At 39.0% G+C, this 245,076-nt stretch overlaps 9 protein-coding genes and 1 non-coding gene across 15 annotated transcripts; 5 read left to right on the forward strand and 5 right to left on the reverse strand.

Moving 5' to 3' along the window:
• Positions 1-21,736: 21,736 nt before the first annotated feature.
• mplkip (M-phase specific PLK1 interacting protein) lies at positions 21,737-23,285 on the forward strand. 2 transcript variants are annotated; one of them, XM_056743501.1, is made up of 3 exons: positions 21,737-22,214; positions 22,453-22,640; positions 22,905-23,285. In XM_056743501.1, exons 1-3 carry the CDS (start codon positions 21,885-21,887, stop codon positions 23,068-23,070), a joined length of 684 nt encoding a protein of 227 aa, XP_056599479.1. In that variant the 5' UTR covers positions 21,737-21,884; the 3' UTR covers positions 23,071-23,285. The 2 variants fall into 2 exon arrangements, with proteins under 2 accessions (XP_056599479.1, XP_056599480.1); XM_056743502.1 differs by having other exon boundaries at positions 21,740-22,214; positions 22,453-23,047.
• Positions 23,286-23,471: 186 nt separating this feature from the next.
• ralab (v-ral simian leukemia viral oncogene homolog Ab (ras related)) lies at positions 23,472-28,890 on the reverse strand. The gene is made up of 5 exons (XM_056743503.1): positions 28,626-28,890; positions 25,981-26,162; positions 25,694-25,902; positions 25,439-25,613; positions 23,472-25,294 (listed from the first exon to the last, which is right to left on the reverse strand). Exons 2-5 carry the CDS (start codon positions 26,080-26,082, stop codon positions 25,175-25,177), a joined length of 606 nt encoding a protein of 201 aa, XP_056599481.1. The 5' UTR covers positions 26,083-26,162; positions 28,626-28,890; the 3' UTR covers positions 23,472-25,174.
• Positions 28,891-29,220: 330 nt separating this feature from the next.
• c3h7orf25 (chromosome 3 C7orf25 homolog) lies at positions 29,221-31,723 on the reverse strand. 2 transcript variants are annotated; one of them, XM_056744164.1, is made up of 2 exons: positions 31,646-31,723; positions 29,221-31,020 (listed from the first exon to the last, which is right to left on the reverse strand). In XM_056744164.1, the coding sequence occupies exon 2, from the start codon at positions 30,960-30,962 to the stop codon at positions 29,631-29,633; it is 1,332 nt and encodes a 443-aa protein (XP_056600142.1). In that variant the 5' UTR covers positions 30,963-31,020; positions 31,646-31,723; the 3' UTR covers positions 29,221-29,630. The 2 variants fall into 2 exon arrangements, with proteins under 2 accessions (XP_056600142.1, XP_056600144.1); XM_056744166.1 differs by having other exon boundaries at positions 31,623-31,694.
• Positions 31,724-31,825: 102 nt separating this feature from the next.
• fbxl7 (F-box and leucine-rich repeat protein 7) lies at positions 31,826-62,649 on the forward strand. The gene is made up of 4 exons (XM_056744163.1): positions 31,826-32,519; positions 35,433-35,522; positions 57,204-57,809; positions 60,987-62,649. The coding sequence occupies exons 1-4, from the start codon at positions 32,483-32,485 to the stop codon at positions 61,721-61,723; spliced, it is 1,470 nt and encodes a 489-aa protein (XP_056600141.1). The 5' UTR covers positions 31,826-32,482; the 3' UTR covers positions 61,724-62,649.
• A 1,670-nt stretch (positions 62,650-64,319) lies between these two features.
• On the forward strand, positions 64,320-64,392 carry trnak-cuu (transfer RNA lysine (anticodon CUU)). The gene has a single exon. It is a non-coding gene; the product is annotated as a tRNA-Lys (tRNA).
• A 7,977-nt stretch (positions 64,393-72,369) lies between these two features.
• On the reverse strand, positions 72,370-117,139 carry chd7 (chromodomain helicase DNA binding protein 7). The gene is made up of 38 exons (XM_056742516.1): positions 116,906-117,139; positions 102,740-104,745; positions 98,037-98,446; positions 93,110-93,245; positions 92,834-92,959; positions 92,635-92,700; positions 91,795-91,850; positions 91,290-91,404; positions 90,660-90,743; positions 90,339-90,476; positions 90,094-90,215; positions 89,693-89,936; positions 89,342-89,518; positions 88,965-89,108; positions 88,579-88,861; positions 88,178-88,388; positions 87,791-87,986; positions 87,477-87,644; positions 87,051-87,230; positions 86,716-86,826; positions 85,950-86,155; positions 84,634-84,833; positions 83,683-83,842; positions 82,251-82,340; positions 81,723-81,826; positions 79,956-80,085; positions 79,748-79,805; positions 79,617-79,668; positions 79,196-79,532; positions 78,507-78,715; positions 76,642-77,427; positions 76,164-76,321; positions 75,637-75,864; positions 75,094-75,495; positions 74,801-75,013; positions 74,550-74,690; positions 74,353-74,457; positions 72,370-74,257 (listed from the first exon to the last, which is right to left on the reverse strand). The coding sequence occupies exons 2-38, from the start codon at positions 104,567-104,569 to the stop codon at positions 73,145-73,147; spliced, it is 9,489 nt and encodes a 3,162-aa protein (XP_056598494.1). The 5' UTR covers positions 104,570-104,745; positions 116,906-117,139; the 3' UTR covers positions 72,370-73,144.
• An 817-nt stretch (positions 117,140-117,956) lies between these two features.
• rab2a (RAB2A, member RAS oncogene family) lies at positions 117,957-130,496 on the reverse strand. Its single transcript, XM_056743341.1, has 8 exons — positions 130,287-130,496; positions 127,040-127,111; positions 126,836-126,903; positions 121,814-121,896; positions 121,598-121,690; positions 121,326-121,437; positions 120,361-120,429; positions 117,957-119,386 (listed from the first exon to the last, which is right to left on the reverse strand). Exons 1-8 carry the CDS (start codon positions 130,330-130,332, stop codon positions 119,291-119,293), a joined length of 639 nt encoding a protein of 212 aa, XP_056599319.1. The 5' UTR covers positions 130,333-130,496; the 3' UTR covers positions 117,957-119,290.
• Positions 130,497-133,748: 3,252 nt separating this feature from the next.
• Positions 133,749-138,405, forward strand: ca8 (carbonic anhydrase VIII). Its single transcript, XM_056744395.1, has 8 exons — positions 133,749-134,325; positions 135,840-136,031; positions 136,149-136,273; positions 136,858-136,953; positions 137,362-137,424; positions 137,498-137,546; positions 137,726-137,838; positions 138,235-138,405. Exons 1-8 carry the CDS (start codon positions 134,253-134,255, stop codon positions 138,367-138,369), a joined length of 846 nt encoding a protein of 281 aa, XP_056600373.1. The 5' UTR covers positions 133,749-134,252; the 3' UTR covers positions 138,370-138,405.
• Positions 138,406-169,668: 31,263 nt separating this feature from the next.
• On the forward strand, positions 169,669-227,031 carry tox (thymocyte selection-associated high mobility group box). Of its 4 annotated transcripts, XM_056744524.1 has the most exons (11): positions 169,669-169,884; positions 191,827-191,880; positions 202,756-202,821; positions 205,036-205,140; positions 212,034-212,264; positions 217,759-218,010; positions 219,529-219,759; positions 221,148-221,228; positions 221,342-221,683; positions 225,170-225,315; positions 225,510-227,031. In XM_056744524.1, the coding sequence occupies exons 3-11, from the start codon at positions 202,771-202,773 to the stop codon at positions 225,544-225,546; spliced, it is 1,476 nt and encodes a 491-aa protein (XP_056600502.1). In that variant the 5' UTR covers positions 169,669-169,884; positions 191,827-191,880; positions 202,756-202,770; the 3' UTR covers positions 225,547-227,031. The 4 variants fall into 4 exon arrangements, with proteins under 4 accessions (XP_056600502.1, XP_056600500.1, XP_056600498.1 ...); XM_056744522.1 differs by lacking the exon at positions 191,827-191,880; XM_056744520.1 differs by lacking the exons at positions 169,669-169,884; positions 191,827-191,880 and adding an exon at positions 177,914-178,367.
• Positions 227,032-231,295: 4,264 nt separating this feature from the next.
• On the reverse strand, positions 231,296-234,580 carry LOC130418385 (cytochrome P450 7A1). The gene is made up of 6 exons (XM_056744495.1): positions 234,137-234,580; positions 233,525-233,765; positions 232,844-233,448; positions 232,433-232,563; positions 232,164-232,342; positions 231,296-232,058 (listed from the first exon to the last, which is right to left on the reverse strand). Exons 1-6 carry the CDS (start codon positions 234,217-234,219, stop codon positions 231,759-231,761), a joined length of 1,539 nt encoding a protein of 512 aa, XP_056600473.1. The 5' UTR covers positions 234,220-234,580; the 3' UTR covers positions 231,296-231,758.
• Between the last annotated feature and the right edge of the window lie 10,496 nt (positions 234,581-245,076).

A 245,076-nucleotide genomic window follows, 5' to 3' on the forward strand; every position in this document is an offset into this window, starting at 1 on the left:
ACAAGTTCAAATTAGTTTTTTTTATCCTCTAAAAGTCATACGGTTACCATAACTCATGCATGAAAGGCTTAGGTTTTAGGTGTTCACTCTTCCCACCTATGACACCATTGTTTCTTTTTGATCTGTTTTCTAAGAAATTTGAGGAAAAAACATCTGAAATACAGTCGATATTTAAAGCTCCATTTAAAAAAAACATATTTAAAACCACCGCTCAACCTTCCCTTTTGAAGCACTACGGCGACTGACACAGCACTTACATTTCGTCACCTTTTCACTTCTTTGCCCGTCATGAAACACGGTCTGTAGATCAGTGTGTCCATTTAGGGCTACTGTAGAAACAACATGGTGAATTCCATGTAAGGGGACCCGCAGTATATGTAGATAGAAATAGCTCATTCTAAGTTCATAATAGCATAACGCTTCATTATGTAAGGTCTTTGTAAACCTCTAAAGACATAGTAATCTATATTAAATTGCATTTCTGTCAATAGATCCTCAAAAAAATGACACACAGCACCACAGAAACCCATTAAGATCGACAGGACAATACAATACGCATTAAACCTTGCATAAATGAAGCACTTTGAATTATGAAGTACTGGAATAAGCACTTTACATCTCTAATAAATGACCAGTTTGTGGAGCATTTACTTCATCGTGAACAGAGGGTTTATGAAATTTGCCTGAGCCGTTCTGTTTCTCACATTAGATCATACAAATCAACACAACAAATGCAATTGAAAGTTGATAGTATTGTGTTGTGTGCGCAGGGCTGCTGGTATGAGTCAGACTTGTAAGAGCATTACTATGGTTGGATTTGGCTGCCAATTAAAATGCCCATGTGTGTGAGCAGTGTGTGGGTTGGTGGGGCTGCGCTCTTTCACACAAGAGAAGCCTCTGGGGATCATTAATCTAAAGCTAATAAGAGACCTGGTAATTGGACATGTGGGACCGGATATAATCATTACAGCGGCTTTATGGCAGAAACGGACTTTGTCTGTTTTCCGTAAGCACGTGGATAAATTTCAAGCGCACCGAGCGAAGCGTCACATGTGATCTATTCCTGTGTACGTGTACCGGTGACACGGGTCATTTTATTTTCACCACATGACCAATCTGCTCGGTGTGACGTGTGAAAACGCTGGTGTTCTCCATCAACACCTTCATTACTTAGTCTGCGTGATACGGCCGCCCACCCTGCATGCCTCTGTGAGTGACTCTGATTGGTGAGGAACAGGCCATGTGTGGGCAGAGAGGTGTCATTCTCATATTAGTGGCCCTCACACTGTGTGTACCTACACCCTGCCGTCCATTCCATATCTCAGGGATGGATGATGATGATAATGATGATGGTGCCCACATAGTGTGGTCAAGGAATGTTTCATCCCTTACATATGAAAGTGAGATTTGCGCGCACTCACAGACGCGCTTGAACGGGGGGACGTTGTGGACGCAGAACGATATAAACACATGTACGCAAGCAACCAAATAAGCAGACATCCTCGAACTGAACTGCCCACACATCTCTCAATAAGTATTCATCTGAGGGTAAGAACAAGAGAGGAACAGAGGAAGTGATGTAAGAGGGGATTCCGTCTACGTAGTCTATTTCACATGCAGCTGTATGTCAGCATGCGGTGGGAGGTGTTACTCTTCTCTGCGCTGTGATGTCACAGAATGACGCAGAGATCAACGAACAATCCAGTTTTCATGAATCAACAAACTTTCTATTCCAAAAGTAATTTGTTCTTTGAATGTTACAGTATAATTTCTATGCCACTGCCATGACCAAACAGGTCAGTTGTGGTCTAGTAGTTAGAGAGTTGGACTCATAGCCAGAAGGTTGCTGGTTCATATCTCTGTACCTGGAAATGACATGAGAAAGGCACCTTACCCCTGTTTGCTCTGCAGTGATAGTTGCCCACTGCACCCTACTTGTAAGTCGCTTTGGATAAAAGCTTCTGCCAAATGAATACAATAAAAAATAGAATATCACATAAAAATAATAATGTATTAATTCAAATAGATTTTCCTTTTGCTTTTTATTAGTCTGAAAACAGACCCTCACCCCAAGTGTACGCCTTTGGCTACAGGGTCACATTTTTTCTGAGAAATTGGCCCACACATCTCTTTAGACGCTCTAACTGTTAGTAAACATTGGGATGCGTTTTTGTGGGCGGAGCTTAGGTGGAGGCGAAAAGATCCACCTGACCGCATTACTAATGCTAGGTAGCACGTTTTGTTTGCTTGCTTTTTGATAATGACTAGAAAAAAATTTGGATTCAATTATAACATGTAAGGTCTCTCGCTGTCTAGAGCGAGATTGTTCAATGGATCCAGGGACGAACTGACAGGATTACCTCCAGTTAAGTGGTTTAAGTGGCCTGACATCTACACCTTCCAGACAGAGAAAGCAAGCGTGCAAGCGTGTTTGGTACACATAAACTGAGAGAAACTGTCGTCAGTGTTTTTGTTTTGTAATAGCAGAAGGAATGTGTTAAAATATCAAATTCGAGAATGTATTCTGTCGATTGTGTCACTAAACTACACAACAAGATGATATATTAAACTCCTTATGTAGCCAAATCTGTGCTGACTTTTATTGGCTGCCTCCAGTTTTCCCTTTGTTTTGCCTCCAGCTAATGCCGCGGCGTAAGTGTGACGTCGGCGCTAAAGAGTCTCTATTTAGAGAGTCTCAACTTAAACTAAATATAAATCAGGCAACCAAAAACCTTTTATGTGCAGAGTTGCACATTAAAGGTTTTTGGTTGCCCTATTTATATTTAGACAGATAATATATATTTATATTTACATTTATTCATTTGGCAGATGCCTTTATACAAAGAGACTTCAAGTAGGAGAGCATATAAACATTTTGTCAACACACTAAACAGTACCATTAGTTTACAAGGCAATGCTACTAGGCGGATCAAAGCTGTAGCAAACAAGGGAGAGAATAAACAAGTTTTTTTATGACACAAGACATACAGTTATTGGTTAGTCAAATAAATGCAGAATGTTTTGAGCTGTTTTTTGAACGTTGTGAAGGATGCTGCAGTTCGGGTTGAGGCTGGCAGTTCATTCCACCACAGGGAAAAAGACTGAGTAAAGGTTTTTGCAAGGGATTTGGTGCCTCGCTGTGATGGAACAACCAGGCGTCGCTCATTTTCAGACCGAAGAATGGGAGGGGATATAGACCTGGAGCAGTGAGTTAAGGTAAAGGGATATGAAATTGTTATACCAAATGTCCGGTCAACCACATCTCTCACAACATTCAAAAAACTACTTAAAACCCAACTCTTCTGTGAATACCTGACAGACAAATAGAGAAAAAAAACTCTCTCAACAGGTAGTGGTCTAGCTTTTGTTGATTGGCATCTAATGTATTATGGCTCCTGTCTGACATATCGCTTGTTGCTCCCTAACTCTTTGTAAGTCGCTTTGGATAAAATATATATGAAATATGGTACGAAATAAGGAATGAAATATGACAAGTATAGCCTAAAACTAGACTTCAGTCAATTATTGTATCCCACATAATTCATTCACAACATTTACTGTATCTTTATTGTGCACCCCAAATCCATTTTTACCTCTTATGGGGGACCCTGAATGCCTTATGGGGGCTCCTGGAAACCCAAGCCCTCCAGCTCCCCTTCAGTTCCAAGGTTTAGATTAGATTTAAATTGAAACTTTGAAAAAAGTCTGTTTTTTTAATTCAAATCGAATATTTGCCTAAAATTACTGGAACTTAAACTAAAAAAATAATGAAATTGTTGCCCCAGAAATAAACTGAAATAAATTTAAGGCACTAAAATTGTAATAAGAAGTCTAAAATAAAAGGAAATTAATTTTATATAGCAACATAAAAATAAATAAATCATAAAAGGACAAAAGCATTTAACAAAATTGCTAAAAATATAACTTAAATTAACAAAAACTAAAATTAAAAGCTTATTTAAAATTTAAATAAAACAAAACAAAATAAAAGTAAAGTAAAGTAAAAACAAAACATAACCAAACTATAATAACTCTACTTGGTTCAAGCTCTGATAAAATTATTTTTTTACACAAATACTTGAAGTAAAAATTATTAATAGTAGTTGTAATAGATAATTCTTGAAATAGATATAAATTCATTCAATTATTAAAAAGCCAACTGTGCAAAACCCTAATGAAATTCAATTGTATAAAAAGCGTTAAGCCACATTAAACATGTTCATTTTAGTCATTCATGTTTTCAACAGTAACAATCTATTCAGCCCACTCTTCTTGTGACGTGTACACAAATAAACAACAAGGCTGTGTTAAATTAGAAATAAGGGACACCGAAACGATGATTGAGGGAAAGCATTGAAGAAATCTTTACTAGGAACTCCTGTTGTTAGATTTCTTGGATGTTTCAGCTCACACAATGGAACACAGCTGAGATGCGGCACAAACTCGGCGGAACAAATTTAATGTCCACCTGTTTTCCATAAACTTTTCATTACCTCTGTATAAAACGTGCCTAAGCAAAGCGGCTATGTCCGCAGCTGACAGACAAAGAGGTTAGGAGATATTCACCTTAAAAGCGTGTATTAATCTGTGCTGCTCTCTCTGGAGACTAGAATGCTGTTTCCAGAGAAGTGTGAGGTTACACGCTAACAATGCTGCGGGCTGCATGTCAACGCATCCATTGCAGCAACCGCCTGACCTCGGAAGAATCGTGCATACTATGTCCGGAAATGGCGAACGCAGCCATTTGGAGAAAATGTGCAGACCACATGCACTAAACAATATACATGTAAGTCATAAACAAACTCATTTCCTTAGTGGTTGCAGAGCAATATGGCTGTACCAGCGGAACGATGTGAATCCCATGTGATGATCTTTTAGATCGTGCTTTGAAGTGATAATGTTCTGTTTGATGAGAATCACAGAAATGCTCTCGGCTACACACAATGGAACAGAATTAACAGGAGGAAAAACTCTTGAGTTTACCTCTGTGTGTGTATTTGCCTTTATCTCTCGTGGCTCCTATATGGTATATGAGTCATAGAGGCATCAGAGGTGGCTTCTTCAATCAATAAGCTTTTTCATGTGGTGGGATGTTGACGTCCACCGGCCTCCTACTGACCTCTAGATCAAGGTGACCTCTGGGGCACAAACACCTGCTCCCTGGTGTTGAGTTCGTCATGATGGGGGTAGAGCAGTTCTGGTTCCACTGGGACCCTCTGTGATGGCAAATGTTTTTTTTGGTGCAAATGCTGTTATCACGAAATTGATTCCATTTTGGTAATTTATGCCCATGATAATGCAATGTTTAACTTATTTCATGCAACACGTTTTCATTTAAAATGCCACATTTTGGCCATATGCTTGGAAGACGAAGCAACGTATTTAATCATTGAAAACACACTTCAATGTAAAGAATGAATACATTTACTGAAAATCAGCTAGATACTAATTCATTTTCACAGGCGTTGTCCAAGCAGCAGATGTGAAAACATTTTAGTTTGATCAAGACTCAGACATGTGGTTTCAGTCAAGTCTAAAGTATGCACACCGTCCACTCTTTAAAAGTCCTTACTACCCTGTGGAGAGAAAAATCATTCCCAGCCTAAACTTTCCACCATTCCTCATGCAGTCAAACAATCAATTCCTCTTATGATTGCTCCTGCGACAGCCAAATTGTTACAATTTACAAATGTAGCATGTTTCATTTTTATGTATTGTAATATTTTTATCATATTTTTCTAGGATTACTGATGTTTGAGGAATCTCTAGAATAGTTCTGACGTCCACATACTTAATATTTAATAATGATAAGCATTGTGGAATGTCAAGACAGAGACGGATCCTTTGTGCTGCTGGGGGATACAGTACATCAGAAAAGTCATGTGAAGACTTTGCGAATGCTATCTTGTGGTTAAAAGAAATAACCAAGTGCCGTAAACTTACAGGAGATAACTTGTAATGGAAAGGGTAGATAATAGAGGCTAAACATGAAGTCAATGTTGACTCGGTTACAGACATTCCAGAATGAAATCCTGATTTAGTTTGTAAGAGTTTTTTTAGGATTAAATATAAAAAACAGAAAACACAATTAAAACAATAAAACTATGGCCGCAACTGACGCATCTGGTGAAGACACAGTGTTATAAGGGAATTGCTTCTTTGACCTAAAACATTTATCAGCAGTTATTTGCAAACTTATATTTCAAATAAATTAATGAACAATATAAATGTGCTAATTATTCTGAAAATCAGGTTGGTAACAGTGCAGCCAACAGTACAACTGCCAAAAGAAATAATACTGACATAATGACAGTTTCTTTATGGAACAATTTCAAGAAATAGTAAATGGCTAGCACAATTCTCAGTAAAATAATTCTCAGTAAAAAAGTACAAAACATTTACAATTTATGTGATGTGTTGTGGTAGAGCCATGGGTTATTATCAAAAAAGTTGTTTATCTACGCCTCTATTTATAATGCCTCTCTCTCTCTCTCTCTCTCTCTCTGCTAAATAGAGTAAAACATGCAGCATCACTGCTTTTCAAATGGAGGTGAGAAGCTCCTAATCTGAGAGTAAGAACATCTGCTGAAAACAGAATGCACATGACACAGAATCTTATTTACTTAATTAGTTACTGCTCACACACTCACACATCTGCATCTCAATCATTTACAGACTCAAATTTGAATAGATGATACAGTTTATGTAACAAATGATATTTTAGCTAGGTGCAAGCAATGTGAATTGGTGTCATGGGGTTCTAAAACAAATCAAGTTCAAATTGATTTTGTTTATGTAATTTCCACAAAATAAAAAACTCAGTATACTTTGTTTTACACAGACGTATTTTACATTCTTTATGAAGCTCAATGTGTTGTATGTTGTGGCAAACTCTAACGAGTCACAATATAGCTCACATATTGCAATTACCCTTCAAAATGACCAGAAGAACGGCATAATGTTTAGCACTATCAATTCCTAACGAAAGTTTCATAATGCTTTCTCCCACAAATGTATTCTCTAAGCGTTTAGTGTGTGACACGCTGGTTTCTGTAAAGAAGAGAAAAGTCAAGGAACATGAGGATATTAGTGTATGTGAGATGGGATTTCTCCAGCATTAGCGAAGCCAATCTCAAAGCCCTGGAAACCCTTTCAAATCCACAGGGAACGTGAACAAAATAGGAAGTTTCAACAGCTGATAGAAAAAGCTCTTTTCCTGTGCTGCAGATCTCTGCATAAACACTTCACATCATAAGATCTTTTCATTTTTAGACAAATGTGAGAAAAAAAGCCAGAATGGTAGGTGCGAAAACATCTTTGAAACACAGAACACAGCTGGTAATAATTCATTGCTGGATATCCTCTCTCACTATCCCTCTTTGTTTTGATTAGACCAGAAGAGGTAAATAACAAGACATGCAAATAAATGCCAGAATGAATTGTGTTGCTTTCGTGGATGAACTGTGATACACACCTTTACACAGATACAGCACCTTTCACAAGGATACGTACAAAGCAGCTTCCACATACTCGGGCCAAACCGTAAATCTCTTCTCTTTGGCTCTCTTCCAGTTTTCCAGGTATTGCAGTTTAGATAATTTGAATGTGCTTTTCTGTTTCCTTGTGTGTCCTCCAAACTGTGTATCTCATCAGCAGCATCAAATAGAACGTTTTTGACCTGCCCTGGGATAACACTATAACACAGAACACTGTTTTCCCTGTTGCTGTGAAAGATTCGCTTCCTTCTGCTGATGGGTATGAATCCTTCCAGACGATGCTGGATCATATGATTTAGGCTTGCAATGACACACTGGTGAATAAGGTACTTTAGATCAATGCTTATTAGAAAGACATTTGACCTGAAAGGTAGTCATTGTATAAAAGATCAACTCTGTGCTCTTAAAAATAAAGGCTCTAATGGGTTCATTTACATGCGGTATAGTTCTTTAAAGGTCCAGTGACAGAAATGCAATATAAAACACATAACTATGTCTATACATATTGAAGCATTATGTTTATATTACATTAGAATGAGCTATTTCTATCTACATACACAGAGGGTCCATTTACATTGAATTCACAATATCGTTTCAACATTAGCCATAAACAAACTTTTCTTCGGAGCGCGTAAATATGTCATCTCATTCGGCAAAGACGCAAAAACATCTTAGTGCTGCTGTGTCAGCTGCCGTAGTGCTTCGAGAGGGAGAAGTAGTGGAGCGAACCATTGGTTGCAATTCGCAACCTCATCTCTAGATGACGCTTAATTTCATTCACTGACCTTTAAGAAACAGTGCTGTATGCTTTAATAGAAAATATGTCAAGACAAAAAAGACTTCACTCGCCACAGGGTCTTTAGGGCTTTGTTTATATTGTACCAGCTGTTAATTATACCTTCCCTGTACGTATAACCACATTAAGCCCTTGGACCTGCTGCTGACAATTTCTACAGTTACACAGTCAAGCTTGACATATATAAGAACTGAGTTAGTAAATTGAGCAATACTTTGCACAGGCCCATTAATGCTGTTGGCTTGTTTCCCATGTGAGGAAAATGAGCAGGATGAATGTGTGCAGAAATAGGGGGTTCAGACAGCACCGAACAGATGCGAGCGCTGTGCGTTTTTAGCAAGGGAGAAAAAAATTCTAAGAAAAACCTAACATCCCCAATAGGACGCTGTGTGCGTCATCGGTAAGTTTTGCGAGCTAACTCTTTTATAATGAGAAAATGTTGGTGTTAAAAGTTTTCCATTGATAGCAAAGACAAAGGACCTGCTGGTGGAGAAAATACGGGCCCACACGTGCTGACCCAAGTTCAAGGGTTGACAGGTCTATGGTCACATAGTTCAGCCACAGCAGAATTGGGACATTTCAGTTTGGTTAATTAGTAGTCCTGGAAATTCCCCAAAGGCGCTAAGATGCCAATGCAAGGATTTAAATCCTCCCTTTATTCTCTTGTTTAGTGCATGTCTATAGGTTTGTCTGTATATTAATGGATTTCTTTGCTCAAAAGCTCAAGAATTGGTACTCAGTTCCAGTTCTGCACTGCACATTTTTTATGTCTGCCTTATCTGACACTCAGTTCAATTAATGGAGCTTGATGTTGATAAGATGATTGAATATTTGATGTTCAAAATCAAGTTTGTTCTACAATATACAATAAATTATGCTGTTTACAGGTATATGTCACATACTGCTAAGCTAAATAGAAATTATTAGATTTTCCCTATTTTAAGTCATACACTAATGTTTTATATAAAAAAACTTAAGTGAGGTACATGGGCATAATTCTGTACATAATCTGCAGGGACATTTTATATTAAGTACCTGTATAGTCATTTCAATAATAACTGCTGTTTGACCTGTCGACCCATCAATTTTCCTGTAGTCTCATTAAGCTCTGGAATATTACGCTCTTTAAGTTGGAGTCATGGACTAAGAAAGTTAATGGAAGGGATTGTCGCTGTCTGCAGAGCGTAATTACTCACTCATTCCAAATGCGCCTCTGCGGGACAAAAACGATTTTTAGATCTGTGCTGTGTGACAGATCTTGATTAAGGATACATTCATCAACAACTGTTGTCTCTGTGGTGTCATTCTTCAGCTCTATTCATACTTGCAGCGCAGGTCCTTTTAGGTCAGTCGGAAAACATTACAAAACTCATTATCCACTTAGTTCTCATAAGGATTCACATTTAGAACAACACTTTACCTAAATTAAGTATAGACAAATGCACTACAGTAAATTATTCAACATTATTAAATAGCGGCTTTTCAAACTATTGCAAAATATAAGGGGTGGCATGCATTTTTGGTAGCACTTTCCTTACCGCTCTGCATGTGGATTTACTAATGTGAATAAGAAGTGTGTTAGAATCAATAAATAGATACATTTACCAATAACAAACAAATTAATCAGTAAATGAATGCAAAGAGGTAGAAATAATTAAACGTATAACTTATATTCTCAGTCCCCATGAGTGCTCTGGTGAAAATACTAAGATGTTATAGTGTATAGGACACTTGTTAGGGCATTAGATTCTCATGCCACTGTGCGCTGATCGCTGGTTTGAATCCTGCTCAATGCAGATTTGGTTAGGAGTGGCTGAATGTTTAAATGTATAATTTAGTACTTTTATCTGTTCATTTCTGCAGGTAATTTCTCATCCTTCATAAAAAACTGCCATTCGTGAGAAAATGTAAGGAATCTCTTCTGATGTTTACAGATTTTTTTGATGTTAGGATGTATGAATTATGTTTTGATATGATTCACTGTAAAGAAAAATGAAAGGGGAAATGACAAAATTCCACTTGGGTCCTAAATTCCTCTCCTAAAATCAAAGTAGCTTACATCCTTATGAATGAATTTAGCCGCTTCATCGATTTCAGGGTTAGTATACTCAGAGTATACCCAGTGAGCGAATGTGGCCAACCACGCCTGCATTTCCAAAAGTCTCAGTTTTCGGGGGTCAAAAACTCTGGGGTATTGTAAATGCCAGGAGTAACCGTAGCAAGAGTTATGCGCTTTTAAAGGAAAACGCAGTCGTAAAAACTCCGCCTTTGTACGGCGGGTAGAGTTGGGGGCATGATCAGTAGTCCTGGTTCTGTGGCTAACTAGGAGTAATTGTTTCTATTACGAATGGCTATGCAAAAAATAAATACACTGAGGAAGGACACTTGTATCATAGCAAGTAAGGATCAAACAGATTTTGCTCTGTGTAGGGGTTCGTTGCACAACAGAATTTTGGGAAGGTGCCTCAAAAATCTCTGGGCAGCCCTCATTTAATCAAACTCACTCTGTTGACTCAAAAACAGCCAAATTGCTGTTTGTAAATAGATTACCGTTGGAAGCTAAGCTGCCAAGATTTTAATTGCTATCACCTAAAAGTTTTAAAATTGGCAAAAGTAAAAACAAATCAATGCAAGATCTGGAAAAGATGACTAATAGTTTCAACTGTTTAAAATATAAAAAGTGTGTCTCATTTTACATTGTACTGCTGACCCTTTCCAATCATTTCGGTTCATTACAACACCCTTCTTTTTTGCATGCAGAGACTAGATCTCATGTACTGTATCTCTATGATCCTGAACACACACACATCAATCTGCGGAGCGTAAAACCAGGAGCCCATACAGGATAAAGGTGGGGTCCATTTCTACTTTATCAGATAATAGCAACGGTTCTTGTCCAAGGTAAATTGGGTGTGCTTGAACATAAACTTCCACAGGGGGTGTGTTTGTGTTGTTTTATGCATGCATGCTAGTTTGGAGTGGCCAAATTTTCACATTATCACCAAAAATAAACAGAGGAACAGACTAAACGTACATGCTGGAGTACAGGATAACTTCATGTTCCTTGACTACATCATCAAAAGAGAGATAATCACCATACTACAATCACCAAGCAACAAGACACAATATTTGATAAATACACTGTTGCTCAATTTCAGCCAGGAGACACTATAGATAACTCTCTTAGTTAGTTCATTCATTCATTCACACATTTACAGTTGAAAGAAAAAGTATGTGAACCCTTTTGGGTTACTTGGATTTCTTCATAAATTGGTCATAAAATGTGTTCTGATCTTCATCTAAGTCACAACAATAGAGAAACACAGTCTGCTTAAACTAATACCGCACAAACATTATACGTTTTCATGTTTTTATTGAACACAACATGTAAACATTCATAGTGCAGGGTGGAAAAAGTATGTGAAACCCTAGGCTAATGACTTCTCCAAGAGCTAATTGGAGCCAGGAGTCAGCCAACCTGGGGTCCAATCAATGTGATGAGATTGGATGTGTTGATTAAAGCTGGCCTGTCCAATAAAAAACACACACCAGTTTTGAGTTTGCTGTTCTGAAGAAGCGTTGTCTGATGTGAACCATGCCTCGCACAAAAGAGCTCTCAGAAGACCTACGATCAAGAATTATTGACTTACATAAAGCTGGAAAGGGCTACAAAAGTATATCTAAAAGCCTTGATGTCCATGTGTCCACGGTAAGACAGATTGTCTACAAATGGAGAAAGTTCAGCACTGTTGCTACACTCCCTAGGCGTGGTCGTCCTGTAAAGATGACTGCAAGAGCACAGCGCAGAATGCTCAATGAGGTGAAGAAGAATCCTAGAGTGTCAGCTAAACACTTACAGAAATCTCTGGCACATGCTAACATTTTTGTTAACAAATCTACAACAGGGAAAACATTAAACAAGAATGGACTTCATGGGAGGACACCACGGAGGAAGCCACTGCTGTCCAAAAAAAACATTGCAGCACGTTTGAAGTTTGAAAAAAAGAGCACCTGGATGTTCCACAGCACTACTGGCAAAACATTCTGTGGACAGATGAAACCAAAATTGAGTTGTTTGGAAAGAACACACAAAGCTATGTGTGGAGAACAAAAGGCACATCACACAAACATCAAAACCTCATCCCAACTGTGAAATATGGTGGAGGGGGCATCATGGTTTGGGGCTGCTTTGCTGCCTCAGGCCCTGGACGGATAACTGTCATCGATGGAAAAATGAATTCCAAAGTTTATCAAGACATTTTGCAGGAAAACTTAAGACTATCTGTCCGCCAACTGAAGCTTAACAGAGGATGGACGATGCAACAGGACAACGAACAAAAGCATAGAAGTAAATCAACAACACAATGGCTTCAACAGAAGAAAATACGCCTTCTGGAGTGGCCCAGTCAGAGTCCTGACCTCAACCCGATTGAGATGCTGTGGCATGACCTCAAGAGAGCGATTCACACCAGACATCCCAAGAATATTGCTGAACTGAAACACTTTTGTAAAGAGGAATGGTCCAAAATTTCTCCTGACCGTTGTGCAGGTGTGATCTGCAACTATAGGAAACGTTTGGTTGAGGTTATTGCTGCCAAAGGAGGGTCAACCAGTTATTAAACCCAAAGGTTCACATACTTTTTCCACCCTGCACTATGAATGTTTACATGTTGTGTTCAATAAAAACATGAAAACGTATAATGTTTGTGCGATATTAGTTTAAGCAGACTGTGTTTCTCTACTGTTGTGACTTAGATGAAGATCAGAACACATTTTATGACCAATTTATGAAGAAATCCAAGTAAGCCCAAAGGGTTCACATACTTTTTCTTTCAACTGTATATATAACTTGTGCATTTAACTTTTAGATATACATTTTATTTGCATGTTATGGTATTGTTGTAAATTGTTTACAGTGCCTTACGGAAAGAAAATATATTTCCTAATAAATTAATTTAAATATATTAAATTACATAATGGGATATTAGAAAATATACAGAATAATATATTGTGTAAATATATGTAAATATATATTGTGAGCATATATTGAATAATACATAAGCAGTAGCCGCTTTTCATTCTTTGAAAAATGTATGACAATATATTTACATAACTTTATAATCAGTAATATATTTCATAATATATTGATGTACATATGATAAGATATTGTACTGGATGTGTAAAAATATATAGATCATAATATATTTACTCATGCCATATATACACACACATATATGGAAATATATATTTCTTATGTTTAACAACCTTACGTTACGTTCTTTTTGAACAAATCTTTTAAGTAAACAAATCGTTTGTCGTTCACGAAATGCATTGTCTCATTTTTCTCATTCACTAAAAATTACCTGATCATGCTTTAACGATAGCTGCATTTAAAAAAACTAAATGTACTACTTTACAAACATGATGATTTAACTGTGGTTAGCATTCTTTGTTATAAGCATGTAGATATACAATCATATTTACAAAAATGTGAGATTATGACACATTCATGACACTTAAACAAATAATTTGTTGTTGCTTATATTGCTTTACGTTGTTTACATGTTGCTTTTATTAAATATGTAACCCTGGATTACAAAACCAGGGTATAAGAAGCCCAGGAACATTTTTAGTAAAAGACAAAAATACATGTGTGGGTCAAAATTATTGATTTTTTATTTATGCCAAAAATCATTAGGAAATTAAGTAAAGATCATGTTCCACAAAGATATTTAGTAAACATCCAACCTTAAATATATAAAAACTGTTGATTCCTCAGATGGCCTGCCACAGTGCCCCTGATTAACAACTTCTAAGGCAATTTTCTCAATATTTAGATTTTTTGCACTCTCAGATTCCAGAGTTTTAAACGGTTGTAACTCAGCCAGATATTGTCCCATTTTAAGCTACATGTTTCATATTTTAAAACAAAGCCAGTCTACAATAGCATAACCACACCCGCTCATACTAAAGCACTTAATGAACAGACAATCACTGTCCTGAAAATTGCAGACCCATAAGTTTTTCATTAAAATAATATATAAACTTAAAGGCCCTGTTTTTCCCTGTTTTTGAAGCTTTAATTGTGTTTTTGGGTGTTTAACAATGGATGTTCATGTTTCTAGTTTCCAAAATCCCTTTATATTTCAAGTCTATCATCCACCACTGTCTCTCTTCTCACGAAACGACTGGATTTCTTCCGGTTTCTTCAAAGTCCTGCCTTCCGACACGCTCTGATTGGTAAAGCTGACCAGTTCTGTCTTGACTTGTTCTCCACTTAAAGTGTGTGTGTGAAGATGTCCCACCCAAACCATATCAGCGGGTTCCTCTTCTCAAGCTGTTGTGATTGGTCGGTCCCCCTCTCAGTGCACGTGAACTCATAAGCTTTGGCTTTTCAACTGTGAGTTGTAGAGGGGTCCAGTGTGGGTTTCATATATCGTTAATGCATATATTGCTGTATAATGAAAAATATTGGCATCAGCTTCTAATATAGGAAATGTATTATGTAATATATTGCATTATATTTTGCAGTGGGTTCCCATATATTTTTGTGCCGTAAGGGGTACTGATAATATTTAACATAATATAGTTAATTTGAACACTACAGAACAATCCTACATTGTAGGTACTTCATTTAAGTTTCAATAATGTACACATTGCATAGAGAAAGACTTGCAATGTTTTTCAATAAACTTTAATTGTGTTGCATGTAAAGCAGCTTTCAACAATGAAACAATGAGACATACGTCTTGCCATCTCTCTCAACTTCTAGCAATGTCTGCTAAAGACGAGTTATCACCAGTCTTATATAACATCATAAAAGCCATTTTACGCAAGATTGGTAATTTCTCTGGCAGCCATATTAAGAACCCAAACTATACTGTTCTGTTATATTTACTGAAGTACTATTTGATGCATCTCATGCTATCCAACTATTTTCTTTTGTTTGGAAAATGTATTGTATCAGCCAGTCTTCCATTCGCTAAACAGAGGACAACGGACGCATTTCCAAGCCGAGCACGTTTTCGGTGGCTATTCACATAACCTATTGTTAACTCCGGTCCAGACTTGGCAGATGAATATACCAGCATCTATTCTGGCAGTAGGCCTAATTGCTCTAAAAATACTTGTATTCTCATCCATCAATTAATCTGTTAACACATACATTCTTTCTTTTCGCAACTGTGTTTATGAAACAGCATTAGACATCAAAGAGGTAGAATGTCAAGGGTACATTTTGTTGTTATATTTTTGGGATCATGTTAAGCGGTGGAATAAAGTTGCACATCTGAGTCATAATTTTGGTACTTCATTCCAAATATCATTTAGGGCAGCACAAAGTTATAAACTTTTTCCTCACATACACACCTGCAAATTCATGACTAAATCAGCTCAGAAAACAAATTAGCGAAAATATCCTTTTAATACCCTAAAGCTCAGACAGGTGTGTTTGGATCTATCCTACTATGATTGGCATAAAAACAACCATCTGTTTTTTATGTTGTGAGGGATCAGACAAAGGAAGCCGGTGATCCCACTCGGAGGAATATTCAAATCATTATCTTAATCAGAGCAGCACTGTCGTCTTTCCAGAACTCAAGGACCCACTCAAGAGCTCAGCATTTATCTGACACCAGAAGGATGTTATGCAACTTCAAATACATCTCCATAGGAAAAGAATGTCGGTATTCATAAAAAAATAAGAATTCAGGTGCTAAGGTTTAGGAATGGGCGACAAGATAATTGACGTCAACATTTATGAGGCCGTTTTGATAAAAACAAGATTTATCTCAACTATTCGTGACATCTGTAAAAGCAAGAGTTCTCCTGGGTGAAATGAAAAAACAAAGGCTCAATGCAGCTGCCAAAATGAAAAAGAAGAGTGACGACAATGCCTGGATTAGCTCAAAAAAAGTTCCAACCTGCTTGATTCTAAGAGGATGCAGGTGCAACCTGTGACTACACAACAGCTCACCTGAGATCTGTGACTGTGCTGAACTCTGTAGACCTAATTCCTGTAACAGAATCCCTGAGCTCCTAAATCCCATTAAGAGACCACAAACAACAGCACAATTCATCACGATTAACCAGTTTCCTCTGAAACCAAGATAAATTACATGTTACATATGTGGTAACTTAAGCACACTACATAATTTTCCCATTCATGCAATTTTGTGAATGATGAAATATTATATCAAGGACTATGTTTTCACTGAGAAATTGTCAAGAGGTGGCTCTTCATTTTTGTGCCAATTAGCCCTCCATTGTTTAGTGTCCCAAACAGTTCAAAAGACAAAGTACCAAGTGCCATAAAAAATCAAAATGAATCAGCCAGAGAGCAGCGGGTGCGAATAGCATGTGACCAACTAAGCATGAAGCCAGATGACAGGATTTGATAATTAGAGCATGAGTATATCCATGTGTTGAGATATTCTGGAATCTACATAAATGATCTTCCTATGAGGTAAAGATCAGCCCTCAAATACTGCAAAATCAATGGCACATCCCAACAAGGAAGTCCATGGCTATTCCTCTATAGCATGCACCCATGGTTCCCAAATCAGTTGACCGTAAACTAGATCAATGAGGTAAAATACAGTCCAAAAGGGCCATTGCTAAACAAAAGCATGATCATCCTGCTAGAGCCAGCAACACAGGAACATTAAGGGGCTGCTCTGTGACAGGACTTGTATTTAATAGGAGACAAACTTGCAAAAATGCCTGGATGATGAATCATTTACTCAAAATAATGATGTTCTAAAGGTCAACAGCAGAAATGATTTAGGTAAATCTCAGAATCTTGAATTGAATTTCTTGGAGCTGAAAGTTCCGCTCACATGTAGTTTATCTGAAGGTAGGCCTACTAGTGGTAAGTCATCACAGACACTGGTCCAGTAACACAGATACAAGCACAACTAAAGCAAAGATGACCTCTAGAGACTTACCAACAAACTGCACATCATCTCTGTGCAGAATTGTTAAAAGTAAAAATATAAAGCTAAAACCAAAATACTGTGTTTAACATGTGTGTCTTAAGTAAAAGTGATGTTTTTACAATAGCAAAGAATGCAGAAAGTATAATGTAGTTATGACAAGCCCTCAGCAAGCAGATGTTGGAGGGGCATTTGAGGTAACAGAAAGTTGGTCAGGGAACTCTAGAAACATGGGAAACAAGTGAAATCTAGGGTGTCAGGAAATAGGTCACTTGCCTAAGAGACTGCAGAAGTAAAAACAATTAATCTGAGTGGTACATTGTTAGTCAGGGAGTGAATATGACTTTAGTGACAGTTTTGTCCCATAAAAGATTGTAAACTTTGTATAGACAAAAAAGGTGCACTCGTGTGCCGCAGTTTTTGTGTGCATTGTCTTGTTTCACCACCAAACTAGTAATGTGCACTAACAAGTACAAAAAAAAACAGGGCGATTTTTTATTTCATGGGAACTTTAAATTCATAATTTATTTTATTTTAAATTGATATGATACATGATACCCATGCAACTTTTGTATTGGGCCAAGGTCATTATAGTTTACTAAAACAAATGATAAAAACATTCCTGTTAATTGAAATAAAATAAAATATCTGCAGATTATTTGAAAAATTTACAGAAAATTAAACATATGTACTACAATCAGTTTAAATTGAGCACCAAAATTATTAATTGAAAATGAATAAGCTAGACTACCGGTCAAAAGTTTTTGGACAGTCAATGAAGTAATCAAAATTATTGAATAAATCAAAGGGATATGGGAATTTTTTTGTAACTAATTATCTTTAGTGGAGCCACCTTTTGACTAGAATTTGCAGAAAGGTTTTCTTGTCATTTTATCAAGCAGCTTCTTGAGGTCTCACCCTAAGATGTTTTTTAACAATATTGGAGGAGTTCCCATCTATGCTCTATCCGCTGCAATTTCTTCATTATTCAGTCAAAGTCATCCATTTCAAAAACTTTTTTTACTATCTAAAATATTAGTTTTGTCATGGAAAAAACATGTTTGTTTGCAAAATTATATTTTTGTCTACTAAACTACAAACTAGACATTTGAGAATACACTTTCAGAACAAACGTTTTTTTTTTAAATAACAAGAAACATTTCACTGAAGTGTCCCAAAACTTTTGGCTGGTAGTGTAAACTGAGACTGAAATCAAAAATTAATTCAATTTATAAAAAATGTATCATAAATGACAACAGCACATAACAAAATTGCTAAAAAACGAATCAAAATAAAACAAAAACTCTAAATATAAAAAAACGAATTAAAATATTAATATAACTACAATAAAACTGAAATCTGCTTTGGTCCTATAAGAATTACAGGAGAGGCCTTGTTCGAAGGTACTGTTCCTAAGAGGCAGGGCACAGATAAAATGATGTGGTCTCCTGTGGTTTTAAAAGTCTATTCTGGTTACCCTATATGCCCTTAAACTAAATCTTAATTAAAACTTGAGAACTCAGACCAACCCAAAAAACAATAAAAGAAAAAAAATCTTACATTTTAATGTCTCTTTGCTTTAGACAGTTTAAAGTCCCTTTTGCTCAATTAAGGACTGCACAGACTTGCATTATTCCAAATTACCCAGCAGTGACGATTAGAAAATTATAGGGCCATTGTATTCTCACTGCAGCCGTTAGTCCGTCGTCTAAATTCCCAAACTTAATTTCTCAAGCTTTTGATTTCCTTTTAAGGCCATCGTCTCCTCAGTATGGCAAAATCCAAATAAAATAATCACAAAACCAAACATTATTCCACTGATGAAACTGTGACACAAGAGCTTTGAATTAAACAAAAGAAAGTATTAAAAGAAAACATGCTTGAGGACTAAATCCATCAGCAGTCCTCAATCAGACCCCTGGCGCTGTGGGAAACTTTATTTCTCCTCACTGTAAACCTCTCATCCTCTGTGCAAAAAAAAACTTTTGTCTATGAATTATGATATGATCTGTTTATAAGAGCACAGCTAACAACACATGGAGGTGACCTCAACAGAAGACTATTCACAACAACAGGAGGCCACAGCCCATTCACCCCACGCTGTAATTCATCTAAAGAGTGTGGAGAGTTTGTTATTGTAATATATATTTATGCTAAAACTACTCCTTTGCACAGATTTGTTTATCCTCCTCAGTCTTTAATAATGGCTGCTCAAACGGTAATGGTTATACTGACCTCTATTGACAGAAGAGATTAAGAGCAATTTATTTTCGCATGTGTCGTAAGGATGTAGAATTTAGTCTCCTTCACAAATAACTTTGTAAAATATGGGGAAAAATTTTAAAACATATTAATAGTTTGTAAAAAGAAATTAACATATCTGAACTTGCAATAACACTTAACACAAAATGGTCTCTGACATATTATTTGTGTAAAACTCCAAAGAATATCATTCATAAAGTTTGGTGCATGGGACAATGGTGTATTGATGTTCAAAGCACCAATGTGATGTAACGTGATGAGCCAAAGTTTGCAAATTTGCCACCCACCTTTGTCAGCATTGCATTTTTTATTTATTTATTTTGAACTTGTAACTTTTCTTGTATAAGGAATAATATAGTAAGACATGCATTCTGCTTTATAGGCTACCAATTTCAGGACTAACCACCAAAACGTAAAGATTAGTTCAGATTACCTGAAAATCCTCCTTTTGTACACGCAGTTGGCCGTATGGATCAGGACAGTTTCACATAAAAGTTGTTTTTGTTTTTTATTACTATCAAGTATTTAAAAATCCTTGGCCCATGGATCTTTTGGGTGATGAAAAAACTACGTAAAATACAACGTAAATGAGAGAAGGCAGTAAGTGTTAGAAGTTAGTTAATGATGGCGAGTTTTATAAATGTCCTATTTTACATTTGGAGTGTTAACAGGTACATCTAAAAAAATTGAATATCGTGAAAAGGTCAATATTTTGGTCACTCATTTCAGGAAGTGAAACCCATATATTAGGCCTACATAGATTCATTACACTGCAAAAAATGACGTTCTTAACTTTTTTTATTCTTGTTTTCCAGTAAAAATGTCTACAAATACTTGAAACAAGATGCATTTTCTTGGTGAGCAAACTGAACTAAGAAAATAAGTATTGTTTTTAGTCAAAAAATATGAAATTTCAGTGAATTTTCCCCTAAAACAAGCAAAGAAATGGCCAATCTGCCAATGGGGTAAGAAAAATAATCTTGAATTAAGTGACTAAGAAAAAGGTAAACCTTAATTCAAGATTATTTTTCTTACCCCATTGGCAGATTTTTTTGCTTGTTATAAGCACAAATTCACTGAAATTTCATATTTTTTACAAAAAACAAGACTTATTTTCTTAGGTCACTTTGCTCACAAAGAAAATGCATCTTGTTTCAAGATTTTGTAGACATTTTTACTGGAAAACAAGAATAAAAAACTAAATTAGAACGTCGTTTTTTGCAGTGTACACATAGAGAGAAATGTTTCAAGCCTTTGTTTCTTGAAATTTTGATGTTACACTGCAAAACATGACTTTCTTGCTTAGACTTTTTTCTTGTTTTCAAGTAAAAATGTGTAAACATTCTTGAATCAAGAAGCGTTTTCTTGATGAGAAAACGGACCTAAGAAAATAAGTCTTCTTTTTAGTAAAAAAAATATGGAATTTCAGTGAATTTGTGCTTAAAACAAGCAAAACAAATCTGCCAATGTGGTAAGAAAAATAATCTTGAATTGAGTGACTTCGGCAGATTTTTGCTTGTTTTAAGCACTAGTTCACTGAAATGTCATATTTTTTTGCCAAACCAAGATTTCTTTTCTTAGGTCATTTTGTTCACCAAGAAAATACATCTTGTTTCAAGATTTTGTAGACATTTTTACTGGAAAACAAGAAATAAAGACTAAGTAAGATAGTCATTTTTGCAGTGTATGGCTTACAGATATTGAAAACCTAAAATTCAGTGTCTGAGACAATTTAGACAACTTATTTTACTGTATAAGATCAATTAAAAAAATGATATTTTAAAAAGAAGTGTCAGGCTTCTGAAAGTATGTATATTTGGTTGGGCCTTCATTTGCATGAATTAATGCATCAATGTGATGTGGTATGAGCAGTTTCACAGGCTGATTGCCTCCATGCCACATTACGCCACATTGATGCAGTAATATTGAGTACATAGAAATGAACACACATTTTCTGAGACACTGAATTTGGGGTTTTCATTATCTTTAAGCCATATCATCAAAATTTCAAGAAATAAAGGCTTGAAATATTTCACTCTGTTTAATTAATCTATATTATATATGGGTTTGCTTTCTGAAAGAGTGACGAAAAATATTGACCTTTTTCATGATAATAAGATGTACCTGTAGACTACACCCAAGCCTTTCAGATTTGCAGTGATTAAACCCATTTACGGGTGCTTAACACGCCATGTGAATAGGCGGCAGTATCGAGTCCATCTCTCACAATGTTTTCACATGCAAATCGGCCCGGTACTCTGTGAATTTCTTGTTCCGGGTCAACCCCCTTTGATGCGCTTAGTGAAGAACATACGTCAATAGCTATTAAACGCGTACCTTGCAAAGTTAATTTTCAGTCAAGGTTTGAAGAGCAAAGCGGGAAAATACCTCAACGCAATGCAAAGGCCACATTTTCGGCATCCGCGCCCGGGTCCAAGGACTGCAGGTTTCCGCAGTCCGCCTCCAGCTTTCGACAGGACAGGGAGTATGGTTCCGTCGCCTCCGTGGGCATTTTCAACACCGCCACCGCCGTTTGGACCGAGATTTGGACAGTATTCCCCAAATACACCGCCGAGGGAGTTCTTTGGTAATAGGGGTGGCAGCGGTGGGAAACATTTTAGCGGCCAGCCGCCTGGTCACACACCGCGCAGGTTGAACCCGAGTCCCCGGGGCACACCGTACAGACGCTCGCCGTATGACAATTCGGGACGACACGCCGAGCACCAGGTAGTTAAATCGCGAATTAAACAAAATTGTGATTAATGCGTGCGTTAAACTATTATAGTTGCTCCTCTAACTTAGTGCCTATTTCCCGTTTCATTGATCAAATGCAGTATTCGGCTGTTTTGATCGGTGTTTGATTTGTGTGATAAACTGCGCATTGTGCGCGTTTTAATTGTCTAAATATTCTATCAGGGCTTGAATTTAGTCGTTTTAATGTCTTTAATGATAATTTCTCCTCAAGGGTTCACCACGGACATCCACACCATTTGGGTCAACGCATGGCAGGGAGAGAGGGACAAATGATATGGAAAAGTATTACAAACCTACAATGCTACAAGATCCCTGGGCTGACCTAAAGCCTATCTCAGTCACAGAAACTGAGTCTAAAAGCAACTCCCAGCAAACCACAAACACAGGCAGACCAGGAAGGTATTATAATTGAAGCAAAGTACATTTCAAGGAAATGTAGTCAAGCTTACCTTAAAAAAAGAAAGCAGTCCCATTTCATTAATGCGACACTGCTATTGAAGATTTTTTAAATGGGAGTCTACCAACACAAAGATAAACTTTTATTTGGGACTTGATTCAGGATTCACCAGCAATAGTTCTTGAGAATTTGCTCCAAACTATTTTTTTTAAATTGTGTACTTTCTTGTACAAAGAGACTTTTTGTCTTTTATATCTTTTTCACAGGATCAGAAAACTTTGTTGCGGTAGCACACGGCAAGCTATTCAACCTAGTTTGTCATTTTGGCCAACTCCCATGGAGTTTGCTGATGCGCTTAATTCAGAGGCACACCTATTAAAAATACTGTCTTACAAAAGAGGTCATAACAACACGTCTACCTCTGTATCCTGACTTTATGTTGGAAAAAACAGGTCAGGACAAGTATTTGTAGAGTTGTCGCCTTTCCTGATGTTCTATGGACTGTTATTGTTTTAACTTTTTTTTTTTTGGTGACCTATGGTTTTATAAAATTTCACAATTTCTTTTCTGTTTTGTAAAAAACATGGACTGATTTCAGACAATTGGTTGGATCATAAGCCTAACTGCAATAAAAAATTATAATTCAATACGGCATTTGACCAAAAACATAAGTGGATAATCTGTTACACTTTTATGACTTAAAAAAGTGTCTTCATAAAGTCATCTTACAATCAACAAGTTTTTAATAATTGGGAGAAAACATCATTATATCGCAACCCATCTCTGTATGTGTAAAGCAACATTTTTTAACCATTCGATACATTTGACTCATATTAGAGGGCTACAAAAATAGATTTTATTAATGTAATGGTACACATAACATTTTAAATTCAATCTGCATGAATGTTAACTTTTTATTTACATTCACATCATAAATTGTAGTTGATTAGCTGTTGTAATAATACATAACATCTGTGTATTCTTCTTGGTCATCTTCTGGTTCTGTTCTAATTTGGCCTTCGTAAACTACCTCATGTTTCAAATTTGCATGTGCAGGATTTGAGACACTCTGCATATATTACAATTTCAGCTAAATCGATAAATAAGCAATACAAGCTTATATCAAAAGGTACTGTAAACTCCAAGACAGAGTTGGGGTCTCTTGAGGCATCAGCTGTTAATATTGTTAGCATCATTACCCCATGGCATGCATCTAGCGCAAACAGACCAATGATGAGCTTTGTTCAATGGTATTAACCCGCTATAACTAAGCTGATCAAGAAAAGAGACCACAGTGCAAAAAAACAGATTACTAAATTACACAGTTGGCATTGAAAAAGCAGTGTAGTTGCGGTACCTGCAGATGGTAATATAAAAGTAACATGTTTGGTAGGTACTAGAATAGTGTAAAAAGAAATTGTACAATCTACATATATTTTCACATGAAACATTAGGGTGGAATCTAGTTATTCAAAGCAATGTTATTATCTGGGATAATCTGCACAGTAGCCATTAGGGCCAAGTGTTTAAAACCCACTTTCTGTCCAGAACATTTAGAGTTTCGTAGTATGAGCAAGTTAAACGTCACAAAATTAAATTCTAAACCCCAAAGAACTAAAATTCAGAAATGTTTTAATTTACAATAGAAAATATAATTACACAGGATAAAAGTTCCAAGAAAATTGCATATAAGTTATAATATAGTACACAATTCAGTCTGTGTAATAAAGCAACATTCCAGCCTGTTTTTCACAGTAAACTAGACCCACATCAATGATGTTCTTTTCTAAATAGCAAAATGTCATTATGAACACATCAACAGCATTAAAGAAACCGTCATTCTGCTGCCACATAAACACAGGAATGTCAAATAGCCCTTTTGACTGCAAATATTTGAAATGTGCATATGTGGAGTTCTGTTTAGCTCACACAGTATATGCACTGTTAGGCTTGGGATATTTATGATGAAATGAAGGAGGGTGACAACACAGACTTAAGTCATCATCGCTGAAATCTTTTGCCTTAACACTTTTAAAGTGTTTTGGTAAAAACAGACCATCAAGAATAAACTCCAGATCAATTACTGGGTTTAACCCAGTTAGCTATCATTAAGCAAGTGTTCTTTTTCTAGAGTAATAATTAGATATGATTGTTAGTCTAGGCATAGCTGTAATTTTGTAACTTTTTTTAAGTGGGCAGAATAGTATTTTTTACATACCTAGTGCTAGTATTTAGCATTTTATCTGTTCCTGAATCTGTCACATTCAAAGTTGAAAGCAACCAAAGTAAATGGCATTGCAATGGCTGAAGATTAATGCACAATATTGGAGTTAACTGCTTTTTAGTTCTTCAGTATGGTGTGCTTGAGCTATGAAATGTTCTTATTTGATATGTCAGACCTTTGACACCATTTGAGTATCAGATATTCTATCCTTTCATACCCATTAAAAAAACACAAAGAAACAGACATAGATAGAGATCGTAGCTTGGTGAAACCTGATGGGTTTCATTTTTGTAGTGCAGATGGACTCTGTCATTATAAAATGCAACATCTTTCCCGAATCCTCTTTACCAAACTTTTTCTCTTATTTTCATCTTTCTTTTGGCCATCTTCCATTTTTCTGGCTCTGATCTCACGCATGAGATCAAAAAACACCTGGAAAGATTATGAAGTTTATATGATTATGAAGTTTATATGAACGTATCAATGAAATCTATAGAAAAACCTCTTCAGTTGTGCTCAGTTCCATAAGTTTTATGAAATAAAATGGCTGTCAAACCAGTCTTTTATAAGGCCTACCTTATCGACGTTGGCACGGGTTTTGGCAGAAGTCTCGACGTAGCTGACTCCCCACTGATCTGCTCTGGCTTTGGCCTCCTCCACCCCAACCTGTCGTCGGTCCTCCAAGTCTGACTTATTTCCCACCAGTAGGAAAGGTACATTTTCCTTCTCTTTCACACGAATGATCTGATCTCTTAAGATTAGAAAATATAAACTTTAATAATGAAGTTTCACACTTGTACCAAGGTTTCAACTTCATGAAAGTGTCTCTACCTGAGATCAGCAGTAGCAGCAAAAGATTCTGATTCTGTGATGGAGAACACACAGAGAAATCCCTCTCCACTGCGGAAATAATTATCTCGAATGGCAGCGTAGTCCTCCTGACCAGCTGTGTCAAGGATGTCGATTTGGACTTCCTCTCCATCTAGAACCACTTTTTTTCTGTAGCTGTCGGCTTTAGTGGGCTCATAGTCTTCCACAAACTTAACAAGGATAAGTTACAGCAGAATTACTCTTGTTTAATGTCATTGATGTGAATGGTCTAAAGGGTAAAGTCTTACCTCATCATACATAAACTGCAGTGTTAATGCTGACTTGCCAACGCCACCACTGCCCACCATTATCACTTTATGAAGGGCCAGAGCATTCTTGTTAGCAGCCATGGCGTCCAGCTTTGAGACACAGGTGGCAGTGCAGTGATGGGAGACCACAAAGTCAGAGGTAGGTGGGTATTAAGAGAACCCTGGAAGGGAGTCATAGAGAAGAACAGAGCCAATCACTGAAAAGTTTTGTGTGGTAATTGTTTCAACAATGTCGTCTTAATGTTTTTAACCTTACACCGTGTACACACTGGATGCGACAGCCGCAACATGACAAAAGACATTAGCAATGCATTAGCACCAAATATAATTTCAAATTTTGTCCACATTGGATGTGGCGCGGTGCAACGTAACAGACCCATTAAGAACAAGCAGGTTGTCATGTTGTGTTGTGTACGGTGTAGACATGATGTTAGATTTAAAAGAGTAAATATTTTAAATCCTTCTTTGGTCCTACTTTCCAACAACAAGTTTACGTACATACATACACGTTGTGAAAACACTTTCATTTTCTTATAATAGGCGTTATTACCTTACTGACTCTCAAATTCTTTGTATTATACCATCCTTTCTATTAGCCTACTCTGATCTGATTGGTCAGATGGACAATTCTGCTATGACTGGTCTACCACGTGTGCCACGGAGTGACGCAAAACTGTCCCGGAACTGAAATTAGAATGACAGACAATTTGTTCGCGTAATTTAGAGTCAAATCCTTTTTTCCCACGCCAATAAGTTTGTCATTAGTTCACTTTCGGCTTTACAATTGGCACTGGCAGACTGCTTACATTCACATTCATCAACATTACACACCGCATGAAATTTAATTTTAAAGACATTTTAATGTTTACTCTTGAAGAATAGTTGAGCCCAAACCCATAGGTTTTTCAGAAATGTCATAAATGATGACACTGAGTAGTTATTACGCGTTACTCTGTTGTGACAGTAGTATAGACAACTTCTTTATAAACTGAAACGAGAAGTTTTTTCTGGAAAAGTGATTGTTTACATTTTCCAAAGTGGTCTATAGACAGGTAGTTTGTTATATATGCATAGCAGCTACTGTTTTATTCATTTAAGAACAAAGAACATTCATTAAACCGAATTTGTACTTGTATTTATGAATAATTAGCTTTCTCCTATTCTCATCAATTACTCTGACTTCTCCTGAGACTAAAAAGAATAAAACAATAGGGCTTTTCATAAGGGACAGTGTAGAACTCGTCTGCTCCCTTCCTAACTGACACTGACATCATCACTCATTGAACTGAAGCAACTGAACTGAACTTGCCCAAAAGGAGTGTAAAATCAACATAGTTTTAAAGGAAGCTTTTAAAAAAAACTGAATGAGTAGATCTGATCTGACAAACAGCCCAGTACACGATGAGGATGAGAATAGAGTGCCTATGCTTGACTGATTTCTGCAATTTGAATACATATAATTAACTATTCACCAAAAAATTTAAAGAAATTGGAGGAATTATCATGAGTGGCTCCACCATTTTGATAGAATATAGTGTGTTGACTCAAATGCAATCTAATGGACTACTAACTGAAACAGTTTTTTATTAGGTTTACTCACTGTGTTCTGTATCATTTGTGGTGTGTACAGACAGGGTGTGGCTAATATTACATTTCCATGATTTCTTTCACATAAATTGACACCACATTAATACAATTGTTGTCAGAACGAGCAACAATAGTAATGGAAAATTCAAATGATCAGTTGACTAATGGGGCATCACATTTCTCAATGGGCGCTTCAATAGTCTTTTGTTTGTAGTCTGGCCTATTTCAATAACAGATGAGGGAGTGGCATGACAGCCAGTGGTAAACATTTCTCCACCTTTTAAGTATTAAAACAGGTAGATTTAAAATAGTATTGATTCTTGATTGTGTGATGTAGGCCATCATGCTTATCCTGAACATTGCATGTGACAGCATGAATATGCTGTGATGACATTAAAATATACAATTGTGATTACAATCATTTAATGATAGAAAACTACTAATAGTAAAACAAATAAATGCTACCATTTGAAAATCTTTTTGTTGGCTGAAGTAAATTAAAAGCCATTACGTTCATAAAGAAACAAGTTCTCACTTCTGGGTTTTAATACATTCTTCAACAATCAAACCACAGCATGGGCTTGATATTTGACACCTGTTACACATTTCTACTATTATTTACACAAAACAAGACACGTATAAATTCATTTAAACGCGAGTATGGAGCAACGCCAGAGGAATCATCCCAACAGTGTTATCATTGACTCAATGATAGTATGCTAAGAACTGCCGTTAAGCTAACATGCTAAGTCAATTATTGCGAAACGACACGCTCGAGCTTCTCCTGGAGTTGGAAAGTAAAACCCCGAGTGTTTTTCCTGTTATATAAAAATACAGATAGGCGCCAAATAACTCTTCCGTGTTCAGAGACAAGGGATGATACAGTTTAGCACATCCAAGCTAACAGGGAAATCATGACTCTGTATCTTAAAAATAGAGTGCGTTGAATATCAAATGGGTTACAGATTCAATGGGCGAATAACCATGTGTTGTTAACCATCAAAATAATGGATAAAGTGAGTGCAAATCAAGCTTACCCAACAGGCACTCGCGTGTTCGACGTCTTGTTAGCTTTGCTGCTATGGGCAGATTTGTTTTGCTTCAGTGCATGACTCAGAAGGGAGTACCGACAGCCTGGGCTTCACAAACAGGCTTCCGAGTGACTTCAGTAAACTGTGAGGAACATTTTTACACGGGCACGGATTGTCTAATGTTACTTAACATTACATACTCGATAATCGTTTCGTACTGTACAGGTTTATTTTATGTAACCTTGATAGATTCCTCTTGTCGATATGAGTGCTGGATGTAACAGATGAAGTTGAGGATGAACACTTATTTTCATTTAAATCACCACATTGGTTTACTTTAAATTACTGAAGTACACTAAAAAAATGTATAAATGTTAACTACAAAGGTATTTCTACTGTAGCAACTTTTACGTTGACTGTGAAAAAGAACAATGAACTGTTTGAAATGATCAAGATAAATATCTTGACTTGTATTATGAAATACATTCTCATGTTTAATTTTACCAGAAAGCAGCTTTTATACTTAAGTATTTTCAGATATTAAACACTACCAAATTTACAAATCACACAACTGAGACAATAGTAACATGATACGAACACATTTGCATTTTCATATGCTTTTATTTTGTACTCTTTTTCAAAATAGATTTGTAAATCAAGATTAAATGAAAACAAAATTCAGCCAGGCTGGTGGTTTGGTAAAACAAACTACATTGAAAAGAAATAAATCTGTAGCATATAGTCAGGGTCTCTGCTTTTTTGCAGTGTTTTTCTTTGAACATTATTTTTGCTACTATGATACATTTGGTTACTTTGACATCTGCGCTGCTTTGCATTGAAGTGCTGCAATTGAGGCTCTGAGATCACAGAGTTTACATAAAGTCAGTGTCTATCTGCAACCAGCTTTGCAATTTATTTCCAAGTATTTATTCATACCTTTCACAAATAATGTAAGCATGAAGTCCATTGCTGACACATTATTATTTATAGAGTATTTTAGTCATATTTCTTTCATATTGGAGTTGCTCTCCATTCTTTACCCTCAGTAAGTGCACGGGGTTGGTGGATGAAAACGCTGTATCGCACACCCTGGTTAGCAGCTGCACGTACAAATCCGCTGTTTGCAGTCATAGTGACAGCCAGCAATGTGTCTCCTGTCCCAAAGATCATCAGTGATCTGTGGTTCACCTTTGAGCTTGTAGCTAGTCGTTTGGTGCGCTCAGATGGCTGGTCTGGAACCACCTTGAGTCTGGCTAGCAGCTCCTCAGCTCTGGCTTTTTCTCCCGGGCCTCCTAATGTATCGAGGATGACACGGAAGTCTTTAACAGCCGAATGACAAGCAAACAATTCTTTTCCCTCCATGAATTCTTCCAGCTTGTGCAGGACCTTCTCTTGCCGTTCCTGTGCAGCTTGCTCAGTCAACACCACCTCCTTAAAAGTGAAGTGACAGTTACCGTGGCTGAGCGAAGACACGTAGGTGATCAGAGTAGTGATATCAAGGTTGACCCTGTTGCACACATCCACCTTTACCTCAGTAGGAAAGGCAAGGCTGGCCACGATAGTGTCTCTATCGACACAAGTGTGCATATATCCTATGTCATCTTCATCATCATACTTTTCTTCCTCGTCCACAACATCATTGTCTTGCTCATGGTATTCTTCAACACAATCATGTTTATCTTCATTTTTTTTATCCTCTTCTTCCTCCTCCTCCTCCTCCTCTTCGTCGTCTTCCTCTTCTCCTCCAATTATCATATTAACAGCAACAATGTCACCTCTCACAGAAATACCCATCTCCTTCAGTTTGTCAGCCATGGGGCTGGATACACCATTGTAGAAGGCAAATATTATGTGTGGGTTGCTGTACTGCACAGGCTGTTGTTTACTGGCCTCAAGAAAATCTTCTGCTTGCCGGATCACACTTTTATCTCCATACTGGCCTCTGCCTTGCCAGATATTGTGTAGAGCCTCTGCTTTGCGCCCAATGGCTTTTACCCAGGTGTGTCCGCCATTGGCCACCACATCAACCACCAATGTCTGCTTCTGGCCGTCAGTTCCCTCATAGGCAAACACGTGAAGCACACTCAACACATTCTCTAGAGATTCAGCGGACTCGACAATGGCCTTTAGGTGAGTAAGGTTGGTACTCTGCAGGTGGGACTCTTTTATCACAACCTTGCCTGCTTCCACTTTTTGCAAGAACTTTAACTCCGCCCGAAGTTTACTGCACAATTTAGCACGTCCTTCGACATCATGGCCCTGTCGACTACAAATCTGGTCCACTTGCTCAAGCAGCTCCTTGGCTACTCTGATCCGGTCCTGCAGCGTGGAGAAAGTGGCCATTGCTGTTGAACATTATTTCTTCAGAATGAGGAATGAAACAGCTGTCAGGACCAAAAACCTGTGACATTAAATAATATGCATTACTGGATTATAGTTTGATATAAAATTTGTTTAAAAATATGATGGTTTAGTGCTGTAATTATAAATAAGAAAATAAGTAGGCAATTAAGTTTGTTTCCAATGACCTTTGTTTTTCAAATACAAAGGAAGCCTTTTTCATTCGGCTTCTTTTTAGAAAATGTAATGTCAACATGCAAAGACGTTTAAAGTAGTTGTCAAATCCCGTTACAGAAGAAGCGTTGACAGAAAAAATATTAAGTTAATAAATTAACCTAGGCCTAGCTTTAGCAAAGCATCATAACACAACACATGAATGAGAACGAGTACATAAACATAGGGTGGGTAACGTTAAGTAGCTTGAGCCATTTTTGATAGTCACCTCAATGTCAAAAAATGTCCTATCGACCACAATTTCACCATATTTCATTTTACACGATAAAGTTAAACTAACGGTTAGGTCACGTTTTAACGACATCAGCCTATAAATACGTGGACATATCAGCTTGCTCGGTTATAGCTATTATTTCCCATATACTAAACACGTTTAGCAGTTTGCTGATATGCGGCTAAAGTTACTTCAGTAAAAGAAAAGCGACTTACTAAGGAAACTATAAGATACTCACAATCTTCACAGGTTCAAACCGGAGAGCTTCTGCTTTTAGCCGACGCTACTACAACCACCACCGAGTGAAAATGTGTAGCGCTGTCACTACTGTGCATGTATGTCGCCACCTATCTGGGAGGTTAGGAAGTACATGCGTTACATTATTGTAGTAGGCTGTAAGTTGTTGTTCACTTTGACAGCGAGTGACACATTTTCATATAAACACATTTTATACAGCTATATTTCGGAATTAAATGTGAAGTAGGCTATACGATATAAGGGTTTATTTACAAAACACAATTTTAATAGTCCGTATTTCGCACATTCTGAAGTTCGTCTACGTTACACACATTGCATTTATAACTTTCTAATAGTATGTTAAAGCTCTGTTCTCTTAGTCGCTATAGATGTAACATTACGGCACAGAAAAGAGGGAGGGTACCGCAGACGCGTGAAAGTGTGCGCATGGTAACACTCGGATTCTGCACGAGCGAATGCGTGGTCCTGACGCAACAAGTATCTGGTTTCCAGTCTCTCCTTTTGGATGACTACTCGCTGTCTGGAGAAGAAGAGGTTTTAACATTAAGAAAAGACGTACCCAGCATTTCTTTTCCGAATTTGAGCACTTTTATATTACTTTTAGTACAACTACGTTGATTTTTATCCGATTTCATAATAGTTGAAATACTTTTTTTACCGTTATTTCTTTTCTTGATGCATTAAAGGTGGACGAGGATCGAAGTGTATTTGAATAGTCTTTGAAGAATTTTTCACCACATCTTCGTTGAAATTGTACGTGTTTTACGCATATGGATACTTTTAGGGAGCGCAGACGGTAGATTATGAATTCCGCAGGATGGGTGCGAACAATGGGAAACAGAGCGGGAGTGAAGGTGAGTGCCAAAATCAAACTTTCAGAGCCAGCCACAACTCTCCTTTTCCACTGTTAAATCTCGCTGTAGCCTACAGCAGCCATAGTTGTGTCAACGTCACTTTTCCAGTTTATTCTTTGTGGACAACGGTAGCCAAGCAGTAAACTATTGGAAGAACTCTTTATAAACCATAAATTGGGGAATACTTGTCACAGCACGATGTGTGATCATACATTTGAAAGGTATCTATTAAAAATGAACAGTAAAATTTATTCTGGCATTTGGCCATAATAAATATTGTGCAATTAAAGTAAATACAATTAAATGTATTAATCTACTAGGTTTGTGAATGAATGTATACAATCATATTGTCTTAACGGTTGGAACTGAAATACACTGGAGGCTAAAGAGTTAATCTATAGCCTATAGGAATATATTATTATATATGTTATAGGATGTAGTTTATGCTTAAAAGGTAAAAAATTGGTCATTTTATATTTTAATATATCCAGCGAAAGGCTTAAATATTTCTTGTCTTTTTACATTAATGTTTGTTTTAAGAGACTGTTTTACTGTCTGCTTTTAACATAAATAGATATGGACTGATATTCATCTGCTTACCATTCGTCACAGACAAAAAGATTTTACTGCACTTAGAAAATAGGAAAGAAAAACAAAAAGCTCAAAACAGCTTTATGAGAACTTTAGAGGGTTGGAACTAATAAAAAAACAACTGTGTGCCAACGCTGCAAACTAGCTGGTAACAGTCAATGATGGGTGGGTTATTTTAATAAAATCTGGGCATAACACATACTGTAATCTTAGTTTGAGGGTGATATTTTTTTTTCAACATATATGTCACACACAGGTCACTTAAGGTTAGAAACTACCCATTGAAATGATTGAGACTGTTCATAATCAAAAGCTCATGAGTGCCCATGCTATGGACTGAACTCTCTAACAGTGTGTATCTGGCTGTGTGAAAGACTTGTGGTCTCTTAAAGAGCACCAGATTTCTGGAAGGTCAGGGTTTGGCCTACCCTCAGACTGAACATTATGCATTCTGCTTAGACAGCTTTCCAGTTTGCATATTTAACATATGACCATCTATAACAATGTTTACCTTTTGCCATTGAGGGCCTTACAACGTGTATTCTGTTGACTGATGGCATATTAAATCAATTATGTCTACTGCTGAAGTTGCATTTAGGTCTTTACTTAATTTAGTTCTAGGACAGACATATTTCGGATGAACATTTAAATGCATGCTGTATTTTAAACTGAGCAATGTTGTCTTCGCATTTAAATGCACCATATTATAAACATAAATTGCAGGCCAACAAATGGTAAAAATACAGTTTTCCATATAAAGTGCTGTTTGAGTCCCTTAAAAACATGAGTCAACTTAAAAGGGAACTCCGCAGAAAAATAAAAATTCTGCCATGAATTACTAACCCTCAAGGCATTGGACTAGCACATCCGTTCGTCTGTTCTACGCAATGCAAATTTAGATAGTTTTGATTAGGTCCGGGAGCTTTCTGACTCCTGCCCTTATACAGCATAGTAACTAACATTCTGCACTTTGAAAGTCAGTTGCGTTGCTGTCTATGGGCTGGAGTCAGAAAGTTCCATTTAAAGAGTATTGGTCTTTCTTCTCAACATTTATTTCACAAACGACAAACCATGAGCCTTTATGAGATATCTAACCTTTTAAAAAACAATGTTTTTTCATATGAAATGTTTTAAAATGCAGTTTATTACATGTAGGACTTGTTGCTTCAAGGATTTTTAGTACACTGAATTAGGAGTTTGTCACCTCCTCATTATTGCTGTTGTCAGTCGCTTGGGCCTGCATACAGTTGTCTCTCTTGGTAATGATGAATGACTTGTCATCGAACAAATTGTTTAGTGGAATTTAAGGAAAATGTCCTGTAGAATTTCATCAATGTAATATTTGTTTAACCAATTATTCTCATCAGCATTGAAGCACATTCTTCAGTGACAATAAACAATTGAGCTTGTGATGTAATCAGGCGTCCCTTTCAAGGTCGGTGTCTGTGTAAATTCCACTCACTGTTTTCACCGATCATTTCAGAAAACCTGGCCTGAAATATAGTGATATCACTCTGAGACTATTTAGTGAAAAACAGGTTTGTTTACAGAGCAAAACACATTTTGTGCTCTGCATGTCGAAACTCCCCATGTCAGACCATAAATGGTCAAATAAAAGCTGATGTGAACTCTTGTGTTTGCGCTTTCGTAGAGCCTGTAAACATGTTTCACATGTTAAACGTGCTCTAAAAAGTCATTAAAAGGGAAGTGTTTAAAAAACATTCGCACCAATGCAGTTTCGTAAAAGGTTACCAACTAATATGCCTCTTCTAATGTGAAACCAGTTTCTAACAATGAGATTTAACATCAAATAACTTTACTATTGCAAAAAGGTATTGTTTTTTTTATGCAGCATTCTGACCTTTGCCGGCTTTAAATTGGGTGTTGCCTTTCTGTGTGATGTTCTACCTTTCTTCACATGTCAAGTTGGCTTTCATAGATGATTCATTGTAAATTCAGCAGGGTTGATTTAGAGTTTCTCTGTGTATCTGTGGTGTGATTTGTACAGATTCTCAGCTTTCAGTTCTTCCTGGTCCTGGTCATTGGGGAGTATCTGTAGGAGGCCCTTGGTTTGTTATTCCAAGTTTGTCATGGGCAGAAAAAGAATGTGTGGCATTTAACCTAAGATATTCATTGATTTCTGTCAGTGAATAGTAATGTATATGCAAAAATGATCTATAATAATCCTTGCGCAAACTCAATCTCTCAAAATACTTTGTTCTCTGACAAGAAGCCGTTTTGCATGCATCTCTTTTTAATGCTAATATTTGTGTTGTTACACTGCCCTGATGTGTCCTCCTGGACTGTTCTTTTTGATTTTAGGGAAAGGCAGTTCCAGTATTTCCTCCGACCTGAGTTCAAGTACGGATCAGACATCGACCAGAGCTCCGAAGAATGCAGCTACCAGTGAAGGTAGGGCATATGGTGCACATTAAGCATCACTTAGTTAGCCTTTTCATTCTTGGTTGCTCCTTTTGACTATTTTGGTGGATGTTTTTTCATGAAATAGTAAAAACCTACCAATAAACGAATCACTGAAAACCCTGCTGCGTTTCTCTTTCACCTCTCTTCTCATTTTCCCAATCTGTTCCCCTCTCAGAAGAGAGAATTTGCTCCAGACCCACAGTGGTGTTGAGGGTGTGCCTTGAGGGAAGAAACCGTGTGTGCATGCTCATGTTTGGGTGAAGTGTGTTAATGTGGGGAAAACGAAAATGACAAATGCTGGGGAATTTGTGAGGAAGCCAGTTTTTTCAGGCTTATAAACAATTGGCTGCCGTTTTCTCTACGGACTTCCTCGAAGTGACTAAAAAAGATGGGCTTTACTGGGCATCATTTGTCAGAGAATAGCCACTAACCCCGAAGATTCCAACCCAACTCAAACTCTAGAATCAAAATGTAAACAAACGAATGTGAGAAGGAAACACATCTGCTTCTCTCAGCTGTAATTCGAGTACAAAGAGTTCTTTAGACGTAACATGGACTGTATGCAGACTTGGGTGGGAACATAGGGAACATACGAAAGGTAGCGTGTGCAGTGTGAAGGATTGCTCTGCAATGAGGGTGTCTCAGAGCCAACCTGTGGTGTGTGTGTATGTGGTTGCGGCCTGCAGTATATCCAGCCCTCAGAGAAACAGATCTTGTCTCTCCTCTGCCTAGCCGCAGTAATGTCAGTGGTGCTCTGAATGACTGCCTCTGTGGCTTTGATTTACACCAGCTCCTCCTTAACACTGCAGAGGAGAAGAAGTACACTTAAACTCATGTAGCTGCTGCACGCCATAGATTACGCCACTGTTTTGACCTTGCAAGAATGCATTTCAGTTTACACTAGCAGTGCTGTATTTTGGTTGGATAGAAGTCTTTGTATATCTGTTAAACTTTGTTTCTGTTTGTTTATGTGCCGTCCTATTTACCTGGCTACCATTGTTTGGACAAACATGTAGTTTCATCCCGGACTCACAGCAGTGGTTGCGCCAAATATTAACATGTGGGACCATTCAAACAAACAGTTGATGGGCACATGGGCACTGTTTCAAGAATGTTATGTGTATTCGACCTACAAATGGCATAAAGATGCCTTTGCATGTCAAATGGGGTAAGAAAACATTAACTGATTAGCAAACTGGAATTCATTCAAAGCAACAAACTACACCAAATATTGACGTTTCCAAGCGCAGTCTATGAAATGTCTAAATTTGGAAATCCTTTTTGAGATTATCACCAGACACATTATTCTGTTCATTTGGCTCTTCGTGGTTTGGGATGGGAAAGTGCAGACACTCATTTGCTCCATGGTGACTCATCTCACCCTAACCAGTATCAGAGTGCCGAACTTGCCACTGTTACTTGTTTGAGAAGCAGTGGGCAGTACAACATCAGAGCTGTCAGATAGCATTGTTCTGAGAAAGGGGCCTTTCCTACCAGCACTTCCTCAGTGATAACCCCAGAGGAATCTTAGCCATGTTGCTTTAGCCCGTGATGTGTTTTTATTCCAGAGTAGAAGCACATGTCTGATTGAAATTGTCAATGTTCTGAAGGTGTTTTGTAGTTTAGGGAATTTTATAACAGCTTTCTGACTAGTCCTCTAAAGCTTTTCATATGGGACCCCCTTCAGTGCGTCTTGAGCTGTTGTTTGGCTAAAGCATCTTGCTTTGAGCCCCTGAACATTCCAAGCGTTATTAAATATTTTGCAGTGAGCAGTACACTTTTACACCTTTACAGCAGATCAGTTTCTATTACTGAAATATAGTACTCAACCTAACCTGATTTGAACCCAAGGAACTACAAAAGGTTTATATTGTGGCCTGCATTGTGTTACACAGGTGTTAATATGTCACATAAGTCTCATTTTGGATGGCTGTGTCGTCCGGAGGTCACGTTAGTAGGCTGCATACGTCATCGAGGCAGTCTCTTTACAGAAAAATGCAAGTAGGACACTCCAAATGTGACCTTCAAATCCAAACTTCTTTCAATGGAATTCGGAGGATGCATTATGTGTATCATTTCCTGTAGCTCAGTGGTAAAAGGATTGCGTCGTGGGTTCGATCCCTGCGAATTGCATATACCTATGTATAAATGTATAGGATAATCCAATGTAAATCGTTTTGGATAAAAGCGTCTGCCAAATGCGTAAATGTAAATATATCCTTTTGCTGCTAGAGATATTGGCAATGTTTAGTCTAGAAACCGACCGACTTTTTATTTTTTCAAATCATTTATTTATTTTTTGTTAATTTGACAGGTGTAAGAGTGCCGTGTGTTGGCATAGCAACGTCATACTTCCTGTTAACTATTTTCCAGTATGTCCTTTGAAGGATGTCTTGTAATCAACACGAGACACAGATATAGTGTAATGGTAGATTTAGTTATCTAGAAAGTTCACATTCAAAAAAGTAATTTGCTCCTATACTCTACGTGTACCTAAATATTTCTGAAAATGGCAATAGTTTAATGTAGTATCACTACAGTACTGCCAGAGCAGCACCTTTGTAATTGATAAATTAAAGCGATAGTTTACTCACCCTCTTTTCAGTTAAAACCTGCATGTCTTTCTTTCTTCTGCAGAAGATATTTTAAAAGAACGTTGGTAACTGAACAACGGTGGTTCCCATTCACTTCTATTATGTAGACCCATATAAAGTAAATTATTATTCAAAGAGCTGACATTTTTTGTTGAAGGTGTGCACTCTTATTTTAAAGTTTATAGTCAGTCCGTATGGACAAAGCAAAGCTGGAATGATTTTATCAGATGTAATTAGCCTAGCTGGCTTGCGAGTCCTGCTGGAAGTAATCATTAGCCCCATGCTAGCTACATCTTTAACAAACATATGTTCTCTGTTTTAATCCTTAAACTGTGTACTACATGTCTTTAAAATGAAACCAAGGAGCTTTTCACAGGACTGATTCTTAGAACACTTGGATGATACTCATGATTTGGCTGAGGCCATGCTTATTTATCAGAATAAGATTGTTTTAACTTATATGTCAAGGTTATTCCAGAACAGGGCATATTCAGCTGTTTTTAATTAAATGAGTTGAAGGGAACATAGACCTCTTACATTCAAAATTTTCACTCTTGTTTTCTTAGTTTGTTAACTTATTAACAATGACAGATGTTATACATCACATCAGATATCGTTCATTCTTCAGTTCGAGCCTTGAAATTATGGTTTGAAACAGTCATCCAGGTCTTTGATCCCCTCTTGCTTTTACGCCGCTCCCCAGACAACACACTTAGGCTCTTACTAAGCTTGAAATAGTATAATTCCTGTATGAAAGCATAAGGGTACGTCAGGGCAGTGGAATCCACTCTGCTTCACTGTGGATTTGAGGAGAGTTCAGGCTGACTCCCCGAAGGAGGAGCGGCCTTTATTAGATTAGAAAATTGTTCTCTATATTGTATGAAATGGACAGAGGTAGACATTTTATTAGCCTCCTAATCATATATCAGTCAGTTTGTATAAACAAATGATGGAACGCTTTTTGCTTTGGTTTAACAGTACACTCTACCAGCATTCATAGCTCCAAAAGGGAGGGGGGCAGGTTAGAGTGGTCCGTCCGGTCATAGCTTGTGGCAGCCCCCCAACACCAAATCCATGGTTTTTAGTTTAACTCTGGCACTACTATGGTATGTAGTTATTAGTGCTAAAAGCCCACTCTGAGAAAGCTTTAGGCCACATTCGTCCATCTAATTATGCTCAAAGGGGAAGGCAATGGTATATATAAACTGGCTTGTTGTGTGGCAGAGAAGGCCATTGTATTGCAGCACGTGGAGTTTAACAGCTATTGAGGCTCACCCTACAGGGCAGTGATCTGATATAGAAGTGTTTATGTTGCTGAACAAAGTGTGGTTTCTCTTAGTCTTCTTTTCATGCGGAAATCTGATCTCAGGGTCTGGAGCGTGCTTGAGAGAGAGGAGTCATGGTTGACTTGAAGTTCATTGCTAGAGATACGTTTTCATGCTGTAAAGGTTGCTCGGGGTCACACACACACACCCATACTCGCATGCATATTTTACCATCTCCTTAATGCGGTTGTTTATGTTGCTGATGGCTATAGTCAACATACTCAATGACTGATAATCCAGATAAAATCTTTCTCTTCCATAAAGTACTGCGGATGTACAACAAACAGCAGACGTGGAGTTTGTTTTTACATAAAATGTTTCAATCAAACTTTTGTGATTTATCTATATCAAATATGCATGAAATACATATTATCTTATGGAGTGTTAGGGGGTAAGACCCTGAAATAGAAGGGGCAAAGCAGTTATGTGCTAAACTAATACATAGTAAAAATGAACTAATGGTGAATAAAGTCATTGATGGGAATAAATGGGTGAATAAATGCTAAAGCTGCGTTCAGACCGCCAGCGACTTTCATAAACATTTATAAACAAACCATACAGTAATAGACGAGATACTGCTGACCTGAGCTCTTCTGCTGTACTCCTATTGGTAGTCGCTCCCGAAAGTCGCTCATCATTTGCTTAAAGTTGAGCAAATCTAAATTTTGTCAAGGGGCTAGACACGGCCACTTCCTGTCGCCAACGGTCACTGTCAGTCGTGTCGCTGGATATCACTAGGCTACCATTGAAAATAATGACATCGCCTCGCTTTGGCGTCGCTGTAGTCTGAAGGGTCAATATTATAGTCAATATGTTTTATGTACAGCTGCTTTATAACAATGAAAATTGTGAAAAGCGCTATATAAATAAAGTTGGCTTGACTTGAGTTGAATGGGGTTAAACTTAACTCGTAGTGTATCATTCCTTGACCAATAATAAAGCATTACACTTTTATTTTCAAACATGTGGTGCATTGTACTGCTATTTAAGCGAGGCATAAAACAGATTTGACGTGTTTTCTTTCTACATTCCTTGCAAGGCAGCTTTATTACCCTGCTAGGTTGGGTTTATTTAAAAAAAATCTGCACCCTGCAGGGAATGGTTTTGTGAAGAGTGCCCATGCATTATCTATGAAGGATGCCTGTGGTACTTTTAGCAATACATGGGCAGACTTTCTACTTTCTTTGAATGTGCTGATAGCAGGTAACAGACGGTGAGGTACTTCCTGGAGTGAAACAAATGTGTAGTTAAATGTTTTTTATTTCTTTTGAAAACGAGTTAGGTTTTTATTTGTTAAGATCAGGTAATGCATTAGCCAATATGACAGATACATTTACAGCATTTATTGACTTTTGTTGTTTATTTTCTAAAGTTAAAGTAGTCAACTTTTGATTTTAAATATCTTTTAGTAAATGTTGAAAAACTCTAATTAATACATACTTTAAAAAGTTGTTACACTGTTTATTGTTCAATATTTCTATAGTTCTGATAGTTTTTCAATGCTTTAGTGTGTATTTAGCTCAAGTAAATTTTTGAGCTTACATCATTAAATATGATATATTGGTATATTGCAAATAAACAAAAACTGTAAAAAACGTCATATATTTAAAAAAATATTTTTCAATTGTCACTATCAGAAATTTGTGTAGCACAGGTCAGGTGGGATGAAGCGATGATGGGTGACTACGACTGGAACTTGTTTTAGGACAGTATTAGTCATAAAAGACAAAAACAATCAAATGTACACTTTTGAAGTTTTGGACGACTAATTTATAATAACTGTTATGTAAACTGTTGTTTTGAGCTCAGTGTTATGCCAGTGCCCTGTAATTTCTGCGTACGAGTAATATTACAGAAAATGTATAAATGTGTGAAAATATTTGTTTGTTTTTGTGAGTACCGTCGATTGTATTGTATTCAGCATGTTAAACTTCATAAAGAAACCGTAAAATGAAAGTGAAAAACAACTTTTTTCTTAATGTTATTAGTTGAAATAGACTAATGTAGTTAATTAATGTTAATAAATTCAACCTTCCGAAGTGTTTTTTTCCAAATAATTCTGCCTGTCTTTTTTTATTCTGAGAACAATAGATGGGTGTGACTGTGAGATCAAGCAGATCTTTCATTACAGACATGAAAAATCATAATCAGATGTTTCAGGTAGCCTGTGGCCAACAGTTACACAGCTGTTGTTTGGTTGAGTGCCATGTGATCCACACTGTTCAGGTCATGATTTGGTTTAGATTTTTCGAGCACCTGATGTGGATTGAGCATAGCAGTTCGGTTTGGTCTTCTTTGCGAATACCGCCGTTAAAGTCCAAGTTTTATTATCTCCGCTCTGGAAGGAACGGTCTGGACAAATGTTGTTTGGCATGACATGCAGTTCGTGTTGGAGAGCAGTCATAGGAAGGAAGTATGCAGTGCAACACGATAGGATTTGTGAGGTTCTTCCCGGAAGATGGCCTCCACAAGTGTGTGTTGAATAATAGTGTTCTCATCTATGCTTTGAGCTGCGGTGGGAAAGAGTCTTTTGAACTCCTCTGCGGCTCTTCCGAGAGAAGGCCAGTCAGATTTATGAGTCCAGGACTGGATTAATGGTGTGGATAAAACAAGATCTGTGAAGGATATGTTGCTTAGTTGCTTTTATACTTCTTTAAGATTTTGTGACTTCATTATCCTGCTAAATCCATTGTGAGTTATGACCATGGGAAAAGTGTTTGGACTACTTAAAACAAAGAGAGTAGGCAAAAAAATAGATTTCAAAGCTATCACGCAAATGTTAACAGATTGCTCTGCATTAAAAATCACTTTGACAATGAGTTTTATGTCCGAAAATGTATACCAAGCATTTGACATAAAGTAATGCTAAATTGTTATTTTCACTTCTAGAGCTGCAGTTCACATGTTTCATTAAGAGGATGTTTGATCAGATTATAGTTGAGAATAATATATACTGTACGGTGGAAGGAGTATAAAATCAATCTGGTAGATTTCCCCACTAGTTAGTTTTGTCTAAGCACCAGCGGTGTTGAAAGCTGCACAGCAGAGAAGGGAAATTATTCTGTTATTGAAGGGAAATGTCCTGCAGGTGCCTGTGCTATAAGCCCTTTCAACACAGAGTTTGCCTGTTTGATTTGTACCTTTTTTGATGTTTCACATGTTGTGACCGTTGGGGACTTGAAGTGGTCTGAATTATCCTGTTCCTGACCTTTTTAAATAGATACATTTGGAAAAAGTTAAAAATTGCTCTTGTTAACACTTGTAAAGCATTTTCATTTGTTTTCCAAAAGCTAGGGCAGTCTTGGCGTAATGGTTAGAGACTCGGACTTGTAACCTAAATATTGCCGGTTCGAGCCTCAGTACCAGCAGGGATTGTACTTGGGGGGAGTGAGTGATCAGTGTTCTCCTCCACCTTAAATACCCCGGCTGAGGTGAGACCCTTGAGCAAGGCACCGTTTCCCCCAACTGCTCCCCAAGTGCCACAGCAGTAGATGCTCACTGCTCTGGCTGTGTGTTCATGGTGTGTGTGTGTGTGTGTGTTCGTTACTCACTGCTGTGTGTGTGCACTTGGATGGGTCAAATGCAGAGCACAAATTCTAAGTATGGAACACCATAACTGGCTTCACATCGCTTTCACTTTTTTACACATTAAAATGTCTGAAAATGCTTCCATACTGCACATGAGTAACATGTAGAAAGCTTGTATGAGTATGATTTTTTTTCAGGCTTTTACTTACTTTCTGCCTCTTTGAAATGATGTGGCAATGTAGAGAAAAAAGGCACAGAGTTTATTAACTGGGCAATAAGCTAGAGTTTTTGGTTACTGGAGACTATAAAGTTGCAAAAGCGAGTGAAATGTCAGTTTTCATTTTCATTGTCCACAAAATAATGCAAAAACGACTTTGGAGAGCATTTTAAAAAAGATTTGCTTTTGTTGACAAAATGTGGTTTCAGTGTGGAAGGAAAGCCAAAATGGAGAGAAACATATGCCTTTTTAAACAAAAGTGTATTAGTTGTGGACAGGACACGGCACTAAAGGTTCTAGGTATGGTTCCTTTTTGTGTCTGTTCTCACAACTAAAGAAGACACTCAGCAATTGAACTTTCAGAGGGAAATATCATGTGAACTATTCAGACATTTGGCAGGACATTGAATTTAAAGAGTCCCATACTCGACCACACTGTTTTTCTTTCCACAACGAGAGGTTTGGTAATGGTACGGCAGCAGGTTCAGAATATCTGAGCAATTCTCCTCGTGCTATTTAAAGTCCCAATTTGGAATGCATTAATATGAAGACAGATACAACCGTGGTATTTCCTGTAGCTCAGCCGGTAAAGTCATAGTTTCGATTCCTAGACTAAATGTACTGTTTATTAATTAAGGATAAAGCGTCTGCCAATTGCATACATGTAAATGTGCATCCGTCCTAAATAATCTTGGACTTTATAATGTAATAAATTTACATTACTACACAGATGTATTCTTTTTAAGAGCGAAGAGCCCTGTTTACTCACGGGGAGAATAAAATCACTTATGAACATGTCGGAAGATTCCAGGCCAACTTTTCCAAACTCTTGAAGTGCTTCAAAAGCCTCAAGCTTTCATGCCAAATGACAGGATGATTACAGCAACCGCAATGCACTTTTGATTAGAGAGATACTTATATACTAGTGCAGTCTAGAGAGGAGAGGGATGCCTCTGTAATGTGCAGAACACGTAAACAGGACCCCTGTTGATGGTGTGGTTATATAGTGTTGCATATATACATAAATTACATAGTTCACTTTAAAACGAACATGTGATTTCAGGTGTCCCAGCATGACTCCCCTGATAACAACCAGTCCCAGAGTGTTTGGACTCTTTTATTTCCAGAATGGAATGCTGTTGTTCCTTGCATACTTCTTAACTTGCTTGCTTAACCTGTTGCATTGGCTGTATGATTGTAAACGTGGCTATTTCCAGTCCACCATAAAGACAATTAGCCTACCGATCCAAGCTGGTCTTTTTAACAGCGTACTACACTCTCAAATTACTCGACTGTGGGGGTGAAGTCGCCTGTGTAATCGTCAGCTTCTAGATACAGCAGCAGCGAGGGGAATCAGACATTTGTCATCCTGCATGATGGGAGAAGCCTGTGTTTGTGGAATGCATGGGGTAAAGAATACATTCAGACATATACAGTGACTCCTCATGGAGCACAGAGAACTATTCCTCTCGCAGTTGTTTCCTGTAATGGGGAACAGTAGGAAGAACAGGAAGTCAGTAGGCAGTTATTTCCATTGTGCCCCAACTGCCCTGATGAGGTCCTTGCTTCCTTTTGAGAGGCCATGACTTAGAACGCTATTCCACCATTGCGCCGAACCGTTCTAATCATGGATCTGAAAGGGTTACAGTTATGTTTCCACGTGAGCCTGGTTCGACACAGCATATTAATGTAAAATAATGATGAAATAACAAAATTCTATGTTGTGTTGAATCCGGTTTTTGGTTGGCTGGTTTGCTATAATCAAATTCTTTATGATGAATCTTTATGATAAATTCACTATGATGACTCACTTAAAAAGATATTCACCCCCAAAAAATGTTAATTCTGTCATGATTTATTCACCCTCATCCATTTAAAACTTATAAACATTTCATCTGTGGAGCACAAAAGAGGATATTTTGAGAATTATCTTTGCCCATACAAGGGAAGTCAATAGTGGTCAATGTTGTTTGGTTACCAGCATTCTTCAAAATATCCTCTTTGTGTTCTGCAGAAGAAAGCAAGACATGGTTGTAATGGCATGAGTACAGTATGCACAAATGATTAAATCATTTTCATTTTGGGTGAACTATCCCTTTAAAGGTCCCATGTAGGGCTGGGTATCGATTCTGATGTTCCGATTCACAAGCTGCGATTCGAGTCAGTGATTTAATACAAATGATAGATATTTCTAAAAAAAGATCATTAAATATCACATTACAATGGTGAGTTAAAAAATGAAACGAAGAGCCACAAACCTGTATTTTAAACTTCAAACTCACTTGGGTATATTGAAATAGAACAGGTTATTTTACATTTAAGAAACAAAATAAAAAAATAGCTGTAAAGAGGAGCTGCAATGATATATACTGCTGACTTTTATGTGAAAGTGATGTTGAAAGTGGGGTGGGTGATATGGAAAGGCGCTAACTTTAGCCTGCTAGCACAGAATTTGATAATCACACCCTCTATGCAATAATCCATCCAAAGCCACGCCTCCTCCAAACAAATCAATATATTACGTAAATCCACGTAACAAATTACAACCTTGATCCATTCAATTCTTCTTGAAGCATGTACATACCTGTCCATGGTATTGTCTTTCAGACCCTTTGCCTGCCAGAGCTGTCTCCGTCATGTAAAAGCTGAACTGATGTTAATTCAAGTTTTTCCTGATCCAGAAGTTTTTTCATCACTGCTTTTGTTTTGTAGATTTACTTGTTATCGGTTCCGCAGGAAAGTTTGATTGTTGCTTATTGTCCGCCATTCTCCCTACATTGACATAGCAGACGTGAGCACACTGCAGCGCTGATGACGTATGATGTCTGAACAGGGAGCGCAGTGGTAAGAAAAATACGTTGGCTGAAAATGTACACATGACCAGTCACAGAGTTCGGCCAGATAGTTTTGATTGGGCAAATGTTTTTTGGTTCTACTACTTTCACAGACTAAATAAAATTCAATTATTTGACCCCTGTACTTCTTGATTGTTATCAGTATGTAAAGAGATTTTCAACCAACATGACAAAAAAAAATTCTGGACAGGATCACCCACCATGCCTTTTAATTCGAGGACATCCGCCATGTTAAATAACCAATGAATGAAAGATAGATATGCTCCCTGTTGTAACATCTGTCGTTGTAAAAAGAAATGTGACATCTAGTGGATAGTAGTAGCAATAACATTCACGTTAAAGAATGTTCAGTGTTTGCGGAAATATGAAAGAAGAAAATCATTCCACAGCTTTTGAGATTCGATATTGAATTAACCGCATTTAAAAAAAAATCTGATTTTTTAATTTTTTAATTTAAATTTTTTGCCCAGCCCTAGTCCCATGTGTTTGTACAGTAGCCCTAAACAGACAAACTGCTCTACAGAGCAATTTTCGTAAATATGTTATCTCCTTCGACAAAGAAGCGAAAACATGACAACATCTTAGTGCTTCGAATGGGAGGGGGGAGGGTTGAAGTGAGCGATTGGCTGCAAGTCGCACCCTCACCGCAAGATGCCGCTAAATTTCATACACTGAAAGTAGTTATTGTTTAAGAAACTGCACCATTTTTGATGAGTGGAACGAGTTTCCATACATCCGCATGTACAGATGGTAGAAGACAGATTTATAATATTTCATTCAGACAATCAAAGAGCACAGGAACTCTGTAGAAGTACTCCAGTCTTTTTTGGATTAAAAAACACGCTTCCATTTAGCCATGCTGTGATCACCCCAGTCGGCAGATTACCAGTTGTGGTTTTGGAGATTAGATCAGCACAGCTCTAATAAAAATCTGTGCATAATGAGCTTTGAGGCCAAATGGTTTGGCTGTTTTTGTATGTATAAGGAGGATAATTCACTTCAGCCCTGGCACCTGACAAGCACATACAATTTATGCTGTGAGATTTGGTTGTTTAGTGGACTACAATCTGTTTGGTTTCTATCATTTTCAGCCAGGAGCCCCATTTAAACATAGCTTGACTGTTAAAGACATCCCTATGATCTTATAGAAGAGCTCACAAAAAAGAAATTTGGTTATTTGTCCATTGCTGAGACAGTATTGTGTATTTAATTTTCTCTGGACCTCAGCTGCTATTGCAGAAATGTGCGTGCAGTGAGAGTGTACATGTGGTTAATTTGTGTAAGGGGGCCCAGGCCAGGACAGAGGGTGATCGGGCTTCAGACTGTTTCTCCAGATCCTCTCTGCTTTATGCATCACCAGCCAGGCTTTCCAAACCGGGGAGGGGACGGTATGAGAACAGGGCAGACTGGTTAGAAACATGAAATGCTTTTCCTTCGCTTCCTTTACTGTGGCAAACCGTGGTTTAAACACCAGATGTCTGCATATTTCCTTTATGATGTTTTTGATTAAACAAGATGAATCCTAGATGGATGAATATTTCAAGAACAATATTTATGGTGACACGGTTACTTCACTTCTTTTTAATATGATAATTAGAGAGCGGAAACATCAAAGAAATGTGGCGGTTTGACTTCCCCGTGTGCTGTTATGAATAAAGGAAAGGGAAAAAATAAACAAACAAATGCCAGAACCGAACAGCAGCACCTAGTGCTTTGATACCTGATACTGCTTATAATGGTGAACCTTTGAACAGGGTAGAATCCTTGCAACCTAAACGAAAGGTTTGTTGGATCTGCAGGGCAAATTCTTAGCAACATTTTCCACTTTGAATTTAGTGCCCAAATTTGCTCTAATATTTCCCAACCCTTTTTTCTAGCAGTTCACTCAGTTCGGTATTTGAGACAACATGCAGGTCACGCATTAATTCTAGTCAGTTGTAACCAGTTCTTGACCACCGTAGACTGCCATAGTTGAAAAAAATACAAGGCAAAAGTGTCCCAGACCTGTTTGCTTTCCTACATTCTTCAAAATATCTTCTTTTGCTTTCAACAGAAAAAAGGAATTTATAAAGAAAGTTTCCTACTATGGTAGTCAATGGTGGCCAAGAACTGTTTGGTTACAAGCATTCTTCCAAATATCTCTCTCCGTGTTCATTAGAACAAATACATTTATACGGATTTAGACAACTTGAGGGTGCGTAAATGAATACAGAATTTATTTTTGGCAAAACTGTTCCCTTAATAACCCTGCCATTAAAGGCACATAAAAACAAACACTTTACACTTTACATGTCAGTCAAATGGCTCTTGCTGTCTAAGTGGGCACTGCATTTGGCCTCCAAAAAGCAGAACATATTTAGTCAGAGTCAAAGGTTTGACTATATGAGAACCCAGTTTTTATATCAGGGTAACTATGAGTGATTAGTCCATGTGCTCGATGGTAGCGTATGACCACAGCTGCTCTTAAACACGTATGCACAGACGTCGCGGCACAGCTCAACAATCTTGCATGAGAAGCTCCAAAGGCATTTTAATCAAAACAAGATGCCCCTGTAGATGCTGGAAGGGGCACAGCTGAGCATATGAAGGACCAGCGTCTGTCAGGAACTAAGGTTAGAGTGATAGATGAGTCAAACGTGGGTCTGTCAGAGACCTCTGATAGAGCAGAATAAATTCATGGAAAGAAAAAATCTGATCTGATTTCTGATCATTTCACATGTGCTTATTAGGTTGGACACATATGAAAGAAAGTTATCTAAATCAAAGTGTAGCAGCCACAGGTCCTGAAGCCCCGACACCAAAATGTTACAAGTGTTGTGTTTTGAGCTCAGATTACTGTCTGCTTCTAGAGGTCAGGCTCTGTGTCAGAGTGGAGTAGACATGTCTCAAGACCTCACATTTTGCTTCTCATAACTAAAGGAATGAATAGATGTTGTTTCTGGAAACCTGAGGGTTTGGAACGGAGTAGTTAAGTAGGTAAGGGGAGAATTTTTTTTAAACTATGTGATAAAACTGTTCAGATGCAATGAAATTAAAATTTCAATATATCTGTATTACAAAAAGACAGCTAATGAACTTGTATGTGTCCTTATATGGTTATTTCTTTCATGTTCATTGAATTCCTCTGAACAACTATGATGCTTTTCCATGAATAATGTATTAGATTTTTTTTAAGATTTGGCATGACACGGTACTGCACTTCCAGTGTCCAGTGTGCCCCTTTTTACCCGGCAGGTTAGAATCATTTGAAGTTGAATATTGTTTGATATTTTATTTATTAATACATGATGAAAAGGTGAAAGAACGTTAGCTTGTTTTGTCCTCATTTATTGTCACCCATTTTATTGTCCTTTATTGTCACCCTTCTGACCACACGCCACTGCTAAAGGAATCATAAAGTTATTATATCATGACCCAGACACTTCTAATAATTTTGTTTCAAAAGTGTTTTTGGGGATGAGGAGGGACATATACAAAGAGCTTAAGTTTTAATACAATGTCAATATATAACAACATATTTGTAATTTTGATTGATGTAGCGTTTGTTGTTTTGAAACGACAGCTGAAGCAGAAGTTTAGTTTTGGCTAGTAGCGGTCCCCCTGATAGCGGCCTGTATGCAGTCATCTGTGCCGTGTACAAACAACGTGAGTGAGTAAGTCTGACCGCCCGTTCACCCTAACGCCAGACCCTCTGGAGTCTGCTCAAAACATGGAAGCAGGCCCTAACTCTAAACATCTCATTTTCATCCTTCAAGAGGCAGAAGATTAGCGACCGAGATTATGGTTAAAAGGGTCCTGTCTTAAGATAAGCACCAATCTTCATTAGACATATTTGAGAGCAATTACCCTCTGAACACGCCTGAGATGAAACGAGACTTTTGTTATCAAATTTGTTGCTCTGATTCCCCACCGCTCCCCTTTCTGTGATATTTTTCCACTTCATGTTTTCAGAAAGAGTTACTGCTATGAGAATTTTCAAATGGAGATCAAATGTGATTATGCAGGAGTATGCGTGAATGAAGGTCTTAAAGTTCAACAGCAGGAAGCTTTTTTAACAGGAACATCTAATCCATCCCAGAGCTGACAGATGTGTGATTAATAATGGTTTACATGCCTCGAGAGCAGCATTGTTTGTGATTACAGAGGTGTGCGAGAAAACACCCGGTTAAAAACATTCCTACTTGTCGTGGTTCAGAAGCCAATGATTGACTTGAGGAAAAAGAGCTAGAGTGATGGATCTACAGTCTGAGACTTTTCTTAAGTGACCTATATAGTGAAATGGCATTCCTCACATTCCTGTCTGTTATTATTGGGAATCTGTACAACGTTTAGCTGGACGTTATCTTGGTGCCAGTCTTTAGGCAAAGAGAGAGACACTTGATCTGATATTGAGCATTTCTCACTCATTGCAAGTTTTGTGAACCAAATAAAGCTGCAAAAGGCCATCAAAAAGAGCCTAGTGTATATCCTTACTCCTTTAATGTGGTTTAAAAGGTATCCCTGTGTGATGCATTAAGAAGCTGGATAATATACAAGAGTACATTTATACAAGTGGCTACTTTGAAGAGGGTAAAATGGAACCTATCATTTTTTATTATACATGATCCACGGAAAAAAATAAATTAAAGATTCAGTTTTTCTGAATATACTATTTATAGGTATGTGTTTAGGTAAAATGATCATTTTTGTTTTAATCTGTGAACTACTAACAATACTTCTCCCAAACTTCAAATTTCAAATGAAAATATTGTTTCTATTTGCATTTATTTGCAGAAAAACTGGAGAAACGGGGCAAAATAACAGAATAGATGCCCTGTGTTTTTTCAGACCTCAAATACTGCAAAGAAAACAATGTTCATTAAGTAATACAACATTAATATTCGTCAATTTTTATCACAGTTCCCTTTCTGTCGGTCTCTCGACATTGTGTCGAGAACGACAGATGGGTTTCGCCCTTGATAACCAATCAACTCTGACTACTATAGAAAAGGCCAATGAAATTTGGCGAATGAAATTTGCATGCTGTTCTCCGCCCCTGGATGTCCGGTATAAAAGGAAGCCGGCGTGCAGCAGTCATTTACCTTTTGTTCTTCAGAGCCTTCGCTCATGACTACGAACAAAACGAATTCAACAAATTCTTCTTCTACATTGCCAGATCTACGACGTAGAGCAGCGGATCGTCCCTACCTGCAGCGACCTTCCCCTGGGTGTTAGAGATTTTTTCGAAAAAAGGTCCTTTTCAGGACTGAGCATTCTTCAGCGCGGCATTTCCCGCTGTTCTCTTGGGTGCGGTATTCTCATCGAGGACAGGGTCATGCTAACCCGGGGATACGTGGTTCCTGGGGCTCGGAGCGCGGTGCAAACCTCGCCCACCCCGGGTGCCATTTTTTTCCCGGAGGTGCATGAGGAGCTGTGTAAAACTTGGAGCGCTCCACTCACGGCCCGTTCCAGTCAAACCAGCTCCGGCTCCCTCACTTCCCTCTATGTTGGGGCAGCCAAAGGCTACGTCGAGATTAGAGGTCGACCGAAATGCGTTTTTTTAGGCCGATACCGATTATTTCCGTGTGAATTAGACCGATAGCCGATATTTTGAACCGATATATATATATGGTGTAAAAACTTAAATTTATATAGAAATTAAGAACACGGGCTCTGAAACATTTTAAAGATTTTTAATTCTGACTGAGAAATCTTAATCATAACACTTATTTTAATAATAACAAAAGAAAGAAGGGAGCACCCAGCAGAATTCTGTGAAGCCACAAGCAAGACAGTAAAAAACAACAAGGAACAAATGAAAAAATGAATTGAATGGATTAAATTATATTTATTTATGGAAAAAAATATGTTCTGATGACTTAAAAATTGCATACAATACTAGAACTATTCAATTAATCATTTTGCTCATCATTGGATTAACTAGCACAATTTGAATTTATATAATAAGTGTAAATACTTTAATTGCCTTCATAGCTTTGAAAAGACCGCAAATGTTTTCATGAAGCTATAACATTAAAAGCATATTTTAGACACACTTAGTTAGTAGATTAGCCTATTCCTTGAGTGTATTGTCGGCAAGACAACATTTATGTGTATAAATAAATTGCAAAAAATAACTCGATCTAACATTTGTCGCGAGCAGCTTGAGATTGCGGAGTCTGTGAGTGTGTGTGTGCGCACGTGCATGAGAGCGCTCTGACTGTAGACCAGCGATTCAAGTTCTTTATGCTTTAAAATGGATTGTATTTTTGAAATGGCGTAACTTAAAATGACGTGCAAAACGCCAGCTCGATCAATTACAAGAAACGGGTGCAGTGTGCTGCTCGCTTGCAGAGCTAAATCATTGTTATACTGTGGATGTGAATTATATCTACATGATAATAATGCGTAAATCCTGCAGAACCTGCAGGAAACCAGTAAAGCTGCTCCGAAATTCAGGCACTAATTAAATTGTGTTTTGCATCTTCAGTGTAGTGGATTGAGATTTATTTCAACGTCTGATGCTGCCTTACCTCAGAGAGCATGAACCCGAAGCAGCCCTTTCGGTGTGAGAGTGAAAAAAACTTTCTGTTCCGCAGCCTCCCGCGTTGATTGGCCGGACTCGTGACTTAGTCCCAACAAATCAGAGGGGCAGTGGGTGGGCATTACTCGAGGCAACAAACTAGAGTGACGTGTTCCCACTGCTCTCACTAAATCCTTGGCTGCGTCAGAGCCACATAGCGCATTTCAAAATTAAATGACTTTATCAGCAAATCGGCTTTGAAAATGATCGATATCGATTATCGGCTAAATCTTTGATATCGACGCCGATAATCGGCCAGTTCGATAATCGGTCGACCACTAGTCGAGATCCCCCGGGCGGAACGTGCGGCTGCGGTGCCCCTGTGCCCGCAGACGGCTGCCACCTGGGGGAATCGGCTACGCCTACCGTCCAAGGCGTGTAGGACTTCTTCATCACTGGTGTCGAATTGCGTTGCCGCGGGCCAGGCTACCTCCTCTCTCTACGCCATGGCCATCCTGCAGGTCCGCCAGGCCAAGGCGTTGAGAGAGCTCCACGAGGGTAAGGCCGAGCCGGGTATAATGCAGGATCTCCGTGCCCTGGGTCGGACGATGTCCACGGTAGTGGTCCAGGAGAGACACCCCCGGCTGTACCTTGCGCAGATAGGTGACACCGAGAAAGTCAACTTTCTTGATGCACACTTCTCGCAGGGTGGGTTGTTGGTAACATCGTCGAGGATTGCGCTCAGCAGTTTTTGATGGTGAAGAAGCAGACAGTGGCAATTAGCCACATTTTACCACCCAGCCTTCCTTTTATACCAGACATCCGGGGGCGGAGACCGGTATGCAAATTTCATTTTCCAAATTTCATTGGCCTTTTCTATAGTAGTCAGAGTTGATTGGTTCTGAAGGGCGAACCCCATCTGTCGTTCTCGACACAACGTCTCGTTCCCTCCATCAGGGAACTGAGGTTACAGACGTAACCAAGACGTTTTCATGTGTCTAAGTTTTCATGCTGTCAGTCTTTCACATTGCTGTTGGGTGACTTTATTTTGTTGAGACATACAACAGACACTGGGATGCAATGACCACAATATATCTAGAAATGCTGATAATTTTTTTCCGTGGCTGTATCATTGATTGGAGTTGGTGATTTTGCTTGAGGGCTGTGAAGCCACATTGGGGCCCACTGTAGTTAATCCATTCTAGATGGTGCTTTATAGGCTTAAATAGACATAATAAGGATAATAATCATTAAAGAAGATTTGATAATGTAATTGCGGATTTACTGTTTCTTCAAGTTGTTTTACAACAGCTTCGTGCTTCACTCATTTATACAAAAGAATATGCTAAATGATCTTGTTTTCCCCCGCAAAACGAATCAATGTGTTTTGTGTTACTGAAAGTGAAGGCCGAGAGATGCTGAATTTCTCACTTCAGCTACAGACATGAGTTTATTGTTAAACTTTTACAAAAGCTGGTTTTCTTCTTTGAAATGTTGATGGTTTTATTTATGTTTTCATTCTTTTACTTTCACTACACTCTTGTCCCAGTGGCTATTTTTCTGTGAATTAAATAGCCATTTGGCATGTGGTCCCTAAAGAAGTTTTATGTCTGAGGTCCCCAGTATACCTGCCTGGAATACCAATCCAGTTTGTTATGCCCCATAGACGGACTTTCCCTCTCTGCTGAGAGAGAGGCCACCCCTGATTCATTCAAACAAACAGTACTTAGATATTTCACATTTGTCAAGGTTGGAATACCGATGATTTGTGGGGGAAAACTGTTGAAATTTACATTTAATTTAGCTTCAAGTTTCATGTTATCAACTCATTTACATGAGATTGCAATGAGAACAGGCATGGAACGGCCTTAAAATAAATGCAGTAATGAGGTACAATTCATGGCTTGAGGTAATTATGGCTCCTGTGGCATTCTGTGTGGTTTTTGGTTAAATTTGGCCGAAGTTACCCCTTTAACCAGAAGTTATGGGGGATTTAGGAGAATATAACTGGAGCTAATAAAATGTGGAGACCAAATGGAAGTAAAATAAAACAAACTTTTTTTTTCTTAGCTTGCCGATACTGCCAGTCTAAAACCTTGCAGCTTCTCCGTAGACATTTAAAAGCTAAACAATATAATGGCTTCAAGAAAGTATTTGGACAAGCAAACCACAACTGTATAATTTGCATTGTATAGATGACAAAACGTACCCATTTTAACAATTACCCACTGGTTCCAAGATTATTCTTCATAGTTGTGTGAAGTCAGTTTCTGGGAGATCATACAGGTGTTTCAGCAGAGTAACCACAGGTAGCTAATCACATTTATCTATAAATCAAATATAAGTCCTACTGTAATTTACACACTAATATTTTGCACCCTTTTTGAAAACATATTTTTGTTTATTTGTTTATTAAAAAAAGAAAATAAATGATGCTTGATATGACGTTTTATTTTTTACCGTACCGAAATTCATAAAACTATCTTAATACTTTTTTGGGGATGGTGTATTTCAAGAAGGGACCGGCGCCAGCAGCATGTTTGTGATTTTTGGATTATTGTGGATGCAGCACATGCTTGAGGTTTTACATGCTTACATTGATGAACATTTATGCAGGATTAATGGACTGTTAATCCTCTTCTTAGCAGCCCGACACACAAGGATCAGTACTCACAAACTTGAGTATCAGTGACTGCTACCTGTGTCTCAGAGACGCTTTAAACTGCTCAGATCACATTGTGTCCTTCAGCTTTTTAACGTATCAATCTTACAAATCTGTGTATGTCAGTTCACAATGTGTTCATGTATAACCCATTCTGAAAATTGACAAAACCAATATTGCCTTGCACTGCCCGTTCACTGAAAATAAACCCGTCTCACACCTGCTTCCCTGCTTCCAACACATCTCACTTCAGCTGCCCATGATTTTCCTCAACTGTTACAACCAGAATATAATGCGGAACGGATGTTATATTAATAGCACATTGGATTATCCATTTTGGGCGGTGACTGTCTGGTATAGATCTCCTTGGACCAGCTATAGAAACATGCACTGTAACTAGCTGGATTTTTCAGCAGGGATGTTATTTATTTAATCAAACGTTACAACCACAGACTCCTCCCTCTGTTTGTTGACTTGTATTGTGTTTGGTAATGGCTGTATATGTACAAAAGGTCTCTGCTTGGCAACGTTATCCAGCTGGTGGTGAGGGCATTAATCCAGTGTGCGAGTGAGTTTGCACGGCCACTTCCAATTCTTTGTTTCTAGTGGTGACATTAAAACATAATTGGATTCTTCTTATTCTGCCAACCGTAGTAGCTTCTCATAACATTATGGGCCTTTGGTTACTCGGAGAACTAAGTTTGTGAATGTGGTAGCTGTAGCTGTACAATCAAAGCTATGTTTCATTCCCTGCTGGCACTTTGAGTTGTTTGGTTTGTTTTGTTCTGGTTTCTATTTCTTTGAACACGCTGTATTTACTTCTTATGTTATTAAAAGCTAAGTTCTTGCTTATGTTCTTGTTTCTCCCTGTTCCTTCTCCAACCAGTGGACTTGTTTTGCACATCTCTTGATATTATAAGGATGTGATCTTAATAATGTTTGAAGATCGGTTATTCTCTGTGCCAGCCTGCTGGCCTTCAGATTTTCATTTATTGAAGTATATCCCACATACAGTACATGGGACATGATCACTCTCTGCTGTTTCCCATTTCTTGACTTGAAACCATAGGAGACAACAACATCCGTCAAAGATAACAATGGGGTCATTGTGCCCATAAATAAATGGAAGTAAAAGGGTTGGAATTCTGATGTATTGCGGTTAGACAGCTCAAATTTGTCATTAAAATAAAGGCATAGTTCATCTTACAATGAACATTGTGAAGATTTAGTTTCCCTCCTATTGATCCAATTCTCTATAATCTTCCATGAAACACAAAATGAGACGTTATAGAGAATGTTTAAGATGGAAGCATATATTGCCAAACTTGACTAAACCATTTTCAAAGTCATATTATATTCTTCTAAAAATATGTTAAACTGTATAAATATGTATAAATCTGCTTTCTTTGAGTGGAAAAGAGCAGGCCGGATATTCTGCTTTGCATCTTCTTTGTGTTTCACGGAAGAGAGAAAATAATACTGCGTTGAAACTACATACGGGTGAGGATATGAATTTTAATTTTGGGTATACTATTCCCTTAAGCTTTACCCAATGAAATCATCAAAGCTTGGCCTTGATACTCGTCCAATCAATACTGTCCTAATGGCAGAAGAGACCAAATAAGGCCTGAAACTTTATATCAGGCGTATCATTGATAGGCATGAACAGAGCCAGATTCTATAGCCGAGCCGAGAATACTCATGGGAGATTAGACTCTATGAATATTGCTTTTGCAGGCTGTGCACACAGGCAAGATTTTAACAACACTGGTCAGGGAATTACATTTCCTAAAGCTATATATGAAACACTTTCCGTCTCAGTCATTGTAGCCAAACATGCTTAATGTGTGGAAGGGAAATGACTGAGATTTAAAATTTAAATTTGTTTGCATGTCTATGTCTATAGTTATATAATAATGTTCTTACTATGCTGATGCGTGTTCTCCCCTTTCTATGGAGTGCTCAATAATTTTTCTGCTTTTTTAGACTCGGACCTTAGCATGCGCACAGTGAGTACGCCAAGTCCAGCTTTGATTCTGCCACCTGGTTCTTCTTCTGCCATTCTCAATGGATCCTCCACATCCTCTTCTGCGTTCAGCACAGAAACCATTGCCATGGTGCACACCCCCCCCACTTCCATCACCCACCCTCAAAGGGGCCTGCAGCAACCTAAAGACCAGCAGGAGGCGCCCATCGACATACTTCCCGATCACGCTTTTCTCCAGATCTTCACCCACCTGCCCACCAACCAACTTTGTCGGTGCGCTCGCGTGTGTCGCCGCTGGTACAACTTGGCATGGGACCCTCGCCTGTGGAGGACTGTCCGTCTGACGGGAGACGTGCTGCACGTGGACCGTGCACTTCGGGTTCTCACTCGCAGACTCTGTCAGGATACACCCAATGTATGTCTCACTTTGGAGACGGTTGTGGTGAGTGGCTGTCGGAGGTTGACTGACCGAGGACTGTACACGGTGGCTCAGTGCTGCCCAGAACTCCGTCGTTTGGAGGTTGCCGGGTGCTATAATGTGTCGAATGAGGCAGTGTTTGAAGTGGTCTCTCGCTGTCCCAATCTGGAACACCTGGATGTTTCAGGTAAATGTTTGTAGGTGTATGTTTGTGTCTATATATGGCTTTTTTCTGTCCGGTATTAACAGAAGTTTGGGTGAAACATATCAACAGCTCTTTATTAATATCAAAATGATTTACACCATAAATATGGCTTTGCTACGGGAACCAGATTTTATTCTGGAAAAAGTGGCAACCAAGCACAATACTAAAAAATTTTATCATGCTAAATTAAACATCAGTTAAATATTTCAATTTATGAATATTACTAAGAACTACCTATACCCAACAATATGCAAAATTAATATAGGCAGTTTTGCATTTTAAATGTCGGTGTTGAATTCTAATGTTTGCTTGCTCTTGGCAATCAAAACATTTCCGTTTTTAAAAATATTTTCTTGGTACAATTTACATTTAGTCATTTAGCAGACGCTTTTATCCAAAGCGACTTACAAAGAGTTAGGGAGCAACGAGCGATGTGTCATACAGGAATATTTCTATAAATATTGTTGTTTAACTTCTTAAAGAAACATTTAAAGAATGTGACATTGTTGATCTACAACCACACCTCTGAAAGCCCACAGAAGGATTGTTATTAAACTGCATGAATTACTTCCTGACTCAGAGCCAACAGCTTGAATACTACACCTGTTTTGTTGTTCAGCACACAAGACAGTTGACGTTTTTTTACTCCGAGATTATTCTGAAATGTCCAGAACTTCCTCTTGGAAAAGCTGGAAAAGGTATTAATAGCTCCGGCATTCTGTCTTTGTTCTCTATACTTCCCAAAAGAAACATAACCCCTAGCAAAACCAGGCCCTCTGACTTTACGGTGCTTTGGGAAAACCTGCTACCCTAATTTAGAGAATTCTATGACTTTCAATGATCAACTATATTTTTTAAAAACTAAAATAAACAGTGAAGGTTTATTTTGTTTCCATAATAGATACATTTAAATCATTGTAAAAGGTGCGTTAATATATATTTTTTGTCCCATGTCCCACTGATTTCATAATTTACTGTTAGTATATTTGCTAGAAATAGAGTTTTCTTGTGACTTTTAAAAGAATTGACAGTTCCCTGTTTGTCTTACGAATACATTTTAAATGTTATTTTCTGTATTTGTTTCACAAAGGTACAGTTTTTGGATTTAGCAGATGAGAATGTATGAAAATAATAGTGCTTTTTCCTGCATGTCTTTAAGTTCTCTGGTGTTTTATTTCCAACTTCCTGCGCTGCACTTCCTGTTTAAGCATATTGTTGTTTTCCCTGTGTGAGTGCAGGTCCCAAGTACATTCTCGGTTTTCTTATGGGAAACCAAACACTGCAAAAGAAAGACGAATGCGTGGTCTGTGTTCCCTCACTGCTTTCTTACAGTTGTCTTTTGGGATTTGTGTTAAAAAGAGATCTGAAACTAGACATTTGGTGGTTCTTAACACAGGCATCTGCAAACTTTTGAGAACCATTTAGAATAAATTGTTGCATCACATACACATGCTTCTGAAGAAAAAAACATTTTTCCAGAATATATTCATAAACAACAGTCTCGAAGGAATTCGTGACATTGTTACGAAATGTAATCCTTTCCCCCTTTCACGTGTCAGTCAGCACTACTTTCAATCTAATGTATTTTAATAAGCGAAATCTTTCATATGAATATATAATATATTTCAAAGCAATCTGATGGGAATTCATACCTATTTTACAGGGTTTTTCCCCTGTGACGTTAGGTTTAGGGGCGGGGCTAGAGTAGCCATTGATCATTGTTTTACTACCTCACGAAACTTGTGTTTTTAGCAAAATTAGCATTTGCAGCTGTGATTTTACAATAGGGGCTGGCTGCAGCCGATGGGGCGAGTGGTACTCCACTCAAAACCATAAATACGTCACCTGCTTTCGAAGCCCGAGCGGATATACTTCGCCTAATTCGGACCTCAACCCGGAAGTAATTTATGAAACTGCGCTGTTTTAATGTCAATAAATACTTGTAATGTTTTAATGCTACAAAATTATTATTTAAATGTTATTAAATAGCGTTAATGTTAAGAAATCCAGACATTGCTTCCAGGATTGTATTTAGAAAGTAAACATAATAATAGTTAGCAGTCAACAATAAATGAAACATCAAATAAATTAATTTTTATAAAAATTTAAAATGTGAACACAAATAATTTAGGAATTTTATATTTAAAGCAAAATAACATACAGTAAAATGTAGAATAATTTCCACAATGTTTGAATTCTTTTGAGTAAAAAACACAAACTATATTTACAAAACAAATCAACTGCAAGTAACAGTAAATAACGATCAAGGAAGGTTCTCCTCCTTCATCTTCACTTTTAATGGCGGATCGCAACCAACATGTTTGTGTATATCGCCACCTGCGGTACCGGGGTGTGTAACATAAGAGTTTTCAGTTCTTCTGATTTTATAAACCCTGTATTTTAAAGAAATTCATGCAACATCAGCTAACATTGGTGAGACAATAAAATATTGATTGTCAAAAATATATAAATCCATCGTGTTTATTCATTCTTTTTGTGTAATTTCACAGAAGCCATATGCGTTGTGCTTGCATTGCACGTTAAGACATTATCAGTCTGCAAGTAGTGTAGGGATGTCGAGATAAAGTTACCTGAGTTAAAATTTGAACTTCAGAGACCTCAGCGACGCCATTTTGCCCCTTCTTTATTATCGAGGGGAGGTGATGTATTTCCTGTTCGAGAGTGGAGCTCCATCGCCCCATCGGCTGCAGCTAGACCCCTCTCTGATTTTAGGGTTTGGGGTGAAGTCAGTTATTGGTTAGCCACACATCTTAAATCATTTACGACTTCTTCTGATATCAGGTTATAAATATATAAATGTAAATACACACGCAGTCTGTGACATTAATAAAGGTCGTGATCACCGACACAATTTTTTTCTGATGTTCGTGTCCATGAACACAAATGTGAAGATTCCAAATTTCGTGTCTATGCCTCGAACTGCCATAAGTAATTTATCTTTGCAGACCGAGGTGTGTTAAAATTCTTTCCTTTATCCGAGACCATTGTGAATATATTTGGCTTTCTCAGGTAAATAAAACGTATCACCAGATGGCAGGTAACTTCCTAGTTTATATCAAAGTAAGAACATTTTTGTGCGTCCCCTATAAACAGCGCAGATGAAGTTTGATGTTTCATCCTGTCTTTCTCTTTTTGTAGGGTGCTCCAAGGTAACCTGCATAAGTCTAACTCGGGACGTGTCCGTGAAACTCTCCCCTCTTCATGGCCAGCAAATCTCCATCCGCTATCTCGACATGACAGACTGTTTCGCTTTAGAAGACGAAGGGTTGCATACCATTGCAGCCCACTGTACTCAGCTTACTCACCTCTACCTGAGGCGCTGTGTGCGCCTGACTGACGAGGGTCTGCGTTTTCTGGTCATCTACTGCCCGTTTGTGCGCGAGCTCAGCGTCAGCGACTGCCGCTTCATCAGTGACTTTGGCCTGCGAGAGATCGCTAAGCTGGAGGGCCGACTTCGCTACCTTAGCATAGCACACTGCACTCGCATCACAGACGTGGGTGTGCGCTACGTGGCTAAATACTGCATCAGACTGCGTTACCTGAACGCTCGTGGCTGCGAGGGACTGACAGACCACGGCATCGAGCACCTTGCCAAGAACTGCCTTAAGCTCAAGTCATTGGACATCGGGAAGTGCCCGCTTGTGTCGGACGCAGGCCTAGAGCAGCTTGCACTGAACTCTTTCAACCTGAAAAGATTGAGTCTGAAGTCATGCGAAAGCATCACGGGCCGCGGGCTGCAAGTAGTAGCGGCGAATTGCTTTGACCTTCAGCTGCTGAACGTTCAGGACTGCGATGTACCACTGGAGGCGCTGCGCTTCGTCAAACGCTATTGCAAACGCTGCGTGATTGAACACACCAATCCAGCATTTTTTTGAGAATGGTTTTGTAAACAGATTTGAGAACATTCAACTTTTTGACTTGAGGCAATGATTTCTTTGCTAAACAAACTGAGCGGAGATTTCCACTGCTGCACCTTTGTATTTAATTTGCATGGTTGGGAGAAATCTTAACAAAGACTTTTTAACCGTTTATTTATAATTGTATTCACTCTTTTTATTACTTTTTTGCCTACGTCAGATTGTATTACACTTAACATGTAACGTTATAGAAATGTGTATTTTCAAAGAAAAGTGTACGCATTTAATTATTATGAATGCAGACAGAATAACATGATGTGACGTTAACCCAGATTTGAAACTATACACATCACTTGCAGAAAAATGATTTGTTGTTTTAACTTAAAAAAATTAAGCTCGCTGGCTCGCTTTTTTTTTAGTTAATTCAACTTTAAAATATTAGTTAACAAAACACTTTTGCATCAAATTCACATAATAGCTAATCATTTTTACGTTGAATTAACTAGACATTTTAAGGCGGCCGGGTAACTTGTTGAAACAACAAATACATTTTTACAGTGTGGCCATAGTTTCAAAAACAATTCAGCTTTTTGTAATGTTTACATTTGATGTCTGTCATGAATGTTTAGCTTTGTTTAATCCTTTGTAAGCCTGATAACTTGGTTTTATTTCAGAGGAATATTACCAAACCAATGCCATTGTCATTACGACGTTTACCTTGTTAATACTGGTCAATACTTTTTCCCTGCTGAAAAGACAGGCGTACGTTTTTTGGTCGTTGATGAATTTCTGTCCCACCATCACCACTTGTCAACCAGCTTCATCGCCAAGTTTTGGTGGTTCAACAGCATTAACCAGCCTAAACCAGATGGTCTTTTCAGCAGGGTTTAAGACCACAGTGGAATAAAGAGGTCTAAGCCATATTAAAAAAACTCATATGTTAACTACCATGTGATCTTTGCTGGGAATGCAACGGGGTCCGTGAATGAGAAAACAGGGCCGTGTCATTTACTCTAGACTGGGGATACGTCCAGAAGTAACATGAGGGTGACCACTGCTGAGAAGGCCTTGAAATCTTTTCTGCAAGCTGTCATCAGGCAGTTCATTTGCCACAACAGTGTTGAGACCGCTGACAGAGTTGGTTTACTTGCTCAGACATTGTTCAGAAGTACCAGGTGTTGCATCCTTACATGGCGACAGAAGGACGGCGACAAATTAAAGTGAAGAAGGTGATAGTATACTGTATGTGTGCAATAATTTATAAGGCAGCATTTTAAATCAGGCTGTTTTAGCTGTTATTTATACGGTTGCTGACACCTTGGTCTGTTGCCACAAAAGAGCCAGTTGGCTCCATGTGAGAAAATAAAGGAGCTGTCATCATAATCTTCATTGAGTCTGGCAGAACATGTCAATGCAGCTCGGTCCAAATTTACATTACAGCCCAGAGCAGCTGTAAGGTCCGAAGCAGCAGTGAATCCACACGAAACAGAAGCGATTAGGGAATTTCCCAGTATGGATATTTTATTATGTTTTCTGCATCTCCAAAAAAGTGTTAAGATGTTGTGTGTCCAAAAATACTATATCACTTTGATTTGTTTAAAGATAAGACTCATAAGTGCTCTATATGGCAACACCGCAAAATTGTTCCATGGAGTTACAAAAACCAAACCAAATAACATCATTATTGGACAAAATACATCAGCCGTAACATAAACCTTCTGAGTCATAAAATAGTGTTGGATTATAGAAAAAGATGAAGTGTGTAAAGGAAGGAGCTGTGAAAGGTGGGGAGGTGCAAAACATGGCGTAATGACCCTGTGATTTCAAAGAAAGTTGAAAAACTGATTCATCCAGAGCAATGAATTCAGTAAGTGTTATCATACTTGGTCCTTAAGGAAAGCACAAGCAAATACAAAGTTCATGTTATATTGAGATACAATGCAGACTAATGAAACATTTAAAGTTCAAGTAATCTCAGTATGGTTTAGTTTGGTAAATGTACTAGTCAGTTGGTTGATTTACCAGTCAGGAAATTTAAACCCTTGTCTCTTTAACAAATGTTACAAAATGCAAGAACATTTCACAAAGATGACAGATGTTAAACAGTAGCCTGCCAAGTCTGCACAAAGACTTAACAGTGCAACAATGCTATAGGATACAAACAATAGAAACACTTAAAAAGAAAGTGAAACTCTTAAATCGTTTTACATTAGACAGAATTTTGCAATAAACCAAAACATTATACTGGACAAGGATGATTCGCATTTACTATTGTAAGGTTTTAGCACCACCTGATGTTTCAACTGGGAAATTCATGTCTAATATGTAGAAAATGTTATTAGAGATGCATTGTAAAGATTAATACATAGATCAGGATCACTTTATGTTCCAATTACTTAAGTTTCTAATTTAAAAAAAAATTATAAATAAATAATCGGACGTATTTGAATTCAGATAGTGATTCATCTGATTTCGTAACGTTACAGAAGGTTTAAGAAACCCATTTACACTTTACGGTCGAGAACTAAATAAAAACACTTAAAATCGAAAACATGTCACCGACGACATCGGAAAATCAGCGCAATAAAGTTTTAGGATTTTCTTCAATTCTTAAGCCCGGCTAGCTCAGTCGGTAGAGCATGAGACTCTTAATCTCAGGGTCGTGGGTTCGAGCCCCACGTTGGGCGCTAACATTTTTAATATCTTACAGTTCTACCCCATTGCAGCATCCATTCTAAATCCGCAATAAATCCAACTGTCAAGTTTTTATTTCATTGATAGAATGTTAAATATTAAAAATAATTGCTAACGGTACATAGAGAAAACATCTCTCGTTGTACTTAGCTTGTTCGGCCAATAGAGGGCAGTTGATAAACATGCACATTTAGCATTTTTATAAAAGAGACTTTTTCCTGTAGCTCAGTGGTTAAAGGAAGATAGATTTTATTCATCGGCTGTCATTCTTAAGATAATTATTAATGAAAAATAACGTTTATGATTACAAGACAAATTGGTTTGCAACGCATAACAGTGACTGTAAAAATATGTATTATGGGAATGATATATTTGGGGTTTTGGTATTTGGGTTGACATCAATGGGCTGTTTTTGTAAAGCAGATTGGAAACCCTATTGCTATGTTCTGTTGGACAAACCAGAGACTTAAAAACTTCTTTAAAACGTCTTAATAAATTTTAAAGTTCTTTAAATCATTAAATAATTTAACCCACCTGACTGAACTCATCATGAAGTATGTCGGTGTCTAGGCATGCTCATGTTTACACTCAACATATGAAGGAAGGAATGTTTTCAGTAAAAATACAAATATAGTTTGTAGTGTGTAAATCCCTGAACAAAACAAAATACAAAGACATTTTGCACATTTATTTTGATTCAGTTGCAAATTGCTTTGTTTTCTCACACTAGGAAATGATAAAAATGACTTAAACTTATATTTTTTATAATTTACCACATGAATGGAAAGGGATACAAAATCACTCCAAAAACGTATGTGGGTCAATAATGTGACATGTATTTTTTGTGTCCAAATTCATTATTTTCCTAAAAAGAATTTGAATAAATACATGTCATATATCAAATGGATCTACAATATGTCCTTTATAAGAACCCTTTTCATTTTATTGAAATTCAATAGATTTTTTGAGTTTTGGTGTTTGAAAGACCAAAAATGTCAGGTGGTGCGACCGTCCGAAAATACAAACAGAGAACAAAACTGAGAAATAAATGTTAATTTTCTCAATAAAATTCTTAATAAAATATTTTGGCATGATTTTATGTTAAATTTCTTATATATTAGGGGAAAAATACTCAGTGCTAAATACATTAAATGTATATTATTTTTAATTAATATATGGTCGCACCACCTGACATTTTCTGGGTGGTAAAATCAGAAATCTTGTTTAATAATGAATTAATGCTCCCTAAAATGCTGTAAAACCAATATAAATCAACACAATACATTTTTTTGGACATAAAAATACATTTTCAAACTGTTTTGCTTAAAATATTTTTTTTTTCTTGAAAATCTTATTTGTCATTGACCCATGTATGTTTGAAATCTGAGGTAGGTTAAATTGATCTAATTTTCTAGGCTATATTGAGATATGATCTTTTTATTTTACCATTGTAGAGATTGCAAAAACAAGTTCAGAACATGAATCTTTTGTGTTTTAGTTTTTAAATGATGCATAGTTTTTGATAGTTGATTAAAGTTTATGTTAGTTGATTGAATATTAATGTAAAACAAAGGTAATAAAAAAGGCAGACTTACCATGGGAGTTCTGTGCATTTTTAAATGGACGATAGAAAAAAGAGCAAAGAGAAAAAGATGTCCTATTAGATTTTTAGAAACTATATATTTTTAATTTACAAAATAATATGAAAAATAAAGTCTGACAAATATCTCTGGAAAGGCATGAATGTTTCTTCAATATAATCATTAAAATAAATGTCCAGCAGAGGTCCCTCCAACCAAACTTCTGAAGACCAGCTGCTCATTAGTTTCCTGTTGCTTCTCTGAATACTTTTTTAAAACCTTAATACAGAAACATACGTGTACAGCACAAACCTGCGTTTGAACTTACTGATGATTTTGAGCTCATAAACTTGGATGGATCAGATATTATTATAGTTTTAAATAATTGTAAATTGTTTGTAATCGACACTTATTGTAAAGGATCGTGTAAATCTGTTGACACTTTCTGTAAAGGGGGGAATTATTTGCCCTGCCAACGCAAATAATAATGTTTATAGATAAATACATTAAGATGGGCTTCTTATATTACTTTTAAATAAACAATATAACAACACATCAGACATCCAGCTTTTACATTCCACCTCACAGCATACATTTCAACTACAGCCTTCCAATCTCCTATTATAATAAAAGTTCTCCTTTTCACATTCACTTTGATCTCGTCTTAGTTTCACAGGTTTAATTCCACAATTTCCTTCGAGTTTTGTATATCTGAAACTGAGAAGCTGTAATTGTGTGTGTGTTTGAGTGAGTGAGAGAGAGAGAGAGAGAGAGAGAGAGAGACGGTCCCTTCAGACCTACACTTGAGTCAGAGACAAGTGGATCAGCTCACTGTAAAGCTCTCTGCCATCAGTGGAGAACCAAGAGGTGCCTCTTTCCTGCCACTGTCCATGACGCATCCCCTCCTCCATCCCCCACCGGGTCGGGGGAGAGGGTGGGAGGGTGGCCGGTGTGGGGGAGGAGCCCTTTTGTCCTGAGTGGCGTTGTGGCTAATCTAAAGACCTGTGATGGACGCCTCTCTGGCGGACTCCACCCCTCCGAGCGGGGGATGGGGATAGCGTGAGAGGGCACGGGGGAGGGGCAGAAAGGGCGGGGGCAGGAGGAGGCAGCGAGTGCTGGGGGAGGGGGGAAGGTCATTAGTCAGCATGGAGAAAAGGGGAACAGCAGGACACAGTGCCACACATTACAGCCCCCTCCCGCATTGTCCTCCCTCTCAGGCCAAATGACTGCTGAAGGGATTCACAGAGTTAAATTTTCTAATCTCCCTCAAGGGGGTTCGGGCTCTGGTTTTGTGATGGTAATCTAGAGTATTGGGCAGGTACAGTATGTAACACATGTAAATGAACGAGTCCTGTTGTAGGAGCTAGGACGGTTTGGTTTAAGATTAGGTTATAACTTGCACGCATTCAACCTGCGTTTCTATCTTTAGATTTCTGTAGACCACCCCTGGGTGTGTGACTGTGTGAAGAGTAAATGAAATATTTGTGCCCAGCTCCATCAAAAATGACCTTTAGTGCTCACAGCGAGACACCGGAGCAACAGACACCTGCTGTTCCCGTCCTTGAAGAGCTGCATGGCCATATAACCACACGTCTCACGCACAGCAGACCTTCAGAAAGACCTTAATTTGCGCTTTAGAAATGTGTTTTGCATTCCGTTTGAAGAATTGAGAGAGTTACTGTAAATGTGAACTTCTCTGGCACTGACAACCGTATTGGCTTGTGTTTGGGTGCTCATTCGTAATGTGTCGGTGTGAGAGACGCAGGAAGAAGCCAGAACTCGAGGCACAGATGTGGACCAGACGTGCAGCTGGGTTTGTGTGTGACACTGATAAGAGATGCCACTGGAGGAAAACCAGCTTCACTCGGTCCAAGACAGAATACAACATGAAACAGAACAGAAAGATGAACAGAATGAATGGGGAAGAGAAGATTTTTATAGTACACATGTATGAGGAGTAATGTAAAAATAAGGACAGTTCTGGCCAAAAGTGTGCGATTTGGATTGTTTTATTCAAATCTGTACAAACCCATCTAGTTATTATTTGATTGTTTTCTACATAAAATCATGCTACGAAATGTCAAGAACATTCTGTAAACTATAGAATTCATATATTTACTATTGACTGAGTAAATCCATGTCAAAGATAGAAATCATAGTGAAATTAATAGTTGAAATCATTTTTTTCCAGACTGGGTGAAATGCTGTTTTTATTTCATTATATATGAAACATATATATTTACACGTTATATTTATGTTGTATAATTCAACCTATAGTGTAAATTAAAGCTCAGCTTTGGAAAGACTTAAAGTAGGGTTTGCAAAAAATTACAACACTTACAAAAATGTTTTGAGTCAAGGCCAGGAGAATGACTACAATACATTACTACACAACAGGATTAACAAATGAAGAGTTTGGTTCCAAAATGAGATAACTCTGTATTAAAAAAAATTAAAAATCATGTTTTTTTAAGATGTTAGCATGTTAGTTAGCTGATTTTTTCAAAAACAAAAAAAAACAACTACCATTTGATTGATATTAATTGGAGTGCACAATAAAAAAGTCTTATGAATTTCTAATAAAATTGATGTCAATGTAGGCTTTATATCCAGTAAGTTTTTGGTATTTGAATAAAAAACTAAATTGACTGATTTACTGTCTGTTTTTTGCACAATAATTAATTTAAAACCAAATACTGTACAAATATTCCCCTGGACATCACTTTTTAGCCACTACTAAATCTCACAAGGTTGGCTTTGCTAATGAGCAGTTCTGATGATTAACAGTATCATGAGGATTTAACATTCTTGCAGAAATGAAAAACTGAGATTTAGTGTTTTCTGTTGTAGATTTTTCCTGTGGGTCAGTGGTTACAGCATGGCACTAGAAATGCCAAAGTCATGAGTTCGATCCCAATGGATTGAAGGTGATACAATGTAATGTAAAAAAGTGATGCCAAATGCATAAATGTAAATGTAGTCTGATACCCCATGCATTCCCATAATCCCTCATTTATAGAAGCATAGGAAAGAATTTTCAATGGGTAAAATGTGCGTAAAGATGGTGTTTGTGGAGCACAGAAGCATATCATTTCACAGTGAAATACAGCCGCTCTCTGGGGCCACACAGCTCACAGACACTTGATTTGGGCAACATGGCGTCTGATGAGTCATGCCTATAGTGAATAATCTGTCTTCATATCAACGGGTGTCAAGCACAGACCAGACGGGCCAGAATTCACAGCAGAAATGAAATATCAATTGTTTTAGTTTAGTTTTAGTTTTACATTTGCTTTATTTGTAGATCTCATGACTTATTTTTGCATTTTTTTTTGTAATTTTATTATTGATTTGTTTATTTTAGTTGCTTTATAAGATATATTTATTTTAATGTAACTTTTTGTATATGATTATAATTTTAGTGTCTTAAACTTATTTCAGTTTATTTATGAGGCAATATTTCAGTTTTCCAATAATTTTAGGGCAATATTTGATTTGATTTCAATTGACCAGAAACGTTTTAGTACACTTAAGTAACCCTTAGGTTAAATCATTTTGAGAGAAGTGATTAGCTGTGTGTGATCTGTTATTTTTAAATAGGCTATAAAACATATAGAATTTTCATAATGGGACAGTACACACCCCCAAAATGATTTTTCTGTCATCGTTTATTAACCTCAGAAAACCCTCAAGGTTACCATCAGCAGCAATAAGCACAAATAAATGTCAGACTTCTTCTTTTGCCTGAATTGTCTATTAAACACAAGCTCATTTCTCTCATTCTCTGGGTCTTGTCACAGCATGAGCTAAAATGACTAGTTTTTGGTAGTCATCTGTTCGCACCACTCCGAGCACGTTAGAGTGCACAATGTGTGTGCTTGTGTGTGTTGCACAGGGCAGCTGAGCAGTCGGCATGACACTCATCACCCAGTCTGCGATTGATGCTCTGCCTCTCGCCCTCAATGTCACGCACGACACATCCGTCTCCGGGGGAAACAGGAGGTGCGAGAGCGTGTGACAGTTTTAAATCCCCTCAGCCGGTGAGAAGGACATCGTCGCTGCATCTGATAGAGCTCAGGCACATCCCTCCCCCTACCTGTGTCACCGGCACAGGATACTGTGATCAATCACGTAACCAAGACGGCGAGGCATAGGTCGTCAAGGCGACCACAAATCGCTCTTTATCGAAAGCTGCAGAGACGGCCGGCCAGGCCAACTCCAGCTGGAAATGACATATTCATTGGCTCCGAACACGAATCAGCTGGCCAAAGCCTGACATTTTCGGAAGGCAGCAGTTTTTAGGATCATTGGCTGTGTGGATAACTAAAACCCTGAAGGCTCACTGCTGAATATTAACCAGTTCAGCTGTTGAGCAGGACATGCGGTATATAAACACACATGTAGGATGCGAGTACAGCGAGAAGACAGATCTGTCACGATAGCTAATGAATGCTGCTCATTAAAGGAGTGTCTACACATTAGCTGATTATGTAATAACATTTTTATTAGTTGCACTTCAATGCCTCGGGTCATCTTTTAACAGATCATTCTTATGATCATGAATCAATCCTGTAGTGAGTCTATGATTTGAAGAATCTGTTAAAACATCCCCGTGTCGCTCGATTTGAAGGGGGACTGGGGGGTTCCGGGACCCGCATAAGGCATTAGGACCCCCCATAAGAAGTAAAAAACAGACTTTGGGGGGCCCTCAGATATTTGTACTTGAGAAAAAATTGTAATGACCAATGGATTTAAAGCATGCAATGGATATTGTCAATTTTGTGAATTAATTATTTACAATCATTTAAATTAAGTTCATTTATGGGCTAGTTGTCATGTCTCTTTAAATTTGAAACGCCCCGACCCCCAGTGAAAGAATCCTGTTCTTCTATGTAAGCCCGTTTTATGGGGGACCCCCATAAGACCTGGTTCATTTCGAGCACTGCATAGAAGCATTATCGTGTTAAAACTTCTACATTTCATGCACTTTGTAGACGCTTTATCCTACACAAACTATCTTTCTTACATATCTCAGATATTCATTTTCTCCTTTTTCAGATCATCTGCTGATGAGGAAAACATCGAGTTTGGCCTTTCTGTTAAAGGGCCTTTCCCAAGGGGAGACTGCCAGCCCGGCTCGTATCCCAGCGGCCCAGTGTTAGTGAACTGTTCCGTGTTGCCATGTTTGACGCTCGGCGGCTAACCACAACCTGCCTCCTCGCCAATGACAGATTTAACACCCAGCAGTCGGTGGTTTGAGGAGGAGGCACGATGCCGGCGGTGACGGGCCCTGTGTGAGGAACTGCGCCATGTGTCAAGATAGCACATAATGACAGACCACAGAAGATTTTCACTGCCGCTAAAACCACTCAGACAACCCTAGAATTTCGCTTTGCATTAAAACAGGAAGGACTGTAATAATATAGCTGCAGATCGGGATTTGCTAACAAACAAACAAAACATAAGCATTGGATTTTTGCAAATGGGATTTAGAAGTCTAACGTACATTTAACACCTCCGATTCAGGACTTCCGCCGAGGCATCATTTTGACAATTCCTTGTGCAAGTACCTCCTGTCGAAAACTCCGACTCCTGCCAGTTGCATGCTGGGTGCACACGAGACCTATGGATTTCACGAGCCACTTCATCGGAAAGTGCAATTATGAAAGATGTCTGTCGAGGGGGGGGGTTTGGGAGATGGGGAAGCCTTGTTCCAGGCGTTAGGCTCATAATGGCTGGCTACTGGAGCGGACAGAGAGCCCCTGCCATGTCCTCTCGTCCTGTCAGAGCACGTTATGTCAGCCGCTCCACAGGACTGATGGTGTTTATGATGGTTAGAATAAACAGGGCTGTCCGAGTCTCTTTTCTCTCTCACTGGCAACAAGGCCATGTTGCTCTACTGCAGAGAGACCTAGTACAGAATCATTTTAATGGTTTTATATTTTGTGTAAAAATGCTGGGCTAGTAGTGTTCAACTACTTTAGACTAAAATCAAAAGCATGTTAGCAGGAAATTAAATGCATGCAAAATTAAATATGAAAAGGATAAACTGGTATAATATTAACAAAACTGAGCTATTTAACTGAATCCTTGGAGCATATATAAAGTTTTCAGAGGACCATGGCACCAAATGTTACTTACTACACAAACACCATTTTGGTTTCCTAGGCGAATATCGTGAGTCACTTTTATTAAAAGCATCATTACTACAGTTGGCAGCAATTTACAGTTTATCATACATGATAGTTCAAAAAAGGAAAGGACACTCACAAAAAGAAAAAAAAAAGAAAACATTTACAACATTAATGTCTGTAAACTTCAAGGCTAGTTAGAATTGAGGTAATGCTGTTCAGCGTTGTGGCTAAAGTAACAAAAGTCCATTCAAATAGATAAAGGTACCTGATTTTATTCTTACACCAGTGCATTAACATGGATACAACGAGACAATTTTGACTGCAGTAATTTATTTCATTTTCACACGTTTCGGTGTTTAGTCAAGAGAGTAAAATTGAACATTCAAAAGCTGCCTTCGTTATTGCTGTCTCCACAGGTTGAGAGGTCTCCTCACCCGTTTGGATTGTCAGTGTGAGAGACTGGGAACAGTCCGAGTGTAGGCTATGATATGTGAGAACTTCACCCGCTCCTCTCAGCAGAACAGTACAACAAAAACCTATTTCAGCAGCGGAGAGTCTTAATGCCGTTAAATTGTACACCACTGAATATTATGAGATGCTACTCCTTGTTACAATATCAACAGTAGAGAGAGAGAAAAAAAAAAGAAAAACCAAACAATATTCAAATAAAAGAGAGCAGCATAGCACTATTGGAACGATTAATTCCTATAATATTTCAGGACATTTCCTCTAGAAGGCACCCACACAGTGCCGAAGACTTAAACAAACAAAAAAGGAAAAATACAGAGGGGAGGGGAACACCCTTTTGACATCCACACAACTCTAACTTCGGTTCGTTTCTTCCCTGGCTATGCTAATGGTTACAGAGAGAGCTTATTTGCGTTCCCGTTACTTTGCCGGTCAAGAAAAACCAAACAACCAAATTCAAAAAAGTGTTTGGATATTGAGTTGGCATGTAAACAACTGGACTAATGAGTTTCAGTCAGCGTCTCCTCAGCCCCAGGGAAATGTAAGACGGCCTATTTCAGTCTTTAGTCACTTTTGTCATCCTCATCAGCAGGGTCATCATCGTCGTCGTCATCATCATCATCGTCGTCATCATCATCATCATCATCATCCATTCCTCCCTCCATTGAGTCCTCAGCTGGTCCTGCCAGGTCGTCATCCAATACTGATGAATCAGCCGTCTTGTTCTGGCTCTCCTCCGAGTCACTGTCTTCAAGTGTGTTGTCAGCAGTTTCGACATCAGCTGTGGAGGCGTTCTGGTCCTGATCAGCACGGGCTGCTTTAGCGGAATCCTTGTCCTCGCCAGTAGCCCCTAAGGCCCCTGACACAGCACTCTGAAGGTCAGCTAGAGAAGTTTGGGGAAAGCCTGGGAGGCCCAAGCCACCAAGACTTGGGGGTAAGAACATGGATGGATAGAAGAGGCCTGGGGCCATGGTAGAAAGCAGGAAAGGGTTAAAGGCCAACGGGTTAGTCGACATGCCAGCAGAGGCAGCAGCAGCCGCATTCAGTGCAGCAGCATCTCCAGTAGCCTCATCAGATTCCGTTTCACGCATCGCATTCTCTGCTTCTTTGTCATTCTCTTTCTCCTCTTCCTCCTCTTTACTTTCCTCTTCCTTCTTGGGCTTCGGTTTGTCCTCAGATTCGGCCTGTTCTGTGCCCGAGGCGCCGTTGGTGGCTGAGGCAGCAGCGGCCAGATTTCCTCCAAACAGTCCCCCAAGGTTGAACATGTTGGGTAGGCCGCCCATGCCTGGAAGCATTAGAGGCAACATGGCAGCAGCGTGCTTGGCATCTGCCCCTCCTCCTAGAGCAGGAGGAAAGCCCATGAGGCCGGCCGCCAGCTGGAGGCTCTGGAGGTTCTGCAGACCCTGCAGGCCCTGCAAGTTCTGCAGGCCCTGCAAGCTCTGGAGGCCCTGCAAATTCTGCAGGCCCTGCAGACTTGTCAGGTCCATACCTCCAAACAGTCCGTTCATTAACAAAGGATTAACCCCAGAGGTGGAGGCCGCTGCGGCAGCTGCCTGTGCCGCTGCAGTTGCCTTGGCAATCTCAGATTTGGGCCGTCTGCCTCTGCGGCGCACGCCCTCCTCTCTAACCACTGGCCCACTCAGGAGACGGTCAAACATGGACTCTGGGAGAAAGCCCTGATCAAAACAAAAATAACCGGTTCAAAATAATTTTCTTTAAAATCATGATTAGCACATTTTATTTAACAGGCTGAAAGCACAACATGACTCACTGATTGTTTTACAATATCCGTCCAATCAGGGGAGATGGCAAACTCTGGATTTTCAACTAGCCAGCGGGGTAAATCCTTCATCGGAGGGGCCATAGCTCCTCCCATCTGTAAATATGTCAAATAAAAATATTTACATATCTAGTAACATTTAAGGAACATTATCTTTCAATTAAACACTGGCTGAATGGAATACTTGCCTTTCTTCCATTCCTTATATTAACCACTGGCACCCTCTCCTCCCCAGTCAGTGTGTTGATGTCAATCTTGTTAGGATTGCGACAACGGTGTCTTTTCTGTTTGGGCTTGGCGAATTGGGAGAGGAGGTGATCCTCATTCTTCTAAAAGATAAAAAGACAAGTGTAAATTAGAAAGTACATTGCAGACAAAACTTCTGCAATCGAGTGGTGGGGTTCGACCACAAGTTGGATATCACAAATAATTCACTTACTGGTACAAATCCAGACATATCCATAGTGTATGTGGGATGCTGTCTCAGCCATTCCCGAAGGTCTTTAGTGCTGGGACCATCTTCTCCTTTAAGATGGCTCCCTTCTTCTAGGCCATCACCAGGAGCTTTCTGCGCAGGAGATGAAAGGTGTCTGTGTGCCTGTCTTGGCATAAGTGCCCCATCAACAAAAGCTTTGGTTGCATCAGAATTGTCCTGCAAAATCAATAAGAGAAATTGAGGAAAGCAAACAGAGGGTTGTTGAAAAAACAGTATGAAAAAGGTACGTTACGTACAGCATTGAGCGGTGCTCTCTTGTTTCCCATAAAAAGCAGCTCCAGCCCCTCAACATTTTTCCTTCGGCCTCTTTTTCTCCGATTGGGCAGTTCAGCATCGAGTAGAGAGCCGTTGGCTCTTGGTCTGGAGGAAGCACCTGCTTGTAGCAGCTCCATCTGGGCCTTCAAAGCAGCGGAAGAGGCCATGGCTCTGGGGAAGGTGGTGGAAGAAGTGGCAGACATGCCGTGCAGGGCCTTGGTTAGATCCATGGCCTGAGCTTGGCCTTCTGTAGCATGGGACTCTCGTAACTGAGCTACCATTTCCATTAAGTTTCTGCGCTTGGCAGCACGTTCAGCCTCTATCTCCACTTTTCTCCTCCTACGTCGGCGTTGGCGAGGCACCGACAGGCTCAATGCCTCATCCTGTCCATCACAAAGTACAACGACAAGTAATCAGACATTATTCTTTCCATCAATCGATGACAACCACTAAGCAGGCACAATATAATAGTGTTTTAAAAGTTAAAACTTTGAGCCTTAATCCAAGTTATGGGCGGGACTTGCCTTGTTGACCTGTGGTGACATGGTGAGGTCCTCACTGCCACTAAGGCTGGCCTGACCCGCCATTGAGAGATCACCGAGACTCCGCCTCTGCAGGGGGCTGTCCGTTGCCATGGAGCTGTAGCCAGGCAACAGGCCGGGAAAGTCAAAGAACTGCCTTCTGTTGGAAGGCCACTTGCCCTTCAAGACCGCATCACAGATGTTGTCCATTCGATTGATCATTACCCTGTCCTGAAGTACAAACACCGAAGAGGAGCACAAGCATGAGCGTTTGCATGCACGTGTACACATACATAATGAACTGGAGGTCCTTTGAAGGGTATCTTAGGTTTGAGGAGAGATTAATATTTTTTTACTGTTAACTGTAGAGAAAGTCAAGCTTAAATTTGACCACAGTATAATTTGGTCCGAATCACAAGTAATACACATGCATGCTTTAAGTAGAAGCAAGCTTTATAATATGCTTATAATATAATCATAAAAAAAATGCTACAGAAAACAGTAGCCACAGGCTCAATTGTTCGACTAACCTTGGGCCAGAAAGAGAATTGAGAACGTTCACTGAACATTTGAGAGGCTGATGGATCCACATCATCGACACTGAAGCAGTCTCGTGTCTCATCGCGGGCAGTGCTCAAGGAGGCGTTACTCTCCTCATCGAAATTCTTCCTCTCAGAAGCGGCACCAGCTGCAAAACAAAATTATTTTTTAATGCACTGATTCTTTACCTTTGTTAAAATACTTTTTTTTAATGAAATATATAGAAAACTAAGCCAGCCATAGAAAGTGTACATTCTACATAATCAAACATGTCCCATTAAAAAACCGAGCATAGGGTGGCTTCAAAAAGCCAAAACAGATACAACCTAACCCTAACCATAGCTTTAGTGTTTTGTGATAGAAAAAGGCCAATGAAAGATGATATGATCTAAACCCGTGAAACAGAAAAAGCATTTTATATGCTCCTAAAACAAGCACAATAAATACAAAATGTTCCTTAATATTAACCTTCAGCTTGTGAAGATTTTTCCGATTTGTCATCCTCATCCATCTTCTCCTCCTCGTCATCGTCGTCTTCAGATGTTTTGTCAGTAGATAGTTTATTCTCAGTAGTCAAGAGAGGCTTCTCCTCTCCCTCTCCTCTGTTTTTATCCTCACATGTAGGAAGAGTTAATGGCAGATCCATTGGCTTTTCCTCAGCCATGCCATCTTCAAAACTGACCTGCTCCTCCTTGGTGGCCATTTCTTCTTTATCCTCCACTTCTGTCTTCTCCTCTTTGGGTTCCTCCTTTAGACCAAACTCATGTGCTGTCTCCTCTGTCTTCACTTCCTTCTTAGGAGACAGAGCTTCGGTTTTCTTCTCTTTGACCTCATCTTCAGTGCCACCGTTCTCCACTTTGGCCATCAACACATCTGGGTCTTCCTTCACCTCTTCATCTTTGACCAGAGCCAGAGGGGTAAGAGGATCAGGGATGATGGGCAGTTCCGCACCCTTGCCCTGGGTGAACTTCCGATGGGCTTCCAGGAAGCTCAGTTCGGGGTCATTTAGAATGTGGTAGTCTGTTCGGCTCACGCCATTTTTTGCCGCACCCCTTAGTAGGTCTTGGTCGTGGCGCCCAGGCTCCCACCAGGCTGGGAGGTCGGGGCTGGGTTGGCAGAGACTTAACCTCTCCTCCAGCAGAGGGTGTAGCAACACCTGCTCCCTGATTCGCCGGAGCAGTTCAATACGATATAGCGTCCGCGAGGCTCGCTCCTCTGTAATGGGGTCAATGATCAGGGTGGGGTCTGGCAGCTCTGGAAGCAGAACGGACAGGAAATATTTAGCAAGATGTATGATCAGGGAAATACGAAGCAGTAGGATCAACAAAGCACACAAATAAGCATTCGTTATATTGCAACATGGTTCCAAATCAGCAAAATAGCTGCATAATGTAAAAACGTAAATGTAGATATTTTCTTACGAATAACCAACAATATGTAGAGAGAAAACGTAGACTGACCACTAGTTATGCTGCCGAAGATGGCATTATCTGTTTTGGCCGAAAGAAAAAAATAGGCCCAAATAAAAGCGAAAGATAAAGTGCCTCTTCCTTCAGTGCTCAAGCTCACTCAAGCTGTTATCAAAGGATGATCTTGTAAGCACGCCATAACAAAGGATGAAACCAATAAATATAACAAGAACAGCTCAAAACCAGCGGAGAAATAAAAACACGCAAGCTCTGTTAGATGCACGACTGTGCATGATTGGCTTTATGTTTCTTTATTGTCGGAGATCACGCGCATTGATTCGAGGGCATTTTAATGTCAAACTTTGTTTTCATTAAAATGATTGTGCACCATATGTACATTTATTGTTAAAAATGCTGTCATTAACACGCCCTATTGTCATTTCAAACCTGTATAACTTTCTTTGCAAAATACAAAAATGTTGGTAACAGAACAACACAGCCCCCATACACTTCTATTGTAACCAATGCAAATCAATAACTGTTAATAACATTCTTCAAAATCTTCTTTAGTGTTGTGCGGAAGAAAGTAAAAGGTTTGAAATGACAAGAGGGTGAGTAAATGAACAACTACTTCAAATTGTGACCCATAATTCCTCCTACCAGCCTAGTCTAAAAGCAACGTTTGACACTTTACTGGAAAAACATGTTAGCAAAAAAAGAGAGACATTAAAGGGAAGAGAATGAAGCTATTAAATGGTAGAGGAAGCAGACATGGTTGTGGGTACTCATAGAAAAGTTGGAGAAAGACCCAGGAAACCACACAATAACTTTTTACAGAGAACTTTTGTTGTAATTTTTATTCTTCAAACATTTCAACTGTCTATTTAAACGACTACACCTGGAAGTTTTAAAAGGGGAGGATACCTGTCTCTGCTTTAACCTGCATCCTGCACACTCGCTTGCACATGGCCACAAAGGAGAAGTAATATTTTTCCAGGCTCTCATCAGTCTTCTTGTCTAGACGAGCAAAAGCACGGAACTGGGACCAGTCAAAGCACTGTTTCTGGATGTCATAAACCACGCCAAATGTGGACACCACACGGTAGAAATCAGCTTCTTCACGCCTTGTCCATCTGGAAAACAGATGGTGGTGGAGCAAAAGAAAACAGATGAGAAATATGCAAGAGCTTCTGAAGTCACAAGACTTAAAAAACAAAAAGGATAAAAAAATCGAAATTTACTACACTGTTTGTTACTACTTGTCAGAAGTAATTTTCTAAAAATTCAACGTTTCCCAAAACCTCAAACACGAACAGAGTAGCTTATCCTGTTTGGGTAGCTTCCATTTGTCCAAGAGTTTGGTTTCAAAATGAGATTACAAAACTGTATTTCGATTTAAGCCATAATAACCATATAATACCAATAATAATAATAATAACAACCATAAATATTTATAATAATTATGATACATACTTATGTATCTAAAAATACAGCTAAATAAAACCGCAAAAACATGACAACAATTAAAACATGATTTTTTTTAGATACTTCGAAACTGGAGTTCAGATTTTGGAACCAAACTTGTATAATATAAATTTTAAGAGACAGCTTACCTCTGTCGTCTTTCTTTAAAGTATGCTGCTCCATCAGCCAGCAGGGCGGCGCTATCTGGGATGAAAGGTGATCCCTTAGCCATGAAGGGTGATCCTTCTGCCAGGTAAGCCACAGCCCCCTCAGAAACATAAGCTCCTCCCTCCGTTACCAAGGAGAGGATGTCATCACGTGGGCGGCGACGACGGCGATCAGGTTTTGTTACAGCTTCCTGTCTCAGCTGCTCACGTTTATGAGTGCGCTGATAGGCCGTGATGATGCGGCGTAATCTGGCGGTCAGAGCAGAGGCTGGTGGCCAGTACAGATTGCATGTCTTTCCGTTCTCGCCAGTTCTAGGAGCTGAACATGAAAAAAAGCAATGATCAGCACAAGCAGGGGAGCTTAGTAAAAAAATAATGCGATAACCATACTCTCAAGACATACCTTCTCCACCCTCGCCATCAATTCCTTCATCCAGAGGAGAGTTGGTAAAATCCTACAGATGTGACAAAAAGTTATGTAACCCATCTATGAACAACACTGATTCTAGTAAAATGCGAAATTTCTAAACTTACATCCAGATCGTCTTTGAATGTCATGCGGAGTGGCTTGTATTCTGGGTCTTCATCCTCTCTGTTGGAGAAAGAGAACAGCTATCAGAGTGGGGCCGAGAAATGAAACAAAGAAATGAAATGAAAGGAAAGAAAAAGGGCGAGAGCCAGAGAGAGAAAGAGAACAGGAGGAGTCCCTCTCACTGGGGCTGTGATTTCGGGCCAAACTTACCCCTCGATACCATCTGCCATCATGTCCGCTCCCCTCTGCTCGGCAGCGATGGCCTTGGCATCAGGCATGCCCACCCTCTCCAGGAAACACAGGGTGGGGTCAGCACGCATAGAGTTGTACTTCTCATAGCCTAGTGGAAGAAAAGAGCAGTGGCGAACATAAAATATGCATAATTACAGGCTGAGCTGTGGGCTAGAAGACTATTATTTCCCTGGTGAGGAGGGCGGCATAAAGATGAGTTTATTACCGATCTAGTTTGAGATCGAATTGGAATTTCAAAACAAAATACTTGTGTATAAAGAGTCCCTTGAAGACATTGCGGAATGTTCTGAAATAAAACACGATGCAGACCTAGTGGTGACGCATAACTACTGAAACAGGAAGTCCGGACAGGACATTTAAAAGGTCTCTTGCTCTATTTTTTTAAACGGCCAATAACAGATCCCAGCCATTAACCATGATTTGGTACTTGCTTATCAGCAGGAGCTAGATTTAGTGGAAGGGAAATTTCCATGAGGAAATCGGATTAGACAAAAATCCATATGCTGAAAATGACATCAATAATTTTGGCCTATTTTCCATAAAAACACTAAATTTTTTAAATATTTTACAAGCAAAGTAAACACATAGACGTGCCCTAGCACACAGATGAATTAAAAAAAGGCAAAAATCTTATTTTTAAACTACAAAATATTGATTTAAAACGTTCTTTAATAACCTCTCAAACCTCCTCAAAATGTGCTAAAGGGAGGAAAAAACAAAAGGCAGAGCCGCAGGAAAATGCCCGTTGAAACTGTCCAAGCAGAACAGATTTGAGCCTGCGGATCCCGACAGCGCACGACAGGGGAGGCGATTGGCAGGCTGGACCCACTTCAGCTGAGCCACTGATCAGACAGGGCTCGAGCGCTCCCCCCTTCCCCCGCCAGAACATCACATTTCAATTAGAATTTATGCGGTGACACATTGTTCCTAACTGCTGCCGCGCCCTGAGCCAAACTGTAATCATGAGGGGGTTTATAGGCCATCACTCTTTCCTCTGCAGTCCAGGCCTGCCACCTCTCCTCTCCCTGCTTCCTCCCCAGACCTCCCTACTGAATTGGGATTATGATTAAGAACAGGCTGCCTGTTATATACACGCTCCTGTGTGTGTGTGGAGGCCAGCTGAGTTAACTACGCAGCACAGCGCACCAAAAGAGAGAGAGCGAGCGAGAGAGAGAGAGAGAGATCTCTGTACACACCAATCACAGAGAAAAGGCCTCTCGCCAAGATTAATATTGGTTGTGAGAGCCAGCGGCCGTTATTAAATAAGAAGTGGCTATTACTATATTTAATACAATTAAAAGTCAGCAGCCGAGAAATCCCCATCTCCCTTTTTATACTGCTCTTGGACCCTTTCCCCCCAAAAGATAAATTGTAACAGCTGCGCAGCTTTCCGAAAGAAAACAACCACGTCCCAAACTGGGAATTTAGCAGGTTCTCCCAGAACACTTCTTAACACCACAGGTCAATGTTAATAAAACGCGCTGAGAGATGCCTGTTGCCTCTGATGGATTATATAGCCGTGCGGCTCATCCCTGCTCCGTTTTGCCGTTGATTTTCTCAACTGCCCTTCATCACGCGCAGGATCGGCCATTTGGAAAATATCACCAATCAATCTCCAGGCAATATTACAATAGGTCAGCATTAGTAATTATAGTCGCCTGTCACCACCAGAGCTCCGACTGGCAGCTGTAAAAGACGTGAAAATAGAAAGGAGGTGGAGCTTACCATGCTTAAAGACGCCGACAAGGAGGGACTTATCCGCTTCGACATCCCACCAATCAGTGGGGACCTCGGCATGGAAGGGTTGTGGGATCCAGATATCCAGCTCACTGTAAGCGCAAGACAAACAAACACAGGAAAAAAGTGATTAAAACCAGGAGATGGCCGCAGCGGCACATAATCTAATGAGCGCTGCATTAATGTCTATCTGCCGACATCTGGTAGGAAACGTGACCATTAGCAAAACGCATCTCATTTAGGCCAGTCTTGTTTATTCAGGGCCAACCTGATTATGGCCAGAGATCTGAGCTACTTGCTCATCTCACCCAGTGCATTCACAAGCCCCTTGCAGTCATTAGAACTTTAGTCGAGTCCTTGAGAACATCAACATGGCGTGCACGTTTGCACATTATAAATGCATGCACATCTGGTTGGGGGGCTGTCAGAAGGGGGCGGGGGAGGAGAAGGTGATGGAAGGAGAGGAAAGATAACAGCAGGCAGGATTCTGTGGAAGGAATGGAGAGAGATGCCAACCTTGAATCGGTTCCCTCCAGGATTCTGTCTGCCTGGTCTCCGATGACTTCTTGCCGCAGATAGTACAGCATGCGGACCCGCAGCAGCACCCTGTCAGAAAAGGAGAACCAGAGCAAAAAAAGAGATGAGTTAGGGGTTAATGGAGTGACACACGGTGGGAGTTGCCGATTGAAAGTAAGAAAAGGACAAAGAAGAGAAAGCGGAAACAAAAGAGCGAGCAAGTTCGGCCAGCAGCTCTGAGCTGTGCCAGCAGCAGTAACAGCGGCTGCAGCAGCTCTTTGGCATGTGCCACAGCTCATCCATCATGCTGCCAGGGCTGATTAGCCACGCTGTGCGGCAGCCTCCACGCCTGACAGATGGCTGCACATAATCACCTCTGTGTGTGCCGCCTTTCACCCGCTTCCAACAGGTCTGCCTGGCACCTGGCCTGGCACTGCGCCGATGTGCTTGGGGAGGCGCCCGTACCCAACACACATACAAACTCCGCCACCTTCATCCTCTCATTTTCATTTCCTTCCTAATGCTGTTAGGGAAGTTTGGGAGGTGCTAACGGGACGCCTCGAAAGTACAGAGGCAGAAGTTTGTAGTGCGGAAAGCAGATGGCTGGCAGTCTAAGCGCATCGCATTTATCGTCTCGTAACGTTTCCTCAGCTGTTGCTCTGTTCCCCTTTCTTTGGATGCACATCTGAGCCAGGAGTGTAAACCTTGCTTTCCCTTCTCTCCCCCGCATCACTGCCTAGCATTAGACAGGACACAACAATGCTGGCCTGGCAACAGAAATTATTTATCAAATGAAACCAGAGAGGCCTTGAAAGAAGGTACGCAAGCGGGCAGTGCATAGGGCACAATGTGGGGAGAGACAAAAACGCTATGTGCTGCCTGATGAGTAAAATGCTGAATTATTGATAGATCTTAAAATCTTTAATTTCAGCTATCAAAACGATTCCTCATGGCCTGCCATTCATTATTTCATTTGCTTGACGGAAGCCCTTGCCAGAAAGATGGGACTGTTTCATCTGCCAGAATTTCTACAGCTGGCCATTTTTAAACTGACATTCATTAGTCAAAGCTAAACTACTGAGGAGCCAAGCAACTTAATGAAACATCTGCACCACAAGGTAACAGCAACAACTAAATTCATAAGTTTGCTTCAATTACTTTTCAAGAGCTCTTTGAAGAACTTTCAAGTTCTTCTAATTCAAAACCACCTGCTTCTGAGGATTTCAAACCTGCAAGGGGAAGTCAAATAGACAGAAGGTTCACAGATTTCTTGACAAATGAGTTTCGGTATATTTTAATGCTTGGACCCTCAACAGACAGGGTGATATCAATATCTAGCAGATTAAATATTTTGGAAGATCACTTGCAAGAGATCTGGAATATGTTAGGACTTTCTCCAAAAGAAGGACGTTTTTAATGAAAAGGTACATACTTGTTGCAGTGGTGTTTCAGGTGTCTCTTGTAACTGTCCTCTTGAAGGAGGATGTCAGGATTACAGTCAACAAGCCAGTCAGCCTGTGGCATGTGAGGCTGAGAAGTCTGCATCTTTCCCTTCTTCCCTTTACGACCCCGGGGCACTGGAGCAGATAGTCCTGAAGCCATAGAAAAGCTACTGTTTAGCACACCTCAAAAATACAGTGCTTGCATAATTATTAGGTACATAGATTTATCTGGTCATATTTTAGCTAGCATATAATATTATAGTTAGCAAAGGCTTGAAGTGAAAAATGCTTTATATTTAGGTGTGCAGGATTAGTAGGCACTATTTCAAATAAGTAAAAAAAATTATACGTAGAAAACTAAAGAAATATTTAAAGCCCATGCAATGGGAATACTATGTAATACAATGCAATGCTAGAACAACATTGAGGCGTGACCAATGGGGTAGCAAAACGCTCATTGGGTTAGGATTCAAACAATAAATGACAAAGAAGAAAACGCACAATTGAACTGCAAAAGAATGAAGAATTAATATAAAGAATAAGGTGTGAAACCATGAGCAACCCTTTAGTCTCCAGTGCCACCATTTTCCAGAATTGCAACCGACCTGGAATCTTCAGAAGTACAAGGTTCTTATAATGGGCATTATAAATATTTTTTGACTTTTCGGTGTAAATTAAATGTCTTTTTTGGCTGATTATACCTGTAAAAGAAATATTACCTAATAATTCTGCACACCTAAATTGACGATATACATAATTAACTAATTATTTAGACTGATGTGGTTAGGAATTGGTAAAATGAGCCTGGAAAAAAATATGATCATAAAATCAATGTACCTAATAATTGTCAGATAATGTGTTATACATTGCGTGCATAGTGACAGAAAAAAGCATGATCCAAACTTAATGCATAGTGCAATTTCAAGGTTGCCATATCCTACCGGAGTGGTTGGTCAGTGTGCGGCTCTGCCCGTCCTCCGTAGGGGTGATGAGGTCCCAGATGAAGCTCTTGATGTTCTCATCTCCGCGGTAGTGGAGCAGGCAATAGGCCAGGAGTGCACGGCAGATGGTCTCTACGTCTCGCTCCCTCAGCGGGCGCTTGAAGCGTCCGTGGGACAGGATGTCACCCCAGCGGCCCCAGCTATGCACAGTAGAGAATATAAGTTAGCCAGAGCTCCAAACAAAGCATGCAGCAACCACGATTTCCATGTCCCCATTGGATATTCTAAAGATTAGTGCCCTTTTGAACCCAGATTTTGAGATCCTGTTTTATTAGACAGTTTAAAAAAGCAGGGGAAATGTCACTGACAGGATATTTAGTTAAACTAATTCAAAAAATATTTGCGCGTTTGCAAAAAGTAAATGTAGCACAATGTCAGGACCGTTTAATCATCCTATTACTTAATCACTGCCTCCCAATTTTTTTAATGGAGGTAGTGGCACCACTGTCTTGTTGGCACAGTGCATGACCATGAGGAGACCCAGTGCCCTTGTTATTTGATGGAGGCACTCAAGCACTCTTTAGGCAAAGGCCTTCAGGGCTTTTCGGAAGAGAGAGGGATGTCTGCTTTGATTTTAAAGCCCTCCACTGCTTTTGCAAAAAAAGAAACCATCAAAAGAGACAAAGCCCTCATACTTGATGGATCTAATTTGCCGTGTAGCCCAGGGGTCTAGACGTGTCTGACTGAAAAGAGGGAAAAAATACTGGTCAGACATGGTGCGTGCAGCCAGCCATGATTAGCGCTGAGTGCACTGAAGCCTGGCGCTTAATTAACTGTGCGCGTTATATAGCAGCGTGCCCCGGGACAAGCCAGTATGACAAACTTGGCCACTGCACTGGTGGGCTGTAAGCTACCAGATATTCTCATCCCAAATGGAAAACAAGAGGAGACAAGGGGTATTGGATGGTGATGAAACAAAGCAGGAAGCTGAATATCCTGTCTCGTGCATTGGGGTGGACTTCTTGCTAAAGCTTGTTTGTATGGTGAGCGATGGCAAAGAAATGGAAGTGCCATCTTTGGTTTAGAGGGATATGGTCTAAAAACATCTTATGTATTGAGGTGGGGAAATGTGCAAAGTGTACAGAGTTAATGAATTGCAACAGTTTTATATTTATAAACCGCTGTGCACAACAGTGATATAAAACAAATGTGATGACAGCTAATTTTCTGCCAATCACGCCCTGTTTCAAAGTACAAAAATGTTAAAACGGCAACACCACTAACATTTCTATGTATCATTTCCAGACTGCACTCACCCATACACCAAGAGGTTCTTCTCCACTCTGAAGCACTCACTGCGGGGATACCCCTGAGTTCGGTCCTGAGGCCTGCGTGGTTTCTGAATGGGCTTGTCCTCAGAGTCACTCTCAAGATCAGAGTACTCTACCAATTCATCCTCCTTCATAGAACTGTAGTGACGTGTCTGCTTCCTCACCCGTGGAGTGTCAATCACCAGATTATTCTGACAAGAGATATGATCCAAGGTTAGACGCTCACTGACGCGTTTAGGACAGCATAGAGGGTGCTGTGCTCTCAAAAATTACTCAAATACTACTGTAAAACCATCAAATAAATAACCATTGCATTTCAAAACATTTGTGATACAGCACTTTTGTTATGCAGATGTATTTTGACGTTTCCTTCAAGCAGATATAAGCTGCTTACAACCTCAGATTCTCATGAGAGCAAAGAACAGTAGTAATTACAGAAAATGCTTCCCATGGCCAAGTTTAAACAATTTAGCCTTTTATCAATTACAGCTACATTTCACACACTGTTAGCCTGGGGAAATCAGCCTCATTAATAATGCTCAGATAGCATATTTATGAGGAGTGACACCACTGAGCCCCACCGACCAATTGTCAGACAGAATTTTGAGTATGTTCAAAATCGGCTAACACATGAAATAACAGATAGCCATCCAACTGCGAAAAAGGTGTTACAGATGTACAGAAACTACATCTTCTGTGAGGCATGTCACAGCACAAGAGAACCGCTTTTCTCCATAAAAATCTATCTTACCCTGCCATGGAGCACATCCAAGTCCAGCTCTGCCTTCTTTGCCCATTTCTGCCAGAAATCTGGGTCCTCCAGAGAAATGTCTGTTCTGTTCCCAGAGGACACAAAACTTGCCTGGTAGGGAAAAAAGAGAAGAAAATTAATTGAGATCGGACACATTTTACCCTTTAGGTAACACTATTTTAAGAGCATGATGAAATAGGTATCGAGCACATATGTAGGTAATTGTGTAATGGTCATTGTTTTTTATGTAAAGCTGATGCTTTGCTTTGTCAATATAATGCGTTACATAATCGTTTCAGTCACAGTATTGAAATAAAGAAGCTACAGTTTATCACCTTTGCAAATGTTGAGCCTTTTCCTTCTGATTCAATAGTAATAGTCTGTGTACGTCTCTGCAAAATCTGGTCAATGTCTTCTTCACAGAATTTGGATCCCTCATCCTCCTCATCCATTAAAGCTCCATACGCTCCTTTCCGCAGGAGATCCTCAATTTCCTTTTTTGAGAGCTGCTGAACCTAAAAAAAAAAAAAGGCCTTTACTAAAACAAGGTATAAAAAAGTTACTGTTTTCATCTAGGGAACTTTTTGTAAAAGGGGACACATTTAGGCAGACGTTAAAAAGGAAAAATAAGTCTCAGTGCTCAGGAATTAGTGGTCCATCCATTGACAGCCAACATGTGGAAAGTATGTTTGATTAATGAACCATCTGGACTACTGTTAAAGTGAAACTCTAAAAATGGTGGCGCTGAGTGCAGTTCATACCCCGTTGGCGGCGTTCTCCCTCCCACTCATGGACTGAAGTACAGCCTTGTCCAGTCCCAGCTTCAGACTGGCCTTGTCAAACATCTCCCTTTCGTAAGAGTTTCTGGTGATGAGGCGGTAAATCTTCACAGCCTTGCTCTGTCCGATCCTGTGGCATCGAGCTTGTGCCTGAAGGCAACAGCACAAAATCATCACGCACACATTTAGAAAAAACTGCTATGGTTGCATAATGTGATCTGGTAACTCAGCTGGAAGTGCTCTATTATAAGCTTTTTGAACGTTCAGAAATTTCATAGCTAGGAAACCAAGCTTACCTGCAAGTCATTCTGAGGGTTCCAGTCAGAGTCAAATATGATGCAAGTATCAGCTGCAGTTAAGTTAATACCGAGGCCTCCGGCCCTGGTGCACAGCAGGAAGACAAAACGGTCCGAGTCTGGCCGTGAGAAGCGGTCAATAGCTGCCTGTCGGAGATTTCCTCTTACTCTGCCATCTATACGCTCATATGGATACCTAGAATGTAAATCACAGAACACACATTAGCTATTAAAAATCATCTACTAGTCACCTGCTTTCTATTAACCAGCAACTACAGATGGGTAATAAAAACAACTCTATTTGCACACCATCAGACAAAATAAAAAATGCATTTAAAGGTAGATTTCTAAGATTTGTTGGCAGTGCTGTGGCCTCAGGCATCCTACCGTCTCTGGATGAGATAGTCCTCCAGGATGTCCAGACAGCGCACCATCTGGGAAAAGATGAGCACACGGTGACCCCCAGCCTTCAGTTTGGGGAGCAGCTTGTCGATCAGCACCAGTTTTCCTGCAGCCTGGACCATGGCCTGGAGGTGGAAGTCTGGGTGGTCGGGGGGATGACTGTCTCTAAACTCCTCCATTATCTTTTCCTCAGCACCTACAGAAAAACAACAACGGAATTTCATTTTTGCTATTGCAGAAGAAACAGTGTATTCTTAATTTGTAAAGATTACACTAAAACGGGGTCATCTTAAATCTCTCAATTTAAGAAAAATAAGTGTTTTAATCACAAACATGGAAAATCAGTTTTTGTTGTTCTTCTAAAGATCGATTTTATTTTTGCCCACCGTTGATGAGGTAGGGGTGATTACAGCACTTTCTCAGCTCCATCATGGTGTTCAGCAGGTTGGGAACATTAGGTCCTCCTCCTCCTCCACCACTTCCACCTCCTCCTCCACTCTTGGACAGGAAAGCGAAGTTCTTCTCCAAGATTGCACGGTAGTATTTCTTCTGCACATTGGTCAGTTCCACCTCAATGATGGTTTCCTGTTTTGGTGCAAGATTTTTCTCTACATCCTCCTTCAGTCGGCGCAGCATCATGGGTTTCAGAATGGCCTGTAGCTTTTGCACCTACAACCAAAACATGAAATCAATTAGAGAGAATCCATCTAGGCAGGTCGGAAGAGCTTTACACACAGTGTGAATAAGTCATGGGAAAAAAGATATTCTGTACCTGTTCTTCTGTTTTGAGATCGCCAAACTCCTGCATGAATGTGATCTCTGAGGGAAACCTGTCTGGCTCCAGGAAATTAAGGAGACTGAAGAGCTCTTCCACTGTATTTTGCAGTGGGGTCCCAGTCAGCAGTACTTTGTGTTCCTGTGCAAGAATCCACAATTAGGTGATATTTTAGAACGAACCCATCAAAAGGGTTCAGACGAATAATTTTTTTTACAACACAACAACTAAAATGTTTATTTGCTAAGTTCCACAGGCAGATTCATATTCATATTAGCACAACTACGTATATAACATGAAAGTATCTAACAGATCTGAGCCAAGACTAACAGCAGGTTAGTTTCAAAGCGTGCTGTTAAAGAAGAGACACCAACCATGTCCATCATCTTAAGGCCCTCAAGCAGCTTGCAGTTCCTGTTCTTGAGTCTATGAGCCTCGTCAATGATCACACAGCGCCACGGCACGCTTCGTAACTCTGGGCAATCCGTCAAGATCATCTCGAAAGTGGTGATGACTGCATGGAATTTGTAAGCTCCCTTTATCACACGGCCCTGCAGAAAAAGATACATTGCTTATGATGAAGGGCCTTGAAGAACACTGCTTAAAGTCATATTTTTTTTGTCCTCAAGTCAATTTATAGTTCATATTTGACATTCAAAACTCTATGAAGAGTAGAGGTAATGTGATTCATAGATGCACTTAATGATAAGAGAGAAAATGTTTACCTGGGAGTCCCTGTAGAACATCTCGTAAGCCTGAATGGTCTTTCTGCTAGCCTGGCTACCATGATAGACCACTACGTTGAGCTCGGTCCATGTCCTGAACTCTCTCTCCCAGTTGGGAATGGTGGAAAGAGGAGCGATCACGAGGTAAGGACTGCAAATTCCCTTCAGGTATATCTCATATAGGAATGTGATGGACTGGATTGTTTTGCCAAGACCCATTTCATCAGCTAAAATACAGTTTCGTCTGAAAGCGAAAGAAAAGAGTGTGAGGATAAGTGCTACACCAAAAAATAATTCAGTTGTTCCCTGCATAAAACACTGCGTTTAAACAGCCCTGCAGATGATTTAGACTATGTATGAGTGCATAGTGCAGCTGGACGACTTTGTAATTGCATACTTACGTGTTGTACCAGTTGAAGAGCAGCCAGTTGACTCCCTCCAGCTGGTATTCCCTGAGTGCATTGCCGTTTTTATATTCTCTGGAATTCTCGGATTTCTGCCAGTCGCTAGCGGGAGGTCGCTCCTGTTTCAAATAAAACAATTCCCGTTAGTGGTTTCCGTGCAACCGCAGGAACGTGGCCCTCTCCCCTCGCTCGCTCAGCACTCAAGAGAAAATAAAGCGCACAAGACAAGCAGCAGCTCTTACCACACGCTTTAGCTCTGGCTCACGCGCCATCACCCTCTCAAACTCTTCAATCTTCCCTTGGTCAATGTCAGCTTTAAGCTCCCATGTGCTGTCCTCATAGGCCAAGGAACACCACTTCACCAGGTACAAAGTTACAAGCTGCAGAAACATGCATCCACAAGACAAGAGTTCACACATTTTTCTGAATTCTCACGGGGTGGTCTGACTGACATCTTTATAGCGGTAACCCGTCTAGTAAGAGCTTTAATCAAGGTAAATCTATGTTTTGAGACAGATGACTTGATGAACAAGTGAAGCAGATGGATGAGCAAGACGCTGTACCTCTCCATTTTCATCTGTGCTTTCAGACACATCCAGAACCCTGTCCACCTCCACATAATCTGGATTGAAGGGCTCATCATCCATCTGTCAATGAGAGCATGATTGATTGGTTAGATGAATGACTGCAAAACGATGGTTTCAATCCTGCTCGAGCCACCACCACTACAAGGCTTGAAATGAGAATCTACCTGGTGGAACATTTTCTAAGCTTTCTGATGTGGGTGGCATAAATCTCTCAGGGAAAACCCCACCAGGCTTGATTGATTGAAAACGCCCTTCAAAGCTAGCACAGAGCTCCATACAAGAAACGAAAAAGACCTCAAATGGCACACGTTTTAATGCAGCTGCTTAAATTACCTAAAACTCGTGACCTTAACCGGGCGGTATGTGCACTGTCATGCTGGGAGATTGCGTGTAACAGAGATAAGGGCTTCAAGCGAGGCATTTTATTGCCCTAGTGTGGATGAGATTGTTCAGAGAGCCACCATAATACCAGCACAACACACTACTGTTGAGTATACATACTGCTGCCATTATCAGTTAGGGCCATAAAATGAGCGGGGGGGGAAATGAACGGAAAAAGAATTACAAAATGGTGGATGACAAGGAAAATGGAGGGTGGATGCTAACCTCGGTCAGAAAGTTATTGAAGACTTGCTTGGCTTTAAACCTCTTGATCTTCTGCTGAATTCGCTTGTCCTTCTCCAGCTCCTCAATGTCTGCCCAGCGACAGTGCAGGTATGAGCTGGGAAAACAACAAAAAAGGTGATTCCAGAGTGAAGTCAAAGACATGAATTGCATGTGTACTTAGTCTCGTTTGTGAACAGAACATGTCCTCCCAAATAAACAGGTATTAACAGGACATGAATCCTTTTGCATTAGTAGTTTTAAACTTCCTTGCTTCCTTCCTGAGAAAGGCTCATAGGTTAACAGTTGAATAAGGGCACAGTACATAACCAGCTGTATGTTTGCACTATTTGACATTTAAATCCCATTAATGTTTAACTTTTAAGAATACATGCTTGCCCACAAGATGCAACATTGCTCCTCCAACAGGCAATTTAACTTTTTAATATAGTAAATTAAATTACTTCACATCATAACAAAATAAAAATGGCATTAGATGGATACTTACAAGCCTTTAAATTTGACATAAAACTCTTCAACTTCCAACTCTTCACCAGAATCAAGCTGCAAAACAAAAACAAAGCAGGAACATTATTTGAAGTCCAAAATGTGCATATCTGTAACATGTTTTGAGCCAACAAATCACTATCGCTCTTCCACCCAGACATCAGAAGCGTCAACTATTCTCTTTAACAAACAACTTGCTCAGCTCTACTGTAATGCCTCAGGACAAAAAAATCAGTATGACAACTAAAAGACTGGGAGTGAAAAAGAAAAGATCAATCCGCCTTTTTTGTTTCTCTAGCTAGTAGTACGTTGTGCGGCTGACTCATGAATCACTTCAGCTCCTCTACCACACACAGCCCCATTCACAGGGAGCTGACCCGGGGCCTGGCTTCCTGCCAAAACCACAGCGCTACGGCAGACGCCAAACCTACCATTTCCTCGGGCGGGAGCCCGTTTGCAGCTGCGCTACTAAGAGACGCGCACAGCGTATTATTTTTGGCTGCCGAGCTTGGGGAGCTTTGTTTTGTGGAGCCGTTTCAAAGGAGTAACGTTGTAGAATCTGAGATTAATCACGCTGAGACAGTTTATTCTTACACAGCCTCGTCTCAAGAACTCGCATCAGCTTTGCTCTGAAACGGACACGACTCGGGAGCTCTGCTGTCCTGAACCGGATTAATACTACAACTGTCAGGTGAAGACAATATCAGCCCACTCAGACGACATCTCGACAATGACAGGGTCTGGGACAGGATTTGAGACAGATGTTAGGTGTAATCTCCCCTGATCCAGTTGAGAGCAGCGGTTAAAGCTCGTGTGGGAGGATTTTGGCTGCTTAGCTCACCTCTTTCTTTCCCATGCGCATCCCCATGATTTTCTCCACCACAGGGCCCTCGGCATCCGGCATCTCCTACAACAAAACGGATAAAGGGTAAATGGGGGAACATCCATCATGCATAACCAACAGCATGTTACATCAGCTGTTCTCCAGCTCAAGTCATGCATACACAAAATACCCAAACACAAGTTTTTATAATACTGACCTGGTGCTCTGAAGTAGTTGGAGACTTTGGTCCTTGAGAGTCATCATCATCATCATCATCCGAAATCTTGAACTCCAGGTCCTCAGTGTAGCGCTTCCTCTTCACTTGCCGACTGGATCGTCTTTTCTGTAGTAGACACACACAAACATACGTCAGAAAGTTGTGATTAAGTTGAACTGTGTTTCTCCTGAAGCATTCATGCTTCGCTTTGAATCAAGTAAGAACTGTTCAAACATATTTGTATTTGCATATTAGAGTACAAACATAATTCTTTACCTGTATACCATCATCCTCCTCTTCCTCTGGTGAATGCGGAGGTGTCTTCTCCACATCGGAGGTGACTGAGGGCTCTCTCTTGCGCTTTGCATCTTTCTTGGTGCTGTTACTGGACTCCGAGTCAGATTTCTTAGCACTGTGGGTGACCAATGAGATTTGGTCAGATTAAGCATCACACCAATAAACCACAGTTTCTGGTTGCAATGTCACTGATTAGTTGTACTGCCAAGCAGTATATTTTCAATTCTTTCAAGTAAGGATGCACAATAAATTATCGGCCATACCGGTATTGGCAGATAAATAGTCATTTAAATATGTTTAATAAAATACAGGTCGATATATTATAGGAGATACATCATAAATCATTTCCTCTGGTTAAATTTATTTAGCTGCACGCTCCTCACAGTTCCTCACAAAAAAGTACAGTACTATCTTTCTCTCGTGATCATTCACTTACTGCTATTAGCAAAACATTTTTGATGTACGTAGGTACAGTATGTAGACACACCTTGTATGAATGTGTTATTTATACGAACAAAAGCATATCGTTTGAATCAGACTAATTGAAGCTGTTGTCCACTTTTTGCCTTTTGTTTTTAGTCTTAGGGAATTTTATATTAATATTTATATGCTGTATTTCGGCCAATATATCAATGATCAGCTTCGTTATTAAAGAATTATCGATTATCGTTATCAGCCAAAATGTACATATCGGTGCATCTCCAGTGTGATCAAAAAGTATCTACGGGATTTGTATTGTCATGTCAAACTACACAATATAAAGTACATTTATCCAAAATCCAAAACTAGAATGACTAACATTAATTTGAGGTGTTAAACCTCAAGCTCTTTTTCTTGAACGAAACAAGGTACTCTTGAGAAAAGACTATAATGGTTACGCTCACATAAGGAGGAATGTGAGAGTGGAGAGCAAGGACTATTCAACTCCACTTCCAGTTCAGAGTCGCGCTCCCTCCCTGCCACAGATTACACAATGCCCTGGAGGCTCTCGCGCTCTCTCGCTCTGGGGGCCCCCCTCTCTTTTCACTTGCACGCCAAGAGCAATCAAATCGCCCTGGTAACCGGCGGTCACGTGACCCGCACCTGTTCCTCTGGCTGGACGCCACTGGCTAAAGCCATCTGCTTGCCTCAGTCAGAGTCTCTCTCTCCAACACTCCTCAAGCACCTGCAGTCGCACCGCTCTGTGGCTTTGGGTTTCATACCGTCACTGCTTGTCAAAAACAGCCAGAAAAACGGCGGCACGAACAAAAGGAGGAAAAAAGATCTATAAGGGCAGGATAAACACCCTCAGAAGAGGAGGGGGTGACTGGCTTCTTTTCCATAGCTGACCTTTATGAATCGCAGAAGGCAGAGAGCTGCAACGAAACACAGGCAACACATTCTGTAGCGGCGGCCGAGCCGGGCCGCATGTGGCCTTTGAGATGAAGGGGCAGAGAAAGAGGGGCTAATTGGCATTAGTAGGGGAAGGACAAGGGCCGTGTTGCAGGTTTGTGTGAGCCGCTCCGCTCCAGTGCTGACACTCAGGAGGAGGAGAGAGGGCCGGGGGGTTAATGGGACACCTGCCGCCGCCAGTGAGATGACTCATCTTCAGCTGGACCCCCCCATGGTGCTCACTCTAACAGCAGCTGCTCACACACGCACACACACACGTCTGTTTACTCTCAACAGCTCCTTTGCAGTGTCGCACAGGCGCAAATGTAAACATGGATCCGTAAACAAGAGCGTGAAATTGAAGAACCAACATGCTACAACAGGTCTAGAAAGGCAAATGGAACGTAATAGATGTCCGCGTCCTTCGAAACAAACAGGATAAGGCACAAGACAAAACATGAGGTTGCATAAAAAAGATAGACGAGACATCAAAAAGACAGACCCAAACACACCCTTTTACAAAAAGAGTGCTATCATGAACAATCAAAGGCGGTGTGGGATCAAAATCGCGCTAAATTGTGCCTGAATTAAGGGAGGGGAAACGCCAGCCTCGCCAAGAGTGCTGGACTGAGAACGTGTGGAAAGAGGATGTGTGTGGGTGAGTGGAGATATGTAAGAGAATGAACAGAAAGTTTGCCATGGAATGAGAAAGGGAGGGAAAGAAAGACAGAATTAGGAGAAGGATTGAGATTAAAGGTGGTAAAGGACAACGAAGGCACGCAAGAGTGTGTGAAAGCGTTAGGGGCCAATCAAGGAGAAACAGCGTGTGTGTTCGCATATGCGAAGGAAGAGATGGGGGGAAGCAACGGTATCACACCTTGGGCTCTCAGAGCAAGGTCACCCATGCTGCGGATCCACTCAATTACTCGCCACCACTGTCAAGGGAGGTTTATTAGACCACCGCTGTGAGCTGCAGAATCACGCATGCCACAACCGGATATGGACAAGCGTGTAACGTTGACCCCCGTGTTTTACCGACCATCTCTAAAAACAATGCAACTGACATCTTAAAGGTGGACTAAGAAAAGTAGTTTGTTTACGAGTTATGATTATACCGAAACCAAACAGCATTGCTGTCTATCAAGTAATAATTATTAGTGCTGGTCATGTGATTGTAACACGCAGCACAGCACCAAGTTTTTCTCAAGCGGTTACATCATCTTCAAATTACCTATAAGGACATTAATACTTTCCAAATCTTAACAAAATGCCTCTGGCCACTGAGGAATTTAGCCATAAAGGTGCACTTTCAACCAACATTTAGGACTCCTACTAAAGTTATTTGAAAGCGGAGGTTCTTCCTTGTGCAGTGTGTGTGGGGGCTTTGCTCTTTGTTTTTAAATGCCTGACACTTTGATGGAAGTGTGTAGCAACGGTGCCGTGTATCTACGCTCTTGCTTGTCCCCCAGTGGCTACGCATTCATCGTTCGGGCACACTTCACAAATTTATTCACTGCACTGCCTCTCCCTTTCTTTTGAAGCGGTGGCCTGTCTGATCACCAAAGCAGCAACACACAAGGCTTCACAGGAACTGAAAACTCCCAACCCCTCGTGGGCCAGGCCTGCAAGTTTTGGAAGGATAAAATAAACATGGATGATAAGGTTGGATGCTTAGACTTTCCTTCTGTTATGCCATCATCCTCTCTGCACTTTGAGGTTCAATGTCACACAGAATACTTTTTCACACCAGAGCCTGAAGGGGAGACATGACAAGTGTTTGTTTGAGGACAAATAAGCAAGCAGTGTGGTGTAAAGGTGCTGTAGAAAGACTTGCGAGCAAACAGCCAAGCTGGCCCCGCAAGTGAAGCGCTTTAAGTTAACACACATTGCAGCACTTCCTATGCAACCACGACTGTTGTGGTTTTCATATTTGAGTGCACAGGATGTAGCTAAGATTATCTGTGAGAACGAGAGAAAGAAAGACTTCGACACGAGACAAATGAAAATCAAAGCGGCAGATGAAATGCTCACCAAATTAGATGGTCAAACAGTTAGAACACAACCTCAGCGAATAAAATGGGGGCTTTGCTAGTTGCTTGGGAACCTGCCAATAAATTGAGGATGAGATGCATTTGCAATGCAAAGCAGTCTTGTTTTGGGGGGAAAAGAGTCGCATACAACACAACACTAAGGAGGGATCCTTCAGAAGTGTTCAATGAATATGTGTTGAAAACAAACCTGGCAATGCAGACGCTGATATTTTACTCAGGGTGCGGCCTGAGAATCACTATTTATAGTTGTACTTTCTTTGCCAACAAGGCACAGCAACAGATGAGGCCAAGACTTTAAAAGGTCCAACTTTGCTACCACCATTCATTTTTCTTGATTCAAGTAAACAAGGAAAGTGATCGAACTGATAAGACGGACGGCAAATATTTGAAAAATGACAATGGGGAAGGGACATGAATGACAAACTCTTGTCAAAGGAATGACGTGCTCTGCGGATTTAACTTGGTAGTCCACTTTTTGAGAAATGAGGTCACACTGTTAAGAACCATCCACAGGGGCTCATCAAACCCACATATGCAGAACTGTAGCGGATCTGGTCAAATTCAGGCCGGCATGATTAATGAGACAGCATTGTGGACTAACTAGCATTAGGTGCCATTTTGAATGGAGATATCCCCCTCCCCTTTTCCTCTCACACACACACGCTTCCCCACCCCTCCCCCTTAAGATGACCTACTGCTCCGGCACTGTGCTGCAGATGCGCTGCTGAGTGCTTGAATTGGCCCAGCCCTTTTCCTCTGGATGAAAGGGACATGTCGGAGGAGCGTTGGGCATTTAGATGGGTGGGGGATGAGGGGGAGGTTAAGGGGGTAGGCTGACACATTCCTCAGCCGGCTCATGTTACCACCTCAGCGAGAGGAAAAATAGGCATGCAACCTTGTTGCTTTGTATTTTCAGGCTGGATGCTTTTTTTGAGAAGTGGAGGGTTGGGGAAGGAGGGGCTGGGAAAAGGGAAGGGGCATTATTTTAAGACGGCATAATGATAGGGATGTGTATTAAAAGGAGGCCATACATAAACGTATGATGTTATAAAGAGTGGCTGATAAAGAACGCCGACACGGAGTAGAGGTTATGACAAGACTTTCATGTTAATGATAATTTGCATCAGCATCGACCTCAGGTATGTAGGTGAGATTTCACAAGAAAGCCTATGATGTTTGTGGTTTAGTGTTACTAGCTCAAAGCAAAATAAAAAAAAATGTCAAAGAAAGCCTTTGAAAACGCACAATATCGCTAATGTCTTGTGTTGAAGGCAATACAACTGAATAAAAACACCAGCACTGCTGAATTGACTGAACTGGGCAATGGCAGTAGATGATACTAGACCTAGAAAACAACTGCTATAAATGCGCATTATGAAGCTCATCTGACTATCACTATGCTAATATGAAAAATAGTCAGAAAAGTATATAATACAAGAACACAATCTTTAGGAAAACGTAAGCAGAAAGGTTTCAGCACATACCTGGGCTTTTTGGAGCTCTTAGGCTTTGGAGTGGCGATCTTAACTTTTTTCTCCTTGGGTTCTTTGGGTGTCTTGGGAGTCTTCGGAGTTTTAGGAGTCTTGGGTTCTTTCGGCTCCTTGGGCTCCTTCTCCTTTGGTTTCTTCTTGTTCTTCTTTTCAACGGCAGACTGATCCATGGCAGTCATAACACTATCTCCATCATTTACCAGAAACGATGCTCCTTCAGCTTCACCACTGATATCATTAACTTCCTGGCCCTCGCTTGACTTCGCTTTCTTCTTTTTCTTCTTTTTTGGCTTGAGCTCACTCTCCGTCTGCTCTATGTCACAGTTGGCTGGTAAGAGGTTCAGGCCTGAAGCAAGTGTCTTACTTGGTGTTACCATCTCCAAAGAAGGGTCTGATGGAGAATGCTGAGGACATGAGAGCGAAAGATCGGTTAGTACCAAGTTTGAAACTTTTGGAAAATATACCATTCATGATCACAAAGTACATAACCCTTGCTCCTGATATCACTACGTCATTACACTTAGACGTCAACCTATTGATAGGCCGGCAGATAAATCTGTCGATTTTAGGGATTTTTTATTTAATCTGCATCGGTTGTGCCGCAAACTAGGCCGATTAACAGGCAGGTGCATCTGTGAGGAGCTAAGCGTTGTTGTGCAACACGCGATGCTGCCTCTTGCGGCATAACACTGTGATGTCCCCCTCTGCCTGCTAACTTCACAAGAGAACGGCAAGACTTAAATTAAAAGACTTCAAAACGGTAAGACTAAAATACGAAAACCTGGTGACGAGCCCAGCGGCTAAATTATAACTGTTGTCCACATTGTATAGCTAGATAAACTCCTGTACAGAAACTGTATTGATAACGTTGGAGAATTTCTCATGCTCTGAGCCTGTGTGTGAGACAGAGCAACTCGCACCATCCAGCCATGCCTTGTTAAAAGACTAAAGTTCATGCAAAACTTTCCTGTTTAAATGTGTCTGTGAATACTCTATTTAAACTTTGTATCAAGATGCGTTTTGGTCGATCTTTCAAATGGACAAAATAAGTGCACACAATTTACAAATGAACGCGACTGGGGCAGATAAACATTCAGAGAGAAGCGGGATTTTTATGCTCTGACAGCCACGAGACAAACTGAACACTAAGTGTGTGTTAGAAATCTGAAATGGAGAGAAAACATTCTGCTCTATTGGTTTTTTGTCAATAAACCAAACTTCAGCCAAAGTTTAAATCATGACTTGTCGTTTCACCTTTGTTTACAAATTATATTTGTCTGCAGTCTTTTGCGGCTGTTTAAACGCCTTCGACCACAAGAGGGTATATTTTCCTGTCAGGCTAGAAAAAGGCTAAAAGCTAAATATAACTAAAAATGCAGTTATGAGCAGTACGCTGTGTAATACGAGTGTTTTTTTTTTTTAACTTAGATTATGACCATTTGACTAAGCATATCTGCCAACAAGCATAAACAAAATGCATCCTTCGGAAAAGATTGAGAAGTTTTGAGCAATGTATTATTACTATGAATTAAGACTGCTATCTTGTACTCTGCAATAAACACTTGATCTTTCCCAATCAAGTGCACCGATTTGAAAAGACATTTCTTCAATAAATATTCTGTATCGCTTATTCCTTAATTAGATTTAATGAGATGAACGTTTAAAAGAAAATCAGTCCACTACACCCATCCATTTCATAGCAAAAATAGCTTTAGAATAATTTGGGGGGGAATTAATGGAAGCATCTGCCCAATTGAATGTTTTGCTGCCCCTGTCGTTGTTGGGTGTGATTCCCGGTTCTTTTTCATCTACTTTCAGTTGCAGTGTTATCTTCCATCCCCTCTCCGTTCATGGCGAAGACAGAATGACAGGAAACATCCTGGCAGCTGTGTTAAGCGTCCAGCATCCCAAAGTCCCAGCAGCAGATGGGAATGCGGCATTATGACACTAATAAATTATACCTATACCTTAAATTTGCTGACGTCTAAAACTAAGAGTTCTGGCATATTGCATTGCAAATGCCTGTGTTTCAAAGGCATAAACGACAAAAACATAAGATTTGTTGTATGATAGCAGTTTTCTTGGCAAACAGGAACGGCACATTCTATATGAATCATGTGTCGATTCTACTCTAGCATTTTCCTGCATACCATGCACTTTAAAACAAAAGACTTTGTAAACCACATCATTGTGGTGATGAAATGCATGTTTCCTGTAAACACACTACGAGAAAAATGGGTGCACTGTGCATGCCGAACAGTGGCAAGGTCACAGAAAATATCCAACACCAAACGCATCGGTGGTCATTAGAGCAGCTGGAAGCGCGGAGTGTTCTGCTGCTGCTTTAACGGATAAATGTCTCTGCTCTTGCCAAGTCTCCCCAATAATCAATTGCATGAATGACAATAGGCCCACCACACGGGCTCTCTGCATTTCTAATTTGACAGCAGCAGTCCAGAATACAATATGTTCAATATAGGATTTCATCTCTCGGAGGGGGAGACTGGCGTGTCAGTTAATCTAGCAGGCAAAGTGCTCACTCGGAGAGCTAAATACTCCCTGAAGGAGCACTGCGCCTCTGCTCAGCACGGCATGCTTTTTGCAGGGCCAACCCATGAGTTAACACCCAATTCATCTGATGAAAAGCTGACTGCCAAACACAGAGCCAAACCTGAGCTAAACTTTATCATCAAGATTCATTGCTCATGAAGTTCACCTTGCTTCTGCTACTAGACCAAATCTAAATGAATTACAAATCTAAAGTGCTGAAACATGGTGAGCTACTTACTATTTGCAACTATCAACAAACCCCTAGAAAATAGGCATGCTTAAACAAGAAATGCCAAAATGCAATGTGAAAAATGTATTCATAATACTTAGGGTCTGTAATAACCTACAACACTAAAATGATGCCACATTAATACTCAACACAAATCTTAAACAGTACTTAAAACTGCCAAACACAGAGACCAGAAAACGTATATATCTGCCATTTAACCGTTCTGTGTTGCAACTTCCTTTAACAACGCTGCTTGCGCAAATTATGCATAACATGCTTTGTATATTTAGGAAGTGCCACATTGCTTGTGCTTGACCCCGAGTGAGAGAGACACCGCTTAGATGGCAAGCAGAAGCTGTCAGCAGAGTCTCAGGAGGCTAGCAGCTTGTACCACTGCTAAATGGGAAATAAAGGAATCATAAACATGGCTGTCCACTTTCCACATACAGCACGAATGGATTTAAGCCACGACCAAACATTTCATGCCTTACCATCTGCAATTTTTACTTTTCAAAGAACACTGTAATGCTGTGAACACTTGCGCATGGTACCAGTTTGACTACAGAGGCTGGAGCTACAAAGAAGAGTCTGTTCCCTCAGATGTAGAAATGGTCTACTTGAAATGAAACACTCATTTTGCTCTCATCAAAGCTCTCAATGCTGTATTGGTGACACATCTCTTTCATTTAATATTGAGCAACAAAAAAAAGACCATGAGGGCATTCCTGAGGATGGAGGCCTGATGCACACTAGATTTGATCTCTCAAGAAAACAATAATGTGACTTATTTTATGCCAACTTGAACCAGCATTAATTGAATGTTATCACTCCTCCATTATAAATGTCAGAGTACTTCCTCTACTGGTCATGAATGGCATATATCCCTGTCCAAATATTTAACAGTCAATGTATTAAAGAGATAACCTAATATCAATAACTAATTGATGCCTCAGCTGATCCAAATGAAAGTAATTAATGACTGTGAAAAATATGTTACAATCAAATGTCTTTAGGCAACTCATGATCCAGACACAGACAACATGTCTTACTAGCCCACCGTGAAAGAGATCCACTGAAGCGGCACACACAACCTAAGTGCATGCGTTTCATCTAGGTCACAAGAGAGGGGGACAAATTAATGCTGACATCCTAAATGTCAACCACAAAACTTTCAATATCAGGACACAATCAAAGAGACTCCACCGCTTGAGCCACAGTTTCAGGCTGCTGTTTGAGAAAGAGAAACAAACGGCTCCATAAAATGCTATGTGCTGGATATGCATGTTGGAATAACAGCCGCCATTGTGTGTGAATGGGTCACCAGAGAAAGAGGCTTTCAGAGCAAAACAAGCTAATGGCATCAGAAGCACGTGACGTTCACAGCTATTGATAGCTGCTAACCTCCCTTCCCCACTGGCTCCCTCCTCCACCCTCCCAACAGGACGCATCCTGCTGTACGCCATTAACTTACGCATGAGTCCTCCGAGACAGGCAAAGCAAAGAGATAGGGCAGAGGGACAGACAGACATGATGCACACAGAGAGAGAGAGAGAGCGAGAGCGCGAGAGAGAGAGAGAAAGAGAGAGAGAGGGGGGGTAGGGAGGGAACGGAAGGAGTGCAGACGGGGGAGGAGAATGATGCTTACTGCAAGCAGGAAGGGAGCATTTCCCCTTCAGAGTGGAAAGGGGGGAGGGGTGGGGTTAGGAGATTAGCACTGTGGCGCCTGTGTCTTGGGGAGGGCCGGGATATGCAGCAAGGAGGAAACAAACAGCTGTAAAAATTCATTTCCCACACACTTGTTCACCCAAAGGGCTGAAGGGAATTTTGTATACCTCAAGCATGCCACCCAAAAGTTTCTAAAAGAAAACAAACACACACACACACATTACAATAGAGGGTATACTTCTGAAACAATCACCTGCATGTGAGGCACTTTCTGCATGGATGGAGGTGACTGGTGAGAAGGTGCCCATGCCTGCTGAGATGGAGGGGAGCTCTGGTGGTGTGCAGCCAGGTGTGTCTGTGATGGGGGAATTGTGGGAGGGGTGTGCACCTGCTGCAGCTGTTGCTGCTGGAAAGGCAATGAGGGCTTCTGCAGCTGCTGTTGTTGCGCTTGTTGGGAGAGCGGCCTCTGGTCTTGTGGTGGCTCTGTGTGGTTTGTACCAGGCCCTGCTGGAGGTCTTCCTTGAGCACTGGTGGCCCTATGATTGGGTGACAAAGCAGCATACATTTGGGCAGGTGGAGGATGCGGATGTTGCTGTGGGTGTGAGGGATGTGATGGCAGCTGCTGATGAGGATGCTGCTGTGCTGAATTCATTGGGCCAGATCCTCTCTGGGAATGAGCCATTGGGCCTTGAGATTGATGTGGCACACCAGGGTAGCCACCCACATCAGTTGCTAAACCGGCGCTGGGTGGGCGGACCTGCTGGGGTGGAGGAGTACCCGCAGGGGTGGCCAAGTTTCTCATTGGTGACATGGAAGGCGGGGAAGCGTACGATCCCTGAGATGGAGGTGGTAGATGCTGTTGCTGCAGCTTTTGTTGAGCTGTAGCCTGGTTCTGAGTTGGATGCATAGGCTGGGCATTAATTTGGTTCACATGAATGGGCTGCTGGTGCATTGGTCCTTGTGGGGGCACAGGTGTTTGATAGCGCTGGGGCCCTGTTTGGGCAGGGTAGCGCTGCACCTGGGACACAGGCGCATTGGGGTTACTGTTGCTGGTGGTGGTAAGGCTCACGTTGGGACTCATCCCTGAAGTGTTGGCTAATCCCTGATTAAGGTTGCCGTACGAAGGATAGGGAGGGTACTGCCCTGAACTGTTTACGGTGTTGGAAGGGACTGGCTGGTTGTGCATGTTAAATCCCATATTTTGGTGGGGTCTCCCACCCATGACTTGCTGCTGTGGTTGCTGCCGTGAGGGGCTTTGTGGAAATTGTGGATGAGCAGCCACAGACTCCGGATGAACCGGGCCCTGGCCAGGTCTGTGGAGAAACTGCTGATTGGATTGCTGATGCTGTTGAGAAGGCTGTGCTGGGTGGCGCATGGCAGGTCCTGACATACTAGGATTCTGCGCGATGCCCACGTGACCAATGAAGTGACTGGCTTCCTGAGGGAGGCCTTGTGGAAAGTGGTTCATTCTTGGAGGTGTTTGTGTCTGGTTGTGCCCTTGGATGGCATATTCACCACGCCCAATAAAAGAGCCCATTTGGTGAGCATGGCCCTGTGGTCCAGCAGGCCCATGTTGATGGGAAGCAGGTTGTGGAGGTTGCTGCGGAAAAGGGGGTCGAGCCTGTTCGGGGACCGGTATCGCTTGAGAGCCCCATGCATTTCCAGCATCTGTGAATGACTGGCTACGTCCATCTCCTTGTGCACCTGGGTAGACATGATGGCCTACAGCTCCTCCAGTACCCGCTGGAGCACCATGGTAGCGGGAATGAGGCGAGGACATACCATTTACTGGTCCATTTCCCATCATCCGGTTTCCCTGCTGGTCCATTGGATGCATCTTGGGCTGTTCGTACTGATTGAAGTGGTCAAAATGGTGGCCAAGCTTGGCCTGTCCAGGGACAGCAGGAGAGGAGAGGTGAAGAGAAGAGGAGAGCTGCCCATAGCCTTGGTGCTCATGGGGCATCTGTTGACTCATGGGATTTGACTGACCTTGTGGGTAGCCACAGTCCCCCAGGCTCTCCAGCTCATCAGAGAACAGATTCCCATCATCCCCAAAAATACTCATCATGCCTGGGTCAGCCATGGCTGCAGTGCTCCTGCTGTGCTGCCAAGCTTCAGTAGCAGGACAGGGAATGTGTGCTCACACAGAGGTGGATGTCCTCAAAGCCGCTAATCCGCTAACTAATCTGCAGCATGTCACTCCATATTTCCTTAATTCTCTCAGAGAACGCAGCGTCAGGCAAAGTCAGGTTACAGGACCTGGAGAGGAAGGGAAGAGAGGAAGCATTAACACAAATAGCACTGTTAGAACAACCCTCTTCCATTTTGTTTAACCATGCTTTATTAAATGTTCAGTCAATGATTCATAGCTTTCCTGTTGCTCAGTGGTTAGAGCGTGGGTTCGAAGCCAGTGGATTGCACATGGTAAGAAACAATGTATAGTATAAAGCAATACAAGTTGCTTTGGATAAAAGTGTCTACCAAATGCATAAATGTAAACGTCATAGCTTTTGAGAGCAGGGTGGTGAGACAGAGGATTTTTTTCTTCAGTTAAATCAGTCGTAACTGACTCTTTGCCAACCTTTGATCCCAGCCCCCACCCCCTGTTCCTTCTGCTTCCAAACAAAAGGGCCAACACACACAGCCACCAAGCCTAAATTCATTCATTCTTTACAATTCGTTGATGGTAGAGAAAGAACAAAGGATTTTGGAGTGAGGCAGCAGCAGAAGCAGTGGTAGTTAAACAACAGCAGCTGCCAGACCAGGCAGGCAGATGTAAGAACACAATCAGGCTGCCCACCTGCTAAGGCTAAGTCTTAAAACTAACCCTGTTGTTGCCTTTGTGCAGCTTTTTGTATCTGTGAATGTGTTACTAGAGGACTTTAAAAGACTGAAGGTATATATTCTTGGGAATTGTGTGTGCTCAATCTGCTCATCCCCTATGCAGGTTAATCAGATGAGCAAGGGGAATTATGTAGATGTGAGGTAAACCGGGCAGGGGAGGGGGAAAATGGGTGCCTGCAAAGAGACTCCACGGCCTAGTCAACCACATCTACCTCTGTGCATATGCATACATATATATATATATATATATATATGAGTGAGTGTGGGGGGGGTGGTGAGAAGGGATTGGTGAGGAATGCATCGTCTCAACTTTAACTACCCCACCCCATGCTCCTCCCTTTCTGCTCCTCTTCTACCCTGCCCCCAAAGTTTCCTCTTTATTAAGGTCTCTCCACATGCTGTTAAAACTATTCTGGAGAAAACCTACACAGACCAGCCTAATCTAAGGATCAAAGAGCTACATTTGAAAACAGGCTTCGGCATGCTTTGGTTTAACTATTTAAAATATTCAGCACCACATATACTCCTGGACAAAAACAATATTCAAAAAGTACAACAAATTTGTCACATTTTATAATCAATAAATAAGGGAAATAAAAGAATGAGTACAACTAGATAACAGCGGTCATGCAACATGACAGTAGGTGTCAAGACTTCCTGTATGGCAATATTGCCGCACAGAGTCAACCTGATACAAACCACAAAGCGAACAAACATTTCACACTTACACAACCCTACCAAAAACCAACAGTTCGTCTTTCCACTTATTACCCTATCACTCAGTAAGAAACTTCTCGACTAGAACAGCTGATATAGTGGTGGATTTAGTCTTAAGCCTAACTTTTTTTAGCCACTACCTGGGCCCTAAAGATGGTGACAAAGGGTGGCCACAGCTAACCTCAATGGAAGTGTTGATTGGAGGTAGAGGAGATGTCTGCCTGTTTGTGACAGGACCACGGCTTTAATCTCCTCACAGCTTTAGTTAAGAGCAGGAAAATGAGTCTTCACACCAGTCATAAATCAGGCCATTCACCCAAGGCTGCACTGTACTACGCTGTTCTTGCTGCTTGCATCAGTGGGGGGAGGAAGGGAGATTCTACACAGCCATGCCAAAAGCCTCACATTTGAATCCCTATGATCAGATTTGGTGTCTAAGCCGACCGTTCACCCAATTCTCTTTGGAGAGTGACAGATGTGGCGGAGTGCCAGCGAGACTACTCCTGGAATGCCACACCCTCCAAGGAGGAGTACAAACCCACAATACAGAGCAGAAGTATTTGTGACGTAAAACTTACAGTGCAACCACAGAGAGTGGGTGGCCAAGGCTTGCCCCTGACCTGAGGGCAGAACAAAGTGAAGTGTGGTGGGGATGGCAGCCAATATAACCAGGGTCATACAAAACATCACTACAAAGGCAAATTTCCTTGCTGCGCCAAAACAAACATACTTAAGCTGTCTTCAATATTTGTAGTATCTAAGGTAATGCCCATTGGGCACAGTTTTTTATGTAGGCCCAAAATTCTTCAAGAATGGGCAAAAGATATTGCAAAAGATACTGCAAAAGATTTTTTCTGACCCAAAACAGGCTGGAGCGATTCCTAGAGTAACTTGAGTAATTCGAATACAAAAAAATCCGTAAGGCAATTTTTTGCCTCGAAGCTTTGTTTAATCCATTTAACTACAGTACACACGGAGCACTGCGTTTCCACAGACCATTATTACTGAAGCACAGCTAGCTAAACTCTGGACATGTTATGTAAACAAAGACGCTGCATAATAAAATACAGAAAAACACACAGAGGTTTTCATTTCAGTTTGACAACCACAAGACTGCGACAAACACTATGTGTGTGAATGGTAGAGATGGAACATTACAGCTCACCCACGGTTCAATACGAACGAAGTTTTCACCCACGGATTTTGGTTCGGTTCTGGTGGCTCGGCACATTTAAGTGTTTATTTATAGTTCCTAATTTCCTGGTGTATTGAGTAAATGTAAAGATTTACACTGGCATCTCAAAGCAGTTTTTGGTTCACTGTTCGTCACCATGCCAGTAAAATAAGCTTCTTGAAGAGGTTTTATACATCAGAATTTTAAAAATAACGTAATGAAAGACAATTGCTGTAATGGAAGTAAGGGAATCATATGCACGTAAACAGTGCAAACACTAGCGCTCCATGGGAAAGGCCAAGGATAATATATTAACAAGGTGCACCACTGCCATTGCAATGGAAGCGCTCTTGCTATGACATAATAAGCTGTCCAAAAGGCATGGTGCTGTAGACGCTCTTTCTGCATGTGCTGGGTAAGAACAACGCGAATAGTGCTGCTTTCATATGCTGTGTAAAAATACATTCTTGATCTGGCATATTCAGACATTATCACCTAAGTCCAATTTCAGCATTATACTCAACAGCACATTGCTTCTCGTGTTCACAATGCGGCATATACAGTAGTTTATGTGGACAAATATATGACTATTTAATAGGGGTGGGAGAAAAAACTTTCTCGATTAATATCGATTCAATCTGCTAGCGATTCAAATTGATTCACTTTTTTTCTTAACAAACATAACTAAATATAAAAATGAAGTCTTTGGAACAAATAAGGCGAAATTCAACTGCAAGAGCGGTGCGGCACCTGGACCTTCTACGCGCAAACACATCGGAGCAATATAGAAAGAGAAAACCGAAAACAGTTGTATTAAAATACAATATGTGACAGTTCTAAGAGTGGGTAGCCAAAGTACCGAGACTAGTCTTACTCTAAGCTCAAACGTGAGGCAATGACATTTAATCTTAAATATACTTGGTACATAAAGAAACGATTCTGAATCAAATCGCGACCCTAAGAATTGATCCTTAAACGTATCTTGAGGTAACAAACGATTCCCAGCCCTACTATTCAATAGTTAAAAATGAAAAACATGAACTGAAAAATTTAAACTAATTAAGGTGAACTAAATGTGTGAGCTGAAGTTAGCGGTTAACCATTGAATTTATTCTTTCTATTTTTATTATGTTTCGTAATTATATATTTGTATAATATTGCATTTTGGATGTAATATGGCAAATGGAATGTACTAAATGGGTTTAGTTTTCACAGATAATGTATACAATTTCTGCCAAAAAAAAAAAAATTCTAAAAAGGAAACAAATTAGCTGTTCATTTTAAGAGACCCGTCTTATTTTCTCTTGTATATTTAGCATTGCTCTTTAATAAAGAAAAAGTACTTATCCGAATACTTGATTAATAGATGGAATAATTGGTAGAATCCTTACTCGATAGCTACGGTCTTACAAGAGATCATTTGAAAAGACGACGACTATATGATTATTTGAGATATCATATACAAAACAAATTTAGTTCAATACACACTGAAAATCTCTACAAACACAACCACCTAAAGATTCTATGGCACTTTCACACCAATCAATGTAAAAAAACTTGGCTTATTAATTTTGGATGAACTGTTCTTAAAGAATGTGAAAAATGAAGAATGACATCATTCCAAGCAATCACTTGTTTTTAAATTGTACATAACTAAGAAAGACTTTTTTCGTATCTGCTCAATATAAGCATACAATATGATGTGTTTTTAGTTTAACTGTTTGTCTATATGCTATGATGAGAAATAAAGTTAGTGAGGAGGATTGACAGTGTGATGCGGTCGCTTTCCTCCCACACATCTAATTTAAGCCTTTGTTTTACGATTAAAAAATATGATTTCAGGAAATCATGAAGCCATTGTGACTATTTAAAACACAACAGACTGCGTGATGCATGTTTTAATGGTAAAATTGTTACTATTCTGCTCTTCTGAAATAAAGCTTTTCTGATTTTGTTTTCAACTATTCAACTACCGGTACTCATTTCTAAATGGAAGCTCGTACCTCTTGAAGTTGGGAGCACCAGTGCTTCCACAGAAAGAAAAAAAATTCAGCCCAGTTCTCTATTTATTTGCTTAAATATTATGTATGCAAGTTACCTACGCATCCTATTCAGTTGTTAAAGAAGTCTGCACTTTGCAGTTATTACAGGGGATACTGTCACCAACTTAAAATGCCCTTTTATACAGTCATTTTATGACAATCAATAGCACTATTTCCTCTCTCAACCAGTAGAAAATGTGGTCAAAAAACACCGCCATGTGTATAAGTCTGGAAAACTATACATTTTTGGTCATACCACCCAGCCCTAGTCATATGGCACATACATGTTTTTGGTGTGTTATAAGTTGCCTATGCATGTATTAGATATGTAAAATTGCACAAATGTATTTATTGCAGAGCTTGTCTATGATCTTAAGGTTGTGAGGATCGGCATCTCTGCGATTTAGCAGGCTCGTATATAATTTTTCAAGGTTTCATTCACCATCGGCGAACAATGGAGGCTGATTTTAAATGTTAATATATTATTTCGGGTGCTGGGTGATCTCCATAAGTTACCAGCGTCTCCCGTTTGTTTATTTATCATGGAAACTATCATAACATTTGACACCCACAATCTTTTGTCCGGTTCGCGGAGCTATAGGCTAGACAAACTATACGCAAAGCCATGCAATCTCATTCGGGAAATAAGTCAGTTAATTTGAGTAAAAGCATCCCTTGCGAATTCGTCACATGAAATACTGTTGTTGGGATGTAATTTAAAAATCACAAGAGATCTCCAGAAAATACTAATGCCGTGCGAAAACTGAATGGTGCTAATGTGTAACCTGACGTTATGTCTCTGACCAAATTCACAGAAGGCTCCAACTACGCAAACTGCTACCCAATCAAAGCGGTTGGAATTACTTATAAAGTCTTCAATGCGGCACACCCATTAAAGCAGAGCGTTCGCAGAGCAGGCCTGAAAACCAGTGTAGAAAATAGCCTATTACTTCTTGATTTTTATGTTTTTGAATGTAAAAATCATGCAAACGTCATAACTAGACCTCATACAACAGTATAAAACAATAAACAAGGCCAGTTCATGAGACCTTTAATTCGTGTATAATTATTGCATTACATCTAAAACAAACAATAATATTAGTTTTAGCCTTGTCACATGACCCTTTTAATTTATGGTTATACTGCCGAGCACGAGCTCAGGGCAAGTTATCGCCACAATTCCCAATGCCTCACTGAAAATAATTCATGCTGGCATAGCAGAACTGGAGAATTCACAGGAGCAACCATATAGATCATGTGAACAGTTGGTCAGTTTTGACTTCTCAGTTTATTTCTATAACATTGGTGAGACCACAGTTGTTCATATGTATCAACGTTAGACCATAACGACAATGAGTGCGTTTACATGCATAGTCATACTCTGGTTTTGCTTAATAAGCTGATAACAAGTAAGGTCATATAAAAGTGTAAAGCGGTTTTCTTTATCATGGAAAGCTCAAACTGCTTTGGCAAAACTTCCTTGGCAGAGGTAGTTTTTTGCCCTCACTCGATCACGCTGTATGTAAACGCTTTGACCAGTTTTCTCCAAGTTTTGTTTATGTGCGAATGTCTGACAGCGCAATCGTAAAAGTCCCAATCGGAAATAATAAATAAATAATGCGTAAAAGTCCGCTCTTGAATCATTCAGTTGATGTAGAAACGTCAAAATGAAGAACTATTGTTGCATATGCAGGTACCACAGACATAAGAGATATAAAAATGAAGCTTCTAACAGTTTTCCCGATGCAATTTTGATCACAAACTATCGACCATGACGTCACTGTACGCAAGAAACACGGCAAGTCTCAAACTTCCACGTTAACACGTATTTTTTATGCGTCGCCAGTTTATTACTACGCATGTAAACAGGTCAAAACGGGTTTCTTCTTAAACTGATTTTGGATAGATATCTTATTTTATGCATGTAAAGGCACTCCTTGATAAATAGATAAACATGCCTAAACTCAGCAATTAAATTGTTGCAATTCAACAACTTTCAAGAAAATAGTTTCATAACAATTATGTTACACAACATGTAAAAAAGCCCATCTGTTTAAGTGCTAACTTTTTATCTGCTGCCACAGGCATACTCGTACTCTCAGAGGTCACTGCTTTTCACTACACAGAATAAAAAGGGAACATGTGCATGTATGGTATTTATGGAACAAGCCAAATCAGCACTGGCGTTTGAAATATAGTCTTAAACGCATATCTGATGAACTGTGTTTGACTGAATCTACTTAACTTAAAAATATATGATCACAATACCTCAATTGAGTAAGTCACAAAAGTTGTTTTTATCCTTGACTCGAACTGTGATCTTCTGACAAAACAGACAATAAACATTAAAGCAGTTTGAGCCGGTTTTTAGTCGTCTGTGTCGGAGCACTAACCCGCATTGTTTTCTCCTGAAACCAAACCAACGTGGCCATGCCAAAAGAGCAATGCGCTGTGATAGTAGGAAAGAAAAAGTGGGGGAGGAAAGGCCCACCAAGTGTGTGTGATTGCAGTCATCAACACCGACAGTCTCTTTAATGCACCCTGCAAGAAAGTCACTGATTAACCAATTCTACCTCCCCAATTTTCCCATTTCACAGAGAGCTTTAAAACCCTGTTAAGAGAGGGGAGGTCTATGGCCACCTGTGGTTTGTCTCTTGGGATTAAGTTTAACATACACAAGGTATGCATCATGGCGAAAAAAGAGGAGGAGCCACACTCAAAACAACTCCCTGCACAAATGCTCACCAGCAGCATTCCTTTTATTTTATTCCCCTCTTCAACAACCCCCACTAGAATCTCTGACTGCAGCTGGGCATAATTTATATCTGTGCTATTCTGTGAGTGAGCACACATTATATGCATAGGCGGGGGTTTGGTGGGGGTGTATCTGTGGCAAGAAACCGAGCACAAAGACAGTGCTAGGGTGACAGGATGTGAAGAGTGGGTAGTTGGAGAGAGCGGGGGTTAGGGCCATAGAGCTGATAAATTTGCACAAACTGGTTCTTATTACACTGGGTTGCTGTAATTGAATGGATGACTTTTCGTTTCTCACTTTATAGTGCGAGCTGGCCTATGTGAGGAAAACTGTTGCTGGGAACAAGCTCTTTTAGCCTACGTGTACAATCCTAAGTAATTTAGCAGATTTTGCTGCAAACATCAAGCATATACTGCCTTATTTTAAAGGACTACAAGGCCTGCATTTCTGTAACATGAATGAAAGAGCTTGCGTGTTATAGAACAGACAGTCAGAGAAGGCAGATATGGAAAAAGAGGAAGAGAGAACTTTGACCTTCACTTCCAGACCTGCTGTCACCAAGTCTGCCTCCGGCACTTGTCTGCTCACCGGCTGAGGACCTGCAGACGGGTCATCTGGGGCAAAAACCCATGAAGTCCCTCTGTGCTACATGCTTTTAAGCATTTAACCGTCTGATACAATACTGTCACAAACCATGTGGCCATGACAATATTATTCATGCAGATTTCCTCAGATTATACACTGAACTATAATAATGGAACCGGAACTGAAAAACAGTGCCTTTTATTTATACAGCAAAACTACTAACACGAAACACATCGGCCAAAAAAAAAAACTCATCTGAGATTTCAGTCCAAAATGATTGATCAGACTGAAAATGTCTCGATCACATTAATTTGATGAATTTCAGGCACGGATCAACGAAGAGGTGTTATGATGACTGTTTGCCAATAAATTTCGCAAATTAATATTACAAACGCGCATTGCACATCTCTTCTGAAAGAGAGCTTGCAATGCATATGGCTTAGTCTTTTCCTTGCGCCAGATAGAGTTTGTTATGTATGGGGTCTGATTTGTCTGCACATGAGAGAGTTTGTCTCTGGTTTTTCCTCACGCCAGAGAGAGTTTATATTGTCCAGAGTTTGAGTTTTCCACACATAAGAGAGCTTGTAATGTGTCCGCCTTTTCCTTGCTACGCGCATAAGGGTTTAATACCAGCGAACGAGTTTGCCAATCAAGTGATAACAGCACACGCGGGCATCAATGACACATTTGGATTAATGACAATAGTTTACTTTCGCTTCAAAGGCTGTGGTGGAACAATATTGCCAGTTGCATTGTACTCGCACTCTGATAGAATGCTAATAGCAGTCACACATGGGCATTTTCTGCCCACGTTAGCTTCTGTTTTTGTCCATATATGCTTCTCATAGACCAATGCATTAATTGCCCTGCCCCTCGACAATATCGAGTATCGGCGATCCACAGGCCGGCGATAGAAAGATCTGACTATAGAGAATATCGCCCAACACTAGATCAGCGTAATCGTTTTTTTGTAACAGTAATCAGATTTTGACATAACCTCAGGCCTGATGATGTCAAGGTTGTACTATATAACCTTAGACTTATGTAGTTATACACTGGACACAGAAATGAGCTGAAGGGAATCCTATATTAGATCTCTACTAAACAGCCCAAACAAGATTTCAAGGACTTTGTCATGAAATTATAACAACAAGGCTTGAAACAACCTGCTCTGTCTAACAAATAATTGGGGAACTGGCACATACAAACAACAAAACCACATGCATGATATTAACAACGGATGTGATTACGAAAGCTAAAGGATTGACATACACTATATACGTTGAGCAACAAAAGCAAAGGAAGTGTGATTTATTAATGTTGGGATGGAAATGAAATAGATTGCATGCTCTGAAGTGAGGCTTAGATGGAAAAAGTTACTTTTACATCACTTTTCCTGCTGGATATCAAACATTTGAATTTATAAAAACTGTCCTGGAGCATTTCGAAAACATTAAGCGGTACAGCAACACCTTAACTACTAAGAAAACAAAACTGAGCGACGGCTTTACCCACTAAAGGCCAGCGGTTCTCATTTGAATATTAGATTCACCCATTTTGAGCTATTCATCTAAAACGTTTCCTCCATCTTCTATGAGGTAGGAGAGAGGGGGATGGTCAGCAAGGGGGAAAAAAGCCTGCTTGTTTTGCAGCACATCAGGCCACTGCAGCCCTTCTGTTAACCCATGGCACGAGAGGAGGGGCTGGAGGGAAAGGGCCTGTACACAGCACTGCTGTTCCTGGCGTAGATTGAAAGCATGTTGTCAGATAACTGAAATACCAGGTTTGAAAGCACACTCCATACTAGTGTTTGTGTGCACATGCCATTGTGTGGGGTGCCAGACCTACTTCCACTGAAGTCCTCTGGATTTGTTTGTCCGTTGCAGGCCAATTTTAATAAAAAGCTATACTATATTTAGGAAACAACTACAATAATCAACATTGGATGCTCAAAACTCAAGCTAATTTCATGTGTCAGAAAGAACAGTGTTGATTTTAATTGTATTATATAAAGGTCCAAGTAAGATGATCTTTCCATTCAGGAATATACTAAAGATACGGATTCTCAAGACGTGTATAGCCATGACAAAATATTCAGTTTCAAAAAATGCTGACAGCATCTTATTTATCATATGTAATTTGCTAAAAAATACTTTTCTGAATACTTTAAGCGTATTGACATGTCGTCTGTCATCTATTTCTAAGTTTGCCTGATACAAGTCAAAATGGCTGACAAAGGACCCACCCCGATCATCCTCCTCCTCCTACAACTCATAGGCATGGCATTATTTACCATACATATTTATATCTGGTTATGTGTAAAACGTCAAACCCTTAACGTATTAAAGGATCATCTAACGAGTACTGCAGTAGGAAACCAATTAAAATCTTGCAAGTAAAGGTGTCCACATTCGTTGTGTGAAATCAAAATCATGTTAGTTGATTTAATAAAAGTGAAGTGACCTTTTTTTATCTTTAACTCTGGAGCTTATATAACTCGTACATGAAAGGTGCGCACGAAAAATGGCAAATTTAGAAAAACCTCCACACTTTTCATTCGAGAGCAACACAATCTCACATGATACTAACGTGCTCTGGAACAACAAGTTGTAATCAAAGAACTTCTCAAAAGAGGAACCGGCACTTGACTCGATTTGAGGCAACTAGTGAGCAAGCCTCGTCAACCACAAAAAAAGGCACGCGAGTTGAAAAGCTCAAAGCGACAACAAAGCAGTCTCACATCTGCTCTGCCATACCCGCTTCATATCTGCTCGTCGAGTGGACCGACACATTAAAAGCTTCCATCTTAGGTTAAAGACTTGAGGCATTGAGTGGAAGAGACGGCGACAATACATCGTCTTCAAACCTAAACTAAGTATTTTTTTAATATCACATGCTTTAAACGACACATTTAACTACAAGATAAAGAGAGACGGTTCTAAGCATAATATGAGACCGAATATAAGAGAGAGCTTTTTCACTATGTACTTAGTTCAAACCCCGCAAATTAAGCAGGTGGTTATGAAGTTCCAAGCTTGTCATAAATATAGAAGATGAATTTTAAAACCTCTCTAACTTTACAAACAAGGTTAAACTTTACAAAAGTCATCCTGTACAAGTCTAAAACGTCCGTTTTTCGATTTATCTCGAAGTGTCGAACGATCCCACCCTCGTTTAAAACCCGTCTACCTGTTGAGGAGCAAAGGGGAACAAAAGAAATGTGAGACGAGTTGTGTCCAGCTAGCTAGTTAGCTTGTTGGGAGACAATGAAGTCGACGCTGTCCGTCTCCTATGTAGCAGATCGGCCACTTGCAAACCAGCTAATTACCTTTACGCACGCCTGCCTTGCCAACGTACTTTTCACAGTCGTCCAAACGATTAAAAAAACCCTCATAGGTCTCACCAAACAAGCTATATTGATTATCTGTGTAGAACAAAATACGTCAAGATTTTAACTCTAATAAAATAAGCCAAACGAGGGACTGACGCTCTGGCCTTAAGCAACCTTCCCGACTCTATTTTGTCCTTCGGACGAGAGCACTTTCGGAGGAGTTTTGCTGTTATCGCGTAATATTTCGATAATATTTTAAGACAAAGGTGGCGAAGAAATAACTTTACCACAATCTCAATCGCAGTTTTGGGGTGCGTGAAAACTATTTCAAGTGTAATTGTTAATGCTAGGGATGCGGGGATCTCCCTCGTTCAGCTCGGCCAATGACTCACCTACGTTCAAACCACCTCGTGTCTCAACACACAATTAGCTTGCTAACGAACGTTTACTTAACATAATTTTTGGGAAATTAAATTGACTTGGCTGTGAAAACATACAACACGGGTGTTATAAGTGTTGCGTGGTGCGTTTTGTACCTTAAAGGATTAAACGACGCTTATGTTATTTAACTAATAGATTTCTCGCTTCCACTCCTATAGGCACCGTAAGGCTCTTACGTTATACAATGCAGTGAGCGTGAGCTAAATGAGCTAATGTTAGCATGTGCTTACGCTAGTTTGAGAATCTTCGAAGAGTTCACATAAAATAAACGAAAAACCAAAGCATGGTTTTCCTATTATGCGCGAGAACCTCGATAAAACCAACTTTAAAAAGCGATTTAACGAAGCGGATACCGGCGCGGTGAAAAACAAAGTTAAATGTGAACTTAAAACTGCTTTCTTACAATGAAAGTCGGTGTATATTAACGGAACACAGTTTAAAGAACACGTGGAACAAACACATAAGTTTGGCGACACTGATAAAGTTTGTGGATTCGCATTGTATCCTCAGAAAGAAAGGCGATTTCTTACCCTTCTCAGCGCGGGTCAGTTTAGGGTTTTCACCAATGAACTCCTGTTGTTATATCCCAAAAATGCCTCTAAATGTGCGAATAACTGTCGAAAATCAAAATCTGTCTGTAAAGTCGGCGTTTCAGTGTCCCGTGCTCGCCGACTCTGCCTCTCTCCTTTGTGTTTATTTCACTCAATTCGAGTTTAATCCGATCGATCCAGGCAGTCGCGTTCTCGTGTCCTCTCCTCTAGACACTCGCGCTCACCTTCCACAGACAGGGGGCGCGTGCATGAGCTGCTGGATAAACGGGCGTGCGCGTGAGTGACCTCGCCGGGTTGTGACGCAAGTGCATTTTTTCATGTACCTTCCGATTCATTATAAACATTTTTGTGAAGGTTCGATACCGATGTTTTAGGGGACACTCTCTTTATAACACTTTGAATATTTATTGGGTTCAATATTATTGCTTCAAACTTTATAGCCTCAACTATTTCTAAGACATTTTAGTAAAAAAAAACAAGATTAACGTTGACATTCGTAGAGAAATGTGATGAAATAGACTTAAATAGATAACGTTATATTAAATTGTGAGTGATGTTTACATGCTCGAACTGTTTATGTGAGCAGCACAATCAACATCTGTGCGAAACAAAATGTTCTTTTTCAAGTATGATGTAACGTTATGTAAATCTGGCTTTCATCACAGATTACGGGAAGTTTACATCTAAAAATAAATAGGAAATTGTTTTAATTCACAATGTATGCTACATACATGCATACAATTGACCTGAATCATAAATCAACCAATACTAGTTGGCGTGAGTACCCCGGATGTTCAGGCCTGCACTTGATGTCTGCGTCAATTACATTTACCTAACGCAACACGTTTATGTATGATTTAATATCCACCATGTAAGTTGTTGTTTATTTCTAAAACACCGAACATGGTTTATGTTAAGAATACGTCCATATGTGTAAAACATTTTAGGATTTTTTCCGGGAAAACTACACATGCGAAAAGTACCCAAAGCCAGGCCCGCTGGGCGCTAGAGAGACCACACATGGACCCACTGAGTTTAGACGGTTTTATTATATTTTTTTCGTGATAGCATTTCATTTTGAGAACACAGCAAATAAAGGTGAGGGTCACAAAGTTACTCCAGGTTTGGCTTTATCACACCCCTTTCACAACAGACAAGATGTCCACCACATATCTATTAACAACATAGTGCCAAGAGAAAGCAAGTCTTTACAAAATCACTCAGACACTTAAATTAATGTGGCTCTGCACTGACGTTACACAGCAGACTGCATTGAAGAAAAAGAGGGAAAATATATACTTATATGCATACAAATGCATGCATATGTGATAACCTTTATGGATAATATAGGTATAGGCATGTACGTGTCTGTGTGTCTGTCTAATGGATAAGTAAGTCTAGCGTTATCATGTGCAATATATAATTGCATGTAATTACTGAAATGATTATGTTATTCTTTTGATGTCCCAAAATATTTTAAGGCAAACAGCAGATGTGTTCCGGAGATGTGATCCATATCTGGAGCTGTGATTTTAGAACACAGGTTAACACAAATTTGGCATTAAAATAGGTATATAGAGCCAGAGTTTCTATACAGAGAGCAGGATGAGGGGCACAGATATGATGGGTCAAGGCAGATGGCAGGACCAAACTAAAAGAAATGAATTAAAATTTTACCTTAAAATGGTGTCGAAGCAGATTTGGAAATATCGCAATACTGTTGCAGTTTCAAGCTCTATTCATACGGTATAGAATTTAAGCAAATTCAGAACAGAATTCTAGCTCGGTCAACGTACACCAAAGCAAGAGAAGATAACTTTATATACAGAATGTGAATGATAAATACAGATTTAAAACAGTCCTGCTTTTTTCTTCTTTTAAATTCTTCACTTTGATAATAGCCGTTTCTTTTACGTACAGCACTTCCTTTCTTTTATTTTGACTTCAGGGTTCACCACAGTTTTCAAAGAATTCACCCACATAAACCGATTAAAATACTATAGATGACTTTGTAGTGTTTAATACAGTTCAGATTGAAGTCAATCGGGCAAAAACAAAACATTGAAAAAAAACCAACTTGTTGAGAAACAAACATGAATATATCTACCATAATAATTCCAAAGCTCCTAACTTTTTCCTTACTACCAACCATATAATGTCTGCTGTAGCCCAAACAGGCTTTAGGAGTTTGTCAGGCGGTTTGTAGAGGACCTGGACTTATAAATATTTTTTGGACAGCCACCTATTATACGATTTGAATCAGGGGCCTGGGCTGTGGAAGGGTTAAGAAAATGTTAGTCAGCCCGACCAGTCCAGTAGAAACGTAAGGGGGGCTGGAGAAGACTGGAGGGTAAAGGGTAGTGCTCAGCAACAGCCTCCTCCAGCTTGCTGTCCTCCCTGACTGCCTCCCATCGTAGAGTTGGTGGCAGCATGCTGGGGTCCGATCTTAATACCGTTGGCCTGCACACACAAATGAAATGAATACATCTGAAGACTCAATTTCATTAAGGTTGCACCGCGAAAAATAAGAAATTCACTATTTGAATTTTTACTGGCAAAACATAATACGGATTCATTTAATATGTGTTTTGTACGGTCTCATAATGCTGTATTGAGCAGAAAATATTAGTCCCTGAAGGCCTGAATTAGCATCCCGCTTTTGTCAGCACTCAGGCAAGAGAACTTCAGGAGTGTTATTCCAGCGGTAATACAGAGGAGCAGGGAAACCTGCCAATGCTTTAAAAACACACACACACCCAAGCTGGTGGCACTTTCATTCATCACACAAAGGCATCCACCTTGCCAACTTTTCTCTTTAGTGGACTCCCGTTCAAAGAGAAACTCTGGCGAGAGGCTGTGTTTTTTTTTATCTTTCTTAGGAAACTCCTTATTGCGTCAAATCTGATATATAGTGATCTGAGAGTGAGCCTTGGGGCTCCTGGCAGGGATCTCTATCAGCTGATGCGGTTTGGACTCAATGCCTTAATTTTTTTTACTTCTCTTACTACTCCAATAAAATAGTCTACATCTCTCATATCGAACTTAGAAGATGTGATGAATTTGTTGATTCCCAGCCATTAGAACGTCCTTAAATACTTTGTTATTACAGCAACCGTATCACATGCAAACCAATACAATAACATTAGTTAAGCTTCGCTGACTATTACATTACTATTTGCATAGAATGGAAGACATCAAAGAAGTTTCTGTGGGTAAAATAACCACAGTACAAAGGGTATCAATCGCTTAACATTTGGGTCAACTAAAATAAAAAACTAGGCGATCAGACTTTAATTAAAACTTGCATTGAAGGTATCTTAATCCGCCCACCAGACCTAAGAAATGGATTTCAGTGTAACAGTACAGGAAGTCCTCTTGACCTAATTACTTGAAAACATTATAAACACAGAATGTTCTTCCTCTTCATAGGTTACCTCGTTGTTTATATCAAAGACTCCTTCCTGAATCTTTTCATATATCTCCTTGGCTGTGTTGATAAATGCCTGAAATTACAAAAAATATATATAAAAAAAAAAAATGAAAATGCACTCCTCTTAGCAGTGACAAATTTATTTAGAAAACATTTAAAAAACATTTACACATAGCACCGGATCGTCTGAGTTATGGTAAATAAATTTAAATAACAACCAAGTATTAAGCACAAAACAAAAACATATACAAGCAACAGGCAAGTGAAAACACCAAAAATATTCAAACCCAAACCATGTCATGGTATTTACGGTTGAAGGCTGGTGCCCCCATCTGGCTGAAAGTGATTGTGTGTATTATGGCTCTTGACGAGTACACATTGGTCACCCGAAGAAAATAAACACGGCCGTGACTTCGGCTCACCCTCAAAGTGTTAAGAACTGCCATGGGCACTTTGTAGTCTAATTAACAGAGGTGCTTTGCTTTTGGTAGAACTGCCTCTCAGCTCTCCAGAGCAATCAGTCCTCTGCGGCTCAATTACCACCGAGAAAAAGATGGCCGAGCAAAGCTGTTTGCAGATGTGTGCGCTCGTATCCACACGTGTGTGGCAGGGAATCTATGAATATGCATGATCCCTAAATAGGAGATTGAAACGTCATAAAGGGGTGGGGGGAAGGGGTCAGGAGAATTCACATGACACTAATGAGACAAATTAATCATTGAGGCAGCTTAGGGTGGATGTATGGGGGAGGGACTTCCACAATTTAACACCCCATTCTTTTAAAGCCATCTTTAAACCCTGTTTTAGCTTCTTGGCCCCCACTGCTGAGAACTGAATGTTTTCTTCCCAGTTTGCACGTCCCCAGGGTGTTATCTGTATGCATGTACGTGCACATGTTTTGGCACAGGAACCCAAACATAAATCATCACATAAGCACTGAAGACCTCTGTCATACGGGAGCTATTGTACCTCTTCTACATTTGATGCGGTCTTTGCAGAGGTCTCCATAAAAATCAGACCGTGTTCTCTGGCGAAGGCCTCTCCTTCCTCTTTCTTCACTTCTCTCCGTGACTCTAAATCACTGCAATAAGACACCAAATTACATTTTGTTCCATTCATTAGATTTTGAACGTGCACTGTGCCATTTTGTATTTTATGGATATTAAAAATAGATACATTTTTGACTTTTAAAAGCTGATGATTTTGATTAAATTAGGATGCACTGAGAAATATGCACTCACCTTTTATTTCCAATGAGCATGATGACCATGTTAGAGTTGGAATGTTGACGAGCATCTTCTAACCAGGTTGTCAAGTGATTAAAGGTGTCCCTTCTAAACACCACACATAAACAACACATTAAGCAATCTTCAAGTAAATGTGTCTGGAGTGCAGTACGGAATTGGAAAAGGCAGAGGATCTACATTAATACAACAATAAAAAGACTTTGGTCTCACCTTGTGATGTCATATACTAGTAGAGCCCCGGCTGCACCTCTGTAGTAAGACCTGGTGATGGAGCGAAAAGACTCCTGCCCGGCCTGGAACACATATACACGAATGCATCACTACACAACTAAGAGCCTGGTAAGACGAAGCAACCAGTTGCTGACAACATCCACTGGATAAACTGTATTTCCCTACTGTACAAAAATCTAATTCAATTCCAAGAGACCACCAGCTCTGAAAGACCACGACATAAGCCGAATTTCCATCTCCATCTTGACACCGCCATTCACTAATATTGAGATCATGAAGAGAAAGACAGCCTATGGATTCTGAGGTACAGCGACTTCACATGCACTGACCCACTGCTGGTCCTCCATCCCACAATGCTTCTCCAGAGCACGGAGCCGTCCAATCAGGAGACTCCCAGTGCACGGCTAGCGTTCAACAGTGTGTCATGGCACAAGATGGCCTCTGGTCAACCCACCCCCTTTGACAGCAGGCAAATAAGCCAACAGCACATATCTGAATTCAATAACCCAGTCCCCGGAGCAGCTGTTAACATTAGAGTTAATGGAGCCCATTGTGAATAAATGATAAATGACACCGTTATGCCTACCATCTGCTGGAGTGAAAGGTTACAGGAAGCCCAGACATGCAGATTTCTCCCGTTACACTCCCTCATCTTCTCTAGTTTTATCACAAAACGCTCGTTGAAATAACCTTGAAATGAATTATTTATGGTGTATTTAAAGACACGATATAAGCTAGGGTTAGAGATAAACCAAACCAACCCTAGGTTAAACCCACACCAAACAGCTTATCCTACGATTACCTTTAATCATACAGACATTCGATTATTTCTTAGATCGCCTCACCCATGCAAACTGCCTATAAAGAAACATTTGATTTAACATTTTACTTGCCTGTATTTATTTTTAAATGACACTATTACACATAAACAATGTATGACTTGCTCACCTACTCTACAAAAACACAAAAAAATATACGACAAAAGTAATTTGGAATAAATACGAAAGACAGATAAGTGTGTAGTCCACAAGGACGTGGCTAATACTTTGTCGCCCTCTGCTGAGTAAAATGTGTATGTGCACACCGAAAGGCATCCAACTTTTTATTATAAAGAATGATTAATCAAGTTAAATCAAGTTAAATCAAGTTAAATCCAAACTGTCTCTAAATTTTGACTTTGTTCGCTACATCGCATACATACCAGTGATGGTTACAAAACACTGAAGTCCATTGAGACAAGATTTCGAAGAACTATAAGATTAAACAAACATGGGCTGAAGTAACATGAAACCAGGGTCCCAGACAAAAAAAATCAGTTAAGGAGCCATTGGCTCCTATTAGAATTTTTTTTTATGAGCAACATAACATTAACTTAATTTTTTTCATTATATACTTTCAGTTTTCCAGGGTTTTTCATGGCTCAAAATTAGGCCACCCTAATTTTGTACAAACACTCACGTGTAGGCCTACCGTAACTGTTAGTGGCTTTAGCACTTTACAAATAAAAGTTCCAAAAATAAAATAAAATGACAAGATTAAAGCATGCATAACATGAGATCATGAAATTCATATTTCATACTGTGTGTAATGTTGCCGTGTTTGAAAGTAAGCAGTCTGCCAAGTTGTAAATCCAAAGGTGAATGAATAAAGTTATTGGCTTGGTAAAAGTAGAGTCGACTCTGAATCAGGCAAACGAGTCGTTCCTAGTCCGGTACGTGAACCACCGTGGATTAACGTCACCACATATAGTCCCAGTATATGTTTTGCTAGGACGGCCAGCGAAAACTTCACTCTTCTCCTCCAAAAACTCTAGCTTGTGAGCCTCATTCGCAGTAGACCAATCACAGCAGACTAGAACATCGGACCATTTACATTAAACTAGTGCTGTGTCTGAAACTGTTCTCTCGCTCACTCCTTCACTATTCCCTATATAGTGAATCACATTTAAGTCCACTATTTTGGGGAGAAGTGAGTGAATGAATAATTTCAGACACTGACGTGATATGAACTGCGTCTGACAGTACTGTCACAGACATTCGACATAACGGTTATCTAACACCTGTGTGGCTTCATGGATTGCTTAATAAAATGCTAAATGGTAAAGTTAATTTTCACCTTGTTTGTCATGTTTTGTATTAATTTTTAATAAAAAGAACAAAACAACCGTTTGCCACGTTTATTTACTTTAACGTTTCATACAATTATTTTATATATTTAAAAATTAAACCCCCGTCTATAACATTCATTAAATCAGTTTATTCTTAGAAATACGAAAATAACTGTCAACATGTACAAACACAAGAGTATAAACATACATGGAATGTACACTCACAATCAGAGTGCATTGTGGGTAAAAAGAGTGAATGAATGTAGGGATTGAAGTAGTTTACTCAGGTTTCAGACTCCACTACAAAATGGCGGAAACACTATATAGTCTAGTATATAGGAGATAGGGAGCGGTTTCAGACACAGCCTAGGCTAGCGGAAAGGAGGGGATTAGACAGATGAATCGCGGAACAAATCCTTTGAGAGTCAGTCAAGAGGTAAGGTAAGAATAACTGCCTATTAAAACGAAATAAACTTGTTGTTGGACACTCCTTTAACCAAAGTAGGACCTTAAAAATCCCTAGTCATGTACTTTTTAAAATGTGTTTAACATTAAAATTATTCAACCAAACAGAAAAGTTGTTTAAAATAAAATATAGCCTAAGCTATTTACAAGATAGCCAATGGAATTAACCAGTCGTACTACATGAGCAAAAGTCATTCACATCCCGAATTCTATTGTGGTTCACTGAGGTTTAAATGGTTTACTGATCTCTTATATTCTGTTCAAATGAGTCATTCGTTTGCGAGTTGTTCTGATGATGATGTGCGTTCATACTGGTGTGTACATATTAACGCTGATTCAACGAGCCAGCTGCACAGTTTAAAACATTACAGTGCTGTACCATACAAGAATTTAGGGAAACATTTCAAGAAATTGAAAGTACTTGGATGCAACAGAAACAATATTGACCTGAACAGTCAAGAAATACAGGTTATACAGCTCATTATATGGAAATGAGACAAGTTGTCCTCAGTGCCTCACTGTGCTGATAACGAAACAGCGCCATAATCGTGGCGTAATGCCGCAATTGCAGCTCCAAATGTAAGTCAATTGATTGCACGCAGTGTTTTTGTAAAGCAAGGCGACAACTGAGAGCAGATGCACATGCGGAATAAGTCCAGCTGCATGCAATAAAATGAGTAAATTTTGATTGTCTTCGCAAAAATATCAATCGCAAATTAATATTTTTGTCGCAAATGTGTTTTAGGGGCAGTCTGGAGCAGAGTTTTTTTATTTTACTAAAACAAACGTCTCTGTTCATTGAAAACAAATAGAATATTGACAAACCTATGGGGAAAACTTACCTAAAGAAAAAATTTAAATGTTGCCTCAAAAATAAATTGAAATAAGTTTTTAAAGCACTAAAATTATAATAATAAACAAAAACTAAATATGAATTAATTAATACTATATAACTAACATAAAAAAAATATATATAAAATGACAAAAGCATATACCAAAATTGCTAAAACTTTATATTTATTTAGTTTTAAATTAGCATAAAAACGAAATACATAAAAATAAAAGAAAATTTTAAATATTAATAAAACTACAATTAAAACTATAATACATCTGGTCTGCAGCACTCAAATGTTTATAAAAATACTTTTTAAGGGCTGTCAAAGTATTAATTCCGATTAATTGCATCCAGAATAAAGGTTTATGTTTTAACTTAAATATGTCTTTCTATTTCTAAAACTATACACATGCATATATGCTAGAAAAATAAAAAAATATAAAAAGGATTAAACAATTTACAATTTATATTATTGGCAAATATAAATAAATACATCTAAATATGTCCTAAATATGTATGTGCGTGTGTTTATAAATACAAAGTTAATATGCACAGTACACAAACATTTTATGTAAACAGAAACCTTTATTATGGATTCGATTAATCACGATTGATCCTATGACAGCCCTATTTTTTCAATCTGGAATATTTTGAATCATCAATCAATGAAATATGAAGCAAACTAATTTTCTTCCTAGGGTCTTTTATTATATGCTGTTGTCATCATAGAAAGGCTAATAAACAAAAGAAAATGTTTTCACCCAGTCATGGAGTTAAGGCTGACTATCACTGTAACCAGTTTCCTTAAAATTGAATTCTAAATGACAGGACGTTTGTTTGGGACATAAATGGCTTGTAAAATCCAAATATATCCAACAGGCTTACAATAGTTATCCAAGTTAACACATAAACAATTTTCTACCTGCTAGTGGTACTTACAATGTGGTATTAGGAGGAGGGACATAGTTTTGGAAAGAAAACTGTGTAGTACAAATTAAACATGAATGTTGTTGGTCTTTCCCAGGGGAGAAAGACTGAAACTTTGAATTAACGCACACCTGTCACAAAACTGTAGAAGCATATAGACGGCCTTAGACCTAATACACATTTCACTAAAAGTATAAAAAACCAAGATTAGAATAAGAGGATTTAAAATGTGCTGCAGCCATTTTTTTTTAAATAACATGCATAACTGGGAGAATGCTTCAAACAGGTGTCTCTTTGACCGACCTTTCAGCCTATCAAAAATGCTATATGTGAATTATTTTTCCATGTTTGGGCTTGAATTAAAATGGGTAATAAATGGTTAGAGGTTTTGCAAAAGGGAGTATGGGGTTCAAGTTAGCAAAATGGATAAAGCCACTTAATGCTAATGCCAATGGAGAACAATCATACTTCATCATATAGTTCTCTTTACACTCTTCTCCAACATTTCAGTTTCATGTATATGCGCATACATACCTCTATATGCATTCCAATAACATAATACAATTCGTTAAAATAAAAATTAATACAGCTGAGAAAAGAGACTTCTGTATAAATAAGGTGAGTGACATATCTGCATCAGTAAATTCAAATAAAAAAATGATCTTACCGTATCCCAAATCTGAAGTTTTATCTGTTTGCCATCTATAGTGATCATTCGTGCTCCAAATTCAACACCTGTCAAGAAACATTGGTAGTTTGAGAAAAGTTAAACTATTCATCAGATTTGATATTGAAACTAAACTGGTAGAAAACTGGACAAATTTTACAATTGTTATAATAAGACTTTGTTAAAACACAGACAGGGCCTTACCGATAGTGAGATCGTGCACCGGCTGAAAGCGCTTATCTGTAAACTGTAATAATAGGCATGATTTCCCCACACCTGCAAAGCAAACACATTTAATGGCCACAATTAGCCTTGGGCTATACATCTGCTGTATCCCATTACATTCAAATTATTTGTTGAGTCTTTTTTTATTTATTTAGTTTTCGTCTGCAGCGATAAAAATTTACCTTCCTCTCTAACACCACCTCGTTTAAAAACACATACATATATATGGTAATATAACAATCTCATTTGTACTGCTACATTTTTTTATTTACAAACAGAAAGTAAGTTGGAAAAAAGAAAAGAACACATTTTTCTATTTCATACACTATTTTATGTTTCTCAACTCTAGTGTCTGTAGTGATTTTCTTTATCTGCATTATAAACTCTTACCCTTACCTATATTTACCATCCATTGGGTCAAATCTGAATTCTGAGCTTTATGTCATGACAAACTTGTGGACTTAAATTAACCTAAAAATGTTTACCTGCATGTATTTTCTACATGTAATAAACAATTGGTCAAACCGTTTCATATTTTAGTTTAGGTAAAACCATAATAAACCATCACCTAAAATGCAGGATTTGATGATATTATACACAAGATACACATACAGGTTAAATGCTTAGGACATTAGCATTAAGAGTTGCCATGAGCAACTGCGGTTGCTAAGCAAGCGAGCTGCATTCATCAAGCTCTCTCAAGAGAGATGCAAGGAGACAACATAACAAAGTTAAAATCGCACAGGTTGTAATGTGCAGGCTCACATGCAACAAACACTACACATTGTACAATTTCATACATAATCTTTGTTTGTTTTTCTGGGAAGTGAAAAGATATACATTATTTTTCCATTCATTATGCTGGTAGACAATAATATACAAATGCTGGTAACTATTGCTTCCAACTCTTTAACATCAGTCATAGTAAACAGCTGAAATAAAAGTAGAAAACTGAAGAGTTTAAACTTTAAGAGATAATTGATGACTATTATAATATACGACAACTCTCACACACTTTAATTCAAGTTTTTTTAATTTTTCAATTTCTTTGCTGTTTTTTCACTTACATAAAAGTACTATTTTAGTACACTACAGGGCTGGGCGATACATATCGATTCAAGCTATTATACATGGCTAAATCAATTCTGAAATCGATTCGATGTTTTATGCACAGCTCTTCCGTGAACTATGGCTGTTTGATCAGTAGGAAGAAATGCTCGTCTGCTCGATCTAAAATAACTGCGAGATTGAGTCGTTCATACCATGTATTTGAAAAAGCAGCACTCGTCTATCATCATTACTATAAATCAACTTAATTATCTTGAAAATACCTGAAAAGGTTTGAAGAACAGATAGAATATGACCACAGGCATTTCCCGGAACTAATTATTCTTCTTCGGTTTCCCATATTTGGAGTTTCTGCGCAAGAGCGCCCTCTGGCTTTCATATGTGGTGGCATTTAACCGCGATTCATTGAGAAACCGAGAGCATAAGAATCGTACGATATATCGCCCAGCCCAAGTAAACTAGCAGTTCTTGTATAATCATATACGTCTTACCTACTTTTGAACAATAGCATTTGTTTGTATTATTTTCATATACGGAAATGTAGCTTTTCCAAGAATTGAAGGAAAACTTGAGCCAAGTCTTAAATTGAGAACCCCAAGCATACTAACCTAGATGCAATCTCGCCATGCAGTGACTAACCAGATTTGGTTTCACATAAGCATCATCTGACCTGGGTTAAGCAACATGCAAAGGGCCAAACCTATTTACACATGAAAACGCATCATGTTTATAACCGCTGCTGCCAAACAGGTGATTAAGTCGGACAAACTCTAGGTTCTTACTATCATGTTTCATCTTTTGAAATGCAGTAGGCTTTTTTAGAAGTATAGGCTTCCAAACACACTGCACAACGAATGTTAAGTTACAGAGTAAGGTAAGGCCTAGTTATTAAAACAGTCATGTATTTCAGTTGTCAACTAAAGGGTTTCATAGGACACATGCAATGTTAGATATTGCTTACATTATAATAAAGCTTGACCACAAGAGAAGCACCTTCCCTAGCAAAAAAGCAAATTCACATATTATTCTGTCAAGCTTTTTAAAGATTACATTTACTGTACAAAAACCCTAGATTAAAGCAGGATTTAAAGAGAACACCAACAAAGAAATCTTATAAATATTTTGATACTGCAGGATTTTAGTTCATCAGCCCCAATGTTGTGGAATCTAGACTTTACCAGTCTTCATCACAGAACACAGGGTTATCATAATACATAAATTAATAAGTTGTCGATAGTTAAAAGCCTGCTGGGTAACATCAAATTTAAGTCCAATAGTGGTGTTAGTGCAACATGAACAGATGTGGAGAACATAGGGGGGGATTACATGCAAACAATGCTGGTTTGCTTTGATCACTAGAACCGGTCTCAGCATAATATTTTTTAGTGTAACGTTAGCTTAGAATGTCATTTCATTAAACTGAAAAGACATCTGACAGCAATACAACAACGTCTCCTGTTAACGTATCCCTGTGTCTCGGGAAAAGGCCTGCCGGATGAAAAATCTGTCTTGAAGTCTAGCAGGCCACAAATAAACAGGGTTATCAGCAGCGAAAAACAAATGTTTCTGCCTGAAAAAATCTGCATTCAAATACAACTCGTGGTATTATTACACCTCGTATATTTAACTGCTTTCTCACCTGACAGGCGCAATTGTGTAAACGCCATTTTCAAAAGAGCAAATAGCTGCTAGCGGTTTATGCTAACCGGGCTGCTGTGGCCTTTCGCTGGTGATAGAAAAAGCTTAAAAAATAGGAATACAACTGAGCCTGGACTCCTGGAGCCTAACGTACTGACACGTAAACACCACGTCATGTTTATAATACAACAGAGGCTGCGTATGCTGTTATTGATGGAGACATCCCATATGAAACTGAATTTAGCTTGCCTACTAGCTTCCCCCACCCCGTCCCGGTAAGGGAGCGGAACAACAAAAGATAGTGACAGCAATATAACTGCACGATGCGGTCATGACATGAAGCACGGACTTCAGATTTAGCCTAATGGATGGTTTACGTGTTAGGATAAGAGTTAACGAGGGAGATGGAGAGAAAGCAGGGATAAAACATCCTGTCAGTCCTCCCACCCCTCGCGTCCCTGCTTGAACCACGTCATTGACTCCAACACTGCGGAAATAACAGATTCGCTTTGGCGCTTACCCGTGTCTCCGATTATGATGTATTTGAAGAGGTACGCGTACGCCATGGCCAACTGGTCCTGTATCAACCTGTTCTGGCCTTTTTAAAACGGCTCCTTGAACCGAAAATCGCAGGGTAAAGTGTGTGATATTTGCCTCCGCTAAGCCAGCCCTTTTCTCTCCTCGACGGGAAGGAACAATAAACACCTCGAGCTCCAGCCGGACTACGTCACACGTCCCGCCTTCGCCACGCACGCAGAACAGAAGAAGCGCAGGACTTTACCGGAAGTGTTTTTTGCTAGGCTGTTTTATTACACAGTCACTTGCCACAAACAATAAAAACAAGACGGGTTTCAAAACATTATCTTATAATAAAATGAATACTGGATAGATTGTGCTAATTTGTATTATCTGGAAATGTTCTATGTATACTATTTGTAACAATATATATTTTTTCTTTTGTTTATGTATATTGATGTAGTATGATCTGTTATATGTATATGTTGTTTGTCTTGAGTTGTATAATATTTTTTGAAAGCAAAATAAAACAAGAAACTTTAGCGGAAGTGATCTCACCTAGCCAGTGTGTAGCAGGCCTTTAATTACCCGTACACGCTTGTTTTTTTAAATGCAAAAGATTATGTATCAAACTTTTCTCATTTGTTAAATATAAAAAATAAAACCAGAATTTGATAAGTATATGTTTGATAACTAGGCTCAGGTGGAGCCGAGTGGTTTTGGTTTTTAAAGCATTTTGTTTTATGTGCTCAGATTTATTTATTACTGCTAGGTTCTGTTAGTGATGCTTACTGGTAGTTTATGCTACTTCCACAGTTAGTTAAATCAAAGTTGACAAATATAATCACATGCTGAGCTTCATCAGATTCCAGGTAAGACTCAAGGAATTGCTGTGCGATATACACAACAAGCCTTCAAAGAAAGAAGTAATGTAGATAGAATGTAATTTTGGTTATCTAATTCGTATATCTTGATGCTGCTAGCCTCAAATATAGCATTGAAAGGAATGCATGCAATATCGCATATAACCAATTAATAGTACATGTCAAATGTAAATTATTTTAATTAGTTCTCATGACCAGTAATTTTTGTTATACAAATGAAAGCAAGTAAAAAATACATTTAATAAATGGGAATTGGCTTAATGTCATATTCCATCAAGGAAAGAATAATTTTCTTTCAGTTTTTTTATAGTTAACTTATACTGGTGTGTGTTTATCAAAATCTATCCATCACATTATAAAATCACGTCCTTGTTCAGTCAGAAATAGAGTCAAGGTTCATGGACAAATGGACATATGGACATGTTAAATGGTTTAATGGTGTTTGCTTTCTGGCACAGTGATAATTTAAACCTGTGTGGACCACTTTGTGGGTACACTCATTTATTTCTTTTAATATTGATTAGTCTGTTGCTTAATTGTATAAAATCTTACAATAATTATGCTTCCATCATCACCCTAGAAAAATTTATGTCACCAACACCCTAGATGTCAGGCCAAACTTTTTATGGGTAATATTTGGTGGATCCCTTTTATCAGGGGGCCCAAGACAACAGTGTTTGTCATATCTTGTGAGGTCCTCTAGAGGGCAGTGCTGTTATCTTTAACTGAGTACCTGAACTACCCTAATCACTGTCATTCACTGAAATAATTATTTGGATTTACTATTTTCAACAGTCACACCATCATGAAAAAACGTTTGACCATTGCTAATCTCAGTAATTTTTAGATACACGATCAAATATAGGTTTTACATCCTGAGGTTACATGTCAACCCCATTTTAGTCATTTTAGTCCTGAAGCTTTAGGGAGTTAAATGACCTACTTCAAAGTAATTAGTTAGTGGTTGGACTTTTGTGTAATGTGCACCCTTTAATTTTAGAAAATTAGGTTCGATATAATGTCTTTGTGTAAAATTGAAGACAACGAGGTGTATTGTTCACCACAACCAATTGTTAAAAAAATGAATGGGGCAATCTACACCAGTGATTCCACAACTTTTTCATTCCAGGACCCACCGAGACAGGTATAATCTATTTTGATAGCCACCAAAATATTTTAAAATGGAAATATGGGGAGAAAATACACATTCATCCTCTATAAGTAGAAAAGTTTTTATATTCCCAAATAGAATAAATTTAAGCTGCAATACCAAACTATTTAAGAGTAAAATATCAAAGCTATTGTTATTGTCAGTCATAAACTGGACTAAACAGTTTTTTGTGTCATTCAAAAGCCAAATGACTTTCCATCACCCACCTCATGCCCCTGTGCACCCCCAAGTGGGTCCCGACCAGGGACTCTTTCTTCTGTGTTAAAAAAATAAGATACTTTAAGAAATAGGGTTTCTTTCCAACGGAATTCAGCATTCTTCAAAATATCTTTTTGTGTGTTCTGCAGAAGAAAGAAAGTCATACAGGTTTGAATTGACGTGAGGGTGAGGTAATGAGGTAATCATTTTGTTGGTGAACTATCCCTTTGAACAGGACAAAACTACTTTTATTATTCACTTTCCCTCTCATGATTTCAGACTGACGATATGACAAGATGATACCATTAAGCGTATGTCTTATATGAAACATAAAAGAGATAGGCTATTTAAAGAATCCACAAACAGGTTTTCTAAAGTCATAGGAACATGTTGTGTGTAGAACAGACAGACATAAATGTAACTTGTTATTTACAATGATCGTCACTTTCAGTGAGCTGTTAGCTCAAGAACTGTTGTGACAGTGAGTCAGTCAGTTTAAGAAATCATTAAAATACATGCATGAATAGTTCGGTCTGATGTTTGAACCAGATCAACCAGTTGTTCATTTTCAATTCTATGAAAAGAATGTTTGTTTAGTGATCTGGGTTCACACAAATCTATGAGTTTACAAAACATCATCAGGAAGTCATCTGGACTTCTTTTTCTATTTTAGGAACTTAACAATAATAGTCACTATAAACTATAAATATTTTTTGTGTTCCAGAGGGGTAAATAATGGTCAAACTTAAAGTTTTCAGTATGGATGAACTATCCCTTTAATATATCTACTGCAGTTCCGGGTATTAAAAGATGCTGCTGCTCTTTGTTGGAAATGGCTGATAAAATATTTTGAGAAAACATTGTTAAAAAGGAAGAAATTGTAAGATAAGTGCTCACAAACAACAAGGTCTCTTAAAATGTCTGATCTTAAAAAGCAGTTGGTTAGCTGAAGATTTACACGCTCCTCCACTACAGAAAATAACACATCCATCTATCAGAGGAAAGCGCTGCCTGGGCCCTGCTCATCTTCACCTTGAAAACACCATCAGTAATATGAAAAACGAACAATAATTCTGCCAGACCTCTAAGTTTCTCCTCCTTTTCCCCTTCCCCTGACCAATATTTTTCTAACCACACCCATTTCCTCCATTGTGGGAGGGAACTCTCCAAAAGCAACATCACTGCTGCATTCCTTCCAGTGTGTACTGTGCTTCCCGTGGCCTGACTGCAAACCAGGCATACTGCTGAGCTGTTTCTATGGTGCTACATCTGAGACTTAAGAGTCATCACACTCAGCCAATCACATGGCTTGTGGCTTGCGGGGGCACAGTGTGGGCTGTAGCAGCTAAGAGAGAACGTTTTTTTGAAGTTTCTTTTGGTAAGCTCTGGAGTTTGTTCAGGGAGGACCACTATCCTGGAAGAGAACTGGAGGCAGGAAAGGGGATCGGGCACACTCATCATTATCAATGGAATGAGGACTTGATCTCTTGACTGCAATCTTCCCTAGGAGTTTTGTTTCTGACATTGCCTTTGAACTTCAATCACTTCTACAGAATTGTTATACGCCACTTTGTTCATGTTTGTTGGATGGAAAGTGAGCAAATGAAGAGGAAGAATTCACCCTGAAAACGTGGCCGTACAGAACTAAAAAAATAAGTTTTTTACATCTTCTCGGGGAAAGCGGTGGTTCTTGTGATAACTGAAGAATAGTGTTGCCATGGCTGATAATGTTATTGAAGAGTCTGATTACTATCCCGGTAAAGATGAGCTGGAATGGGGCTATGAAGAAGGTAAGACTGCAGTGGGATAATCACTGACTAATTCCTAACTTTGTGAAACATGAAACTCTATTGTCACACCCATAATAAAGAATTACTCTTTAAACATCCCTGTTGCAGTTTGCGAAAACTGTTAATTGACAACTTGCAATGGGTTTCTTTGGCATACTGTTTCTTTGGCAAAAAAACATCAGTATTAGAGTTTTATCTTATGTAAAAGATGAGTTATATATTCATGCAAACTGCAGTTTCAAGGAAACGTTAGACATAGTGTATCACTGACTAAAATTTAAAGCATATTTACATTTGCATTTGGCAGACGCTTTTATACAAAGCGACATAGATTTTAATATCCTATACATTTATCCTTAGGTATATGCAATCCCCTGGGATCGACCACACAACGTTTTTAACACAATCCTCTAACCACTGAGCTACAGGATATAGTTTTGATTTATAACTTGTAAAGTCTTGTTTTAAACTAAGCAATGCTGTTCATCTAATATGATGAAACAATGTTTGCATTTTACTATACAAAATATGTCAATTTATTTAATGCAGCTTTTTTGCACAATATATTGAGGCCTTGGCATTATAAGGTTTTATCAGCATTCTGAGCAGTTTTGAGATAATCAAAGTTTTTGCGTTCCAGTTGAATTTGTGTTTTTGCCCATAAAGTCCCAAAATGTACACAACGTTAAGAAAAAAACATCACATAATGTGAAATAAGTAAAGAAAGAATAAGAATCAGTGAATAACCTTATCATTCCATGTGACAATGTATTGTTTAAACAGCTCGTTAGACAAATCCCTTTATATTATTTTAATGAATCACAAAAGTGTTAAGAGACTTCGTTTCCGTTCCTGTTCTGAGGGCAGAGAATTCCAAGATGTGCCAAGGTTGATCTCTTGGAAATTCATATGTAAAAAGTCTCAGTTGTACATTAATATTAATACATAAAACCATAATAAAAGTGTGTAATAATTGCACCACGTGGTATATTTAATACTGTTAGAAGTTGGTAAGTGAAAAAATTATTTACAGTATTAGAGCAACTGAACAATCACGATTAAAAAAAGTGAGAAGTAAGTGAAGATTTCAACACATTAAAAAGAAGAGCAGCCGAGTAAAAAATGAGCACATCCTGTATCCCCCTGTGTCTGGTATTCCTGCTGGACGCCTCACTAATGATTTTTAGACACTGGAGGTCTGACGGCCTTTATTTAGTTCCAGTTTAGGAAAAATAGTTCACTGTCTAACATCCACAGCAACGGTATCGTTCCACGGATACATTCACAAGGAACCACAGTTGGATTGACACAAACTATCATGTTGCAAAAGTTTGTTTCAAGGTAACACTCCACCAAGGATTAGCTGTAAACTGTATTTTAGTAGGTCATGAACAAGGACAAAGTTAGCAGCATACAATCAACAGCAAGATAAGTATTTTTTTGATAACCACAAAAAGCTAACACCATTGAACAGTTGATTGAATCTCCACGTGTTGTCTTGTGAATGATTCCAGGTGTTGAGTGGGGTCTTCTGTTTCCTGAAGCAAATGGAGAGTACCAGTCCCCCATAAATCTCAACTCCAGGGAGGCATGCTATGATCCCCGGCTCCTGGAGGTGGGGCTTAACCCCAACTATGTGGTTTGCAGGGACTGTGAGGTTATCAATGATGGTCACACTGTGAGGATTATGCTCAAGTCTAAATCAGGTATGAAATGAATATTAAAACATGAATCCTATCTTTGACTGAATAAAATGCCATCAGAGGATGATCCTTTTGATCTTCATTCTGAGCTTGTTCCTGTATCTTGTATTATTGTATCAGTTGTGACCGGTGGCCCTCTTCCCAGCGACCATGAGTATGAACTGAATGAGGTGCGCTTCCACTGGGGAAGGGAGAACCAGAGGGGTTCCGAACATACCGTCAACTTCAAAGCTTTTCCTATGGAGGTAAATGTCTCTGCCAATTCTGTGCATCTTCTTGTATGTTTGTTCAATGGTAGTCCTGACAAAAAAAAAAAATTAAATATATGATACAGACGCATCAAATGCTACTGGATAAGGAGAAAACGTTTTTTCAGCTACAATCCCAACAATACCACATGCTTCATGAAGTGATCTATTGTCCCTGGCACCTGCTCTCCCACCTTGACTTGTACTTGTCTTCTGTACACAAGGAGAATCATAAGGGCCTGTTGTCTACATGTTACCATGTTTGTCAAACTGTTACCATGACGCAGTGGATCCTGAAGTTGTTGCAACAGTTATATTCTTTCCTGTAGCTCAGTGGTTAGAGCATGGCGCTAGCAACGCTAAGATCATGGGTTTGATCCCAGGGATTGCACATACTGTAATATATAGTATAATGCAATGTAAGGCCCAAAGGCCTTTGTGTATATGTAAAACCAGAGATAGTAACAGTCGGAATGTTAATTAAATATTTTCACAATCATAAATCTGCATTTAGATTCTACAAATATTCAGGGTTGATATAATGCAGATCCCTCAAGTTAAGCAATAAATATCTCTCACAGCTTCATCTCATCCACTGGAACGCCACATTATTCAACAGCGTGGAGGACGCCATGGGCAAGAAAAATGGCATTCTCATCATTGCACTGTTTGTGCAGGTATCACTTTTGACTTTTCATCAGAAATGACAATACTCAGCAGTACTGTATAAATAAATATGCCATCAGCAAATGTGGATAGCTTCATTTCAAAGATTTTGTACACTGCCAGAAAAAAAGGTACAGAAATGTACCCAATCTGTCCCCCTTTCAAAAAGTACACCTTTGCAACTAAATAGTGCATAAAAGTACCTCAAAGGTACATATTTTTACCAAATGTATACATATTTGTACCTTAATGGTACATATATGAACCTTTTTAGATAGTACCATCCCAGTCACAGTTTAGGCACATTTTTATACATGGAAGTGTTATAAATACCTCTAAAACTTGTATTATGTATATAAATTGAAGTGTTGTCTGCGTCATGCTCACCTGACACTGTAGATGTGATGCCATCTGTGCAGGTTGGAAAGGAACATCTTGGACTGAAGGCCATTACAGATGTCCTCCAGGACCTGCAGTATAAAGTGAGCACTAGAGATTAGAATATGACATGTAAACTTGTAGTTATCTGACCTAAAATCTTTTTTCTTTGTACAGGGAAAGACAAAAATCATTCCATGTTTTAACCCTAACACATTACTACCTGGTAAGTTCCAAGTTAACGTTAGTTTTTCAAATTCATGATATGCCATATTAGTTTTTGTTTCTTTTTTGCATATACTATGATTTCTGATCTTTTCTGATGGCTTCATCATGTGATACACTATGTAAATAAAGGTGTCGATGCTTCTCTGATTGCCTTCATTGGTTTGTTGATTTAATTAGACCCTCTCTTAAGAGATTACTGGGTGTATGAGGGCTCTTTGACCACACCACCCTGTAGTGAGAAGGTCACCTGGATTCTCTACCGTTACCCACTAACCATCTCTCAGATGCAGGTATTTTAATGTTTACTGTATGACTGTATAAGTTTACATTAAAATAATAGTTTACCCAATACTTTCCCAGATCTGTTTAACCCTCTTCCGAGTAGCACAAAGAATGTATTATGATAATGTAACATTTTTTACTTTTATGGTGCATTTGTGTCAATTCTGAAACCTGGAATAGCATACATGGGAAAAAAGAGACCTACTTCAAAACATTGTTTAAGAAAAGAAGCGTTATCACCATTTTGTACTTTTCAGTGTTCTGATAGGAGCCTGTTGATGTTGTGACTTGAAACATTGGATTATGAAGAAATAATAACATCATATCAAAATGACAGTCTGTGCATCTGAAGCAAGTAAAAAGTAGCCCTGTATCATCTAACCCAAAGAAATTTTCTGCCCCAGATTGAAGAGTTCCGTCGACTCCGGTCTCATGTTAAAGGAGCAGAGCTTCTTGAAGGGAATGATGGGATGCTGGGAGACAACTTCAGACCAACTCAGCCCCTGAGCGACAGGGTGGTCAGGGCAGCATTCCAGTAGAGCCCCCACAGCAGGATACATTTTAATCTGCCATGGGTAACTTTGCAGAAGATCGTATTCTCTTTGTTCATTTAAGTGGAGTTCCCATCCCACTTGAGCTCAATGCGGTGTATGGCTTAGGATGCTCTGCGTAAAGGAGGTGTTGGATTTCTTACATTAGTTGATTAAATATTGCATTGTGGCAAGAGCCCACCCGGTTTTTCTGGGTGAGCAAATCTTTACGTTTTGCCAGACCTGTGTTTTTCATCTCCACATCATCATGATTGTTAACAATAACTACACATGCTTAATGTGTAATACTTTAATAAAAAATGGGCCATGTTCTCATAGTGGGGTTAATATTAGTGTACAGTTGAACGCTGCAAGGGTTAGAGTAATAGAGTAACCCAATTCCTTCTGATCTAGGACTAACTGCAGTATTGTGTATAGATCCATCTATTTCGGGACTCTCAAGGGAACACCTGGGTCTGCCTGCATATTACTCATTTTGAAATGAGACCATGTGCCACTTAAAGCATACAATACCGTAAGCAATGTAATCCAAAGTAAAGGGGTGGAGACCAGAAGACACGGTATTGTTTTATAAAACATTTATGGAGTAGCATAGAAATACATTATTGCTAAATTGCACAATGCATTATTGATACACAATCTAGGGTTTCCTTACGATAGAAAGCATACTTTTTAATACAGGTTTGGTTCATTCGAAGCTGTGAGTCATAATTCCACATTTAAGAAAATGCACTTAACTAGGTCAAGTGTGTTGCAAGCCATCTTTTAACCATCAGTAAATCCGATCAATACTGTCAATACAAAACCAGACAAAACTGAATTCAGTGTAGATTAGCCAGTTGTTCAGTTTAGTGATAAGTCTGTTCACTCCATTTGAACAAGCCTCCTCTTTAAAAGTATAACATAAAGCAAGCACTCATTATATAGACGGTTTTATCAGATGCTCACACCTGGCCCGAATTTAACTTCCGTTCTGTGTTAGTTCATCAGTCTGGCTAGTGGCTAATAATATAACTATTTAATTGATATTAATATTAATTGATATTAATATTTTGTTGAATAATAATTGTATTAAATAAACAATTGGTTGAATTTAATTGCATATTGGTTCTTTAAATAAACTTGTTATGAACTCTCATGTGAGACATGGCGTGGGAACCCAAGTGCAGGCAGAGGCAAGACGGATGAAGACTTGACAGGATATATTTATTACAAATAACAAGACACTACAAAACAGGCAAAACAAAACCCACGTGGGGGAAAAACAGGACAGGGATATATATAACTTTATACAACGAACAAGGACACTAACTAACTAAACTGATAAAACAAACACTTGATACAAAACACTAACACTGACTAAACTACACTTACTTTGACACGGAACAGGAACAGGAACAGGAAACAGGAACAGCATATAGCATACGAAAGACATTCAAACAACGTGAAGTAAAGACAATCACATTCACATTCAATGCACGAGCGACGAGACAAAGAAACAAGAGGGCTCTTTATAGGGGAAGGTAATTAACACTAACTATGAAACAGGAGGGTAGGAAAACGATGACGCGACTCGGGGAGAGTATGGAAGGCCAAGAGTGTCAAAACCATCTCTCCCCACAAGAAACAGAGGATTCTGTATGATTCCACCTCTAAACCAAGAAATACCTGACAAGGAGAGGTGAAACCATGACAGAACCCCCGCCTTAAGGAGCAGCAACCTGATGCTCCTCAAAGGCACGAACAAGACAAGGCAGACTGGGACAAAGACAAGAACCAGACAGACAGGGTCAACATGATAAGGGGGATACAGGACATGACAATGATTGGACTAGGGTGTGACAATAAAAATAGTAGACAAGGGAGGGGGGGTGGGGGCAAACAAGAAGACATGGGAAGTCCAAAAGGGGGAGGGCTGGGTGGGAAAGTTCCAGCCCTTGGGGACGCGCCAGGGCGCGGAGCCCCAGGAGGCTTGACAGGGGTAGTCCTGGGGGGAACCGTCCTAGTCCCCTGCAGGACTGTAGGGCTGGACCACGGCTGGAATGCCGGGCTGGACCAGGGTCTGAAGATCGGCCTGACAGGCTCTGTGCTCTGTGACGGCGGCTGGGCAGCGCTCTGTGACGGCGGCTGGGCAGCGCTCTGTGACGGCGGCTGGGCAGCGCTCTGTGACGGCGGCTGGGCAGCGCTCTGTGACGGCGGCTGGGCAGCGCTCTGTGACGGCGGCTGGGCAGCGCTCTGTGACGGCGGCTGGGCAGCGCTCTGTGACGGCGGCTGGGCAGCGCTCTGTGACGGCGGCTGGGCAGCGCTCTGTGACGGCGGCTGGGCAGCGCTCTGTGACGGCGGCTGGGCAGCGCTCTGTGACGGCGGCTGGGCAGCGCTCTGTGACGGCGGCTGGGCAGCGCTCTGTGACGGCGGCTGGGCAGCGCTCTGTGACGGCGGCTGGGCAGCGCTCTGTGACGGCGGCTGGGCAGCGCTCTGTGACGGCGGCTGGGCAGCGCTCTGTGACGGCGGCTGGGCAGCGCTCTGTGACGGCGGCTGGGCAGCGCTCTGTGACGGCGGCTGGGCAGCGCTCTGTGACGGCGGCTGGGCAGCGCTCTGTGACGGCGGCTGGGCAGCGCTCTGTGACGGCGGCTGGGCAGCGCTCTGTGACGGCGGCTGGGCAGCGCTCTGTGACGGCGGCTGGGCAGCGCTCTGTGACGGCGGCTGGGCAGCGCTCTGTGACGGCGGCTGGGCAGCGCTCTGTGACGGCGGCTGGGCAGCGCTCTGTGACGGCGGCTGGGCAGCGCTCTGTGACGGCGGCTGGGCAGCGCTCTGTGACGGCGGCTGGGCAGCGCTCTGTGACGGCGGCTGGGCAGCGCTCTGTGACGGCGGCTGGGCAGCGCTCTGTGACGGCGGCTGGGCAGCGCTCTGTGACGGCGGCTGGGCAGCGCTCTGTGACGGCGGCTGGGCAGCGCTCTGTGACGGCGGCTGGGCAGCGCTCTGTGACGGCGGCTGGGCAGCGCTCTGTGACGGCGGCTGGGCAGCGCTCTGTGACGGCGGCTGGGCAGCGCTCTGTGACGGCGGCTGGGCAGCGCTCTGTGACGGCGGCTGGGCAGCGCTCTGTGACGGCGGCTGGGCAGCGCTCTGTGACGGCGGCTGGGCAGCGCTCTGTGACGGCGGCTGGGCAGCGCTCTGTGACGGCGGCTGGGCAGCGCTCTGTGACGGCGGCTGGGCAGCGCTCTGTGACGGCGGCTGGGCAGCGCTCTGTGACGGCGGCTGGGCAGCGCTCTGTGACGGCGGCTGGGCAGCGCTCTGTGACGGCGGCTGGGCAGCGCTCTGTGACGGCGGCTGGGCAGCGCTCTGTGACGGCGGCTGGGCAGCGCTCTGTGACGGCGGCTGGGCAGCGCTCTGTGACGGCGGCTGGGCAGCGCTCTGTGACGGCGGCTGGGCAGCGCTCTGTGACGGCGGCTGGGCAGCGCTCTGTGACGGCGGCTGGGCAGCGCTCTGTGACGGCGGCTGGGCAGCGCTCTGTGACGGCGGCTGGGCAGCGCTCTGTGACGGCGGCTGGGCAGCGCTCTGTGACGGCGGCTGGGCAGCGCTCTGTGACGGCGGCTGGGCAGCGCTCTGTGACGGCGGCTGGGCAGCGCTCTGTGACGGCGGCTGGGCAGCGCTCTGTGACGGCGGCTGGGCAGCGCTCTGTGACGGCGGCTGGGCAGCGCTCTGTGACGGCGGCTGGGCAGCGCTCTGTGACGGCGGCTGGGCAGCGCTCTGTGACGGCGGCTGGGCAGCGCTCTGTGACGGCGGCTGGGCAGCGCTCTGTGACGGCGGCTGGGCAGCGCTCTGTGACGGCGGCTGGGCAGCGCTCTGTGACGGCGGCTGGGCAGCGCTCTGTGACGGCGGCTGGGCAGCGCTCTGTGACGGCGGCTGGGCAGCGCTCTGTGACGGCGGCTGGGCAGCGCTCTGTGACGGCGGCTGGGCAGCGCTCTGTGACGGCGGCTGGGCAGCGCTCTGTGACGGCGGCTGGGCAGCGCTCTGTGACGGCGGCTGGGCAGCGCTCTGTGACGGCGGCTGGGCAGCGCTCTGTGACGGCGGCTGGGCAGCGCTCTGTGACGGCGGCTGGGCAGCGCTCTGTGACGGCGGCTGGGCAGCGCTCTGTGACGGCGGCTGGGCAGCGCTCTGTGACGGCGGCTGGGCAGCGCTCTGTGACGGCGGCTGGGCAGCGCTCTGTGACGGCGGCTGGGCAGCGCTCTGTGACGGCGGCTGGGCAGCGCTCTGTGACGGCGGCTGGGCAGCGCTCTGTGACGGCGGCTGGGCAGCCGGGCTTGGTTCCGGCGGCTGGAACGGGCTTGGTTCCGGCGGCTGGAACGGGCTTGGTTCCGGCGGCTGGAACGGGCTTGGTTCCGGCGGCTGGAACGGGCTTGGTTCCGGCGGCTGGAACGGGCTTGGTTCCGGCGGCTGGAACGGGCTGGGTTCCGGCTCCTGGAAGGAATCCGCGGCCGGAACGGCCGCTCGGACCTTCACCTTCCCACGGCGCCCCCCCAAAAAATATTTGGGGCTGGATAGCTCAGGAATCGGGACATCTGAGCTGGAAAGCTCCGGCCTCGGGGGCACCGGACTGGGTAGCACCGGACTGGGTAGCACCGGACTGGGTAGCTCCGGACTGGGTAGCTCCGGACTGGGTAGCTCCGGACTGGGTAGCTCCGGACTGGGCAGCTCCGGACTGGGCAGCTCCGGACTGGGCAGCTCCGGACTGGGCAGCTCCGGACTGGGCAGCTCCGGACTGGGCAGCTCCGGACTGGGCAGCTCCGGACTGGGCAGCTCCGGACTGGGCAGCTCCGGACTGGGCAGCTCCGGACTGGGCAGCTCCGGACTGGGCAGCTCCGGACTGGGCAGCTCCGGACTGGGCAGCTCCGGACTGGGCAGCTCCGGACTGGGCAGCTCCGGACTGGGCAGCTCCGGACTGGGCAGCTCCGGACTGGGCAGCTCCGGACTGGGCAGCTCCGGACTGGGCAGCTCCGGACTGGGCAGCTCCGGACTGGGCAGCTCCGGACTGGGCAGCTCCGGACTGGGCAGCTCCGGACTGGGCAGCTCCGGACTGGGCAGCTCCGGACTGGGCAGCTCCGGACTGGGCAGCTCCGGACTGGGCAGCTCCGGACTGGGCAGCTCCGGACTGGGCAGCTCCGGACTGGGCAGCTCCGGACTGGGCAGCTCCGGACTGGGCAGCTCCGGACTGGGCAGCTCCGGACTGGGCAGCTCCGGACTGGGGATCGGTTGCTGCACCAGACTGGACGCTCCTCCACCCTGGCTCCTCCTCCGGAAAATCGGACCCTTGGCTGGGCCCGAGGAGGACAGAGGGTTTTCTGGGACAGAGGAGTCTACTGGCAGCGTCCCCGAGTCTCTCCTCCCCCGTTCATCTTGGGCCCCACCAGAGGAATCGGCGACCATGGAGCTCAAGCCAGCGGGTACTGAGTCCCCCAGGGCTGCGGTGGCCAGGACGAGATCCTTCGGAGCGCTCGACCGCGAGGTGGAAGTCCCAAGTGGAACCTCGCCTCCGGGATCACTCCGGTTGCTCACGAACCTGACCATGTCCGCAAACCCCAGGGGAGCCAGCAGCCTTTTCTCTGACGGCGTGAGGGGCCGAGTGAGGCAGCAGTTGAAAATTGTTTTCAACTCTTCCTCTCCAAACTCGGTCATCACCGCCGCCGTCGAGAATAGCTTGGCGAACTCCCGGTCACCGACACTCCCCTGGCGGAGTCCAAGCATTAAGTGGGCCTGAAGAGACCGTGGAACTGACCCCTTACCGTCCATGCTGCCTGCTGGGTTCGGATCGGGCTCGTGCATTCTGTTATGAACTCTCATGTGAGACATGGCGTGGGAACCCAAGTGCAGGCAGAGGCAAGACGGATGAAGACTTGACAGGATATATTTATTACAAATAACAAGACACTACAAAACAGGCAAAACAAAACCCACGTGGGGGAAAAACAGGACAGGGATATATATAACTTTATACAACGAACAAGGACACTAACTAACTAAACTGATAAAACAAACACTTGATACAAAACACTAACACTGACTAAACTACACTTACTTTGACACGGAACAGGAACAGGAAACAGGAACAGCATATAGCATACGAAAGACATTCAAACAACGTGAAGTAAAGACAATCACATTCACATTCAATGCACGAGCGACGAGACAAAGAAACAAGAGGGCTCTTTATAGGGGAAGGTAATTAACACTAACTATGAAACAGGAGGGTAGGAAAACGATGACGCGACTCGGGGAGAGTATGGAAGGCCAAGAGTGTCAAAACCATCTCTCCCCACAAGAAACAGAGGATTCTGTATGATTCCACCTCTAAACCAAGAAATACCTGACAAGGAGAGGTGAAACCATGACAAAACTATTTGTTGAAGGAGTCGTGTAACTTTGACACATTGAAGTTTGGCCAAGTAACTGTTCTTCTAGTGGTAACCCAGAATAATACTGGCCAGACATACTTTTAACTTACTAGCTATGGTAAATTACTTGTTATTTATTTTGCTTGTCTGCAGGGACTCTTTTCTTTGCAGATGTGTACCGGAAGTTAAGTTTGGGCTACAAAAGCGTGCATGCGCAGTATCGGATGTTTGTTGTTGCTTTGTAACCGTCTATACTTTTTAGCTCACTTGCATAAATTTATATTATATTTTTTCACACACACAGGATAAACTCACTTCTTCCTCTGTGCTATGCAACAGAGAGCACGTATGCACGACAGGCTGACAGAAGCACAGTAACTTATTGTTAAGGTGTAATTGATATCCATTGGTCACATGACTGTCTCACAAATCAGCACGACATGTGTGGTGTGTATCAGGATTTTGAAAATCATTTTGCTTCTACTCTTGACTAAGTCAGAAAGTTTAACGTTTCCCCAATATCGTAGTTATGAAGGGATATAGAGGCTGGGGTTACAGCGTAAATTAGCTTTCCCCTTAAAATAACTCAACACATAGCCATTAATGTCTAAACCACTGGGAACAGAAATGAGTACACGCCTAAGTGAAAATGTCTGGTGGATGTTAGAGACCTTGTGGGGCATCCTACACCTTCCGTTTAAGGATGCCCCACAGATACTTAATAGGGTTTAGGTCTGGAAATATGTTTGGCCAGTTCATCACCTTTATCCTCAGCTTCTTTTGGGGTCTTTAATCATGTTGGAATACCGCCCTGCGGCCCAGTCTCTGGAGGGAGTGGATCACGCTCTCCTTCGGAATGTCACAGTACATGTTGGCATTCATGGTCCCCTCAATGAACTGTAGTTCCCCAGTGCCGGCAGCACTCATGCAGCCTCAGACCATGACACTCCCACCACCATGCGTGACTGTAGGCAAGATACACTTGGGACGGAAAATGCTTAATTTGGCCCAATTTGGACATTCTCACTTAGGGGTGTACTCACTTTTGTTGCCAGCAGTTTAGACATTAATGGCATTTATTTTGAGGCAACAGCAAATTTACACTGTTATACAAGCTGTACACTTACTACTTTACATTTGAGCAAAGTATAATTTCTTCAGTGTTGTCACAATAAAACATATAATAAAATATTTACTAAAATGTGAGGGGTGTACTCACTTCTGTGAGGTACTGTATGTTACATATAGGTAACAGGTGTATATAGACACTTTTGCAAGATGTTAACAATAAGCACTTCCCAGGAGCACTTTAGTTTGTTTCCACACATATAGAGTAAGTCTAAAAGATTTTAACATTTGGCTTATTTTTAAATGTTCTGTTGGTTGGACTTTGTTCAAACATTTGAGTAGTGTACTGTAAAAACTGAAACAGAAAGTGCTTCCGGACCTGTGTTGTTTACGCCTTGCAAAATGGTCCATATATTTATAGTATATATTTATTTGCTTTTAAAGCCACCTCAGATTTCAGTAAACCATGAAAATTGAGGTGTATGGTACATAGTAGACAAGCTACACTATGAAGGTATGCATTGGACGAAAATACCTGGCAAAAAAGCAAACTAGAATATTTTAAGGAATATGGATTATACAAAATGCATTGAAAAACAAATAGCTCATAAAACAGTCTATTACTATAATTTTAGCTGTTAATATTTGTTGACCCTCTTGTTTAGGAATATTTTAGAGCCATTACCTTGGTCCTCGACTCAGTCAAGCTCTATAAATTCTTCCCAAAGCTGAGCTTCACTTTTAGTACAACTATGCAACCTGAATAAAAGTTTTTAATATTTTTTTATATCAAGGTATATAAATATTTTCGTCTGTGCTTTTTTTGTCTTTCAGAGAAAAGAGATGATGAAGAAACTGAAAGGAAGGCCCTGCATCATTGTGGTGTAAAGGAAAATGCATAACTTCCTGTAGAGTTGCTTGGGCACTATTTGTAGTTCTGCATTGATGGTTTTATGTGTGCAGAAGCTGCTGTAACATTTCACTTGACTGACAGATTTTTTGGTTCTATGTGAAAACAGAACGAATCAGTGTAAAGAGAAAACTGGTGATATGCTTGTATAGAGAAGACAAGCATATTATGCTTGATGAATAATGTTAGATTATTGCAGTTAAGTTTAACAGCAATTAACAAACTGTAGCATTTCTGTAGTCCTATAAACAAATCTGACTTCATAGAAATATCATAATATAAAAGAAGAAGGTAAACGAATGACACATAATGTAACACTATTTTAAGATATTTATAGACAGTTTTACATTTTTTTATTAGCCATTTGGTGATATCAAAAAAGGCAGTTTAGTCGTATCAGAAAATAAAAATTCACCTTACATTTCAGTAAAGACCTCTTTGGACTTCTTAAATTCTAAAAGTGGAATAAACTACTATTGAATGAACTGAACTGAAACTGACAACAGCTTCATATTTTTCTTTCATTTATAAATTTATAATTCATAACTCTATGATGAATGAGCAGAGTATTAAAGACTGTAGCCTTTGTATACAATGTCTGGTTAAAGGAGCAATGTGGAGATTTTAGCAGCATCCGGTTTTGAGGTTGCGAATGGCAATGGCCTCCCTTCCAAAGCACTACGGCGGACTAAGATGTTGTTTTCTTTTCTTTGCCGATGGAGATCATGTAGTTACGAAGAGCTACCTGTAGTTTGTCCGTTTAGAGCTACTGTAGAAACAACATGACGAATTCCATGTAAGCGGACCCGAGGTGTATGTAGATACAAATATCTCATTCTAACGTAATAAAACATAACGCTTCATTATGTAAGCTCTTTATGCACCTCTGAAGACATAGTTATGTATATTATAGTGCATTTCTGTCAGTAGACCCTCCTAAATATTACACATACCTTTAAGATTCGCAATGACATTCTGTTATGTATATGAAGATATCTTTACTACTCAAAACAATAGTAGCAGTGGTTGCTTCCGGCTTAGCAGAATATATTTACAGCCGCCAACATATATGAAATTTATCTTTTGTTATTTATATCTTTGTTCGCCAAATTTCTTTGTAAGGTCATCTTATTTTGTCACTGTGAAGAGGAAGTGTGATTCATTGACAGACATTGACAGTGTACTTCACACCTTCTTGAAACTGGCCACAAAGTCTATTCTTTTTGTATGTACCTTGAAAACCCCCTCGTTGTTGTTATGACTGTCATGTAAGACTCTAAGTAATGTAGCCTACTGGCATTCAAGATAAGAATCACGAAAATGTCAAAAGTGTGTTGGGGGGTGGTTTTTATAACTTCTTTTAAGTCACTATTATGTACCCATTCGTTTCAATATCATTACATAATGATAAATAAAAATATTCGTTTTCACAGTACAATACTATAAGTTAATGTGTCAAATGCTTATAATAACAATTATCGTGCAGTATGGAAAATTTAGGTAAAAACTCTCATACCCCAACCTAAAACACACTTTTTTAAGGTGTTAATTCCAAAATGAGGACGTTTATGCAAGCAAGCTAAGTAGATGAACCAGTCTTACATTATTTTCTATTCTGCAGGTTCAAGTAGCAATTTTAACATTCCATAAAACAACAAACAAACACAACTCCACCCATCTCAAACAACATCAAAGCTACAAAAACTATTTATTGGAGTTGAGCCATGCTGTAATTCATAACCTCATAATTCACAACGTGAATTTGTCTGATCTAAGCATATTCATATAATGCAGTTATTATACAGTAACAAATGGACACACCTTAAATTAGTTTTATTAACGGTAGGAAATTTACACATATTTCTTGGTTACCAAATGGTAACGTCACGGTGTTGTTTTGAGTACGTTGATACTTGATGAAGATGCCAGATATGTGGCAGTTAATTACTACGATGGTAAATATCAAGTACTACCATTGAAGAGTACAGGTGATGTAATTGTCTGTGGACACACATTTTAAATAATAAAAAATATGAGAAGACTAGGCCTGGATGGGATGATTACATCACCGACTGTTTTTAGATGAAATGGTGTAGGGCGCCTCCAGCTGTCTCTGAAGTAAACTACATCATTCAGAAACAATCTTTTGACGTTCATTTCATTCAATTTTATAAGTGAGTGCAACTTCAAGACACTCGATCAAATATAGCACTGAAACAGTTTATTAAGTGCTTATTAAAAGCACTGTGTTGCTTATGAAAAGCTGATAGTAGTCACGGTGTCACATCAGAGAGCAGAATCACCAGATCTTTAATGAGGATGAGGACATTTATCTTGGATCATAATTTAAAGCTCAGCGATGTTGCGTGAAGTGCATGCGGGAGGGCTTTTATGTTCAAAGACATGCTCTGACATCATGGTGAATGGTTCATTGAGGTAGTCAAGCTAGTGTGTCACGCTAAATGAAGTGTTTCACTCCAGTAATCAGCAGGAAGAGTCGCACAATGCTCATCAGACAGCTAATTCCTCAATCTTCTTGTCCTTATTAAGTCTTGATTAGAGGGAAATTATGGCATGGCAAATAAACAAGATACAGATGTTAATATGTTAATAGCTCCCCCTTGGGCCCGAAAAAAGCCAGATTATATTAATCATTGACAAATGCTATTACAAAAAAATGGAACAACAAACACACACACACTGGTTTTGGGGGAAATTTCATACACATCAATTGATTTTATATCAGTCTTATGATATATTCTTTCCCTGAGGAATGTCCCCACAAGTTCAAAATCTACTGGTATTACTATCTTTGCGGGGACATTGGGTCCCCACACAGTGATTAATCCCAGATCACACACACACACAGATTTGTGTTGTTTTTAAACACAGCTGGTTACAAAAAGGATTACACACATTTGGAACAACTCACCGGTAAGTTAATAAAGACAGATATTTATTTTTGAGTAAACTGTCTCTTAAGGATAAGCATTCTTTATACCTTTTTAAATAACATGGACTCTGTTAAAAACAGTTTGAAATGTTACAGTATATTTGTAAAAATATAAAAATGTAGCCTACACACAGGGAAAGGTCCTAATACACATTCAAAAGCACCCATACACTTCACACACGCAGCTTGTTGTCTTTGACCAACCTTATGCTCATACAATCTTCTCTCACTTTACTAGTTTTACAAAGACGTTAAATAAATATATGGATTCATAATACACCCTTGTGCATAGCAGAGCTCTTATGTGTGCGCCTGTAAGTAAACAGACCTATTGTAACTACTGGTGAGGATGCATGAGCACATATCAGACACTGGAATACATCCCTTATAGCACTGAAGGACAGTGTCCCAAATCTGCCCAAACCCGTTTTGATCAAATAAGGTGCGACAACACAGGTACAGTAAGACTGAAGTGTGTAACCTGGAATAATGCAACACAGTCTCTCAAGAATTCGTGACATGAATAACTCTACAGTATCTACATAGAAGATAAAAATAAAGCAGGTAAAAAAATAAAGTTTGAGCTGAAAAATATAAGATCTTACATATTTTTTAGAAAGCCTATATTTGTTTTATTTGAGTGGCGAGGATACATTTACAGAAGTAATCATGGCACACAAATCTAAGCAAGATGATCTGAATATCCTCTGTTGTGTGGTATTTGTTTCCTGGTCTACAATGACACGTTAGATGCAAAATATACACAGCAGAGGGCGGACGGTACACTTGTAGTTATATTAATGAAACAGCAGGGGGAGCTCTGAGTACGCGATTCTTTATGAGGGGATTAAAAGGTTTCAGGCCACTGGCCATATAATTGAATGATTTGCCATGACCTTTCACGGTCAGGGGGAAATATCAACTACAAGGGATTATTTCATTTGACATTTCTTATAGTTTATTTTATAATAATTATGATTATTTTGCCCGAAAGAACAAGAGCTTTAATTCCAGATGCTTGATTAGAAACATTTCAAGACTAATGTCAAAAATTCCTCTTTAATATTTCAAACTATACAACAGGTCGGAACGTACACTGCATAGATATTCACCTAAAACAAGCTCATGCATTAAAACATGGCTGTATAAAATCTAGCTCTTCATTGTTCACATCGGACCTAATTGCAGTTGCACTAATTGATTTGTTTCCATTGAAGAAGATTAGGTGGAGCCAGATGTAACCTCGAGTACAGAGGTATCGCTTCCCCCTTTTGTTTTGCATTAATTCACAAGTTTATTGATGTCATTCCCAGAATGACCTTTTACTATTACAGCTTTAATACAAAAGAGCTTAAAGCCCAAACAGATGGTTGCTTCATTGGTTGAGGGACAACAAAACGCCCTTGTAAAGCTGGTGCATTTCCAGTCCACGTTGCTACTCATTTTAGCAACAAAAATATACTGTATCGGCCACGTCGGAGACAGAGAGGACACTTTACATACCTTCTGCGGGGATCAAAAAATCAGTAGTTTCTTTTTCTCGTGCATGTGAATAGAAAGAGACACTAGTTCAACAAAGAGAAATTCCTGAGAATGAGAGCTAAATCCCAAAGGTCCCAAAGCCCCAGGCAACTATACCTCCACAGACATTTAGATGGAGCAGTATTATGAAAAAAATAACCATAAGGTGTTCTAATGAGAAAGAGAGTGGTATTGAGATAAATCACACTATAGTATTTGTAGTATATCTTGTTTGTAGACAATTCTCTGTGTATGACAAAAAAATTATATGTGGCGAAGATCAGCATTTCTTTGGAAGGGAATTCTGAGAGGGGCATAATAATACCAGACATAAATCAAACAACAAAATCTAATCCATTTCACCATGACCTTTGTGCCTAAAAGAGAGAATGTGTGCAGGGACAGAGAAAAATAGAGAGAGAGAGAGAAAGAGAGAGAGTGGAATGACTATTGTTCCATTAAGCTGCTCTAAAAATAACTACCATTTCTAACCAATGAGCTGTGGGTTGCTATAACGTCCATATCTTTATGCCAATGAGGGAGATATAAATGTGCAGTATGGAAAGAGAGGGGGAGGGAGATATTGATCACTCACTGCCAAATGGAATTGAGTGTGCTTGACAACACAGGGCTGGGGGTCTGTATGAGAACATGGCCTTCTAATTCTGCTTATAGACTCAAATAGCAAAACTTTCTATGTGAGAATATTCAAATCATTTTTTCCTGTTTCTCCACAATTAGAATGTGTGGGCGGTTTACACAGTTGTCGGAGTCTAGCAATGGCAAAACACAAACAAAGTGGTGTTGTGTTTTCAAACAATATTTCTCTGTTGTAATGTAACAGTTGTGGACTGATCAGATAAGTTTGCAAATAAGGCTGTTAAGAATTTAAAGACCAAGTGTGTGATTTGTTTGGAGAATACAATGTGTTATACGTTTGGAAGATCTATCGACAGAAATGCAGTAGTTTTTTCATAACTATGTGTTCAGAGGTGTATATAAAGACCTTACATAATGAAGCAATGTTTTCATTACCTAAGAATGAGTTATTTCTATCTACATACACCGTAGGTCCCTTTACATGGAATTCGCCACGCTGTTTCACCCCAAACGTACAAACTGCTCTACAGAGCGCGTTTCGTAAATATGTTATCTCCTTCGTCAAAGAAGTTAAACGTGACAACATCTTAGTTCTGTGTCAGCTGCCGTAGTGGCTTTGTAATCTCACCCCTAGATGGTGCTAATATCAGTTCTATTTAAAAATCTTTCATAAGGTGTACAAGAGGTTTTTAAAGTCACCATTAAACAGAAGTTGCGATTGACTTCATTTCCACATTGTGACGTTTATCCGAGTGGAACGGCTTCTGAAATTTGAAAAAAATTAGGGCCGGGCTTTATTTTGCCTTTCCCTTTTTGTTTGGTTTGTTGTAAATTGGTCCTGGAGAGAAGGGATAAAATGCATGTCCATTGGACAGTCAGTTTAGTCCTACCTCTTTTTTGTTGCTGATGTCATGGGGTGAAGAGTTGTTGTTGAGAGGGGCAGAGGAGCTTAATGTTTTTAATTAAAGATTACAAGTTCAAGTAATGGTGTGCACGTGTAACGGAGGCCAGCTTGTGAAGGGCTGTGCAGTTTGTAAAACATAACTCCGAAACCTTAAGAGGCGCACTAGCGCCAGACGCTAGTGGCTTCGGTCTTCGTTAGATCGCCCGACTCCCATGCCAGACCGACCTGGTTCTGGGCCTGCCAGTAGATCCAGTTACACATGGATAAATCATTAATATTAATCAGTGCAACACTGTGTAAAGCACATTTTCCCGTTTGATTTCATGGTGACTTTAAGCAGTCTCCCTCAAATTCCTGTGAAGTTTATTAATCTCAATTTATGAGTTTTCATGGTCACTCAGACTTTTTTTTTCAAACAATAAAAACAAAAGTTGGCAGGTACAAATGCCATTGTGAAGCGTTTATTAGCAAAAACAGATCATTCCATTTTTAAAAACGTTCAAAAATCACCTTTTTGATTGTGCTTTCATGTTTTTATTGTGTTTTATTATGTAGTTACTTTTTATTTCTTAATCAAGTCAACCCAACTGCATTACTTGGAATGCACAATAAAAACATGATTTTTGAAACAGAAAGGTTCCCTTACGGAACCATACAGCCAAAAATGGTTCCTCTTTGGGGTCATTTAGAGTAGCACCTTTATGAAAACTCAATAAATAAATCATACATAAAAAAAGGAGTAGCACCATTATTTTTAATAAAGTGTATTCCATGAGCACATATATATTTCACTGGTCATGTGATCTCAACATGGCAGCCAGCCCCCATGAGGCAGCCGAAGAAAAATAAATTATATTTTATAGGCTACATATGCGTGACTTCTTCATCCTGTTTAACTGTACATTTTAATAATTATAAAGTTATTTTGTAAAAATGTTTGCCCTATCAAATGCTTATTTTTTTCCTTTTTTATCATGCATTCTTTTGAATGACCATGGTATATGCCTCTCAGTATAAAAACATGCGGCAAACAAAAAATGTTTTACACCACGACTTAATGTTACAAGCTCTTTGCTTTGAAATGCTACATTTCCAGGTTTCCTTTAATGACAAAATCTGTCAAACCCACACACCTTCACAACATGGGTGTTTATTAGCTATCGCAAAGAATCACACCCTGGCCAGAAGCAATGGATGCAAATGGAATGGCACTAGGTTTTAGCAGCCATTCCAGGCAGGCAGCAGAGCATTATGTGGACAGATTGGAGTTGATACGTGATTGTGTGAGGGCAGGGACCCAGAAAATGGGCAGTTATTGAGACTGGGCTCTGAGGGGAGGACAATGTCCCATTCAATTGGTGAATGTGACACAAGTGTTGATGATGAAATGTGAAAGGGAGAGACTAGAAACGATGGAATTTGGTCCATGGAGCCTCCGAAGTTTGTAATGTCATCGCGCTTTAAACTTGCTCCGGTTTTGAATCGATACATTTGATTACATCCATATATAGATTTTGTGGATAAGACTCAAGTTCATGTTTAAACGCATACCTCATTAAAGAACTGCACCCCAAAACGGGTCATTGAAGTATGGCAGGAGGCTAATCAATATAGATTTTTCGGCTGTTTTGGAAGAACATTGATTAAACGTCACTGAGGAATAATTTATGCTTGTAGACATGCGTTATGCTCAAAATTAAGCTTTAACCCTAATTTCTGAACATATAGCGATGAGAAGTGCCCGGGCCTTGACAGGACCCTGCTAAAGGGGTCACCGTGAACCGTACTCTAACAGAAGCAATGACCCAGCAGAAAGAGATCATCAGAGCAAACTAGGTCTGTTGCCCCTCAAGTGGGCTGTGACAGTGGAATCAAAAGACCATTAGAGTGGTATAAGATCCTCCACTGTCATTGAACTCTGTTCTTTCTCCCGAAGCACAGCTTCCGAGACTCAGCGAGCGTCGCGTCACTCGCTTATTAGCTCATAACAACCTCTGATCTGGAGCCCACCGTCAGACCACCAATACTCAAGAGAGCAAATAGAGTAATAAACCCAAATGCTGCACCTTAAAACGTTTGATGATCTGTGCACAATACAATCCATTCATCCACAAAAACCTATAAGTGGTAATGAACGAGTGTGAGGTTGTTATAAATGTGGAGAGCGGGGTAAGCTTTACCACTTTATGTATTCTCTAGCCAAGAAGAAATGAGAAAGGAGGAAAACCACTTTTACATTTAATCATTTAAAAGTGCAATACTTCTTATTAGAAAAAAAAGATTTACTAATGCACACATTTTAAAGTCATATCTTGCTGTACATTATTTGCATTTTCAATGAAACCAGCCAACACATGATATTTTTAAATCTTGATACTTCATCTTTTAAACATACAATGCATTTTTGGAATATGGAAAATGTAGAAATATGAAAAACAGCTTTTAGCATTAAACAAACATTTTTAATTCAGAGGCAGTTGTTTATGTCTGTAAAAAAAAAAAGTTAAATAATCAATAAAATATACACCACAGCGACAAAGATTGACACATCTTAGCCCACTTTCCAATATACTCAAACTGTGTGGCTGGCTCTGACAGTTATAAAATGTTTCATCAGACACACGTTCCTGGGCCGTAGGTAATTTCGGTCTGTAATAAAACTATTTATGTTGTATTTTAATATTACTTAATTCTATTGTATATTAACTGTATTAAATTAAATTACACTCAAGAGTTTATGATTCTTGCGGAGGTCTATCGGAAGTTTGTGCCCATAAGGATTGTTTATGTTGTTGCCGCTAAAACCGTCTATAGGATATCAAAACATTTGCTGGCATTTCAAATATTAATGTTCCAGGTGATTTCCCAACAATTCATTTAAGCCTTGTGATTTTCTTTAAAGATGGTTTACACATGTATGTCGGCTGTCTCATGTCCTTCATTTTCCTCTTCGCCTCTTGAAAAAGTCAATGTTGTGAAATGTTCGGGTTTATTTACATGGCTTTGCTGAAACAGACTCTCCTTTCACTTTAAGAAATCATCACAAGTCTTTTGGACACAGGAGAGCCAGAATATGAAACTCCAGCAGCATTATGTATATTTTATTTAGTAAGGTTTGTACCGTAGTAGAGTTTCACACCTCCTGTAAGTGCGGTAAGTTATGCTTGGGCCGTATTCTGTTTCACATTCATAATGAGAAGGAATGGGAGAGAGGAATGTAATCACAGCTGCCCCTTATAAAACCCTCCTTGTGTTTTGCAAACCACATGCCACACTGGCCTGGCTGTGCCAAGTCAAATAACATGCATTGTGTAGTAACATTTACTGCCAGACAACAGCTTGATTGAAGATATTCACTTTAAACACAATCTCTCATTATGCTTGGAGGCTCTTGTGACTTGTCATCAATGTATTGATCAACAATTCGTCATACTTGGGATACGGTCCGAGCCTGCCGCTCGCCAGTAAATAACAATCATTAAAAGCAGTTGCGTATGACGTTCCCCATCAATCAAAAATTCTAATGTTTGTTATTCTTATTTTGTCAATGGTATCTCAGCAATAATAACATGAAACTAAAAGTCAACTCATATGCTAGAATATTGTTTTCCTTAAATGTAACAAAGCTGGTTTCAGCTTATATAAATCTTTGAGATAGATGAGCTAAATTTAGGTCATAAAGTTCAAGATCAATGTTTTAACTTGGTCCCACTTTAAAATAAAAGAGAATTTAGAAGAAGTACCGTCACTATATTTCACTTAGAAAGTATGCTTAAAAGGATAGTTCAACCCAAAATTTTAAGTCTGTCATCATTTATTCACCCTCTTGTGATTTAAAACGTGTATAACTTTCTTCTGCAGAACACAAAAGAAGACATTTCGAAGAATGTTGGTAACCGAACAATGGCTTACCCATTGACTTGCAATGGTTTTGTGTCCATACAATAGAAGTGATTGGGTAAACTATGACACACATTTAATATTTGGATGAACTATCCCTTTAATATATCTTTAATATTTGAGCAATGCACAAAACACAAGATTAAATTGCAAAAAAATTAAATACATTTTATATAATAGACTGAGCGTTGTAGTTCATCGCAATATGCTATTTCACCTGGTTTGTACATACCGAAGACATCCAAGCAAATCATTCTTTCAACAGAATTTCTATCACACAGCTGCTCCGCATATCAACACCGCCCTCCCCACCCGGACCCCCATCACAAGAGTATACACAGCAAGAGAAGAGGGAAAAAAACAAGTAAAAATTGAAATCCAAATACTCATCTTACATTGTTTGCTCTATAACATTCTGAGCAGAGGATATCAGATGCATGGCCAGACTGAGCCCAGGTGGAGTGGGAGTGCAATCACTCCAGAAGCAATAAAGAGCTGAAGAGATTGAGGTCTACACTGATCAAATCACACTGTTTCTTCTCATCAAAACCAGCACACTAATATTGATCTCCAACGTAAAAAAACCACACGCACCTGAACTCTTATTCTGAAGTCGTCACAGGCTATTACCACATTCATTTCCCCTCTCCATTTCCCTTTAATTAATATCAAATTGAATTTCTAGTGCTGCCCTAACAACTAGACAAATCAAATCAAAGATTTCTGGCATGATAAAACAATACATTCGCATGTCGGAACCTGCGATGTTCCTTGCTTCTGTTGTGCGGAAGTAATCATTACACTGCTGGTGTCAACAGCATAATCAAATCAGATTATACACGGGACTATGTTTTGCTCGCTGTAATTGATTTACATTGGTGTTTACTGATTTGTTTGCTGGTAGTCTGCTCGACTCCCTCCCATCTTCATTTTTAAAGCAGATTCCTGTACAGATTCTGTATACACAGCCGTTCTAATAAGGTAAGAGACAAGGGCTGTTGGCTTTTCCCTAAAGCTTAGAAAGAGTGGATTTGAGCAAGGTGAATGTGGTACAAAATAAAGCAGCAAAAATAGGAGTTGCTCAAGTCATGAGATATATCAACATTGACATGGACTTATAAAATGACTATCCCTGTAAATAAACGTTATAAAAAATGTTTTATAGTCTGTTTTACGAGGTGGCTAATTCGTATGAAATGACATAATGTGAATTGTACTAAAAAGTAGGATTGGTGGAAAAAACAATACTGAAGCCCCACCCCTAAACCTAACCATCACTGGCACGGAGACAAATTACATTTACATTTTCGCAGACGCTTTTATCCAAAGCGACTTACATTATATTATCCTATACATTAATACATAGGTATTTGCAATCCCCTGGGATCGAACCCACAACCTTGCGTTGTTAACGCAATGCTCTCACCACTGAGTTACAGGAAATCATACTACAAATCATACTAAAACCTTTAAATGAGATTGTTCAAATTAATGTTAATTAACCACCTCATACCAATTGCCATGAGATACTGTTTGCTAACATAAAGATGGATTGAGATATTGAATATGTTAACTTCTTTGTAGAAAAAGGTCAGATTTTCCTGTTCACATTGAAGCACACAGGATGCAATCCTAGATTATAAAATGGGTCATCAGGTTTTGCACAAATTTGTGTAGTCCGTGCCAACTCGAGCACATGCTTTCATAATGCAAAAATGTTCGGAACATACTGAGTACTAGGGAACTCGGAAATGTAAAGTTTTGGTTTGTTTAGTCACTTGTGTCACAAAATTGTTATGCTGATAATACATTTTTAAAGCAAATATGTAATTAATATGAAAAATAAATGACACAATATAGGTAAACATTCAAAACATTTGTGGTTTAATATTTAATATGCAATCAATTACAGAACTACATGACCTTTACATATATTGATTAACATGTACATTTTACACAATAAATCTTCATATATCTCTGTCTGTCTTTGTTATGCTGATTACATGGATGGTACTTAAATGCTTATTGAATTATGCTCATGATATGGATTTGGTGGCGTTCCTGCAGGTATGTTAGTGATTTAAATTCAGTGTAAAAATTTGTCTATAATAAGAATTAAATATTAATATTAATGTAATTTATTATACAATAAATACATGTTTAGGCATCTCAAAATAATGTTCTTAGAAAGCAAGCTCTTTCCTTCTTAAAATATTCTGGTCTTTTGTTTTTGTTATGTACTGCGTAAAATATAAAGCTCACAATTCTTCCATCCATCCATCCATCCATCCATTTTCTACCGCTTATCCGAACTACCTCGGGTCACGGGGAGCCTGCGCCTATCTCAGGAGTCATCGGGCATCAAGGCAGGATACACCCTGAATGGAGTGCCAACCCATCGCAGGCTCACAATTCTTGAAGATGAAAATATTTGTTACTTTATTTTATCTTAACAATTAAGTGAACATTCGGGTGAAATGTTCACCTTTTTGCTTAGAGCAGATGTCTCTCTGAGTTAAAGGCTTTAACTCAAATCAAACAAGTAAGTTATCTTTCAGTCCCTCACTGTGCGATAACTAACTTTGGACTTTGTTTCCATAATGTTAGTTTTCAGTTTCGGAAGATTCTGAAAGTCTTGCGTTCCCTTTACAGAACTCCACCCTCGAGCCACATCACAAGCATACATATATTTTTAAAGTTTAAAAGGTAATAAATGAAGTACACAAATGTCCCTGACTACATTTAGTCTACATGTTGTCCCAGAAAAGAAATGCAGTCATAGAACAAGACACAGTGTTCCCTGAGCATGCTAATCTTCTTTATATCGTTCTTCACTGATATTCAAAAACCTTGCACAATGCTGACTCACTCATTTCCATTTCTGACTAAAGCTATTCAAAGACTGAGGTGATATGTGCGTGTCTGCATGCATCAGTGTGTTTGTTTGTGAGTTGTTTGAGAAAGATAGAGAGAATTTAGGAGAGAGAAGAGGAAAAAGAAGGTTTTTGACAGCACACCATAACATCTGTCTGAATGCTGGGATTTTTTAAATGGAAAAAAATACTTTTAGTTGACAATCAGATTATGAACTCATTAATGTTTTAATGAACAACAATCAGAATATTCACAGTCTGATTTAACAGCAGTGTTGGGTAAATTACTCTGAAAAAGTAATTAATTACTAGTTACTCATTACATATTCAATAGTGTAATGTAGATTACTGTCCAAATTACTCTGTCCAAAAAGTATTTAGTTACTCATTACTAATTACTTTCTATATCATACATCAACCTTGATTAGTTAAGTGATTCAAGGATAGACATGAAATAATATAATAATGAATAATAAATAATATTATTAACTGATCAAAGTATTACAAATGTGAGAATTATACATTAAAGCACAGATTTTAAAGTAAGACTTTGAATTTTGATGTCAATTACACTATTGCACACGCATATATTTCACAAAGTATTTAGTTTAATTACACCAAAAGTAACTGTAATTAAATTACAGAAAACATATGAGTAATCCCTTACTTTACTTTTTCAAGGGGAAAGTAATTAAATTACAGTATCTAATTACTTAGTAACTAATTACACCCAACACTGTTTAACAGATTGACCATGAGCTATAAGAAAAATCGCATTTGACTGTAAATACAATTGGCACAAGAATTGGAATATATTATGTTGTATTTCATAATGTTTATTGATGGAAAAGAATGCACCAGTTTTAACTTGCAGTTGTTATCATTCCATGTTTCATCTACAGTTGGTTGCTAGTGTCTGTTCTACCATTTAAGAACTACATAATAAAGCTAAACCTTTTGAAATGAACCATTGACATACTGAATGCACATGACCTTTTAGTCTCCACCTTATTCAAAAAACTGCTTAACTATGCATTCTTCCCATTCCAAGTGAAGCGGACATTAGGAAATGATCCCAAACAGAGAGGCTGTTATTTTTGTCCTACAGATAACTTTACCCCCACAAGATACAGACACAATGGCAAAAATCCCAGTTTAAAAAGATTTAGCTTCTCCATGGAAATCCAATAGAATGTGACGTCAACAAATCATGTTGATTTTTAATCAGTTGAAAAATAAACATTCAGAACAAATTACAGGACTGCAATAACATATTAACATAATATTATTGTACTTAAACACAAAACTATGATCTTTTTACTTGCAAACAGTTCCCTGATTCTAAACAAGTAACCTTAAGCTGTCTCCTTTAATTCCAGCTAATACAAAGCATGCTTGTCTTACAAACACACCCCGCCGATACAATTACAGATCTCCACGGCCATAATGTTGCTATCTACTGTAATGATATCATATGTGTGGCTACTGAAAACAACCATGAGACAAAAGCCCCCAAAGCACAACTGCAAACCAACAGCAAACCAAGCAGAATTTCACCTTGACAAAGTTTCCTCCAAATCTTTTTCACTGACCTTAAAACTTATTTACAGTATGTATTTATCTTCATAAAAAATGTTCCTGTGAATGTAATCACGTCCAGATGATACAAAGAGGTTTCTATTAGTTATGCTAGACAGCAGGAAAAATGCAGAGAGAGAGAGAGACGGTTGCTTTTAAAAGGTTTTTATCCCTTCATAAAACAAGTGTAAACATAGACTGAATGATGTCTTTGAGTGAAAAGGAAACTGTTCTGTTGGCTCAGGGCCCATAAATATTGTGAAAGAAAAGAGGAAAATGAAGTCATATATTAATGTTTGGTAATTGCAGGATACAGTGAGTATATGGGACAGCCTTTGGACATCGTTCGAGCTGGACTCGATGGGATGTAAGGAGAGCACCAATTTTGGGTTTGGCAGCATGCAGTTAGAAGTCCTGGAGGAATGTAAAACCGCACTGTTTCTTTTTTTGGACATTTCAAAGAAAACTAAAACTTAAAGTTAAGATTAGTTGTTGTTGTTTTCTCAGTGTGTAGTTTTAAAAAAGGATGGGAAAGGTAAGAAAGATGTACTGCTGTTTTAATAAAGAGAAAGCCCTTTCAACGTAAATACCTTTAATACTCCAAAATGATCTGTATGTTAAAGATGTTTGGCCATATACTGTACATTACATGTTTGACTTCAAGTGCTTTGACTATTTAAATTTAGACATTTCAAAATTTTCAACTTCTTTCTAAGATTAACTCATAAAACCTCTAAACGTTAAAAATGTTATTGTCACATTATTGTATGTTTTGCAAACAACTGAATGGAAAATTTGTATTCATGTTTTTACACTGAAGTATTTTATAGAGTTTTATCCTTAACGTACTGTACAGTTACAAAGGATATACATTCAATCTGTTTGTGTGTTCTTTGGGAATCAAACCCGTGACCTTGGCATTACTAACACAAAACCCACCAGCTGAGCTACAGGACCGTTCCTCATTGACACCACCAACGGATGCTGTTTAAACCAGTTTTCACAACATTAATGTTTAGCTGTGTTTGCATGGGTTTAAGGAGCTAATCTGCAGTCCGTCTGACAGTATAGTATGGGAAAGTTCAATGTGCTGGTGCTTTAAACCTTCAGATGAGGAGCTACAGCACAGTAACATGAAAAGAAATAGTGAGCATGCATCCTCATTACCTCTAAATGCAATTCATTATTTATCAATGCATATTCCGACTTCAGAAGTTCCTTCTTTTCCGAGAGGAACATTTTTTATCATATTGAGAGGGCCGTATTAATAAAACATCAACGCTTTGCGATGTAGTCATCTTTATTCCTACATCTTTCACCCGGCTCACAATATTCTCCTTTGGTGCCACAATGCAGTCTAATGAAAAAGAGTGACAGGGCGGATTGCTTTTTATTCTGAGAATCAGGGTGGAATACACCTCATTTGAACACACCTGGAGGCTGCACAAGGAGGTTAGCATCATTGATCAAAGAACAAACTGATTCGCCGATGTGAAATCTCTGACACGCAGAGCCAGTGTATCCTATTTCAGGGACAAGGACCACATTAAAGCCGCTCCTCTTCGAAAAACACACGGCAACAAACTGAGAAGCCCATCTTAACCCAAGACTCAGCAAACAATATATATGCACTGATGAAGGTGGAACGTTCAAATAACATCCCTGCCTGGGGTTCAAGCACACCGACACCCTGCGCAGGAAACGTCTATCTCAATTTTTTAGCTTAATGTGTTGTCTGAGAGGAAAGAGAAAGAAAGAATGAGAAATCTAAATTAGCCTGTCGACAATAGGTTGTCTAGATGCACAAATCCTCTCTAGTCTTCATGCATCTTGCTTCTCTTTCTTATTGAACTCCATCTCACTGAATCAAAGCAACAATCAGTCTGAAATCTCGGTGTTCTGAAATCTCACTTGATTCTTTGAAGATTTACTGTAGCGAGCTGTGCAAGTTGAAAGTGGTGACTTCTGTAAATGAGGGTTAATACGGAGACTAGTTTTAACAGCCATGAAATTTTGCCCAGGGCATTCAACAATTCAGAACTCTCTGTAATGACACGACTGCTGCCAACATGAAAATTCAAAGTACAATTCATTGGTACTGACAGATGGAATAGACTCAGAGGTGGATGAGTTTCACAGTTCGGAATGAAACAAAACGGCTCGCTGGAATACAATTTTATAAGTTGCTGTGAGGTATTTTATAAACATTATTCCTCTTCATCTGCATTTTAAACTACAATCAGTGAGAGCGAAGCTTGTTGCAGCACAAAATGTTTGTAGCGTTGTTGTTTGAAAACCTGGCCCATTGTGAGCGTAAAGGATCAAACAATAGCTCTGGTAGCCATATTTTTTCAATTATAATCGAAACCGAGAAAACAGCATTAATGGCAGGATGGGTGATCCTGTCCAGAATTGTTTTTGTTGGTTGGAAACAGTGTTGGGTGTAACTAGTTACTAAGTAATTAGTTACTGTATCTTAATTACTTTTCCCTTGAAAAAGTAAAGTAAGGGATTACTCATATGTTTTCTGTAATTTAATTACAGTTACTTTTGATGTACTTAAACTAAATACTTTGTGAAATATATGCGTGTGCAATAGTGTAATTGACATCAAAATTCAAAGTCTTACTTTAAAATCTGTGCTCACATTTGTAATACTTTGGTCAGTTAATAATATTATTTATTTGAATTAATTAAATAAGCCGTTTCATGTCTATCCTTGAATCACTTAACTATTCAAGGTGGATGTAGGATATAGAAAGTAATTAGTAATGAGTAACTAAATACTTTTTGGACAGAGTAATTTGGACAGTAATCTTATTACACTATTGAATATGTAATGAGTAACTAGTAATTAATTACTTTTTCAGAGTAACTTACCCAACACTGGTTGGAAATCTCTTTACATGCTGATAGCAATCAAGACGTCATGTGATCAAATAATATTTTTATATCGTCTGTGAAAGGTGTAGGACCCCAAAAACGTTTGCCAAATCAAAATGTTCTGGCCGAACACTGCTACTGGTCATGTGTCCATTTTCAGCCAACGTATTTTTCACTCCACCCTGTTCACGCAGACATCATACGTCATCAGCTCGCTCACATTCGCTGTGTCAATTTAGGGAGAATGGCGGACAATCAGCATCAATCAAACTTTTCTGCTGAACCGACAAGTAAATCTATAAAACAAAGTTTGATTTTGAAAAAGCATTGACGAAAAAAAACATTTTGATCATGAAAGAGGAAAAACTCAAAATAGCATCGGTTCAGCTTTTACATGATTGAGACAGCTCTGGCAGGCAAAGGATCTGAGAGACGATAATTTACCATGGTTGCTCTCTTTCTTTTGGACAGGTATACATGCTTTGAGAAGAATTTAATGGTTTTAGTTTGTAATTCGTTCATGTGTTTGGAGGAGGCGTGGCTTCGGACGGCGAATCGCATAGAGGGTGGGATTATAATTTCAGTGCTAGCAGGCTAAAGTAGCACCATTTCAAATCATTATCAACCACCCCACCTGTAAATTATAAATTATGGCTGATGCTATCAAGGCCAGATTCCCTGCAACATTCATAACTATGAAACAACAGCAGCCCCTAGAGAATATAAACAAGGCATTTTCAAGAGCTCGCAAAATTGACATTAATTTCCAGCTTTTTGCTGTTAACCGAAAGAAAAAAGCCATTTCATGGTTATACCCACCACACCACCAAGACAGAAATCAATTAAAAAGCAAAATACATTGCCAGAATAAATCCTGCTGAAGTAATGAACCGACCATTTGTGAAATTCTCAAATACAATTTTGTGGTGGAGTTTTGAAGAGCGTGTATGGAAGATTGCCATTTTGGATTATGGGGAAGCTTCAGTCATGTGTTATTGATTATACTGGTGATGTTCTTTTTCCTCTTTACACATATTTCATGAAGATGCCGATTTGATTTCCCCCATGATTTATAGTAATATATAAGTAATATTATATTTGTATTTTTTCATTAAAGGGATACTTCCCCCAAACATGAAAATTCTTTCATTATTTAGTCACCCTCATTGCATTCAAAACCTGACTTTCTTTCTTCTGCAGAACACGAGAAGATATTTTGAAGAATGTTGGCGACTCCATTCAACAACACTGGCCCTCGCCCTCTTCCGCTGTTTGGACAAAAAACACTAAAACATTTCTCAAAACATCTTCTTTTGTGTTCCACCGAAGAGTCATACAGTGGTTTTGAATAACACGAGGGAAAATAAATTATGACATTTTTATGTGATTTTTGAATTTATTTAAAAAAACTAAATGATCCAAAAACAGTTCCTGAACTAATTCAGATTCATAAATGTTTTGCACGTCTGTTTTTATACATCCCTGTGGTGATATGCTAATTTGAGGGTTTCTGTGGCTCAGTGAAGACTATTGCACACACTCTGTATTGTGGCTGTGCTCTCAATTTATCTCATTTCTATAAAGACAGAACTCCTGGATTAGAAGGGCATTCTTGCCATTGGCACTTTGTGTCTGTCACAATGACTAGAAGAGTGGTCAGTGAATTTTCCATGTTGCTAACACCTGAAGCTTCATTGAATGATAAAGACTCTTGTGGCGATTATTAATGGCTGTTACATGTGATTTTCCCCCTGATATTTAAAGGGTAATCGATCATGAAATGTGTTTGACCCATTTTACCTCATGTCCCACTTTTGCTGGATTTATCCTACTCTTTCTGTATTCATAAAAAGAAACATATTATATGCAATGAAATATATAAATATATATACAACATCCAGATGCCTAAAGCTAGACCATTTATATAAGCAGAACTGCCTCATCTTGTTATGAAAAACATAATATATCGACTTACCTCAATAAAAACAAAGTGGATTGCATGAACCAGTGTGTTTGTTTACATGGTTAATAAAAGTGAGCCCGTGTGGCTGCCCTATTGATAAAAAATAGTTCTCAGCTCACCTCTGGTGCAATTCATCATACCGGCTATTAACGTCCACTTTTTTTGTCACCAACAACATCCGTGCAAGCCGCTCCCCGCATGTATCGACATTTGTTAAAGCTTGGATTTAACATTCTTGTTCTCCTTATTTATTTTACAGAGAAGTGGAACGTGATCATAGGCAAACCAGGGGAGTCCATTAACTATACACAAAAAGACATAAAGTGTCATTAGTAATAAAATGAATAGTCAAGAGATGTAGAGTTAGTTTAGAAATAAAACCTGTCTTTGCTGTCTTCGGGACTGAGGAATAAATTTGTGAGATAGTTAAGAAGATAACCATTTCACAGAAGCATCCTTCACAAGCCATTTCGGCTGACAGCCTATTACATTTCAGATTGAGGAGCTGAAATGATCAAGAACATTGTACTATGTTGCCATGGCAGCGTGTATTTTTTCATCCTTAGAGTGTAATCACTATAGTTTCAATGATGTACAATCAAACCAGATGATAATAAGCAGTGGAGACATGGAGATATTGGGTTTGGAGGGATGTTTCCATGGCAACTGAAATAATAATCCCCATGATTGATGTTTTCTTTTGCGTTTCCCCCTTTGTATGGCTGTAAGATTCAAAGCCGGAGCTTTTTCCCTTTTTTTCTTCTCCACAGTAGCTTCATATAGTTTATTAGTCTGTCAGAATAGTTTATGAGATGTTGTTGCAAAGGAAATAACCAAGTTCTCTTGCTTAATAACATGCCACATTTTCTGTTTACATACTCTTTGGGTATAAAACAAACATCAATGGATTCATCTTTCTCAAACACATTTTCCAGTTGCATCCTGGGTAAACAATTTTGCTGTCTATTAGCATCCAGGTCACACGTAAATGTCAGGGAGAAAGGGCTTTTGGGCAGAAATGGAAATAACACACACAGAATGAGTTGCCACTATTTGTTCATGAAAGATGTTAAAAGTGTGACACCCAATTACGCCGAGAATAATTCTGCGGTCTGTTTTTCTTTACAAATAAAAATCAATTTCTCTTCGTAATGAAAATTTGATCAACTTGAAATAGCTTTAGATAGTGAATAAGTGGTAGAATTGGTAATGCAGCGCTGTAACCTTGTGCGTAGTACAGTAATTAGATGTGTTTGTGAAGTGTGAGTGTGTGCTAAAATATTAAAGAATACTGTAGATGCACTTTCAAAAAAGAATCTAGTACGCTAACACACGTGCATTACACATGCTATGCCATACAACAATATAAAAAGCTAACAGGCAGACAAAACATAGTATAGTCTTCACGCTTCATAAGATATACATGGCAAATAGATTCGAAACAAGAGATGACCATATGGCTCATCTGCTGTATATCTGCTGTATTGTCATTCATGTCATTATCTGCTAAAAATCTCCTCCTTCAATGCTTTTGCTATTAATATCATTTATGTTCTGTTACACTTTTGTTATTATTAATTCTACAGTTTCATAGAATTTCTTTTCATTAATGCTTTCCAAGAATGCGTTTACATACTTTCAGTAGAGTCATGGAGCATATAAACCCCATTTCTGCATTCCACAGACATGAGGCACTTCACTTGGTTCTTTCAACCCTATATGGACCACATGGAGAGAATGTTAAGAGCTGAGAAACATGCTTAAACATTTATTACCAAATACAAGAAAAACATATTTGGGCATGCATTAAAAAACAAGAAGATTGTCCAAAGTAGTTTTTAAAGACTGCCAAGTTATCCCCACCATCAAAACATCATTCTTTATTCAAAAAGTGATGGTAATATATTTGTACCATAATGTGAATAATATTTAATGCTCTATAACTATACATCTAACTCTTCTACTTGCGCCTGATGAAAATAATAATAATTTAACCACATAATGATAGAGCACTAAGACTAAAAAATCACCACCAATTGTCTGATGAAATATGACTTAATGACAATAACTTTCATATTGCTGCTGTCCTTCTGAAACCTTGAATCTCTGTATAAGAGTATGAGATTTATTTGTTTTTGTCACATTTGCAATAGATAGCAAGCTTGGCTAAATTGAGCTAGGAAATGTGCTCTCATGATTTCCGGTATTGTGCGCACCTGTTTTATATTATGCTTTATTGCTAGCATTTATAATATAGTTATAATTTATACAATACTAATTATAATATAGAATTTAGAATTATAGGTCTGCTTAATGTACTCTATTTGCTCTTTTATTTAATAATAATTCATTACGTCTATATAGCACTTTTCTGGGTACTCAAATCGCTTCACATGGAAGGGGGGAGTCTTCTCAACCCCCACCAATTTAAGTTATTGGAAAAGATATGGCTCCTTACTGTCTATAGCTGTTTTACTGCAAATTTTCTGTATTGAGATAAATGCATAAAGTCGAGTAAAAAAAGAACAAACTACATACTTATATAGGAACGAGTTTGGAAAACTCATGACAGTTAAAGTTTTTAACATATAAGTGCCTGCACCATAATGCTAACGGAGTATGACTGCTTAATGTTACTACTAATTTTACTTAAAACAATGCTAAGCATGTTAAAATAAATTAGAAAGCTGACAACAACCCACTATTACCTACGACCGGCTTAATGCTAACCTTAAATTAAAGTAACTTGAAATCACTCAACACCACAATGTTGTAAAAAAGTGGAAACTGAATTATCTTTAAACCAGAGCTATTGTAGGTGTGCCAGATAAAGAATCCATGGACATACTTACAAAAAGTGTGAATAAAGCTTTATGAAATAAACGGTGTGTGTATTTGGTCATGCAGTAAGCACAAAAGTGCAGGCCGAAGCATCTCAGAGAGAATGAGCATGACTGAGCGTGTGATTATCTGCGTCTGTCGTGACATGTCCGCTGAGGAAACCTTAGCTTTATCGCAGTATCGTTTCCATAGTTACTGTGCCAGAGTGATGCAAAACAAAGAGCATCCCACTGCTGTTCTTATCCTATATCGGCACTGGAATGCCTTTTGTCCAGTCAGATTCGAGGACCAGAACTAACTGTTGTAATTGAGAGAATTGTGAACAATGAAAAAATAACTATGCATAAATTGTAGTTTTTAAATTATAAGGTTCCATCTGCATTCTTAGCAGTTTTTAGATAAAAAGCGTCAAGTTTTGCATTCCATTTGAACTTGTAGATAAACCCTTTCTAAAAATTACACAACATAAAGAAAAAAAACACACACAATGCGAATTAGTTGTCACAGTCAATAACTGAATTTTGACAAAAATGTCAGATAGAATAAATAATTCCAAGGTCTCCATATATTTTATGCAATTTTAAGGAAGATGCTAGAATGCTAGATTTTTTTTTATTGGTTTATATAACAATAAAGTCAATAAATCTTAACATTAAAGCCACAAGATGGAATAATTTTGTTATGATATATCCCATAATCACTTGCACAGTGTTATATATTTTATGCAGTTGTGTACTTACATTATCCCAAATGTTCCCAAGAATGTGCAAATCCAGAGAAATTCCTATTTAAAATAATGAGCCGTCCCTTGTCTCCCTTGCATTTGTCGCATATCAGTGACTTAATTTCCGGTGCTCCGCAGTACCCTCAGTTTCCGGTTGTAGTAACTACGGCAACACGTAAATGCGGAAGTAGTTATACAGCATCTCTTTTTATGTTTTATGGATCACGATAACTCTTTGGCTAGTAAATGAAACCAAAAAAGCGTAATCGTAGGCCAAATGAGGCAAACAGATTTATGGACAAACAAGGATTCATATCGGCGCGGCGTTTTCTAAATGGAGAGAGCTCGCGACCAACTAGGCCTCTTTGGAGACTCCGCTCTCGCATGTTGTAATAGGTAAGCAAAAATTGTACAAGAAATACTCATAAACAGATTATTTGAATAGTTATGAATCTAGTTAGCCTATGAAATACAGTATATGTCGCAGAAAAATATCTAGCCAGTAAAATGCTGGGGGTTATTTTCAATGTACTTTTTAAACGATGACTGTATGACTGTAACACGTAAAACTGTGTAGCATTACGCTACCAAATCAATGAACAAAGACCAATATCAGTCACGGGCTAAAGTAGCATTACATTCCACGTTTCTTGCAAGCTAATTCATTACGATGACATAAAAATAAAATTCATTCATTATTAATTCAAACGACATGCCCAATAATTCCACTCATTTACACAACGTCATTTAGCTTCGCCTTTTGTTATTGTTTCGAAAGTGCACCATCTAGCGGTCCAAATATTCCATATTGTGGCTTTAAGATACAATTTAAATAATTAAGTCATTTTAAGTTTAAAAGAAAAAGAGCACACAGTCTTCTGCAATGCTCAGATGTGGAAAATAGACATTGCCACACAGGTAAACTCTACCTGTAAACTCTACAGGTAAACTCTACCCCTACCTATAGTCCATTCCATCTGCACATGAAATCATTAACATCAAGTAGTAACAGCTGCAATATTTCAGAAAACTACTCCCATCCAAAAAGTGCTTATGGCAGGTGGTATGGAGGCATAGAGTGAAATCTGTGCCGGTGTCTAGATTCGAGAGTAAGCAGTGATAAGGTGACCATATGTGACCCTGGACAACAAAACCAGTCTTATGGGTAAATTTTTCAAAATTGAGATGTTTACATAATCTGAAAGCCAAATATATATTCTTTTTATTGATGTATGTATGAGCTGTTAGAATAGGAACATATCTGGCTGAGATACAACTTTTTAAAACTCTGGTATCTGATAGTGGACAAAAATCCAAATATTGAGAAAATTGGCTTTGAAGTTGTTAAACTGGGGCACTGTGGCAGGTCATCCACTAACAAAAACTAAGTTTTTATATATTTAAGGTAGGAAGTTTAAAAAATATTTTCATGGAACATGATCTTTAGTTAATATCCTAATGATTTTTGGCATAAAAGAAAAATCGACATTTACTAAAAATGTTCCCGTGCTACTTGAGACTGGTTTTGTGATCCAGGTTCACATATCGTTTATGACCTTTTGAAACATTGTATGTCCATATTTGCCTTTTTTGAGGAAATGGAAAAAACACTGTACTTTTAAAATGCTAATTTACTGTGTTGTCAAAGTTTGACAAGCACTGTTTAATACGTTTTATTGATTAGATATTTGCAAAACCCAGTGATAAACATAAAGGGTGACTAATAATAATGATTCATGGCAAAATATAAAAATCACAAATTATGAAGGTTTCAGAAGGAAAGCAGTGATATGCAAAAGTGATTTATTTATATTCACACACATTCATCTTATCTTGAATCTTGAATAACTGTTTATATTTATATTTTCAAATTTCTTCTGTTTTATGTGCAGCTATTTGTGGAGTGGTGAGCCGTATTTAAATGAGCTACCACATCAATGTACATCTTTTATTGTGATTTTGCTGATTTCAGATTTACCTGACTTAATTTAATATTCACGGTGTTCTGCGGTTACATTACATTTAGCACCTGGTCAAACTGGATTGTGTGTGGTTAATGATTATGACACACTAAAAAATCACATTAAATAGTGGTAGAAATGTTTTGTGAAAACAGCCTAATATCTAATAGCCTATCTGTCCAGTGTGTTTAGCCTCAATAGAAAGTCACGTACATTTCACAAAACGATCAAGATGATCTAAACGATTATAAATGCAGTCTTTATAAATACAACCAAAAATTACAAAGGAATTATTTTTAGAGATTTTGTGCTGCATTAAAAGAAGGATTTTTAGCTAAAAATGAGGAAGAGCAGAGTGAACTGGAATGTATTTGGTCTGAGAATGATGAAGAGGATGCCAGAGAGAATCTATTTTCCATGAGGCCCTGTGACATTATTTAATTTAATGATGATGTGCCGCTTTAAGAGGCTGAATCAATCTCATTGTGTCATTGTGTTAGAGCGCTCAAGCGTTGAGTGTGTGTGTGTGTGTGGTGTGTACCATGTTCAGCTATTTGTGTGACTAAATGTGTGTAGTAAGATAACTTCACTGTTCGTGTGATGGTATGAGGTGTGTTATGATGTTTGCGTGGATTTTTGTGTGTGCTCTATGCTTGTTTTATTTTGAGTGTGTGTGTGTGTGTGTGTGTTTGTGTGTGTGTAATTGTGACAATGGGGTCAAATCAGACTATAGAGAATAGAATGAAACCCAGTGGAACAAACTGCTTATGAGGCCGAGTATCCCCCCCCCCCCTCTTGCACCATGTGATTCAAATACTGGCTATACTGCATCAATTCAAACTAAACGCACACCTCATGCATACTTTCATTGTCTTTTCATTGTGAGATATTTTTAGAATGAAGATAAATCACTTCGGGAATACCAAATTAGCTTCCTTACGTAGACTTATTCAAGGCTTTTATGAATGCATATGAATGAGGACCTACAAGAGTGAGCGATGTATGATAAAGCAGTCTCTCTAATAAGAGCTAATGAACCAATGACAAACTTTATCTGTAGTTGGAGCGCATAGGGTGGTCTGCTGGACCCCTAAAGTTTCAAGCTATTTATTGTGTAGACGTTCTATATGCTATACATTACACCATCCTTTATATAACAGTGTTTAAAAATATATAATGATGTGTCCTGAAATACATTATATGGGATATATGTTGGAAAAACTAAAAACTTTTCCTGATACAGAAATGAGATGTAAAACAGATAAATTGTAAGGAATATATGTGCACACAAAAGCATACACACATGCATACACGTACCCACACCCACACACAGTGTGGGCTGTGCAGACAGCTGCACACAAGTCAGTCACCAAAAACTGTCTGTGACATAATGCCACAGCACAAAATAAGTCACATGAGCTTCGATGTGGCATCTGAGTGGCATCTAATAATATAACATGAAACAAGACAACAGAAACACATTTGTACTGACAACAAAAAAAAAAAATGTGTTTTAAATAGCTAAAGTCAAACTTCAAAATTCTGCTCCTTCTGTTTCAAATTATTTTTGAAAACCATCAGCATCCATTGCATAACTCTATGTTCTGGCCTCACGTTTTGGAAAAACAACAGAACCCTAGAAACGAACTTCCCACTCTAGTGTAAAATAGCAGCCCTGTCAAATTCTTACATCTCCAGGCAGTATCTCCAGTCTACACCATGTGACAGGCAAGAGACTTCCCGATCCGAAATCAAAAGTAAAATTGAATTTGATCTGATAGATTCAAAATAATCTGGTTGTCTTGGTGACGGATGTGAAAATCAGAAGCAGGAGAGTCAGAAAGGGTTGATATCAACAGAGAACTGGACAGGCTGTCATTGCTGGCACAGTCAATTTTTATCTGACACACTGCACACACGCATAAATAGTGCGTGAAATAACACATGGACTTGTGTGCTCCATTTCATCGCTTTACATGCTTATTGATATCGTTACCAAAAGGTTTGCTAACACAAATCGAGAAACTCATTTTGTGAGGTGAAATTAACTTTAAAAAAATTTCAAATAGGCAACGCAACTCTCAATGAAAGAACTTGTGTAGCACTAACAGGATATTCAGCAGGTTAACTAAAATGTTGAACAAATGCACCAAATCCATCTTTACACCAATATGACATAAACTTGTCACTGAATATGCGAGAAAATGCGTTGGTAACAAACGCATTAAATAATGATGAGATTTATGGAGAGGGAAAAGGATAGAAATCTTGAATGCAGAATGGCCCCTGAGCAATGAAAGTGCAAATATATTCAATGTACACTACTTGAAATTCATCTATTGAAAGACAGACAGATCACCATGCAAGTGTGTGTGTGTGTGTTAAAGTGTATGTATATGTGTGGGTGGCTGGGTGGTTGAGCAGTGGGGGAAGATTACATTTGGTGTTATATACATTTTTTTTATGTAACTGAGCTCATCAAAAAAAGAAGAGAAGGAAACAGTGGAAGAATGAAGGAGAGAATAAATTTGAATGTATGATACAATGTATTCAGCCTGATGCAGTGATGATACCTCACCCACAGCCTGTACTGTATAGGTGAGATGCATTTATGGGAATTCGCATGTAAAAACATCACCCAACGTAATATTTATGCACACATGTTCTTTGATTCCATGATTCAAATTAATTTCTTATTTAACATTAAAGAGCATAAAATTTAATGTTAAACACATATCAGTGACTGTACTGTATTATCTGTACTTAACAGTACAAAAGTCTATCTGACACTAGAAGTTGTATGTTTCTGTGTACAAATACTAAAAATGTACTAAACAAAACCTAACAAGAAGTCAATTTGATAATCACAATAAATTATATTTACATATCCATGTTTTCTACCACTGTTAGAGTAGGTAAACAATAGAACATACTTTATATTTACAGATATTTGATATATTTCTCATGTTCCCTAAAATCAGGGTATGTGCATACAAAGTATCATCTGGCTACATTGTGAATGTATTATATGCACAGTTAGAAAGGGATTGTGTGATAGATTAGATATAGATTTGTGATGTATATATATTCACATAGATCAAACTGCGCAGGCTGGGGGAGGGTGTACATTTCTATGGGGGAAGGGAGCGTGTGTGAGGGGGTTGTTTGAATGTACTTAATAGGTAATACAGTGGGGGATGGGAAGTTGACATTCAGGAGATGCCTATTTCTGAGGTAAAGTTATAATTCCAAGTATGCGGTTCTGGCACATGTTCAGCTCGCTCAAACACACAGGAGACAAAACAATAGGCAATCAGAGTATTCGGTGCTCATTCAATTCTAATAAATCCTCCTGACACCCAAAACCCCTGTATCACTTAACTTTAAAACTACATACTATAAAAAACTATTTGTGTGTGTTTTTGATAAACAGGCACCTTAAGAATCACAGTGAAATCTGATGAACTTGAAACGCAATTCAGTTGTGCAGAAGTTGGTTTAGCACTGCTGGTTATATGTGTAGCGATTAGATTGTTTAGATGTTTCACATTGTGAATTCCCATTGATTTTTGGTTCTGTGTACATCAGTTGAAATAACATATTGACTAAAATGGAACTTCCCCATGGACACAACCTCCAACCACTCCGTATACCCTTCCTACATGAAAGATTCGCTTTCCTCCAAAAATAGTTTGATGGAATAAAATTGAACTAATAACCCAGTCTTGCATCATTCACCTCTTGTTCTACAAATCATTGATTAACACAGTGTCCGCCAATTCAAATAAGTCTATTTATGAGCTAAATCATGACGTGATGGCTGTGTTTGCATGCCAACACAATGCTTCAAATGCCAGCTGATAGTCAAAGGTTAATGGGATAGAAACCTCATTGTACATTTATTCACCCTATGTGGGGAACATATTGTTCTTTGTTAAAATGTCACCATAACTCAAATGTTAATGATTTCTAGAATTTTGTTGGCTCTGAAAGTACCTCAGCTCAAACGTTTTATATACACTACTAAAAAGTTTTTTGCTTTTTATGAATTTCAAAGTGCACCCTCTAGTGGCTGGAGTTTCAGTCTCAGAAATTTGCTTTGGTTTGAATGACAGAAGACAGATATTATTTTATAAATGCAATATGCCCGACATTATTTTGTTTTTGGTTTGTTTTTAAAACACTTTAGAACCTTTAGTGGTATTTTTTTGTGTCTGATGTTAAATTCTTTTTTATTTTTTGTGTTGTTTTGATTGCTAAAAATAAGAAACACTGGGCTGTTTTAGAAAAAAACACTCCACCATGCATGCTCTCCATGAGATCATGTTGACCTCTTCATTAGGTGGTATAGGTACTCATAAGTAAGAGCAAACAGGCATATGTGTTGTTACAGTGGCAACAATATTGTTTGTGTGTGTGTGTGTGTACAGGTTTGGCTACAATGATGGCCAAGTACTTGAACATTTTTGTTTGAAGAGGTCCTCACTATCTGAAAAGCTCAAATCATGTTTTGCTTCAAACTAACAATCTCAACAGGTTTACGTGAGGGTTAGATGCCTATTCTCTCTCAATGTGTTGCCCACATAGGTATAACCTACACCTGTATGTATACAGTAGTAAATGTCATTATCGTAGTATAAAAACCATTGTGTCTGTGAGTGGGCTGCAGTCATATAGCGTTAAAAGTCTGTGTGTACAGAAGCATCCTGTCTCTTGGAAACAAATGTTACTGAATTTTGCATTCCATTGTCTGTTTTAAATATTTAAAACAGTGACGATAGGTTTAATGCCCGATAATGTCACAAAGCCAGAATAGTTTTTTGGCTGCCAGTTACACATTGTTCAGAGATTAACTGACATTGAAAAAAAATGCTGACATGACTGTAACCCCAAAAAGCAAGCTGTTGTGTGCACTAGCATTCCCAATTCAGAAGCTCCATATCCAAATTGAACCAGAGCATATTTTACTGTGCCTTTTGATGCAGAGAGGCAGCTGTAACGATACACTTAGATTTGGTACATTTGTTGGCAAAAACATTACAGCAACACTGTGTCGGCTCTATCATCATCAGCCCTGCCATCATCATAATCAATGAGAAATGATGAATAATGCCAATTTCTCCGATGTAATTGACAAGAAATAGGAGCACCTGCACCATATTCCTCTGCCCTCTTCTCAACTGCTTTATTTCCATTTGTCAGTGGAAGACACACTCATTTCTCCAAAAGCATTATGCTCTGTCATGACAATATTTTGTAGTTTTCTCATCCTAATTTCTCAGCAAATGACAGAATAACAGAAATCTGTATCATCTATCTGTCTGTCTGTCTGTCTGTCTACCTACATACCTACCTACCTACCTACCTACCTACCTATCTATCTATCTATAGACAGGCGGACAGACAGACAGGCAGCATATTTTAAACAGACAGACAGGGAGACGGAGAGACAGTGTTTTCCTTTTAGAGGCACATACCCTTGTCGACAAAATGAACAGAAATGCAGGTCTAAATGAGAAATCATTCTACTGAAGAAAAAGGCAGAAGAGGGTGAGCTCAATTCACTCAGGGATTACAGAAATGTGCTAAATCGTTGAGAAAATCTAGCTTTATAAAATGATTGATGCGGCAGACACTCAAGTAGAATATTTGTGTGGACAAAATGCTAATTCTAATCAGTACAGGCCACGTGAATTCAAAGAAAACGTGGAAAACTTTCTTTTTACTGTAATGTGGAGCATTTTTGCAACACAAACCAAAAACCAGACCCAATCTTAATGTAAAGTAGAGTGCAAAAAACGGTTCTAGAAGAACGGATCTTGAACTCTATAAGAAACTAGAATCGAGTATAGCTCAGGTCGCTCTTTAAGGTTGTGCACAGAGCTGCTTACAGTAATAGACCGTTGTGTGGTTTGGTCTGAGAATGAGTAGTGAAGCCTGTCAGGTCTCTATTTTAATTCTAACGGCTTTAGCTAGCTTTTCTGTGAAATGCCTATCATCATGATTATACATATTTCTTAAGATGTTGCCTATGATGAAAACAGTACAACTGAATTGACTGATTTGCTATTCTTTCAGAGCAAGTTTGTAAAAAACTAAAGAAAATTTTTTTTTTCAAATTTATCAGTGGTAATCTTAACCCAGAAAACATCACTATTGTGAAATACAATAGGTTATATCTTACATCTTATCACTAACTTGGACGTTTTCTCATCTACATCATTGTATGAGAACTGTGAATCTGTAGCTGTCTCAATATGAAGGATTCACGCAAACACACACCATTTCTGTTTCGCTGTGTAGGCTGTAGATTATTTTCTAAAAACTAAACGGCATCATTCCGTCACAATCTATGCAGACAGTATCATGCAAAAGTAATGCAAATTATGCATTAGGTGCGCACTTTGCAGCGCCCCCTATGTGCCGCGCGGAGACACAGCCGCGTTTCTTGCGAGTCTTTGTGTTTGAACACTGGCAGTGCGCTCGCTTCTCTCCATACAGCAGTTACACTGAGCCACAGCTGCACCTAGAAGATACACATCTCTACTCTCAGCAGTCAACACAGATACTCATATCAAAGCAGATGCTCTTGTTCTCTCCAAACTCGAACGCTTTTTTCAGCGGCATCTCTCTGCTATAAGACGCCTGCGTTAGAGGTTCATATAAAAGTTTTTGTGAAAACCGCGGAACGGATGTGAGGCGCAATAGTGTGTCTCAGTCTTCAGTTTTTACCTTCTTTCATTTGCGTTGCGATCTCTAAGTGAGAGAGGAACACGATTTCTAGTGGAAAGGCAATAGGGACCGGTTGATGTTTTTACTGAAATGGACGTGAGATTTTATCCTCAGCCGCCACCATCAGCAACAGATCCTTCCCGACTGGGACAGTCGCACTATTCGGACTCTGCGTATTGCAATAAGGTAAAGCCTCATTCACGATGCGTATTGTTTTTTTGATGTGGACTTACGTAAACATGTGTTTGTGTGAATTTGTGTTTGGCTGAACGTGAATGAACACTCTTGTTGTGGACTTGTTCAAAGTTTCACTGACTGTCACAGCGGGTCTGAAAGTAGCAGCGTTGAGCGCGGGACCGAAAATGTACGCAAACTTGTAACGTTACCCACCGCTTACCGAGTTAAGGATTTTATATTTTTGTGTATTATTTTGTATCGTTTGATTTTTTTTAATGGGGGACCCATCACTTTCACCTGCTTATTACATCGCAAAGTTTAAACGCGCTTTTACGCGGCTGTCATAGACATAGAGCGCGCGCAACACGGAACAATTAAAGATGTAAGTCATTAAATTGCCAGCTAGAAGTGGCGCGCGTTTTACAAAATACACCTGCTTCACCATCCCCAAACTCAACATGGACATGAGCTATATAACTATGTTGTTTGAAAATGCGTAAGGAACAAATAACATAGGCACACACTTTTTGACGTTTGTCTTTGACTTTAAAGTCTATGGCATCATTTATTCCCTGTGGGACAACAAAGATATGTGGGGTTTGTATTCCTCTCCCTCTCCTAATGATGGTGCTGTTACTGTGTGAGTGTGTGTAGTGCTTGTAGGATAAAAAGAGAGATGGGTTGAGAGAGAGAGAGAGGAGAGAGAGTGTGTGTGTGTGTGTGTGTGTATGTGTGTGTGTGTTTGAATGAGGAGGGGGTAGGGTTACTGTGGGGTGATTGGAGTGGGGGTTGGGGTTGTATTATTCCTTTCAGTGCTTCTTGATTCACTGCCATAGTTCTCATATGCACGTCTAAGTGTAGTCACATACACAGTAACATGTTTTATGGATGAATCACACATTTTGGGAGGCACTGTTATGACAGGCCTAATTAAAAAAAAAGTAGAAAAAGTGAAAGCACAATTTCACCAGCATTGTTTCATTCGTTAGATGTCATTTTGATGCAGTTTGTAAATCGTTAATATCTTTGCTGAGTTTTTTAAACCACTTCAGCAGAGCCAGAGAGAGAGAAGAGAGAAGAGAGAGGGGGTTGGTGGGGGTAGAGAGGAAAGGAAGAGGGAGGGGAAAGACTTTCAGATATAATCTATATAGTGTAATTTTACTGCAGAAGCAAGTCAGCCTATGTCAACTCCACTCGAACATTTTCATTTTAACAATTCAGAAAGAGAGAGAGGGGGGGGGGTGGAGTTAGAGTTATTGAGTGAGGGGGGCAGGGGGAGACATACACAGAGCAAACAAGTGAGATTGTGACAGTGGTGTGTGGTATCTCTAGAACAAATAGACAGAAATTGATGGTATGTGGCTAAATGAGGGTCACACTGCCACTGAGGATGATTCGGTCTGTGCACATAGTCCCCATCTGATTACCTTCATGTCTACCTGCTGTACTGCTCTCCTCACATCCCCGAAGTATCCACTGGGTCTATCTGATGTGGATGGGAAGATATAAAAATGAACAGTGCGTGCTGTATTTTTATTATTCATATTGTAGGGATTTTTGTTCATCGGTTTATGGTTCAGCCTTAGAGACAGATTCTGAGCATTCTGTTGATGTGCAATTTGTTATGGAATTTCGGCATGCAATGTTAATGTGCATTGTATACCTTAAGGCTTTTTGTAAAGCTCAAGGTGGATATATTGTGCCTCAAGTTACTTTGATGTAAACTGTATATTGCTGCAAGGAGGAAAAAAACAAACCAGCCCTCAACTTTGAGCACACTCTATAAACTCAATGCTCCACACTTCCTGCACTATACAGTATGGGCCTTATCGCTTCTTGCTTATCATGTCACTTACTAAGGCATTTATCACAAGGCACAATGTTGCTGTGGTAAGAAAGCGTTTGCTAAGCAAATAAATGGAAAAGCAATTAAATATGAATTGGGGAAACTCGCAGAGGTGCCTGGCGTCCACCCGTGAGACCGTTTTTGATTTGAATCAGCATTACAGCACGTGGCACCATTGATGTATGTTTTATTACGAGAGGACTGGTGTGCCTTCGTCGCTGGTGTTGAGAAAATCAAAAGTGGTCCTGAGGAGTGCTTCAGAGGGGTGCTCTAGAGCGAGAGTGTGGCATCATGGGTAGGATTGCATTACAGTCTGTTTGGGATTATGAGATGCAGCCCCTGACCATTAATGGCCAACAAAACTACTCTGCTGAAGCCAACCTATATCAAAGTCTATGATTTATTTTATGCCTAATGACTTTCAGCTGGTGCTCAAGTCACTGCCCTAATGGAGTTTGCAGGCTTGAAGTTATTACAGCCAATGAGATAATGCAAGCAAGCTGTTAACACCACGCATGACTCATTGTCTTGTAAGCCTGTCGTTGATGTGGGTTTATGGAATGACGAGACAAGGTTTGCGCTCGTACGCTTCCAAATTTCACAGTTCTTGTTTGTTTACTGGCAGGGTAGAATAAGAGGCTCTGTCAGTTGTTGGGATAACAGAAGTTCAATTGATTTGGTACCTGCAAGGTTTGAATGATGCTTATGAATGAATGCAGTTGATAGAGTTGAAGGGGATTTAATTGCTTGCATGTTTAAAACAACGGCAGAAAAGATTTAAGAATTGGTGAGTGCAACAGGGCTGTGGATTTCTTATTGACACAGTTAAGAAATACCCAGTAAAAACATATGGTTTTAGTTTTATTAAAGTTTGACTAGAGACATAACAGACATCTTTAAACATGTTTTCTATGGCAAATTCAATTTAAAATGGCAAAACCACAAGATAAGTTAAGCTCTTTTGATTAAAAATACCCAAAGGAACATTTTATCGCTCAGAGTTTGCTATTTTATACCTCAGGAGATCTTTCATGTTAAAGTATTAACTTTTGTCCATTTTCTAAAATTGCTTAGACATAATACATACTACATAATTTAAGTGGTTTACGATTTAATCACATTTTGCTACATTGTTAAGATCTCTTCTAAAATTCTATTGAGACATACAATATGAGAGGTTTTTGGGCCTTTCTCAAACAAAAACCCACTGAGACTTAAAGTTCATGCAGAAATGGAAATTTTGTCACTATTTACTCGCCCTCTTGTTATTTTAAACCTGTATGTAACAGCACTGGCACCCATTAACTTGTATTGTATCGACACAAAACCAATGCAAGTGAATAGGTGCCAGTTAAGAACATTCTTCTAAATATCTTTTTTTATTTCTTGGTAAACTCTCACTAAGGGTTACAGTTGGTCTACATTTGATCTCATTCCTGTCTGGCAGAAACAAAACAGATATCATCCTTCAATTTTAAAATGACCAAAACTATTTTGACCACAACAATATAGTCCCTTGAATCTTTTGTGTGTGTATTTGTCATAGTCAGAAAATTGACTCTGTGTGGAAAAATGTTATAATGTTGGTACATTCCAAATGTGATTTCTGGGCTTAAGGAGCTTACATTAAAAACGGATGAGAAATTAGATATCCACCAAAATATGTATTGCTGTCACGCACCATGCATGCCCTGTAATATAAAGTGTGCTATGTGCGTGTCTTAGCCACAGGCATTTTCAATTAAGTAGAAATTACCCGAGATCTTTGGTGGTCCTGGATGTCAGAGGGGTCTCGGGATGTCGACCCTGACATAATACGCTGTCTATTGTGTTTGTTAGTCAAGAGCAGCACTCAAACCCCACTCTTAAACTGCCCCCCCAAAGTCCTTATACTGCAGCTGCAATGGACGTTACATGCATGTGCATTTTTAACAAAGGAACTAACAGACTTATCATCTGAGTGGAAGCTGATTTGACTGTGAGCGAGAAGGCAAACTCTGATAATATCTGTTTACCAGGTCACTGATCTGAAGAAAGAGTGATGGCAGGTGAGACTGAGTGGACCTTCAATTCCAAATGAAGAGAGGAATAATGTTGGTATTTCATGTTGCATCGTTCATGTGATGTCTTCATTGAAAGTGGCTTTGTGTAAAAAAATCGGAGCTGTTTATTGTTGTAATGGCACAAAATGAAACACATAAATTCACCAGATGCTTTTATCAAATTTATTAGTCAAATTTTATTAGTATGTGTGTTCCTCAGGAATTAAAACCATAACCTATGTATTAGTCATGCCATGCTCTACCATTTGATAAGATCATATGCCTACTTTTTATACCCATCAAAACGATAAAGGAAAATGAGGAAAGTAAATAATGAGGGTTGTTTTGGATAGTTATTTACACCAAGTATATCTACTATTTATAGTAGTATTTGACATCATAACGTACAAAATAGTGTTCAGAGCTGAAACACTTTCATGTTTGAGTAGTTTTAAGAGCATTGTACTGTAACTAACTCCCCAAACTCCATCTTATCCTTTAAAGAGCGATGTTCTTTCACTGACGGATATCTGGGAGTTTTTCCTGTGTCAACAGCTTATGTCAACATCACACCGGCAGGCCACACATGAGTGGATTGTCATAAATGTGAGATGTTTACATAGTCTGTGATCTTTGCTCATGTTGTGCCTATGTCATGCTCCAAGCACAACACAGCACAAAGAGCTGCACATCATCCATGTTTGATTTCCATAGGAAGATACTGGACGTCCAGACCAGTACAGATGTATGTGTCAATGATTGACGTTTTATGTTGTTGTCAGAATGGCCAGCAGTAGTCACTGCAGTTCCCTGCGAGCGTGCATCCTGTTGAACGACAGTGTGGGTTACACATGGCCGGTAGCCCTCGCGTCTCCAGAGAAAATCATACATTACAGCGATCCTGTTTGAGAGCTGCTAAAAGCTTATTCAATAAGTAAAGGGCATTAGCATTTTGTTGAGCTCTGAGTCCATATAACAAAAAGACAGATGACGTTGAAAAATAATGCTTATAATTGTATAAGTTGGTATTTCAGAATGTGGGCTAGCATAGCGTTAAATGTAGTTACTAGTTGTCAGTTATCAAACCTTGGTGAAAGAACAAACCGTACAACCCCAATTAATGTCTTGTCTCCACAACATCCATATATTCTCATTTAAGTTAAACTTAATTGCATCCAAATGTGGTCTTGCTGGTAACAAAAGCCATTACTGTTTGAGTTCCTGTTCAGTGGCTAGCTGGCACGGTTCACTGGCTACTGTCAGAAAGGATTTGCTTCTGATTGACAGCCTCACTGGAATGTGAATGGAGTTTTTAATTGCATATCATGTGTGCATATCTAAAGAGACAGGCTCTGTGGATCAGGCTACTGTTCATTACTACTTTACAGGTCAATGTACATCCATGTAAACATGCGCACACAAATAAACACAAACATGCACTTATTATATAAAACGATTACATGCCGTATGCTTCATTTAACTTTGTTGGCCATTATGCGGTACAAAATCTGCTTTGTGTGTTTGCTTTGTCTTTATGGGCACGTCCGAGAGAAATATTACTCCATGCAGCTGTTGTATACATAATATACTTTTTTTAAACACACAGGGACTGTAGGAGAGCACAGATTATTTGCAGAGCGTAAATGACGTACTTTATCAGCAACTGTGTTATCGCAATACTCAACCAGCTACTTTTGTTTAAGAATATTAAAGGGGAAGTTCACCTAAACATCAAAACTCTGTCTTCATTTTCCAACCTTCCTGACATTTCAAACCTAGATGAATTTCTTTCTTCTGCAGAACACAAAAGGAGATATTTGTGTCCATACAACAGAAGGGAATGGGGACCAACCGTTTTTGGTGACCAACATTCTTCAAAATATCTTCTTTTGTGTTTTGCAGAAGAAAGTCATACAGGTTAAAATTTCAAGAGGGTGAGTAAGAGATGACATTGTTTTAGTTTTTGGGTGAACTATTCCTTTAAATATTAAGAAGAACGGCCCTGGTTATCAATTTATTCTAGGAGGGTTAATTTAAAAAGACTAAATTATTGTTGTCAAATGATGTTGTTGCTTGTTACAGGGACCCAGAGGGCCAAACATGAAAGACAGGTAAGGTGCCATCAAGCAAGGTGCTTTGGGAAATCTATCAGAGATGATATAATGTGTGACTGAAATGGATCTGAATGAGAAGGTCTTGTGAAGAAGTGAAAAAAGGTTGTTACATTCAGGCAGAAGGTGCAAAAATGGAAAATTCGGCTTGGGTTGGTGTGTTCTGTTTTTGTCACCGTGGAAAATCTGAAGTCATAAACACAAGAATTACTGCTAGAGAGACAACATTCAGTTACATTTTACGGGCCGGAATTTTGGAGACATGTTTATGTTGTCTGTCTGTCTGTGTTTACGATGTTTTTCGTCAGTTCCAATACGGCCCTCTCTAATCTCCAAATCAGCCTCTTCGTTTAATTCAAACAAATGTGACATAGCATTGTAGCCATATTTGTTGCGGAATAAGATTATTTTCTCAATATAATTAGCTTTCAATCTCTGCAACCGTATCAGCCAGTGCAGCGTGATACAGAAAATGCCAAAAGATCAACTCATTAAGTAGCTGAACATAATGATCATAAAATCTGGACATGTGTTCGCTTTATTTTGGCTGGGGAAATAGGTTTTCTCCAGCCTGCCATGCGCATCGAGAAAACTCTGGCACAAATCTGTGATTGCGATTCATTGGAGGCATCTCATTTTTTGGGTCTGCTTTGCCCAATGACGGTCTACATATGAATAGCTGATTAGGCTCCCAGTTTGAGGAAACATCCAGACAGATGGCTCTGTGAAAACCAATCCAGAATAGCTTAATTGTTTGGTTTAATCTCACTATGAAACATATTGCAATCATTTTCACATAAAGGATTTTTTTTCCCTCAGAATCTAATGAAAAATGTGGTGCAGATCCAGGATTTGTGGAGCGGCGTGAAAACATCCCAAACAGTTTCCTCCGCCATCAGTATAATTGCTAATATCTTCAAAAGCCCCTCACCATAATAATTTATTGTTTGTAGTGTTTGAGTGCACGTACCGTCAACATATGACTGTGTCCCACTGTTTTTTGTCCACTTGCGTCTCTATCGTTTTATGGCATCAGTCTGAGTTTTCGCAGTGTTTATGTGTGTGCGACAGAGGCCAGCATCTGTTAAATACATATTTGTGCATGTTTGTTGGCGTGGTTTGCGTGCTATTTTTGCCACGATATTAGTGCCAGTCTCTCCATTGTGTGATGCTTCCTTGCCTCCCAGTCACACATCAGGACCCATACACACTGGCTTTTGTCAGCCCATCTGTAGGTGAACTAATGGCCTCATGCGTTTCACCTCATTCAACTCGGCCTGTGGTGTTTAAGTGGCACCTGTCAGTCTTTTGATGCCTTGACCTGTCCTCCTGTGATCAGCGAGGACACATTGAGAGTTCCTGATCATAGTCTTGTGACAAGTGTAAGATCACATTTCAGCTGCGCTAGAACAGGTGGGCCCCACACCTTTCTCCTTAAGGACATAATCATCGAAATGGACTCTACGCTTTGTGTTTTATCATTAGCTGTAATCAAAACCCAGAAGCACTGAAAGTTGGGCGGTGCTTATAACATCAATATTGCACTAAACGTGATGCGGTGTGTAGTATGACGGACCATTTTGATGACTTGTTTTAGATTGCTGGTTTCCAAAATCGTGTTATATTATTAAAACAGTATTGGTTCAAGTCATCAAGAGTTTAATTTTGAAAGCTACAGCAAGCTATTTATTCCATAACACACATCTGTCTTACTTCAACATATTGCATTATAAAATGTATTGTTTTGAACATTAGATTCAGGATTACATCACAGAATTTTCACACAACCCAAATTATATTATGATATAATTCACTTTGTAACAAAATAAAAGTATACAATAACATCCTTTAAAATGGTTTAGTCTGTTTAGTAAAGCCTATTGTATGTTAATTAAATTAAAAGTATTTAAATTATTTGATTATTTCCATTTTTATTTAGATCTTGATGTATGCAAACTTGAAGAATAAGATTTTTCATGACACATGAATAGTACATCTGGCATTTCAGATTTTGTAACAAGCAAACAACTAAAAAGTAAGACGAATGCACAAATTCTTTTGTACTGTATATACCACAATATAAACTGTATTTTAAAACCTCAATTTCCAAAAACAGGCTGACACATTTGACCATTGCATGACATATTACTGTCACTCTGCTCAGCCTTACTTAGACTTTCTTCAAATCACAAAGACATGCTGGTTTTTCTTAAGATTTATAGTGTGGGTATTCTTGAAAGTCCTCTGAACGTTTCCCTTACATGCAAAATTCATGCGAAAAACTAAAAAGAATTTTTCAACAAATATCTCCTTTTATTTTTGTTTGAGGTCAAAATCTACCCAAAATAACAGACTTTAAGTTATAATTGCACACTTGACTCTTAGAGAAACTCCCCTTAGCTTTTTCATGGTCTGGTGAAAAGCTTTGAAGCAAGTCATTTACCAAAGTTATTATTTGAAGGGTTGAGCCTGATCGATGTTCCATATTTTGGGTGTTTACACTTTTAGGCTTTTAGAGGACACATTCAGCCATGAACCTAAATTTAGGCTTGAAAATATGCGTTGCTCTGACTGCAGCGTACGAGAGAGCAATTAATTTCAGCCCGGCAAGTGCATACGCTGTTCATAAGCAAAAGAGAAGGTAATTCAAAGAGACTTAAACCTTATCAGTACCGCTACAAGTGAAATGGAAATGAAAGGCCGCGGACAAAGAAAACAAGGAGCTCATTTCAACAGGAAACCAGCAGAAAGTCATACTCAATTTTGTTTTGTATTAGTCATACCTTCTTCGTGGTTTCCCACTGAAAGAATAGAAAAATGGCCTCTGAAATGCTTCCAAACCCATTTGTTTCATAGACACACGTTGAACACGTTGTGGTCGGGTCTAACATTAGATTAGTTTTGATATTGTCTGTCATCACCATACAAAAAACTCCCTGTGATCCACTCCCATTATTTTATTTAAAACAATTCTCCTGAACGTTAAAGTCTTCCGTAACATTTCAGCATAACTTTGAACAGTAAACCCGTCTCTGTGATTTTCATAGTGTAAGAAAGACGCAATATATTAAAATCTGTCTAGAAGGGCAACTCTCTGCCATCACAAATATAACACCAGATCTATAGAACAATTTATGAGTTTGAGAAGCCTTCAGGCATTCAGCCTTTCCGTTCATGTAAATGCAAATCAGTATTACAGAGGTTTGCTATGTCTTTTAAAAGCTGGAAATTGTTCCTTTGTCATTTTAATAACAAAGCGTTTTTTTAACCTTCCATTTTAGTCAGAAGGGGTTTATAAGTTGAACAACCAAACTATCCCTGTACTGAGTCTGATGGCAGTGGACACATAGTGTTTTGCTCTCTGCAAACAAGGGCCTGAAGAGAGAGAGAGAGAGAGAGAGAGAGAGAGAGAGAGATAAAGAGATAGACACACATATACACACACACACACACACATTCAAATATATGACCCCAGTGTAAATGAGGAACAGCTGCACCATTGTAATTAAACATGGGCAAAAAAAACTACACAAACAAATGAACCTCACAGCCGTGGGTCCTGAGGCACATTAAGGGGGGTGGGAGAGAGAGAGTTACAAAGCTTCCTACAGGTGGTTAAAACACAAAATTGCTTCTTGGAAGACAAATGAAGCACCCTATAAATTTGACAGATAGGAAGTTAATGCTTTTAGTGCTGTTAGCAGAGATCGGGCGACCGCAGTCGCATTTGACACGTTTAGATTCACTGGGTGGAAACTCACAGTGCTCAGCTGTGGTGAGATGAATCCAAATATTATTTTAAACCATCATCACACTGATATGCTGTTATAATGATCGTTCCCAGTTTGTTTCTACTGATGTTTTATTTACTGTTAAATATAAAAGAGAACAGCTCATCCAAACATGAAGATTCTGTCGTTGTTTATTCACCCTCGTGTCATTCCAGTCTTATGCCGTGTTCATTTTTCTCTGAAAAACGTTTTCTCTTTTTTTTATGGACGCTGTGATCTGTTGTATTTCAAGTTTGCATTAAAATTCCTCTCATTAAAATAATAATTAAAAACATTAAAAGCATATGGGTTTGAAACGTGAGGGTGAGTAAAAAGAATAGAACTTCATGCTTGAGTGAACTATCCCTTTTGAGTAAACATGAAAGCAAAACAATTCTTGTGACAAGACAGATGGAAGTGCTCACATGAAATTGCTTTTACCTGTGTTATGGTTGTGGTTTTAATACAGCAAGTATAAATATCACGTCATTCAGGTTTTTTTCAATCTTCGAGCTCTCACAAAGTCTAGGCCGAGCCCTGTGAAGCATTACTCTGCTTGATTAATATGATTATCCGTCATGTTTTCCAAAGGAAACTTCAAAGTAAATTTGCAGCTCAGGTTCAGCCACAATCAATACTGTTATTTGATAGAGATATTTTCGTCCTCTTAGCAAATGCTGGCTATTTGCAGACTTCACTTTAAGAGATGATGCTCAAAGCACCATTAACCAATTAAGAGGGGAATGACAGGTAAAAGCAGCTCTCAGATTTACCCCTAATCAATAGTTTTATTGTCAAATCTAAAATGATGCACTGCTAATAGGGATACAGGTGCGAAGCGCCCTTGGCGACGTCATGGAGACCCGTGTGATGCCGATCAGCCCGAAACTCATTAGCCGGTCCAGATTTGTGTGATTGCTCAGGATGCCGAAATCTCCCACCGAATGGATCTTCTGGATGCTTGTCATGGCAACAGCATGTATCAATAAAGCAATCTTTATTTCCTGACAGGGAACAAGACCTGCATGCTAATGGAGGAGATGTTTTTGCGCCTTAGCATAAATGCAGCAGTCAGACTGGATTTAGCTCACACATACATTTCTCTGTTAATGCGCAAATGTCGACAACAGGTTTAGATGATTGACACGTAATGGGATGTTTTCTGCCCGGCAGTGTCCAAGCTTGTTTTTGAGGGTATGTTTTTGGCGGCGGCTCATTGGTCAGGCCGCATTAATTCCTATGTGTTTTCTTAGCATGGGAGGTAATGAACAGGAAGTGATTGTGGTCATGCGTTCAGATAGGAGAGCTTGTGTCCCAGCATCCCTGATGCTTATCACCCACCACACCAGGGTGGCAGCTGTAGAGGAAGTACATATAGCTCCATAGCAACAGCCCAAGAGATGAAAATTCACTTTAAAGCTCGAAGCCCGTAAAAATGCATCTCTGGTTCAGCTTGACACAGAGCAGAGACAAATTAATTGTTCATATTGTTTTCTGTTACTAGTATTCACAGTATGAATGCAGCATTTACATTATTTCAACCATTTAGGATTGATTGACAAAAACGTATAATAAAACATTTGAATTTTGTTTTTAATAACATCTGTTTATTGAACATTATAAATGTTTACTATAATTTCGGGATTCACCGATATGTAAATTTTGGCCGATAACACTAACCGATAATTCTTTAACATTGGAAGCCGATAACCGATATATTGGCCGATAAACATTATCTAAATTTTAAAAAAAAATCCATTAGACTGAAGCAAAAGGCAAAAAAGTGGACAACTGCTTTTATTTGAAAACATTGACTGCAGAAAACAAGATTCTTTAGCCTTCAAACTTTTCTGGTGTACTTTTAATTTAATAAACAAATTAAAGATGTTCTTCCAGAGCAACCCAGAAAAGTGTTCTTGATAGCCACATGCTAGCAGGTCTCAAGACAGAAAGCATTCAGACTGCAGTCTGATTCAAACAATATACTTTTGTTCCTATAATTTACACATGAGTAAATACTGTATCTACATACTGTACCTACATCAACAATGTTTTGCAAAAAGCAGTAAGTGAATCATCATGACAGAAAGACAGTACTGTACTGTCTTGTACCTGTGAGCAGCGTGCATCTTAAGAAGTTTAACCATAGTTAATTATTTATGATTTATCGGCTATAATATCGGCCTAAATTTTATAATCGATATGGATGATAATTTATTGTGAATCCCTAATATAAATACAGATTTAACAACTGCATCTGTAGCAGCATACACCTTGAAAACAGTTACATTTAAAATAAACGTGCAATTCAAATACAATCAAAACACAAATAACTGCCAAGGACATAAAGGGTGAATAATCTTTACTGTACAGAATTTTATGGAAAACATCTAATGTTTAAAATGTGAGTCAAAATTCAACAACAGAACTTTCCCATAGCTAATTGACACAGCCAAACAAAATACAATATTGCATGAAAGAATGCAGCATACATCGTCAAAGAATGAGCTGTAGATTGAATGGAACAAATGTTCAGGAGATGATTGGAATATTTTTTGTAAGTATGTCCAGCACTGATAGCATTCCTGGTCTCTAGTGTCACTGTAAAAGGCAGGGCAGCTCCGGGGATGTGTAGCACTGCTGTGCTGTTGACTGAGGATGAGAACACAGTTGCCCATTGTACCGGGTTGAAATACAGGGGCCGATGTGTGAATCCGGTCAGCTCATGCTGGGAGCTTTTGTCAAGCGAAGTAGCGCTCTCAAGGGTGCTTCTTCCCCCCTCCAATACACGCTTGGAGAGGCCTTTCGTACATCTCTCTTTTGATATGTCATTATTGCCCGGGACGGGCCGCGCAACGCCCTTCTGTCGACGTGGTGTCAGGGTAAATGATGGATTAGCGGATTGATTTAGCCGGATATTCTACTTAATTATCTTTCGTGTTTTGCAAATTAGCAGGAAAATGACTAAACACGATTCTCATTGTGGCTTTTAGTGTTTCGCCAGATGGCAAGAGCTGTGTTATTGATTAGAACTGTATGTTAGACTTAAACAAATGCAAACAAGAGTTCATTACATTTTCATCTACAGGCATATGCAGTTGATAAAAATAGCTTGTTAATTGGATCTAATGCGGCGAGTTACCTGCTCGATGTCAATCAGGTGTGATGAGGGCACATCCTTATTTCAAGTGAGGCAGATTTATATTTTAATAAGCCACTGTGTGTGGCATTCAGCCATAAGGTAGGTAAAAAGACAAACGTAAACCCAACATCTGAATTAATCACATTGGAGGTTAAATTCAATTTCATGTAATGGGACTTGGCACAGGTTTTTTTCTCCAGCACAATAGCTGAAATTGCAGCCCTTTCAGCTGGCTGCTGGCATCTGTCCACCCAGGTCATGCTGGCTCCTGCCTCCTTGTTGTCTGTTTTTTTCCTCTGTGTATAAAGATACAGGCAGAAAAATGTTAATCCCTTCAGTGTACTGCACCTGTTGACATTTTTGGGGGTCTATATTTCTGCGATTACAGCGATTTAGTGTAGCTTGCCTCCCCAAAATGCTTGGCAAATTCTTTTGTGTCCAGTTTCTTGATGAACCAGGAAAAATTCTTAGAGTCTGTCGAAAGTGATTAGATTTCTCAAGGGTCCTTGCCTCAGAAATACTACCCTACATAAATTACTCATGCTCTTCTCTCATAGGCTCGGGGAACGACTGCCAGCACTGCAGTTTGTGAGCCATTTGCCTGTTCAAAGGTTGGTGTGGTGAATTTAGTAATATAAAATTTGACTTTTCTTTGAAGGGATACTCCACCCAAAAATGAAAAATTTGTCATGGAACAACTTGAGTAATTGGTGACAGAATCTTCATTTTTTGGTGGAGTATCCCCTTTAATGCACTAGTCGCTTAGTAATGCAGAAAATGCGTCCAATATATGGAAAAATGAATGAAGTTGCTATCGTACCTCAAGACAGAGGAAGTTTTGTATAACTCGCTTATGTTTGATGTATTTGTAACGGTCTGTGCTGGTGACAGTGGTCTGGTGTTTTGTGTCATGAAGAGGTTTTATGTACTTAGCTCTGTGGTTGAAGTGCATTGTGGGACATTGTTGTAGACATATGTCGGACTGCATCCTGGACACCATCGCAGCGTTTAAAGTAGCACACACACAAAATTCCTGTTGAGATAAAAATAACGTGACCTACCTTTAAGCTGCTAACATTCTCAAGTGAGCAGATACACTTAAACACTCTCCCACACGAGTTAAACACTGTTGACCTCACGCAGCTGCACCAAAATCTGCACCATTTATCAAAATATCGAAATGAAACAGACACCAAAGACAAACAAGGAGAATAAATGTTGTCTTTGGGCTTTCAGTGCTAGAACAAACTTGTTCAAACAGCCTTATCAAACCAAATTTTCCCCTCAGCCAATCGTAAAATAAAGCAATTAAGTGGTCATGTCACCATCTATTGGTCTCTGGTGAAATATGCCTTAATTTACCTCCGTCGGGATTCCTGAGGCAGTAAATTATGATACACTGTAATTTTGTCTCACTGTGAAAGGATATTTAACAAGCCACTGGCTGCTCACTCTGAAACTTAATCATTTTCATCCCCGTCCCTCTTTTTTTCAGGTCAGCTCTGTTTTAGATGAGATTCAGTGTTGAAGCGTATCTAAAGACCTGGTTAGAGGAAACAGACATTAAAGGTTTTCTAATGGTTTAAAAGCTAATTGACGGTCTCTGTGTAATTACGCTGGCACCAGTGACCAACACCACAAGTGGTATAAACTGATAAGGCACTTAAAGGGATAGTTCACCCGAAAATTACAATTCTGTCATTACCCAACCTCCGTGTTATTATAAATTCATATGACTTTCTTTCTTTTGTTAAACAAGAAAATATTTTTTTTAATCATTTCTCATAGAAGACAACAAACACCTTTAGATTTGATCTTCTCCAAAAGCTGTCGCATGGGTTCTGATGATTTTAAATATCGCTTAAGTCACACAGACCTCTTTCTTGATACTTTTATGGTGTTTTTTGACATTTTAAAGCTTGACACCTGCAGTCCCCACCACTTTTACAATAAAGCCACGGAAACAATAAACAGACCACTTGAAAATTGTTTTCAGTTTCACTGAATTTGTGATGAAATGTATTTAGGTAAAATTATCAATTTTGTTTCATTCTGTAAACTACTAAAAATACTTCTCCCATATTTCCAATAAAAACAATGTTTCTATATGCATCTATTTGTGGAAAATTAACATTGGAGAATTTTTTTTCAGTCTTCAAATACTGCAAGCTAAGTTAATTTTCACTTTCAGGCAAAACAACAGTTATATTTAGGGGGAAAAAAAACTTTACATTTACATTTATGCAATTGGCAGACGCTTTACCCAAAGCAAATTACATTGCATGACTCTATACATTTGTATTTGAGCATGAGTTTTTATTATGTATGTATGTATTTTAATGTGATATCCTTGATTTTTATCACAGTCTTGTCATGCTTTCATACTGCTGTTGGATGACTTTGTCACTCCTTTGGTTTGATTTTGTTGAAATTCACTGGACTGGAATGAGCACAATACATCTGATTAAAGGAAAATTTGGAGTGATCTCTTAATTTTTCCACGGCTGTATATTAAAGATATTTTTTTATTTATCTTTTGTGTTTCACCAAACAAAGACAGTCATACAGGTTTGAGTATTTGACGACAGAGTTTTCTTTTTTGAACGAAGTGCAACGTCGGAGGTGGGTGAGCAGAAAAGCAATATGTCATCGTTCATGAATCATTAAACCAATGAAGTCAAAATGTTTCCCAGATGCTCAGCTGTCTTTTTCCGCGGACGAAGTGCCGTTTCACGTGTGGAACAGGAGAGCTGCGTCACCGTGTTATTCCCCCTTATACAAATTACCATTCAAATACAAACTGCCGTTCTTCACAGATCTACGTCGCCAGGCCTTTGTGGAGATAATTGTAACATAGGAGGGTGGTTTCTCGTCAGCGTTTGTCTCTCAGCGTGGAGTTTCCACCTATGTTCAATCAGCAATCAACCGATCGAAATGAATACGTGCATTACGGAGTAATATATTCTAAAACAAATCCCCACAACAGCTTCGAGCCAGAGCGCAAGGGGAAAAGCCCAACATGGTTCCTCGGCTCGACATGAAATCGTACCAATTCAATAAGAGCTAGGCAGTGATTTATACTTCATCTTCATCTGTGGGCCTAATATCAGAGTGCCTCTATAGGTAGTCATGAAAGTCACTCTAGCTCACTGTAATAAATTACAGTGGTGGAACATGGATGAAGACGCTTTCTGTTTTTTTCAGCTTCAGGCTCTCAGAAAATTGCCATTTTGAGGAGGGGGGGAAAAGAAATCACTTTGTGCCGTAATGCAGTACAGACAAAGGTTATTCATCAGAGGAATGATTTGAAGTCAAAGATGACTGCCACTCTTGATATTGAATGCTAGGGAGCAAAGAGAGAAACACCCCCGCCTCTCCTTCTCTCTCTCTCTCTCTCTATGTCTCTTACTCGTTTACTCCATCTCTCTTTCTCTTTGCCTCCATTTCTCTCCATGACGACCCTGACCCACTTTTGTGGCTGCTTATTATTCAGGCTACGGTTGATCCATGGAAAGAATGTGTGTAATTTGGTTTGACAACAAACCCCTGCATGTTCCTCTCTGAGGAGTGGTTGCTATCGACAGTGCCTCCTATCAAGTAATTTTTATTTCTTTATTTTAATAGAAAATAAATCATAATGCACTCATATCTGGGGAATAAGCTATAATTTTCGACACAGGAACCGATTTGCGTGTGCGCAACTATTGTTTTTAGTAACTGCCTTTGACCTTTACATTTCAGCTGAAATGAAACCCACAAGAAAACCTCTCCTTTTTCACTCTGCCGCATGTCATTATCTTCACATTTCTTTTGCCTATCTGTGTTTTATAAACGTTGACATGTTTATAAAGTGAAGTTTCGCCGGTGACTAATTACACCGAATATGTAAGTTTGGATGTTGATACTATTCATCGCACAGCATCTGATGATCACAAAAGAAACAGAGAGCCTTTCTGGCACGTCTCCAAGAGAGCATTAGCATCTTGCGAGAAGGCAGAGAAATATTCTTTATTGATTGACGTAGTGGCGCTTTTAAGGGTCCACACATGTTGAAACAGAGGGGTCAACTGGCGGTCTGAAAGGTCACGTGGTTATAATAGTGCGTCAATAAAATCCAAATATCTTAGAGAAAATTGGGAGGTTTAATTTAAATTCTCATATTTTTAGTCTGGCTTTCACTGTAAGTTAAAGTTTACACTGAAGTTGTTAACAAGATGACAGGATTAATTATTTCCTTATGTCTAACAGTCTATTATGCAGCATTTATATATATATATATAGCAGAAGTAAAATGTATTTATATAAAACATCATTCCATGTATGTTTTGAAAAGGGGGGAGCAGGGAAAGGTTTTTTAGAAGGAGGAATTTAACCACAGCCGAGCAAAATCTTAAACAAATCAGTTTCTACTTTGACCATGACTGGACAAAATAAAGCAAAACATTTGTTTTTGTTACTCATTTGCACATATCAAATATTGTAAAATGAAATATCCAGACACAATGAAGTAAAGTAAAAAAAAATATTGCAAAAATATAATGAAAATACCATGTTTGCGAGAACCCGTTTAATCACATCTTGTACATTCACATCTTTCATCGTGGCGCTTTTTCTCAAATGAAACGAAACCACAGTTTTACTGCGAGTGTTAACAACGTGACCATTTTAAATGTTCAAAAAATCAAATGCAGAGATAAAACACAGCCCTAAAGTATTTCATGTTTAAGAACCGCATTAGCACTTTGAAAAATGCATTATATCCATTTCTGTCAGTTCAAGAGGTTTTTATAATAGATATTTTAGGGGACCCATATATTTCAGCAGCTCCGAGTCCAACATAAAAGGGGACGAAAATGAGCATGGTGCTGAGTAGTGAGTGCATTTAAACCACAGGGTGTGGAAAGAATACACATTCGCAGTTTGATTTTCCCATACTCTGACCTTCCATAAGAAACTGATGAGGAATGAAATTGGTTCCAGTCTCCAGAAAAAAAATAAAAGCTCTGATTCACATCTGGACATCTGAGAGAGAGAGAGAGAGAGAGAGAGGGAGAGAGAGAGAGAGAGAGAGAGAGAGAAACACAAAACATCCTGGTTGGTGCAGAAAAAAATGGTTTCTCACTTTCATACAATGTGCACTTACGATATGAGAGGAAAAGCTGTCTTATTAACAATCACGGCCTATTCTGCATTTCTGCCGAACAACCGCATTTAAGGATAGAAATCTTCACGCCACTAAAACATTTGAGGAAAAAAGATAATGTCATTCACATCTGCGTCACATGAAATGATGAGTACAGCGCAGCAATAAAGTCTGAGCACAGGTGCAACGCCAGAAATAGGATTCGTTCTATTTGATTACAGTATGTATCACTGAGCAGGAGATATGTCACTTCTCGACATATCATCCAGTTCCAGAGAAGCAAATGCATAAAGCCAATTTGACAAAGGGGTCAATATACAGCATCCAATAAAAAAGAAATCTACAAGATCTGCCAAGAGCTATAAACATCAAAATAATGGCCTCACTGTTCAACAAATATATTCAATTGGCTCCTCTTTTCTTATTTGTTTCTGGGATCATTTTATATTTTTGGCCATTTACAAAGTCGTAGAAGTCAAACATGATACACGACTGTGAAAAGTACATCACGTCTGTACGGCAGGCAATCATGGGAGATGATGCGGGGCTCATTGATTGCACGCAAGTTGCATGATTATGTTCAGCACCGAGAATTCCATTGCACTCATATCTCATTACACTTCTTCCTGAATGGCAGCCATTTTGATCGGGTGCTGCTAAAGCACATAGAATAGAGTTGAAACAAGAGAACACCATCAGCCTTCACATCGACAGGAAATGTCTTTATGGATTTACTAAAATGAGAATCCTGGATGGTGTAAATTTAGAAATTAGGATTTTAAAATCTATCGTGTCACCAATGCATCATGTGTTTCCCCTCCGTCCCCTTCTCCCTTTTATGATATCTGTTTATATTGGACCTGTACAATATGAATAATGTAGAGTAACCAATCTCATTACCATGCGCAGATATAGAATACAGATTATTGTATAACATTTGCATAAAATTATGCTTCTTGTTGAAGGAGAGGGAGCGTTTCTTTCTGGAGTTGATTTATTGGGTTCATTTTGATGAGAAAGATTAGGTTTGAGTTACATACAATGGCATGAATGTAAAATGTATGATGCTTTAGTTGGAATTCAACACCTCGAAAAGCGATTTTAAAAGTTTTAGACATATTTTAGTCAGGAGGACTTGAGGAAAATTACACACAAACATTAATTCTCATTAGCACCTTCAAAATGTAATTGTTTCAAAATGCAACGCATGCATATTTTGCGCCTTCTTTTGCATAATATGCTCATTTACAAATCTTCACAGCTGATTTATTCTTCTCATAAAGCAAATGCAACATTTCATGGCTGTTATTGTATTATACACGAAGTAGAGACAGACTAAATGGAAATTTGCTGGAAATGCGGTTTTCAGCTGCGAACAGAAATCTAAACAAGACTTGATTTTTGTCCGGTTATATTCTGTCTGCTTTTCATTTTGTCGTCTGCTGTGCATAAATCAGTAGCATGTTATGTTGATAAAAAACATCATTTTCGTTTAGTTTAGAAAAAACAGCAGCATACTTAAAAAATATATTTCACTGGATGTTTTTGGAGGAAACGATAATATAATCAGGTGGAGTGGCCAAGTGTTTCACTCAGAGGAATAATCCTGTTTGTAACATATAACATAAGGGATTAGCTTCTTTCCAGAAGTCTGTCCTTGCCCAGCTAAGTGGTAAATAGGAGTTCCTCATATATTTTAATAGAGAGTTGTCCTTAGAGCTGGTCAGTGCTTGGTGTTGGCAGGGTGCCTTAGTACCTTCCTCCTGAATAGCTGGTACACTTATATAATATTGTATGCCAGGAAAAAGTGTTGTCAGGATGAGGGAGAACTGTGGGTGGGGTTATACTCATATAATGGTTATATAGGTTTATAGAGAATGTTTGAATTTTTTGGGTGTACACGTTGAGAGGATGAGGCCAGGCAGACGGGTTCTTCTGTAATACTGCCAACCTCTGAAGAGCTCAGAAAGGAAATTGAAATCTGGAGTTTAATGATTCTGATTCCATTTCTAAATCTTTTCATAATTCTTTCTGAGGCAACACCAAATAATTGATACAATATAGTATGTATTTTTATACTGTATATTACTGTATAAAAAAATATGTGCATATATTTTTAAACTGTATGTTGTTCATTGTGTGTCCTTTAAAGGAACAGTTCAGCATAAATTTAAAATTCAGTCAACATTTACTCACCCTCTTGTCATTTCAATCTTGTATGACTTTCTTCTGCATAACACAAAAGATATTTTGAAGAATGTTGTTAATCGAACAACGGCGGTACCCATTGACTTGCATTAGTTTTGTGTCCATACAATAGAAGTCAATGGGTACCTCTGTTGTTTGTTACCAACAATCTTCAACATATCTTCGTTTGTGGCCCGCAGAAGAAGAAAGTCAAATATGTTGGAAATGACAAGAGGTATAGTAAATAATGACAGAATTTTCATTTTGGGTTGAACTATCCCCTTAAAGCAGCTATTTGTAACTTTTGCTTCTCTGTAGCATTTACGGGTTACTTTATGTTCTTATTTATACAGTATGTGTGTTGAAAAACAACTGACATTTCCTGTGAAATCCTGACAACTCAGTTTATACAGTAAATCCCTATTTTAAGCACACTTCAAATATTTATTCTAACTTGAAAAGATATGGATTGCAACTTTAAGTGTAGCACAATACAGTAATAGTGAATGAGCGAGACTTTATAGACCCGTGTGTTTGTTGTGATTTAGTTTAAAAAGCATACTCTTTTCTGTTCTGTTGTTTTAGTAGTATAGCAAACAATCCGAATATTTAGGGATGGATCTCCGTTCACACGGACAGAAAGATGCAGATGTTAAACCAGGAACAGCTCCTGTCATCTAATCATACACATGTTAATTAATTGAGGAACCTTGTAATCGTGCGGGAATCCAACACAGCTTTTTTAAATGCCTCGATCTGATCGTGCGTCAACGTCGGGACCCTCCTGTGACGCTAATTAGAACGAATTAACACCAAAACCCTTGTAAGATAAATACAGGCATTAGCGAACGTACACGTTTCTGGCCACAGTTCAGTCCCCGTGCGCTCTTTGGCCCGTAGGCCTCGTCGTTCTGAACCAGGGGAGTCGTTTAAGGATGAACAGTTTAATTACAGTGCTAATAAGTGTTGCCACAGTCGTTCTAATATTATTCTGGGAGAATACTACCATGTCATTACCCTCCTCCCCCAGAGGAGAGCTTCCTATTAATCATAATGAGGAATTTGTTAGCATGTGGTCATGTCAGTTGGGATCAATTTCTTTTACCTAAGCTTCCTGTGAAGCTGCCAGGCGCTCGGGGCGGAGTGTGGATGGGATCGATTTACAGTCCCGCAGCTATTAGGCCCTGTTTTGTTTTTGTTGTTTTTGTTATTTGATAGCTCATTTGCATCGCCGCAGCAGCTGCCGAATGTACATCGTAGTCGTTTGTTGACCTACTCGCACAGATACCTTCTTTCTTTTCACACTGTACGTGTTGTTTATTTTAGGATGCTGCTCATACTAGTGGCCATATTGCTTGACGATAGATCGATTTGAATTGCTAAAAACAAGATCATTTGCTTAAGTAGTTTATGCAATGAAGCTGTCAGATTGGATAATCACAATCTACACCGGGCGTGGATTTGTCAGAAGCAACGTTGAAGCAAAATGGTTCCCAGCATGCCACAAGATCGAGAAACGTGAATCTAAGAAAAACTGGCGAAATGGAGTGCGTGCATGTCAGGGTTTGTTCTGAAAGCAGTAAGCACATTCGGGTGTAGGTGAGGGAGGCTGTTGGCCAACTGTTGCTAGATGGATTTGGTGTCAGTTTGATGAGGTTAGGTCTGAGGTTTCACTTTTTCAACTAAAGGCCGCCTCACACTTTCCACTGGCACATTCATATGCAAATAGTGGCTGATAGAGGGTAAGAGCTAAGCAGATAGAACAGGGCACGGACACAGAGAGTGAGAGAGAGAGACATGTGAAAGGTCACAACAGTGAAAACATAGAGAGAATCTTTATAAAAATGGATTTGGTGTGGAGCTGCTGTTATAAATATCTGGCTGCCATTTGAGTGGGAGAGAGAGTGACGTTAAAATGAGAAATGAGGTTGTATTAAAGGTGCTGTCTGTAATTAATATTTTCATGGATCTATTAACAGAAATGGAATATAAATATACACAAAAATGTCTTCAGTATAATATAAAGACCTGAAGCTTTATGTTTTTATTACCTTGGAATGAGCTATTTCTATCTACACCGTTGGTCCTCTTGCATGAGATTCGTCATGTTGTTTCTACTGCAGCCCTAGACGAATAAACTACTCTACAGAGTGCGTTTCATAAATATGTTATCTCCTTTAGCTAAGAAGCGAAGATTTTATGACATCATAGTTCTGTGTCAGCCACTGTTGTGCTTTGAAAGGGGGAGAGTGAGGCGTTGGTTGCAATTCGTAACCTCCCCACTAGATGCCAACAAATTTCAGACACTGGACCTTTAATCAAGAAAATAAGGAATATAGCTATACACAAGCTTTTGTGTGGTTCTAAAGTTTCTAAAGATGTTATTTATACATGCATATATGTATATAAACCGTACATATACTATTCACTTTTTTATATTGTTATAATTATTGTACAAAAATTATAGTTTTTCCATTAAACTATTAAATTTACCGAATTCTTAGACAATTTCAGTCTTGTGTGAGCTTTGCATCAAAGCAGTATTTGTATGACATAGTAGAACCCTACAGTATAGTATGTAAAGCATACAATATTGGTCACTATGTTGGCAAATCAACACAGTGATTTAAAAAGAGACATTATCATAAACTTTCACCAATGAATGCAGCAAGACTGAAAATGGGATGTTATGCTTTTATAATTTTGTAAAAATATTTTTCTCCCCTTTAATCGAATTGAGTGGCCTCATGGCACCAGTTGTAATAGTGTTTCATAAAGAAGCACATCTCATAGTTTAAGAATAGCCACATGTTAGATCAGCCTGATCACATTAATCACAATCAATAAGCTAGCATGAAATTAACTGTCATCCGTGCGCAAAAACCAATCAGATCGGCCCATCAACTCGCGCACTTAAAAGGTCGCAATGTGATAGGCTTTCATTAGGATTATTGCCATTTCATTTCCATAGAATTATCTCGAGCAGGCATAATGAAATGAGATGTGCTGCTCGGATGAACAGAAATACAAACATCCAGCCATTGACAGCCATCAGACACGGGTCCCTGAGATGTCTCACTTTATTTCTCTCTACCTCTTTCGAAACACAATAAAACCTGAACTGAGAAAACCTCTAATGGCGGTTCCATATTTCCCCATCCGTCTCAGCAAAAATATACCCAATTTATACATTTGATATCCATTTTTCATGGATTTAAAGAATATATAAGATGTAAATTGGTGTTTTTTTGTGAAGCAGACAGATCAGCTGAATTTGCAGTGTGTGGTGCTGAGTGGACTATAGCAGGCAGGCAGGCATTGTAGGCTGCTGTAATTTCCCAGGTGTGCTGCACAGATGGGTCATGAGCTTTATCACACAGTTAACCTGCACTGACTCAGCTGAAGCTGGTTCGAGCTTCCTGAATGTGTGAACGCACAAGCTACACGTCTACTGTAAAACAAGCACGGCAGTCTGTACGTGCTGAGGGAATAGGAGGGCTGTGGGGTCAGGAAGGTTGTAAGTTCATGTTGTCAAAACATGGAACATGTAGTGTCCAAGACTAACTAAACGTTTTTTCCTTGTGAAAAATGTAATTCAAAAATATTATAAATATTTTTTCGGCATATATTCTTGAAGCGAATCCTGTGAAACCTAAACTACTTGCCTGCAGTAGTTCACGTACAAGCAGAAATAATACTGTTGAGCTCGCAAAATGACTCAAAAATTGTGTTTTGATTTAGATCATCAGTCAAATGTGTCTCCATTTTATATTGATTCAGTTGTAAGATGATCATATAATGACCCATAATGTTGATTTAACAGACTGCTGTTGGTTTACATTCGAGCCACCTGGGTCCGTCCTGCACAGGTTTATCCACGCATGGCTCTCTGTTATATTCCACTGCTCACATGAAAGGATTTCATTCACCCCCTCATTTTAATTACCAGTGTACTAATTACATCAAATCACTGACATCTTTATCTGATACAGCAGAGACTTCAAAGACTAAGCGTCAGTCTAAAGGTCTGTGTTCAGGGAAGAAAACGTTCAACAAGATCACCATCCTCACGTTCAGCCTTGTTCCCCAGCTGGGATTATGTGTTGACCGAACATTTTTGACTGTTTATTTATCGTTTCTCTCTTTCTATTTGCAGTACAACAGTGAAAACATGTTCATGAGTATGCCAGAGACCAGCCAGGACTTTGTGCCAGGGAACCAGGTGGGTTAATTACTGCTCACTCCTTTTGTTTTAAGTCGTAATTAAACAAATTTAAGCCGGCACGTCGCAAATTAGAGCCGCTATCAGTCGCCACCATAATCAGGGGCTATTATAACATGTAAACAAAGCGTTTAAGGCTTTGTTCCGGCTTAATGAAATGAAGCTTTAATGCATATTGTCGTAGCCTTTCATTTCCTGCATTTACACATTCATTAAAAACAAACTACACATCACGGAACAGACAGCAAACAAGGTCTATAAAAGGCAGAATGTGCAGCCCCTGAGCCACACTCCTCCAGTTAAGGTCATTACTTACCGGTTTATTTTAGGATACTTTAGCTTGTTTTATATCTGAACAACCAACATAAAAGCCGGTGACACCGCTAGAAAGTTCAGCAGATAGATGTTTAAAGATGGCTCTGTCTTTCTAAGAAAAAGCCTAGCTTGTTTAAATATTTAAAGTGAAACATGGAAGTCAGTGCATTGAGGTCAAGGGTGAACATGCCTGCTGGAGGAAAGCAGGTTGTCTTAAAGGACCTTTAACATGTTTGCCTAATGAATTAAGGCTAGAGATTAATTAGCGCCCCTCAGGACACCTGACAATGAATTTGGCAGGCGGGCGGTTTTACCATAGATCATGTGCATGTATGTTTAGGCAAAACACTACTTGTAAGGCATCACAAGAAAAAGAGGATAGAATAGAGTCCCTGTAAATTATTTCTCAAAAACAAGCAAAAGAAGTTACAAGTAAATGACATTACAAGCAAGTTAAAAGTATTATTTTCACAACCAATTGAACAGATATTTCATTAAAAAAAATCAAATATTTATATAAATTATTATGAATATAAATAAAATATGAATAGTTAAAATATCAGCCACTAACCAGACCAATCAACAAACACAGACTTGAAGTTCACATCGGGCCTGGCAAGTGCGTGCAATGAAACGTCTATAAATAATGTTGCTGATCCATTAAAATATTTCCTTCCTGCTTCTGTCATGGGCTGTTTGGGTTTTGCCTATTTTTATAAAATCATTGATCTGAACTATGTGCTTGTATTCCATGAAATTTATCCGAGCTACGCTTTGACATTTCAAAACCTCAAATACAACCACACACAATAGGATTTGGAGATATTATACAAGAACTTGTCTGCAAAGTGCCTTACCGCATACAATCAGAGCCCTGAATTCAATCTGTTTTGCGGATCACAGAGTTTGGCCTTTAATGTTATATACTGTGAAACAGCTCTCGCTCGAGAATAACTCCCCCTTCCTCTCTCACTTTACAAGTCATAGAAGTGTTATGAATAATTATTCCATTTGCAAAAGTAAATTTAATAATGAAACACGTTTAAAAAAGCTGTCCATATGGGTTGGCAACCTGCTTCAAACTTCTCCTGTCTTATGGTTTGACATTAGTAACGTTTAACAGGTCTCAGTTCTGCAGAAACGTGTGAAGGTGCAATTCACACCTTCCTCACGCATGTCGAAAACTGTATATTTAAATCTAATTGTGAACACATTCGCAGCAGTTTGACAAAGTTGCGGCTCTTTATTAACTGGCAGAAGTTTGTCGGGCGAAGACCTGCCATTTACATCATCTGCAAAAATGTTCCACTTATTAATGTCGAATCGCATGTGTTTTATGCTCGCCATGTGACAATTTTATGTGGTTCCCTCCACTTCTAAAAGCTCTTAGATAAGCGTTTACAGTGGATTGCTATATAGAGAATCAGAAGGTATTAATGCGTAACCTCTAGGCTGTAGAAGCCTGGTAGTGTTATTGCTCTCAATAGTAAGAGGAAGAATAAATAAAAGATATACGAGTCATGTATTATTCAACGCTCAGTAGCAAATGCATTCAAGAGAATGTAAAGAAAAGTGCACTAAATTACAGGTCACTAGTTTGTTTCATGAGTTGATACGGCTTTAAACAGGAATGGCTGCATACTGCCTTATTCTGCCGCCCATTTCACGGCCAGAAATTTATTTCAAATTTGCTTTCTGGATTGTAAGCTCTGGTCAGTATGCTCACGCTGCATGTTTGCTGCAGATTTAATGCAGATGAAAGATACATTGTCAATGGAAAGCTGTGCAGCACTCCAGAAAGCATGGCAAATTGATGAAAGTTAAATAGTATTGCATGTGCTGTCAATTCTTGTTTCCCTACTGTGTTGGTTGACCCCATGGCCTTGTATCCCTCTGTAGTTTCGTGTACCTGCCAGTCCCAGCCAGACACAGCACGGCAACAAACAGGCCACTCACTGGAAAAGAGAGAACCACAACCACACGGACGGCCAACGTCTGACATGGGTAAATAGCTCCGCGCCAGACGAAAAAGATCTGTTTGTGATTCATCTGTACTGTGCTTACGTCTGTTTTAAGACTTATGTGTTTCCCTGCATCTTGCACTCCATTGTTGTGCGTTCTTTTGCCTGTGAATTCCACCTTCAAGTCACATTAATGAATAGGATTGCTACAGCTTTTGGAGCTTGAGTGAAATACTCCTTATATGTATCCCTTGAAGTGTTTAGTGTTGTGACATGCTGTACTGTGGTACGTTTAAAACTATTTTTACATTTGCATCAGCTCATTAACCTTTTTACTGTCAATGAATTTATTGAGAATACACATAAAATGCACAATCCAAACTAACGTGTTCATTCATCAATGCTTTAAAATAAATAACAATAAAATAAGCGACTTGGCAGATTTTTGCTCTCCAAAAAAAATCACTTTAGAGTCTTTTTCCTGCATTCTTTATATTTCTAATAAACTGATGTGTGTAAATTGTGAACTTTTAAAGGAAACTTAAGTGTTCCACTGAAAGAACAGTTTTATTTAAAAGGTTATTTATTTAAAAGTTGAATACAGTACAAATTTAAAGCTAAGATTAGTGCGCTTTTAAGGTTTGTTTTTTTCTACAAAAACAGAAACATTTTTAATTTTTTGGATAGTGCCAAAAGGTTATAACCTACATTTAAAAAGACTTTAACATAGTTGTTAAATAAACATGTTAATTCTAAAATAAGTTTTACATGCATTGAAGTCTAGCATAAATAGTGCAGTCAGTCTCTACAGAACAGTCAACGAGTATATTATACATCAATCTACTTCCTTTTGTCGTTGTTCTGCGGTCTCTATTTTGTGCAGTTTTTTACTTCCTCCCATTTTGTTCTCTCTCTCTCTTTCTTTCTTTATCTTTCTTTACCTTCCTCTCTCCACGTTTCTCTCTGTTGGGAACAGGTAATTACTTTTATTGGCAACAACAGTTGAATTCACCTTGACCTCAGTGTGTGGTGCGCAGCCAGCAAGCTTTCTCTTGCTTTTAAACACACATTAACTGAATTTGACTGAAGTGTACCCATGTGCCTATTTTAAACTTCACACTCGGGAAGCTAAAGCTAAACCTCAAAACCATCCTCAGCTCCAGCACTGAAGGCAAACATTTTATGCCGAAGTCTGTCTTTTAATCTGCTTTATAATACGAAGGATATCTTTAAATCAGACAGGGCAATTTCACCAGTTAGGGAGAAGTTTTGGTCTTGTCTCAGAAACCAGGAGGAGGTTTCCTTTCAGATAGAAAAAGGAGCATCGTCGATCGTGTTTGCAGGGATTTAACTTGGATTTTTGTAGTGGAGACATCTTGATGTGATTGTGATCCTGGTGCACAAGATCCGAGACTGACCAAAAGTAAAGAGAAAGCATTGTCGCAAAACCACATAAAATCACTTGATGAGGACTGCTTTCTGTTTTGTCTAGAGATATTTCGAGATTGAAACCAGACATTTTAGTGGGACGTTTGAATGGCTCGTTAATCTGCTTTATAATTGGTTGCAGGTGGTATTGGGGGAGGAGAAATCTAATTCTAGAGAGTCTGATTGGACAAAAATGTGTTCAGTGCATGACAAGTCACAAATTTTTTTGTAATACTTTTCCAGAGGAGGAATTGAATTTTAAATGTGTACATTGTGCGATTTTTTTGTGGTTGGATAAGGTATTTAAAAACTGAGCTGGTGACCATGAGACTATTGTAAAGAAAATGAACATGTTAAAATTGTGTTTAAAGCTGCAGTCTGTAACTTGTTTTGGTTGGAAAGAAATACAAATCAGCTACTGTGCAACTTTACTCAGATTTGCACAAGTAAACTAATAATAATGATTTATTATGTGAGCTGTCGGGTGAGATTTTACAGTAAACATCAGTTTGAGATAATTTGATAATTCAACCCATGTAAACATGTAAAGTGTCTTTCAGTTTTATGTCTCAAACAGGGTTTGCCATAGAGAGGCAAAAGTAACGGATTGCAGCTTTATAAACTAGCGCTAATCTCACGGTCGAAATCTCTGGCTGTTTGCCATCACAACCCTCCTGTTCGCCCAACAACACTTTTAAAAACCTCATAGCTACTTAAAGTGAGAAAACATGATACCGTTCTCCATCCAAACAACCCAGAGATCTGTTTCTCCCTATTAGACATAACAATAATAACAGCCCTGCAAATCTCAAATCAACGAGATGTTAAAATACACAGAGCATTTGCAGAACAGAGCGGGTCTGCTGTCTGTCTGCTCACAGGTTCCTCGCTATCTCACCATCTCTCGTCCTCCCTCTTCCAACCCAAACCATGTGTTTCTTGGCTTTTAAATAAAAGCCACATTTATTAGCCCAAAATGGTGGAGTGCTGAGCACATGTTGGCCCACAAGCGCTCTGTAGTTTATTTATTTTAATGCAGCAGCAAGATGAAGTGGTGTGTGCCAGCGATGCTAGATAAAGCCGACTACAGCATACACACACCGATCACTAAAAATATACACAGTTCTCATATTTCTGAACCCGCCTCAAAGGCACTGCTTCAGCGAGGAGTGAAAGCGCTCACTTTGACTCGCAGTGCAAGCAATATTCGTTAAACAGCCGTTTTTTTTTGCGCAAATTTGATAAGAGCGATGTTTAATATTTCACTGAGCTTTTGGGCGCCCGGTCCGTGTAATAGAATATGCGATCAAAGCGTATGTATACATATGCTCATGCAGAAATTTTTGTTTGTTTCTAAACAGAATGTATTTGCATAGTGGGATGGTTTGACGTGCATATGTGATGGGGATGCTGTCAGATTGTTGTGATGGTTTATATACTGTAGAGGTGCTGGTGGAGGAGTCTCCATCCCTCTCCCCTCCCCCCAGATGTTGCAGAACTCTTGGGGGACCAGCAGAAAGCTGTGCATTTTAAACACGCATAAACTAACCTTGCACTCTCCCCCTGGGACTGAAGAGGCCCGTTCTTACTTGTGTTTTTAGTGTATTTCAGATATAGAAAAAAAACATTCTCTTGAGCCAAACTAAAGTACTGTACAAATACGACATATTGAGAGAACGTTATGCCAGGTTTTGCTGCCCGAGTTTTGGGCTGAAATCATCTAGGGTTGTTTCTCCCGTAATATGCATTATTCAGACAAATTGCATATTCATGCATGCATAAGCCTTAAGCTCCTCAAAAGCATCTATGCAGCGCTTCTGGACAGGGAGTGGTCGCTCCTGGACCGCACTACTGTGGTTTTGATCCCAATCTGTATATTAGAGACTCAGGGGTGTGCGTTTTCTCTGATGTCACGGCTCGGGTCAGTCAAGTAGACAGGGAAGCTTCACACGCCCTCCTGTCACCCCCATTAGACAAAGTAAAAACCTCCTCCGAAATGCTTGACCTTGATGGTTGCACAAGACAGACAAGCCCTTCTCCATTTATCCAGAAGCTCTCAACAGTAATCGGCAGCTCAGCAGGTTCGAGGTTGTTTTGGGGGCCCAGCCAAAGAATGTAGCATTCAAATGATCACCGCCCCTGGGTCCCAGAGGTATTCATTACAGGCTGAATTGCTTTCCTTGCCTCTCTCTCGCAATCTCAGCCTAGATGGCAAATGAAAAGACGGGTGGAAAAAAATGGGGCACCTTATTAAGTTTAACTACTGTAGCATTTAACCTGACATCTTCATTATTCAGAATTACATTATGAAAAAGCCGCCTCATCCGCGGGCACAGGTTACCGTTGTTTACGCTTCCTTTTGCTCTGCTTTGGCAATTTAATTGGCGGAAGGGCAACGCAACATGTCGGAGCGCCCCTTGTGCCGCACGGTACACTGGGTAATGATCCACAACCCATCCAGGAGTGATTATTTAAATACACATCAAAAACGGATTTGCAAATCGTATTAAAACAATAATCAAGATCATTAGTCATAAAAGTTACATTTTTCATAGTTAATGCAACAATGGTGTGTATCTCTTATCTGAAAAGTGCACGTTTTCTCAACCACCTCATTCAGAGTCATATCTCAGTTTTGCGTGCGTTTCTTATATAATGACTGCCTGTCAAGATGCAAGGCTAATCGACAATCTCCACTGAAATTTAATGCGTAATTTCTGCTAGTGAAGCATTTCTGCCACTCATCGCAACACATGTTAAAAACACAAGTGTTCATATCGTTCCATTCTGTCTCATTTCTTTTCTTATTTTGAGTGTCGACTACATCAGATACTGATGACGGTTCACCCATTTCACGCTTTTCTCTCTCTGCTGTGAGGCTTTGATTGACTGCTGACTGTGATGTCGTCCATAGACAATGATTCCATACAGCACATCATGACCATCATCAGTAATTGATAGTAGATTTAAATGACTCTCCTGCTCATTTGCCATTCATCTCTCAGCAGTCCCATTACCCTTGTGCTATTTGACAGGCAATCACCTCGCTGCAAGATTTGTTGTCCGGTTGGAATGATGTCACACGAAATGGGCTAGGACCGGCACATTGTGCATTTTAGAAGTTGTTGTTTTGCCTGCCTCACAAAAACGGTTGCGTGTGTCGCAATGGGGGTTGTTGGGAAACTATGTGTCAACCAAATTCTGAAGAATCAAAAGTGAGGTGAGAAATGTTATTTTTGTCCCCTTTATTTTTCAACAGAAAGCTCAACGTTTAGAGAAAAGCGCACACTATTTGGTTGTCAATCTAAATTAGGGGTTAAATGTGATCTGAAGGTAATTCTATTATGAACAGTAAACACTGGACTGGAATGTAGAGATGCAGTATGGGTCATTTTTCACATTCTCGACTCTCGACTCGACTCTTAGATTCGGTTCTTATTAAGTTATTGAAATCGGCTTTTTGTGACCATGTTTTTTTTAGCTTGATACAAAAATATTTCAATTACCACAGACACGACTATGGAAAGATAAACGAAGCATGTTTAAATGTCTCATCTTCAGCTGTTGGAATTGGAAAAAATGAATAACTGACTCATAGTGCAAAATTGCTTTATTCAGGTAGAAAATGTATTTATTCAGACAATCTGGAACGTTTTTGCAGTTGGATGTTAAAGAAGTAGATGGTGTTTTCAGATGGCACAATGGTTTGGTGCGTTTATACTCACTGTGTTTTAAGTCTATAAAAGGAACGCACGTTTTGCATTACTCTTAATTTTTGTACATTTTGTACCTTTTTGTCAGAGCCGCACACCACAGCACAGGGTTTGTGATTTCCTGTGTCGTCTTTCTTTGCTGCTTGTTTATACATCACAGTGTCACCCAAAAGAAAGTGCAAAAACATGGAAAAAGAACGACAAAGAAACATTACAAATAACCTTATGATTCAGCCTTGACTTGAAGTCATTTATCTCTCAACTATTTTTTTCACCTTTTTGATTGTATTTAAATGTCAATAATTGCAAGAAATAAGTACATTATTTGCATTTATCAAAAGCAATACAGTCAAACAGTCATCTTTTTTTATGTGATTTTTTTTTTTTTTCTTTGGCAGTCAAATCATTTCTCTATGGGCTTTACTGTATGAATTATGCCAGCATATTTCCCACAAACAAACGCAGACATCTGTGAAGCACAACACAATCAAATATGCAAATGAGCATGATACATTGGCTTTTAGAGGCAGAAGTAGGAAGCTCATTAAAACGATTATTGCAATCCTTAAAAGTAACAGTTGGACCGTTATTTGAGTTGAGCTTGAATTTGGAAGCAATTTCATACCTAATTGCCTGTAGTTGGCTGTCTGACAGGTTCATTTAGTTTGCTGCAAATAAAAGCTATGTATTAGAGATAATAAAGCAGGCAAAAAGAAGAGCCCCTTTGAAGGTAAAAAAAAGAGGAATCATATGAGTCATTTCGAGTTGAATCGGAGGCGAATTTGCCGTTCTCTTTTTCTCGTGAAGTGTTGTGCTCTTAGACTTGAATTTAAACTACGGTTTTGGGGGAGGGTACGGCTTCATATGTTCTCTGGTGTAGATAATAAACTTCATACATGCAATTGCGATCCACTCTCACAGCCTGCAGATATCTGTATATGTATATTTCTTCCACAGTATTTTACTCCAGGGGAGTGTTTACAGAATAATTCATGATTTTGCTTGGATTTGTACAGCCTTTCATCTGCTTATCTGCTTTACATCTTTTCATCACAGTCTAAACTGACAAGGGCCAGAGGAGGGTGTACTGTACTACAGAAGCCAAAGCAAAACTTCACAGTCAAACCAAAGGGACCGTTCAGCTTCATAAAAGCAGCCTTTTGGTGTAGTTTAATGAGATTGATTGACCATTTGCATATCATTTTACTTCCTCAAGTGCTCAAAATGCATCACTGTAACGTGTAAGGTGCTATGCCGTACTTTATTCAGTATTTCATTTGTTCTGTTTATATAGTTGGGATGAGTTTCTTTTCTGTTATTGATACAGTGTGAATCATAGCCACCGCTGCACGGCTTCAGCTGCAAAATATAGAACATCAAAGACTGTCGGTTTTTAGCGAGACTGCAGCAGAGATTTTTTGTTCATGTCATAACCCACCTTATTCTCTTATTTATAAGTATCAAATGGACAGCCTGTCCTTGTTCTTGCCTGCGGTTAACCCCCCATTGTGCCGTATTTCAAACTAACTGTTTGCAAAAGCCTTTTCATACTGCCATTGGAGACACTCCACAAGACCTGTGCATTTCACCCTCATTTGCTTTTAAAGTTATAATGCACCATTTTTATCAGGGTGTTTTACTTACAAATACATGTTCTTAAATGATAGCAGAATGAAATGAAATAAAATAAATATAATTGTGATTTTGTTCATGAGTATGCAGCCATCTAACTGTACATAAGGTGCATCGGTGTTGCATGAGTAACCTTTCTGTTCTGTTTCTCTGTTTAAATCAGCAGTCCTATCCAGTGCCCAGTCTTGGGGACGAAGACTTCAACATCCCCCCTATCACTCCTCCCGAACACATGCTTGCACACTTGCCCGAATCTGAGTACCATACTCTTTGCCCCCCTGTCTCCCAGAATGGACTGCACCCCTTTCACCTGCAAGGAATGGACCTGACTGGCATGTCAGTCCCCAACATGTTGGGCCAAGATGGAGGCCTGCTCACCAACTCCCTCTCAGTGGTGAGTACCTCTGTGTTTTTTTCTGGCTGGACCCGAAGCATTGGGGAATATTATTCTGATATAAAACGGGTGAGAAAATAAATATTAGTTAAAATGTGATCAAGCAAGGGCTATGACACGTTTTAGTGAGCACTCGGTTAAGTTAAATTACAGGTCGACCTAACATGCCTGCAGTCATGTTTACACTTGCAGTGTGTACCGATGATTTGATGACTAATGGTCCGAAAAGAAGGTGACTATAAATAATACGCAAACAAATGCCAAGAACAAAAGAAAGCTACACAAAAATCGACCTATTACTTTTGATTTCATTTTTGAAGCAATATAAAACAACAAATAATGGCAATTTAATGTTTATATTGAGTGGAATATAAATATAATATTATTAGATTGTGTCAAGTAAAAGTTGTTTCATAAACCGTAAAGCCATAAATTGTCTAAACATGACATGGAACTAGAACATGAATCAAAATAGTATCTGAAAACCCAAAACCATATTGGGGACATTCCCTCCTCATTTCAGGAGTAAGCACGCCACTGGTATGGAAATAGCTGTTATTCAACTTGACCAAGAATACAGAGTTTCTTTCTTTGTGGAAGAAAATGGCATTGTGAGATTGACGTCTTGCAGCGGAAAAAAGACCAGTGCACCCGCTCTCCTTTGAGATGTCGCTAATGCATTTCTCATGACGGAATTACGCAACACCAAAGTCGTTCAGTGCACAAACAAGTATTTAATTGACACAAATGAAATACCTCAACAGAGATTATAAGAGGCTGAAGCGACATATAGAATGATTGAGATAGCGCACAGCAAATGAGAGCTAATGTGATTTAATGCACAGTGAAACAATGCCAAATTCCCGTTGGATTAAGTTAATTAAATATAAATTAGCATCAAGGCACTCTTCCTAATGCATTCTTGCCATATAGCTGTACTACATAGTTGAGCAGAAAATGCACTTTTGAAGCTTGGAGAAAAATAAAAGAGAAGGATTACTACAACCATGTATCAATTAATTATTTGATTTAAATTCATAAAAGATGATTATAAATTGTTTTTTGGCTCCAAGTTATTTTTTATTATTTTATCAATAATAATTAAACCCATGTTAAGTACCTTACCTTATCTTTTTAAAATACTGTCCAAATCATTGTCACTTCTGAAGAAATGAAACCCAAACCTTAAATTTTGGTTAGGTGCAAGTAACCTCATTATGTGATTATGATACATATCTGGCGCTGGTGATGTGACTAACTGTGGTTAGAGATGGATGGGAGATGTGCTGCTAATCTGAGGTTTGAGTCAAACTGAAACTTCACTTCTTCATCTCTCACCTTTTGTTTTCCACACACTCCATGTTCACGGCTGAACCAAAATATTGAGTGTTAATTTCGTGCGTGTTAAACCCCTGAACGGTCCTGCTTTTTTTTACCTTTGTTACACCATTATTAAGACTGCACAAATTATTTATTCATTTTTCAAAATGAAAAAATAATGGTAAAATAACAATTGCCACACTGTCCGCAACGGAAATAATAGTACAGTTCTTTCTAGAAACACATTAATGTTCCGTCATAGATAGTGCCCCTCTAAAACTTTAGCTTACAGAAGACAAAGAAAAATGCATACGGGTGGTTAAAAAACACGGAACGACATACGAAAAGATATTGAGATTCACAAAGGCATTTGTTCTTTTCACCTTAATGTTCTCAGTGCTCGGAGAACATCCATTTAGAGCGGCTATGAATTATGGTTGCCAGGCAACGGGACAGAGAGCTTGTAGCTGCAGTGGAGAATGAAAGAGCTAGCTGATGGAATTAATTTTCTCTCTGCATTAGCCTGTTGGAGCTGCCTTCTCTGCCGGAACATAGAGTGCATTTATGTGTCTCTTACATTTTGCATTCATTTTATAGGTCTCCCAGCTTGCATTGTTTAGGGATAGTCGAGCGCTTTAAAAAGTATTAGATTAAAAGGAAAATTATCTCCTAAGGTTGCCCCTCCTCATTGCATTAAAAAGAATGGAAATAAATGTAATAGAATAGCCAAATGGATCTCCCGGTCCTGAGAAATGGGGAAGGGCTCTTCGGTGCCGAACAGAATCTGCCTGCTTTTTAAACATCATAATGTGAGAGATGAGATTTTATCAGGACGTTCTGATGATTTCGGTGATTCGCGTAAAACGCGACTAATTTATTGGAAATGCTCAGGTCGGTTTGCTTTCCAGAAAACCGCACGTCCGCTTAAATAAGCACAAGTTGATGTGTGTAAAATGTGCAAATCTAAACAGAGCTGACAAAGGAGGAGAGAGAGAGAGAGAGAGAGAGAGAGAGCAGTAAACAGCAGTCACATCGTCCATCATCACAGCAAAAGCCACTAAATCCTCATCCAGCAGTGGCCTAAATAAAAAAAAAGAAACCGTAATGGACATAAATCTCCATTTATTGTGAATTCGCTGCAAAGCCTTCAGTTTACAGCACTTTGCTGCGCACATCAAAAACTAGAAGCACACTTAAAACATGGTGCAGGTTGACACTGCTATTAGATTGCCTGTGCAGAGATCATTTACTGTAAAATTGAAAAGAAGACACAATTAAAGATTTAAATATGTGTTCATTGTCCTTTGGATCAGGTCCTCCTTATTTGAGCAATGGATTTTTTAATATTAGACTTTTCTCTGTATTACTGTCACCTTGAGTGTAAGAAGTATGTGTGAAAACCACACCATTCTCAATTTTTCTGTAGAACATTCGAGACGTTGAAAGCCCAGCATGACATCAAATGGCACAAGTTACTCCTATTAGTCTGCTTACACATAAATCATTTACAGTAAAGTTAAATAGAGAGACAGGTATTTGCTTGCAGTTGGGTAAAATTTAGCCATAGAGCAATTAAACCCTGGCATTTACAAATGACAGATGGTTTAATATGGCTTCGAGCTTTTAAATTCCGAATTACCTCACTTCTCATATGTACTCCTGCGTGTCATAAATATTGGGTGTTTTCCATCATGTAGACTTTGACAAGCTATTATTACCAAAACGCCAGAGCCATTTGGAAGTGGATTAACTCATGGGGAAAGAAAAGAATAACTGAGATTATGCAAGTATACAGTCATATTTCACATGCACTTAGCGTTTACATTCCTGCGATGGAAAAGTGGGGTGTTTTTTAGCCTTGAAACACCAACAGTCTTACACAAGGACATGAAATACATACACCCTTATTACACCGCCTGAAAAAGTCCTTATCATTGGCCTGTGGTTTTATTACCCTGCGCAAACAATTGGCTCTAAACTAGTCCAGTACTCAAGCTATTTATACCTTTTTAATGGAAACAGAAGGACATGAAAGTGCCCCTGAAGTGACAGTCAGAGTAAAGTAGATATTATTTTCTTTCCTTTAAAATGTCATTGGAGTCCATAAAAAAGCTGGCTGCCTCTCTTACATACATCTCTGTCCAACACTACTGGAAGATAAGCATGCAAATAGACTTCTACTGTAAGTGTGATTATAATTTGCCCTGTGATTTAAGAGAAATTGATATCAAATGAGTATGACCTCCCTTGCAGCACGGGTCAGTGGATCTGATGAAAGCCCAGCCAGCCATTTGTTATTTAAAACTTAAAAAGTGCAGAACAGGCAACCTTTAGGGCTTTTGTGTGTGACCTCGTCACGTGACCTCTATTCATCCCAGGCAAGCCTTTGTCCTCTGCGTAGTGGAGATTAATGGTGAGCTCAGATGATAAATACCATCACGACTTCGCTCTGACAAACAAGATTTAATATTTTCTATTACATTTATTTTTTTATACATTTCTCATTGGGAAATTTGGATTGGATTTAAGAATCTCGTGAGTGGTCTGGCTGCGCCTCGATTAAACATTACGGGCTTGTATGTGATTTCGCGCTTTCTGTATGAAGGTAACTGTCGAGGCGCTTCTAGGTTTTGTTTTACCAAGAAAAAGAAAGGTGACCTTTATGAGCGTGCGTGGTTTTTAACTTGAAGTGTTTTCTACAAAAAACTGACCACATTATCTTATTACCCAATTCATAACACAAGGTGGGTATTGTCTGGTTAACTGGTGGAAAAAGTCCCCCTAAAAACATACAGATGTTTGAAGAGAAATCAAGTGGGTGGATGTGTGGGATACTAAAAACACAGAGCGTATTGATGAGCTGTGTGTGAAGGTGGATGCATTTCATCGTAAAATGAAACTTCCTTCTGTCCATGAACATTGTAATGGTAAACCTCTTCAACCGTTTTCCATTGTGAACTTTTTCCAGCCGTTTCATGAGAATGTGACATTTTTATTTGTGAGTTTATGATTAGTCAGTTTACCACTAAAGCCGCAGCGATTGAACATTTTCCTGCCCATTGATGCGTAATGTCACGTCATTAGTCCGATCGACACGACATCCAACGCAACATCCCGGCACAAATACAAATGTTTTCTCGTTATATTAGCTTTCGGATACGTGTCGAATTCTCGTAAATTAGTGGTGTCTTCTAGACGCTTTCTGACACAAAAACGTTCATCTTAAAAAATAAATTGACAAAGAGAATTAACTGGGATAAGAAGGAAAATGCATTTACTGAAAGTACAGTCATATACAAATTAACTAAATATATATAATAAAAAATATGAAGTGACAAATTATTAAAATAACATTACTTTTTATATACATATTATATGTAATATTTTCAAATTTTAAACTCCAAATATTGAAATGTAAAAATAATTTTTAATAACTTTTAGTACAGTTTTTTTACTACAGGTCTATTTATTGATTTAATTAATTACATTATAGGCTACATTCAAACCAAAATATCATATCTGAATAAAAGGAAACTTACATTCTAATAGGTAAATGTTAAAAGTTAATGATTAATGATTTAATTTATTCTATTTAATGATGGTATTTATTTTAATTTCATTATCTTTTATTTTGATTAAGGCTCCTTTAATGTTATAGATTTTTAGTTATTAGCATTCTTAGTGCTCCCCCATTATAGACATACAACGTTAGATTGAAGCTATTTTCATGTGTTTAAATTGAGAGTTCAGTATGCCCTTTTCAGTGTTATGGTGGGGGAGTTAGAGTCACCTGGCCTTCAGAGAAATGCTCGTGGCCTTTAACCCCAAAGCTCCACCTGTCGGGTGTATTGTGTTCAACATAATGGTAGGCGTGGGCTACATTTCAGGTCACCTGTTGCTTCAGACAGTATCAGGTGACGGACTACAGCAAAAGGCCTTGTGTTTGTCGGAAGTGATTTATCCCCCAGTGAAGGAAAGCAATGTTTTCTACACCCTACTACAACCTAGTATTCATAGCAACAAAACAATGAAATCTTAACCAGTCATATGGTATGGTTGGATAAATTAATGCTTGCTTACTTTAGAATTATCCACTTATCTACAGCCATGTGTAAAACAAACCTTCAGGGTGTCCATTTTTTTCCATTGAAGAATATTAACATTTCTTTTCCAGATGCAGCAAATGGTGAATTCAGACTCCCGCTATGGTGGCCACCCTCAGGTGGAGACGCTTAGACCCAGAGTCCAATCTGGCATGGTTCCGCAAGGTCAGCTGACCACTATCAACCAATCACAGCTGAATACCCAGTTGGGGTTGAACAGCAACAACGGCACCCATGGCTCCCCATCTCCACCAGAGAGCAAGTCAGCCACACCTTCCCCCTCCAGCTCAGTGCACGAGGATGATGCAGATGATGCTGTCAAGGTGAGAGTGGAAGACTGTTAAAGATTCTATGATCTCATGAATATAAAAGCTTATTTTCGTCTCACACTCACAGTTTTATGTACCTTGGCGAAATACAGTGTATTTAAAGGAACGAGTCAGTACTGACCTTTCACTAACTTGTATTGCCATGTTTCCTCATACATAGATTTGCTAAGACACTGATCTGCCTCAAGTGTGTTCTTACAGCCCAAATATAGCTAATTTTCTCAAAATATTCACATTTTCTGAAAGTGTAGCCATTTATTCACACTGCCAAGATATTTCTAGTTTCTTAATGCAGGGAAGAGAGATTGACATTAAAATGTCAAAAGCTGTTAACATGCAGGATTATATCTCAATTTTGAGTCACCCATAGCCCACTTCAGAAAATGTCAACTGTTTCAGTATTTAACCTCTGGAAAAGCGTTTGAACAGAATACAACCAAACAGAACATTTATAACCGAATTAAAGTAGTAAACAAATATATGTACGATTTAACTCTATATGTAATATTTAATACGTAAAATAAAAAATGAAACCAGAAGTGCTTCTGGACCACAGTTTGCATCTCCATTAAATATTAGGAAATGAAAAAAAAAAGAGTTTCACATCAAGCTAATTTATTTATTTAAAATAATTTATTTACAAGAAACTTAAAGGCTTTGTCAACAAATATTACACTAGGTAGAAAATGTAATGTAATTTAATGTACTTATGAAAATATACTTGACAAAGAGAATTAACTGGGATAAGAAGGAAAATGCATTTACTGAAAGTACAGTAATATACAAATTAATTAAATATATATAATAAAAAATATGAAGTGAGAAATTATTAAAATAACATTTCTTTTTATATACATATTATATGTAACATTAAACTCCAAATATTGAAATGTAAAAATAATTACTCTTTTAGTACAGTTTTTTTTTACTACAGGTCTATTTATTGATTTAATTAATTACATTAAAGGCTACATTCAAACCAAAATATCATATCTGAATAAAAGGAAACATACATTCTAATAGGTAAATGTAAAAAGTTATTGTTGATTTAATTTTATGATTAATGATTTAATTTATTTTATTTAATGATGGTATTTATTTTAATTTCATTATCTTTCATTTTGATTAAGGTACTTTAAAAGTACCTTAACATAGTATGAAAATGGTATAAACATATATATAAAATATACTTTAAAAATAATATATCTATCAAAATTTGAAAAGTACGTATCTCAGTTATTCATGCCAAAGAATTTCATGTAAATGTTATTAAATGATTTATAATAACTGGTTCTGCAATTGAAAACAATTAGAAGCATCATAGCAAGAGCGCAATGCATTATTTATATTTATAAATAACGTACGCAAGTTCATAAAAGTTGAAAAGTATCTCCAGGCACTGAAGACAAGGGTCGCTAAATAGCTTTATGATGATTCATTCATAAAACTTGTATTATGGCTTAATCTAATTGGATACCTATTGTTTACTATAATGAGTTTGTCTCCTTCCAGATTAATGGGGCAGAGAAAAGAGCAGCCACAGACACGGCCAAGAAGCCCAAAACCCCCAAGAAGAAGAAGAAGAAAGACCCCAACGAGCCTCAGAAGCCCGTGTCAGCATACGCCTTGTTCTTCAGAGACACACAGGCAGCGATTAAAGGCCAAAATCCCAACGCCACATTTGGAGAGGTTTCCAAAATAGTGGCCTCAATGTGGGACGGTCTGGGAGAGGAACAGAAACAGGTGACTTTCTCTTTAAACCTCACAACTCACATGCACATGTCAACAAGTTGATTTATCTTGTCGCAATCTTGCGCTGACTCATAAAGGTAAAGTGCTGTGTGTTTCTATATACACGATTCTATTCATGCAGCTCTTTACACAGGTACAGTACGTTTTTTTTATCTAAGCTATAATCTACTGTATACAAAAGTGTATTCACACAATGATTTGTTATGACAGCAGTTGTGATGACGCATATCTTGGTCAGAATGGTTGCTGATTTCCCCTTGTGCTATTACATAAAAACATCATCTTAGCGCTGCCTATTGCGGTCTAACATCAAGTGCGCTTGTTCATGTAGGGGAAGTCTTAACTAAGCCAGGTGTGAGAAAGTGCAATATGTGAGAGAACATGTTAGACCAAGGCATTGTGCGGTCTGGTGTGATATAGATCACCGTTTCAGGACATATTTAGCACGAAAACAATTCTGCGTGTCATATTTGGTTTTGTTTCGATCACAGTCGAATTACAGAACAGTAATGTTTTGCAGAATTGTTTCTAGTGGGATTTTGCACGGCTTAAGTGCCTCGAAGCATTTAAAATATAAAGCCTACAAAAAATGTTGCCGTGAACTCATCTATTGTTCATTAAGTTACACATTCATTTGCTGTCAAATAACAACTGCTTTGATATTTGCAGTGCGTTCAAACTAAAATAGGAACCAAAGTGTATATCAAAATGTAATATTGGACCTTAAATATTAGTAGGTTTAGTTTGACATTGGAAGCGAAGAATAAGCATAATGTGACACAGAGACTCTTTATGAGGTTTGAATTGAGGTTTTGGGAAATGTGCGCGCCAGCTTCTGGTTCCTCAACCAGGCAGAAGCTACAGACACAAAAAGCTAAACAACTCTTTTAGGTTTTTTGTATTGGTTGATGTGTGGTCCTTTTTTCTGTGCACAACACTCAGCTAAGTGAGGCTGATGAAAACACTTAAAAGTACTTTGACGCAGGAGAGGATGTTTGCCTGATGAAAGAACATCATGTCTCTACACCGCTTTTTTTCTTGGTCTCTGGCTCTCTCTTTTTTGTTGCACTTCTCTCTTAAGTAGAGGTCTATTGGTTGAGGTAATGACAGCAGAGATGTATTGATTGGCAAATAATTACACATATTCCCCTTCTGAAAGAGGGAATATGGACAGTCCATAAAGGCAGAAGAACAAGCGCTGGATAAAGTGGGCTGTACTCAAGCTCCATTTCAGTGCTCCAACAACAATTACACATTATGGCTCATAAATGGACCGCCATTAGAGAGATTTCTAAGAATAATTGTGCGCAGGAACACGGGAAACGGCTCTGACCTCCCTTAATATATTTTTTCTTTGTTTGTTTGCTTTATCGTGGCAGAATTACAAGAAAAAAACAGAGACTGCAAAGAAGGAGTATCTCAAACAGCTGGCTGCGTACAGAGCGAGCCTTGTGTCTCAGGTAAGTCAATGGCCGCGGGCTACTGACATGCATCTGCACTTTAATAGGGACACTCTTTTCCTTTGCCATTGTGGAGGTGTTTGTTTTAAGCCACATGTTTCTGTTCCTTCTAGAGCTACAATGACCCGGGGGATGTGAAGGCATCGCAGGCTTCACAGATGCTTGGACCAAAGCCACCGATTTTTTCAGGGGCCGGTCAGTCCCACCCAGGTCTCTATATGAGTCCCCAATACCACCAGCAGCCAGGACTCAGTCCCCACCTGCCACCCATGCATCGGGGCCCGATCCGGCCCAGCGCACCCATGCAGGGAGCGGTGAGCATGGGCAGGATGACTGGCTCGTCCCCCCCTCCGCTGCAGATCAGCCCCCCCTTACACCAGCACCTCAGCCTCCACCAGCAACAGCAGCAGCTCAACAACCACCCGCTGTCTCTGCATTCCTCCTCTATGGCTCAGGTGAGACACATTTCAACACGTGAGAGCACACAATGCACCAAGGACACTTAACGTGACAGTTCACCCCAAAAAATGATTCTGTCATCATTTACTCACCCTTGAGTTGTTCCAAATCTGAGCACATTTATTTTTTCTGATGAACACACAGAGAAAGATATTTGGAAGAATGCTTGTTACCAAACAATCTTGGACCTCATTGACTTCCTAAATAGGAAACATTACAATGGTAGTCAATAGTGCCCCAGAACTGTTTGGTTACAAGCATCCTTCCAAATATCTTTCTCTGTCTTCATCGGAACAAATTGATGTGTACAGATCTGGAACAACTTGAGGGTGAGAAAATATTAAAACACTATCAAATGCACAATAAAAGTAATCATAAATAAAAAAATGGACCCCTTGCTTAAAAAAACATGTTTTACTCTTTTAACTGTGTAAGTCCAGTCAATTCCGAATGGTTCAAATCAAGTCACTCCATATTCCTTTTCATTCAATGTCTCGTTTCTCAGTAATTATGCTAGAAAGATAGGTTGTGGACAACATAACATGTTGACTTTGATCAAGAGAGACAATACAGTCTTTTCAGTATTATTAAACCAAGACCAAAAAGAGAGACATGACAGACACCGGGTCAGACCAATTAAAAGATTTTTCTTCCTCCTATCTGTTTTCCATAAACCTCTTCAAGAACCCGTCTGGTCTGATACTCTCCAATTTCCATTCTACATTATCAGCGGACAGATAGCAGAGCGTATATGTGTGTGTATATATGAATGTGAGAGTGGAGGAAGTGCTGTTTATGCAGCAGATGCTGCGCCGTTTCATTTTTCATCATTTCCGGCCCCTTCAGCCTATCTCTCACGCTGGCGAATGAGGTCAAGAGAGAAACCATTAATATCTGCCAGCTTGTTTTATGTCCGTGCAGTGCGAAAAAAAAAATCCCGCCGTATCACACAGACAGATTTTCAATTTTCTCTCTGTAATAAACAGATGCATTAGGATTTGGATGTGACTTAAGGTTGCGCAAAAAACCTCACATTGAGATTGATGAATACATCAGCGCTGAAGACAAAACGCCTTGCCTATCTGATGGAAACGGGTTTTCAGGCTGGGGCGAAGGAAATGAAATTAGTTCTTTGCTAAAGTGTATAAAGAAAAGATGGCTTTTCTAGTCTTTTTTTAAACCAAAATGTTTGTTTTTTATTCAGCACGTAGACAAAAGTGCAGAAAAGAAACTAAATAAAGGCTCGACTCATTCACACACACACACACACACACACACACACACACACACACACACAGACACACACACCCCAAAAAATCGAATTAAAGAGAAAATGACCTTGTTTGGAATAACATTCATTGGGTTTATTGCCTTCTCCGCTTTTACGCGTGAGGAGGGAGAGGGCTGTTTCATCCACAGCCCTGTGTTAGCAACACAGCCAGTTTGCTTGATCTAAAGTGCACTCAGTCTCATTATTAGCATCGGTGCTAATTAAACCCTCGTTCTCTTAATAGAGATCTCAAATAGAGGTGGTTAAAGAGAGGTTTGAAGCCATGGTCTTCTTAAGCGCTCACTGCGATGGCGAGAAAGTCGTTAAGAGTTGCGTGTCGATCCGTTTCCCGTCCTAATAGCCCTGAGTTGTGCTGGAACTTCAGTGGGATTGAGATGAGGTTGTAATGAGGTCCTAATGAATAGCACCCTTGTGTCTTGAAGCTCTTTAAGAGATGAGCATCAGCTGGGAGGCAGGACGGGCTGCTGCTGCCGGAGAGAAAGAGAAGGGGGGGGAGGCAGGGAGGAGAATCACATTGTCTTGGGGTAAACAGAGATTAGCTTCACAAAGAAAGATGAATCAGGTGGTCAGGAGAACAGGTGACACGCTTATTCAGCGACAGCAGTTTGATCTTTTACTGAGGGATGCGCCGGTCTGACAGCTAACGGACGTTGCGTATTGGATCATTAAAATTCAATTCATTCTTTTTTGTCTTGTTTTGTTTCAGGCGTCATTATGGAACCGCATAGCAACGCATTAATTCCTTCACAAACTAAAATGAAAAAGGCCCATTTCCAATCGAAACTGTCGCTGCAGAAAAAAGTTAAGCATCTGCATTTGAATATAAAAGGCCTATTGTTGTAGAATTCTGTTCCTGTGCCCGCTGGGAATTCTGGGAAATGTTGTGTTTAAAAGAGCAACTACTTGATTGAATTTCATGCGCTCCGTTTTATCACTCGTCGGCAGGAAAATTAACTTGCGTGCGGATCACCATCGTCATAAGGAAAAAAGCATCTAATTTTCATGCAGATTATAGTGTGAATTTGTCTGAAGTCCAATTTTAGATTACCACAGGGCTCCGTGTATGTCTGTGTCAATCTTTTGGAGGAGAGTACGAATGCTTAAACTTGGCTTTTCTCTCCTCCGTTCGGGGAGTTCTTAAGCCTGTTCCACAGATCCTGCCTTTATGGGAGAGTTTTTAAATCCAGGGGGGAGTAATAATCCTAGCTCATTTTGCATATTTGTGGAGTGCAAACAAAAACGTGCGGTTCAACTTTTTCGGCGAGCCGAGGCAGGGTGGGGGGAGGTGGGGCGGTGTTGTCGGGGGGGTGGGGGACACAAAGGGGCAGATGGAGCCTTTGTGATCGAATGAAGGAGAAGAATTTGAGGAACAATTCATGAATAGGTAGAATCTCTGGAGGGGGAAAAAACGCAGCCACCTGCTGTCTTGCTCTTTCAGGCAGATTCTCTTGTGTACCACTCAGATTAACTTCTCTTTCACATGAAGTCTTTCGTAGGCTAAGAACAGAGAAGAAGTCTTCATATTAGAATATCTGCTTCGTTTATTTTTCGTCAACTCCCTCGCCCCCCCCCCAACCATCCACCGAGTTCCTCATTAATGATCATTTGAGGCTGTTTGCGTTACGTTGGAGTCACGTCCGCTTCAGATCGTGTAAGATGTTTTGCTACTTGAAGTTAGAATGGACGAGCTGGTCTGTGCTTACCTCTGTTTCTTCACTCAGACTCTAGTCGAGCCAAATATGGTCATTTTTTAAATGATATATTAGTTATGAAATATTATATAGTATAGTTTTATTAAAAACTCTTTGTTTTCATGTCCTAAATGTTTTTTTAAGCTATTTTAAAATCACTTAATACCAATTATATCCCTGCTGTCCTATTGAAACATCCTATCTCCATATTTAGATTTTTTTCCACACAATTCCATATTTTATGCACCCGGTTTGTTTGTCACTGGATTTTTGTACATACCTGATTAAAAGTATTAGAAAGTGCTTGTCAACTTTGACAACACATTTATTAATTGAAAATTAATTAATGACGATACATTAAATATAAAACATATTAAATATACACTATATAAGCTTATACAGAAAATGAGGGCTTTTAGAAATCTCAAATCTGAAGATTATGCATAACTTACCCAACACGGGACATGCAGTATATAATATTTTATTATGCTCTCTCTCAGGGTTTCCAGCTTCAGGCAGAGTATCAGAGCATGGTAAATGTCACATCCGCTGGACCCGGTCTGTCCCCTTCAATGGACTACCGCACTGGCTGCAGGAATGGCCCGACCCAGGGCTTGGAGTGGCCCCCTGACTACTGCGGCAACGGGTGAGTGCCGACTCCTCCACCGCCCCTCCCCCCGGCTCTTAAATTATACTGCGGGCAGTAATGCTCGCATCAATCTTTCATGTTTAACATATTCATTGAGAAGAAAACATGAAGCGAGCGTATTCTGTAAAACACAGAGAATGCTTGTGCTTTTTGTGGCAGCCATTTTGATTTGTTTATATTTCTCTCCACAGAGCTCTGCAGAGGGACAAAGCCCTGTATCTGACCTGATTAACATCATCACCCACACAATCCTTCATGCTCACAGGACCAAGGCAGTTCCTCATCCCAGTACAGCCATTCAGGGCCTGATAATTCAGGCCTTATTTTAGACTAGACACAATCCACGCATCAGCAAATTCATGTCCGAATGTTTTCTTTCTCGTGGCTCACGCTTTACTAAAACCGCGGCGGGTAGGGAATTCGTATCTCCTTTTAGCTTCTGACATTCAGACATTTTGGATCTTAAAACTAGAATCATCAAAGCATGAACATGTAAATTGTCTACAAATTTGTTTAAATGCAATCACCTCGCTCTAATGACTTTTAATGCCCTCCTATTGTTTCGGGTCCTTGTTACATAGCTAATAAGAGGCGGTGTATCTCTCTAGACGTGTGATTTATCGGCGATTGCTCATGGTTTAAGAAATCGCGCAGAGCAATTCGCCTGGCGGGGCGGGAGGGTTGTGTCAGTCCACCGGTTTCGAAGCACTTACTGCTGTGTGTCAGGAACTCCAAGCTCTTACTCACAAACAGCAGAACGAAAACCAAAACTTATTTTGTATAGAGGAAAAATCGCACTCTGAGAAAAAAAGACAAAAAAACCCACACAAAAAGAATGTGGATGATATGACTCCTGCATTTCTCCCTCCTCCTCCGACACCTCCTTTCTCACACGTTTTCTCGTTGTATCATTCTTCCTCTCTGTGGCGATCTTTTCTAGTCAACTGCCTTAGAAACAGAGTTCTGTTGTAAGTATAAAACGGGCGCTCGTAGCGACGCTGCAAACGGCCGGACGGGTCGCTTCAGCCCTCTTTCAAACTGTAAATAGAATCTGTGTTACTCCTAGAGTATAAGAATTCAACTTTGTTTTTTTTAGTAACAATGTGATTTTGAATTGGGCCACACCAGTTCGTTTGAAGGGATAATCAGCCAAGTGAAGCGATTTCTTGGCATCGGGAGTCCCTGTTGTTTAGACTAAAAGAGACGAATGAAGAAGTATTTCTTTTCCCAGGTTTAATTAAGGAAAGTCGAGTCTATCAACCCGTGAGGTAGCATGAAATGATTCGTTTAAGAAAGTACTAAAGAAAAAGTTTATTTTGTATTACGCAAAATACTTCTTTTGTATCACTTCTGGCATATTGATTAATGTCATCCAAACTATGTGTATGAAACTGTCAGATGCTTATATGGTGTTAATTAGAAGAAACAGTGGCAGATTGGAGAGTTTGCTGTATAACCCCGGCATATGGCTGATCATTACTATTCCTCTACACTGTGTCTATATGAGATCTTTTTATGGTACTTGTTTGCGCCTATTTATGAAGGAAAAAAATAACTGTAGGTGTTTCTGAGTAATTATGTTAGAGTTCCAGGGATGTTTTTCTGTTCATTTGTTTTGACAGAATCGATCCAGGCAACAATGTGAATAATTCTTATTTAGTTTTTATTGTGTTTGAAAATAATAAATAAAGGCAAACCTGCATTTTTGTGCAGTAAATAATCAGAGTGTGTCAAGTGTGTTCATTGCCGGGAATTCGGAGCTAATTGTTTGTGTTAGATTTGGTTGGAAATATTTATACCCTCATAACTCTTTGCGCACAGAAAGAAAGGTCAAGCTTAAGTTTATGTATAATGAAGGCACTAATTCTCTTACTCAATCATCTCTTATAACTGGGTCACGGTAATGTTGATACGGAGTATAATAATAACAATAGATTTTCCAGCCTTGAACACGGCACAAATAAACCGTTAAGAACACATTCTGGCCTGCCGTAGGGTTGCATACAGACTGACGCACTAACTTTCACACACACACAAGTTTGATATTTTACATACTCTTGCACTAAAATTAAAATGTTTAATAATAATTGTCAGCTTTATCACTGAAATTGTTGCCATAATTTGGAACATTAAGAAACACTTCTTAAATGAACAACATTTTGCTTTAACGTTAACAAATCTGACTGTAATCTCACTTTTGCAAACTATATTCATACAAAACCTTCAGAGAAATGAGAATGCACTTTATTCAATAAAACTGTTACATTTGCCTTGTTTCTTTATGGGATCTGTGTGAATGAAACCCACTGAAATATATTTATGGTCTAGTCACAAATGTTTATGGATGGTCTAGGATTATAGTGCTAGTGTAATTATTTACTGTCAGACAGTCTTGATTAAAAATAATAATAAAAATCATGAAATATATCAACCATAAACTACGTAGCCTACTGTACAACTGATATTGTTTAATTAGCTGTAGTGTGACGTGGAACGTCCACATTTCCTTAGGTGTCTCATTTCTTTAGCAGTATAACATTATGACCTTTGAGCTTGACAATATCCAGCTTTAATTAAAATGGTATAGGAGATTAAGGCTGTCATGAGGAAAAATCTAAAATTGCGACCAATTAAAAGACTCAGACCAACTTTATGTTTTTACCAGCACTGCAGCACATTCTGTCTTGTAATGGAAAGCCATTGCCATCTAGTGGTGAAACGCAGAGTTACAGCATATGGTGATTATGAAAACAGCTACAGTGTTTGACAATACAGACAGTGCTAGTAGATTTCAAGCCTGGTTAAATTCATTTTAAATGAGTGAATCTTGGGTTTATATGCTTTATATGAAAATCCCCACTTTTTAGGTGACACAATATGACAACTTGTACTGTACAGTATAGTACATGGTGTGTCCCAAGGAACTGACAAAATGTCCCTTAATAGGACTGTGACTGCTGATACATTGTAACCTGAATGTACTGTTAAGTTCTTAAAGCGGTTCACATAAATATAATCAAAATGGTACAGTGCACCAGGAAAGGCCACATACTGTACTGAATGTCAACGATCATTACTAAAAAATTGCTAAATTTAGTCCTGTTTTAATATTGTTATATAATTTTCAAATGTAGGGTACTGCTTCTCAAAAAAAATTTGCCCTAGAGTTAAACATACGGTAACTGTTTATACTTTGCAACACTTTAATCGTAAATGTTTCCTGGGAATAAGCCAGCAGCGTTTCTCAATCCTGCCCTTTGATGCCCCCAACATTACACATAGGTAGGCCTATGTCTGTTTTATCCATAAACTTTTTGCACCAGCACACACTTCATTAACCTAACATGGGTGTGTCAGATTAGTGAAACACCTTAGTTGTGAAGTTAAAGGGATTCTAGATTAAAAAACACTTATTCTTGCTACAGTAAGCAATGCCAACTGGGATTCAGCCAATGCTTGAGAATCATTCATCAATGTATTACAAGCCACAAAAGTCAGTGAAACAATCTGTTTGAGTTTGCCATTATGTAATCCTGTTCAATGAATACTGTTGGCAGCACCGAATGACTGAAAATGCATGTAATGTAATTTATGTCTGGTTATATCAAAACACATGTACTGTACTACTTTCAATCTTATGCATTGAAAACCTTTTCTTAAAGTGATAGATTCTGTCATCATTTACCCTCTTGTCATTTCAAACCTGTTTAACGTTCTTCTGCTGAACACAAAAGAAGATATTTTGAAGAACTGTGGCTGAATCCATTGCCTTGCATTGGTTTTGTGTCCATACAATAGAAGTAAATGTGTAACACTGCTGTTCAGTTATACCAACTTTCTTCAAAAGATCTTCGTTTGTGTTCTGTCATAAAGGTTCGATTTTTGGGTAAACTATCCCTTAAATAAGCTAAACTTATTTATTCTGGCAATAATATATGGGCTATAGATGTGACTGAAGCACTTAAGGTCAAACGTTACACATATTCTTCACTACTTCTGTAAGTCCGAATAGAAAAAATCTCAGAAGCGAGGAGGAAGAGCCTGTAGATTTAAAGCTTGAATCCAATCCATAGTAGCGGATTGATTTTACTAAGCAATCATGCAATGAGTGTTTGCACTGTGCAACAGATATTTCAGAACATAGTCATATTTTTGGGCGAAATTGATTTCCAATTGGATCATCAAAATTGTACTATGATTAAAACTAAAGATCAATATAGTAGTACCTAACAGAAGCATAAGATCATGCGTTTCAAATAATATGCTGCAATACATTTTGGTCTACCAACAAACCACCGATGTATCATGTTTACCCCGGGTGGAGGTAAACTGTTGTTTCGGGCATTAAAAGTAACTTGATTAAACCATAATTGAGATAACTATTAGATAATACATTCACATATCTGAACTCCTATTATCTGAAGCAGTAACTACCTTATGGCCTTGAGGTTATCTCTTTTGAAGAAGTTAAGATAACATTACACAATGGACTACATCTCTACAGTTATACCCTACTATTATTCTAACGTTATGTGGATAAAAAATGCAACAGTCTAAAATGCTGAATGTTTACAGGGAATGTATATGGAGACAAGATGATTGATAGTAACCGAAAGCCTCCGGATATGACATTTGAATCTTATTGTCTAGCACTACGAATTCCAACTCTGCAATAGATTTGGCTGTCTAGCTGACATGCAAACAAGTAATTCAGCTGCGTTATGTACATTGGCAAAAAAGTATCTCTCTGCTGTCCCTATCATCAGGTTCATTGGAAATTACAAAACAGTTCCACATTGAGCTAAATTAAGGATACTCAGAAATCGGCCAAAATATATTGACCCTCAAGTTGCCCTAGACCTGCATGAATAGACACAAAAAGAGTTTGGAGTTAGCTGATGGTTATAAACTGAACTTTACATGGAAGTGATAACAAAATAAAAATGATCACTGAAACAAAATTTCCTATGAACCAAAAGCTTATTAAAAGCTTCTTAAAGTCATCAAATATTAACTTAAAGAATACGGCACAATCTGTGTGGCATTCTGTGGGTGAATAAAGACATTTGTAGATGATCTATGCTTTTATGTACAATCTCTGCCTTCTGAATCCAACTACAGATGTTTTTTATGCACATTCAACTTGCGTAACATCTGTCAAAGGGATAATAAAGCAAAAAGATAACACATTGTTGGTTTATTAATATGTAATTCCTGCAACAAGCCACTTTCAGGTAACTCTTGTCACCATTTCCTGAAAATCCTGAAACTTTCTAAGCGACCCCTTATGTTGGCAGTCTGTTATGTAATGAGGTCGAGGTCAAGGTCAATGTGTACTGCAGGCACTAAAGTGCACACAAGTTTATTCTTCATGTTGTACCCTGATGAAACCTGTTGTATCACAAGTTTGAGTTTACTACGAGTCACTTTAACATTTGTATGCTAAAGCATTATCAACAAAATGGGGTGGTTGCAAATGCTCTGACCTTGACACAATCTATTGGATCTTACTGTGTTTGTCATACTACATCACTGACGTCATGATTCTTTTTATGAGTCGGCAAATGCTATTAGAAGTTAGTGAAAATGTGAACGTGTGGCTCATATTAACTTTACAAACAGCCTGTAACCCTAGACAGACATCAAATCGATGAAAAGAAGATTTAAAAGGGATGTGTGTAAATACATTTATTTTAGTGACTTCAAATTATTACTATATATCCTTTAATGCTTGTGTAATAAACATAATTTAATATAGATGATTTATTGCCGAGATTATCATATAGATAACATATTCATCTCATCCATGTTCACAATTCGCCATGCTGTCATCGAAGGAAAGAATGTTTACTTGTTTTTACTTTGTTGATTTGTTTTAAATGAACACTTTCGGCCATTATTTAAAGTCTCTTGTAATTGTTAACAAGATTTCTCAAAAATATTTTTTAAAATGTAAAAAGAAATTCAATAAAATTGCTTCTTTTTTTTACAGGTTATTTAATTGCTCTGAATAGCCAAAACATCTCCTTAACACTCATTACATGAACATTCATGAGACAGAAGCACATTTCTCATTGAAATAGAGCAACAATGATCATTTCAAGGTTTAGAAGTAAAGTACAAACAACTTTAGAAGTAAAAAACTAAATCCATTTAAATGTACAAATGTAATCAAGTAAATCTTGAAGCCTGTTTTTCAGCATTATTTAAAAGATCTAAGTATAAGTTTTGTTAAGACACAAAGCTCACAAACAGTAAATGTTACTGAAAATTGTATAAGAAGACCTGTGTGTTTTCTTTAAAACTTTTTAAAATCCCTTTTAAATCATCTTGAATAGAAAGAACACAGGCTGAAACCTATATGTACATTTGTCTGGCCGGACATGGCATGAAATTTACATTATTTACAATTCACAGTCGAGTCAATAAATAAATGCTCCTCAATGAGTTTTCATTCTGAAGCGAAAGTCGACATCATGGGTTGGCTGCAGAATACCCAGACCGGCCCGGGACTGGTCCAGTGGTGGTATTTTAACATCCGAGTCCAAGAGTTCGATTTCAAAATACGAGAGAATCAAAGACAAAAACTGCTTGATCTCGTGCACAGCGAAGAAGCGACCCGGACACTTAGTGACCCCAGATCCAAAAGGCATGTAAAAGTAACGAAGTTTGCGACCGTTCCTGTTGAAGCAGGTCTTCTCCTGTCCATTTTCGTCAAGGAATCTGTCATACTTGTATGTCTGTTTGAGGCAAGATTTAAACAACATGCATGAAAATTCAGGAGGAAAATAATTGGATGTACAAACTTTAAAATAATACATACATTTAAAGAACAAAACACTTACCAGTGGATCTTCATAGATTTCAGGGTCAAAGTGAAGTAGGGGGGGGTACATAGCTATGACATCATCTTTACGAATGTGGTAAGATTCTTTATTGTCCAGGTGAAGGAGAAAGTCATCCTTGGCCACTCGGACGTTCAGAGATGCACTGGACAGTCTCATAGCCTCTTTAATGATGCTGTCTGTTGTTGAAGAAATTGCAGCGGCGTTCACGTTTCACTTCTTCATGTACAAAAACTTTTAACCTCTTAAAACTCTTTTAACACTCTTACCTAGAATGGGCATGTTGTCTAATTGTTCCCTTGTCAGTACAAGTCGAGAATTCCTAGGATCTATTTTCTGGTTAGAATTTTCAAATATTTTCTTCACCTCCTCGTTCGCTGCCTTCAGCGCCGCAGGGCACCTGAAAACAAGCACAAGTTCAATATATGATAAATAAAATTCAATGCAAAATATTACTCTACAATATAGCGGACCCGTTTTAATATGTATTCTTATCGCTTGCTAAAGATAATATTTGTGCCTTCACATGCAGGTGCCATAAAACCGTAAAGAGATAGATATTAGATAAAGTAATTCTTATCACCGCCACCTCAATTAACAGAATTATCTCTATTCCCGGTGCACGATGATAATGCTGAGGTGTGACTACTGTGCAAGATTTTGGCTGTATGTTTTGGTACCTGATCATATAGAACAAGGTCCAGAAGGTGGCAGGTAAAGTGTTGGCCTGAGAAGCCCACAGAATGGCCACGTGAGTCCTGGCTTTGCTCAGCTCGTTGAAGGTAGACAGCGTGTCGTTCAGTAGCATGCGCAGGGATATGAGGTCAGACACGTTGGCGCGCTTGCTCAGGTTCTCGTGGAGCAAAGTCTTGGCCAGGTTCTCACGGGCGCTGTGGGCACTCATGAAAACGTGGATGGGAAGCCCGGCGATCAGAGCGGGAAAGATCTTATCAAACTCTTTGAAGTTCTCCAGAGCATTGAGCACCAGCGCTTTCTGAGCCTGCTGACGTGCGACGCTCTTGTCTCCATCCAGTTCCTTGCCGAAGAGGGTCAGGTAGCCTGCTTCAAACATGATCTTGTAGCAAAAGGCGAAAATGCCATCGACCTGCCACTCTGAGGGTTTGGCTTTGAGTACGCCCGATTGCAGCGCTGTGCTCTGCAGGTTTTCCATCATGGTCTCAATGAGAGACGGCAGGGCATCTCCTTGTAAGGTTTTGAGAAAGGTCTTATGCAGGTTTTCTGTGGTGTAGCCGTGGCTGGGATCCATGCTTTCATGACCAAATGCCTGCAAGATCAACAACTATTAAAAGAAGGAATTTGGTACGTTAATTACAGATAAAAAAAGTTATTTCTTGCTTTACCTTTGCGGAGGCGTCAAAGTGAAATTTCTTCCAGTCCAGATGCCTCCCTTGGCGGATGACAGCATGGTAGGAGAAGGGATCACAAAGAAAATGGACATACTGCCCAGCAATCTTACATGTAAATATGTGTCCGCATTTCTTCTGTCTGCTGCGGAGGAACTCCAAAGGGTTGGCGCCAAACTGAAGAGCACAACCAAGGTAAGGGATCCATCCGTTTTCCAGTGGAGGCTCGCCGGGTTGTCTGAAACACCCATCGAATAGCTAAGAAATGTGTAATCTAATAGCAAATTCTATTTAATTCTTTCATGAAAATCAATTGAAAGATGTACGTGGATTCTTGTATGTACAGAAAACACTGTTGATGCTCATTCGGCTTAGAAATAACGGATCATAATAATTGATTCAAAACCATACTGAGCAAAAAACTTTGAAAGATTTTCAGATCTGGAATCTGAGAAGAAGGCAGTTTTATCCAAATTCTGAATGATTTAGCAGATTGTGATTAAGAAGGACATCAGTTCAACACAACATCCAGTGATGTTATTTCAGTTTAGGCAAAGTCCAAGACAACAAGCAACTAAATGAAGCTTTAACTCAACTCTGAGTACTTACCTTCTGCGAAATCCTGTGATAAGCCAGAGGCAACAACAGAGCCCTACCACCACAGCCCAAATGAGCGCAATGCTGAGGAACATGACTACCGGAGTGAAAATCTGGTGAAACTCGGGAAAGGTTGTAATCCTTGAAGATGCACTCAAGAGACTCCAAGTGCTCTATCTGTTTTTATATGCTTCAACACAAGCCACAGCCCATGACATGAAGTAACTCAACAAATTAATGATTGCTCCCCCACCCCCTTTTTCATGCCCTATTTTTCAAGGAAATAAGCATGCATAGAGTTCATGAACACCTCCACCTGAGGGACAGTAGACTGTACTTTGATAGTATTGCAGAGTTGGAAAACAGCTTCAAGGACTTTTATTTGTTCGATTTTTCACCCAGGGGCCGGTTGCATACTGTAAACTAGTCAGAGGATTTTTTTCATCAAGACTGGTCATAATTTAATTTTGTAATCAGTTACATAATAAGATAGATAGGCTAATTTAAATATTTAAAGTAATACCGATTAGTCCTTAATAATTGCTATTCAGTGAGAATAGCTGTTAAGACGCATTCTTTTAACTTAACGGCTAAGTTTATGCAACTAGGCCCTGGTATATAATATTTATTCATAGATTTATGTTTTTGTATTAAGAATTTGAAATGTTTTTAAAAACACATACGTGGTGAATGAAGTAACATCAGTGTCACAGCATCATATATTTTCAGATATACTTGCACGCATTCCTCTAGTCAATTACATTATTATTCAATTATCTTTAATCTGTTTTGCATGTGTCAGTTTGTTTGTCGTTTCAGACCAACAAGTACACCATTCAGAATGATTTGTCATCTTAAAAGCTCCCAACGGATGATAAGGGAAGATCTGAAAGCTGTAAAATTGGCAGAGTATTTATTTGTTTTTTATTTATCAAAAAAGGTCACTTTTGGATAAAAGGTCCCTTTTTGGAGCTTTCCTGTAGCTCAGTGGTAAGAGCATTGCGTTACCAACGCATGGTTGTGGGTTCGATCTCAGGGGATTGCGTATACCTAAGTAAAAATGTATAGGTCACTGCAATGGAAGTCGTTTTGGATAAAAGCGTCCGCCAAATGCGTAAATGTGGATAAAGGGACTGTTGCAAAGTGCTCTACAAAAAAAGAAAGACATTTATTCTACTCACATTCTATTATTTTCAAATTAAACTTAATCTGACAACTAAAATGACATTTAAGATGAATAATTCTGCATTCTCTTTGGATATTATTTGCAATTGAACCCATCAATAATCATCTTTAAGCATATCATTATGTCGCAGATGATGTCTTATCAAAGTAAAACGTTTTAATCTCAACATCTGACGTCTAACACTGACATGAGTGGACTTCATTGATAAAGACTAGATGAAGGACGTGTTCGTTGGCTTTAATAATTAACACTGTGATGGCTAGGCATTTGACCTTGAAACCAAAGATAAACTACTTAATCTAAAGTGGTTAGATCTATAACAGATCTAACTGTATCCTGAGGACACTTTTTCACAGTGTTTCAATTTTTTGACCTGTTCGTTTGAAAGCATCACATGATCATAACGATAAATGAGAGTTAGGGGTTCATAAATTGCTAATAAAACTTTACGACTGCTGTAACCTGCCACAGAAATTCAGAGATTTACGTTAACCTGAAAACATGTTTTACAGTAAATACTGTATTTAAATTTTGAGCTGATATTCTAAAGAAGTTTTAGGTACACCATTTCTGCTCATGTTTGTGGTCGTGAGATCCAAAATGTCATTTAAATCAGATGTGATTATTCCACGTCTTCCATGTGGGAGTGTGTGATGCATAGGACAACCAATTTTCTACAGCTACTCTACAATTATCGCATTTGTATCTTTGACCAAAAAACAATGATGGGTTAAATACTCAATATACATCTATGCAAATATATAAAACTGCTAAAGGCATGAATTTATATTCTGATAAATGGTATTCTAAAAACCTCTACGCATGTTATGAAAATCAGCTACAAATGTTAAAAGAAAGAAAAACATAATAAAACACTGGTTCAGCAGTCATGTAAAATAATTTTCAGCAATGAACTGATTTATTATCAATTGCTATGCACATTATGTGGAATACATTATGTGGTATGTTACACGCATGCACTATGCACTATGGCCTTTACAAACCATAAAAAGAAAACAGACACCAGGAGATTAACACAAACACTAGAACTACAGTATAACCTTGAAGCTGTTATGGCAACATAGAGATAAATGTGAAAACGTTTACTGTCACATATTAACAAATATTCAAGTGATTTATGTTAGACCTCATTATAGTAAAGCTGGAATGGAAGAAATACAGATCACTAAAATGAAAGTTCTTATTGTGTTTCATACTGGTTCAAAGCCAGCACACCAGAGTATTTTTTAGATGATTTGGGAATGTAAATATTTGCATTGTTCAAGGACAAGGTCAAATTCAAACAGGTTTTTTTTTAAAGGAAACACTTTATTTGTCTTTTATTTGTGTATGGGTAAAGCAGTTTTACCATCCAAAAATAACTATGCTAGAATGGACTGTATCATTGTATCACTTTTTAGGGTAATTTGTTTTGAATTCTGGATTATGCTAAAGTCTCACTGAGTGAGTATGTCGTTTTGAACATTGATTTTTCCTGGTTGTGTTGTCTGTTGAATTTACAAACAATCCTCAGAATTGTTGTTTGTGGACCAGTGCCGGTGTATACGACAGTCGTTTTTATGTGTATAGGTTAACTAATACAATAATCATACTGCAGTGTGTCTTACATATTATCGAGTCTCTGTTGAGCAGACATACTCAAGTTGATCTTTAGTATTAGTATTTCTCCCATCGTTCTCCTATTGCTGTCTATTGCTGACAACTGATGAGAAAATAAATATTAAAACAAGCTTGAACATCAATTATATAAGAAAAATATAAGAAATGTCTACAGGCATATGCAAATGTGAAATGAAAACAATTAGTGCGGTTTACTGTTCCTATTCTAGTCACTGTGCACATCTGTCAGGACCCAGATCAGTAATATAGTTCAATTTTCACATTAGGAAAAGTAATTATTTTCATATTATTCTCAGACGCGGTTACCAATTGTGACTTATTTCACTATTCAAACTATGGCTAGAACAATGTTGTTCATAAGATCAGAAGATGCTACATTTGCAACACTGGTCAGTTGCTATGTCTTATTATCATTTTGATTGTCTACAATAGAAACATTTCATTGGAGACAGTATTATCATTGAGATGGCTTGAGTGCTGTAGTTCAAGGACAGGCCCTAATAAATTCAGCATATAAAATCAATTTGTATGTTATGGTTCATACTCCAAGTCTGCATAGTTTGATACAAGAATCACCATTCATTTCATTGGGGCAGTCACTATAGGGGTGGAAATGATTCTAGGGACCCACCAATGGAGGTCAATAATTGATGTAGGGTCCAGTATTAGCTATGTAAGATGAACACATATATTACGTGTGACGGACAAGTAAATTTGCCACATTCTACAACTGTGTTCTATCTGCAGCAAGTTTTTTCCTCATCTAATGTAGGCCTACCGGTAACTCAGTTTGTAACAATAGGAAGTTCATTGGTTTGACTTTAAGAAAACACACAAGACTGATGAAATGTTTGACTTGATGCACTGTAAGTTGCTTTGGGTAAAAAGTGTCAAATGTAAGTGTAGTAGATCGATCTTTAAGATAAACTAGAAGGAAAATCTGTGTGCTGGTTCAACGAAGTCTTCCCCAAAGTCTGAAGGTTAGTTTGAAAGTTATGCCTTGTGTACTTTAAACACTTTGCTTTAAAAGAGCTTCATTTTGAAGGTTATACTGTTAATAACATACTTACTTAAAATAAAGTTTGAAGGGTCTTAGATTGGAGGGTGAAGGGTTGTGCTGTTTATTCCGTTCCGTAAGATTGCTATAACATTTTAGTTGGTTCCTGTGCAGTTTCAAGACAGACAGACTTATAACAGGATATTTAATTGGTCACTGTGGAAAAAGTGATCTTTTATACAATACAGTGAGTAAGAAACCAGAACATGCTTAAAAACCCTTGACCTTTAGTTTACATTTTCAATGAACCAAATACAGCTTTCATTGCAGCAAAGAAAGAGATGAGTTCTGGTACTTTTGGTAATGCTTTCGAAAATTTAAGGGTTCATCTAAAGCGTTATTCGACTGTATTTTTCTCTCATTCTCCTGTACACTTACTGTAAAAATTGCAAATGTACCTAAGGCACATATCAGTGCCAGTACTGAACCTGATTTGGTTTAGGCAAATCAGACACAAGTAGACTGCAACGGACTGTTAAAACAGCTGAGATGATTATTGTGTGCCCTGGCCCAATCTTCAGGACTTGTACAACTCCAGGGTGAAGAAATTAGGTAACATCATCAAAGACTCCAACCTGCCTGCATAAAACCTGTTTGAACTCCTGCCATTAGGTAGACGATACAGATCACTACGTACTAGAACATCCAGACACGAGAACAGCTTCTTCCCGCAGGCCATCTCATTCCTAGACAGCTAGTACATCCACCATAACCTCCTAGTTGTTAAGCAATATATGTCAGTGTAATATCTTTACTCTTACACTTTACCTAAATACATATTACATTTTTATGGTTATAAAAACGTACAGTACACAATTGTAATATACAGTGCTTACTAGGCACACTTGCACATAACTAAACTGCACCTTTGTATATTATTTTTATTTTTATCCTCTTATAATTTTTTATATCGTTTTCTATTTCTTGTGTTACATATAAACTGTGTGTTTAAGAGCTCTTGTAACCAGAACAAATATCTTGTGTGTGTGCACACTTGAGAAATAAAGCTTATTCTGATTCGTTTACTCACAAGTGTTTAAACAAGGGCTATTCCATTCCAGTCCAGCTACTACACCTCTTAAGAGCTAGAAAGATGTGAAAGGAGAATTTCATGCAGTAAACAAAGTGTATTACAATGTCAGAGTGGAACTTTTCATTTGAAAGTGATATAAAATAGCTGGTTTATTCCTTGTGTAATTTCCGTACTACAGTCAATCGTGAATACTATGCACATTTTCTGTATTCATGGAAGACCTAAAAAACTAAATTTGTGACCCTGGAGCACAAAACCAGTCTTCAGTCTTTAGTAAAAGACAAAAATACATTGTATGGGTCAAAATTAACGATTTTTCTTTTATGCCAAAAATCATTAGGATATTAAGTAAAGATCATGTTCCATGAATATATTTTGTAAATGTCCTACCTTAAATATATAAAAACTCATTTTTTTGTGCATGGATCGCATGCCACAGTGCCCCTGATTAACAACTTCAAAGGCCATTTGTCTCTCAGATTCCTGAGTTTTAAACGGTTGTATCTCAGCCAGATATTGTCCTATTGGACCTATTCTAACAACTCATACATCAATATAAAGCTTGTTCAGCTTTTAGATTATGTACAAATCTCAATATCGAAAAAATTGACCCACAAGACAAAATCAGCAGTGTTGGACAGCCAGCATCTGGGATTAAAAAGAAAAGGTTTTCATTGACCACGACAGGATCAAGAGAACGTTGAGACATGTAATGTCAGAGCATGTTGCCGTGTGTGTTTCAGACATGTAGCGCAACAGCACTTCATGTGACCCAAGTGCACGTCCCAGCTCTTATCCTTTCCTGATCCTACTGCCCTATCTCCTTCCCTATTGCTTCCTATCTCTCTACTGTCCTCTAAACAATGTAGGCAAAAAGGCCAAAAATATAATAAAAAACATGCAATGAGATAACCAGACAATGTGATAATGTCAGAAAAATGGCATACTAGTCATTGCATAAGTTGGCCAATGGTCTGTTTCACATATATTTGTTATAAAGATAATGAGAATACAACACATACATGAGTGTTCTGTATAAACTTGCATTTCATTTGATGTGTGTTTGCTGTCCTCTTCAGGCCCAAGCTTCCGGAAGACTTCAAAATGTTGATTTGCTTTAACAAAATGCAAAATAATTATTAATCGAGGTATAATAAAAACATTTGGACTTTTCAATGAAAAATAATAATAAATTGAAATGTTGCTGTGACTTGCCTTGCATTCTTAATGCAGGAAGCAGAAACCACCACAAGAGGGAAGTCTATCCCTGCATTACAACTGAGATATATCGCCCTCCGAAGGCCGCCCTACCCTTCACAATCATGGCCGACATACTGAAGGGCAGTTCCAAACCGAAGTGCTCAAAGGGCCCTTCAGAACGAAGGACTTCGAAGGGTACAACTGATGGTCACTTCGGGCTCCCATGATTCTTTGCGCTGATTCTTTGCGTGGTGATGCCGCCTCCTTATGGATGCAGGATGATGATGCAGAAGGGCAGTTCAAGAAACAGTTGTTTGGTGCCATACACCCTTTAACCCTTCAAAGCTCTCACTCCGGAGGGTAAACGATTTGAAGGGATAGGGATGAGTAGGGATAGGCATGAGCCCTTCAAAATGGAACGCAGGGTATGTCTGTCGCGATGTCCTAATACAGATTAAAACTAATCATGCAAGCATCCAGGATCAGTCTCAATGACTGCATTTGAAAGAAAAATATAAAATATAAATGATTATATATATAGTATATATGATTATATTTAACAACACATATACCTCATTATAGCAAATAAAAAGTGACATTTAAAGGGATATAGTTCAATGACAAAATGACAGTTCGGTCATCATTTACCCACCTTCTTAACTTTAAAGCCTTCGTGATTTTCTTCTGTGGAAAAAGTAACACAAGTTGTCACCATGCAATTTCTTTGTTACAGCAACTTAACGGAACAAAGAAAATCATAAAAGTAAGTAAATGAAGACACAATTTTTATTTCAAGATGAACCGTGACTTTAATATCACTATGGCTTACCTTCATATCTCAATATCAGATAAGGATCCAGACAGGGTGTGTATTCCCTTTCTTGCCAAGAGTTTGATACAGAACTGAAATGAATACTTTTTAGGTCAATTATAGTCCTGCGTGACTGACCACACAACCTCACTGCTGCAACCTCAAACCTACTTGCACATTGTATCCCTGATTCAAAGTAAGTATCTGTAGTACAGAATATATGTCTAACTGTATGTGCATTAGCACAATTTAATTTTGAGAAATATTTCTTTACTAATCTTTCTATACTGCTATTTTACGAACGAGGCAACGTGGATTTTCAGATGGACAGTGCAGAAAGAAAACATGTTTTATTAACCATAAAATGTAGCCTTACTTTAAAGTTTAAAAGTAAAACTATTTTATACAATAACGCATTACTTCATAACAATACCATTATATTCATCACAGTGATATAAGATCTCAACATTAATTCAACGTCATGCACAATAAAGGTATTCTGAAATTGAATGGCTAACACATTTCCCATCAGGATATTAAATATAGATGTTGGTTATGTTCAGCCTCAAAACATAGCTCTGTGCTGACACAAAACACGCATGTTTTATCTCTTAAGACATATTTGAACTTTGAACAGACTGAATATGATTTAATACTGTGGGTATGAGGAGCTACACTGTTTTAATATACATGGCATAAGAGTTTGTTTTATTATAAGAATCTTTTAAGAAGTCATTTGATACAAGAGAGGATTCTTCGAGCAGTAGATGCTGGTTGGCGGAGTGCTGTACCATTTGAATTTCAATTTCAGGAGCATTCAATCCACACTGAACTCTCTTGCTCTTCTAGAGCACAAGTGAATGCTGGTTGTTGACAAAAGTTCTGCCAGGCTATTGGAATGTTAATGATGGGTGCCTCATGTTTTCTAATGACATTTCTTACTGACAAACCACTTACATTGTACACATGTTCGACAAGGTATAACCTCACATTTCCTGTAAAATGTGTGTACACGTAATTGAGACCCAATCATCTGAGAGTCTCATTTATTACAGTAACGGTCAATAGGAAATTGCATTCACAAGCGTTGTGATAAAACGTAGTAAGTATTTCTGAAATTCAACAAGAAATTAAAGTGGGGTGGAATCAGGAATTTACTGGATTATTACCTGGGCCTATAAAGTGGTAGAGAGGTATTGAAAATTGAGGGCTTGGTGATATCAGGCATATTGTCATTTTAAAGCAGAGCAAGACAACTTTTTTTTCTGCCCAATAGGACACAGGTGCAGGAACGAGTATAAAGATGTGAACAATTTTATGTTGATCTTTAAACCGTTTCCAGTATAACACAGATTAGTCAGTTAAAGCAGTCTGTATTTGTAGCCATAAAATGATCTGTTTGATAAGTACTCTGCTAGTGGCTTTCGTTTTTATTAAATTGATATTAAAAAAACATTCCAATGTCTTATCACACATTCTGTTCTGGCATTCTTGCCTTATCTGTGAGTTTTGGCCGTGCCGTTTCCCTGATGTCTACGACATTGTACATAAAGCATTGAGATAAAGTATTTTTTTAATCTGTGCAAACTTGGAATAACGTGAGAAGCCATGAGTAGATTATAACACTAATGGGATATACAACTAAGGATTTAGTGGTAAAAAAATTCTCTGTCAATGCTGAGAGCGACGTTCCAATTGAATACAGTATTGAAGGAAACTCTGGTTACAGTATTTATTAGGGCTTTAGTTTAGAGTGACAAACTAAAATGCTAGCACAGCAAACAAGATAGTGACAATGAGGTCACACTTAACATGTCTTGATACCACATGATCGCCATGAACCTCTGGCTTTAGATAGAAAGAGAGAGGGAGAATAAAGTAGATTTTTATGTTAACTCGCAGTGTTGAGTTTAAACTGATGCAATAGTAAAGCACAAGTCAAAAGGATAAAGAACACACTTTTAGGGTAGAAAATAAAGCCTGAACCTCTTTAAAAAACAAAGTTGATTCTCCCTCTATTTCATCAAAGTAAAGGAAAAGCGATTAACCTTTAAGTTGAACTATGATAGGGAGAAATATTGTAAGATATTTTGTTTCATTCAAAAAGTTCTAATTTAACAGACTCAATATTCACAATGTTTCTCATTGAGAAGTTTAGGGTTACATTTACATTTACATTTAGTCATTTGGCAGACGCTTTTATCCAAAGCGACTTACAGTAGACTTATTACAGGGACAATCCCCCTGGAGCAACATGGAGTAACGTGTTTTGCTCAAGGACACACTGGTGGTGGCTGCTGGGATCGAACCAGCAACCTTTGATTTACCAGCTCAGTGTTTTAACCCACTAGACCACCAAAAAATGTGCCATACATTTATTAATTACAAAACAAACATGTAAAATATGTTTTTGAAATGGAATAATTTATATGTGGGAAAATAACAACCAATAAAATTGTTACTCCTTCAATACAAGCACCTCAAGATAAGATCTCAAGAAGCTGATTCATAAAAGGCCAAGAGAACATTTTTGCCAATACTGTACCTTGAAGATGCCAAAATATAACACACTTTTGATTTTTTGTCACAATATAATTTCCATTATTACATTTGTACAATTCCACAGTGTTTATGAGTTTACTGTGACTGTAAAAAATACTTTAATGTGAATAAATGAACCTAAACTTTAGTTTTAGTTTACAACAGTGTATTTTCATAAGTATTTTTTTCTAAATGAATTTTACAGTTTGAGTATAGTTGAGAATATCAACAGAAATCTTTAGTTAATTTTAATGCTAGGTTAATTGTAAGTTTAGGTTGGGGCTGGTGGTCCAGTGATGGTTTGCCAAGCCATGGACTTGCAGCTTTGATGCTGAGGAAGTTCTGGGAGAACGATGACATCGAAAGAACCCCAATGCATCCTTTGACGCAGGTCAAAGCATCCATCCAGCAGAGAGAGAGAAAGAGAGAAACCATAGAAAGGAAATTCATCAATCCTTCTTTTGTCACGCATGCACGATGGAAATTAATGAAGGTGTTCAGGAGAGGGTTTGATGTCATTACTGTAACTTCAGCAAACCAAACGGAAAATTTAATTGACCTCCCCATTGTTATCAATCCTGCGTTTTGCCCGAGGTGCCATTTTGTTTCAGTCCAGGTCCTGAAAAAGAACTCAAGGCTTTGTGCTGTCACAGCTCAACAGTCTCGTGCTTTCCTCCCATTAACAGATAAATTCCCATTAGTCATTTCATCTATTGAGAAATTAGCTTTATGTCATGTAAAGCTTGAGGGAGGATAATCCTACATTACACTCCTTTTTCTAGGGGGAAGGAGAGAGGAGGGGTGCTTTGTGTAAATGTTGTTAAACAGGCAGCTAAACGCTTTTACAAGCAATTTATCATTACAGACACGAAAAACAACATTCAATTTCAGAACACCATACAAGGGCAGCCATTTTGTGCTTTAAAAACAGACACGACTACTCTGGTTATATAAAGACTTCTGAATCTGAACCAAGTTAACAGCATGATATAAAAACTAATATATTAATACATCAGCAATACATATATTGATATTATTAGTCCGTAAAGTTATAAAAAATAAGACCACCTCTGCTAAAAATGATCAGAGTTATCATTCATGTCTGTAGTATAAACAGTCAAAAAAAAAAAACATGTCAAATTTTAATACTTTTTTGATATTAGGATCAAGTTTGAGCAATAGTAATAGTGATTATTGTCTTGGCAAACATCATTATTATTTCAGTGCTGTCGATAGCATCAAGTTCTCTAAGCAAGTGGTTGGAAAAGCGTTCCAACTTGTGACCTGGTGCTCTCCTGCTTGTTTATAGGAGTGAGTTAGGTGCTCTAGGGAGTGAGGGGGCCTCTAGTGCAGCAGTCTGGATTTTCTAAACATTTGTGATGAATTAGATCATTTCCTCTTGCCCTGAGAAAGCAGGCAGCACAACCAACTCCATTAAAAAAACCTAGCCTCCTGCAGGCAGCCACTCTCCGCAAGAAAGCCA

Source organism: Triplophysa dalaica, chromosome 3 (genome assembly GCF_015846415.1).
Source record: "Triplophysa dalaica isolate WHDGS20190420 chromosome 3, ASM1584641v1, whole genome shotgun sequence".
NCBI lineage: Eukaryota > Metazoa > Chordata > Actinopteri > Cypriniformes > Nemacheilidae > Triplophysa > Triplophysa dalaica.

What these genes read in the sequence shown, in the direction of transcription:
- mplkip (XM_056743501.1), top strand. Translation starts at nt 21,885, where the DNA reads ATGCAAAGGCCACATTTTCGGCATCCGCGCCCGGGTCCAAGGACTGCA. An exon ending in GACGACACGCCGAGCACCAG is followed by an intron (nt 22,215 to 22,452) that starts GTAGTTAAATCG and finishes TTTCTCCTCAAG; the next exon opens with GGTTCACCACGGACATCCAC. An exon ending in AACACAGGCAGACCAGGAAG is followed by an intron (nt 22,641 to 22,904) that starts GTATTATAATTG and finishes TCTTTTTCACAG; the next exon opens with GATCAGAAAACTTTGTTGCG.
- ralab (XM_056743503.1), bottom strand. Translation starts at nt 26,082, where the DNA reads ATGGCTGCTAACAAGAATGCTCTGGCCCTTCATAAAGTGATAATGGTG. An exon ending in TGCAGTTTATGTATGATGAG is followed by an intron (nt 25,903 to 25,980) that starts GTAAGACTTTAC and finishes ATCCTTGTTAAG; the next exon opens with TTTGTGGAAGACTATGAGCC. An exon ending in CCCGTGCCAACGTCGATAAG is followed by an intron (nt 25,295 to 25,438) that starts GTAGGCCTTATA and finishes TAATCTTTCCAG; the next exon opens with GTGTTTTTTGATCTCATGCG.
- c3h7orf25 (XM_056744164.1), bottom strand. Translation starts at nt 30,962, where the DNA reads ATGGCCACTTTCTCCACGCTGCAGGACCGGATCAGAGTAGCCAAGGAG.
- fbxl7 (XM_056744163.1), top strand. Translation starts at nt 32,483, where the DNA reads ATGGGTGCGAACAATGGGAAACAGAGCGGGAGTGAAG. An exon ending in GAAACAGAGCGGGAGTGAAG is followed by an intron (nt 32,520 to 35,432) that starts GTGAGTGCCAAA and finishes TTTTGATTTTAG; the next exon opens with GGAAAGGCAGTTCCAGTATT. An exon ending in GAATGCAGCTACCAGTGAAG is followed by an intron (nt 35,523 to 57,203) that starts GTAGGGCATATG and finishes CTGCTTTTTTAG; the next exon opens with ACTCGGACCTTAGCATGCGC.
- chd7 (XM_056742516.1), bottom strand. Translation starts at nt 104,569, where the DNA reads ATGGCTGACCCAGGCATGATGAGTATTTTTGGGGATGATGGGAATCTG. An exon ending in AAGAGCTCCAAAAAGCCCAG is followed by an intron (nt 93,246 to 98,036) that starts GTATGTGCTGAA and finishes GGTCACCCACAG; the next exon opens with TGCTAAGAAATCTGACTCGG. An exon ending in GCCTTAAGATGATGGACATG is followed by an intron (nt 89,109 to 89,341) that starts GTTGGTGTCTCT and finishes ATTCTTGCACAG; the next exon opens with GAACACAAAGTACTGCTGAC.
- rab2a (XM_056743341.1), bottom strand. Translation starts at nt 130,332, where the DNA reads ATGGCGTACGCGTACCTCTTCAAATACATCATAATCGGAGACACGG. An exon ending in CATCATAATCGGAGACACGG is followed by an intron (nt 127,112 to 130,286) that starts GTAAGCGCCAAA and finishes TTTGCTTTGCAG; the next exon opens with GTGTGGGGAAATCATGCCTA. An exon ending in CTAGTATATGACATCACAAG is followed by an intron (nt 121,691 to 121,813) that starts GTGAGACCAAAG and finishes TGTGGTGTTTAG; the next exon opens with AAGGGACACCTTTAATCACT.
- ca8 (XM_056744395.1), top strand. Translation starts at nt 134,253, where the DNA reads ATGGCTGATAATGTTATTGAAGAGTCTGATTACTATCCCGGTAAAGAT. An exon ending in GGAATGGGGCTATGAAGAAG is followed by an intron (nt 134,326 to 135,839) that starts GTAAGACTGCAG and finishes GAATGATTCCAG; the next exon opens with GTGTTGAGTGGGGTCTTCTG. An exon ending in TAACCATCTCTCAGATGCAG is followed by an intron (nt 137,839 to 138,234) that starts GTATTTTAATGT and finishes TTTCTGCCCCAG; the next exon opens with ATTGAAGAGTTCCGTCGACT.
- tox (XM_056744520.1), top strand. Translation starts at nt 178,272, where the DNA reads ATGGACGTGAGATTTTATCCTCAGCCGCCACCATCAGCAACAGATCCT. An exon ending in ACTTTGTGCCAGGGAACCAG is followed by an intron (nt 202,822 to 205,035) that starts GTGGGTTAATTA and finishes ATCCCTCTGTAG; the next exon opens with TTTCGTGTACCTGCCAGTCC. An exon ending in TCACCAACTCCCTCTCAGTG is followed by an intron (nt 212,265 to 217,758) that starts GTGAGTACCTCT and finishes TTTCTTTTCCAG; the next exon opens with ATGCAGCAAATGGTGAATTC.
- LOC130418385 (XM_056744495.1), bottom strand. Translation starts at nt 234,219, where the DNA reads ATGTTCCTCAGCATTGCGCTCATTTGGGCTGTGGTGGTAGGGCTCTGT. An exon ending in ATCACAGGATTTCGCAGAAG is followed by an intron (nt 233,766 to 234,136) that starts GTAAGTACTCAG and finishes TGGGTGTTTCAG; the next exon opens with ACAACCCGGCGAGCCTCCAC. An exon ending in AAATCTATGAAGATCCACTG is followed by an intron (nt 232,059 to 232,163) that starts GTAAGTGTTTTG and finishes TGCCTCAAACAG; the next exon opens with ACATACAAGTATGACAGATT.